Source organism: Lissotriton vulgaris, chromosome 6, assembly GCF_964263255.1.
Source record: "Lissotriton vulgaris chromosome 6, aLisVul1.2, whole genome shotgun sequence".
Classification (NCBI taxonomy): domain Eukaryota; kingdom Metazoa; phylum Chordata; class Amphibia; order Caudata; family Salamandridae; genus Lissotriton; species Lissotriton vulgaris.
Window position 1 is genome coordinate 1,684,962,632 of NC_141694.1, and position 288,358 is coordinate 1,685,250,989.

The 288,358-nt window shown below is 44.2% G+C and overlaps 1 protein-coding gene and 1 non-coding gene across 21 annotated transcripts; both read left to right on the plus strand.

The window, feature by feature from the left end:
• The first annotated feature begins 18,172 nt into the window (after positions 1–18,172).
• LOC147709315 (signal recognition particle RNA) lies at positions 18,173–18,460 on the plus strand. The gene has a single exon (XR_015297112.1).
• Positions 18,461–80,983: 62,523 nt separating this feature from the next.
• PROX1 (prospero homeobox 1) lies at positions 80,984–200,775 on the plus strand. Of its 20 annotated transcripts, none has more exons than XM_086927877.1 (8): positions 80,984–81,199; positions 95,842–97,626; positions 116,747–116,861; positions 122,929–123,048; positions 124,177–124,260; positions 134,219–134,263; positions 142,152–142,346; positions 194,432–200,775. In XM_086927877.1, exons 2-8 carry the CDS (start codon positions 95,909–95,911, stop codon positions 194,615–194,617), a joined length of 2,463 nt encoding a protein of 820 aa, XP_086784003.1. In that variant the 5' UTR covers positions 80,984–81,199; positions 95,842–95,908; the 3' UTR covers positions 194,618–200,775. The 20 variants fall into 20 exon arrangements, with proteins under 20 accessions (XP_086784003.1, XP_086784021.1, XP_086784004.1 ...); XM_086927878.1 differs by lacking the exon at positions 80,984–81,199 and adding an exon at positions 81,429–81,592; XM_086927880.1 differs by lacking the exon at positions 80,984–81,199 and adding an exon at positions 81,853–82,134.
• The last annotated feature ends 87,583 nt before the right edge of the window (positions 200,776–288,358 follow it).

Sequence of the window (288,358 nt, forward strand, 5' to 3'; positions counted from 1 at the left end):
CTCCTTCTCAGATGCTCCCTTTCATTGGGGCTGTTCTGGATACAGCCTATCCTCCTGAGCAGCGAGTCCAGGATATCCAGGTTATGATTGACCCTTGACCCTGATTTCAGGAAGGTCACTCCCACGCCGCACAGTCCAATCTGTGTGCCCATGTCCCTCTGCTCACTCTACCGCCGTAGGTTCTAGGCCCCTCTGCCTCAGTTGTGTTCTTGCTGTATTTTTTTTCTTTGATAATTGTTGTTTCCTGTTATTGCCACCTTTTGGCTGCTGTGCCCCTCTTGCCTTTCCTTCTGTGCCCCTTCGCCACTGCTGGTGCCCTTTCGTTTTCTATGCCCCTGTTTTTTCACCCGTTTTTCCTTCCGCTGCGTCCCGCCTCCCTGCTCCCCCATTCGTCATCCCGCTCCTGCCTCCCACCTCCCCTTATAATGGCAGGCCCTTGTCATCACCCTGGTGTGCCAAATGCAAGCCCGTCTGCGCCCGTCCGTGCCAGGACCGTGCCCAGCGCCAGATCCCCTGGCCCTGCGTACGCCACAACACCCGACGCTGCTACGATGCCAGCAGCCTAGCCGGCATCAATCAATGCCGGTCGATCCCACACCTGCGTCCGGGCAACCCCGAAGCGGACCCACAAACCCTGCTCCTGCTGGAACTGCCGCTACACCAGCCTCAACACCACCACCACGCCCACCGGGGTAGGTCACAACAGCCTCCGATGCCTTCTTCCCAACACCTGCTCTACCCGCAAACACGCCATCGAACTCTGGGACCTACTTGACTCCACCTCCCCAGACGTTACCTTCCTGACGGAGACCTGGATGAACCCCCTCCTCGGCACCTGACATCGCCATAGCCATCCCTGATGGCTACAAGATCACCCGCAGGGAACGCACCAACGGAAGAGGAGGAGAAATCGCCATTCTCCACAGAAACACCCTCAGAATCTCGACCAGCACCGAAGACACACTTATCATCGCCAAACACCTGCATTTCCAGATCCACACCGACCTCCCAGCCCCCGGCCGCAGTTCATCGACTCCATCGCCCACTTCGTCAACACGCACCCCCTTGCGTCCACGGACAACATCCTCCTCGGAGACCTAAACTTCCACCTTGAGAACACCAATGACAGCAACTCCACCACCCTGATCGACAACCTCGACAACCTCGGACCCAAACAGCTCGTCACAACTCCCACCCACTCTACCAGACACACGCTCAACCTCATCTTCTCAGCCAGCAACCATGTCACCTTCAGCCACACCACCAAACTCCACTGGACCGACCACTGCTGCATCCACTTCACCCTCGAGAAACCTACCATGCACCACCGCACACAACGGGCCCCCCACCGCTGCTGGAGCACAGTCACCGAAGACCAGCTTGTCATCACCCTTGCCCGAAACCCACCAATGGACCCTACCGACACCGACTCCGCCGCCCTCATCCTCAGGCAATGGATCAACCACTGCACCAACACTCTCGCCTGATCAAGAAACCCTCGAACAGACACTCCAACAGAAAAGCCCTCTGGTTCACCGCAGATCTCCAGGAATCCAAGAAGGCCTGCCGTAGGCTCGAGAAGAAGTGGCACCACGAACAAACACCAGACAGCAACACAGCCTACAAGAGCACCAACCGCAGACACCACCAACTCCTCCGAACCACCAAAAGGACCTCCTTCTAAGAGCGCATTGACAACAACGCACACAACAGCAATGAGTTCTTCAATATTGTGAAGGAACTCTCCAACCCTAGCTCCAACTCCTACGACATCCTGCCATCACAAGACCTCTGCGACTCCCTAGCCCCCTTCTTTCACTGCAAGATCGCACACATCCATGCAGTTTCAGCAACCAGGCGCCCCCGACAAACACAGACACCTCAGACTTACCGCCCCTCCCCCCCCCCAGCCTCATCGACATAGGCCCACTGCTGTCCTGGACCCATGTCAATGACAAAGAAACCATCAAAATCAGGAACACCATCCACTCCGGTTCACCATCCGAACCCTGCCCGCACCACATCTTCAACATAGGAAGCTCCACCATTGCACCCCATCTCCTCAAGATCATCAACAGCTCCTTTGAGACCGCCACCTTCCCGGAGAGCTGGAAGCACTACAAAATCAACGCCCAACTCAAGAAACCCAAAGCTGACCTCAAGAACTTCCGGCCCATCTCCCTCCTCCCGTACCCGGCAAAAGCCATCGAGAAGATCGTCAACAAGCAAATGACCTCATTCCTCGAAGAGAACAACATCCTGGGCCCATCCAAATCCGGATTCCTCAGCAACCACAGCACCGAAACAGCGCTCATCGCCGCACCTGACGACATCAGGGCCATGGTGGACAACGGAGAAACTGTGGCCCTCATCCTCCTGGATCTTTTGGCCACCTTTGACACTGTCTGCCACCACACCCTCTGCACATGCCTCCATAACGCAGGGATCCGCGACAGAGCACAGGACTGGACCACCTCCTTCCTCACAGGCGGAACCCAGAGTGTCTGCCTCCCCCCTTTCCGCTCTAAAGACACCAAGATCATCTGCGGCGTACCCCAAGGATCGTCCCTCAGCCCGGCACTCTTCAACATCTACATGTCACCGCTCCCAACATCGCCAGATCGCACAACCTCAACATCGACTCATACGCCGACGACACCCAGCTGATCCTCTCCCTCACCAAGTTCCACACAACTGCTAAATCCAACCTCCACAAGGGAATGAATGCCATCGCCGAATGGATGACAATCAGCTGCCAGACACTGAACTCGGACAAGACGGAGGTCCTCATCATCCACTATACTCTACTATACTTGCACCCTTAAACCCATAAATATAGCTAACTGTGAGAGTGCGATATTTAAGGTGAGGGTCTCTGACACTTTTACCCTTACGGGTTTTCTGATATACCGCCCACCAGGGCCAGCGAGCGCCTTCCAGGACTCACTAGTATCGAACATCTCAACGCTAGCTCTTCAATCAGCAAACTTTACTGTATTGGGGACCTCAATCTCCACCTTGAGCGTCGTGACTCACCCACTATACTAAAGTTTCTGGGAGACCTGGAGGCCTGTCAGCTGAATCCGCTAGTGAATGGACCATCACATCAGGCAGGCCATCTTCTGGACCCAGTGTTCATAAATATCCAGGAAGTCAAAATCACTACTCCTAGCCCTCTTAGCTGAACCGATCACTTCCCGATCCTTATTTCGATTAAATTCCCAGTTAGTTGTAGGGAAAAGCTTCCCCCCTTGCTGTGGAGACGCCCCTGGAACAAACTGGACAATGTCCAGTTTGAAACCAGACTGAAAACATCCCGTCCAGTCTGGCCTAGCAACATTGAGGAGGCCGACACAGCCTACAGGAAATGGATAAATGAGTTACTTGACCATTTCATCCCTATGAAACGGTCAAGGCCCAAACGTGTGCAGTCCCATCCGTGGTACTCTGAGGCTCTTGCAGAAAAAAAAGCAATGCAAGTTATTGGAGCGTATTTGGAGGCGGTCATATGATCATTTGGCCAAATCTAACTTTAGAGCTGCCACTAAAGAATATCATGAACTATACTATACTATACTATACTATACTGACCTGATCAACTCCAGCACCAACCGCTCCAAAACAATCTTTGCCTTAGTGAAGGATCTGACCAAGGCCCGGAGGGAACTGGCAATTTGATAGTATCAGACGCACAGTGTGAAGAGTTATCATGTGTTTTCCTGAATAAAGTAAAAGGGATTTATAACTCTCTACACCCGGAAGGACTCACTACGTCCCCTAGCCCCACCATAGGTCCAGTCGCCCTCCCATGTTCACTTTTAATCCTGCCACTTATTGAGCAGACTGTGATGGAATCTCTGGCCTTAAAGGTAAAGTTCGGCTCCCCGGAGGATCCTGTAAAACCTGACCTGTTCAGAACTTTTAAGGATTCCATCTTGAGGGAGGGGCTGACGCTGATCAACAACTCACTTCAGTTAGCAGCCATCCCCAAATCTTGGAAACATGATAAGGTAGTCCCCCTCTTAAAAAAACCAACATTAGACCCCGCTAGGCTAGATAGCTTTAGACCTATCTCCCTACTACCATACCTTGCTAAGGTGGCGGAAGCTCATGTGAATTCTATTCTGACCACCTACCTGGAATCTAACGGAATTCTGGACGAGTCCCAGAATGGATTCCGTGCCAAACACAGCACGGAGTCTGCCTTACTGGCCGTTACGGCACATCTAAGGGAGGTGCAGGACCAGGGCGAGACTTCGTTTCTGGTTCTGCTGGACTCGAGCGCGGCCTTTGAGACGTTCTCCCACAGGATCTTGCTTGAGCGACTGTGGGCGATCGGAGTCAGAGAGAGTGCCTTCTATTGATTTGCGTCTTTTTTATCTGACCGTTCCTTCCAGGTGGATGCCCCGCCGTACTCGTCCAGCAGGCACGTTTTGAAGTGTGGGGTTCCGCAGGGCTCTGCGCTCAGCCCCACATTGTTCAATGTGTATGTTCGACCCCTGGCTTTGTTGGCTCGAGAACGTGGGATTAGGTTAATATCGTACGTGGACGATACGCAGCTTATTTTCACCTTCTCCAAAAACATTGAGATGGATCAAACCAAATTCCAAGAAGACATCCTGGCCATATCAAACTGGCTGTAACAGAACTGCCTTCAGCTAAACTCCTCCAAAACAGAGGTCCTCTTAATAGGTACTGAAACTCAGAGATGGAACAAACACTGGTGGCCCCCCACACTAGTACCCTCACCTATTCCTAAGGAGGTAGTTAAAAATCTGGGCGTGATGCTGGATAGCTCACTCTCCTTAGAGTCACATGCCAAAAAAGTGGCAGGCACCTGTTATGGTCGCCTACGCTCCCTTAAACCCATTCTTGGCTTCTTTGAGCCTCCCACTCGCCAGGTTATAGTCCAGGCTTTAGTCTTATCCCATCTAGACTATTGTAATGCCCTTATGCTTGGCTCTAACCTGACGGTGATAAATAGACTACAGAGAGCTCAGAATGCTGCGGCCCGTATTCTGTTTGCACTACCAAAAACCTGCCATCCCTCCCCAATTCTTCGACGCTTGCATTGGTTGCCAGTTAAACAACGCATCCAATTCAAAACCTTGTGCATAATCCATAGAATTCTGTATGGCTCCAGTCCACAAATTCTGCAGGGACTTTGTGCAGAGGAGCAGAGCTGGTGGCCGCTCCTTTAGGTACCTGGCCCCGAAGCTATGGAATTCGGGCCACCACTAATCATATGCTCTTCCGGAAACAGATCAAATCCTGGCTGTTTTCTTCCATTCCATTTAACTCTCTCTCACTGGCCGCGTTGTTGCATCCCCTGATAGGTCCATAAGCGCTGGGACGCCCCGTAGCTGGGGTAGCCATGCGCTATACAAATAAAATTAACATAACATAACATAACAGGTGGCATATGCGGGCTCTGCAGTAGGATTGAAGTTTCAGTGGGTGCAGCATCGGCAAAATCCCACTGACGGGGTCCAGATCTCGGAAGAAACTGCAAGAGATCTGTAGTGGTACTTGACATACCACAATTGGGTCAACGGCAGACCCCTCTCCCTTCTGCTACCAGATCTCACAGTCGCGACAGATGCGTCACTTCTGGGAAAAGGCGGCCATCTGGGAGAGGTGGAAATCAGGGGACACTAATCTCTGGCAGAGTCGGGGCTCCACTTCAATTTGTCGGAGCTTCAAGTGATTCGGTTGGCATTGAAGGCATTTCTTCCCTGTGTCAAGGAGAAGTTAGTGCAGGTGTTCATGGACAACACCACCGCCATGTGGTATTGCAACAAGCAAGGTGGGGTGGGGTCGTAGATCCTTTGCTGAGAGGTCCTGCATCTCTGAACATGGCTGGAACAGCAGGGCATAACCCTGGTTGTTCAACACCTTGCAGGTTCTCTGAACGTCGATGCCTAGTGGGTCACGAATGGCATCCCCAGTCAGAGAAGCACAAGCTCTCTTTCAGCAGTGGAGAGAATCTTCGTTAGATCTGTTTGCCTCCGACACGCAGTGTAGTGTAGTTCCTATATTCCCAATAGGCTCTGCGCATTGGAATAATATATCCTATAGATATGACGTAGGATTTAGGTCAGTAGGTCTCTATCGAATATACTAAACTTAATAGTGAGTGCTAGCTAGCTCAGAGGTCACTAGAAACGTCCTCGAATTCACAAGAAGGGATTCGTTTCTGAAAACCGCATTAAACATGACAACTTTGTTTCCCTAGGACTGGACAAATATCTTCGGAGTTTTGGAAACAATAGATAAGTATTTCACTCAGTCAATCTTGCATTCTTCGTTTCTACAGAGGGTGCACAGAAATAGGGAGGCAGGCGTTTCAATAAAAGGTTTATTGAACAGTCTTCTTTCTCATGCAAGAGAGGTGAACTGCTACAATCGTTAGGCAGAATGCAAAGTATAATGCGTACAGCGAAACAGTAATATGAAATAATACTGTAAGAGCATTGTATGGATTATAAGCCATATAAAAATACATACATAAATAACACAAACTAAAATACTCAACTGGTGCTTCTAAAGTACGCCTACCCCAATGTACCTAACCTAGTTTTAGTACGAGGGAAGAAGTATGGTCTTTAGCATAGGTTTAGGTTTTTGCCAAGAATTTGCCAAAGGTTTTTCTAGGTTCTAATCAGCTCCATACCTTAGAATGAAGGAGGTCTGGTTTCTCTGTCTCGGGACTCGATTTCCCAACACCCCGCAAGGGGAGTCAGAAACACTGGAGCTGGATTTCTCGACAGAGGGCAGCTTCCTGATCAGTGCGTCAGCTGGAGAGTCGGCTTCCTTCAGCACTTGCTGTAGCGAGCTGCGTCCGGCAAGTAGGTCGTCACCCACCTCCTGGATCTTTCGGCCACGTTCGACACTGTCTGCCACTAGACCAGAAACTGAACTCAGACAAGACGGAGGTCCTCATCATCGTATCCAACCCCTCCGCCTGGGACGACTCATGATAGCCAGCCGAACTGGGAGCTGCACGGATTCCCACTAACCATGCACACAACTTGGGAGACATCCTGGACTCCGCATTGTCAATGACCCAGCAAAAGAACGCCATCTCCTCCTCCTACTTCAACACCCTCTGCATGCTCCGCAAGATCTACAGATGGATACCCACCGGTACCAGAAGGACAGTCACCCAGGCCCTCGTCAGCAGCAGGCTGGACTACGGCAACGCTCTCTACACAGGAACATCAACCCAACTCCAGAAACAACTACAATGCATACAGAACACCTCAGCACGCCTCATCCTTGACATCCCCCGCCACAACCACATCACAGCCCACTTGAAAGACATACACTGGCTCCCTGTCAACAAGAGGATCACCTTCAAGCTCCTCACCCACGCTCAAAAAGCTCTCCACAACACTGGACCAGCGTACCTCAATGAACTACTCACCTTCTACACCTCGAACTGCCAGCTCCGCTCCGCTGACCTTGCCCTCGCCACCGCCCCCTGCATCCGTCGAGCGACTGCCAGCGGCAGATCATTCTCTCACCTCATCGCAAAAACCTGGAACACCCTCCCCATCCGCCTATGGCAGAACCCGGACCTGCTGGCCTTGCTGGAATGTGATGAGACTGACTCTGAGGCTGTGGGCCTCATGGCCTCCTGCATCCTGTTGGTAAAGCATGCCAGGTGGCATATGCGGGCTCTGCAGAAGGACCTGAAGTTTCAGTGGGTGCAGCATTGGCAAAATCCCACCGACGTGGTCCATATCGCGAAAGGAACTGCAAGAGATCTGTAGTGGTAGTTGACGTACCATGATTGGATCAACGGCAAACCGCTCTCCCTTCCGCAACCAGATCTCACAGCCGCGACTGATGCGTCACTTCTGGGAAAAGGTGGCCATCTGGGAGAGTTGGAGATCAGGGGACACTAATCTCCGGCAGAGTCGGGGCTCCACTTCAATTTGTCGGAGCTTCAAGTGATTCGGTTGGCATTGAAGGCATTTCTTCCCTGTTTCAAGGAGAAGTTAGTGCAGGTGTTCATGGACAACACCACCGCCATGTGGTACTGTAACAAGCAAGGTGGGGTGGGGTCGTAGACCCTTTGCTGAGAGGTCCTGCGTCTCTGGACATGGCTGGAACAGCAGGGCATAACCCTGGTTGTTCAACACCTTGCAGGTTCTCTGAACGTCAATGCCTAGTGGGTCGCGAATGGCATCCCCAGTCAGAGAAGCACAAGCTCTCTTTCAGCAATGGAGAGAATCTTGGTGAGATCTGTTTGCCTCCGTCACGCTGTGTAGTGTAGGTCCTTTATTCCCAATAGGCTCTGCGCATTGGAATAATATATCCTATAGATATGACGTAGGACTTAGCTCAGTAGGTCTCTATCGAATATACTAAACTTAATAATGAGTGCCAGCTAGCTCAGAGGTCACTAGAAACTTTCTCGAATTCACAAGAAGGGATTCGTTTCTGAAAACCGCATTAAACATGACAACTTTGTAACCACGCACGCAACCTGTGGGTCATCCTCAAATCCTCCCTCACCATGACCAAGCAGGATAACGCCAACTTAGCTTCCTGCTTCAGCACCCTCTGAATGCCCCGCAGGATCTTCAAATGGATCACCTCAAACACGTGAGAAACAGTCATCTGGGCCCTCTCCACAAGCTCCCTGGATTACGGGTACGCCCCCTATGCAGCTACAACAACCAAACTCATGAGACGGCTGCAACACATTCAGAACTCCTCGTCACGTAGGATCGTCGAATTCCCCAAAACGCCCACATCACACCACACCGGAGAGGCCTGCACTAGCTCCCTGTCCACAACAGGATCACCTCCAAACTCATCATCCACGCACACACAGCTCCTAACCACCTCGGACCAGCAAACCATAACAACCGACTCAGCTTCTACACACCCACCCGCAGCCTCCGCTCTACAAACCTCACACTTGCCACAGTCCCTCACTTCCGGAAAACCACCGTCAGTGACAGATCCTTCTCCTACCTTGCCTCAAAGACCTGGAAGACCCTCCCTACAAGGCTACAACAGACCCAGGACCTGCTGGCCTTCAGATGACTTCTCAAGACCTGGATTTTCAATCTGTAGCAGCCCCCCCGCGCATTGAGACCCTCACGGGTAGGTAGGGCGCTCAACAAATGAATAGATTGATTGTTTGATAGATGGCTTAGCCAAATTGTGTGTGTAGGATTGGAGAGCTGTAGATGATAGTTACAATGAGGGTGGTCAGGCTGTTGGTGTGATACCGGATGTACAGATGTTTGACAATGCGGAGTGTGTCCTTGGTGTTGTATGTGACTCTGAGGGTGTACCTCGTTAAGCTGGAACAATCATAATCCTGGTTTCTGATAGATACATCTGCCAGTGGATTCCTCACCCTGTGATTCCTCACCTTGTGAATATCCCCTTGCGTCAGCAACATTAGGAAATTATTTTTGTAGCTTTGCACCGACATGGACTTGGACGTCATAGAGAAACGGCATCGCACGCAACTCCGCTGACGTCACCGACGCCCATAATAGGCCCACGCCGGCGTGATGACATCAGTTCCCTTTTTTCTGCGTCGTCGACGCTAACGGTTTCGGGAATCTCAGTAGCCAACTGGTGACTTTGTTACCTTATTATTCACTTTCTGCTTCTTTGTTTCTCGTTTCTTCACGATGTCGACAAAGAAGACCGGCTTCAAGCCATGCAGGGAGTGCGGGAAAATGATGTCCATTACTGACCCGCACGAGGATTGCATTTGGTGTTTGAGCTCTGATCACGATGTGGATGGATGTTCATCTTGTCGTAAGATGAATCCGATGGCCCTGAGAGAAAGAGAGACCAAACTCCTGGTAGCGAAGCTGAAGGCTGGCAAGGGAAAATCTTCGAGGTCTCGCTCTCGAAGGGCGAGGCTGAGGTCGAGATCAAAGTCAAGATCAAGGTCTCGAGAGGAGTCGTCTTCGAGGTCCGCTTCAGACCATGCTTCGAAGTCGAGAAGGAGACATAAGAAGAAGAAACATGAGTCCCGACGTCATTCCGGTAAGGAGTCGGGCTCGAGGTCGAGGTCACCGAAGAAGGTACGTTCCAAGGTGGTTACGCTTGATGTCTCGAATCATGAAGGTGAGGCCTCGCCTTCGGAGTCGCGGGTTCAGTAGCCGGCTCCGGCTTCGAATCCGTCTCCGGTGCCGTCCCCGGCCTGAGATGAGGAAGAAGTTCATGTGGATCTGGAATCTGCGCCTGTCAAAGAGCCGACTCCGAACACTCCACAAGATCAGCCTGAGGGGTTTCAACCACCTTTCCCAGCCCCAGGCCAGGACCTATCAGCGTTTTTAAACGCTATGTATGGTGTCTTTACTAGGGCGTGGTACCCCTCTGGCGCACCTTTGGGTCCCATGGGTCCTCTGGCCTTCAATTTAGGAGTCCCTCACTCCTATCCTCCTGCTCCATTCATGCCATTTATGCCGGCTCCGACGCCGCCATGGCAATACCTGGCTCGGCCGAAGCCGACGACGCCGGTTCCGGCGTCGCCCGCTCCAGATCGACCTCGAGAGCATCCCACTGGGCCATCGGATTTGATACCAGCGTCGATCCCGACTCTGTCGGAGCCGTTGGTGGATCCAACTGCGAAGCGTGTGAAGGAGAGGTCCAGAAGGGAAGCACAACGCCTTTTGGAAAAGCAAAGGTATATAGAGTCACATCCTGATATGGAGGAAGGTGAACTGGAGGAGGACTGTTTTGAGTACCTGGCTGACGCTGGTAGCCTGGATTTCTCACCAGAGTGGGAGTTGCCATCTGGCTCTGATGCACCTTCAAAGGACGTCCAGCCTTATCATGTAGTGATGAGTAAGGCGGCGGAACTTCTGCAATTGACTTTACCAATGGTGGAGTTTAAGTCCAATCTTCTTACAGAAGTTTTGCATTCGCCAAGCTCTGTAGTGGAACCATTGCTTCCGTTTAATGATGCCTTAACGTAACCTATTATGGAGGTGTGGAAAAAACCACTGTCAGCTCCTGCAGTGTCCAAGAGTGTGACGGAAGATACAGGGTTGCACCTGAAGACCCTGCTTTTTCTGACGTCTCATCCATCACCTGAGAGTCTAGTCATTCAAGCAGCCTGCTCCAAGAAGAATGTGAGTGCCTTTCCTCAGGTTCCCGTAATAAAGAGGCAAAGAAACAAGATCAGGTGGCTAAAAAGACCTTCTCCTCTGCAAGTATGGAGTTGAAGTCAACAAATGCCACTTGCCTTATTGGGAGGTATGTGCATGCCCTTATGGATACTATGCGTACTTTAGCTCCTAAGATTCCTGATGTCAACAGGAGGGATTTTGAGGAGGTGTTATCAGATGCACAGGCTGCGGCACGCCAAGTGATACAGAGTGGTCTGGACACTGCAGACTTGGTGGCATGTATCATGGGCACTGCGGTTGCCACTAGGAGATCGGCTTGGCTGAAATCTTCAGACTTCTCGGCAGATGTTCAGGCGGCTTTGCTGGATCTGCCATTTGATGGATCTGGTCTCTTTGGCAAGAAGGCTGATACGGCCTTGGAGATATTTAAAGACAGTAGAGCAACTGCTAAATCTTTAGGTCTCCAGATCAGAGGTTCTTCGGCCAGGAGGTTCTGAGGTTTTGGACGCTCTTCCTTTCGGAATTACTGACAAGGTCAGCAGCAGCAACAACAACAGCAGCAGCAGAATCCCTTGTACAGATCTTACAGGGGAAAGCAAGGAGCTCGTCCTCGTGGACGCCAGGCCTCTTCCTCCTCCACCTCCTCCAACCCCCTAGCCACAGAAAAGCAGCCATAGATCCGCCATTCAGGATCATGCGGTCCAGTGGGGGGTCGGCTTACCCACTTTCTACGGGATTGGGAATCGGTTACATCAGATCTTTGGGTTCTCAATCTCATAGAAAATGGGTATGCCCTTCCCTTTTGGGAATTCCCTCCCAATTACCCTCCTTGCCAAGGTTTTTGCACGGAGGAACATCTGTTGCTTCTACAGGAGGAAGTGCAGACTCTATTAAGAAAGGGTGCGATAGAGGTGCTCCTAGAGCAGGAAAGGGGTCAGGGATGCTACTCCTGGTATTTCCTGATTCCCAAGAAGGATGGCAGACTCCGTCCAATCCTGGATCTCAGGATCTTGAATCTCTTTCTGAAACAAGAGAAATTCAGGATGCTCACTCTTGCTTAGGTTCTTCAAGCGCTGCTGGAAGAAGACTGGATGGTGTCGCTCGACTTACAGGATGCGTATTTTCACATCCCAATCCTGAAGTCGCACAGGAAGTATCTCCGTTTTACGGTGGGGTCGCAACACTATCAGTTTGCGGTCCTTCCTTTTGGAATTACTACTGCGCCTCGAGTCTTTACCAAGGTGATGTCGGTGGTGACAGCACATCTCAGAAGGTCAGGGATTCCAGTATTCCCCTATTTGGACGACTGGCTGATCAAAGCGGAGTCGTCAGATAGAGTGCTCCAGCATCTGCAAGAGACAACCCAGTTGTTGTACAGGTTGGGTTTTTCGATAAATGTACCCAAGTCACACATGGTGCCCTCCCAGCGCATCCTGTTCATAGGTGCTGTACTGGACACAACTGTATGTCGTGCATTCCCTCCTCCTCAAAGGATTCGCGACTTCAGGAAATGATTCCTTTATTTTACAATGGAGCAGTCGTTCCAGTCCTGAAGGACCTTCGCCTGCTCGGTCTGATGGCTTCATGCATTCTGTTGGTCAACCATGCACGCTGGCACATGAGGGCACTCCAGTGGTGCCTCCACAGGCAGTGGTATCAGCACAATGGAAATCTCAGGGAGTCAGTGAGAATCTCCAGAGAAGCTGCAGCGGATCTGACTTGGTGGGGCGTGGAAGGCAACCTGTATCAGGGGAAGCCTTTTCAACTACCTCCTCCGGCGGCCACAGTAATAACGGATGCATAGCGGCATTTATTGATGCAATGGCAAGCTTCGACCTGAAACAGAAAGTCAATTTAGAAACTCATAACGCTGGACATACACTAGACGGTATCTTTACATCTTGCCAGAACCTAAATAAAATACACACCCTCCTAATCCCATGGACAGACCACAAACTAGTAAGATTTACACTGGAAGTTAAAAAGGACATTGGAAGACCAGTGGAAATTATTAAGAAAGTAACCTATCGTGACTGGTCTAAAATTGACAACCAGGCATTCATAGAAAAACTTCAATCATCCCATCCAACATTTGATGACAATAGCAATATAGCCTGTAAACAATTTAATGAGTGGATAGACAAGGCAGTCAATTCGACCGTCCCTCAGAAAAAGGCAACCTTGAAAAGAAAAACTCCATCACAACCATGGTTCTCTGAAGCTCTAAAAACACAAAAACAAACGTGTAGAAGAGCAGAGAAAAAATGGAGAACTAACTACGACGCCCACCTTAAACAAGAATATAAAGACACCTTAAACAATTACAAAAAATTAATAATAGAAGAAAAAAGCAAATACTTCACTAAAAAGATTAACGAGTCAAAAAACTCCAGCAAAATTCTTTTTGACACCGTCAAAAAACTTTCAAAGTTCGAGAACAACAACCCAGAAGCACTGTCATCAAATTTCTGCAACATACTAGGGGACTTCTTTGTTAACAAAGTCTCATCAGTATATGACTCTTTTAAAAATCAGAATACCGAAACAATGGAAAAGGACATATCATACTCAATAAACCCTGTAGCACAAGACCAAACATTAGCTTTCAGATTCATACCTCCTACAGCTGAGCAGATCCAGAAAGAAATCCACACCACCAACTCAGGTAGTCCAACGGACCCCTGTCCACCCAGAATCATGCAGGCCTGTTCCATAGAACTAAGCCTAGTTCTGGAAAAATTATTCACCAAAATAATTAATACCAACATCTTCCCAGATGACTGGAAAATGATATCCATCAGACCACTGTTAAAGAAACCCAATCTAGACGGCGAAAATCCCAATAACTACAGACCCATAGCCAGGATCCCTTTTGCCGCAAAAATTCTGGAGAAGCTGTTAAACAAACAGCTCTCTCAACATCTGATGGACGGAGATTGGCTGGACCATTCACAGTTCGGTTTCCGGGTAGAACATGGGACGGAGACAGCACTGATCACAGCAGTGGAGGAACTCAGGAAAATAATGGACAACGGATCGAAGGCCGCGCTGATACTACTCGACCTATCAGCGGCCTTCGATATGGTCAGCCATGAAATCCTGATTACTCGGTTAAAAACAGCAAACCTACATGATTCAGCCTGCGCCCTTACAGCCTCCTACCTAGAGAGCAGAACATTCTCAGTTGAATCAGGAGAAGCGAAATCAAAGCTGTTCAGCCTACCATGCGGAGTCCCGCAGGGTTCATCAATGAGCCCCACACTTTTTAATCTATATGTAGCTCCTCTTGCACAAATAATAAGGAACAACGGCTTCACCCCTATATCTTACGCCGACGACACCCAAATTGTAGTGTCAATAAGTAAGGAGGTACAGGACACAGCAGAAAAATTCCAATGCTGCATGACAAAAATCAGCCAATGGATGAAAATGAACTGCTTAAAACTGAACGGCGACAAAAGTGAAGTCATGATACTAGGAGGAGACACAAACATATGGTCCCCTCTATGGTGGCCTACAGATATGGGAAGATGCCCAGAGTCGTCAGAAAAGGTGAAAAACCTAGGGATCATGTTAGACACTAACCTTTCTTTTGACGCTCAAGCAAGCAAACTAGCTTCGTCACTATGGTACATCTTAAAAATGAATAAAAAGGGGGCGTGGCCAAGATGGCGGCGGAGTAGGACGCCTTTCCGAGCCGCTCCGGCGCTGATCCGACAAAGCTTCTAATAGCACAATCCTGAGGGAGCGAACCCGCTTCAAAAGTGGTGGGGAGGTCTACCTCACGAAGCGGTCTGCTTTGGCGCGGTCGCTGGAGCGGTGAAGCCCCGAGATCGCCCTTGAGATCGATCAAACTCCGTGGCCTGTGCGACCCCGGCATTTCCTGATCTCCACGTCCGGCGTGGGAGGAGGGCGGAGCCCCTGAGGTCCCGCCTGGAGACACCGAAGCTAGCGGAAGGTGGAGGGACGCTTTGTGTCATCTGGCCGGAAGGTCTAGCGGCAGCTGTGGCTTGGAGCCCCCTGGCCCGCAAGGTGTGCAGAATCGCGGGGCTTGGCGAGAAGAGCCCCACAGTGGTCGCCGAGGGGGTGGTACGAGACTTCTGCACGCTGAAGGTGATGGCCCTGAGCGGTAGCGATTTCCCTGCCCATGCCTGGAGGTGGTGAGCGACACCGGATCAGCAGATCCCGGCGAGGCCCGAGCCACGTGGGGGCCGGGAGAAGCTTGGGGGTCAACGACAGCACTTGCGCGTGGCCGCCATTGGACTCTTGCTCGCCTGTGCACCTGTGAGGACCGCGGCTCGTACTGCCGTACACGTGGAGCTCGACACAGCTGCGGACTATAGAGTGAAGCCTGGTGCTCGATTTGTGGTCGCCCGCTCTAGCCTGGGCCGAGCGACGCAGTCCGCCATCGTGTTTGGCCACGTGGCGCTCGGTCGGGACGCTATGGGCCGCCATGTCTAATGCGCAACGCAAACGGGGCCAGGGAAAGGATACTGCCCTGAAATCCTCCCAGCAGCCGGCGTCCCCTGGAGTTAGTGGATCATCGAAGCAGTCGGATGACGAAGCGCCGGAGACAAAAGCCTTCATGACTGAACTCTTTGCCTCCATTAAGGAGGACATCTCCGAACTCCGGGCGCAATTAGCCTCCGATTTGCGGGAGGTGAGGAGAGATGTTGACGGCTTGGGCGAGAGGGTGGCGACCCTGGAGGACCGTGATCTAAGTGTGGCCACCGACGTGCACCTGCTGCAGCAGGATATCATTCGCCTCACCGAACAAAACCTGGACTTGCAGTTGCACACGGAGGACTTGGAAAACCGCTCCCGTAGAAATAACATTCGTATACGGGCGGTGCCATGGGACGGTGAGGCAGGGGACCTGCGGGGATATGTCCAGGAATTACTCCTCCAAATATTGGATGAAGAGGATACAAAAGAGATTCAGATGGACAGAGTGCATAGGGTAGGGCTGCCCCGGCGCGGAGGGGCCCCCCCCCCCCGATATCCTTGTGTGCGTCCATGATTTCCAGCTTAAGGAGCGGATCCTCCGCAAGGCCAGAACTCTCACGTCGCTGCAATTCCGGGACCACCGCCCCCAACTGTACCAGGATCTGGCGGCCTCTACCCTGCAGAAACGGCGGGAGTTCCGCCCGGTGACTACATTCCTGAGAGAACGGGGCATCGCCTGTTCCTGGGGTCATCCGTTTAGGATCATCTTCCGGTGGCAGAATCGTCTTGCGCAAATCCGCACGCTTCAAGCAGCGAAGGAACTTCTGGGCCTGGAAGATGTGCCGCCCTGACAGGCCGCGACTGCTTCTCCATCTCGGAGGCGCCACCGTTCATCTTCCTGGCAGAGGGTGGGTGCTTCACCTGCCCGACAGCGACCGGACCTCTCTACCAGCTTGCAAGAGCGGGGCAACACTGTGGCGTCGGTGGCATCGGCCACATTGGCCGACACGCAGCAAAGCTCCGGAGCGGCATGACCTCATTATCTTGATGGATCGGCGCCGGAGGGGTTCGGGCCTTCTGGTTGGGGGGTATGAAAGTACTCTTGGAGGAGACACCCTCGACTATGGCCATGGGGGATAGTGTACTAGTCCCTCCGGCTGCTTCCTGGACGGAAGGCCTCCTACGGACTTCGGCCTTCTGGACATGATGAGTACTGTTTTTGCATTTAGATTTTTGTTTCTGCTCTTGCTTTTGGGTGTGTTTCGGTTGGGGCGGGGATGGGAGTTCGGGAGTTCGGGATGTTGGGGGGGACCCGTGACGGTTGGACTGGGGGGACGTTCGATGTGTGGCTGCGGGTGTGCGTGTACATTAGTGTTGTGGATGTCGTTGCATTGGTAGATTGGCGACTGCTGGTCATTGCTTGTGTGGGGGCTGGTCTGGTTGTGGGGAGGGGGACACTTGGCGTGCTGAGAGCAGTTTCTGGGATTTATCTTTGTTATGCCGATTAGTATAGGGACGTGGAATATTAAGGGCATGAATTCACCACAGAAGCGGCAGAAGGTTTTGAAGTATGTAGTGGACCACCACCTTGATGTTGTTGGGCTGCAAGAAACACACTTGGCGCGGAAAGATGAGATGAGGCTCCGCCATAGGGCCTATCCCATTATTTATAGGTCTTCCGCTGCTACGAAACACAGGGGGGTGGCACTCCTCTTCAGAGCTGCATTGCACTTTCAACCTGTGGAGGTCCGTCACGACAAGGAGGGCCGTTGGCTAATGGTTAAAGGTCTTATACAAGGACGATTGTGCACTTTCGTGGTGGTGTATTTGCCCAATGCTGGCCAGAATAAGTATTTGCAGGACCTGTTGGTGAAGGTGGGAGACTTTGCAGAAGGGCACTTGTTCCTGTTGGGGGATTTCAATTTGGTGTGGGACAGGGATCTGGACAGCTCAGGGGGACACAGGGCGGGTACAGGGGTGTTTTCTGGTTCCACACAGCAAGGGGTGGGGGAGCTGGGACTAGTTGATGGCTGGCGTTTTTTTCACCCTACCACGAAGGACTATACATTCTTTTCACACGTGCATCACTCCTATTCCCGCTTGGATTACATCTTCCTTAGTCAGTCCCTTCGTGGGAACGTGCTGGATGCCGCCATTCTTCCGATCTCGGTGTCGGACCACAGTCTCTTGGTGCTTAATCTTCGTTGGTCGCCGCCTGACGCTGCGTGTCGGAAGTGGTATTTTCCAGCGTCGGTGGTCAGGGACGATGTATCTAACCAAGCATTGCGCCTTGCTATTCGTGACTTCTTCGACCTCAATCCTCCGTCGGACACTTCGCTGGCGACCACGTGGGACGCCTTTAAAGCTACGATCAGGGGCACGTGCCTGGGTCTCAACTCGCAGCTTAACACATTGCGGAGGAAGGAACGTGATGCCTTGGAGGCTGAGGTACTCGAGCTCGAGCGGGCTCACAAACTTAACCCCTCGAGAGTGACCCTCCGCCCGTTGACGGCGGTTCGGGGCAAGTTGAAGGCACACTATGCCAATAGGGCCGAGCTTACTCTCCTGCGACTGGGGCGTCAATCATACTCTTGCGGCAACAAGATTGGCAGGCCGGGCGCAGTGGCGCGCGCCTGTAATCCCAGCTACTTGGGAGGCTGAGGCTGCCGGATCGCTTGAGTCCAGGAGTTCTGGGCTGCTGTGTGCTATGCCGATCGGGTGTCCACACTAAGTTCGGCATCGATATGGTGATTCTGTGGAAGCACAGAATAACCAGGTCGCCTAAAGAGAGGTGAATCGGCCCAGGTCGGAAACAAGATTGGCAGACACTTAGCGCGACAATTGCGGGACAGGAGGGAGAGGGAATACGTAGGGGGGATCAGAGACTCCGCGGGAGTGCTACACCACCGCGACGGGGTGAAGGCGGACATTTTTGGATGCTTTTATGCCGACCTGTACACGGGCGACGCCCTGGACGCTGCGTCACAGCGGGAGTTTCTACGTTTGCCGCTACCACAGGTTTCTAGTGAGTGGAACAACTTGTTGGAGGCCCCGATCTCGAGGGAGGAGGTTCTCTCCGCCATCAAAAATTTGAAATTACATAAGGCCCCGGGTCCGGACGGGTACACAGCGGTCTTCTACAAGACGTATGCGACTGAGTTGTGTGACTTTCTGGTTACCCTTTTTAATGATATGGCGACGTCCGGAATGAACGCAGGGACTATGGCAGAGGCGGTGATTACGGTCTTGCCAAAACCGGGGAAGGACCCGGAGCAATGTGCTTCGTTCCGTCCCATAGCCTTGCTTAACATAGATGCGAAGCTTTATTCGGCGATTCTGGCCAGCCGTCTCCAGGACCTGCTTCCGGCGATCATACACCCGGACCAGTCCGGCTTTATTAAGGGCCGCCAGACTCACGACAATACCCGTAGAGTAGTTCACCTTATCGAAAAAGCAGACAGGTTCCGCATCCCGGCTGTATTGGTGGGTCTAGACGCGGAGAAGGCCTTCGATCGAGTGGATTGGGGCTTTCTGTTTCATACGTTGCGAGCATTCGGCTTCTCTGATAGATTCATTACTATGGTGCAGGCAAACTTCTGTAGCCCGCGTTCGAGGGTGGCGGTGAATGGCCACCTGTCGGCCTTTTTTCCACACTCGCGGGGCACCAGACAGGGGTGTCCCCTCTCCCCCTTGTTATTCGCGCTCAGCATTGAGCCCCTAGCAATGGCAGTGAGGGAACATGAAGGTGTGAAGGGCATACCGTTCACGGGAGAGCAACACAAGATTTCCCTCTTCGCGGACGATGTCCTGCTTTCGGTGGCTGATCCTGCTGGTTCTCTACCTTGTGTCCGGGATATTTTGCTTGAATTTGAGGGAGTGGCTGGCTTCAAGGTTAACTATGGCAAGTCTTACATTCTGAATCTGACCTTATCGCAGGCCGATGTTGCTCAGGTGAGGGCGTTGACGCCGTTGGCTTGGGGCTCGGGCTCGATTCTCTATCTGGGAGTTCACCTGACTCCTACAGTGGGTAGGTTATTCGCGGCCAACTTCCCGCCCCTGCTGGCAAAGACGCGGGCGGAATTGGAGAGATGGAAGCCTAAATTCCTGTCCTGGTTAGGTAGGGTGCACGCGATTAAAATGGTCCTCCTCCCCAAATACTTGTATCTCTTCCAGGCCCTGCCTATCCCGCTGGATAACTCTTTCTTTCGGCAACTCAAGACGATGATCTTGAAATTTGTCTGGCAGGGGGGTCGGGCGCGTCTGTCGTTCGCACTCCTGCGCCGGCTGCGATCTGAGGGCGGGGTTGGCCTTCCAGACCTGCACATATTATAAAGCTGCCCAACTGAGGGTCATGGTGGAATGGTCGCAGCAGCTCTCTGAGAAACACTGGCTGCATATGGACCGAAGCGTGGCGGGTCGGTCCATCTGGGATTTAGCCTGGAAGCCGAAGAGAGATCGCCCAGTGAATGCGTACCTCAGTACTCCCACGGGTACTACGCTGAAAGTGTGGGACACTTTGATCGGCGATGAGAGGTGGACGACCTTCCCATCTCCGTTCACTCCATTGCACTTCAACCCGGCCTTCCCGCCGGCGCTTGACGAGGGGCCCTTTGACGCGTGGAGAGAGGGTGGATGCAGGACGCTGCTCCATCTGTTTCATGGCTCTGATCCTCTGACCTTCGCTAATTGCATGCGGGATTACCAGGTGCCGCAAACTGATAAATACAGGCATATCCAATTACTACATTGGGCCACGTCACCGGGAGTGCGGGAGGCAGCCACGAGGCCTCCTTCCAAATTTGAGGCTTTTTTGCTGAAGACGTCCACCATGAAGGGAGCCATCTCCTTCCTATATCAACTGCTGCTTCAATCTGATTTGTCTCCTAGGCCGCGTTATATGGAGCAGTGGGAGGAGATGGTGGGGAGGGATATTACCGATGGTGAATGGTCGGCGCTGTGGAGGGATCTGACCCAATTCAATCACTCGATCCACCTGAGGGAGGCACATTTAAAAACTCTCATGCAGTGGTATATGGTTCCGGCCTGGCTTCATCGTATCTACCCGGCTACCTCAGATAGGTGCTGGAGGGGCTGTGGCCTTCTGGGGGACTTCCGCCACATTTGGTGGGACTGCCCAATCGTCAGACCATTCTGGGATGAGATTCTCTCTCATATCAAGGATATTTTGTGATACCTTATTGACAACTCTTTGGCCTTTGTACTTCTGGGCCTACGGGACCCCGGTCTTGAGCACCAGACACGCGCGGATAAGAAGATTCTATGGCTCTGCTTGGGTGCAGCCAAGCTTACGCTGGCGGCAGCTTGGAAACGGAAGGAGGCACCGGCGATCTCCCTTTGGCATGCAAGACTCTGGAGGCTTCTGAGCCTGGAAAGAATGGCGGACATCTTCCTCGGCAATTACAAAAACTTTAAGCACATATGGGGCCCCTTGGTGTCCTTTCTATCCACTGGTCTGCCTTCAGCGGTTTGCCCAGCATCATTGAGGACCTTACATCTCTTTCAACTTTAGTGTGCATGCTGAATGAATGGGGTGTGTGTGTGTCTCCGTCACGGGGGGTAGATCCCTGCATCATAGAGGTGTGTGCGCAGTGTGTGGTGGCCAACGGTGTCGAAGGCGGCAGAGCGGTCCAGGAGGATGAGGGCCGCTGTCTTGCCGCTGTCGAGTAGGGTTCTGATGTCATCAGTGGCGCCGATGAGGGCGGTCTCAGTATTGTAGTTGCTGCGTAAGCCTGACTGGGAGGGGTCCAGGATGCTGTTGTCTTGTAGGTAGCGGATGAGCTGGGTGTTGACGCTCCTTTCCATGACTTACGCAGGGAACGGAAGCAGGGAGATGGGCTGGAAGTTCTTGAGGTCGCTTGGGTTAGCTTTGGGTTTCTTCTGGAGGGCGTTGATCTCTGTGTGTTTTCAACTCTTCGGGAAGGTAGCGGTCTCGAAGGAGAGGTTGATGTTACGCAGGTGGTTTGCGATGATGCTGACGGCTTTGTTGACGATGTGGTGGGGGAGCGGGTCAGACGGGGAGCCTGAGTGGATGGTGCTCATGGTCCTGGTTATGTCTACGTTGCTCACATTGGTTCAAGTGGTCAGGGGGTCGTGGTTGGTGGGACTCGGGGTGTTCACTGTGGCGGGGTCCGTGGGGTGCGTCCGGGGGGTGAAGTTGTTGTGGATGTCGGTGATCTTGCGGTGGAGGCAGCGAGGGTGTTGCACAGGACTTGTGATGGCGGGATGTTGTATGTGCAGGAGCTTGGGGAGGAGAGCACTTTCATGATGTTGAATAGCTCTTTGCTGTTGTGTGCGTTGTTGTTGAGGCGGTCTTTGAATGAGGCTTTTTTGGTGGTCCTGATGAGGTGTTGATGGTTGCGGATGGCGTCTTTGTGGGCTGGGCGGTTGGCGGGTGTACAGTCGTTGAGCCAGATGTCCTCCAGTTTCTGTCAGGTGCGCTTGGAGGCTAGGAACTCCGGGGTGAATCAGCTGGCACTCTGGCTGGTGTCTCTGTCAGTGGGTTGTTTCATGGGTGCTACGCTGTTGGCGCAGTCCTCCATCCAGAGTCTGAGGGTGCCGGCACCCTCCTCGGGGTCGGTGGGGCTGGTCGGTGGGTTGAGTGCGAGGTGTGTTTCTAGTCATTCCTTGGTGACTTTTCCCCAGCATCGGCGGGGGATCTGTAGGGCGCGGTGGTGGGAGAAGGGTTTCTGGAAGGTGAAGTGGACGCAGTGGGGGTCGGTCCAGGTGAGCTCGGAAGTGTGGCTGAAGGCAACGTGGGGGCTGGCAGTGAAGATGGCGTTGAGCGTGTGAGCGGCGATGTGGGTCGGGGTAGTGACAATCTGTCTCAGTCCAAGGGTGGCGAGGTTGTCGATCGGGGTGGAGGAGTTGCTGTCGTTGTTGTTTTCTATGTGGTAGTTCAGGTCGCCGAGCAGGATGTAGTTGGTGGAGGTCAGGGCGTGCGTGCTGATGAAGTCGGCAATGGAGTTGCAGAATTGGGGAGGTGGGCCTGGTGGTCTGTAGATGAGGGTGCCTCTGAGGGTGGTCTTGGAGTCGGTGTGGATCTTGAAGTGCATGTGTTCGGCGAGGGTGTCGTCGGTGTTTGTGGAGACCTTGATGGTGTTCTTGTGGATTATGGCGATGCCTCCCCCGGCTCCATTGGTGCGGTCTCTGTGCGAGATCTTGTATCCGTCTTGGAGGGCCACTGCGATGTCTGGGGTGGAGCCATAGATCATCCAGGTCTCGGTCAAGAAGGCGACGTCTGGTGGAGTGTGGTGAGCAGGTCCCAGAGTTCGACGGTGTGCTTGCGTACGGAGCGGGTGTTGAGCAGGATGCATAGTAGTTGGTTGTGTTCCCTTGCTGTGGTGGTCTCGGCGTTGTTGTAGCAGGAGAAGTTGCAGTTCTGGCAGGTGAAAGGGCCGTGTGTGCGCTTGGGGGTGGCCTTGTAGCAGTTGGGGGTGCGTCCGTGGTTGAGTGCGATTAGGGTGCTGGCATCGTAGCGGTGGGGTGCGTTGCGTGTGGTGTGAGGACCAGGGGTTCTGACGCTGGGCGCAGTCCAGGCGTGGACGGGTGCAGACGGTAGCGCAGCGGATGCCATTTAAGGGTAGGTGGGGAGGGAGGACCAGCTAGGAGGCGGGAAGCAGGAAAGAGGGCAGCGAATGAGCAGGGGGGCGGGTCCGCAGGGGAGGCAGCGGCGGGAAAAGAAAACAGGAAAAGCGGAGCAAGAGTCAGGAAATGAGTGTCTTGCAGTGTGCTTGTTGCCCGTGCAGACGGGCCTGCCTATGTCATGGAGGTTGTGCAACAGTGGCACAGACAAGCTGCGGCATGCTTTAAGAATAGATGGATGGAGGAGTATCTTGTAGGCGTGTGTGGTGCAGGATCTTGCCACTTGGTGCTGCGTTGTGTCTGGGGATGCAGCAGCAGGAATGAGCGAACACATGACGGCAGAAGGGGTGAGACAACATGCTAAACAAGCACACAAAACCAAGGATTCTGGCAGGGCACAAAGTGACATGTGCATGTGAAGGCTGGAGTGTCTGGTTACCCATGGGTCACCGCGAGCAAAATGTGTGAACAGTCGCCAAAGATCATGGCCACAGGATTAGGCAGCCTAAGGCCAAGCAGGGCACAGGACACACAGTGTCAGCAGGTGTAGCCTGCACGTCGTGTGTATCAAGCTAAACAACACATACACAACCATGTACTTCAGGCACAATATGGTACATTTGCCATTACCAACAGCATGCATGTTGTCACTGTACATGTAAACACATATGAACAATCCTCGTAAACAATGCCATATTGTACGCATGCAGACTGGCAAGAGATGTGCGTTGACAGCAATGAGGCTCAATGTACTGTGGTAAACACACTTACTACACAATAGGATAAAGTGGTTTGTGAGGCCATGCTGCGTTAGCCAATGTACATGCCCAGTGGCATTGCTCTGAAGACAATAACAGTCATGCAATGATGTTACCTCAAATGCTGCTGGAAGATTCTCCACACGACTGCCAGGGACTGTCCGTACCTTTGATCATCAGAGTGGTGCGATGCTGATAGGGTTACATCTCCAAATAGCCCCTTGGTCTGAGTACAAATGACAGACACAAAAGGGAGATCAGGCGAGGGAAGGAGAGGATCGGAACTGCATGGAGGGAGATCTGAAACAAAGGATAACAAGCATAAGAATTCTATTATGTTGTCACAGATTCACAGAATACCTTGGGACCTACACTGTACCAGTCACACCTGTGAAGTGTAACCACTGCCACTGTACCCTATGTGTGATCACAGATTGAGCAATGAGACTAGATCAGATGCTTAAATACCAACACATGAATAGGTAGTACAGTTTATCAGCAAGTGTAACGCTCACAAGGCTGCCACTATGCAATTAGATCCATGCGGCCATCAAATCTTTCACAGTGTATGATTGAGGGTCCTAATCTCAGAAAATGTAATGTATAGCAGTGCTACTTACACAAAGCCAACAATCCTTATTTAGCCCTGTGAATCCGTAAGGGCCATGACGGGAAAGTAGACATCACCCGCAAGAGCCGTTAGCAGCTCCTCCAATGAGGAAGTGAATGGCCTAAACACAAGGAAGCCCCGCAGGAGCCACTCATTGGCTCTTGCAACTGTGCCTCACTATGCTAAACTTGACAAGCAGGTGGGACCAAACTCAACAGCGAGTAATGAGGGACAAAGCCACAAAAATAAGCCTGCCGTGACCATGAGATGCTGCACGGCAAAAGATAATCCTGTGAATAACCTCACTCGACTGGTGACACAGAGATTTTACATTTGCTACAGCCCAACGCTGTGATGACATCAGCGCAACATACCTGGCATCATGGGAATGGAAAGTTAACATCAACTCACAGAGAAAGCTAGCGAAGCAGGGTTCTCCACTGGCACTGAGGTAACGGCATGACAGTGACATGACATACTGGCACAACGGGCAATGCATCCATGCAAACAGACTCACAGGGCAGTTGAATGAACATGTGGGACATACACTGGCCCACACCTACACAGCATGGTTTTTGGTAAATCAAACTGTACTGGACCACAAGGTTGAGTGGATGATCCGGACATCCTGCTGCACACAGTGAGGCTGCAATTCCATGCAGAGGCCGTGGTTGTGATGTCCCACACAATGTCAAGCCGTGGTATTTGCAATGTGTCAGGGTCAAGGTTTACACACATTGATGCATTCACCAGAGTCAAAACTCAACTACAGATGACTGTCAAGAAGGGTGACTGTCCTGTCATGGGAGTATGGCAACATGAAATTAGATACATGGTAATATTACATGTATGTATGGTCCAACAACATGCGCATGAACATTTTCCACACATTTGAAAACATACCAACACAAAACAGCCTGTTTGTAATCCTTACCCAAACTGACATTTCAACATGTCTGTGCATGTATTGCTGATTCGGCTGACGTTGCTATCTTCATGAGGAATAGCAGGAGGACTAAGATAACACCAATGGGCAACAGGCAGGGCAACCTGGGAATGACAGTAACACAAGGGGTCACGTTCAGAATAATTCCATTAAGACATGGTCATTTATAGTACACTACGAATGTAGTACACTTGTGCATTCCATGTTCACACATTGCACGTATGTGTGTGGCATCACATCAGTACTTGTGTGACACTGCACAACAAAAAACAAAGTGACATTGCATACAGTCAGCTGGACACACAGTATGCTACACATGCTACTCTATGGTACAAGCTTGCACAATATTTTACTAGGACTCACCATCATGAGAAGAAGTTGCGTATGAGCTGACTCCGGATATCATCCTCCTCCTCCTCCTCATCGCTTGCATCCTGGCCAAGGCCCTCATCCTCAACGGGTGGATGTTCCAGCTCATCAGGATCGAGGATTAGTGGCACGGCCTTCTCAACTGCCATGTTGTGCAGCATGCAGCACACAACAAAGATGTTACACACCTTGAGCGAGGCGTATGGGAGGGATCCACCAGTCTTGTCGAGGCACCTGAACCGGCTCTTCAGGAGTCCAAACGTTCTCTCTATGACTCGCTTGGTCTGCCCGTGTGCATTGTTGTACCGCTGGTCTGCAGCTGTTCTGGGGTTGCGGAGCGGAGTCATGAGACACGGCTTGTAGGGATATCCTGCGTCTCCTACAAATTGACATAATGACAATGAGTGTGTAATGTGATGCCTTCAGAGAAATACATAATATTTAGACAAACATCAGGAACAAAGTTCACCCACCATCAAGACATGCCTGATGGTTGCGCAGCAGCAGCATCATCTGTGGTACCCTGCTACGCCTCATGATGAATGCATTGTAGCACGATCTTGGAAAACGTGCACAAACATGTGAAATCAGCATGTTAGCAAGACACACCACCAGGGCATTTATGGAGTGGTAATGTTTCCTGTTGTGGTAGGCCTGCTCCTGAGCTTGTGGTGGCACCAAAGAAACATGTGTTCCATCAATGGACCCAATTACATGTGGCATTCTACCCAGGGCATAGAAATCACCCTTGACACCTGTCAACTCTTCTGGAGTAGGGAATTTGATGAATTCATCAATGTGACTCAACAAAGCAGCTAACACATCACGTAGTACACGGCTGAACATGGTCTGGGACATCCCCCCCACATCGGCTATGGTAAATTGGAACCTACCTGTGGCAAAGAAATGTAGGGCTGCCATCACCTTTACCTTGGGTGTCAGCGCAGTTGAATACCTGTGTCGTGGTAGGAGATGTGGTTCCAGCCTGTCCGTCAAGTCCTGAATCAACTATTGTGAAGTAAACTCTACACATGATTAGTTGTATATAAATGAAATGTTTCTTATGAATACAGCTGCTCTATTTACATCAAAAACATCCATCACTTTAATATAAAATGTGTCTCTCTCTCTTTTTTAATTTATAGAAAAAATTAGACCTAGACCTAGGGTTTCAATGTAAATGATGTACACATTTATATAACAATACAATATTACAAATTGTGACATGGGCCTTTTTTATATGTCTTTCAGTGTTATTTATTTTTTTGTCCTGTTGCAAATGACGGACTCCTGAAGAAGGCAATAGCCGAAACGCGCGTAGAGCTTCCATCCACCGCTTTGCTAACTCCACTAGCCCATCTTTACAACTAAGTCATTTGGGTTTTTCTTCTTCTTTTTTCTTTTTTTGACTTGTGTTTGTACTCTCTGTATTATAAAATGTGTGTTACCGACTAATTTATTGAACACATGTATTTTTAAACTGGAAATCACCAAAAAAAATGAAGAAAATAAGATAAATAAATTATAAACACTATTCTGTTTACACAAATCATGTTTGGTCTCTATCAATAATGTTTACATGTCACAATATTTAAGAGAATTTACTGTATGCACCCCCTAGGTTTTGGCTTGTAAATGACTGTTTTTCACTACTGTTCTGTTTTCCAAAAATAGGAGATGTGGTTCCAGCCTGTCCGTCAAGTCCTGAATCAACTGTTGGGTGAATCGGTATTGGCGGATGCAATCACGTTCCCTCATGGCATCCAAGTCTGGCAACGGCCTTGGCAGAGGGGGTGCCCTGCACGACATGTTTGTGGAAAAGGGTGTACAACTGTCAGCCAACATTTATTACAATGTACATAGCACAAGCAAGAATGCTTCAACACATCAAATCACCATTGAGTCTGGCATGGGCTGTACATCAAGGACACATATGCCAGCTGGCTGGCACTCCTCTATTAGAACTTATGCACCTGTTGTATGTGAAATGGACGTGACATGCACACTAATGATCTGCTGGGCTGGTCTGAGTGAGCAGGACAATGTATCACATCTGTGGCACACGTCACGTGACCTGATTGAGAAGGATGTCAACACATCCAGCCAGCTGACTGCAAGGCACACACCCACGTGACATTTGCCATCAATTGCAAAAATCTCAGTCCCAAATTTCAGTCCCCCCACCGTACTGAAATTGGTAGCAGAACCAGTTATATCTACCCTGACAAAGATCATTAATAGAATTCTCTTAGAGGGCTACTTTCCTAAAGCCTGGAAAACGGCATCAATGTTGACTCTGCTCAAGAAACCAAAACTTAACCCCACGGATGTCAATAATTTTAGGCCAATTTCTAGACTACCACTTCCCGCTAAAATTATTGAAAAATGTATTAATACCCAACTTAGTCAATTTCTGGAGGAGGGTCATAAATTGGACCCTACGCAGTACGGCTTTAGAGGGAATCACAGTACTGAATCGGCTCTCATTAAACCTACGGAGGAAATAAGAGCCACTCTCGATCAGGGAGGTAATGGAGCCCTGATCATGTTGGACCTCTCGGCGGCGTTTGACACTGTCCATCATAATCTATTGATGGACCGGCTCCAGCAGATTGGTGTTACAAGCGTGGCTTGGAAGCTGATCAAATCTTTCCTAACAGAGAGAGAGCAGACAGTTTCGCTCAGCAACTTTACTGCTAAGCCATTCTCTCTTCCCTGTGGAGTTCCGCAGGGGTCATCGATGAGCCCCACTCTTTTTAAGGTATATGTTTCTCACTTTTCTCCCCTTATTGGCTCTTTTGGACTCAAGCTGACCTCTTATGCTGACGATACTCAGATAGTGGTCTCCATGCTTCAAAAGGATACTCGGGAGCCAGGAAGGCGCGTTCATGACTGCATGACAGCTGTAGGGGGCTGGATGGCCCAAAATTGCCTAAAACTTAACTCGGCCAAAACAGAGGTGATCCTCTTCGGAAATAATCCTCAATTTTGGACACCAGCCTGGTGGCCAGATCCTCTTGGCCCTCTCCCAACACCAGTTAGGAAAGTGAGGAACTTAGGGTTCATTATTGACAACAAACTAACCCACAAAGACCAAGCCAACTCAGTTGTCTCTACAACCTCTTACATCTTAAAGTCATGCAAAAAAATACTGGACTTTCTCCCTGTAGCAAGTCAAACAAGCATTGGAAATGCAATAGGTCTCGCAGTAGTAAAGTTTGAGCTATAGGTATTATTTATTTTTTTGTTTTTTATTTATGTGTTGTTTTTTCTAAATAGCTAAATTAATAGCTTTCTTCTTTACAAAGCCAATAGTTATAATTTTTGTAAATGTGACACCTCTAGCATTTGTAAAGCAACATGTTTTGTATTAACGGGACTTATATGTGACTTATATGTATTGATATAAAAAAAATCAATGGCTTTAAAAAACAATTAATAATTAATACGTAAATAAAATGGATTTTTTTTTATATTGCCAATAGCTTAAAGTTTATTAAATATATTTAGTGAAGATGCTGTGGTTGCGCTGAGTGAGGGTGAGAGTGAGTGAGGGTGAGGGTGAGTGAGGGGTTGAGGGTGAGTGAGGGTGAGGGGTTGAGGGTGAGTGAGTGAGGGTGAGGGGTTGAGGGTGAGTGAGGGTGGGTGAGGGTGAGTGAGGGTGAGTGAGGGTGATTGAGGGTGAGTGAGGGTGAGGGGTTGAGGGTGAGTGAGGGTGAGGGTGGGTGAGTGAGGGTGAGGGTGAGTGAGGTTGAGGGTGAGTGAGGGTGAGGGGTTGAGGGTGAGTGAGGGTGAGGGATTGAGGGTGAGGGGTTGAGGGTGAGTGAGGGTGAGGGGTTGAGGGTGAGTGAGGGTGAGGGTGAGTGAGGATGAGGTGTTGAGGGTGAGTGAGGGTGAGGGGTTGAGGGTGAGTGAGGGTGAGGGGTTGAGGGTGAGTGAGGGTGAGGGGTTGAGGGTGAGTGAGGGTGAGTGAGGGTGAGTGAGGGTGAGGGTGAGTGAGGGTGAGTGAGGGTGAGGGTGAGTGAGGGTGAGGGGTTGAGGGTGAGTGAGGGTGAGTGAGGGTGAGGGGTTGAGGGTGAGTGAGGGTGAGGGGTTGAGGGTGTCTAAGGTCTCATCTGCATAACAACGATCTGATCAATACAGTGTTTAAAGATGGCTCCTATTGGTTTAATCAAGGGCAGCTGTACAGCTCTATCGGGTCAGAGTTTCCAGGGAGTTGTTGTGTGCGTTTGTGACTGAATTCAGTGTACGCTGGGCCCTTACTGTTTGTCTCCTTACAAGTGACTGAATAGCCAGGTATTGCACATTCACAATGTCCGTGGTTTATGTTCAGAGCTGTGTCTTAATGGCTGCTGTTGTAAGAGGTCATTTGTGGTGCTCTGTTCAGGCCCACGCCATTATTTATTTCTGCCCTTTCGTAATACCCTGAATATACATACCCCTGGCATTGTCTGTCATATTATTGCTTCCGAACATTATTCAGTTTATCACTGGAATACCCGAGTAAAGGAATGCAGCACTCTTCCTATGTTCTTTCTTTGTGGACACCGATGTAAAATTAACCTCTTTAGAAATCAGGATTTGCATCCCCAAAATATATTTGAGAATCACATCTCGGCACATTTATCCTAAAAGCAGAACGTTTTAAAAGGCCATGGTTGTTGACCTAAATATGAACCCCCAAAAATGCTAATGTTCTGCTAAGCATCGCAGAGGTCATGCATGCCGCAGAGTTAAATGGCAGACTAACGTTGAACTAATGAAATGAGTACCACTGGTGTCGGTGAGAACACGTGATATGCCACAGCTGCTCAGTGTGCGGTCAGTACGCTACTTAAATGGTCATTGGTATATTAATGGACCCAAAAAAATCAGTGTGCGGGTAATATAATTAAGGGTGTGCACGTGCGTGTTTGAGGTGGTTTCGTGCAATTGTTGCAGAATGGATTCTGAACCAAATCACCTCGTAGTCTCAAACTTTGACATTTACATAGCGCCCAGCTGTCAGAAGCGCTGCCTAAAGCTGCAACTGCAGCGCTTTAGGAAGGCATTCAGATTACATTTTGTACCAACAGGATGTCAGCATTTTACTTTGCGAGAGCACGCTAGAGAACAGAAACAGCAACAACATTGGCGGTTCAAAGGCTAGACTCCTTAATCCGAAATATGTTCCACTGGCTATGGGTTCCAGCAACAGAAAGGCAGCGCCATTTCTCGCGCCAGTAGTGGCACGCAGCCGCTGGGGTGACCGCAGCTCACACAAAGTAGGGGCTGGCATTCCTGGGATGCCAAAGATCTGAGGTGGGGGAGGGAGAGGTGAAAGGCTTCACAGATTTGTTCAACAAGGAAGTAATAAACAATGCGCGACGTCGGGAACTGCGGGCGAGCTCTTTTTGTGTGCATATAAAGTGTCAAATAAAGCGACTGCCAAGGTAGCTGTAGCCAAGGCGTGGAACGGCCGCCATTGTCCCGGGCTGATTGGAATGGAAAGTGAAATGTTTCAGGAAAGCATGTCGTGCCTGCATAGAAGAAGCTCATTAAAGACAAGACGGAGGGAAGAGAGGGGAGGGGGGAGGAGAAATGCGACACGGCGGGAAGGGGAGGGGGCGGAGCGGGTAAAAGAAACAAACAAGACGGAGGGAAGAGAGGGGAGGGGGAGGAGAAATGCGACACGGCGGGAAGGGGAGGGGGCGGAGCGGGTAAAACAAGACGGACGTGCACGCGCTTTTAAGCTCAATGCGCATGCGCATTGAGCTTAAAAGTCACGGGCACTGCAAGGAATCGCCACGATTCCTTGCAGTGGATAAAGAGTGGATAAGCCCCCATAGTCTCGCTTGCTCGATGCGCATGCGCATCGACAGGCGAGACCTAAAAACGGTTGTTACTGCTTTAGCAATGTCCAGGCTGGACTACTGCAATGGCCTTTACGTCAACGCACAGGAAGGTCTCCTAAGGAAACTGCAACTCCTACAAAATGCAGCCGCCAGACTGCTACCTGGCGTTCCAAAACACAAATCCATCTCAGCAGAAATAAAAAAAACTGCACTGGCTGCCAGTTAAGAAACAAGTCTTGTTTAAGGCGCTGTGTATAACTCATAAACACTACATTCCATGGGTCCACAATACCTGACCCAAAATATAAAATGGTATGTCCCGTCCAGGTCTTTGCGCTCCTCAGAGGCTAAACTGATCCGCATTCCATTGGCAAAGAAAGCCAATTGGGGTGGCAGAAGCTTCTTTCAGGGCGCGGCCAAGGCCTGGAATGACCTTCCACTCTCCCTAGAAGCACAACAGAGCTGATCGTCTTCAGAAAATCCCTAAAAACCTGGCTGCTCATTGCTTAAGCACTAGGCATTTCCACCTCCACCCTAGGGGAACATCACTGTTAGCGCCAGGACGTCCTTGGGCAACAGTGCGCTCTACAAATATCATTAACATTAACATCTGTAATATTGTGAATGAGGTGTGCATTTAACTAAACTACACCATAGCCATTATCTGAATGCAGACCTGTATGTTTGGGGACAAAAGTTCTATGATGCCATCACACACATGAGCAGTTTAAATGGCCCTGTGGCATGGTGTGCGTACATGGGGAAACCCTTGCAATCAGGGCACAGACCCATCATAGATGCACCTACAGCAGATTAGGAATACGGGATACAAACAGCATGCCTAATCTTTCACATGGAACACACATTACATTGTCACACAGGGTCAACTGGGCGTCAATTTTACAAGTGAGACAGTGCCCCTGTCCCTGGCATCATGTGACAGATGCTGTACTGAATAGTGTGCCATCCCAGTGTTGATGTGCATCACAACATGTTTATGAGGTTACTTATGTGACAAGTGTAAAGGACATGTGACCCACATAGTGCCTCATCACAAATGACATGTCTCAACAGCTCATTACACCTCAACTGTGGCACATGATCACATGCCCTGTGCTATATCACGGTCTGCCACACCTAGGGCCTGCTGATGTGAGGATGCCATGCCAATATATACATCGACATCCTCATTCTGACCTTACACCTACATACCTGCCATGTGTTTTCCTGGTATCACTATTGCAATGGTCACATGCGTGAGCTCGTAAAACGCACCGTACACATGCATTCACTAGAGCATGTCAAACGCCCAGTACCCCAATAGTACGTGCGTGTGTACGGGTCGTTTCACAATTGCATTCGAGCCATACGTGAGCGGAGTGTACCCCAATAGTACGTCCGTGTGTACGGGTCGTTTCACAATTGCATTTGAGCCATACGCGAGTGGAGCGTACCCCAATAGTACGTGCTTGTGTACGGGTCGTTTCACAATTGCATTCGACCCATACGCGAGCGGAGCGTACCCAAATAGTACATGCGTGTGTACGGGTCGTTTCACAATTGCATTCGAGCCATACGCGAGCGGAGCGTACCCCAATAGTACATGCATGTGTACGGGTTGTTGCACAATTGCATCGAGCCATACGCGAGCGGAGCGTACCCAGCCATTGCGTGTGTGTGTGCGCAGGGCCGGCCTTAGGCATGTGCAAGCTGTGCACCTGCACAGGGCCACCAAACCCCAGGGACCACCACACCAATATATATCCTTAATATATTTATCCTCTGAGGATGGATACATATTTGTGTGGTGGCCCCTGGCAGGGATTTGGTGGCCTCCGGCTCAGTTCCACTTCTAAACACCCTGACCCCAGCCCCCCCCCCCTCTTTACTGGCCTCCGCGCTCTGCCCCACCCGGACCCCCTCTTCCGGAGCCCCCTGCCTACCCTCCCTGCCCAGGGCCACCATGACCCTAGAGCCGCCCCTGGTGTGCGGGACTTTTCACTATTGAATAAGTTGCCTTCGCGACGGAAAAACGCACCGTACTTGTGTGGGGATCCCAGGAAATACATAGGGAACATCTAGGGGACGAGTAGAATGCCCAGAATGCAGGCTAGTTGTCAAGGAAACAGAGATTTGAGTGTGTTCTACAGGTGTTCTGAAAAATTCAGTTGGGCAAAACTATACAATGTCGCAAAATTTGTTGTGGTGCTCAAGCTCAATTTTTAAACCATGCAAATGTGTGTCATAGCCTTATGTGTAATGGGATTGGATGAAACACAGGATGCAAAGTTATCTGGCCTATCACACTGTACTCCTTGGACTGATAACCCCTAAGCAGCACTGATTTAAGGCTGCATGTAGCTGTGAGAGGGCCCTTGCCTGCACAACATTGGAGTGGACCACACTGCTGCTGTCTCTGCATTCCCTGGACCCTGATTCTGCTGAGCATGGAGAGGGCACCTGCATTAAGTGAGGAGGAGAACAAGGCCCTGCTGGATGCCCTCCTGGCAAACTACAGCAAACTGTATGGGAGAGCAGGAGAGCAGGGGAGCAGGTGAGTGATGACTGCACTACCTTGGACTGTGCACCTTTGTGTGTGTAACACTACAGCCATTGTGTATTTATCGAACAGAGATGCAATGTTGTTTGGAGTGAGTACAGGGTGTGTACATTGTGGTATCTCCCATGCAGTGAATGATGTGGTTAAATAGTATTTACTGCTTACCTGCATTGTGCTAACTGTGACATTTAATGCAATGTGAATCACACTTTCTGCTGTGCCACACCTTGCATGTTTTTTGGCAAGATTTACTGAGGTATAACAGTGTTCCCCCAGAGTGACAGATGAATGTACTCACTGTTGATGATTGTTTTTCATGACCTGTGTGGATGTTGGACAAATGCATGCTTTAAAGTCATGGACATTGAAGAGTGTGATTGTTCTTTGTCACCTGGCTAATTGTGTATGTGATGTTTTGAAACACTGATGCATGGCGTATGCCACAGCTGTACCCTTCTGATGTGACAAGTATGCAGTGCCGTGTGCATGACTTGGACAGTTAGCATGACGCCTATGTCACATCTTTGTAAAGTGTGACATGTGCAAAATGATGTTGTATACACTGTTGACAATGACAAGCAAATGATTTGTGCCAGGGTGTGCATGTGTGGTCTGCTGGAGGTTCTTAGGTGTAGTGGGATATGTGACAGCATGTCACGTGCTGTCCACCACCCTGAAGTAGTGTATCTTGTTCAGTGTGTGCCATGCTCAGTGAGTGGTTTCAACCCCTTATGGCATCTGTTGCCTTTCAAAGGCATGTAGTGCATTGGTATTTGCTCATGGGCCACATTCACATGGACAATGATGCAAGTCCGGTCAGCATCCTATGCCCTGTTGTCATCGTCAATGTGGTGCAAGTGTGTGTCTTTGGGACATGGACCAGGTGTACTGATGTTGTTTCACTTTATCTTCCAGACAGGTATCTGCCTATGGGAAGGGGGAGATCTGGCTGGACATAGCCAGGGCTGTCAGGAGTGAGGGGGGTCCTTGCCCGAGGATCCGTAACATCAGGAAGAGGTGGCAGGACATCCGGTGCTGGACGCGCCGTATCCCCCAGGTCCAGCTGAAGCTTGAAGCTCCACGCCGGCATGGCGGCACCCGTCACCTCACCCCCCACATGCTCAGGGTCCTGGAAGTGGTTTTCCCAGACCTCCATAGGCAGTTGCAAGAGGGACAGCAACATGTTTGTTGTCATGTGTGTCACATGCTACCTACAGTGCTCAGAATCCTGGTAACACTCCCACAGTTGGGGTGGTGTGGTCAGACAAGCAATTTATGCATTGTCATTTCGATGACCCATATTCAGCTGATGCTCTTTTACATCCCTTCCCCTCCTCCACATGTGTCACTAAGCATGGGCGGAAAATCCGTTACGCTCGCGGATTTTGCGGATTTTCGGGAAATCCGCAATCCGCGAGATTTGCGGATTTCCCGCAAAATCCGCAAATTCGCACGCAGCGGATTTTTTTGGCGGCGCGCGGCGTTGGTGATACAATTTTTGCGGCGCGCGGCGTTTATCATCGTTTGCCGAGTTGTTTTTTTCGATAGTTTGCGAGTGCTGCGCCATTTTGGATCTTGCTGTGTGATCCCGCGGGAATTGGCGAGCGCGATTACGTCATCGCGGCTTGCCAGCGATAGTTTGTCAACGCGAGTACGGCGAGATCACGTCTCGCGGTACTTCGCAATTGCGAGCTTTGAGATGCGGCGAGCGAAAATATAAATTTGCAATTCTGCACAAGAAATCCACCAGCAAGCAGCATAAACCTTCTAGAAATGATGATTTTTATCTGAATAACTCCTTAGTTTGACATTTGCCTGCACTTTTTTAGCGAGGAGTCCATTTTGGGGAGGGGGGCAGGGGGGTGGGAGGAAGGAAGTGCCCCACAGTCTTCAACTTCCTGTTCCTGTTCAGCAGGCTCCTCCCAGTGCTTTGTCCATCTCCTGGTCACTTTTCATTTGGGTCTGGAGCTGGAAGGATTACTTTTTGTGGATGCTGCTGGATATTTGGATTTGAGGCCTTTTTGACTTTCTTTGGATCACTGTTGGATTAGAAATTTTACAAGTAAGTTTGTTTGGGGCAATACAGTTGCTGCAATTAAAATTTTGGAATTTTCGATTTTTGGGCTGTTTTGGGGCCTTTTGCCCAGGGGTACTCTGGTGGGTGGACTGAGTCTTTCTGTGGGGTGTCTTGAATTTAAACATCATGGAGGGGCTGGATGGCTTGGGATTGTGCTTATTTTTCAGTGATTTTCGTTTTTTTGGGCTGTACTTGTGGCCTTTTCACCAGGGGTAGTGAGTGTTGCATGGGCCTAGTCTTTCTGTGGGCTGTCTTGAACTTTAACATCATGGAGGGCATGGATGGAATGGGATTGTGCTGATTTTGCAGTGTTTTTCGATTTTTGGGGGTGTTCATGGGGAGGGAAATGCCATGTGGCTGGTGGCCATTTTGAGTGCAGCTACAGGCACTGGCCATGTGCTGGCAGGCAAGTGGCCATTTTGAATGCAGGCTTTGTTGTTAGGCCTCCAACCATTTTGCCTACTTTTCAACCTTTATTTATGCCCAGGGGTAGTGAGTCTTGCATGGGCCTAGTCTTTCTGTGGGTTGTCTTGAATTTAAACATCATGGAGGCCATGGATGGAATGGGATTGTGCTGATTTTGCAGTGTTTTTCGATTTTTGGGGGTGTTCATGGGGAGGGACATGCCATGTGGCTGGTGGCCATTTTGAGTGCAGCTACAGGCACTGGCCATGTGCTAGCAGGCAAGTGGCCATTTTGAATGCAGGCTTTGTTGTTAGGCCTCCAACCAGTTTGCCTACTTTTCAACCTTTATTTATGCCCAGGGGTAGTGAGTCTTGCATGGGCCTAGTCTTTCTGTGGGTTGTCTTGAATTTAAACATCATGGAGGCCATGGATGGAATGGGATTGTGCTGATTTTGCAGTGTTTTTCGATTTTTGGGGGTGTTCATGGGGAGGGACATGCCATGTGGCTGGTGGCCATTTTGAGTGCAGCTACAGGCACTGGCCATGTGCTGGCAGGCAAGTGGCCATTTTGAATGCAGGCTTTGTTGTTAGGCCTCCAACCATTTTGCCTACTTTTCAACCTTTATTTATGCCCAGGGGTAGTGAGTCTTGCATGGGCCTAGTCTTTCTGTGGGTTGTCTTGAATTTAAACATCATGGAGGCCATGGATGGAATGGGATTGTGCTGATTTTTCTGTGTTTTTCGATTTTTGACCTGTTGTTGGGGCCTTGACCAGGGGTAGTGAGTGGTGCATGGGCCTAGTCTTTCTGTGGGGTGTCTTGAATTTAAACATCATGGAGGGCATGGATGGAATGGGATTGTGCTGATTTTGCAGTGTTTTTCGATTTTTGGGGGTGTTCATGGGGACAGGCCATGTGGGTGGGGGCCATTTTGAGTGCTGGTACAGGCAGGCCCTGGCCATGTGCTAGGAGGCAAGTGGCCATTTTGAATGCAGGCTTTGTTGTTAGGCCTCCAACCATTTTGCCTACTTTTCAACCTTTATTTATGCCCAGGGGTAGTGAGTCTTGCATGGGCCTAGTCTTTCTGTGGGTTGTCTTGAATTTAAACATCATGGAGGGCATGGATGGAATGGGATTGTGCAGATTTTTCAGTGTTTTTCGATTTTTGGGGGTGTTCATGGGGAGGGACATGCCATGTGGCTGGTGGCCATTTTGAGTGCAGCTACAGGCACTGGCCATGTGCTGGCACTGGCAGGCAAGTGGCCATTTTGAATGCAGGCTTTGTTGTTAGGCCTCCAACCATTTTGCCTACTTTTCAACCTTTATTTATGCCCAGGGGTAGTGAGTCTTGCATGGGCCTAGTCTTTCTGTGGGTTGTCTTGAATTTAAACATCATGGAGGCCATGGATGGAATGGGATTGTACAGATTTTTCAGTGATTTTCGTTTTTTGGGCCTGTACTTGTGGCCTTTTCACCAGGGGTATTTGAGTCTAGCATGGGCCTAGTCTTTCTGTGGGCTGTCTTCAACTTAAACATCATGGAGGGCATGGATTGAATGGGATTGTGCTGATTTTTCTGTGTTTTTCGATTTTTGACCTGTTGTTGGGGCCTTGACCAGGGGTAGTGAGTGGTGCATGGGCCTAGTCTTTCTGTGGGGTGTCTTGAATTTAAACATCATGGAGGGCATGGATGGAATGGGATTGTGCTGATTTTGCAGTGTTTTTCGATTTTTGGGGGTGTTCATGGGGACAGGCCATGTGGGTGGGGGCCATTTTGAGTGCTGGTACAGGCAGGCCCTGGCCATGTGCTAGGAGGCAAGTGGCCATTTTGAATGCAGGCTTTGTTGTTAGGCCTCCAACCATTTTGCCTACTTTTCAACCTTTATTTATGCCCAGGGGTACTAGTGAGTCTTGCATGGGCCTAGTCTTTCTGTGGGTTGTCTTGAATTTAAACATTATGGAGGGCATGGATGGATTGGGATTGTGCTGATTTTGCAGTGTTTTTCGATTTTTTTTGTGCTCTATAACTGAACTGATGTTCCTCTGTCTTCCATTTTTTTTAGGTGCACAAGACTCAAGAGAACCACCAGTGCCAGGAAGAAGTCCTGCAGCGGTGTGTGTGTGCAGCATAACGTCACGCGACGTCACGTCTGGCCTCAGACAACTCTACAATTCGTGCAACTGCGGCCTGCTGTCTGACCTGCTCTGAAGAAGATGGCCCCGCCCCCAAAGAAAGTTCTCCGTAGCTCCTCTAGCAAGAAAGTTGCTAGTAAGGAGCAGAAGAAGCAAGTTACCAAGGAGGCTGGTGTGCCACCCGCCACGTTTTTTGGGAGCAAAAAAAAAAGTACGCCTGCAGCAGCAGGTTCTGCTGGGGACCAAGCTGGGAGCAGCACCCCTGCTCCATTGGGTTCAGTGCCTCCACCACCACGCCAACTTAAGTCAAAGCCCTTGAGTGCTTCAGAGGCAGTCAGTGTACTTCTCCAATCACCATCGACCAGTGATGTTGGCTCATTGCAAGAAAGTAGCAGCAATGTCCCTGAATCAACACAGGTTGTTGTAACTCATCTGACAAGTGTTGAACAACAACAGCCGCAACAACAACACCATGTGCAAGTACACGCCCAAGTACATGTGGAAGGAGAGGCAGCAAAAGGAGATGCGCAAGCAAAGGTGCATGGAGGTTCACAAGTGCCCACAATAGTTGTTCCTCCCGAAGTAGGGGCACATCAGGAAATCGACAATGAAGCCGAGGTATCATTGGAAGCCACTCCTCCTGATGATCATTCATTGTCTTCCACATCCCTAGCAAGGAAAAGATCAAGGGGGGTGTCTACATCTTCTTCAAGCCCACCTCGTTCTGATGCAAGTGATCTGTCTTGGGAACCACAACTGCGGTCTGACAGTGAGGCACACCATGATCTGACACCGGTACCTAAGCGTAAAAGGAAGGTCGTCCAAAAACTCAAACCTATGGAGTGTGATGAGGCTCAACAAGAAGTGACAGATACTGCTGGTGATGAAGCCTCTCACGATGACGACGAGCCAGTCATCACAAAGGTCACTGCAGCCCCACCGGGCATGCAGCAAAGAGACATTTTGACCCTATCCCGAGAAGCTGCTGAGCGTGATGATGATGTCGGCGAGGAGGCAATGGAAATGGAATCATTAGATTTGGAGTTAAGTAGTACACCAAAACCTACCGCTTCCATATTTCTTCGCAAGAAGGTACCCACCTCGTCCTCGACCTCAATTCGTGGTGGTGAAAGTGCAAAACGTACTGAAGTTCGGCAATCCACATCCTCCACTTCATCTGGCATTAGCAGCAGGACCACCACCACCAGTATCGCCGCCTCGTCCGGCCCCCGAAGACATTTCAAGTCTCCAGTTTGGGACTTCTTTAGTGTTTGCCCAAAAAAGGAAAACGTAGCCATTTGTAGCCTTTGTAAGCTTCGAGTTAGTCGTGGTAAGCTTGGTTCTAACTATGGTACCGGAGGCCAGAGAGGTCATCTTGAGAGAAGGCACGCTGTCCAATGGTTTCCGCACCTAGAGGCGGTCAAGAAAGCCGGAATTGCACGTAATGAAAACGTTGATTTTTCATCTGCTGATGACGAGGAGGTAGAAGAAGACGATTCAAACACTTCACTTACACCCAGTTCCCATGTCAGCAGCACACCCCATGGGAGCCACACTAAGAGTGTGGGAGAGAGTGAGACATCAATGCGGAAAAGTTCATCAGCGAGCGTAACTGGGTCGAAGAGATCATCATCATCCCGTAAATCATTGGTCCAGGGCAACATTAAAAAGATGTTGTTTACAGAAGCGCAATATGAACGCAACCACCCAATGACCCGTCTGTATAACACTAAGCTGGCTAAAATGCTAGCTCTGGACCTTCTCCCTTTTTCTTTTGTAGAAGGGGTTGGTTTTCTAGAATTAGTGACAGCGCTCTGCCCTAAATGGAAGGTTCCTAGCCGGTTCTATTTTGCCCGAGTTGCGGTTCCAGCACTACATGAAGATGTTCTGAAGGTGATTGGGGCAGCTTTGCAGAAGAGTGCTGTTCACACTATACATCTGACAACAGACATGTGGACCAGTGGCGCAGGCGCTGATTACATGTGCATCACTGCACACTGGGTCTCTTTTTCAGGGGCTAAAGCAAAGCTAAACTCAGGTGTTGACACTAACATTGTTTTTAAAGGTGCTCGGAAACATGCAACACTAGCCATGTTTGGTTTGGAGAAACGTCACACAGCAGAAAACATTTTGGATGTCTTTAACACAAAGGTCCTTAACTGTCTGTCCCCACTAAAACGCAAGGTTGGTTATGTTTCCACGGACAATGGCGCCAATATAGTTAAGGCCATGAGGGACGGTTACTATTTCAGAGTGCCGTGTTTGGCGCACTGTATAAACCTGGTTGTCCAAAAATTCTTGGGTAATAAAGGCAGTGCAGCGTACAGTGTATTGGACACCTGCCGAAAAATGTGCAAGCATTTCAGCCATTCTTTTAAGGCCCGGAAGCAGCTGAGGAGCCTGCTATATCAACATCAAATGCCAGTGAAAGCACTCATCCAGGAGGTGGTAACACGTTGGAACTCAACCTTCTACATGCTTGAGCGTCTGTATGAGCAGTATACGGAACTCGATCAATATTTCCTTAAAGAGGGTGCAGAGGAGCTGAGGATGGGTGGGCCGCAATGGAACATAGTTGAAAGCCTGACACGCATGCTTCGTCCTTTTGAGTTCTTCACGCGTGCAGTCAGCAAGGAGGACTCTAATTTGGGAAAAGCTATCCCATTGTTGTACATGCTGGAGGACCAACTGAAGGAGGTGTGTTCTGTGTTTGGAAAAGATAAAAACCAAGACTCTTTGCTTCTGGCCGAGCAATTATTAGAGCTCCTACAAGGTGATGAACGTCTTAAAAAGATCCACTCAGAACAGCATTACATTTGTGCTACTATTCTGGATCCACGCTACAAAAAGGCGCTGGCAGGCCAAGCATTCTTTCCTTTTGATGATGAACATGTTCTAAAGTACAAACGTTGGCTAGCCTTGTCAGCCAAGAAGTTTGAAACAGAACGGCTGGAAATTGAAGGAAATGGCAGTTTATCAGCAGGCCACCCCCAGTCAAAACAATCCACTTCTGCACCTGTGGCTGTGGCACAAGTGACCTCTCAGCCGTTAAAGACACCGGCAACCGGATCATCTGCACGAAAGACAACAGAAACATTGGAGGCTGAAGAGGATTGGCTAGCTCTGCGTGGGTTTGGTTCTCAAAAGGTCAGAGGCACAGCAAGAGCTAAGCAAAGTGGAGGAACCTTGGATGAGGACCTTGAGTCGATGGTGAAGGACTATCTGAATGACTCAACAGAGGTCTATGTTAATTCTGACCCATTGGCGTATTGGCATGGGAAAAAAGAATTGTGGCCACAGCTCACCAACCTGGCTTTAAACTACTTGTCTTGCCCACTCGCAAGCGTGTCTTCTGAACGGGTTTTCAGTGCGGCTGGTGGGATTGTAACTCCCAAACGGAGCCGCCTCTCACCCAAAAATGTGGAGAGGTTAACAATGATCAAGATGAATCAGCACCTCATACCACCAGATTTCAGAGTACGAGAGAGCGTGCCGGATGAAGAGGAGGTGGCCAGCAACATAGATGAGGGAATTTCTACTCTGTCAGGTGACACTGAGCTCTCCCTGCCTGAATTCGCAGAGTATGATGGCGAAGCCTTATTCTTATTCCTGGACCGTGATACCGACTTCGAGCCCTGAAAATGAGACAACGAATCAATAACTTTCTTTTTCATCCTTATTCACTTTTATTCCTGTGTGTCTGTCTTTCTTTGTTGTGCACAGTTAATATAATTCAAACTTTAATCAGATAATCACAAAAACAAGCCCATCAGCAGAACTGTCTTCACTTGTTTGCTAATTTATTTGAAGGTGCCGCAGTCTGCATTCCTCAGGTTCACAAGTTCAGAAGAACATGCTCCTCTATCCTCCTCCTCCAGACTCCTATTTCCATCAAAGCAGAGGGCTGGTTTACGCCCAATGAAGAAAGACTCAGCACTTGTGGGGGTGTTGTTCTACCTCTTTGCAGGTGAGTTGACGGGTCTGGGGCCATTGCTGGGAAGCACTAAAAGTGGTTTGGACCAAATCCGAGGCGGAAATTTTTTTGTGTTTTTGATGACTTGCTTGCCTTTGAGGTGCTCTTAGGGGGGGTTCCGTCTGTTTGTGGGTGAGTTTCGTGGTCTGGGAGCATTGCTGGGACACTCTAATCTTGATTGCATTTGCTTTTCAGGAAATCCGTCGTGCCAACCCCGACTTATGGCCTAGCTACGCAGCGCGTTTGGACAGAAGGCCCAGAAATATTGCAAGTATGAGATTTTGCTTTTGGCCTATTTGGGGGTGTTATGCTTCTTGGCGGGTGGGTTGCCGGGTCTTGGGGCATTCCTGGGAAGGTCTAATACCGGGTAGAAGTGGTTGGGACAAAATCCAGGCCGATTTTTTTTTGTGGCTATTTCTGACATTTTGCTCTATGTAGCGTTTTCGGGGGTCCTGTTTGGGGGGCTTCCTGGTGTTTGTGGGTGAGTTTCGTGGTCTGGGAGCACTGCTGGGACACTCTAATCTTGATTGCATTTGCTTTTCAGGAAATCCGTCGTGGCAACCCCGACTTATGGCCTAGCTATGCAGTGCGTTTGGACCGAAGGCCCAGAAATATTGCAAGTATGAGATTTTGCTTTTGGCCTGTTTGGGGGTGTTATGCTTCTTGGCGGGTGGGTTGACGGGTCTTGGGGCATTCCTGGGAAGGTCTAATACCGGGTAGAAGTGGTTGGGACAAAATCCAGGCCGATATTTTTTTTTTGCTATTTCTGACATTTTGCTCTATGTAGCGTTTTCGGGGGCCTGTTTGGGGGGCTTCCTGGTGTTTGTGGGTGAGTTTCGTGGTCTGGGAGCACTGCTGGGACACTCTAATCTTGATTGCATTTGCTTTTCAGGAAATCCGTCGTGCCAACCCCGACTTATGGCCTAGCTACGCAGTGCGTTTGGACCGAAGGCCCAGAAATATTGCAAGTATGAGATTTTGCTTTTGGCCTGTTTGGGGGTGTTATGCTTCTTGGCGGGTGGGTTGACGGGTCTTGGGGCATTCCTGGGAAGGTCTAATACCGGGTAGAAGTGGTTGGGACAAAATCCAGGCCGATTTTTTTTTTGGCTATTTCTGACATTTTGCTCTATGTAGCGTTTTCGGGGGCCTGTTTGGGGGGCTTCCTGGTGTTTGTGGGTGAGTTTCGTGGTCTGGGAGCACTGCTGGCTATATATACTTTACTTTGCAAGAGGTTTGAAGCAAGTCCATGGTGGCAGAGGGGACTTAGGGCCTAGCTGCAGAGCGCGCGCGGAGTGATTTGGGAAATTTGTGAAAAATTGACTAAGTCCCCATTTTTGTACTTTTGCTCTTTGGCTGTTTGGGGGTCTTCTACTCGTTTTCTCCTGGGTTGACGGCTCTGGGGCCATTGCTGGGAAGCTCTAATACCGGATAAAAGTGTTTTGGACCAAATCCCAGGCGGAATTTTTTGTGTGTTTTTGATGACTTGCTTGCCTTTGAGGTGCTCTTAGGGGGGGTTCCGTCTGTTTGTGGGTGAGTTTCGTGGTCTGGGAGCATTGCTGGGACACTCTAATCTTGATTGCATTTGCTTTTCAGGAAATCCGTCGTGCCAACCCCGACTTATGGCCTAGCTACGCAGCGCGTTTGGACCGAAGGCCCAGAAATATTGCAAGTATGAGATTTTGCTTTTGGCCTGTTTGGGGGTGTTATGCTTCTTGGCGGGTGGGTTGACGGGTCTTGGGGCATTCCTGGGAAGGTCTAATACCGGGTAGAAGTGGTTGGGACAAAATCCAGGGCGATTTTTTTTGTGGCTATTTCTGACATTTTGCTCTATGTAGCGTTTTCGGGGGCCTGTTTGGGGGGCTTCCTGGTGTTTGTGGGTGAGTTTCGTGGTCTGGGAGCACTGCTGGGACACTCTAATCTTGATTGCATTTGCTTTTCAGGAAATCCGTCGTGCCAACCCCGACTTATGGCCTAGCTACGCAGCGCGTTTGGACCGAAGGCCCAGAAATATTGCAAGTATGAGATTTTGCTTTTGGCCTGTTTGGGGGTGTTATGCTTCTTGGCGGGTGGGTTGACGGGTCTTGGGGCATTCCTGGGAAGGTCTAATACCGGGTAGAAGTGGTTGGGACAAAATCCAGGCCGATTTTTTTTTGGGCTATTTCTGACATTTTGCTCTATGTAGCGTTTTCGGGGGCCTGTTTGGGGGGCTTCCTGGTGTTTGTGGGTGAGTTTCGTGGTCTGGGAGCACTGCTGGCTATATATACTTTACTTTGCAAGAGGTTTGAAGCAAATCCATGGTGGCAGAGGGGACTTAGGGCCTAGCTGCAGAGCGCGCGCGGAGTGATTTGGGAAATTTGTGAAAAATTGACTAAGTCCCCATTTTTGTACTTTTGCTCTTTGGCTGTTTGGGGGTCTTCTACTCGTTTTCTCCTGGGTTGACGGCTCTGGGGCCAATGCTGGGAAGCTCTAATACCGGATAAAAGTGTTTTGGACCAAATCCCAGGCGGAATTTTTTTTGTGTTTTTGATGACTTGCTTGCCTTTGAGGTGCTCTTAGGGGGGGTTCCGTCTGTTTGTGGGTGAGTTTCGTGGTCTGGGAGCATTGCTGGGACACTCTAATCTTGATTGCATTTGCTTTTCAGGAAATCCGTCGTGCCAACCCCGACTTATGGCCTAGCTACGCAGCGCGTTTGGACAGAAGGCCCAGAAATATTGCAAGTATGAGATTTTGCTTTTGGCCTGTTTGGGGGTGTTATGCTTCTTGGCGGGTGGGTTGACGGGTCTTGGGGCATTCCTGGGAAGGTCTAATACCGGGTAGAAGTGGTTGGGACAAAATCTAGGCCGATTTTTTTTTTGGCTATTTCTGACATTTTGCTCTATGTAGCGTTTTCGGGGGCCTGTTTGGGGGGCTTCCTGGTGTTTGTGGGTGAGTTTCGTGGTCTGGGAGCACTGCTGGGACACTCTAATCTTGATTGCATTTGCTTTTCAGGAAATCCGTCGTGCCAACCCCGACTTATGGCCTAGCTACGCAGCGCGTTTGGACCGAAGGCCCAGAAATATTGCAAGTATGAGATTTTGCTTTTGGCCTGTTTGGGGGTGTTATGCTTCTTGGCGGGTGGGTTGACGGGTCTTGGGGCATTCCTGGGAAGGTCTAATACCGGGTAGAAGTGGTTGGGACAAAATCCAGGCCGATTTTTTTTTGTGGCTATTTCTGACATTTTGCTCTATGTAGCGTTTTCGGGGGTCCTGTTTGGGGGGCTTCCTGGTGTTTGTGGGTGAGTTTCGTGGTCTGGGAGCACTGCTGGGACACTCTAATCTTGATTGCATTTGCTTTTCAGGAAATCCGTCGTGGCAACCCCGACTTATGGCCTAGCTATGCAGTGCGTTTGGACCGAAGGCCCAGAAATATTGCAAGTATGAGATTTTGCTTTTGGCCTGTTTGGGGGTGTTATGCTTCTTGGCGGGTGGGTTGACGGGTCTTGGGGCATTCCTGGGAAGGTCTAATACCGGGTAGAAGTGGTTGGGACAAAATCCAGGCCGATTTTTTTTTGGGCTATTTCTGACATTTTGCTCTATGTAGCGTTTTCGGGGGCCTGTTTGGGGGGCTTCCTGGTGTTTGTGGGTGAGTTTCGTGGTCTGGGAGCACTGCTGGGACACTCTAATCTTGATTGCATTTGCTTTTCAGGAAATCCGTCGTGCCAACCCCGACTTATGGCCTAGCTACGCAGCGCGTTTGGACCGAAGGCCCAGAAATATTGCAAGTATGAGATTTTGCTTTTGGCCTGTTTGGGGGTGTTATGCTTCTTGGCGGGTGGGTTGACGGGTCTTGGGGCATTCCTGGGAAGGTCTAATACCGGGTAGAAGTGGTTGGGACAAAATCCAGGCCGATTTTTTTTTGTGGCTATTTCTGACATTTTGCTCTATGTAGCGTTTTCGGGGGTCCTGTTTGGGGGGCTTCCTGGTGTTTGTGGGTGAGTTTCGTGGTCTGGGAGCACTGCTGGGACACTCTAATCTTGATTGCATTTGCTTTTCAGGAAATCCGTCGTGGCAACCCCGACTTATGGCCTAGCTATGCAGTGCGTTTGGACCGAAGGCCCAGAAATATTGCAAGTATGAGATTTTGCTTTTGGCCTGTTTGGGGGTGTTATGCTTCTTGGCGGGTGGGTTGACGGGTCTTGGGGCATTCCTGGGAAGGTCTAATACCGGGTAGAAGTGGTTGGGACAAAATCCAGGCCGATATTTTTTTTTTGCTATTTCTGACATTTTGCTCTATGTAGCGTTTTCGGGGGCCTGTTTGGGGGGCTTCCTGGTGTTTGTGGGTGAGTTTCGTGGTCTGGGAGCACTGCTGGGACACTCTAATCTTGATTGCATTTGCTTTTCAGGAAATCCGTCGTGCCAACCCCGACTTATGGCCTAGCTACGCAGTGCGTTTGGACCGAAGGCCCAGAAATATTGCAAGTATGAGATTTTGCTTTTGGCCTGTTTGGGGGTGTTATGCTTCTTGGCGGGTGGGTTGACGGGTCTTGGGGCATTCCTGGGAAGGTCTAATACCGGGTAGAAGTGGTTGGGACAAAATCCAGGCCGATTTTTTTTTTGGCTATTTCTGACATTTTGCTCTATGTAGCGTTTTCGGGGGCCTGTTTGGGGGGCTTCCTGGTGTTTGTGGGTGAGTTTCGTGGTCTGGGAGCACTGCTGGCTATATATACTTTACTTTGCAAGAGGTTTGAAGCAAATCCATGGTGGCAGAGGGGACTTAGGGCCTAGCTGCAGAGCGCGCGCGGAGTGATTTGGGAAATTTGTGAAAAATTGACTGTCCCCATTTTTGTACTTTTGCTCTTTGGCTGTTTGGGGGTCTTCTACTCGTTTTCTCCTAGGTTGACGGCTCTGGGGCCATTGCTGGGAAGCTCTAATACCGGATAAAAGTGTTTTGGACCAAATCCCAGGCGGAATTTTTTTTGTGTTTTTGATGACTTGCTTGCCTTTGAGGTGCTCTTAGGGGGGGTTCCGTCTGTTTGTGGGTGAGTTTCGTGGTCTGGGAGCATTGCTGGGACACTCTAATCTTGATTGCATTTGCTTTTCAGGAAATCCGTCGTGCCAACCCCGACTTATGGCCTAGCTACGCAGCGCGTTTGGACCGAAGGCCCAGAAATATTGCAAGTATGAGATTTTGCTTTTGGCCTGTTTGGGGGTGTTATGCTTCTTGGCGGGTGGGTTGACGGGTCTTGGGGCATTCCTGGGAAGGTCTAATACCGGGTAGAAGTGGTTGGGACAAAATCCAGGCCGATTTTTTTTTTGGCTATTTCTGACATTTTGCTCTATGTAGCGTTTTCGGGGGCCTGTTTGGGGGGCTTCCTGGTGTTTGTGGGTGAGGTTCGTGGTCTGGGAGCACTGCTGGGACACTCTAATCTTGATTGCATTTGCTTTTCAGGAAATCCGTCGTGCCAACCCCGACTTATGGCCTAGCTACGCAGCGCGTTTGGACCGAAGGCCCAGAAATATTGCAAGTATGAGATTTTGCTTTTGGCCTGTTTGGGGGTGTTATGCTTCTTGGCGGGTGGGTTGACGGGTCTTGGGGCATTCCTGGGAAGGTCTAATACCGGGTAGAAGTGGTTGGGACAAAATCCAGGCCGATTTTTTTTTGGGCTATTTCTGACATTTTGCTCTATGTAGCGTTTTCGGGGGCCTGTTTGGGGGGCTTCCTGGTGTTTGTGGGTGAGTTTCGTGGTCTGGGAGCACTGCTGGCTATATATACTTTACTTTGCAAGAGGTTTGAAGCAAATCCATGGTGGCAGAGGGGACTTAGGGCCTAGCTGCAGAGCGCGCGCGGAGTGATTTGGGAAATTTGTGAAAAATTGACTAAGTCCCCATTTTTGTACTTTTGCTCTTTGGCTGTTTGGGGGTCTTCTACTCGTTTTCTCCTGGGTTGACGGCTCTGGGGCCAATGCTGGGAAGCTCTAATACCGGATAAAAGTGTTTTGGACCAAATCCCAGGCGGAATTTTTTTTGTGTTTTTGATGACTTGCTTGCCTTTGAGGTGCTCTTAGGGGGGGTTCCGTCTGTTTGTGGGTGAGTTTCGTGGTCTGGGAGCATTGCTGGGACACTCTAATCTTGATTGCATTTGCTTTTCAGGAAATCCGTCGTGCCAACCCCGACTTATGGCCTAGCTACGCAGCGCGTTTGGACAGAAGGCCCAGAAATATTGCAAGTATGAGATTTTGCTTTTGGCCTGTTTGGGGGTGTTATGCTTCTTGGCGGGTGGGTTGACGGGTCTTGGGGCATTCCTGGGAAGGTCTAATACCGGGTAGAAGTGGTTGGGACAAAATCTAGGCCGATTTTTTTTTTGGCTATTTCTGACATTTTGCTCTATGTAGCGTTTTCGGGGGCCTGTTTGGGGGGCTTCCTGGTGTTTGTGGGTGAGTTTCGTGGTCTGGGAGCACTGCTGGGACACTCTAATCTTGATTGCATTTGCTTTTCAGGAAATCCGTCGTGCCAACCCCGACTTATGGCCTAGCTACGCAGCGCGTTTGGACCGAAGGCCCAGAAATATTGCAAGTATGAGATTTTGCTTTTGGCCTGTTTGGGGGTGTTATGCTTCTTGGCGGGTGGGTTGACGGGTCTTGGGGCATTCCTGGGAAGGTCTAATACCGGGTAGAAGTGGTTGGGACAAAATCCAGGCCGATTTTTTTTTGTGGCTATTTCTGACATTTTGCTCTATGTAGCGTTTTCGGGGGTCCTGTTTGGGGGGCTTCCTGGTGTTTGTGGGTGAGTTTCGTGGTCTGGGAGCACTGCTGGGACACTCTAATCTTGATTGCATTTGCTTTTCAGGAAATCCGTCGTGGCAACCCCGACTTATGGCCTAGCTATGCAGTGCGTTTGGACCGAAGGCCCAGAAATATTGCAAGTATGAGATTTTGCTTTTGGCCTGTTTGGGGGTGTTATGCTTCTTGGCGGGTGGGTTGACGGGTCTTGGGGCATTCCTGGGAAGGTCTAATACCGGGTAGAAGTGGTTGGGACAAAATCCAGGCCGATTTTTTTTTGGGCTATTTCTGACATTTTGCTCTATGTAGCGTTTTCGGGGGCCTGTTTGGGGGGCTTCCTGGTGTTTGTGGGTGAGTTTCGTGGTCTGGGAGCACTGCTGGGACACTCTAATCTTGATTGCATTTGCTTTTCAGGAAATCCGTCGTGCCAACCCCGACTTATGGCCTAGCTACGCAGCGCGTTTGGACCGAAGGCCCAGAAATATTGCAAGTATGAGATTTTGCTTTTGGCCTGTTTGGGGGTGTTATGCTTCTTGGCGGGTGGGTTGACGGGTCTTGGGGCATTCCTGGGAAGGTCTAATACCGGGTAGAAGTGGTTGGGACAAAATTCAGGCCGATTTATTTTTGTGGCTATTTCTGACATTTTGCTCTATGTAGCGTTTTCGGGGGTCCTGTTTGGGGGGCTTCCTGGTGTTTGTGGGTGAGTTTCGTGGTCTGGGAGCACTGCTGGGACACTCTAATCTTGATTGCATTTGCTTTTCAGGAAATCCGTCGTGGCAACCCCGACTTATGGCCTAGCTATGCAGTGCGTTTGGACCGAAGGCCCAGAAATATTGCAAGTATGAGATTTTGCTTTTGGCCTGTTTGGGGGTGTTATGCTTCTTGGCGGGTGGGTTGACGGGTCTTGGGGCATTCCTGGGAAGGTCTAATACCGGGTAGAAGTGGTTGGGACAAAATCCAGGCCGATTTTTTTTTGTGGCTATTTCTGACATTTTGCTCTATGTAGCGTTTTCGGGGGTCCTGTTTGGGGGGCTTCCTGGTGTTTGTGGGTGAGTTTCGTGGTCTGGGAGCACTGCTGGGACACTCTAATCTTGATTGCATCTGCTTTTCAGGAAATCCGTCGTGGCAACCCCGACTTATGGCCTAGCTATGCAGTGCGTTTGGACCGAAGGCCCAGAAATATTGCAAGTATGAGATTTTGCTTTTGGCCTGTTTGGGGGTGTTATGCTTCTTGGCGGGTGGGTTGACGGGTCTTGGGGCATTCCTGGGAAGGTCTAATACCGGGTAGAAGTGGTTGGGACAAAATCCAGGCCGATTTTTTTTTGGGCTATTTCTGACATTTTGCTCTATGTAGCGTTTTCGGGGGCCTGTTTGGGGGGCTTCCTGGTGTTTGTGGGTGAGTTTCGTGGTCTGGGAGCACTGCTGGCTATATATACTTTACTTTGCAAGAGGTTTGAAGCAAATCCATGGTGGCAGAGGGGACTTAGGGCCTAGCTGCAGAGCGCGCGCGGAGTGATTTGGGAAATTTGTGAAAAATTGACTGTCCCCATTTTTGTACTTTTGCTCTTTGGCTGTTTGGGGGTCTTCTACTCATTTTCTCCTAGGTTGACGGCTCTGGGCCATTGCTGGGAAGCTCTAATACCGGATAAAAGTGTTTTGGACCAAATCCCAGGCGGAATTTTTTTTGTGTTTTTGATGACTTGCTTGCCTTTGAGGTGCTCTTAGGGGGGGTTCCGTCTGTTTGTGGGTGAGTTTCGTGGTCTGGGAGCATTGCTGGGACACTCTAATCTTGATTGCATTTGCTTTTCAGGAAATCCGTCGTGCCAACCCCGACTTATGGCCTAGCTACGCAGCGCGTTTGGACCGAAGGCCCAGAAATATTGCAAGTATGAGATTTTGCTTTTGGCCTGTTTGGGGGTGTTATGCTTCTTGGCGGGTGGGTTGACGGGTCTTGGGGCATTCCTGGGAAGGTCTAATACCGGGTAGAAGTGGTTGGGACAAAATCCAGGCCGATTTTTTTTTTGGCTATTTCTGACATTTTGCTCTATGTAGCGTTTTCGGGGGCCTGTTTGGGGGGCTTCCTGGTGTTTGTGGGTGAGTTTCGTGGTCTGGGAGCACTGCTGGGACACTCTAATCTTGATTGCATTTGCTTTTCAGGAAATCCGTCGTGCCAACCCCGACTTATGGCCTAGCTACGCAGCGCGTTTGGACCGAAGGCCCAGAAATATTGCAAGTATGAGATTTTGCTTTTGGCCTGTTTGGGGGTGTTATGCTTCTTGGCGGGTTGGTTGACGGGTCTTGGGGCATTCCTGGGAAGGTCTAATACCGGGTAGAAGTGGTTGGGACAAAATCCAGGCCGATTTTTTTTTGGGCTATTTCTGACATTTTGCTCTATGTAGCGTTTTCGGGGGCCTGTTTGGGGGGCTTCCTGGTGTTTGTGGGTGAGTTTCGTGGTCTGGGAGCACTGCTGGCTATATATACTTTACTTTGCAAGAGGTTTGAAGCAAATCCATGGTGGCAGAGGGGACTTAGGGCCTAGCTGCAGAGCGCGCGCGGAGTGATTTGGGAAATTTGTGAAAAATTGACTAAGTCCCCATTTTTGTACTTTTGCTCTTTGGCTGTTTGGGGGTCTTCTACTCGTTTTCTCCTGGGTTGACGGCTCTGGGGCCAATGCTGGGAAGCTCTAATACCGGATAAACGTGTTTTGGACCAAATCCCAGGCGGAATTTTTTTTGTGTTTTTGATGACTTGCTTGCCTTTGAGGTGCTCTTAGGGGGGGTTCCGTCTGTTTGTGGGTGAGTTTCGTGGTCTGGGAGCATTGCTGGGACACTCTAATCTTGATTGCATTTGCTTTTCAGGAAATCCGTCGTGCCAACCCCGACTTATGGCCTAGCTACGCAGCGCGTTTGGACAGAAGGCCCAGAAATATTGCAAGTATGAGATTTTGCTTTTGGCCTGTTTGGGGGTGTTATGCTTCTTGGCGGGTGGGTTGACGGGTCTTGGGGCATTCCTGGGAAGGTCTAATACCGGGTAGAAGTGGTTGGGACAAAATCTAGGCCGATTTTTTTTTTGGCTATTTCTGACATTTTGCTCTATGTAGCGTTTTCGGGGGCCTGTTTGGGGGGCTTCCTGGTGTTTGTGGGTGAGTTTCGTGGTCTGGGAGCACTGCTGGGACACTCTAATCTTGATTGCATTTGCTTTTCAGGAAATCCGTCGTGCCAACCCCGACTTATGGCCTAGCTACGCAGCGCGTTTGGACCGAAGGCCCAGAAATATTGCAAGTATGAGATTTTGCTTTTGGCCTGTTTGGGGGTGTTATGCTTCTTGGCGGGTGGGTTGACGGGTCTTGGGGCATTCCTGGGAAGGTCTAATACCGGGTAGAAGTGGTTGGGACAAAATCCAGGCCGATTTTTTTTTGTGGCTATTTCTGACATTTTGCTCTATGTAGCGTTTTCGGGGGTCCTGTTTGGGGGGCTTCCTGGTGTTTGTGGGTGAGTTTCGTGGTCTGGGAGCACTGCTGGGACACTCTAATCTTGATTGCATTTGCTTTTCAGGAAATCCGTCGTGGCAACCCCGACTTATGGCCTAGCTATGCAGTGCGTTTGGACCGAAGGCCCAGAAATATTGCAAGTATGAGATTTTGCTTTTGGCCTGTTTGGGGGTGTTATGCTTCTTGGCGGGTGGGTTGACGGGTCTTGGGGCATTCCTGGGAAGGTCTAATACCGGGTAGAAGTGGTTGGGACAAAATCCAGGCCGATTTTTTTTTGTGGCTATTTCTGACATTTTGCTCTATGTAGCTTTTTCGGGGGTCCTGTTTGGGGGGCTTCCTGGTGTTTGTGGGTGAGTTTCGTGGTCTGGGAGCACTGCTGGGACACTCTAATCTTGATTGCATTTGCTTTTCAGGAAATCCGTCGTGGCAACCCCGACTTATGGCCTAGCTATGCAGTGCGTTTGGACCGAAGGCCCAGAAATATTGCAAGTATGAGATTTTGCTTTTGGCCTGTTTGGGGGTGTTATGCTTCTTGGCGGGTGGGTTGACGGGTCTTGGGGCATTCCTGGGAAGGTCTAATACCGGGTAGAAGTGGTTGGGACAAAATCCAGGCCGATATTTTTTTTTTGCTATTTCTGACATTTTGCTCTATGTAGCGTTTTCGGGGGCCTGTTTGGGGGGCTTCCTGGTGTTTGTGGGTGAGTTTCGTGGTCTGGGAGCACTGCTGGGACACTCTAATCTTGATTGCATTTGCTTTTCAGGAAATCCGTCGTGCCAACCCCGACTTATGGCCTAGCTACGCAGTGCGTTTGGACCGAAGGCCCAGAAATATTGCAAGTATGAGATTTTGCTTTTGGCCTGTTTGGGGGTGTTATGCTTCTTGGCGGGTGGGTTGACGGGTCTTGGGGCATTCCTGGGAAGGTCTAATACCGGGTAGAAGTGGTTGGGACAAAATCCAGGCCGATTTTTTTTTTTGGCTATTTCTGACATTTTGCTCTATGTAGCGTTTTCGGGGGCCTGTTTGGGGGGCTTCCTGGTGTTTGTGGGTGAGTTTCGTGGTCTGGGAGCACTGCTGGCTATATATACTTTACTTTGCAAGAGGTTTGAAGCAAATCCATGGTGGCAGAGGGGACTTAGGGCCTAGCTGCAGAGCGCGCGCGGAGTGATTTGGGAAATTTGTGAAAAATTGACTAAGTCCCCATTTTTGTACTTTTGCTCTTTGGCTGTTTGGGGGTCTTCTACTCGTTTTCTCCTAGGTTGACGGCTCTGGGGCCATTGCTGGGAAGCTCTAATACCGGATAAAAGTGTTTTGGACCAAATCCCAGGCGGAATTTTTTTTGTGTTTTTGATGACTTGCTTGCCTTTGAGGTGCTCTTAGGGGGGGTTCCGTCTGTTTGTGGGTGAGTTTCGTGGTCTGGGAGCATTGCTGGGACACTCTAATCTTGATTGCATTTGCTTTTCAGGAAATCCGTCGTGCCAACCCCGACTTATGGCCTAGCTACGCAGCGCGTTTGGACCGAAGGCCCAGAAATATTGCAAGTATGAGATTTTGCTTTTGGCCTGTTTGGGGGTGTTATGCTTCTTGGCGGGTGGGTTGACGGGTCTTGGGGCATTCCTGGGAAGGTCTAATACCGGGTAGAAGTGGTTGGGACAAAATCCAGGCCGATTTTTTTTTTGGCTATTTCTGACATTTTGCTCTATGTAGCGTTTTCGGGGGCCTGTTTGGGGGGCTTCCTGGTGTTTGTGGGTGAGTTTCGTGGTCTGGGAGCACTGCTGGGACACTCTAATCTTGATTGCATTTGCTTTTCAGGAAATCCGTCGTGCCAACCCCGACTTATGGCCTAGCTACGCAGCGCGTTTGGACCGAAGGCCCAGAAATATTGCAAGTATGAGATTTTGCTTTTGGCCTGTTTGGGGGTGTTATGCTTCTTGGCGGGTGGGTTGACGGGTCTTGGGGCATTCCTGGGAAGGTCTAATACCGGGTAGAAGTGGTTGGGACAAAATCCAGGCCGATTTTTTTTTGGGCTATTTCTGACATTTTGCTCTATGTAGCGTTTTCGGGGGCCTGTTTGGGGGGCTTCCTGGTGTTTGTGGGTGAGTTTCGTGGTCTGGGAGCACTGCTGGCTATATATACTTTACTTTGCAAGAGGTTTGAAGCAAATCCATGGTGGCAGAGGGGACTTAGGGCCTAGCTGCAGAGCGCGCGCGGAGTGATTTGGGAAATTTGTGAAAAATTGACTAAGTCCCCATTTTTGTACTTTTGCTCTTTGGCTGTTTGGGGGTCTTCTACTCGTTTTCTCCTGGGTTGACGGCTCTGGGGCCAATGCTGGGAAGCTCTAATACCGGATAAAAGTGTTTTGGACCAAATCCCAGGCGGAATTTTTTTTGTGTTTTTGATGACTTGCTTGCCTTTGAGGTGCTCTTAGGGGGGGTTCCGTCTGTTTGTGGGTGAGTTTCGTGGTCTGGGAGCATTGCTGGGACACTCTAATCTTGATTGCATTTGCTTTTCAGGAAATCCGTCGTGCCAACCCCGACTTATGGCCTAGCTACGCAGCGCGTTTGGACCGAAGGCCCAGAAATATTGCAAGTATGAGATTTTGCTTTTGGCCTGTTTGGGGGTGTTATGCTTCTTGGCGGGTGGGTTGACGGGTCTTGGGGCATTCCTGGGAAGGTCTAATACCGGGTAGAAGTGGTTGGGACAAAATCCAGGCCGATTTTTTTTTTGGCTATTTCTGACATTTTGCTCTATGTAGCGTTTTCGGGGGCCTGTTTGGGGGGCTTCCTGGTGTTTGTGGGTGAGTTTCGTGGTCTGGGAGCACTGCTGGGACACTCTAATCTTGATTGCATTTGCTTTTCAGGAAATCCGTCGTGCCAACCCCGACTTATGGCCTAGCTACGCAGCGCGTTTGGACCGAAGGCCCAGAAATATTGCAAGTATGAGATTTTGCTTTTGGCCTGTTTGGGGGTGTTATGCTTCTTGGCGGGTGGGTTGACGGGTCTTGGGGCATTCCTGGGAAGGTCTAATACCGGGTAGAAGTGGTTGGGACAAAATCCAGGCCGATTTTTTTTTGGGCTATTTCTGACATTTTGCTCTATGTAGCGTTTTCGGGGGCCTGTTTGGGGGGCTTCCTGGTGTTTGTGGGTGAGTTTCGTGGTCTGGGAGCACTGCTGGCTATATATACTTTACTTTGCAAGAGGTTTGAAGCAAAACCATGGTGGCAGAGGGGACTTAGGGCCTAGCTGCAGAGCGCGCGCGGAGTGATTTGGGAAATTTGTGAAAAATTGACTAAGTCCCCATTTTTGTACTTTTGCTCTTTGGCTGTTTGGGGGTCTTCTACTCGTTTTCTCCTGGGTTGACGGCTCTGGGGCCAATGCTGGGAAGCTCTAATACCGGATAAAAGTGTTTTGGACCAAATCCCAGGCGGAATTTTTTGTGTGTTTTTGATGACTTGCTTGCCTTTGAGGTGCTCTTAGGGGGGGTTCCGTCTGTTTGTGGGTGAGTTTCGTGGTCTGGGAGCATTGCTGGGACACTCTAATCTTGATTGCATTTCCTTTTCAGGAAATCCGTCGTGCCAACCCCGACTTATGGCCTAGCTACGCAGCGCGTTTGGACAGAAGGCCCAGAAATATTGCAAGTATGAGATTTTGCTTTTGGCCTGTTTGGGGGTGTTATGCTTCTTGGCGGGTGGGTTGACGGGTCTTGGGGCATTCCTGGGAAGGTCTAATACCGGGTAGAAGTGGTTGGGACAAAATCTAGGCCGATTTTTTTTTGGCTATTTCTGACATTTTGCTCTATGTAGCGTTTTCGGGGGCCTGTTTGGGGGGCTTCCTGGTGTTTGTGGGTGAGTTTCGTGGTCTGGGAGCACTGCTGGGACACTCTAATCTTGATTGCATTTGCTTTTCAGGAAATCCGTCGTGCCAACCCCGACTTATGGCCTAGCTACGCAGCGCGTTTGGACCGAAGGCCCAGAAATATTGCAAGTATGAGATTTTGCTTTTGGCCTGTTTGGGGGTGTTATGCTTCTTGGCGGGTGGGTTGACGGGTCTTGGGGCATTCCTGGGAAGCTCTAATACCGGGTAGAAGTGGTTGGGACAAAATCCAGGCCGATTTTTTTTTTGGCTATTTCTGACATTTTGCTCTATGTTGCGTTTTCGGGGGCCTGTTTGGGGGGCTTCCTGGTGTTTGTGGGAGTTTCGTGGTCTGGGAGCACTGCTGGCTATATATACTTTACTTTGCAAGAGGTTTGAAGCAAATCCATGGTGGCAGAGGGGACTTAGGGCCTAGCTGCAGAGCGCGCGCGGAGTGATTTGGGAAATTTGTGAAAAATTGACTAAGTCCCCATTTTTGTACTTTTGCTCTTTGGCTGTTTGGGGGTCTTCTACTCGTTTTCTCCTGGGTTGACGGCTCTGGGGCCATTGCTGGGAAGCTCTAATACCGGATAAAAGTGTTTTGGACCAAATCCCAGGCGGAATTTTTTTTGTGTTTTTGATGACTTGCTTGCCTTTGAGGTGCTCTTAGGGGGGGTTCCGTCTGTTTGTGGGTGAGTTTCGTGGTCTGGGAGCATTGCTGGGACACTCTAATCTTGATTGCATTTGCTTTTCAGGAAATCCGTCGTGCCAACCCCGACTTATGGCCTAGCTACGCAGCGCGTTTGGACCGAAGGCCCAGAAATATTGCAAGTATGAGATTTTGCTTTTGGCCTGTTTGGGGGTGTTATGCTTCTTGGCGGGTGGGTTGACGGGTCTTGGGGCATTCCTGGGAAGGTCTAATACCGGCTAGAAGTGGTTGGGACAAAATCCAGGCCGATTTTTTTTTGGGCTATTTCTGACATTTTGCTCTATGTAGCGTTTTCGGGGGCCTGTTTGGGGGGCTTCCTGGTGTTTGTGGGTGAGTTTCGTGGTCTGGGAGCACTGCTGGGACACTCTAATCTTGATTGCATTTGCTTTTCAGGAAATCCGTCGTGCCAACCCCGACTTATGGCCTAGCTACGCAGCGCGTTTGGACCGAAGGCCCAGAAATATTGCAAGTATGAGATTTTGCTTTTGGCCTGTTTGGGGGTGTTATGCTTCTTGGCGGGTGGGTTGACGGGTCTTGGGGCATTCCTGGGAAGGTCTAATACCGGGTAGAAGTGGTTGGGACAAAATCCAGGCCGATTTTTTTTTTGGCTATTTCTGACATTTTGCTCTATGTAGCGTTTTCGGGGGCCTGTTTGGGGGGCTTCCTGGTGTTTGTGGGTGAGTTTCTCGGTCTGGGAGCACTGCTGGCTATATATACTTTACTTTGCAAGAGGTTTGAAGCAAATCCATGGTGGCAGAGGGGACTTAGGGCCTAGCTGCAGAGCGCGCGCGGAGTGATTTGGGAAATTTGTGAAAAATTGACTAAGTCCCCATTTTTGTACTTTTGCTCTTTGGCTGTTTGGGGGTCTTCTACTCGTTTTCTCCTGGGTTGACGGCTCTGGGGCCATTGCTGGGAAGCTCTAATACCGGATAAAAGTGTTTTGGACCAAATCCCAGGCGGATTTTTTTTTGTGTTTTTGATGACTTGCTTGCTTTTGAGGTGCTCTTAGGGGGGGTTCCGTCTGTTTGTGGGTGAGTTTCGTGGTCTGGGAGCATTGCTGGGACACTCTAATCTTGATTGCATTTGCTTTTCAGGAAATCCGTCGTGCCAACCCCGACTTATGGCCTAGCTACGCAGCGCGTTTGGACCGAAGGCCCAGAAATATTGCAAGTATGAGATTTTGCTTTTGGCCTGTTTGGGGGTGTTATGCTTCTTGGCGGGTGGGTTGACGGGTCTTGGGGCATTCCTGGGAAGGTCTAATACCGGCTAGAAGTGGTTGGGACAAAATCCAGGCCGATTTTTTTTTGGGCTATTTCTGACATTTTGCTCTATATAGCGTTTTCGGGGGCCTGTTTGGGGGGCTTCCTGGTGTTTGTGGGTGAGTTTCGTGGTCTGGGAGCACTGCTGGGACACTCTAATCTTGATTGCATTTGCTTTTCAGGAAATCCGTCGTGCCAACCCCGACTTATGGCCTAGCTACGCAGCGCGTTTGGACCGAAGGCCCAGAAATATTGCAAGTATGAGATTTTGCTTTTGGCCTGTTTGGGGGTGTTACGCTTCTTGGCAGGTGGGTTGCCGGGTCTTGGGGCATTCCTGGGAAGGTCTAATACCGGGTAGAAGTGGTTGGGACAAAATCCGCGCGGAAAAGCCTTTAGTTTTGGCACTTTTTGTAACTTAGGGTTCGTTAGGGTTAGCCCTAGCAGCAGGATTGCATGTGTTTCGGGGTGTTCTAGATTTTTCCAACTGAGTTCTGGGGTCTTAGAGCACTCGTGAGAATGTGTAATTTTGGTTGCAAGTCATTTGAAGAAAATCCATGGTGGGAAAGGGGGGATTTGGCATAGTTAAAGAAAGCCTTTGCCACTATTCTTAACTTAGGGTTCGTTAGGGTTAGCAGTATTTCTATTGCATGTGTATGAGTGGGGGGGATTTCGAGTCTTGGAGCGATGCTGGCTATGGCTACTTTTGCTTGGTTGCTTGCAAGTGGTTTGAATGCAATCCACGGTGGGTAATGGGTAATTAGGAAGGGGGTACTTCGGCCTACTTTTACTTTCAAAGTAAGTTTTGTCACCAGTTTTCTGCTAGGCCTCGTTTTTTGAGATTTGATTGGGGGTCTTCTACATTTTTGCGACTGGCTTTAGTAAGGGTCTGGGTGGGAGCACTGCTAGGAAGATCTAATTTTGTTCTAAAACACAGTTTACAGTACACCTAGCTTGAGGGGCAAGATCCGCTACATTAATTTGCCCATACTTATTTATCCTTTAAAAGGTGACTCAGAGTACGCACTTTCAAAAATATTGTACTGTCTACTAGGAAAATCAAATTGTGACTTTTTGCACTCCACAGCCTACATACCTTATATTTATTTATCAGTGGTGTTGTAATATTATATCACTTCCTGTTTTTCGTTGAATAATTACAGGCCGGGTTTCAGTCTCTGCAATGGGGAAAAAAGGATGGAGTCAGGCTTCACAGTAGCGAGCCACAATTCAGCATCAGGCAGGCAGTGGACAGGGTGTCTTCTGGTGACCAACATCGATGGACGAAGCGTCGGCTGCAATGGAGGAGTGCCGCTAATAGGAGGATTTTTTTTCTGCAGGCAACTTACTTACCACTTCCAACAGGACCACTACAACCACATAGATACAGTATCCCTTGCCTTTTTCTCTGACTGTGACTGCATTTCTTGGCTCTCTCTCGGCTTCTACATTGATCCCTTAACACATCACTTAGTCCACTCCACTATCACATCTGCACCACACATAGTCATTTGTAAGTGCTCCTACGTAATTCGCAAGTCGCAGCACGCCCCAGGCCGTAGAGGACTGGGATGGCCCCAATGATGAAGCATGTCACCAAGGGGCAACCCTGGTGAGTGAGGGGACACCTAGAAAAAAAGCAATTTCTCCTTTTCTATCTACTATACCTTCCAGACCAACCCCACTGAGTGTTGTTGTGAATGGATTTATAGTGACCAGCAAGGCTCTCGGGTATCTGGCTACAGAGACCTTATGTTGAATATCGTTATCAATAATTTACACATAGGCCCTTTACTGTTGCATTCTTTCTTCCACAGTTGTCGAATGTACTACTTACTTTTCACTGACATGCATGCAGTAGTGCATGCACTTTCAAAGATTGATGGATAGGTTTGTACCCAAAGAATTGTTTATGTTCAATTGTTTGTCTATGCTGTGCTTTTTTTTACAGGGTGTCTTCTGGTGACCAACATCGATGGACGAAGCGTCGGCTGCAATGGAGGAGTGCCGCTAATAGGAGGATTTTTTTTCTGCAGGCAACTTACTTACCACTTCCAACAGGACCACTACAACCACATAGATACAGTATCCCTTGCCTTTTTCTCTGACTGTGACTGCATTTCTTGGCTCTCTCTAGGCTTCTAAATTGATCCCTTAACACATCACTTAGTCCACTCCACTATCACATCTGCACCACACATAGTCATTTGTAAGTGCTCCTACGTAATTCGCAAGTCGCAGCACGCCCCAGGCCGTAGAGGACTGGGATGGCCCCAATGATGAAGCATGTCACCAAGGGGCAACCCTGGTGAGTGAGGGGACACCTAGAAAAAAAGAAATTTCTCCTTTTCTATCTACTATACCTTCTGTCAGGTTACGCAGCCCCTAAGCGCCTACCGTACTATGAAACTACATTTCCCATGAGTAGGCGGGAGACTTGCAGGAAGTTTATCTGGGGAACAGACGCGCTTCCTGTTGCGCGTTATTCTGGTTTCTGTTCTGCACCGGCATGAGAGCGGACGCTCTGCATGCTTTTCTATCGTGTCTCCTGTGGACTATCACCTTCCCCCCCCCCCTGAGGCTCAGTGGGGAGCGCTTCCGTGTTCTGTCCTTGGCGGTAGACGGACTTCACGCGTCTTCAGGTAAAGCCGCTCTAAACTCTTCGGCCGCCCGTGCGGTCAGCTGATTACTGCCTGAACGGATTGTTAAGGGAGGTTCTGTGACTGTTTTCTAACAGAATTCTACCTTTGATGAATTCCTGTTTGTTTGAATTGTGTGTGGCGGAGCACAGTGGCGGTCTATACCACGTGTTAGCGTTCACATCGGGGATCGTTTTTGTACTATTAAAACGGAGCGCGGTAGTAAGGACAACTACGCGTCTCCGTTGTATAACTGTGTATTTCAAAGGACCTCCATAACTGGGCATGTAGTGAGGTAACTACAGGCTACCCCAGTTCTCTTTGTGTAGTGCACCGTGGGGTGTGTTGTTGGCAGAATTCAGTGGTGGTCGCAACTACGTTTTTCTGTTTGACCTTCACCAAAGATTCTCTACTGGGTCATTACTTAGAGAGCGCAGTGTTGTAGTTCTTGCTTCCTACACACTACCGTTTCCCTCTTCCTTTTTGTTGGACCATACATCTTTGCTTTGACTATTTGGAACCCCCTTTGTACATTGAGTCCTCTACCATGTTTGTGGTATGTTGTGAGTAGTGGGTTTGATGTCTTAGTATAACGCGAGTGTGTTTGGTGCGACAGGAGTGTGTTCGTTAACTATATGTTTATGTGTTTCTTAGGCCTTCCTCACAGATTGTGGCAGAAGGGCTATAGTATTTCCTATCCAAGGTCATGTTTTCTTGGTGCTCAGGTACTTGTCTACTTCCTTGGTTATTTAGTGAGACTATATGAGAGTACCCTTGTATGTTAGGACAGCACTTCACTGATGCCTGTCTTGTCTTCTGTTACAGGTATCCTTTCCCTGCTGACCCTACCTTTACCCATCCCACATTTTTTATTTTAGTTTGTTATTTTTCTCCCCCGCCTAATGGCTCGAACACCCTGTGTTTACACTTCTGGGTGTTGGTGACATTTGGAGGTGGAACCATATTTGCATCGACTGGATCACGGGGAGTAAACCTGACACCTTCCAGACCAACCCCATTGAGTGTTGTTGTGAATGGATTTATAGTGACCAGCAAGGCTCTCGGGTATCTGGCTACAGAGACCTTATGTTGAATATCGTTATCAATAATTCCACACAGGCCCTGTACTGTCGCATTCTTTCTTTCCACAGTTGTCGAATGTACTACTTACTTTTCACTGACATGCATGCAGTAGTGCATGCACTTTCAAAGATTGATGGATAGGTTTGTACCCAAAGATTTGTTTATGTTCACAATAGTTTGTCTATGCTGTGCTATTTTTTCTTGTCTCCCAAAACCTTTCCCAAAAACCCCCGTACCCATCCATTTTTCAAACCCTAACCCTCTTCCCCCGGGCTGTGTGGTTTTGATTGATGTGTGACTAAATTATTATTACAGCAATAAATCCACACACTTGCTGGGGAGGATAAGGTGATAGCAACAGGCTGGTGAAGAAATCCGAGGATATATTCTTACTCTGCTTCACAAAGAACCATTGCTAATGTGAAAGAACTTCAACCAAATTAGTAGTTATACTTTACCATTTGTTAGGCTACAATGTGGCACTGCTCTACTGTACTTCTGTCACCTGCTATATTCTCAGTTGTACCGTTGAATTGCTCAGGAGGACAAACCAGATTTCATTTTCTTTTTTTTCATAGGCATGCAACTGCCACTGTGTCACACCACTAGTACCACCGCTATGAGGAAATTTTATCCGACCAAGATTGCCAACCTTATTCGGTGTTTCCCGTGGAGCCAGCCCTGGGTCTAGCCCTACTTTCAAACACAAATTACAGGTAAGATAAGCGTTTGGTGGTTTGGGGGTATAATGGAGTATTAGTACGAGAGACGAGAGACTGAAGGTAGTACTACTAAAGTCCTAGGACTCTTGGATTCACTTCACTTAGTCTGTGAGAGGCACTTAGTGTTGAAAACATTTGGGCATTTACACTTAAAGGAAGAAAATGGAACTAAACTTTCAGGAAAACAGTCAACGTTAAACCCCCACCCACCAGGCAAGCAGTAAAAAACAGGTATGCTCAGATAAAGTTTGAAAAAGTATATTTATATCCCTAACAAAATAATCTCCCGCAAGACCCTCCCTAACCCCAACGATTGTCCTTCAAAAGTCCCCAAAAACCCAACTCCCAATTCCCACCCCCCAAAAGTCTCTAAAAAAGGGGCAAGGGACACTATGGGTGGATGCTGTTAACTTTTTGGGCCAGGGCATCATGCTCCTCGCGGAGCAAGGCGAGCTCCTGCTGAAGGCGGGACACCATCAGGGTAGTGCGGCGCAGGCGTGCCTTCACTGCCTTGCAGGTGCAATGCCTGTGAGAGGCAGCTGTTGGCCTTGCTGCTCGGCGGTGGCGTTTGCCTTTGGCAGCCCGGCTCAGTCTGGGTGGACCACTGTGCTGGGTGGCAGCCCGTGGAGCCACGGAGGCCGATGCAGACGACGTTGTTGTTGTTGTCGACTGCACACTTTCCTCGTCCTCCAGGGCCACCAGCCGCCGATATTCCGCAACAGTGGCCTCGATCCTCTGTTGCCGGGCCGCTCTAGCCAGCTCCTTCCTCCTTGTTCGTTTGGAAGGAGAACCTATATGAAGAAAGAAAGACATAGTCTGTAACCAATGCTCTTTAAGATTAACTCAATCATTCAGCAGAAATTTGTGTTGCAGTACAACTAGCAACTTGCAAGCGCATTACATAACTATTGAGGCCAGTATCTATCTAACCTCACACTTCTTCATCCTTGCTCTAACATTAGTGGGAGTTTAAGGAACAAATTCTACGAGCACTGTGGACTTCCATTGGAGTCGACTATGAAAGTACACCAGTCTTATTCTTCTTCTTATCTCTTGTTTTGGAAAATTGGTACGTTATTTTCTGCAAGCCGGCATAATGCCAGCGCAGTAAACTTGCACCCGAGAAAAAGAGACGCACGCCATGAGGAGTGACCTAGACTTGCGTTGCCGTTGCGTTACTGTACCCGTCCAGTACATGCAGGTGGTGAAGCTCTTACTTTTCTAGTACGGGTGGCACTGAGAATACTCTGTTACAACTCAAGGGCTACTGCTTAATTAATTTAACTTTCGCCCTACAGTGGAAATGAGTACTAGAAATGGAAAATTGAAGAAAATAAATAATCTGATTATCTATCACTTCACATGGGATGTTTTTGCTTATATATGGGATGACTTTAGGTGCTTTGCTTTTTATTGAGTGACCAGTGATACATCCACACATGAATGACTGAGTACTACTAAACTTATTAAGAGAGGTAGGGAGTGGCCACCATAATAACCGGATCTATGCAGTGCTTGCAATACAAACTACTGCTACTATTTATGGTAGTATTTGGACAAAATTAAAAGTTCTTTTCCTTGCCTTTCCTACACTGGAACGGACGTGCGGGTGCAGTGTTACATGCTCTTCAAAGTTACACTTAGTTCATCCACTGACCGTCTACTCTCTCTAGATCATGGGTACTCACAAACTTTCTCTCAGGGGCTACATTTACAGTGTAGTTTGGGGCCGAGGGCCGCACTGGTGGGGGCGGAGTCAGAGGGGGCGGGGCTAAAGCAAAACGATAACTTGTGACCATGAGGTTGCACACAGGTCCCTGCAGCAGATGCCCTCATCCACTGAGCCACCAGACCCAGCATTTACATACATCTCTCTCCCTCCTGCTCTCCCTCCTGCCCTCCCTCCATCTCTCTCTCCCTCCTGCCCTCCCTCTCCCTCCCCCTCTGTCATCTCACTGTGTGCGTGTCTATCTGTGTCAGCCTTCAGCCCGGGTTGAGACCGCTTCCTCAACGCGCACACACAGACAACAACACCAAAGTACTTAACAGGTCTTTAAAAGACCATGAACATATTATTGAGGCTTTGTTTGTTGTAGCGCCCCTGCTTCTCCACCCTGACAATCACTGCTTGCCCGGCCCCACAGAGCAGAGGCTTTGTTCTATTTCACCTCTTTGTGGCCTTGCAGCTCCACTCTGCTCTGTGGGGGCCGGGGGAGCAGTGATTGTCAGAGTGGAGATGCAGGGGCGCTAACAGGTGAAATACAAAAAAGCCTCTGCTCTGTGGGGGCCGGGGGAGCAGTGATTGTCTGCAAGGTCTGCGCACCGCCAAGGAAGGCTTGCCGGGTCACCACCGGCCCGCGGGCCATACTAGGAGTACCCCTGCTCTAGATACACATATGCTATCTAAGAGTCAGATAGTAGCATGATCCAGGTATATGGACACATACAGTTTCTGTGTCACCCACCCAGGCTGTTGTCCTTCCACCCATCATTGCTTCATCATTCACCCAGCCATGCATCTCATATTCTTGCCTTCCCAGCTAGTCTTCAATCTCAATAAGTAAGGAATATATAAGAGCTTACCTCTGGCCGCCACCACCACCGTCTCAACTCTCACAGCCGCCGCCTCCTCCCCTGAAGAATCGCCCTCCGCCTCCGTGTCGAGCACCACCACCTCCACACTGGCCCCGCCACCAGATGTTCCACCTACAAAGTACATTTAAGAATGTTAGAATAAAGCACTCACTAGTCTTTGGTCTAGGAATGAAGACATGTGAAAACAATGTAATTTGTGACTGTCTACGTTAAAGTTAAAAAAAATGTCCCTTTTTCCAGGGAAGGTTGTCTTGCTGCACTTTTTGGCACAACTGATGAAGGCTGTTTTTTTAACACGCACCATTTTTCTCCACACAGACAGAAGATGGACTTCTAACAACAAGATCAAGTTGAAACCAGGTGAGAGCTCGGCTCGACCACAAGAAATGTCTTCAATTAATCGTCAGCACTAACCACTTTTCCATTATCAGTTAAACGTTTAGTTTTATTATGACTTCATTTTAATAAATGTGTTTACTTTTAATAAAGCTTTTAAACTTAAATACAATCTGTGTTTTTTGGTCCAGACTAGAGTGACTGAGCGAAAGGTTTTGCAATTTTTGCAAGCATGAGTCCAGATAGAACACTTCAAAAGACATTATGGACAATCCCAGAGGACTGCACTAAGTTGATAGAGCTATTGCTGACTAGAATCATGGGAGTTTCGCCAACCGTGCAATCTTAGTTAGCTACACAGACAGACTAATAAGAATAATCTAGTAATACCACAGGGAGTCATAGTAGAGGCAGGATAAGAATTTAGATACAGTCTACAAGAAGAGCAAAGACAATTTTGAAAAAAGTCAAATGAGGAACGCTAGGAAAAATAGGTACTAGTCTAAAATGAAAACTTACTGGGGCCAGCAGAGGAGCCCTCGCCTGCCCGATCCTGGCCCTGTTGAACAGCATCCGCCGCCTGCTGCTCCTGTGTCCTCCTCTCGCCCCTGGGGGGAGCTGACGTACAACATGAAAGAAAGAACAGAAAACATGGATGATTGTTGCTTGTCAATGTCAACCAAATCAAACATTTCAAAAGAACAATAACAAAATATTTCCGCGAAATTATATTGATTATGGTTACTTTTCATTTATTTGCGGACCTGTGACTTCGAAAGTCACGTAACTCACTAAACAAAGTACTGAAACGTTCACCTAGGACTGGCAGGCAGCAGTCCGCAGGCAAGACGCAAAGTGACAGACAAACTCCATTGTGATTTCAGTCAGATCAGTGACAACACTAACAGTTGCCTGCTACATTACCAGTCATTTAAATAGTCAAACTATCAATCCACCGCCACTATTTTTCTTATTGTCAGGGGTACAAAGGAAGGGGCAGATTTAAGCCCTTGCGGCTCTTTTGCGCCGTTCTTGCGTGACTTTTGTGACGCAGCAGCTAAACAAAAAAGGGCGCCATGGTGCGGCGTATAATATTATAACAACGTGACGCATTTGGGAGATGCATCCCGTTATAAAGCCCTGCGCCATCAGGGGGCGTTCCGGCGCAAGGGAGGGCATTCCTGCGCTGGAACACATCCTAATAGTGGCTGAGGGAAATCTACAAAATATCAATCAGTCACCTTTAGGACAATGATGCGTCACACAAACCCTGCACCTGCTTGAAGCAGACGTACGGCTTGACCCAGCATTGGGGAGATAGGGTACCCCAGAGCATTGATGGAGCTGCGCCATCGTTGCGACGCAACTCCAGCAGTAAAGCTTCGGTGACGTTTTGGGCCCATGGTGCGCCGCATTGCAAATACGGCGCACCATGTTTGGTGGTGGTAGCGGGCCGCACAATTAATGGCGCATCCCTGCTACTTTGCAGGGATGCGACGGTAATTGCAATTCTGCCCCTTAGGGGCATACTTACTTACGCGTTCTGGCGCATCTCCAGAGATGCGCCAGATCAAATGCGTCACGCAAAACTACCCTTGCGACACGGCAGATGTGCCTCATTTACAAAGCGGCGCGCCCTGGCGCAAGGGTAGGCACTTGCGTGACGCATCTCGTCACGTAAGAGCGGCGCATCGCTGGAGTCACGTCGCCAACGCAATGCAACTCCAGTAATGCTCAGGGCCACCCAATACTTAACATGCTGTGTCAGTCCTTTCACCTGCTTCGAGCAGACATAAGGAATTGAATTGACGTAGCAGCGTCGCAGAAGTGCCTGCGTTAAATCTTGTACATTTCACGCAGGCAATTTTGCGAGGCGCACAGCCGCTGGACCGCCCACCCTGCGTACTAGGAACGCACCCATTGTGGTGCAGGCCCATGGCTTTATAACGTGACGCATCTCCCTAGATGCGTCATGCTGTAAATGACTCGCAGGGATGCGGCACGTTTACGCCGCTGTTGCGTCACGCAAGGCAACGTAAACGTGGCGCAAGGGGCTTGTAAATGTAATCTGCCCCCTAGTGTCTAGCATTACGCAGTTCTGTAAAGTACACTCATACATAATAGTTACTCAGGCCAATGAGACCACGAAATAGAAAACAAATAAGCATAGTAGCAACGCCACTGAGAAGGAGAGCAGTGCACCTGAAATGCACAGAAGATTTTGAAATATAATTTAACTACAATGTAATCGTCATCAGCGGCATTATTGGCTTGCTCCATGTAAAAAACAAATATTTGCAATACAACAACACAGAGCAGGAGAAAACATCATAGTAGTGAGTGATTAAATGGCTACTACTACTCACCAAGCCCGGGGATCTCCAAGCCGAGCTGGTCCAGCAGGTCGCGCTCGCGGTCCAGGAGGTCCGTCCAGCGATGGGTGACCTGGCTGTAGGTGCGCTGGACCCCGTAGAGGTGGGATATGGCCCAGCACACCTTCTCCCACCGCTTCCGGCGCTCCCGCATGTTGTAGCCGCCGGCCGCGATCCTGCCGCCTCCCGCGATGGTCCTGGGCAGGCGGCGCTGGACGAAGTAGACCAGCGCGCCCACTTCCTCCGGGCTGAATATCTCCCGTCGCGTCACCTGCTCCCCCCTCAATCTCCCGCATGCTGTCCTGCCACTGGGTCCAGCACTACTCCCCGCCGCCGCTGCGGCCCTCAAGTGCCTGGGCAGCTTCACGGCGCCTGGCTTGACCATGGTCTGGGCAGGTAAGGTAGGAAGAAGTAGAAAATTAAGAAAGAATAGGATAGGGAAGAAGAAAAGAAAAGAGTTTAAAAAAGTAGTTTAAAAGTAAAGAAAAATAGCAGAAAAGACAAAAATATACAGCTAGGAAAAGAGAGGGATAGATAAGAAGCAAAATCGTTAAAAAAAAACTGAAAACAAGCAAAGGATGGCAAAGATACCAAGAGGATTAAACACCATGCCCAGACACAGGAAATGAATGAAAAACAAGATGGCCGGCGCCCGTTCACGAGCGCGAAAGTAAGTTCGCGCGAGATTTTCCTTGCGATCTCGTGCGAACCTCTAGATTTCCCGCGCGATCTCGTGCGAACCTCTACTCGCAATGCGCTTACTCCGCGAGATTATACATAGCGGGCGGAAACGGAAATACGTCACGCAAACAAAATGGCCGCGCCCGTACTCGACCTTGGGGTAAATTCGCGTGTTGCGCTGCAAGCGGCTCGCGAATACTGCAAAAAAACTCGCGAAACAACAAGCCGCAAAAAAATAAAATGCTCATTCGCACGAATTGGGGGCTTCCGCGGTCGGTTTCGCACGACGCCGCGCCCCGCGAATAGCGCGAAAAAAACCGAAAAACGATTTCAGCAAAAGCAAAAGCAATGAGCAGGTGCAAAAGGTCAACCTCATGATTTGTAACGATTCTTTGTAGTGCTTCCTGAGGGGGCCCTCCAGAATTCGGTTGCCTGCTTGCAACTATTGTGTGAGCCTGCTCTGACCTTAACTGTATGCCACAAAGGTCCTGATTTACAGCTAAAGGAGCAGACAAGCAGGTGCCAGGCTGGAACTTTAAATTCTTTCAGTGACACATTAATTAGCCCCTAATTCATTATTGTCAGTTGGGGCAGGGCAGGTGTTGTTAATAAACTAACCCCAAATTAATTCATGTCAGTTCAAGCAGGGCAGGTGGGCTTGCTTTTCCCCCCCATCTTCTACAGTGATGATGAACCAGAGGGTGGCATTGATGTAACAGAGGGTGGCATGGGTCAAAGAGAGGGTGCCAGTGGTAAAACAGAGGGTGCTGGGAGGCTGTGATGATGAACCAGACGTAGAAACAACATAGTCGCGACCGTTGCGAGCCGACAAGTAAGTTCGCAATTGCGAACTAGTACCAAATCCTCGCGAACTGGCAGAAACAATTGCGAACACACAAAAAAAAAAAATTCGCGGATATTCGCGGATTTTGCGGATTGCGAGTTCGCAAATCCGCAAAATTCGCGAACGCGAGATCCGCAAAATTCGCCCATGTCTATGTGTCACCTGCTTTGGGAATTTCATTTTTGCGCATTTACTCCTAGGGTGGAATGTATTAGTATGCATATTGCTTAGCCCTAGCTATCCTGTAACTTTGATACATGTGCCAATTGTCACAGGGAATCAGCGGGCAATGGTTTTGACCTCCGCTTTTGGTATATCTAACGAACTACATTTTCCGAGTTCAGTATAGGGAACTCCCTATAATATAACCATCGGACAATGGTCTCGAACCCTGCCCATGAAGCGCGTACTGAACTACATTTCTTGATAAACACAGCGACTTCTGTAGTTCGCAGTCGCGTGGCTTTCCTGATAACCAGAGACTGCAACTCCCGATAGACCATGCGTTTGAGTAGTGCATTATCATATAGCTAGGTAACACGAACAGCGCACTAACAGACTGTATCCTCCGTGTCCAGCCCAGAAAACACATCATGCATTCATGAATACATTATAACCTTATTGAGGAAATGTATATATGTATATAGTATTGTTTTTGACTATTGTGTTTTGTTTACATACGGAAGTATTTTCTTTCTGTTTATGGGTCATGACATGAATGTAGGACTTTAATATGTGGGAATCCAAAATGGTGGCTACTTGAAAAAGGCTTACGCCGAAACGCGTCGTCCTTGATTTACGAGTGCAAAATAAAGGATTTGTGCAAAGACCTCCTGGTGTGCCGTCTCTGTGTCCTCCTAACTAGTGGGATCCAGTACTTGTGGATAATTAAGAGTAGCGGCTGCTACTACCGACGGTATCAGCGTTGCCTTGGTTGAGGATCGTTCGAGCAGCACCTTTGAAGCAAACGAATTGAAACGATTCCGACCGCCTCCCGGTAGATACCTTGGAAGAAGACGGGTAAGCCGGTTTGTGTGTGGGGGTAGGTGAGGAGGGAGGGAGTTTCGTAAGAGATTGCCGACCCAGCACCCCCTCTTTTACGCATTATCGTGCCTCTGCCCTAGCGCAAAAATCATACGCGCTGCTAACATCAATGTATGGAGGTAAACGCGGCAGCCACGTGTAACTACAGTGGCGCGAGGAGATCTGCAGTTATAAGATGAGTGAATGGGAGACAGCGAGGCAAGCCGAAGCCCTGTCCCTGTTTAGCGAGGAGCAAGATATCGCGCATGCAAGCGCGACGACTAATACAGTACCAAGTAGCGGAGAGTCCACATTAAAGCAGAAATTAGCGCATCTTGAAAGACTAAGCAAGCGCGAAATTAATAAATGGTGGGAAGTTGCTTCTCTCACCAACTATGGGGAGGTTGGTAGAGTCCCTAGAGGATTGAGGATAAGCCTTGTACCGACCTACGACAATCCTAATAAAGACTTACTCACGGAGTGGGCACAATATATGGCCAAGACATGTAAGGGCATGCTGGAAATGCTCGTAAAGTACGCACAAATTGATTTGGAAACGACACGCAAAGAACTGTCGGGTCTCAGAACGGAATTGGAGAAGTTTAAAACTGAGAAAGTGTTTGAAGAATTCATCAAGACACTCCCAAAAAAATTACAGGACTACGAGGAAATTATTAAGCAGAAGAAACAACGAAAGTTCCTCAGGGACAAACGAGATTATGCGGAAGGACGCATATTAACGTACGCCAAGAAGTACGACAAAGCACAAAAAAGTATCAGAGCAAACTGGACAAGCAAGAAAGCAACAACAGTCTCCACTGGATCTAGCTCGGATATAAGTACCGACGCAGAAGACCGTACCTCAGGCATCCCTTTAGGGTCACGTCCTCTGACCTTCCACCACGAGTTCGAAATCTTGAAACAGAAGAACAAACAAGGTCAACAGAACAGGGTGCAGACCAGGGGACAGACATCCAGAGGAAAGAACGTAAGAAAAGGAAGAGGAAGGGGACGCGGAACAGCGGGCGAAGAAGAAGACTAAAAAGGAGACATAAAAACAACAAAATGTGTAAATTCACAGTCAATGCCAGTGATGAAAACAAAACTGTGGTGAATCTCTCTGACAGACTATTAAATCCCACGGAGATATCAGTGCTTCAACTAGGATTATCCTTCTGCCCCAGTACTACCCTGGACTATGTGGATACAAGAGTGGATTTCTTCCTATATGTTAGGAAATTGAAATTGATGAAACTCTATGCAACTCGATCCAGCACTAAACAAAAAGTGTCAGACACAATGGGACCCTCTAATGTAAATCTGCAGGTACAGGATCTGGAACTTTTACGAGATATGTACCATTTGGAGATAGCAGATGAGGATGAAAGAAGTGACCATGTCATCCTACAAGCTTGTGGCGTAACAAGTAGACAAGTACAGCATAGTGGCCTGAAATTGAAGACCAAATTTAATGAAATGTCCCATTCGACAATATAGAGGCCTATAACCAAGCAGTCACAAATGAATTGAAAAAATCTAGGAAGAACTTTCAAAACTCCAAATGGGATAACCTAACTAGAAGACCAAAGGACTTCCCTGAAAATGTTAAAGGAAGATGCAACAATTGTGATCAAGCCCTCCGATAAGGGGGGCAACGTTGTAGTCATGAATTATAGGGACTACAAGTTGGAGGCTATGAGACAGTTAAATGACTCTTCCTGCTATGAATTGATCAATTGGGAACAGTATAGAAAAACTATAAAGGAGTATCATGTACTGCTTGGTGGATGGCACCACACGGGACTATTGGATACGGATGAGTACAAATTTCTGAAAAAAGAAAACCCACGTATCCCCTGTATATACTTCCTCCCTAAGATCCATAAGGACCCCACTACACCACCAGGGCGTCCGATCGTATCCTCAAATGGGGGGTTATTGGAAAACACCTCAATATTCTTGGATTTATATCTGAACGAATATGTGCGAAACCTGAATTCCTACTGTAAGGACAGCACAGATTTTTTGAAAAGGTTACATGATCTGAAATGGGAAAAGGGATACTATATGATCAGTATGGACGTATGCTCACTATATACGTGTATCAATCAAGTGAAAGGTGTGGAGGCATGCATGCATTACCTGAAGAGTCGACATGTGGATTGTTGTGGGCACAATACAATGCTTCGGACTATGATGGTATATTGTCTACAAGAGAGCATTTTTTTTATTTGAAAAAGCGGTATACCGTCAACGATCTGGGACCGCGATGGGGACTTGTTTTGCCCCCAGCCTAGCGAACCTTTTCCTAGGCTGGTGGGAGGAACAGGTCGTCTGGGCAGAAGAGTCGGAGATATATACTGACCACATCTTGATGTGGGTCGGATATATCGACGACCTCTTTATAATCTGGAATGGCCCAGAAGCATTAGCAAGGCAGTACATCAGCCATTTAGGCATTAATGACCTCAATCTCAAGTTCACGTATGCTATTAGTAATACATACTGTGAATTTTTGGATGTAGCAGTAGAGATTAGAGAGGGTGGCCTAACCACACGCCTATTCCGTAAGACTACTGCCGGCAATGCAGAGCTGCATGCGGCGAGCCATCACCCGATTCCCCTGAAGAGAAGTATTCCCTATGGGGAGTTACTGAGGGCTCGCCGCAATTGCAGCACCGACATTGACTTTCAGACGGAACAGAAAGCGATGATAGAACGCTTCAGCCAAAGAGGATATGATGGAGAAAAATTAAGAGTTGCCCAGAATAAGGTTCAAGGTTTAAAACATGAGGAAGTCCTATTTAGAACATCTATTAGTGACAATAAGAGGAAGGAAACTATGAGCAAAAGTCAACCTGATGCGCCCCGCATGATCACTAACTTCATTAGGGGAGCATGGGCCCTAGAAAGGATGATGAGGGCCAATTGGAAGTTATTGACATCTGATCCAATTGTTGGAGGACGAGTTGGTAACAGACCACAAGTCACCTATCGCAGGGCACGATCCCTCAGAGATAGATTGGTACACAGTTACCCCAATGAACCATCTAAAACTAAGTGGCCACCAATCCCCAATGGCTTTACAGTCTGCGGTAACTGCAAATGTGACCGCAATGGCAAATCACGTAAAAACTATAAGATAGGAACAGGCCAGATGAAAACCATCAATCACCAGATAAACTGCAATACAGAATTTGCTGTCTACGTGCTGGAATGCCCGTGCTGCCTCCAGGACATAGGCAGCGCAAAGCATCCACTCAAAGTTAGGATCCTACAACACCTCCGTGCCATTACAAACAAGGACCATAATTACCCGATGGCCCGCCATTATGAAGAGAGTCATAACAGCAATAATGGAAGCCTGAGGTTTTATTGCATAGATAAGATACCCAAAAACATCAGGGGTGGAGACCGCGAAGCGCAACTGAGAGTCAGAGAGTCCAAGAATATTATAGATATGGAGAGTAAGACCCCGAATGGACTGAATTATGGTGAAGAATTGTTATCGCACATAGGCTTCTAGAACGTTATTGGTACAGGGCGAAGGCTAACCCGCAGTATGATGAATGTTGTATATGTATAAGTAATCACAATCACAAATTTTATTGGTGTGACTCCCCACTTCTGGTACTATCATTAGGGACAAGAAGAGGTAGAACTACCACAATTGTGGAGCACCGGACGGATGCTATCTGCCCCATTACCTTAGTGGACAAGAGGGGGAGCCACACAGTACTCACGTAGGAGGAATGTATGTTGGGTACTAATCATGTTGTGTAATGTATTGTTATTATGGAATGTCTTACATGTTTCACATACTCACTAGTATAAATATCTCACTTCACACTTATCCCCTATGAACAAGCACTCAAATTTCAGACATGGCCACCTTTCCCTATTAATAAGCCTAGCAACTATATGGACATACAATGAGGGGAGCTCCTCTCTACTGTAAATCTATTTACCTCTGGGTCTGGGGAGGTAAAGAAATATTATCAACTTAAGGGAAATCATGGGTTCAGGAGAGGGAGCGCCCTAGCTATCCTGTAACTTTGATACATATGCCAATTGTCACAGGGAATCAGCGGACAATGGTTTTGACCTCCGCTTTTGGTATATCTAACGAACTACATTTTCCGAGTTCAGTATAGGGAGCGCCCTATAATTTAACCATCGGACAATGGTCTCGAACCCTGCCCATGAAGCGCGTACTGAACTACATTTCCCGATAAACACAGCGACTTCTGTAGTTTGCAGTCGCGCGGCTTTCCTGATAACCAGAGACTGCAACTCCCGATAGACCATGCGGTTGAGTAGTCCATTATAATATAGCTAGGTAACATGAACAGCGCACTAACAGACTGTATCCTCCGTGTCCAGCCCAGAAAACACATCATGCATTCATGAATACATTATAACCTTATTGAGGAAATGTATATATGTATATAGCATTGTTTTTGACTATTGTGTTTTGTTTACATACGGAAGTATTTTCTTTCTGTTTATGGGTCATGACATGAATGTAGGACTTTAATATGTGGGAATGCAAAATGGTGGCTACTTGAAAAAGGCTTACGCCGAAACGCGTCGTCCATGATTTACGAGTGCACAATAAAGGATTTGTGCAAAGACCTCCTGGTGTGCCGTCTCTGTGTCCTCCTAACTAGTCAGATCCAGTACTTGTGGATAATATATACATATACATATATATATATATATATTCTCTACTGTTGCTGGTAAATGAGTCAGGCTGTCTCTGGCAGTCCTGTTGTAGCCACCAGCAGGCTTATTTATTCGCTCCACAATTATTCCAAATATCGAAGAAAACAGGACACCCAGGGCTTCTTGTTTGAAGAATTTATTTGGCAGATGAACAAATCTCCACGACACGTTTCGCCATTACGGCTTGGTCATGCTCGTCTCGTGGTGCTGTCAGCCATTTTTAAAACCCAACACCCTCGTGCACATGTTTACATCACGGAAACGCGGGAGACATCTTGTAATAGGTTAACATTCAAGACAGTCTATTGATTATAGCAACATATTCGCTCTATTCATCCTCAAAGACAGCTTGATAGCATTGTAACAAAATACTCATAATATTCGAGCATTATTACAGCGTAACTAATAGCAACATATTCGCTCTATTCATCCTCAAAGACAGCTTGATAGCATTGTAACAAAATACTCATAATATTCGAGCATTATTACAGCGTAACTAATAGTTACATCATTCGTTTGCTAAATCATCCAAACACACGTATGATCAATGCGGACATAGATACGTTGTTAATCGTTATTGTTGATGTGTGTTATAAATTGATATACAATACAAAACAATAATCATAAGTAAAGCATCGCATTTCTTAGAAGCTTTGGTCCGATAGGTTCCTTTGACCAAACTCATGTATGATTGGTCAATGAGTCGCTGTTGCTTAGAAACCCAAATACTAACAACATCCCATTAAAGAGCGTCCGTAGAGTAAATATACATTCCCAATGTATTGCAACATTTAACAATTACAGGGAATAGCGTATAATAACGCTCAAAGTAAATCGCTCTCATTTGTACGTTTTAGATAATCAAATAGTGGGTTTACTAGATCCAAAGCGACTCCAAGTCATCATATAGCCCCTATGGGCACAATCTTTACATGAACCAACATCCAGCCCCAGTGGGCACTTCAGTAATTGATCAAGGAGCAGTACATTTGCTTTACATAAAATGACCTGAATAAAAAGTTCCAACATGATGGATCTTGCCCCAGTGGGCAACTACACCAACCAAAATTGTCTGTAACGATTGTGCACATGGTTCCACATAGTCATCCACATTCTTCCGCTACCCCGTGATATGTGAAATCTAAAAATAAAATTATTAATATTTAAAATCAGGAAGACCGCAGATGAATTATACAATTGATACTACCATCAGAGAATCATTCATATAAATGTATAGACAATTCTTCCGTAATATTCAATCCTTTAGGTGTCGAACATTCAAAATCCACAATATACTTGGATTCTAATTTTCTGAGGGACAGTTCTCGATTGTCTCCTCTCACTCCCAGATCAACTTTGTCGATCACTACCAACTGGACCAGCTTTTCATTTTGCATGTGCATGGCAGAGAAATGCCTTGCTACAGGATATTGTCTGTTGTTGTTATGTATGGCACGTAAGTGTTCCAACACCCTTTTCTTTGCTTCATGTTTTGTGCTACCCACGTACCATTTGTTGCAAGGACATATCAGTATATACACACTGTAAGGTGTGTTGCACGTCAAACGTTTACGAATCGTAAACTCTCTGTTAGTATTCGGGACTGTAAGTGTTTTACAATCCTGGCTGTACTTACAGACTTTACATTTACGACAGCATCTAAAGCCCATACCTCCCTGGTTTTTCAAAGCTATTCCTGAGGTGACATAGTTATGACTAAGCTCATCTCTTAATGATTTCCCTTTACGAAATGTAATTTGGGGATTGTCATTCAGGTATTTTTTAAGATGATTGTCCGTCTGTAAGACGTGCCAGTGTTTTCTCCTATATATATATATATATATTGTAAACTTCGCCAGCAATCCAATAGCTTGGAGCAGACAAAAACAGACCCAGTACTCTATATTGAGTGTAATATCCTATTTATTACCATTGTTGTTGAGTGTGAGGAGCAGCCACGTTTCACAAGGGCTTGAGTGAGTCATGATGCCCTAACTCAACAATTGTTATTAAAAGCATATATCACTCCCCTCCTCCAGCAATGGTGTTAAATAACATGTTACTTTCTACAGGTCTGCAAGCGTGGTTTATGCACAGCTTTGGCTTGTGTAGTATTTATATACAAAGGTATGTAACAAGAACCAGAATACAAGGGGTTAATGGGAATGTTGCTATTAGAAGAGTTATTGTCGTCCTTTGTAAAGTCACTGTAACAGTCAATCTGAGAGAAAAAGGCAGGGTTCTCTCATGTCAGTAACATGGGCGTCCGCAGGGGGGGGCAAGACGGGGCGCTTGCCCCCCCCCCCCCCCCCCTGGATCCAGGCCCGGTTCTAGAGGATGAGCCCAAATACTTGGGTCGACTTTCCTGCTGGGGCAACACCTGAAAGGCTGCTACAGCCCGAGTGGGACTCTCAGCAGGTCACCGAATCAGCCGTTCCCATCGTCATGGGCAGAATGACAATGGGCCGGCAGAGGAGGCACAGCATGGTGCATCTCCCCCATCCCAGGCCTCAGGAGATGTTGAGTCCTTGGGGAGTTGCTGATGCCTTCGAGGCAGGGGACGTGAGCTTTAGTCCCTCGCAGCAGGCCACAACGATCGGATAAAAAGCTACGGGGCACGGGTGGGGGCGTTTGGGGAGCAGGGTTAGTGCTGTGAAGTGACAGACTGGATTGAAATTGAAAGTTTCTTTCTTATGAAATTCCATCCGTTTGTGCAATGGGGAGGTGCTGTATACCGCTAAGAGTGAAAACCTCCGGAAAAAAACACTAAGGACTGAAATAACTACATTTAAAGAACAATATGACTAAAAATGGGAAAAAATGAAAATTCGATTTTGACAATGTTGTAGTGGAAAATGTAATTAACCCTCCATGTTGAGGCCAAGGGAGACGTAGAGCAGAGGAGAGATAAAGAGAGAGACAGAGCCAAAAGGAAAAATAAGAGACGGAGTGGGGAGTAGAGACAAACTGAGAGGGGGAGAGGAAAGAGGGAGGAATGATTGAGGAGAGAAGACAGAGAAAGAGGCGAGGGGGGGGGCATTATTATAGATAAGCACAATGAGGGGGGAGAGAGAGGGCGACAGACAGAGGGAAGGGGCGACAGACAGGGAGACAGATAGAGGGAGATACAGGGTGGGAGACAGACAGAGGTAGGGAGACCAAGAGAGAGAGAGACCGAGAGAGGGAGACCAAGAGAGAGAGAGACCGAGAGAGGGAGACGGAGAGAGAGGGAGACCGAGAGACGAGGGAGACCGAGAGGAAGGGAGACTGAGAGGAAGGGAGACTGAGAGGGAGGGAGACCGAGGGAGGGAGACCGAGGGAGGGAGACAGAGGGAGGGAGACAGAGGAAGGGAGACAGAGGAAGGGAGACAGAGGGAGGGAGACAGAGGGAGGGAGGTAGAGGGAGTGAGACAGAGGGACGGAGGCAGAGGGACGGAGACTGAGGGAGGGAGACTGAGGGACGGAGACTGAGGGACTGAGACTGAGGGACGAAGACTGAGGGAGGGAGACTGAGGGAGGGAGACAGAGACAGACAGAGAGGGAGAGAGAGGGAGGGAGGGAGACAGAGGTAGGGAGACAGACAGACAGAGGGAGGGAGACAGAGACAAAGGGAGGGAGACAGACAGAGGGAGGGAGACAGACAGACGGAGGGAGACAGACAGACAAAGGGAGGGAGGGAGAGGGAGGAAGGGAGAGAGAGGGAGGGAGAAAGAGGGAGGGAATGAGAGTGAGGGAGAGAGAGGGAGGGAGACAGAGAGAGGGAGACAGCGAGAGGGAGGAGACAGAGAGAGGGAAGGAGAGGGAGAGAGATGAGAGAGGGAGATAGAGGGAGAGAGAGGGAGTGAAAGAGAGGGAGAGAGAGAGGGAGGGTGAGGGAGGGAGAGAGAGATAGACAGAGTGAGTGAGACAGAGGGAGACAGGGAGAGGGAGGGGGAGAGAGAGATAGAGATAGGGAGGGAGACAGAGAGAGAGGGAGACAGAGAGAGTAAGAGGGAGAGAGAGAGAGAGGGAGGGAGACAGAGAGAGATGGAGAGACAGAGAATCAGACAGAGAGAGCGAGAGAGAGAGAGAGAGAAAGAAAGATGTGTGTATGCCGGGTCTGGTGGCTCAGTGGACGATGGCGTCCGCTGCAGGGACTTGTGGTCAACCTCATGGTCATAGTTTTTTTTGTTGCTCTAGAACACCCCCCTCCCCCACTGACCCCGCCCACACCGGTGCGGCCCTCGGCCACAAACCACACTGTAAATTTGGCCCCCGAGAGAAAGTTTGTGAGTACCCATGCTCTGGAACCGCATCAACCTGATTTAGAATGGTTTTTTTTCGGTCATTTCTAGTTTTTCCCTCTGTTTTATTGTAGTTGTCAGGTCTTCTGCTGATTTTTCTCTCCCCCCTATGGGTTTCTTTGTTTATTTAAGCTCTTTGTCTTACTAGATTTTTTTTTAATGTATTCAATACTTGTGCTCAATTATGTTGGAGGATGGTGATCAAGTTAAAGTGCTGCCCCCCCCCCCTCCCCCCCTGGAAACATTTCTGCGGATGCCCGTGGTCATTAACACATTATTACTGTAAAAATATGGAATGTGGCCTTTGCACTGGCGTAATAAATATGTAAATGTGTGTTTACCACACTTTATAATTTCTAGGGTCTAGCCTGTGAAAGCAAACAGTTGTAATTTCTCCCTGCCAATGCTTTTTTGTTTGTCAGAATGTTGCTTTTGTGGTAGTGCGTCGCGGGTTTGCCGGGACGTTTCAGATTGTTCACCTGCAGTCCTGGCAGCTTTCGACACATTTGGCTCATGTCCTGGCTTTTAGAAAGTGTGGACTGAAAACAACGGGAGACACTTTTTTATGTGTTCGAATGCAGGACTAATTAGCAGCTGTTGTTAGAAAGTAGTTTAATTCACAGGGATGATACTGGGTTTAAAAATGACAGTTTATTTATTTCCTTAGTGTCTGTTCTGTGTTTCTATGTTGGTGAGTGATGTCATTCTGCGCTGCTCGGGTGATGTCAAATGGTAGTCCTTCCTCCATTTTTACGTAATGTCTCGGTTTGGGGTTTTCAAAGTCTGGTCACCCTATGCTGTGGTCTGTTGCGGCTCCTACCTCTGAGTCTGTCGCTGTCAGCGTCAGGCAGGAGTTACCTCCCTGGCTGCACACGGCACTGTCTATCTGGAACATGGACAGACAGGCTGCTTGGTCGCTGAGCAGCATCTGTCGGAAAGCAGGAAAAGTTGTCAATGTCAGGTGTTTTAAATGATGACACGACAAGACGGCGATTGCCCTTCTGTATCAGGTCAGTGCATATTCTTCGCATCATATGTTACTCGGTGTGTTTTACTCTAACGATGAGCTCGTAATACTTGTGTCCTCAGTGCGGTTTGTCTTGTGTTCCAACCTGTTCATCAGATATGTCACGTGCACCATTACCCCAAGCTTCTCATCTCGGGCATTTTACGTTGTTTGGCCGCGGAAGAACAACGGAGAGGGAGGGGCTGCTTTTACACCTACAGACATTCTACTTGACACCCATACTGGCAATGAAAGTTACTTTCCCTGGATTGTGGGCAGAAAGATGACAACATTTTCCTTCTCGTCATCACTTTGATTGGCCGCGCGACTGAAGACCTCTCAAGGGCTCATCACTGCCACCTGCTGTACTGTACACGCCGCCTTTTATATTACTCGAGTAAGTACAACAATTTCAACTTGTTGAGCTCGTGCAGGCTGGAGGTGTTCGCGCGCATCTAGCATGGCATCCGAGAGTCGCGCGCTAACAATCCTGGGTGCAGGTCTCTGCCCCGGCGCGCGCCCCGTCCCTCCTGCTCTCCTCCCTGTCATTCTCGCGCCTCGGCCACATATTGATATCTTCATTCTGGTCAGCCGGCCTCCCGGGGATCCGGTGCGCGTTCTTTCTTCTCAGCGTCCCCGCGAGCCCCCGCTCTCTTTCCTGTGACCCTTCGTCCGGGTTCCCCGGTGCGTACGTGCCCTCACCCATCGAGTTACATTGTTCAGCGCTGTCAACTCGTATTTAGAAGTCAGAAGCGCCCGCAGCTTCGATCCGGCCTTTCAACTAAGCAACGCCCTCTGCTCGTCGGGATTACTAGCAGGTCAGCGAGGTTTACCTCGCTTCTGTACCATCCTGCCACCACCTCTATGTTAATTAAAATAAAAAGTCAATGCTCATGTGAGGAAATCGGAGAGGGTGTCTGGGCTGTCCGCTTTAGGAACGTGAGTTTTAAATGATGTGACATTATTTTTTCCAATCAGAAGTATGAAGGGTTATATAGGTGGTACCTTTGTGGGCATTAGTGAAGTCCGTTCAGTATTGATCGACGCCTTTCCTTGATCCACCGAACTTGGGAGCAAAGCACTTTATTCCATCAGATTCACGTCTATGGAAAGGGCCCCTCGGCTGTGTGTGTGTAAGGGAGGGGGAAGGGGTGTGGAGGGGGCAGGATGTGGGTTTTTATATTCTAGGCTCGTGAAAATAAATCTTGCCCAGTAAAGTGTTAGTGTAAACAATTATATTCATGACTGCATTTACACGTGCACTAATCCAGTGAATGCAAAGGTCACATTCCATGCTATTACCATAGTACATTACACCCAATGGGAGTCATCACAGCTTACCTATCCATTGTTATTTATCTACATAGCTGTCTGTGCATTTATTTACAAATTCATGTTACTATTATTGATTAGAAAACAGACTCACAAAGGGCAATTGAGAGCTGGCTCTTTTTTAATGCAGGTGTGGATAACACACACATAAAAACAGCATTGCACAAACCATACACACTGCTCCCCAAGGGTGGCATCCTATATATTACCACTCCTTGACGTCGGGGTGGGCATCACTACACTCGAAGCTACACCTATCAGTGAATCTGCATATTTACTACTGACACTCAACTATGGCAATAAATAGCTCGCTACACTCAGTGCTTCTGTAAATATGTTCACCAGTAGCAATAAATAGGATATAACCCCACACACGTGTACACACTCACAAGCACGCACGCATTTCTGCTTGCTTTTATTGCACAAGTTGCAGAAGTGTAAACCCATGTTTTTCAAAAGTCTATGGAGTATGGAAAGAAATTCACATATCGTGGGAAATATGGGTCTCTCGGTCATAATGATGCTACTATGCACAGCATATCTATTGTCCGTTGTTTAATCAGATGCAGCGCTTATGAGCGCACAATATTTATACTAATTAGTAACAACACCTAAAAGCACAATGCAATTACATAGCAATGCGTACTCCAACCATTAGGTAATACTGGCTTCATAGCCATTTCTTTCATAGTGTTTAGGGGCTATTGCAATATGAAATGTCATCTCGACGATTGTTTACAACATTTGTTATTGCATCATGGGTGAAATCCTCAGCGTTGTATTTGGTGTTTGAGTTACAGTTTGCGTGGCTGTTCTTTGAAATATGGACTTTTGAATTTCAGAGGTGTTTTTAGTTCTAATTCACAACCGGACTTTACTTTGACTGTGTTTCTTTGAAGTGAATTTCTATTTTAACACTGTTAACATAACCAAAGCTACCACTAATTTCACGTTAACTTTTGTCTTTTTTCAGTGAAAGTATATAAACATAGATAGAGATGTACACACACACACACATATATATATATATATATATATATATATATATATATATATATATATATATATATATATATATATATATATATATACCCACACCTGCTATCACACTCGGATTCACTGGATGTAATATGATATTTATTGCCGTTGTTTAGAGGGGGAATCAGGATTCTTAAGAGGCATATGATTTAGGCTATGCTGATTTTCATATGTAAAAGTTATAAATAAATCAGTGTGCCCAGGATACAAGGAGTTAAATCCACGAAGTAAGTTAAAATCTCATTTAGTCTCATTGGCCAGGGTAGAACGAGCCGCTTTCCTCGGTAATACAAGAGAAGCATGCAGCCTGTAAGGCAGTAAACAGTGGTGTGTCAGTGTAGGTCAGCTGCACTGTGGGAATCGCACGGATTGTCAACTTTGCAATTTGCAACAAATGTGAAAATGTAGATTTATTAGCACCCTTGGTCCAAATAGTAAATTTGTTTCACCTCGTGTTACCCCTTCCGAATACTGCTATGTTGCCACAGCTTGGGAAAGCTTAAACCTGCTTCACAAACCATTTGTTCACATCAGCTTGCTTTTACGAAAAGATGTCGAAATTTTAATCTTTGAAATGAACAATCTTAAAACCCATTGGGAAGAGTAACCATGTCCGATATATGATACCACCGTCTTAAATGTAAACTTTTTTACAATGATACCCTGTAACTTTTATTTCCTGGGCAGTTAGATGTGAATTCTTAAAAGATGTAGGAGTTCATCCATTTCCGGTTGATTAAAGTTAATAAAAAGGTATACTCCAGCCTTTTGATATCTCGGCAGCATATTTCTTCTGTATCACCATACATTATTTTGTACCTGTGCTTATACATGACCTTTTAATTCTTTAGGGCAAGAAATTGTACATTTAAATACTGTAGGCCCACACTTATCCTTGTTGATAAAGGTATATCTCTTCATGTTCTTTGCATTTGTAAGCATGTCAGGTTAGCGCTCACTGTAATGTGGAATTCAGTGCATTGTGAAAAAGGACTCTCCCAGGCTTCAAACATAATGTTCTTATTTGGTAATTCAGTTTTTTAGTAATCCGCTCAGAATATTATTATTTTGCATGACCTCTAGTTCTTACTTCATCTCACCATCTCCTGCTGCCAGTAGAATGAGCACATTTTTTTTCATTTCTGTCCTTTGTTAATTACTCTACTGTCCAAATCATTGCATATGTTTCTTTGGTGGCGGTCTACAGTATCTACCCCGGCGCGTTTCAGTTTTTCTCTGTTGCTGTACCACTAATTCTTCTCATGCTTTGTTCTAGTCTAGCATTGTCTTTCATGTGATTTCACTCCTGGGTTTAAGGAGGATATTTCTTTTGAATATCTGACTTCTGTAGTTTCAATTGTTGTTTAATATTTGTAAAGCTGTGTCACAGTTAAGTGAACAGCTGTGAAGAACCTCCAGGATAGTACTTCCGGGGCATTTGCTAACAATACTGATATCACCTCTTTATACAAAACACAATTATTAAGTGGGGGTTTTGTAGGCCTCAACAGTAATGTTGTTATTAGCAAACTAGAGGATACACACCATATCGTCCTCAGGAGAAAGAAAAACGTAGTGGGCCTTGCTGGGATCCAAGCCCATAACCTGTAGGTCACGCAGAGTTCACTGTAGCGGTTGCTCAACCAGGTAAACTAGACGCCTCGCGCATTAAGACCCACCCCTGTTATAAGGTGACTTACAGATGTTTTTCATTTTCTTTGCTCCTGTGACCTTTTAAGAGCTGTACTCTTGGTTTATTCGGTCATTTCAGGCAGCTTCTTTGCAAACTGCACGTTGAAATAAATGCGTTTGATGACTACGATATATTTACCCTCTATGTAGTTACCTTAATTGTATTCCATTGTTGGGCGATATTTCACCACGCCTAAGCTAAATTCTAATGCCCTTCTGGCGCTTTGATGGATCATGACCACAGAGGCTCCACCAAGGAAGATCGGCAAGAAATTCGTCTGGGTGCTTGTCTCTAGAAAATGTTTGCTCTAGTAACCCAACATTGAGGGAATCTGACTGTGCGCAAAGAATCCAGGACTCTGTTTTCAGATCTGGTGTCTTTCACCAATACCGTAAATGGGGTCACTTTAAATGTTCTTTCTAGTGAAATCCTAAACCACATGAGTAAGCGTATGCTGTCCAAAAGCGGTGTTTTTTGTCAGCCCTAATGTAATTGAAACTAGCCCATAGCTTCAGTATTTGCATAGATGTAGCTGGCGTTTTCTGTTCTGCAGAATACTCCAGCTGAGCTCGTCTCTAGTTTCTTGGTACCAGGAGTGATAGCAAGTAATTCAGGGCCCCTAAAGGGTTAAATGTGGGGCCCCCAGGATTTCAGTCATTAATCTACCTCCTCGCAGATACAGCTGGTATGAGTGATAGCTTTCTGAAGATGTAGGGATCCCTTTTGCACCCCAGGCCACAACCCCACCTATAGTCCACAAGGACAGCCAGTGTAACATCAGATCAATTTTTCTAAGAATGAGTATCCTAACCAGACACTCAGGTACCAGAAACCATTACATGAAAAACTGGACTCTGGAACAGTGGTGCATAGTCCTCACTTCACATGCAATCAGGCCTTACCTCACACATGTTCCTTCTGTAAAGACTTTACCAGTGCCACTAAATGTGAGATAGTTCCACTGCTCACCAGGGAATTCATGGGCATAAAATGTAAGTTTTTAATGGCCATGATTTGCATTTAATTACCTATAGGATGCAGCATTTGGAAACCTCGCCAGTCTCTCAGATACTATTCAGACATTTTCATCTGTAATATAATTTGATGTCAGTTGCAATTAATAAATATGTAGGTAGAAATTCAACAGTCCCAAAATTGTTCCCCTAACCTCACTTCTGTTAAATAAGGGGCCTGCATTGATCAAGTTAAAGTAGTGTTTATTTTACGATGGTTAGTTGTTGCATGTGCTTTGTTAGCACTTAGATTAACACAATTTTCACAGCTGCCATTTTGCAAATAGGTCTGATGCACTCTTGTGAGATTTCAAATGGAACATGAATGGATTTTTCTGTGGCTGTAGCTCGAAACTCCAAAGGCGCAGGCTGGTTTGTCGGTTGTTTTGATGTCTGCAGACCTAGAAATACTGACTTCTAATTTGAACTTCCGCACTTAACTGTGTGATACTGGGCAAATGACTTGCTTTCCCTATGTTTCAGTTACCTTTCCAATAAACACTGTAAGTGCTTAATTTCAGTTTCAAGTGCTAGACTTTTACATAGATCAGAAAGATTACATCTTTATATGGTTTTAACATCCATATCAATATATTCTAAGCCATATAGTTACCAGCCCTTTTCTTTTGTGTGTGATCTGTGCATCACAGTAATATTGGGTTCTGCTATGAAAGCAGCAGTGTTTGTCCTTGCTTTTGAGAAAAAAATATACTTACAAAATATATCCGCTTTGTCGCCCTATTTTCGGCCAGATAGTTTCATTCGCCAGAGAACCTAGTTTCTGCAAGGGTATCACTTGTGTATACAGTTTCTAATACTACTTATTAGCGCCACATGCTCCACGTGGCAGCTTCAAGGCGCTGTGATATAACTAAAAAAATCGGCATACAGGCAGAGTCGCTACGACATTAGACACTGCACAGCCGAACCCCCACACTGCCAGTCTAATGCACCGCTGTCTGGGACACTGCAAGGCTTTCACGTTTCCACGGTGGGTTTGCGCTTGCTCGTACAAAGTGGTCTTCATGCGCTTTTTAATGGCTATTGGTTGTTGAAGAGGTGGGCTGATAGTTCTTCATTTTGCCGTCATAGGGAGAGTTTTAGCAAATTCAGGTATGGGTGTGCATACTTCTAGACCTCTGCGCTGGTTTCAACGAATGTATTATCTATTCTAATAAACACAATCAAGTTACATTTAATTTTACGCTTACGTGCAGAGCTCACTGGGTGAAATTGGCGGGGGTTCTAAAGGTCGATCCTTAGCACAAAAATGACCTCATAGTTTTGATGAGTTGATAATTCGGGTGAGATGCGATCATGTGGCTAAATGACTAAAATGACAGGTGTAGTCCAGGTATATGGGTTCTAAAGCCAGCATCCTCGCTTGATGAACAGTGTGATCCTCGGCGAATTTGTTTGCCGTCCTTTGCTTCACTTTCGCTGAATAAAACCGGTATAATTTTGCGGAGCCTGCGTGCGCCGAGAGGTCCGTCCTTTCTAAAAGGGCGCTGGCTCATCACGTGCTCTGGTTTTTGTGCCTTTACGCCCAGCTCCCTCTTCAAACCGTACACATGGTTACTATTCTGTAAGGTGGCTTCTTTCAAGGAAAATAAGGCACACCCAGAGACACTGGAGCTCTGCTCAATTCAGAGCCGATCTCTCGTGTGCTTTACTTTCCCGTCAGCAGCCCCTCACAGCGTTTAGAAGCCAGCGCTCTCGCGGTCGGCACTATACTAGTACACCTGACACACGCAGTCGTGTTTTGCAGGGCTGGCCAGGGAGCCGGGTTGAGAAGCACGTGTTCTACTATCTGCACCCCCTCAGTTTCTGCTGCTCTGATGTAATTTATTTCTTGCAAAGTAAAGCGTGGCTCGTAATACTATCCCGCCTGTGGGACTGTAATGAATTGATTCGGTAGACTTTTGTCGGTTAAAAAGGATAAAGTTTATTCCCGAAGAAACATCACGCGGTGTATGACAGGGACCAACTCACAGAAAGAGTGGTGCGTGTAAAAGACCACAGCAGTCTCTTCCAAGTCGCTATACAATCCGTGTACCTCTTCTGTAGTAATCTATACAACCCGTGTGCCTTTAGTGATCCGAGAACCAACGCATCCCTTAACCTCCACCCCCTTACTTCTGTGTTTACACGTCTTCTTAGATATGCATGTATTGTACTACAACACTTACTGAAGTTTAACGCCCGGATCTGTTACGCCCCCTCTCCGCTGTGACCACACACCGATGTCAAAGTGTTTTGTATATCTGAGACTCGTGCTCTGTCCCCGCACAGAAGGAGCCCTCCCCTCCCACTGCTGGGCGCGCCTCGGCGCAGGGGCACTTGTCACTTAAGCTGCGCTCCTTCGCCCTATCCCAGACTTGCCTTGCGTGCGTCCGGCGCTGTCCCCCCTTCGCACTCTGCCTTGTACGCAGCTCCGCAGCCCCTCCGCTGTCCGAGGCTGACAGCCTGCCCAGCCCAGCCTCCTCCTCCTCTGCTCTTTGATTTCCCCGTGTGTTTTTTTTTTCCTCCCAAGTTCACTATCTCCCGAGCATCCCGGAGGGTCCCCTCTCCGGATTGGCCTCCTCCCGCCCTACGTCAGCCGGCATGTGATGCGCAGTCTTCCTGCTTCCTTCAGCCGTGTCTTAAAGTAAATCTTGCTGTAGCGCAGAGCTTCAGCTGAGCTCTGCCTGCCGGAGAGCAGCACGGTGACAGCCAGGGAGCGAGAGGGGAGCGGCGCCGCGGAGCCCAGCCTCCCATGCGCACCGAGCGAGCGCGCACTGCCCGCCCGCACGCACCGCCGCCCTCCCCTTCCAGCGCATCCCACGGGCGCCGCTTCCGCGCCCTCCACCGCACACTGGACCACTTCTGCGCTTCGCTCAGAGTAAGTATTTTCACAGCACCTGTTTGTTCTCTTTTCAGTATTTTTGTTATACTTTGGAGGATGATGCGCTCAGCGAGATATAGGTTATTATGCTTTCGTGGAAGTGCAAATGTTTGGCTGAATGACATTAGAAACAGTAATCAGAAAGAAAACACCCCAGAAGCGTCTGCAGTTTGTGAAGTGCCTGAAAGCCGGGGGTTTTCGCTTGGTGTGTCCCGTTTGCATTGTTTTTTCTCCGCCTGTCGCCTTTGTTCGTGCCTCTTTGGAAACGGGAACCCGCTCCGTATCTCTCCGTCATGTGCCTTTCGCTGTGCGCCTGGCCTCCCGTCTCCCTTTTAAACTCCCAGTGTTTGCCCTCGGATCCTCTTTGTCCTGCTCATTGTTGGCCGCCTTCTCTTTTCGCTCCCGTCAATTTGCTTGCGATTTGCATGCCCACTTCCCCCTTTTTTTCTAACGAGTCTGGCAGGGAGGTTTCACGAGTTTCATTTCAATCACGGTGACAGCTGAAATATGGAAGGTAAAAAAAATCTATCTCCTCCTGGGTTGTGGACGCGAGCAGTGCCGGGCACGGGCCGAGGTTCAAGGTGGCTGGTGTGAAGCTGGGTGGGTTTTGCTCTTGCTGTGTTTTATGTATGGGGTTTAGCTCGAGTGGAGTGATTGCGAGAGGGTATGTTTGCACTCATACATGAAGGTGCGTGAAGGGGTTTCCTTGGAACAGTGGCCTGTCTTGTTGAGGGGAGGGATGCTTTTCACTTTTTTGGGCTCTTCCTAGACACTTCCTAAAAAAGCTTGGTATATTTGGAGTGGCTTGAAGCACACTTAGATGGCAGGTGGTCACCGCTCTTGGGAGCCTGGGGAGTGCAGTACACGACTGATCGGTGGCCATTGGCACAAGGCGCTGCGACAACCACAATGGTGGCACTTTGAGGCAACCACAATGTGGGATGTCAGTCCTTCAGCTCGCTGGGGAGGTATTGTCAGGACAAAGTGCGCACGGGCACTGCCAGGCAGGTGTGTTGTGTCAAGAAAGCCAGGTGCAAGCTCCCTTTCTTTGGCTGCTCGTGAGACGGTATTGACTGTTGTTGGGGATTTTATGAATTTATGGCGCACACAGTTTGATAAGGAGTGGCCGCCTAGGCGTCTAAAACTTTAAAAATCTGTCGTTCGCCAGTTCTTGGCATCAAATAGTCTTCCTCGCTCATGGGGCGATGAGTGCTGCTGTTTGCACTGTATAGAGTTTAATAAAGTAAATGTAAGTCTTCACTGTTCACGGCAGCGTGCACCGTGATTGCCTACAGTGGTGTGGTCTATTGCTGCCTTAACTTTGCGCTGTTCTTGTGTGTTCAGAGATGTTCAGATCTGGGCAGTGCACCTGTAGAGAGAGAAGCGTCCATGCTCAGTGGTCTTAGACACTAGTATTTCTCCAAGTGGTCCGAAGACAGCGGTTGTGGGCAGCGCAGCTTTCACTCTTTTATTAATACCTGAAGTAAAGAGGCTTCTGCTTCACAGTTTCATTAACGACAGAAGTCTGGGGCCTCAGTTTCGTTAATGAATGAAGTCTCAGGCACTAGTTTTGTCGCTGTTTTTCTGTTAAGCTTAACTTTGTCACAGCTCCAAAACGTTTTATTTTTTGTTAAGTTTTAAAACTTCACTTTAGATGTGTTTTGAAGTAATATGTTGTGCTCCACTGTCCCTGAAACTGTCTGGACATTTTGCTTGCGGACTATTTTGGAGTTTGACGCTAGTGTACGGAAGCGCATGCCTGCTGCGCGTAGGCTTCCCAATGTCGCCTCTTTGCTGTCAGTCTGTGTCTTGTCTAGGAGTGGTGATGTTTACCTGGCACCGGTTCTTCGGTGCATTACGTCTTCGTATTCAATATTGTTTGAGTGGTGCTCACTCCTAAATTTCCCAGCGGTAAACTTTTAAAACATATGTGGAAGCAAGCATGTACTCTACATAGAACCTAAGTCTCTCCTGTTTCCTCTCATCTAGAGAGAGAAAAGGTGTTTCCTTTCTCTTGTGTGTTAATGCACTGACCCTGATAATGTTTGAACGGTTAGCTCTGTGCCAGTCTTGTAATGTGTTAGGCATGATCTGAAAGGTAGCCCTGGTATAAGACTCTTTGGTACCGGTCACCAGTTGGTAAACAGGGCATGTAGGCTGGAGGCGGGGAGAGCATGCTACTTTTGTCATTCTGGTGGTTCGTGTTAGATAGAGTGCCCACCTAAGTGCTAAGTGTCTGTTCCATACACTGCATGACATTCTTTGTCCAGTTATGCCCTGAAACTTGTAAAAACAGCTGGTGTATCACAAAACTGTGCTATGGAAAAGTTAGATATGTTCCAGTTCAAACACCGATTGAAACTCTGTCTGACACTTGTGTTTTGATCAGACACAACATTAATGTTTTTCACACCAATAAGGATTGTTAGATTATTGTGCCCCAATACCTGAATCTTCTCTCATGCATGGCCATGTACCTGGTGCATCACACCATAAGAAAATAGGTTGTATGCTGCCACCTTGTTCTATGTGGCAAACGCTATCCATGCAGTAGAAGCAACATCTATCCATAAACTTAAAAAATATACTGAGCTAAATTCCAACTTTTTTGACTCAGATGATGAGGGTGGAAGAAAGAACAAATGCACTAAGACGTGCCACAAATGTTTTTGTTAATTAAAGTTTTTCTCTGCAAGAGCCCCTTATCTGGCAGGGTGTAGGCAGCTTCCTCTGTATTCCCACCCTTAGGCCATGCATCTGTGTTCTTTGGTTCATGGTTCAAGGTGTAGCGCTAACATGACCATCACAGATCTGCAATGGGGCTGCCAGCCTGCTAGGAAGGTCTGTCTAATAACACTGGTGAAAACTGTCTGACTCCGGGTGTTGCCCTACACCTCAAACCAGAAGGTCACTTAAAGTCATGGAATGAAGCACGCGGATGTCTAGAAGTGCGGGGACCTTCTGTAAATAAGTTACAAACGCGAGAATCTGAAATTGTGTCCTTCCTGGCCATTTCTTTAGCACAAGAGACTGACCTTGGTTGGCGTTTGAAACACAGTGCTTTTTTTGTCCAGTTACTCTTACTTGTTGAGCATTGCTGCCCTGAATTAATGTATTCCCGCACGCTTCATGAGCTGTGCAGCGTGTTATTTGTTGCAGACATTCTAGACTGAGTACCGCCAACAGCTAAAAAAGGCTAAAAAAGTGTCGCCAACAGCTATTGAGGTCATTGAACTGATTTTTTTTTAACCCAACCAACATTTTAAAAACTTTAATTTTATTATTCGGTGGCATAAACATTTCGCCCCCTCCCTTCATATTTGTATTGTGTGGTGGTGAAAAACGGCTGACCCCCAACTAACCACATACATTTCTGTAGCAGTCAAGTGTATCAAACAGTCCCTTCCTTTGTGGCACAATCTGGTGTTTTTTGAGTTTTGCCAAGAATGTTCCAAATCTAATCAAAATAAGTCTCTTTTCAGTGCCAGCTCCTTAACACCAGCTGAGCCTTTTGCAAAACGTTGTGACGCCCGGGGCTCAACTGTCCTTTATGCATTTTGTTTAAGGCATTGAATGTTAAATAGTATTTTTAATTGACATCAAGTTGAAATTTGCTTCATCAAAATACATGTTCCCCAAGGCACACTTGTTGGGTGCCAGACTCCTTCATTTTTTAATAAGGTTGTTTCCGACTTGTCATGCCTTCCGCAGTTCACTTTTCTTACATGTGCAGGGAATTTGAATGTCATTTCTATGTCTTGTTATTTTGAGAAATCACCAATTTCTCATCTTGCAAGGAAGAAAAACACTTAAAAACACAAACAGTCATTTACTTGCAATATATTATTTCAACACCCTAAAAAATGCGAACACTTAATTGGTCTCTTTTCAGGGTCTTCACCAACAGATAATGCTCACATCTGTAATTTATAAAAAAAAAAAAGCAAGAATAAAAATTACGGTTTTCATTTTTTAGTCTTAAATATAAAAACCGTCTAAAACAGTTCGGATTCCAAATCAGAATTCCCAATATGTCAGTAGTGTCTTCGACCACTTTAAAGGTCATCTGTCATGTAATTGTAGATGAGTGGTGCTCACACCTGGGAATTACTTGGGTGTTCAGACATGGCCATTCCATATGGCTCTTCGTATATGGAGATTACATGCTGGTGCTTTAATATAGGAACGGCATGGTGCTCGGCTACAGCAATAACACGAGCATTTTCAAGAGAACTGTCCTTTTAATGTGCAGTGAAATTATAATGTTTGGGGAGGACATCCCCAGGTCAGTTAAATATTATTGTGCATACTTTTTTGCAGTAGTGTATCAGCTTTGTTCAAACTATGAATGTCATATTTTGTAACAGAAATTGTATAACAAATCTTACAGAAACTCTCTGTTTTATAGTCCAAAAATAACTTTCATAGACTTTCATTAAAGCTGTATAGTGCACTGTCCATGTTAACACCATGGAAACAAATATAACTGGGATCTTTAAACCATTTCTATCCTCGTGTTTATCTACCTACTTGTCTATCTATCTGTCTGTCTGTCTATCTATCTATCTATCTATCTATCTATCTATCTATCTATCTATCTATCTATCTATCTATCTATCTATCTATCTATCTATCTATCTATCTGTCTGTCTATCTATATTGTTGTCTGTCTGTCTCTCTTATATATCTTATCTACCTTCTAGTGAAGACACACACACACACACACACACATATATATATATAGAGAGAAAAATATCATACATGTAGACACACAACACATAATAAAATAGTGATACATACATAGCATATGGGTGTAGAGCACAATACATACATTTAGATAGTACAAGCAGTGATTTTATGTTTTAGAATGAGCTCTTCCCTTCATCAGTCGGTGTGTTCCTAGTCTTCAATAGGGCAAACGCAATGAACTTTCTCTGCTGAAGTTTCATTTTTGACTATAAGGCTTTTGGATCCCACCCACAGTATAGCAATACAATCTTGCAAAAACCCTGGAGTTTTCATGGATAAAAAAACGACCCCACCCAAAATAGAGGTAAAATCTTGCTTGATCAAAAGTGCCTTGGTGCATGTTTTATTGATCAGTATCGCTCCACATTGGCTTTTAGTTGAACATCTTAAAATGTGGGCAATCCTGCTGAATGTCAGGAGCTGCAATGCTTTCTTCGCCGAGATCTGAGAATATCTCAAGTCAACAAACAGTAACTGAGCATGAAAATAAGAGTAAACTTGTATTGTGGTCCCATCCTTTCCTCAATAGACATATAGCAAGCACACGCTTGATTATACAAAATTTGTCATGCTGAAAATGTGTCATTTTGCATGACTAGTTAACCTAATAAAATGTAGTCACAGATGCAGTCCTTGGGCGCATGTAGATATTTTTACAGGTGAACCGAAAGAGACGGGAGCCATTCCAAAGAATCTGCATGCCGCCTTTGGCAATTCACTGTGTTATTGTGAAGATGTGCTCCGCTGAGTAAACGTGATGTTGAGTATCGGATAAACACGGCATAAAAAATATCTAGAGTCTACTTTGCAATGCATTTAATCCTAAGAAAAATCCTACAGCAGGTGTTGTATGGCACATGCTTTGCTAGTTTAGTACTACTAGTGAATAAGCCGCAAATTATAACAATTATATGAAAAGTCTATTTTCATTTAATGCTCCTGGAAATCATGGAGATCTCATGGAAAGGGATGGGGTCATCCATACCTACTGTACAATTCTTGAGCTTTTATAGCAATCGCTACTATCCTTGGTTATCAAATGGAATTGGCCTGTCCATCATTTGAAGCAAAGGAGAGCACATAGAATATAGCTTCTGTAAATGCTACAGTTTTGGTTATTAGGATGGTGTTCTTGTAGGCAAACAGCGAGCTCACAGCATGTTTTGGGGTCTTCACCTTGAATAAAACAACATTGACCTTGTCGGAGTGGCCCATTAGGGCTGGGAGAGTACGGAGACATAACTAATGGAAGAGTACCGGTACTCACCCATTCGGCATGTCTGTCCATTTAAAGCACTGCCTCATTGTTCAGGTACCTTCAGTAAGGAAGCTGCCTTGTGTTTATTTTACACTAAACAACAACAGCAGCATTTTCTGCACCCCATAGTGAAAAGAATCCCAGACAATTAAGTGAAAGTTGTCCCTGTAACCTTTAAAGTCCTTTCCACTATTCACGCAGGGGCATTAGAACCCAATTACTTTCATTTCGAATGAAAATTGAAAACTAATCCAAATCTGATCTAGCTTCTTGTTTTAACTGAACATCTTAAACAGAGTACTACTTTCATCTTCTTTGGAAATATGCATCTCAGTGCTCTAAATTTAATCAATCGCATGTCTGTGTCTGTGTTCCTATAATCTACTGTTTCCTCTGAAGATAAACAGTATCATTTTAAGCATTTGTGCAAGGAAATCATATTACTGGTGCTTAAGCAGTTTTTCTATTTTTTTTTTCAATTTTAATCCTTCATAAACCAGTGGAGCAGAAATATTCAAAAATGTTTCATTTCAAGTAGAGTGCATAATAAATTGTAATAATTGTAATGTGCCATAAATCCTAGGGCTTTTGCATTTTGCATTTGATTCAGGATTGAGGTCAGGAAATTTGGAGAAATTTAAAGAAAATGATTCATCAGTCCTTTTGTTCTGTTGGCCAGGGTCCCAGGATTCTCGAGCTGTGCCCAGCTGACAGGCTTCTGAAGATGGCACAGTAACAGTCCAGTGATGCCTGACCATGACAGCACAGCCCTCTTAAGCAGGCAGACCAAGAGAAGACGAGTAGACATCGGCGTGAAAAGAACTGTAGGGACCGCATCTGCAATTTTCGCAAATTCAAGAGCGACGTTTTTTAATGCCATGAATTCCCAAGGTTCTGAGCAGGATGTTGAGTATTCTGTGGTGCAGCATGCAGATGGGGAGAAGTCAAACGTGCTCCGCAAGCTGCTGAAGAGGGCAAACTCATATGAAGATGCCATGATGCCTTTTCCAGGGGCAACCATAATTTCCCAGCTGTTGAAAAATAACATGAACAAAAATGGTGGCAATGAGCCCAGTTTCCAGGCCAGTGGTCTCTCCAGTACGGGCTCTGAAATCCACCAGGAGGACATGTGCAGCAACTCTTCGAGAGATAGTCCCCAAGAGTGTCTTTCTCCTTTTGGCAGACCCCCAATGAGCCAGTTTGATATGGAACGGTTGTGTGATGAGCACCTGAGAGCAAAGCGTGCCCGTGTTGAGAACATCATCCGAGGGATGAGCCATTCTCCGAATGTGTCAATGAGGGGCAATGAAAATGAGAGAGAGGGAGCCCCGCAGTCCATAAGTCCCCGAGAAAGTTACAGAGAAAATAAACGCAAGCAAAAGCTGCCCCAACAGCAGCAGCAGAGTTTCCAGCAGCTGGTTTCGGCTAGAAAAGAACAGAAGCGCGAGGAGCGCAGACAGCTGAAACAGCAGCTGGAGGACATGCAGAAACAGCTGCGCCAGCTGCAGGAGAAGTTCTACCAAATCTATGATAGCACCGATTCTGAAAACGATGGTAACCTGTCCGAAGACAGCATGCATTCCGAAATCATGGATGGCAGAGCAGGAGACTCAGTTGGGAGGTCCGACCACGAAATGTTTGACTTAGACCCTGGACAGTTCATTGACCGGGCACGGGCCCTGATTAGGGAACAGGAAATAGCAGCTGAGAATAAGCCTAAAAGAGAAGGTCATAGAGACAAAGACCATGGGCACAACTCTTGCCACCCAGAAGGCAAGCACTTAGCCGAAACACTGAAACAAGAGCTAAACACTGCCATGTCACAAGTCGTGGACACAGTGGTTAAGGTTTTTTCATCCAAACCCTCCCGCCAGCTTCCTCAGGTCTTCCCACCTCTCCAGATCCCCCAAGCCAGATTTGCAGTGAACGGGGAAAACCACAACTTCCACACCGCCAACCAGCGCCTGCAGTGTTTCGGTGACGTAATCATTCCAAATCCTCTAGACACCTTCAGCAACATGCAGCTGCCCAGCTCTGCTGACCAAACTGAAGCACTGCCCTTAGTAGTCCGTAAAAACTCATCCGAACATTCTGCCTCTGGCCCGCCTCCTGGTAGCCACCATCCTTCTCTCCATCAGTCACCACTTTCAGCAGCTGCAAGCTTTGCCTCATCCTCTTTCCGCCACCCTTTCCCACTTCCCCTCATGGCATACCCATTTCAGAACCCTATGGGAGTCCCTTCTGGCTCTTTTTCAGCCAAAGATAGAGCCTCCCCTGAATCACTGGACCTAACCCGAGAGACTGCCAGTTTACGGACCAAGATGTCTTCTCATCACTTGAATCACCACCCCTGCTCACCAGCACACCCGGGCAGCACAAACGAAGGTCTTTCCTTGTCTCTCATAAAGTCTGAGTGCGGTGACATGCAAGATATGGCAGAAATTTCACCGTATTCTGGCAATGCAATATCCTTTTTAAGTATGATCAAAAAGATTTGCGAGAAAGTAAACTAATCTGTTGATTTATGTGTTTTAACAATTTCAGGTCCTTCACAAAGAGTGGTTGAGATGTACCTTGACAATTAAAATCCACCTCGCTCTGGTTGCTCTCCGATGTGCCCTCTTGCAGCAGGCATATCATACACTGTGGATTCATGCTTTAGGTACACAAGGTTGGGTATTGTGTCCATGTCCTACAGCTACCTGGAAAAGTGATACATGACCGACGTGTAGCATTCCTACTGTAGGACATGGCATATAGAAAAAACACCACTGCAGTTTTGAAATATGGGCCAATGTTCTAAGCATTTTATTTCCATATCGAATCAGGTTGTTCTGCATGCAATCCAGGGCTTTTTCCATGTGAGCAATTACGGCTAGTGATTATCACTGGTAGATGAGAACCCACAGGGTATTTAATCTGCTCAATTCCTGGCCTACTGTGCCCTGTTCACAGTACCTATTACTAAGTGCCTTGGCTCCAGTTAGTTCTTCATTTCTTTTTACTGTTGTGTCTGTGGGCATGGCCATCAGTTTCTGTCCCCTAAGACTTATGGAAAATATTGATTTGTATTGACCCTTCGCCTTTTTAATGATGGGTGTCATAGCGAATCAAACTAAAGCTACTCATTTTATCAAAAAAGAATAGATACAAGTCAGAATCTATTCTGCTGCTACTTTTCAGACATGTAGCCTACAGGTTACTTTCGATTTTTAGCAAACTAAGCCAGATCACTAACTTCACAAGATGTCCCCTCCCCCCAAATGCACACCCTCGATGCTAATCTAGTGCACGTGACACCCTTTCTCTAGAGAGTTTCATTAAGTTACTGATAAGTTTTATCATGGGCCTACTTCTGCAGTCACCTTCTGCTGGAGTTCACTCATCTGCTTTGCTGCACGCACTGCCCCTTGGGTCCATTTCAAGAATTTAAGTTTGTAGTGGGCTCAAAGACATGCTTTGTGAAGCCCATCCCAATTTCACACGTATTGGCATTTGTTGAACATATTCACCATAAGTACTAGAGAAATGCAGTTCGAACACAAATCAGAGCCTGTTACTCCTGTGGGGCATCCCGCTGGCTTGTCTTCTCCAAGATACCAAACAGAGTGTCTTTGTTCCATCTTAAATTGGGAGTGTGTTGAAAGGGAGCTACTCAGTCAGGGATAGAAAGGAGACCGAATACATTTTTACCCTCAATGAGACTAAGAACAAGTGCTTCACTCTTCTAAAGGAAAATGATATGTTGGTGCCTCATTCTCAGGACCAACAGTGTTCCCTCACTTATCCTTCCAAAGCTTTGAAAGCACTACAGTTGACACTGGATCGGAGTAAATTAGAGTCAATATTGACACCCAGGGCCCAATTCAGAAGGCTTTGTAGAGGCAGTAGTTTTGTCTTAGTTGGGAATTACACCTAATTTTCCTGACTCGAGTCACAAAGCACTGTGGCTTGTTGCAATTCACGCCATACTTAGATGCGACTTACTCATGTATTTTCGGGAGTAAGACATGCTTACACCAAGACAAAGATTTTGTGGATCACAAAACATGTTTTTTTTGTTTATAAGCAGTCTTCCCCTAATTACTAGGCCTGGATTAACAGTCGGACATAACTACACACATCTAATACTTGGTCAGTCAGGCCTTTATATTCAGGAGTGATCCAAATTTAAGACTAGAATAGGACAGACACATAGAAAAAGCTTAGTTTGTGAAGCTCAAAATTGTGTAAGTCTTTAACAAATCACACAAAGTTGAACAGAGACTACTTATTAAACCTTCTGGATTATGTTTTTGAAAGTTAACTACACAGCTTAATTTTACAGACCCAGATTCATAGAATAAAATCTGCAGGTTTGTGTGTGCATAGATGGCACTTGCTATTGTGGCCTAACTGTAAGTATAGGAGTAGAGGTCATAGAAGTGAATAGGGAGCTTGTGTTACTGTTGTAGCCAACACCCTCCAATTTTTATCTGTGTGTATTCACAATTATTGACAAATGCTTTTTCCACTCTTGATGCACTTAAAACTTTGCACCCACTTCTAGTAGGAGTAAGTGATGCAGTGGGTGGGCAAAACCACCCCAAACCACCCATTTTGTTGTAGGTATGTGGAGATGTTGGGAAAGAGATTTCTACACCTGAGAACATGTTTTCCCAGTGGGGGAACAATAACTGAGGAGCTGCCCATTCGTCCTAAGCCTACGATGATGTACTGTTCACTCTACGGAGAGTCTCCATTCGTAGTATGAGTGACTGACAGACGTATGCCAGGGAATCCAAGACTATTGAAGTTTACCCTCTTGTATGCCTGTCACTTTTGTGAATCACCAGGAATGAATCAAACTTTCTAGATGAAGTGTGTAAGCCTAGCTAACTAGGCTTATCCTCGCTGTATGTTAACCTTCAATGCATTTCGATAAGTGACGCTGACTTAGGTTGAGCTAGTGGAAGATTCAATATATGGTTTCCAGTGCTGCACTTTCATTTGGTCTCCGGTGGACCCCCATGTGTGAACATGCAGTCAGTTAACCAAGGTGTCCCATGTCGAGGTGAATTGTTCTTGTGGTGTTCTTTTCCATTTGGGGTTTGCAGGTTGTAGTTTTGCTTTACTTTTTGCACATGCACAGCTCAAAGTCTCAGATTGCAAGGAAAAAACAGAACTAGACAAGGTGCTTTTACTGTATGCTGCATAAGCAATATGCACACTTCCTTTTGTTGCACTGCACAAAAGGTTGTAGAATTGCTGCGCCTAGCATTGTTCCTGGTCCTGTTCTAGAAAGAACTACATCTTATTCAAAAGGCATTTTATCCACAAAGTAGATCAGCCACCGCGTGCCCGCGTGAGGACTGCTCGTGTGCCTGTTTAGGTTTTACTTCATATTCTTGTTTTACTCAGGCTGCAGTATCTGTCACATGTGACCAATAGAAATCAATCTTGTGTCAAGTTCTCTGGTCATCCCCACTTTGCAACATACAGCGTGTTCAATGCTGAAAGGTCCAAATTCGATGTTATTGCAGCTTGCCCTACCTATTCTCTTTGAAATTGAATCTCTTGTGTCCAGAGTTAAAATATCAGAGAGTTGCTCTTCATGCACAATATCTGCTGGCTAGGTGGCCCTGTGGCCAGTTTTTTGCAGCCCCACAACAATATGATTATTTTTATGGTCCACGTGTATGGTGTCATTTGTTCAAAATGATAAGGGTACAGGAAGTGGCATCACATCCCCTTCTGACCCCGTTGACATCGCAACATGCGGCATTAAATACACTTTGTCTCTGTTAGTAGGCTATTACACAGACTTTTAGGAAACTTTCTTTATTACAATTTATTGACTGCATCTTAAACACACTAATAGCATACACAAACTTAAATTAGCAAATCACTAAATGGCAAATAATATTTAAAGTATTAAGTACCCAAATTGTTTAAACTACGGTTGTCAAGTGCACTAGAAAGACAGTGTTAGCAAAAATGTCATGGTGTGTGCTTTTTCAACCACGCTGTCGATACATTGTTACATATCAATTTATATGTCACTATTGCCAGCTTAGTATATCAATTTTACCTCAGCCAAGGGACTCTGACATACGTGCTGTAATAGAAATAAAACATCGTTCATAATTCGTGTCTGTCAGACACATCTTCTCTGAGTAAGCAATGTGGCAACAGACCACCTTGACTCCAGTCAACATGAATATCTTTTCCGTAAATGGTGGCCAGACTCCAAACATACCATGTAACCAAACAAATGGCATAAAAATGCTGGTAACATAACATAAACAGAGTGCTTGAGTGATCGCCAGGCCCTGAGTTTTGCTCAATAAAGCTCATAAAATAGACACATAAAATGATGTCGAAACAATGGTGCTGATTGCCAAAAGCATTTAACAGTATGGAAAGTAGTACTAACGGAGTACTCTTTTACGTGCTCTTACATACCTTAGTTAAAGCGCAAAGAGGACACAGCCCTTTCTATTCATACTAATTTATACAAATATTCCCATTTTATTCTCATGTTTGATGTTTTGGAGTCATTTTGAAAGGTGTGTAAGAGATCGTAAACTGGTACTTTGGGAGTACCCCTGTGTGTACCCTAGCATGCCTTTGTGACCCTGCCCAGACATGTATTTAATGCTGCTTTAAAGTGAGATGCAAGACATGAGAAGCAGCAGTCAAATGTGCGGCAGTGGAGTGAATTCAGGAGTTGCAGGGAAAGACAAAGACATGGATGTGCCAGCAGTGCGCAGCTAACCTGAAATCTGCCTCAGTGGAAGGTCAGGAGAGGGGAGCCATTATCAGCCAGCGTATCTTGCCTTTAGTTTACAAGTGAGCAAACAAAATGATACAGGTACTGATTTATTCAAGCTGCATCGAGTTCTCCCTTCCACCCAGAGGTCTGTTTTCAGGCCTCGTGCAGCTGCTTGCTATGCATGATTAACCTCCGCTCAGCCATACACAGAAATCTTTTGTCATTACAGCCACAAAGCAAATTATTTTGGAGAGCGGAGGGACACAATTAAAGATGGAACTCAGCTGTTGTAAACTTATAAGACTGCTATACTGCTATTTTTACCACCTTCTCCATTTTTTCACATTTTTGTATTGTCTTTTTTTTTAGAACACATTGCAGTTTTTTGTTTCTTCATGATGAAAGGGACTTTGTGGATTTCATTAAAATGCGATTTGAGGAGATCTTCTGCCCTACTTTTTGATTTGAAACCGACCTTTTGAGCGTAAGCGCTTCATTTGTAGGCCCGCTGCCGAGATGATCAATATTAGCTCAAAATCATTGCTTGACAAACATTTATTCAATGAACTCATGGTAAATGTTCTTTTAAACATTTATGCAAAGACATTCTGTTTCTTTTTTACTACAACTAAATGAAACGCTGCCTGTTTACGCTGGAGAGCTCAACTGGGGGAATCACTATAGGGCAACGCTACAGATAGTTATGTACATTTGTGACTGGACGATTTTGCCATTTAGGATAATACTACACCTTCCTAACTTAATTGCATTAATTGTTTTACATTTTTTTTGTTTCTAGCGGCAATCTAACACCGAACTAATTGCCCTCTACATTTGTTATACATATACCTCACATACGAGAAACAATAATTACATTTAGAAAAGACGATAAAACAGAAGTGTTGCAAAGCAGTGACAGGGTTTTAGAGATAAGAGCTGGTTTGGGGTCTGTATACTGGAACTTGAGAATTTTCGGAGGGCTTCGTTTGAATCAGAGTCCCAGACTTTCTCTTTAAGTATTAGCAGTTTGTAAACACTGAGTACAAACTAGGTTTCTTCTGTCTCTTCCTCCTTTTTTCTGATGCTGTGTTATGAAAGCTTGGGATTCTACCAATCATAGTTAGCATGTCTTTAATTTCTGGATTTCTGACGTTGCGCGTCATTTAATGGCAGTGGCCTATTTTAAGAACTTCCTACTGGTGGGCCTAATGTTCAGTGAAGAGTAAAAATGGTAACTGCATGCACAGTACTACCTCGGAGTAGATGAGTAGACAATATGGACACTGCTCACATGGGTGGGAGCCCTTACTATCAAGAACACCAAGGGGGTATGATAAATGCTATCAGTAGCAAAGCTGTGACTTGCCCTTATCAGGGGCGGGCGAAAATGCTGTTTTACTCCCTAAACATTCAGAACTATACTGAAAATGATGTACATTTCATTAAATGTACTTTGCCTGTGCCTTGTGTGAATATAGAGCACGAGGAGAAGTCTTGTATACAGAAGTGGTGAGATACCAGCTGGGGACTGGTTTATGGACAAACTGTCCACTGCAGTTTTACTGGTTCTCACAAACGTGTCGGGCAAGTGAAAATTAACACGAAATTGAACATTCATGAATTAGAAAGATTTTTTGCAAATTTTATGTAGTACAAAACACCCACATTTCACAAAATTTTGCCCTGGTATTAAAATTTCTTGTTTCATTCCTGTGTTCTAATTTTCTTTACTCATAACCACCAACCTTTCATATTTTCCAGGGTAATCTGTCTCTTTTTCATTGTATCCTAATACTTCCATGTGTAATGTGAACATATACACACACATACTATGTTAAAAATAAAACACGCCAGGAAGCCATCCAGTCTAACACGTGTTTAACGCAAAAATAGAAAACAGCAGAGTGAATAATAAAAAGCCATCTCAACTGACCAGAGTTTTTGGAATTGCGTAGTACAACATAGTACAATATATATATATATATATATATATATATATATATATATATATATATATATATATATATATATATATATATATATATATATATATATAGTTTGGTAGACTTGTATTAAGATAAAAAAACACACATAGCACATATATATATATATATATATATGTTTGTGTGCATGTGTTTTCTCGCAATACAAGTCTAGCAAACCTAATGTGACAGAAACTTGTTACTTTCAGCAAAAACTTATCTAGTGAGCAGGTGGTAGAACCTTCTCCTGGGGGAAGCTTAAGACATCCTTGAGGAGAAGATATCATTCATAAATACAATATCAAGTTCTTTAGTCTCCTAAAATTCCGCTTCTAACTGCCAACCCTAAAAACGAGGTTGCACTTTGCAGAAATATGCAAATAGAGCACTCTTAATAAAATGACTTCTAGGCCTTCGACAGTCTTGAAACGTAGCAAGCCTAATTGAGGCTAAAAAACACTTCAGATCAATAAGAAAGCACATCCATATTTAATTATGGAATATATTGGGATACACAGTGATATGCAGATGTATATATATATATTTTTAAAATAATAATGTAGAAATACATAATTATGAATAAATATGTTTTCACAACATATTTTCTTTTTATGAATTCATTAGTTCTTTATCATACATGCAAAGCACTATATTCAGTTTTCATTTTTGGTAAAAAAAAGTTGTTCTACTCACCTCCGCTCTGCACATTTGTGCCCCATTTTATACTCATTTTAGAAAACCAAGAAAATGACATGCTGTTCCCAAATCATATGTTTCCCACTGCTTATGCCACACTGATTTCTCTGATGTCACATGAATTGTTGTGATAGAACACTAAGGTAAGAGAACCCCCTGAAAATATGTAGGATTGGTGATAAGGGATAAAGACTAATTATGGCAGAGGTATGAAAAGCAGATACTCTATAAAGTATTCTTTAGACAATATCAAAACACATTTTAATTTCAAAGGAATTTCAATTTGATTTCTTTTTGAGGCATAATTGATTAAATCACCCTGCGTTGTGTGAGGAACTGAAGTCATTTTCCAGGACTGCATTTGGATGATGTGGGATCAAAATGCTGTTTGACATTCTGCAAAAAAAGGAGTCTTTTACTGCTGTGTGAATAGACATGGTGAAAAGACTTGTGATAATGAAAGTGCGTTAAGGTTGAATGTGGATAATTGGACACTGATAGTTTGCTTCTAAAAGAAGTAATTACAGAGCTGATGCAGACAGAAGAATAATGCCCTTTCCTTTCCCACTGTTTTTATAATAATAAGGTTTATAATCCAACTAAAATGCAATATGAAGATAGATATTGAGCATACTCAGGCGTTAACTCTTGGTCCATTGGATTCTTCACTTTGATTTTTGTAAATGGTATTCCAACAAAAATATTCTGTGTTTGTGTGTGCGTGCAGATGTGAAAGTCTTACATATAAATTTAAAAGAAGCCTTTTAAAAAAAAGAATTGGCTAAATTGTGACTGTACCCGTACCTTCAGCAATGACAACTGATCTGAAAAGTGGTCTGTACGGTCATGCAACTTTCCTTGATTAACCCGCACAATGTACAGTGATCATGCCGGGCATGTTTGCACCCCACACATAAAAGGTGGCAAAATTAGTTTTAAGGGTAAAATTACATTAAATGTAATTGTGAAATGCAAGTTTTTTTTCACTGCCCTTGGTTTTACTGATGACACTACATATCCATTGCAGCTATTTAATGCACTGTATATCTTTTCAAAGATGCATGCACACTGTTATTTTTAAGTGTTTTGATGGGCATACAGTGTCACCAATTGTCATGAAATAGTTCTGTATGCTTTAAAGTAAAGTCATTAGACACCCCACTGCAGCACACCCTTGTGCGATGAGGTACAAAACCACCTAGTGTGTGGTGTTGTGATAAAGCGTGACCTAAACAATACATCTGCAAGATTAGTTTGGTTTTTCAATTGAAGTCACCGTCTTTGAATTTACAAAATCCAAGTGTGGAAGTGAGAAGAGCAACAGGTTTCAACCTACCATTTCCTCTTTCAAAGCAGGTGCTTAACTATTAGGCTGCACTTCCTCTTTGGACTTTTGCAGATTTGTGGTTTGAAATCCCAACTTGGCAATCACACACTTTCAGAGAATTACTGTTCTCTATTTTTGTCTCTCCATTATGTACAAAATAGAGTCCAATATGATTAGTGTTTTCTTATTCAAACCAAACATCATTTTTATTCGGAAATCAACATAGACAGCTATTGAATATATGGTATCTTTATATTTCCTTCTGTATTTATAAATTGAATTAAGCACTGTTTGTCAACAAGTCTACTTCAGAATCTTGAACAGTCCTGTTGAGAATAATAGAAAGTCCTGCCCATAATGTAAAAGACCAAACCCTGACACTATTACTGAATAAAGCAATGAATTTTATTTTGTGCTATCGTTTAATTGCTTTCCGCCTTTCTTTCTCTCGTTATCTCCTTTTTCTAATGTGAAGTTAAATCTCACAAATTCTTCAATATAACACATTGTCGGGCAGAGTTAAAGCTGTGAATGTCTCACTGTGTCATAAAAGATTGGACATTTGAAAAGACAGTGTGCCTGAAATGATCGCTTTGTTCAGTGCTTCTTTTTATGGATACATTGAGAGCAATGTATTGAATAGTTAACCATAAATGATTGCTTGTATGTAGCGTGCTTCAGTTTAGAAGTAGGATTTTATGTTCCAAATTTATGGATCAATTTGTTTATGACTTGCATACCTCAAACCTTTTCAAGTCAGAGCAATACTGATTGCAAAGACAAGTTTAATGAGACATAGAAAGACGTACACCAAATTTGATAATATTCAGACAATTCAGATAATATTTTATAATAGTCAGGCATTTGACTAATAATGTCTAGCAGATATAGTCTACATGTAAGAATGGAGGTAGACAATGTTACCTGAACATCTGAGTATCCCACAGACTTACCTTTGAGGAAAATTGGTCTGTGCTTCTTCATTGGAGAAAATGGCTGTAATGCTTAGACAGGTCTGTATAGCCACATGCATAGTCCATTTCAACTGAACGTGGCCTTTTTGCTGTCTGCAGTTAATTGTTTTTCTCAGCTCTCGTCATCCTTCTTCAACTAGGAACTGAATTGAGTTGCCCACACACCTAGCATTGGAAATGGAGGGATTTGAGACTATTGAGGCATGTGAAGAGGTGCAGCTGACTCCTCTACAATGTGTTTAAAATTGAAATGCAATACTTGTCAATACCATAGAGAATCTTGTCAGGTTTCTGTTTCTATGATGGAATCCCTTTTGTAGGTCACTCCTGTTCATTCTCTTTTCCCCTGGTTTAACTCCCAAACTGATCTCTTTCCCAACATGAAACAAGCAGGATAACTCATTTGCATTGCAAATAACAGCCAATGTTACCCAAGGGTTGTGGCTGCTGTGTCTTTTACTGCAACTAGTGTTTCGTGCGGTTGGAAGCAGGCAGTGTTATTTCCTGGAAACATCTAAATCAGCAATAAACTTTTTTCATACCCCCTTAACACTCCCAAAAAATGTCTAAACTGCATGCAATGTGTCCCACACCCTCTATCCCTTGCACTTGCACTGTCAGCCAAAAACCTCAACATGCTTTTCAACCTCACTGAGCAACTGGAATCTTTTATAATAGCTCACCATCAAGTCTTACTTTCCCTCCAACACAGCCAATGTGGTGATGACGTCATCAGGCTTTAGCAATTTTTTTTTCTTATAGTGACGTACCATAGGTTTCCCTTTCCACTCCTTCGCCCCTCTACACAAAGTTCTTAACTTTGTCCAATAGATCTTTGCAATTTCTCTAGGAGCCTGCTAAAAATAACCCTTGAAATACAACTTGAAATCTGTGATCATCTTTATAAAAACTTCATGGTTCCACCGAAACTTCCTTGTGTTGCCATAAGATTCCTGACTGCAACTTTACTGGGACCTTTCCAGTAGCACTTGCACCCAGCTGACCTGTATGTGATCTCCCCACTTGAGATTTTCAAGGGTGATCTTGAAGTCCATCTACTAAAAGAACGTAGTAATGGGGAACAATGTCTAGAACCCTATAGTTATGCTTTCATTCTCTTCCCTACCAGCAAATCCATTGCTGGCATTATGTACTATATATAAATATATCATCTGTGTGTTCTACCTTCATTTACCAAACACCATTGTTTGTAACTTCTTTACATAGGAATAAATTCAAGATGGCTCCATGTACTATTGCAGTTGTTGCCAAATAGAGTTCTTTTGTAGTAATACTACCATTACTCTCTAAATAACAAAAAATATTTGCCCCTGTAAAAGGTGCAGGACTTCCTTTTCCAGTGAAAAAGTGGATTGATTGCACCCATATGTATTGGTGGTGTCAGACTCAAGTGGTTCTTCGTGAGGAAAACACTTTCCTCTCAGAGAAAAAAGTTACATGGACTACTGCGTATTCGCACACTTTTTACACAAGCAGACTTTTCCAGTTGGGGGATATTACTTATGCCTTCTCTATCATCAGTCTTTGCAATCTGTTTCAAATGTGAAAGGACATTTGCAGTAGTAATTTTGAATATTTCTGTCTGCAACTTTTGAAAATTGTCCCTCCGTATTTAATCATAATAACTTAAATAGTGCCTCTTACAGCATGACTGCTGCTTCTATGGAATGTAAATAACAAGTGTTACTGGCACCCATTTTAATGGCACCGTATTCGCCAAGTAGCTCAGCGACATGCGTTTAAATTGCTTAGGACTAGTTTAGTTTACCGATAGTGGGTTCCCCAAGACAGGAAACACTGATCCTGTTAATTGAACATGGTATCGTGATCAACTTTCACCTAGACAAACTATTGCCTCTTATTCAAGAGAGATTTGTGAGTCACACTGCACTCTGTTTCCAGCTACTCTGTACTCATCCTCTAGAAGCTAGCCATGTAAATATGTCTAAAAAAAAATAATATGCTTGGCTGAGACAGTTTTTCTTCCCTTCTTCAGGGCATCCTTACCTAACCTGTGACACGTGCCCTCGTGAGCAGGTTTTGCAGGCTGTGCTTGTGCCATAGGGAAACTAGATTTCCTGCACCTTGCCAAATCCAGTGTGTTTTATTTAAGTAGCCTTTCAAATTATGTTCCATTCTCTAGTAGGCATTGGCTGATTACTGTTGCCTGTGAGATGCACCTGTTCCAGGAGGTCTTTTATTGTGCACGCTCTATATCTTTGCAAATGATTCCCCTTTAACCAGATATCAAGTTTTATTCAAATCTCAAAAGACACAGACAACCAGTTGTTGTTCTCCCTTATGTTCCTTGTCAGGCACCCTCTTTGCATCTCAAGAAAACAACGCATTTAAATCATGAACATTTGCATGCTGCACAGGAAAGCACAACCGAAGCATTATGTCCAGTCAAGGCGTGTGCAGGTGGAAGTGTGTGGCTCCCTCCTGCATGATTTGACTCACACTTTGTCTGAAACTGAAAGTCGGATACAGAAGTATTCATCAATTATGTTGTCAAGGAAGCGTATGGGCACTCCAATACCTATTGGGTGGAATGAGATACAGGTGAATATGGAAAATGTGGAGTTCAAGCCAAGAAAAGCACGAATAATTAGTTATTGTCAAACTTTCACCCAATACTCCTGTTTCTTTGATGTTAATTTGCACCTTCCTTTTCGGAAACATTCTGTTTCCGCATTCAGTATCACTACAGCTTAATAAACATAAAAACAAGATGTGTCACATTTATCTCCCTATTTCAGAATCTTTGTTGGAATTGGGGATGAGATGTACTTTTTGACCAAGATTTAACCTCAACGTCTGTTGGTGTGGTACCAATTCCGCACCCTTCCAATGAATCAAGGATGTCCACGAGCCCATAACAGACCTACTTTTCATCAATACTAAGTATGCTTGCATTCTTGGCCTGTGGCCGTCTCCCAAACCCTGCCACTCTCATTTCCCAGATCATATCTATGGTTGGTAATACTATGACCACTGATGTCTCTCCTGATGTACACCCTTCCCTCCGTCATGAATGGAAAGAAACCAGTAGGAGTACCACTACTTGCCTTGCCTAGTCCATCACCTTGGCCTATCAGATCATCAGCTCTCCTCACTGCTGCCAGACTGCTTGTTGAAAAAAACTAGGCACTCCATCTTTGTGCCTTGACTTGCCCTGCTGACTCCCTGTCAACATCCAGTGCATTTCCTAAATCTCTGTCTCAACCACAAATGCATCCTTTGGAAAGCCCCAAAGTAGATCACACTTTGACTCATTCAATCTCTACATTCATCCAACCAGATCGCAGACCACCACAAACACTGTGCTGATTCGTGGAGGTAGACCTTTTGCTTTGTTGACCCCGTACATGGACCCCACTCACTTTCATCATTCCCATTCAGTCTGTCTATTGCCCTTTCAAATGTTGACTCAAATTTTGTGTTCTGTAAATTCTCACTGCCCTAGCGTACTTTGTGGCAGTTTAACACATGAAACTGTTATACGTAAGTTTCTACATTTATTGATTTGTGGCAGGTCAAGTATGCCTCCATATACAAAGCTAGAGATATCACTGTGTTCATGCTTGAAATTGTTTGTATGTTGAAAGAGTAATTTCAGGACCGGATCATTTGGTAAAAAACAAGATGAGCCTAAAAAATGTATGCCTAACCCGGCTGATGGTTTAATGAGTTAAACTCTGGATGCTGACTTTCTGTTTGGCTTGTGGGTCACTAGTTTGATTCCTGTCATCTCCACATTAGTCTTGCATTTGTTCCAAATTGATAAACTGAGTACGCCTAACCCCCCTCTATGAGCTGCCTGGAGCGATGTCCCTGAGGAATACTGCTCCAGGCAACTACGATGGTCTGGTGTTTCCGAGCCTGAATCCCCAGGTTCAGAAATCTGATTTTACCACGTATGGATGCTCAACCAGTAAACCAGTGGGTTGAGAGGAGTAAGGGCCCAGCCCTTTCTCCTGCCCACCATCTTCAGCACCTCGGGGGAAGAAGATAATGTTTCCTCCTGAAAGCCCACATCCTCCCCAAACTCCAGACGCCGTTTCCACCACCTGCCTACACCCGCTGGCCCCCAAATCCCGTCCCTCGAAGATATTTACCATCTGCCCAGAAAAAGGTGTTACATTTCAGTATTAAACTCCCCAGAATTGTAGAAAACCTGTGATAAGGGACCCGGTAATCCCAGGTCCATCATGTTAATCCTCTTCCTGGGACTTTCACTCATGATCACTCTCTGAGGGAGTTACTGGCCAGGATCGTTAAATCATAAAAAGATGTATATAGTGGAACAAAATACAGCAGCTCAATTGTTGTAGGGGGATGAAGCAGGGAGGCAGAGCAGAGGGCTGTAAAAGTAGATCTTGAAAAGGGTAGGGTTTTCAGAAAAATGACAAAGAAGAGTTGAAAACACTCGGATGTTTTGAATCCTGCATGACCCATGCTTTTTCCGTTAGAAACATGGGGTATATGAACTGTGTAAGAACACAGTATTTAACATGAGATTGTCAGGTACTGGTCCACACAGGCTGACCAAGTCTTTCATGCTTTTAAAGATGATAAAATAAATACCTTAAGGTGGTAGAATGGTAACACTTCCGCATTTAGTTAGTTTAAACTCGCATGGCCTAGATCAAGGCCTCTAGTCTGGTTGAAGAGCACGCTTGCACATAGAACCTTCCCAAAGCCTAAGAACTACGATAGGAAAACACCAAAGTCAGATCCAGAAATGCAAGTTTTCTGAGCCCCGTGGCCACGCTTGGTTGGTAAGTGCTTGCTTTCACAGCATCACACCTCAGTGCTGTATACGCACTGCAATATGAATCCTATGGCCACAAAATGACCTGCAGTTACAGACCTTCACCAGGTGGTGGTCAGACCCTATTAATTCATTGGACCAAAAACCCCTGTTCCTTCCTCAAGCTTAACTCAGGCACCATCACCATCTGGGGTTGTCTGAAGTAAGCTTCCTGCAATACGTTTCCATCCACTGCTCCACCTTGGTCAGGCCTATTAGAAACAGATAATGTTGGCAGGAGTCAATTCCCTCTGCGATGTGTGGTATGCAGGTGGTCACTGTTGTTACAAATGTCAGGCCATGTTTGAAGGTTGCTGCATCTTTTTACATCTCCTTGACACTACCTGCGCAGCGAGCCATAGCAAGAGTTAAGAAATGATACACGGCCTACATAGAGGTCAGTTAGAAGAACAACTCAGCAGGCGCAATAAATGCTACTTGCTGCTCTGAACTTTTTCACAATTAGAACCGCGACAGTATGACTACAGCTCAGTCAGGCTGCTTTAACCCTTCTTTTTAGTAAATGTTCTACAAACCACAGACAGGTACAATGCCCTCTATCCACCATAATAGATGCACTGGCCAGTACCCTGGTGTGAGTGCCCACACAACGACCCCAAAAACGTTAAGAGCTGGTCTAACTCCAACATGCTTGGACCATTGCCTTCAGTAATACCTTGCTGGTTATGTATTTGAAGATGTGTATCATGCAATCATGTGGCTAAAGGATTCTGCAGACCTTGGGTACAGTGGGGATTGGAAAGGGAATGAGCATTGGTGGGTAAAGTCATGGAGGGCGAAGGCCTTCAGTTGCCTTTGGAAATAGCAGGGATTCCTTTTCGAAAGAATCTATGTGGTTTTGGAGTAACTTGATACACGGCATATAATGGGCCACTGTAGCTCAACACTTCTGTGCTCCACGGTTTGGGGTGTTTTTCACATTCTCTGAGCACTCAAAACAGTAAAGTGCTAATATTCCCTGCCAAGGATGGACTCTTTTTCAAAGACACTCAGAGGAGGGGTGAGTTCACAGTGGCGATGGACCGAGGATGAGGCAGGCCTGGCGGCGACCACAAGCAGGGGAGAAGGATGGACACTGAGTGCTTAGCAGTACTTAAAAATACACTCCATACGACACACTCATGCTTGCCTACGGCTTTACTCATCAGAAATACAGGAAGCGGTGACGCAGCACGGAGCCTGCGTCCATGACAGCTGAAGACATCCATCGTATGGCTGTCGCCTTCTTCCCCAAATATGACAGATCCCCTCGCCTTCCCTCGGCAGCCGCCCCATCCCCTCTCTCCGTCGCCAGCCCCGCACGGTGCATGGTCGGAAGCCTGCGAAAGGCGCCAAGTACATTTGCAAGAGTTTCACGGGGGCGGGCAGATGGGGTTGGCTGATACGCAGTGACAATTATATTAGCAGTGGATGGATGCGACCAGCATAGATGTCTTTCCTGCGCACAAATAGAAAAACACACGCCCACGGGTGGACGGCATGGGGCCAGATCCAGGCCAGGTTTTCAGGATAACTGATATGTGTATTTATCACCCCCGCCCCCCTTAGATTAATTGTGAGTGCATTTATTCTGTGCGGATTTCCTGAAAATGTATCTTGGATCCGGCCTTTCTGGACCTACGTTGACTACGTTTGATCAGACGGACAGCTTGCACATAAATGTTTTATGCAATTTACTCACCTGTAAATATGCGTCCGGCCTGGCATGGCTTTATGCAAATCTGGCTGCGAAGATGCGCACACAAGAAGGGACACACTGCCTCCCCGGCCGGGCCCCTTGCACCGCCTGGTGCGCACACACCCTCGTTCCTCAGGTCGCCTCTGTGTTGCTGCTGTTATTCAGGTTGGGCTAAATTGCACTTCGCAAACACACAAGACAAGAGTGTCAGGTTGTTTGAACACTGCTTTAGGTTCAGCTGCAGTGCCCCGCTCCTCTGATCTTTTATGTTCCTGAGCAGATGTCTTTCATTAATTTATGGATTTTTCATCCTTTCTTTTTTTTTTACACCTGGCAGCTGGCTCAAGTTTCAGCAGTTATTGTCTATTTTGCATTACACATAGACCTGAATGTCATCTGTCTTCACAAAGCTGAGTCTGGGAGAACTGAGACAAGGCCCGCGAACTGCGCGGACGGCGCTTGTTTGCGCACCCCTCGCCGCCCTTACCTTCTTAATATTTATTTGCACTTGGTTTCTTTCTGGCCTTGAATGGGGCTTAGCTCGCGCTCGGTGCAGCTGTGTGTTTACCGACTCGCGGCCTCCGTGACTCATGCGCGCGCGCAAGTATCCTGGAAACAGCTAGTGCTTTCTTGGAAGAACAGCTCCCTCTCCAGCACAAGCACTTACAGGGGAAATTAACCAATTGATCCGACCTTTTCTATTTTGACACACACATGCAAAGGGTTAACGTCGCTTTGGACCTGCCAGGCTGCGTTGGGGGCTTGTGAATGTTTGGAGTTTGAAGTCACATCGCTGGCTGCGGCACCAGTTTGACAGGCTCGCATAAATGTCACAAAAGTCTCCTTTTTGTAACGCGCTAAATTTGCAAGTGCATAATGGCTGCTGCAATGGGACAAGAAATAGGCTTTCAGAAGATGTCAGTTTCAAAGAGTCTTTGGTGCATCTGTTCTGAAATGGCGGTGTGTTTTTGTTTGGTTTTTAACGCGGAATACATCAAAATATCAGAAAGATTGAAATGCAAAGCGAATCCGCACATTAAAAACACTCTGATATGTTTAAGCCCATCAAAAGTTGAACCTGTCTTTGGGAAACCTTGAATCAAAATTCAACATATGCTGATCATTAGATTAACACGCTTTTATGTGTTTTTGCAGCGAATTAGAACTGCGCCGTTCCCCGCGTCCCTCTTTACTTGTGGCTGTGCGTCTGCGTGCCGCGTGCGCGCCAGACGGAGCCGCGTCAACGGCGCTCGAGGATGCGCGCGCCTCTGTGTGGAAGTTTTGACGAGCCTAAACGTCTTATCGCTAAGCAAAAGGTGACAGCTTGCCGCTGTTATTTCACTTATGCGCTTTGACAGATGGCGCTGGAGAGTGTAATGCTCTTTTAGACTTCTCTATCAGTCTAATGGAAGTAACTGGAGGGCCTTTCAATTCGTCTCTTGGCACACGAAGTTTGCCAGCTATAAATTATTTCCTTTGAATGTATCCAGCATCTGAAAGAAAATGGAAGTTCAGGCGGGTTGGTTCCAACCTACTCACCAAAGGGATCCTTTTTTCCAGGCATTGTTTGAAAAAAACCCAGCCTGAAGAGGTAATTTTCTGTACAAGCTGCTGGATGGCCAAGCGTTAATTTGGGCCTAGTGTGGTGCGGGTGAAGTTCTAGGCCTAGGTGGCTGGGCAGTGTCCCCTGTTGGAAAGTGTCCCTCGAATCCTAGGCCTGAAGTAAAATTGCCATCGTGACCCCTAACCTCCAGATTTACGATGTCCCTAAATTTTCAGCAGAACCTAAAAATCTGAAGGCCCGGCCTTCCCACCATTCAGCGCGCCCTGTTGAGTATATGAAGTGATAAGTGTGCACCCACTGTTCTGAAGAATAGAACAGTCTGGAGGAATAAATACATTAGCAATGAGCCTGCAGCTGACCATCAGTGAACTTTTCTGACCCTCCCTCCTAAGGTGTAAAAGTGTGGCTTGGGGTCCGCCATCGCTTTGAAAAGAGCCAGTCTGTGGAGAAGCTTCTAGGAAGGAACCTTTTGATGACCTTGTGGGAGACCACATTGATTTTCTCCACATGCATCTTCATTTCTGATAAATTATAAAGCCATTCTCTCGCCGAGGGAATGGCGGGGACAGCCTGCGGCACAGATGTGTCCGAAGCCCGCCGCCACGCGGAACACAAAAGAGTGCCAAGAAGCCGGAGGGGAATTACAAAGCCTGGGTTGTTTTGACTAGCCCCACAGGCTCGTGGGAATTGTTTCGGTTGCTTCTGTTTACAGATTTAAGAGGTAATGATGTTTCCAGATAAATAGTCCCCCTGATTAGAGTAAGTGGCCATTTATTGATCTGCTAAACCACATTATCTGTTGCCCCCCAAATGCTTTTTCATTGTCAGCAACATGAGATTTGTAGCTCAACATATGCCAGAATATATACTTGTTTTAAAGAGTGCTGTGAAAAAATATATACAGAGGCAAAGCAGTATTGGAGAAAAGTAACACACAATATATGGACAACTGTCATTTGAAGGTAATGTGTATTTTGCTTATAAATGTGTCATCAAAGATACTGTTATTGCTCAGCAAAAAATCTTGGAAGCAATCAACAAAGCAAATAGATAAAATGTTATTTCACTGTCTTTTTATGAGAGGGTCTGACTTCCATAGCTGTTTAGAAAAGTGGATAGGTTGAGTTTGACCACAGATTAAAAACAAAGTCCAATGTCCCCAACCTCATGTGTCCCCAGCTTCACCCTTGTCTTCTCACATTACCCCCAGCATGTCTGTAGCTAGCACCAAGAATAGAGTGAGAGGATACGGCATGGTTTGGAAATAGAGATTTTGTGCCTTGTGATACCAAGAATGTATGGAGGGATCCAAAATCGAAATTAATTACTTTCTTGGCAGTTTTTATCCTGAAGATCATCAGCTGTAATAATGAAACAGCAAATGGCTGCCTGGCATTCTGATTCACCCTCTAAGTGGTAGGCTGTGCTTTTGGAACTGCGTAGATTAGTTATAAGAAGTACTGTTGGCATCGTGTTTTTATAGCTCTCAGGCGGTTTGTGTCATGGATGTGGGGTGGCAGATGGCAAGAAGGCTCCTTTTTGGTGGCGCAGTGGGTTTGGGCAGATAGTGTGAAAGGTCAGAGGCCATGCCTCTCTAAGGCAGGCCAATGGTATCTGAGATGGGCCGCTAGTGAGTGTTGGGTGCTGGGCACCCCGATTTTTTACCTGTCCTCAATAAATGTTATATATTATGCCCCATACAGATTGTAATGATATGCATATTTTCAAGTGCAGCTTTTTCCTTAACAAGCGCAATTCTACATGCAAGAGGGCCTCTCGCCCAATCACCTGAAGAAGGCCAAGCTGATGTTCTTCTACACGCGGTATCCAAGCTCCAACATGCTGAAAACATACTTCTCTGACGTGAAGGTAAGGAAACCGCTGCGTTTCCGCCCAATGCACTGTTTTATGTAACCAGACCCGCCAAAACTGGCTAGTGTGTGCACTTGGATGCGTGTGAAACCTCCAAACACCTGAATGTTTTTCTTTATTTTGTGCACCTAATTTGAGATGTATGCTGGGAAAGGGTCATCAGATAGACCAACTGACCACCACTGTATGTGAATCCTGGGGGGATATTTAAGGAAAGGGGGAGTCAACCTTTTCAGGCCTCGTGGAGCAGTGATTTTGCAACCTAAGCAATGCTTTGAAGAATACCTTTTGGGAAGTATTCCATTTACGAGCACCATATCTCCACCCCGTCAGCCCCCCTCCCTTTCTCCTCCATTGATAAAGGGAAGTCTGGGAAATCAAAAAAGCAAGAGTTTCCCATGGGCAGGATATGGCGCCGGCCTTGTGCACAAGTGTGCGTCGAGTGTTTGTTTTATCTTTCTGCAGCATGTGTGTCATTAGCAGTCGAGTTTCTGAGTGAGCTAGCGCGGCGAGGCCTCCAGCCGCTGCCTGTGCAGGAACAAGAAGTTTGTTGTCGTTGCAGATTCGCGCCTAACAAGAACATTCTGCCAGCGCCGTGCAGCATAAAGGGCTTAAATGCCCCCCATTGTTGCCTCGCTGTGGCTTTCCCATACGGGTGCTTACATCCGCAAACCGTAGATCCCCTTACTTCTGCTCCAGAGAAACCCCACATTGACATTCTGCCCGCACTAACTGCGTAAACACAAAAGTGTTGATTGTCCCTTATTTACAACTTCATTTGTTGTTGATGCCGAGTGCACGGAGCATAAGGAGGATGGATAAAGTGACAGAATCAGGGCACATTATTCAAATGAGCATATGAAAGCCGTCGACGTACAGCTGCATCCTCACTCATTCCACAGAATATTAGGACCTCCTGTTTTTTTAGAGGCCATTGTTCCCTCAGATCCACTTGATTTTGTTTTTAATAATCTTTAACTTTTTAAAACATAGATTTGGGGCCTAATTACGCTAATGGCGCACATGGTGTTATTATCCAAGCAACTTGACAAACACTGCATTAGCTCAAATTAGTTTGCTAGATTTTCTTTTTCTTATTTTTTTTATAAACATGGCTTTGCGGAAATGCATGCGCCGCTTGCATGTCATTGGGCATGACAAGATGGGTGACTGTGAAAACCGGCCATGAATGACACCCCCTAAGTTATGGAGCTGGAAAGGAGCACAAAAACCCCTTCACTTAAATGACTTGCAGTAGACAACTGTTGGCTCCATGTTCCCAGAGATCAGCATCTGATTCTGGAGTACTATGAGAAAGGATGCTGCGGGCTGCAGAAGGCAGACGCCAGCTTGGTACCCAACTGAGCCTGTGCTGAGACCAAGAGCTTCCCACCACAGCCATTGGTAGCAAGGTCATGCGCAAGGCTGAATTTCATTGTACATACCCGGGTGAAGTTGCTTTGTTTTTCCCAAGAGGTTGGCTCTTTGAGTGGGGGATCTGACTACGGTCCGACCCCATTGGAGCTTAGCCTTTGTGTTAACAATGAATGATACACAACATTGATTTTTTTTTCTCACAGCCTACCTTCTCACTCTTTTTCATTATCCCTGATCTTTGACCAGTTCTTTGTGCATTCAACTTTACAAGTAAGGCTCTATGAGGAAGGAAAGAGTTCATGCGCAACAGGGGTCTTACTGACCTGACTTCTCTGTATTCTTTGTCAACTCGTCACCTTTACCATCCTTTTCTAAGATGTTATTTTTTCACTTTTTTTTTCAAATTCCAGGTGTTCGTACCTTGTGGAGACCTACCTTTCCTTTACTTCAGCAATGGTGCCACCTGCCTCTAAGTGACAATGCACCCTGCGTCCAGGCTTGTACCTTCATGTGTTAAAACAATGCAGTCTGGGCACTGTAGTTTAGTTTTGATTCCATTCAACAACTACACAAACATACCTCACTACAGTGATTATAGGTGAAATGTTCAGGTCTGGAGGCAGTGTCTGTGAGTGCCTTGAGTCAAGTGGTTACCCCAGGGAGAACACCAAGCTTTTTGAGGTTGCCTTGTGGTGGCCACCGCTCTTTTTATGGAAGTCCAGCGGTTTAACTCTGAACAGCACTTCTTGTGGGTGACTGTGATGTAGAATTCAAGGCAGAATAAAGAACAGCAAACTAAGGGATCCATTCCAGTTTACCTGGGGTCCAGCAGTTTTACAAAGGTCCTTAGACATTGTGCAGTTGATGCTCAGATGTAAGGGTAAACTCCAGGCGTGCCAGGTGGCAGCAACCACCAATAGATGTCAGAATTCCCTTTTGTTCTCAGAGGGGCTGTGCTGCTTCGCCAACAGTGTCCTACGTTATGCTCTTTGAAGCATTACAAAGAGTCTCAGCTTGGCCACACACAATCCCGAAGCCCTGCCTACCCCTGTGCTGACTTTATTTTGGTTTGGAAGCAGGATGAGTACAGCATTCTATGCTGGAAGGACACATCATGGCTGCTGCACTGTTCCACGTTTGATAATTCGTCTTGCAGATTTGTACCATCCCTTTAGCAGTTTCTCAGGCGATTGCCTGACATCTGAGTGACCGGGAACTGAGCTTTTGACGCAGACTTAAGACAGAACAGCCTGACCATCTTCTCTCTTTTTCCCATAAAGAAACAAAGTCATTACTACCCTGACAATCACTCATTGCACATGTCTGTTTTTCCGGCCCATTACGGACGGCCAAACTGTCATGCACACTTATGGTATACCAACCACTCCTCTTCACTGGGACACCAGCCCCGCCCGCCACGCCCTAACCTGCCTCATAGCCCGTATTAAAAATACCATGATAATAACATTGTGTTAAACTCTTTTTTTATTTGTCCTTTTTCACACTCTCAGAGATCAGCGAGACAATGCTCCTTCGCCTTAGTGGAGGAGCCGCCACTACCACAAACACTAATGCAGTACCTTCAGAGAATTCTTGCACCTTTTCAGCCTGTACCACTTTTGAGGCCTAAGAACTGAAATGTTTTTCTTTACCTAACGTGCAGCAGATGCAAAGGGACTTCAGAATCTGCCAAGAGACATTTGAAGACAGTAGATGCGACTCTGAGTTGGCCGTGGGAGGCAGCATACATCACTGACGAGGCAGGCATATCACATTAGCAGCAGTGAGAAGGGCACCACCATGCAAACCTTCTAGGATTTATTTCAGATGTCTACTGCTATCCCCAGCCACTTCTTTTGGAATTAAATATGCAGTCTTGAAGCGATGTGAGACGATATGGCCCAGTGGCTAGAATGGTCGGCCTCAGAGCTGGGGAACTGGGTTCGAGCCTCTGCAGGTACGCACAACAGCCTGTGATTCTGGCCAAATCACTTAACCTCCCTGTGCGTAACAAACCAAAAAAAACAATCTGTCAGTCTTTAACACAACTGGTGCTCGTGTACAGTGCTCAGATACCTTCAGGCCTACTTCGTGCTATTTAAAACTCCTCCCCCCCCCCAAAAAAAAAAGTAATGCCCCACCTGGAACAGATGGCCTATTCCCACTTGAAGCTGCACTGTGGCCAAAAATTCCGCAGGTGTTTTTTTCTCAACTTTGCTGGGTTCAGTCGAATAACAGTCTGCAGCTGTAAAACTGTAGACCAACTAGCAGAGCAGTGCTTTGCAATAGACACTCGCTGTATAAGATAGTACTATAGTAGTAATTGTAGGGATGCTGAAATTTGGCACCTTCCATGAATCTGTGCATGTGACAGATTTGGGAAATGTGTGCCATATTGTCTCCCCACCTAACAAATCCCTTAATAGAAGGAGAGACTTGCATCAAGAGCATTCCCCAAAGTAGCAAAAGTAAAACCAGCCAGGCAATTGCCACTCAAGCGAAGAAACAGCATGTTTTTCAAGATGAAGATGAGCTTAACTGGTACCCCCGTAAAGTAGGTAAAGAACATGTTGAAATATGCATTTCTGGTAAGTAACACAATTTTCTCGGGCATTTTGCTAAAAACTAAATTGTGGTCAAGTCCATAGTGAGGTGAATTTCAAGCCTTGTCATCAGTTGTTTAAATCAGATGTATGATCTGCCCTTCTGTGCAGTAATGCAGAAAGCCAACTCTAGAATTACTTCTGTTGGTTGTTATATTAACTTTCTAGTCATTGTTTAGTGACCTTACAGCACAGCTGTTTTCCCTTATATTGATCTGTGTCCCATTTCTTATTTGCAGATGTTCAGGCCCTCTTAGCATGTATTTTGTTTCTGCTTTGTATGAGTTACAGTGTATCGCTTAAATATATCTCTTAATGATTTACATGTTGACATGCAGTGGCTGTACTGTGGCATTCTTGCTTCGAACTATCAGAATTCCAGAAATGTTGGTTGTAACTGTCCTAACGCTATGCACAGGAGTAAATATCTGTATAAGTCCATCAGGGCTGTTCTGTAGCCTCGAAGGAAGGCTGTTTGCTAGCATTCAGTAAACCCAGATTGAAGGCTCCTGTCCTGCTTGGCTGACAGGTCATGGGCACACTGAGGATGTAGCATGCGCCCGCCACCCTGGAGGCGGAACGGCTTATCCTTCCAAAAGTGTAGTCCCTGAAAACAATGAGATAATTGCCTTAGACGAAAACCCTTTTCCGTTCTTTGCTTCTCCAAAAACACACCCCTCAGTTATGTTTGGAGAGAAGAATTTGAAGAAGTGTTAGATATAAAAATAGCAAGTCCCATGATGTTTCATGCATCACCTCTTGGCGCATCAAGTGAGATTCTGTGCCCCCCAAGTGTGTACAGACAGTATCATATAGATGGCATTAGGGGCTTTGCAGGATCTTTAGCATGAAATAATTCACAACATCTAAAAGGCCTACAGGCAACAGATTTAAAAAATAAAGTGGCCATGTTTATTTAACCAAAATAATGTACCTAATTTTTGTATTAGGGACTTCTAGACTGGTTGACTTGGCCACCTCAATGAAAAGGTGTAGTTAAGTTAAAAAAGTCCAATTTCCCCTGATGCCCTTTCTGTAACAATCTTTTGGCCAGACAAAGAGAATTTAAATTATCCTTTTTTTTAACATCCCAACGGAGAGGTCCAGTAGGAGGCCATAAGACCATACCTGGTTCCACCTCAGTGGGCTACAGGATAGGACCTCAGGGATTGAGCATGCATACGCTGGTATATCTGAGACTGCCAAGACACACAAGGGAAGAGATAAAATTATGTTAAATTACTAGCAGTGGCACCAGCAATTTAACATGGACCCTTACATTGTCCCACAAATATGATACATGGATTGTACTGAAAATAAAACCATCATTAGGTAAACTTCAGAAGTGTAAGCCTTTATGCCCCTAATCGGCCTTGCAGTAATATCCTGTTTACTACAAACAGCCACTGAAGCCTCCCTATTAAACAACCAATATCGGTGGGTGAGTGGGACAAGCACCGCTACTGGGCACAGCAAGAAAGGTTGAATGCGAGTTGAACAGCCGATCAAATTGGCTACTGTCCCAAGCCTCGTTGTGCCCCATTCCAGTGCCATGGTATTGCACGCCTCCCTCTTCCTGCAAGCGGGAAACATTCACTTACCAAAGGTGACTGGGGATGCTCTAATTGCAGCAGCGCCACAGATCCCACCCAGGGCTTGTGGGGTGGGAAGTACCACCACCAGTGATGCAGTTGTGGAGGAAATGACATTTGTCACTGAAGAAGCAGGAGTGGAGGAGGTAAGGTGGTGGTTTGAGGGGAAGTTGGAAATATAGTCTTTTCACATGGTTTCCTTATAGGGGGATACTCTTAAATTTGACTCTCTTGATCATCTTCCAGTAACAGAATGAGAGGAGTAGATTAATATTAGATTGCATTTATTGTTTCCACTTAGACGTACCTCCTCCAGAACAGTTTTGGAGCTCATGATACAGCCTAGAGTTGCTCTGCAAGTGCCATCACGTCGCAGGAGATGCACTGAAATCAGGGTTTACTGGGTTAGCCGTTGTAATGGTTTGTGTCAGACTGTGAACTGGTCCACCTAAAGAATACCACATAAGACCATTTTTTTAACACGGAAAACAGGTGCTATCCAGGAACCCCGAAATGAAATATCAGCACTCCCCAGCAGTGACGTCACTTTCAGAGCAACCGGACAGGAACAGAAGAGACTTTGAAAACCAATCATCGAGGTTTCCCTTCAAAGTAGATGGATTTTTGTGTTTATTCTGTGTGTTTTTGTACTAAAATAAACTTTGTTAAGTAATTTATTTAAGGAATTTCACTTTGTTGAATAATGCATATTTTAGTATATTAGCCCTAGAATATATATTTTTAAATAGTTGTTTATTTGTGTAGTTGGAGATGTAAGAAAAAAAAACTCAAATCGGATGTTATTTAAAATTGTATTTTGATAATTTGCATGAAAGTCATGTGGCATTTTGAGGCCATAAATAAGACATATTCGGTAATATTTCAAAATTTAAGTGTGACTGTATGGGGGTCTTTTACTAGCTGTTTATCATTTATTAGATTACCTATTGTTAGAATCAGCACTACCAATAATTGTGAGCATCAGTCCGAATCAGACTTAGATGTGTGTTGAAAATGTTAGAAACCAATTCACAATGCATGTTTGAAAGTTAGAAATCTACCCATCATAGCTTTCCTCTTGTGATTTGAGTAGACTTTAAATGTTTATGAAATGCACTGAGACCCCCTGGATTAATAATCCACATCAATGCTACAGCAATTCACCCTCTGTGCTGAGGAGTCTTTGATTTCCATTATTCATGACGAGCTCAGCTCGTCATGAGCACACAAGCAGTGTACTGCATGACGAGCTGAGCTCGTCATGAGCATGGAAGGGTTAAGTTGCCTTCACAAGGTGAAGTAGTTTTTTCTGCTGACTGGAATTCAGCCAGTTATCTTTTTATCAACCTGGGAAATGTGTCTCAAGGAGAAGAAACACTTGCCTCTAAACCCCTTTAGAGTTTGGGGAGACGCTGGGTTTTTCTCACTCTATCTACAATTTGTTCCAACTTTGTTGATACTAAAGTCAAGAGTACAAAGTGGGTGTGAAATCCCTGGGGATTGTTTTTTAATAACCAGCTATATATTTGTAAACAGACACCCTCCTAACAATCACCTGGGAAGAACCATATTCACACCTCTGACCTCACGCTTACTATTTTGGAAAATAAACTACACTGGATGATTAATTCATATAATTGTAGGCTGCCTTCCATTATTAGATGTGGCTTATAAACACAGGCACTACTCTCATGTTCCCTGCATTGTGAGACATAGCGTGGTTTTCTTTTCTTTTTTCAGGAGTTCACAGATGTGTTGTCACACCGGACTGTGAGAAAGAAGGTCTCTACAGAGACATTTTTGTCTACTTCACCACATGTTACAGTAAGGGACATTAAGTATATTCCACCACGCTTTATGGTATCTTGAAAGTATTGTAGTGTAGGTGAAACTACATAAGTTGATGAATTCATTGGAAGGCACAAAAGTTGCCCTTTTTTTGTCAGGAGCATTTGCCGATTGGCTCAACTTTACACATATAAAACACTTTGCTTGTGCTCAGCACAGTAGATGTGTGACAGCACCAAACAGTATAGTCAAGCGTCAACATTTGGCTTTCTCAATAGGGGGCTCATCGCATGGAATGCTGGAAGATGTCTCTGTTAGGCCAGGTCCAGGTCATATAAGGCCACATACTGAGCGTTTAACTTTTGTGCTATCTAAACTCTGAAACCAATCTGAAAACAAACACGCCTAAAGTTCATAAAGTTACCCAAAATAAATGTCTGTCGTTTGGACTGGTAGTTCTCATCTATCACCAAATATCTGGAGTCGTAACTGATTAAGCAGAAAGAGACACACAAGTGCAGCCTGATTTTGCCTACTGATCTCTTCATTCAGAGAGTTAGGTCGTATTTCAAAATCCTCCAATTTGTGGATGAAACTATAAATACAGAGTGGAATCCAACCTCTGAATTGAAATCCATAATACAACCCCTATCAGGGAGGAAATTCATCCACTGGATACTACTCTGTATTTAGAGTTTACTCCAGAACCTGGACGATGGTCTGTTTCCAATAAATTCAAACTCAGGTCCATATTGTTTAAACCAGACTGCTCACTTGCTGCATTTAAGTGTGTATACATTATCTATCGATCTATCGATCGATTCATCTATCTATCTATCTATCTATCTATATCTATCTATCTATCTATCTATCTATCTATCTATCTATCTATCTATCTATCTATCTATCTATCTATCTATCTATCTATCTAATCTATCTATCTTATCTATCTATCTATCTGTCTGTCTGTCTGTTTGTTGGTCAATCGTTTGCTCTATCCATCTATCTGTCTATCTATCTATCTATCTATTTATCTATCTATCTATCTATCTATCTATCTATCTATCTATGTATGTGTCCTTCCGTCCGTTCATCTGTCTGTCTGTCTCTCTGTCTCTCATCAGTCAATCGCTCTATCTATCTATCTATCTATCTATCTATCTATCTATCTATCTATCTATCTATCTATCTATCTATCTATCTATCTATCTATCTATCTATCTATCTATCTTAGTGGAGAAGTGTGGCTCAATGGTTAGAGTGGCAGACCCTGATGCAGAAATCTAGCCCGGGACTAGGGTTCAATTCCCCGCCTCGGCGGGTTTTGGGCTCTAAATTCCACGGAGCTGATAATTGTCACCTCGGTGCCTATTCCAATCATGGAGTCCCACTCTGCAACTCTGGGCAATAATCTCCACAACGGCCCGCACAATGCTAATGATGCCTGGCCTCCACCTTGGGGGTGCCCAGGAGTGGACGCCTCACAGGGAAAGCCAGGAAGGGTTCCACAGCGGTATCCGTACAGGCGCCTTGAGACCCTTGCGGGTGAGTAGTGCGCTATACAAGGATCAATTTACATCTATCTTATCTATCTGTCTGTCTGTTTGTTGGTCAATCGTTTGCTCTATATAACTATCTATGTGTCCGTTCATCCGTCTGTCTGTCTCTCATCAGTCGATCTATCTGTTTATCAGTTTATATGAGTGCAACATCCACCCTTAAAGGGGTTCTTGATGTTAAGTAAGCTGGTTGCACAGTTAAGATCTGCCTTATCTCTCCAGCCCATCAGGTTTTTGCCTCTCACACTACAGCAGAACCTACTAGTTCTCTTTGTTTTCATTCACTTGTCAACAATTAACAATATCCTGTGATTGCATTAGATGATCGTTTACCTCTTTTAGCTCTGCATCCCCACCTCTTCAAGGTTGTTCTAAGCATTCCTCACTTTTTGGTGTAAGTAGGTTCCTTCCTATATATCTATATTGTAGACCTGGTATTGGTCGTTTTCCCCCCAATAAATGTGAAATGACTCAGGAAAAGCTTTCGAGCAATTTAAAATCTGGAATCTGACACAGATGCTCGAGCAAAAAGCCACACAGATTTCCAGAAGCCCCACTGAAATTGTGGTAACTTGGGCAATCAGTGAATCAAGCACGTTTACACCTGTTTTAAAGAAGGGCGAGTACTGGTATTAAGGCTGTATGGCCTCATATGCTGCCCTTAGTGAACATCACATTGGTACATGCTGAATGCTTCTCTTGGCGCACAGGTCATGGCTTCAAGCAGAATGCTGGGCTTAGGACTCATTCATTGCCATATGCAGAAGAATACATTGGCATGGTGCCTTTAGTGTGCAGGTCGTGCAATATGTATAAATATACTCTGTCCTCATTATAAGTGGCCACTATAGAACTTTACCTCCAATGCTCTCCTGAAGTCAGCTGAAGCATTTGCCTAACTTCCAGCAAATACTGCTGGATTTGAGAGGAAGTTCGAATTATTAAGTTTTGTTATTAATATTTTAGCAGCAGAATCTAGAAATGTGTGTGTCTCTCACACGTTCTGGATAGATCGCCAGCAAATTATCTAATGGACATGTTCAGTTTTCACTTCTGGGCATGGACATTTACTCTCTTCTCTCACTGGGAACACCTGGTCCTGCCTTCAGGCGCAGACCTCAGTATGGAGCCAGCTAGTCTATGCCAGAGGCTCTTGCTGACTGCACCAGGACCAGAAGCAGTTCTGCACAGAGGGTAGCATTAAAACCCCTGGTTTTAAACGTAGAGCCTACATCATTAGGCCAGTTGATGGACATGTCGGTGAATCAGTGTTTGAAGTACTTAACCACAATCCCTCATTGTTCGACCTTTATCCCGTAAGGCCTAATTTGTAGGGCAGGATTTGTTAAGACCTTTTGTTTTTAATAAAAGTATATATGCTATGCATACTTGCTTATAGGGGATTTAAGACAACCCTCTTCATCCATTGGTTTACTGTAGTGTCATTCACATTTTGCTTCCGCCCAACACTGCACACACCATGGGGAACAGGATCCGCCCACGTAAGCCATTGGCGTACCCGGTAGTGCGTGATGGCACTCTGCTCTTGTACAATGTGCTTATCTGCACAATAAGAAGCCTTTTTCATTGCAAGGGATTACAGGTTCAATGTGTGCTTTTGCATAAAAAATAGAAATGCTTTGGCTTTTAGATAATGCTTGTTTTCATAAAACGTGTGCCATTGTACAAAAACAGTCAGACACAAAAGAAGCATTGGAGTAGCCAAAAGGTCAGAAGCCAAAGTCAGACCTATTGGTTTGCCAATGTTTTAGTGTATGTTCACTCTTGGATTTGAGTTCAAGCGAAGGCATCTTTTCAACATTTTCCACTGCCAGATTCCAAAAGGCACTTCAAGAAAGCTTCCAGAACAAGTTAAATTGACTTCATTTTTAGATCTATCCATTTTAGATATTTACCCAGTTACGTGTTTTACCTCTTTGCATAAGGGTGAGTATGTTACTCCAGATAGAGGAAGAGATATTGCATTGTACAAACAGGATCACCATTTCTGTAAGGGATAGTGGAAAGGAAAATGTAGCCACCAAAGGTTTCCCTCCTAGCCCAGTATACCTCCAAAGACCTCTTGCATAACGTGTTTGCATTGGTCAACCACAAGCAAGTTAGGTTAACTTCCTGTCTCGGCTGGTGTTGTGATCTCGGGGGCTTGCTCTGCCTGCATAGTGAGGTGATACACTGTTCATTCAGTCTTTTGTTGGACTTACCATGGGCAGTGGTTGGGACAAACACGGGCAGGAAACCCACCTCATAGAGGTTGGGGCGACGTTCTGTTCTTTTCCACGCGAAAAATATTGTCGGAAATACTTTGCCCTGTGAGTTTATTTCCCACTCAGGTGGGTGGAAACGTACTTTCTTTTGTTTCGTTTTCCACTTAATATTTTTCACCATCCAGGTAGTATTTACACTATAATGAGGCCCTATATATTGTAAGGTAAAATATTTTCAAAATGGTGTCATGGATATCCAACATGCAATAGCATTTGCAACGTATATGTACTTCTACATTAGGTATCATAGCCATTCATAAAAGTGAGGAAATAGCCATTCAAGGTCACGAATTTTAGGGTACCATAGAAATTCACAGGAGGCATTGCATGTGCAAATCTACAGCAAACGAAAAAAATCCTGATATTTTCTTGCATAAGCGAAAAACACACGGTACCAGAACAACTTGTTAAATCTTCATTAACTGTGTAGACGGGTTTGATTTTACTAAGAATATGCATTCGAATTTCTATGCATTCAAGACTGTATTCATAATAAATGATGGCACTTTTAGATGTGCAGAAAGTGTCTATGGGCTCAATATTTTGATGCTGTCTTTCACAATAAGCTCAATGTTATTCCCTTGAAACAGCCAATACCAGTCTTTAAACCTGATTGCAATGGTACGCTTTTTAACAGCTTGCTGATTTTACCCTTGAATGTCGAATACAAGAATAGAGTGGCACACAACTGTCATGGACACAATATTGAAAGATAAGTTCATCTAGGGTAAAATAGATCTTCTGTTGTTAACTCCGTCATATTGTATTGTATTGTAATTGCATTTGTACAGCGCTTACTACCCCTGACGAGGCGTCAAAACGCTTTTTCGGCGAGTAGCATGCTACTCCAGGACCCATAGCGGATTAGTGTTGAATTAGTATAGTGAAACATGTAAGTACATTTTAAGTGGTGGATATGTTAGTCAGTTCTATGTATCTTGAAGCTGTATGCATCATCAAGGTACATATATATGGAGTGAGGTACAGAAAATCTATACATACCTACCTTTGGCTGTTTTTGCCCTCGATATTCTGTCTATGATATTAGGGTCCCACGATATTCTTTGGTCATCATTATTCAGAATCCACACCCAGCCTGCCTGTCAGAGTGGCACATGTCCACAAGAATAGGAACAAGGGCACCACAGATGTTAAGCTCCTCAAATGTTATTCAGCTAATATGTGAGAACTTGTTTCAGTAGCAGAGTGCATCTCATTAAGTCACCTGTAGGTTTGGACTGAGTTGGCAGTACAGCTTCGGTAGCACTTACATGGTCCTGGGTGAGAATTAGAGACTGACTTCAGAGTCAGCAGCGGACCCTATAGAGTCATCAGCAGAGCCTACAGAGACAGCAGTAGAGCCTATAGAGTCCCCAGCAGAGCCCCAGATTCATCAGCAGAGACAGCAGTAGCGCCCCAGGGTTTCAGTAGAGCCCCAGGGTGAGCAGTAAGGCGCTCGAATATTAGCACTGGAGTTTCTAGAGACAGTACTAGAGTCTTCAGATTCAGCAGTTTTTCTCTCCCAGAGACAGCAGTAGAGGCAACGGAGTTTGTGGCACTGCCCCATAGTCAGTGGCAGAGCGCAGAGTGAGCATCAGAGATCCCAGAGTGTGAAATATAGCCTTCAGAGGCAGTAGTAGAGGCCCAGGAATGGAGCTTTCAGAGGCAGAGGTAGAGCTCTAAGAGTCAGCAGTGGGGTGTCCAAAGTCAGCAGTAAGCCTCAGTGACATAGCTTGAGCCTTTGCCACTCAGGGTAGTCCCTGAGTTTGCCACCGAGAGACGGCCGGTGCAAGTAAGATCATGGGTGGGTGGGAGTCGACAGACAACAGCTGGGGAAAAAAGATTTATAAAAAGAAAAACACTTACCTTGTGCTTGCCGAAATTGCTTACCTCACCTGCTACCCCCCAAAAAGTGCCACCCGGGGCAGACTGCCACCAGGTGGACCAGTGGCGTAGCTGGGGGTTGGGGGGCAGCTACGTCACTGGTACAGCTCTCTGACATCAGCAATGGGGACCCCCGAGTAACACGTCTTTTGACATTAGAGTGGCTTATTTTCTTTTGGTCAAGCATCGTTGCATGATTCCCCCTTCTACTAGTTTCTATTGTATGTTTTGTATCTGCTGACTGAATCTTGTTGGGATCTAAATGCAGCACGTTCGACATCCTTTTTAGCTGTGAAGAAGCATGACTTAACGGCCCTTCAGCGGGGCGGCATTAAATAATGCATCTCATTCCCTCCGCCCCTTGACTCAACTGCTGCCGCACCAGATTAAGGTGTCACATTGATTTGTTTTATATATCCTTTGACCATGCTCATTGAATATTGAGGGAGTTTCTTCAGCCCGCGCGAGTAGCGGTACCCCGTGGGAAGCATGAATCAAAATGGCAGAGGTCCTGACACTCTTGAAGCACGGCCTCTTTGTAGTAGTGATTCGTTTTTTTGCGGCATCACACTAACGCTACATATATCACCATCCTGTTAGGTTCTGCGGCAATTGATCCTTCTTGTATCCTCTTGCTACCAAGGCCAAAGTATGATGAACAAGATCGTTTTCGACATTGCTAGAAAGCATTAAAAAAATACACACTGCACGCGCAAGCCCAGTCATCTTATGAATATAATGGTGCTATGTTGTTTAGGCCAGTGTTACTCTTCAAGCACTTATCCTCTGTTGCAATACTTGTCTCTCTTGGTTGGGGAGTTTGTTGTTATGTTTGTTGTCTCCCCGGCTTTTTGGTTCCGTAACAATAGGCGTTAAACCCCCTTTATGCTGCGTTGGCGAATAATGGCCCGCGCGCTTACTTTTATTCCAGCCCCCATTAGGTCATTCATGGACATTCTGGAAAAAGCCCCGTCCTTTCTCTTTTTCCCTGGCCCCTCTCTCTCTCTCTCTCTCTCCACGGTACACTTGTCCATACAGGACAATGTCTTGCAACAATGCCGGTGCCTAATCTCCATGTCAAAGCAATGTTCATTCCCCAGTGGACAGCCCGCTATCATTTTGTAATGTTTTGTTTCTTATTCTAAAAGAATTAAAAAGGAACAGTAAGCCGTCACGGGAGTCTGTGGTCCTTATCTCAGTGTCTGGAAATTTGGACAGCGTTTTTTTTGCCACTGAGATAAAAACGGAAAGAACTCCAAGTTCAGCAAAACGTAATGGGTTTAAGTCCCATTGAAATCGGCCACCAGAAGATCAGATAAGAGCGGGGTCCTTTCGTAGTCTCTTTAATCAGGTTCCCCGCAAGGCTGAATAGAGACAGAACAGGCGCATGGAGAGAAAATATAATTCTTGGATAGGTTAAGTACACGTTTGAACTCTTGCAAGCAGAAGCGATTTGATGATGGCTTAATCATTTTCTGGTCAATTATCTGCGAGGACCCTTGCAACTGCTCGGCAATTATGAGGCAAGTTGGCCTTTTGGGAGACACACCAGCCTGCCTGCTTGCCTGTCCTCAGATCCCTGCCACGCATTCTCGTCTCTTCATTATCGGCCGAAGCACAGGAACTACTTTCGCGCGGTGGCTGCGGCCGCGGTGCGCGCCCGAGCTGTCGTCGTGAGGGAGGCCTGCATGTTCTCAGGGCTGCGCTTGATAAGTGTCCTTTGTTGCTTTTTGATTAATGTCCGTATCTGCATGGGGGCCACGGGAAGTCAATGACAAAAGGCAGAGGGTTGCGTATCAGTTTGCGGGCAGCGGCACGTTCTGTTGATGGGCTTTGACTTGGCGCATGGTGCCAGAGCCTCGTCTGTGCCCTGCGGTGCAGAGGGAGCCGCTAACCCACAAGGTATTACCTAAAAGGTGACCAGGAAGACACCATAGGATGTAAGAGAGCTCCTTTAGAACCCAGTGGTCTATGTTCCAGAACTAGCTCCTAGAAGCAGCTCCTACGCATGTGCACCACTATATTAGCAGTGATTTAGAAATGACACACCAGGTGTTTTTCTGCTCCTGTGTTCAAAAACGAAATCTATAAGTGCAGAAGAGCAACTTATTTTTACTAAGAACACACATTTTATGTTTGCTCATCTCAGAGAACCGTGTCTATCAGCAATTATACATATAGTCACAGAGTTTGTAATTAAAAGGTTCCGTGTGTGATATGATCCTAGGAAATGCTAGATCCTGCAGCTTATATTTCTTGCTCAACCATATCTGCATATAGGTAGGCAAGACGACTGAAGTACACTCTCAAAAAGTCAGAAACGGTAGCAAGTCAAAGCATGGCGTGGCCAATCCCCTCCCTAGTCACAGAGTGGGCTTCCATGGCACTTCTGTATGATGTCAGACTAAACCTGGGTCAGGCAGGGGGTTCTTACGCCAGTGCTTGTTCAATCAGTGTAAGCGTAGCCCTCGCAAAGGAGTCCTCCAACCTAACATCATCATAAAAAGGAATGCCTGGAGGAGAGAAAAGCCACTCGGTGTACTTTTGCTCCTCTAGATCAGACTGTTGTGAAAAACAACTAACAAACAAAAATTTCAATTGCCTGGAATTCCACAGTGGCTGGTGACCAAGTCCTGAGGTCGAGCTATCTGGATCCAATGGAAGAAAATCCGCTCCATTACTTATACATTTGGTTGCTACAGTGAATTTCTGTTAGCATAAGTTATTCACCAGCAAATACTACTCATTACTTTTCCACATGCATCTTACGGGTGACTGATCTAAATGTATTTCATAATCTCACATAGCTCTTGCACTTTCCATCTTGATGTTCATGTATTTCCAGAGTAATGTGTCCTTCTGTATTAAACCTGTTTTTAGCGGCACTATTTGAGATAAGGACCACAGACACCTGTGGCGGCTTGCAAAGAAAATCTCAACTTTGCTGGAATCCTCATTGATGAGGATTCATCTATAAAGCGTCAGATTGACGCAGTGACCTCATCCTGTTTCCAGCAACTTTGGAAAATAAGGAAGATAAGAAGGTACTTTACCTTTGAAGCAATTATAAAAATTGTAATCGCATCGGTATTGTCCTGTATTATTCTTTATATGGGACTCCATTCTGGCCTTGTGCATAGATGACAAATAATACAAAACCAGGCAGCCAGGCTGGTCTTTTGGTAGTCTAAATATTGCCAAGTCAAACCCTTGAGGAAACAACTACACTGGCTTCTGGTAACTCAGAGGTCCATTTTCAAAACATGGTGCCTAATCTCCCCATGGTAAAAGACCTGCTTTTCTTTCTAACAAAATTCAGCGCTATATCCCTAACCACTGGCTCAGATCAGAACATTTCAATCTGTTGGTTGTTCCTAGAAGCAAAAGAAAAAGGCTGGGTGGAGCCAGATGTTCTGTGTCGTCTTCCCACACATGGAACATCTTCCCCCTTGAAATACGATCTTTTGTGACCTATGAGGAATTCAGTAAAAAACAAAAAACATGGCTGTTTAGGAAAGCTTTTGAATAACTCTTTCAGCAGCAGCCTCCATTTACCCCAGAGCCAAGATACCTTTTTGGTGTACGTGCGGTTACCAAAAGCTCACTAACATAACAATGTTTCCACTACAAATTCGCACAATTTACAAAATATATTTGTGCATGTAATTGTACCCTAATCAACACATATAGCTTGTGTTCTTGTCCCTAGCATTAAAAATACCTGAGTTGAACACTCTATGAGATCCCACAGGATGCTTAAAGTTCACCAACTGAATACATTTATGATTTGTTGGAACATTTATATGTTCAGATGCATAAAATAACATCTTTTTGCCCCTGAATCCTGGGACATATAATTTGCCACAATGTCAGTGCTTCTACACACCACCGCTCGAATCTGCTTTCGCTACATTTTCAAATATATGTTTCCTTTGCTGCCTCTCTGCAGTTCACGCAACTCTAAAAATGACCCCAAAACATTTGATGTACATGTAGAGTTAAAATCCCTCAAGAGGATCTGATTTGTCACACCATTTTGCAGTATTAAATAGAATTGTAGCAGGACACCTGAAATATATGAAAGTATCAACAGAAATTAATGTACATACCCCCAAAATCATTTACTGTTGGCGAGAAAAAACTAGGATGTTGCCCTCCAACCAAAATAAATACTCTGGTTAGCATAACTCTATGATTTCCTTCTCAGAACAGGTTTTGTCCTTCCTAAACAATGTCAACACCTCTGTTTTGTCTCATTAACTGTAGGTCTGGCCAGTCTACCAAATCCATCAAGGACAGCCAGTAATGCAGGTACAAAAACCTTTGTATCACTAAAACAAGGCCGCACATCATTAGCAAACCAAGCTAGTTTACGTTTGCCACCACTCTTGTTATCTCCCAAATATAACCAGATTGTTGTATTCTTATGTATAACTTTTTGCAACTAAAAAGAAAAAAAAGATAGGAGAAGAAGAAACTGTTGTAGACCCGTTTCACCCTAAAATCGTTACACATTTTGGCACTTGCCAGCAGTAACATTCTATGTTGGAGTTGTATGAAGTATTTGATTTACATATTGGAATCCAGTCCTAAAGCCTGGATGTAGATGTTAAATAACAGGCAGGAAAGGACCACATGCAGAATCAGGCTGCTTTTGGTGGTGTGGCCCTATTACCATTTGCTAAAAAAGAGTGGTAGGCTAGGATTGCTGTCTTGCAGTCTTCCAGTACTGCACGGATACCCTTATCCCCTGCATTGCTATTTTGTTATATTTAGCATCCTCTATACACATTTCCCAGACTCCTGTGTCACTGAGGCTTTCCAGGGGATCACACTTGGCGTGGCTTTGAATCTTGTGGAGCTGGGTCTGTCCTTGGGTGGCAGCACTACAGCTCCCCCGGCACATGGATGAGCCTGAAAACGACCCTGGTATACCGAACAGGGACACGTATGTATGTACCAATGTAGTAAAAGAAGTCCAAGGTGCAGGCGGACATGCAATGCTTGTCTGCAAGGGATTATTTTGTGCGATCTTACTCTTTCTATCATTACTTCCTGAGATTTAACATGTAATTCTTTCACTCCGAGGAGCAGCATCCTCCGTATTGGTTTAGCTGTGGGGTCTAACGTAAGTTAACAATCGAAACTCGTGTTTTTTATTGAAGCTGGGCTATTTTATCACCTTGGCTGCTTGAGATATTCCTCTCCTGTGCTGGGCCCTAATAGAAATGGGTGTGGTCATGACGAGCTCAGCTCGTCATGAGCTTATAAGCACTGTGCCTCATGACGAGCTGAGCTCGTCATGAGCCCCAAATGGGTTATTTGACACTCAAACCTCATATTGTCCAGCCTGGAGGATCTTTTCGTAAATTTTCTGAGAGTGTATGACTTGACCTGGGTAATAGCTGTGCACTCATGGTCCCACCTAACAATAAACATCTTTGAATATATTTTCAATAAACAGCAGGCCCATGGATTCATACATCACTGGATATTCTTTCTTTTTTCTTTCCTAGACATAATACAATAATCGACAAAGCCATAGGTCTGGGTTTGTCATAGAGCATACGCAGACAGCACTCTAGATGCACACAGAAGAGCATGTATGTAGACCACTTGTCAACATTACAGGCACCCATGTGCAGACAACATTACAAAATAATTGTGCGGCTTTACAGATGCTTTGAAGGGTCTAAGGGCTTTACTTGGAGTTTGATGGAAGGGATACTCCGTTACAAATATGGTGGGTATCCTGTCTGCTGGATTGCAAGTGCAGTATATCCTCTGGCACTTGAAATATGGTGAGCGGTATACCTCACAGGTTTTCCCTTCTGCCAATCTCTAAATAAAGCTGGATGTTTAACATATTATGCACAATATTTCGTCCCTTAGATGGTCTGAAATGCAGCGCTAGCAAGATGGGTAAAAAGAAAAGGGTAAAGATTCCACATATGGTTTTTCTCTGAAAATTGGATAAATTAACAGCCCCACCTTCTTAATCTCATTGCCTTATCTAAATAGGGGCCAAAGGGTGGAAAAGGCACCTTTTCATTTCCTGAAAAATCAGCCACAAACAGAGCATGGATCTTATAAAATACACAGGGTAACAATTATAAATATTTGTTGTTCACTATTTTACCTACATAAATATTTCTCACCCAGACTATGAATTATGTAATGACCCTAAGAAGTTTTTTAAATCTCAACTTCAAAATGTATGGAGTTAAATACTCCAAAAGCAAAACTTTACATGGAGCCCTGCCAGTAATCCTGTGTTCAGCAGGTCTTCCTCCTATTGTGGTATTCAGTTGAAGATTGGATTATTTACAATACCGTCTTCAGCTGTATATTTTCAACCTGTTCTCTTATAATTCCCTGCGTAGTCCAGTAATTATTAATTTGTGCTGCACATACATTTTCTGTCTATTTTCGTGTATCTACGTGTATTTCTCACCTTTATGTACAATCCTGTATTCAGTCATAAACTCACCATTTACTGCCTCTTCGTAAAGCTATTATCATTATGTCCAAATTTCAACTTTGGTTTGATGGCGCATGGCTTGTGTTAAAATTTCATACCACAATACTTAGAAATGGACCATCAGCCGAAGACACTGTGTTTTAGGACGGTGTTAGATCTGTTAGACCTTTCAATATCTTTCTGTGATTTTAAAGGTCCATTTATATCTGTTGAATGAGCTCTCCGAGCAGATGTTACATCAGTTCTTAGGGTAGTGTATATTTCACTTAACGATGCAAGCTCCTTTTGACATTCAAAAAAGGTGAAATTATACTGGAAAAAGATTAGGCGCACATAGATTTTGCGTAAATAAATCTCCTACAATGAGCATTCCAAGACCGGACTATCTTGGAAGTGTTGCATAACGTGGATATACTCAAAACCATTCTTACCCTGAAAACAGTAAGGGAGTTACCCCTACACTTCTGTGTTTGTTCAAGCAGAAATTAAATGAAAGAAACGACTTTAGAAGTACTCCTGGGAAAATTCTGAAAGTCTCAACTTCTCGGAGCACTTCCGGAAACCGTTGTGAAAAAAAAATGTAATCTTCTCCAAACGTTGATAAAAAAACTTCTGAGAGTAGATTTATGATTCTGTTTCTGAACCCATTTTATTTTTGTAGAACTGTAAAACAGCAACAATCCATTGGGCAACAGCATTTAGATCGCATGCAATACATTGCATGCCATTACAACACAGTCATTACAACGACCGCGTTGTTACATCGCGAACCATTACATCGCAAGTCGTTACAATGACTTGCTGTAGGGGGCGGAAGGTGTTGGATTTACAATCCAACACCTTCCCTGCTATTGCACAAACTAGAGTAGGTATAGTAAATTATACTATTCCTAAATTCAGCGCACCCCCTACAGCAAGTCGTTGCAACGACTTGCGATGTAATGGTTCGCGATGTAACAAAGCGGTCATTGTAACAACCGCGTTCTAATGGCATGTGATGTATTGCATGCATAGTAAAAGAAGTAGTCCAATCCATTAGAGTGTCTATGTAAGGCACTCCATGCAGCCTGTATTATAGGTTTTCTCCTCAGGTTCAAGGCACAGATAAACGAACAGTGTTTGTAGATTATCCACATTTCCACTGAAAAACTCTGACTGGTTAAGTTATTAGTCATGGGGTCAGCTTCTCCCACACATTCACACAATGCGGCATGAAAATTTGTTATGTTGTCTGCTGAATTCACTAAAATTGTGCTTGTTTACAAAGCATCACGCAGCGATGGGGTCATGGATCAAGCAAATGTGTGATGTAGTATTGTATGATGCTGCAAAAGGCTATTGAGTGCTATCTTGCACAATTTTTGTATTTGTGGCATATCCCCCAATACAGAAATGTTGTCACACAGATGGCTGCCCATGATTGTTGCACATGTTACAAGTTATAAAAATGCCCCCTCCTCCCCCCCGTTTTTGTTTGGTGTTAAAATTACATGCAGCTAGGTCCTGTTACTTTGTGTGGTTTTGGTAGGTAGATGCCACTTTGTGTGACTCTTTAGTACTTCATTTGACTTTGAGAAGAACTTGCGGAATATTTCCTTGGAAAAATTCAAGATCTATATAACACGTTCCCTGGCTCTCCTTGTCCTAGCGATCTTTCATTCTTGAATAGGCCTCCATACCACATAAAGCACACATTGGAGGAATTTCCAATACTGGATCTGAATGTGTTATCTAGAATTTTTTGTTCAAACTAAGTCGGGTTCCCATCTCGACCCGGCTCCCTCTCACCTCCTGCACAAAGATAAAGATGTTGTGCTTCCCGTCATATTGGACGTAATAAATCTTTTGATTACCACTGGCCAAGTCCCACCCCCGTGGAAACATGCAAAGGTGAAAGCATTATTGAAAAAGCCAAGCTTAAATCCTGATGTTCAAGGTAACTATTGCCCGATTTCTTTGCTGCCTATGGTCTGTAAGGTCTCGGAAAAATATGTCAATTCGATTCTCTCCGACTTTTTGAAGACCCATAGTCTTCTGCATTATACTCAGGCTGGTTTTCGTCCTCAACATGGACCAGAAACCGCACTCCTTGCCGTAGTTGAGGAATCTAAAAAAATAATTGACCAAGGAGGAGCAGGAGCCATTATCCTCCTTGAACATAGCTCTGCATTTGATACTGGTAATCCTGATATTCTTCTTGACAGACTTAGGAATGTCGGTGTCATGTGGAGCCATTACCTGGCTACGGTCCTACTTACATGGAAGAACATTCCAGGTCTATGCAGCAGAATCGATCTCAAGATGTCTATCTCTCCGCTGTGGAGTACCCCAGGGCTCTTTTTTGAGCCCTACTCTATTTAACATGCATATGACACCGCTTGCTGATATTATCTTTCCTTATGGGATTAAAATTGTCACATATGTGGATGATACTCATTTGGTAGTATCCCTTAACCATCCTCAGAATTCTTCATCTGATATGGAATCTTGTTTGGAGAAGGTGGCAACTTGGATGCAACACTCATGTCTCAAGCTTAATGGAGAAAAAAATGAAATAATGCCCCTGGGCAACATGATGAACACTGATTTCAAACATGCATGGCCAATCTGTCTTGTACCTACTCCGACCCCTAAGACCAAAATTAAAAGCCTAGGTGTTTGGCTGGATAAATCGCTTAAATTTGACCAGCAAGCAGTGGAAGTGACAGGAGTCTGTTATGGTATTCTTAGAATGCTGCGGGAAATTCCATCCCTCCTTCCTGTGGGGGCGAGGAGAACTATGGTCCAGGCCCTGGTTCTTTCTCGCCAGGACTATGGTAACTCCTTCTACCTGGGAGCACCCAAATCCACAACAAGGAAACTTCAAGTGGTTCAGAATTGTGCCGCTCGGCTGCTGCTTGGCATTCCCAGAAATTAATCGGCTAAGCCAGGTCTGAAGACTCTACATTGGCTGCCTATCCCAGAGAGAGAATACAATTGAAATCCCGCTGTGTAGCCCACAAGACTCTCTGGGGGAAGGGCCCCTTATCACTTTCTACCGTCCTTGGAAACTCCTTCGATCTGCTAATTTGAGTTTAGCAGCCATCCCAAAAATGTGTAGATTGAGGAGTAGGGGCAGCTCCTTTTCTTATAATATAGCTTGACTCTGGAACACCCTTCCCCTACACCTGCGTTCAGTGACTCACCATTTCCCATTCCGAAAGCATCTTAAAACTTGGCTGTTTCAGAATCTCACTCTGTGAGGCACCAACCTTTCTTTCCTGTTGTGCTGCTAGCGCTGGGATGCATAAGGGTAGCTATGCGCTTAATAAATGTTAAATCAATTATAATAATAAAGGTGATGTGTTATGCCTAACCACAGTTCATGACACTACAATAAATTTACATAGTAAATACAGTTGCAGTCTTGAAAAAGGAAGCATCTCACTGTCTAAATGTGTGAAAAGGGTAGGGATACAATTATGCAGAAAGCTCTTAAGCCTATACTGATTTTGGTTGGGTTATCTGCAGCCTCATTAGAGCCCCCTACTGAAGGAAAACATGGGCTAGCCCTCGATGCAGCAGTAACATTACTGCATGGCTTTACACGTTTTACAGTGTCAGTATAAAGAAGACAAATAAGAGCTAACAAAGCTGATGCACACTCTTCTGTGCTGTTTGGAAATTCTTCTCATCAGCCCTAAATTGGTGGTACCGACTCACAGAAGATCTGTGACTAGATGCAGTATTCGTAGGTAGCTCAAAAGCTGCAGAATGCTAGAGATATGTGCTATTCGGCATGCTACAGATTCAACTTTTTTTTTCACACGGCTAAATTCGGGCTTTACAGTTTGAGCTGAGACATGCCCTAATTAAAGCAAGCCTACTCTACTTACACCACACTACCTACTCTACTTATACCACACTGCCAAAGAAACTCTTTTTTTTAATGTTTTTAATTTTTATTAGAGCAGGAATAAAGGCAGAAGAAACATGACATAGCAGGAGGAATTAAAAAAAATTGAAATTACGGATATCAAATGGTTAGCAGCCATAATACACTACCAAAGAAACTCAGCAACGCACTTCAAACACTACAGGGTTTGGTGGGAACAATGTTCCTTAATTTTTTATAAACACAACCGCAGTTAGCCTGCACTAAAATCTCTCCACCCCAGTGATACAAGCATCAAAAAGCTGACTGTTTTATCCATGAGGAGCCTCGCCACTGTGGGCAGGGCAATTTGGGGAACACGTCCGGGATATCTCCAGACTGACACCCGTAATCTGCCTTTTAGGACCCTTTGGTCTTTGACTGCAATCAAGACACATATATGCATGCACCTAAAATAGGGATGCAAGCATGGACTTCCATTTACCAAAATGTTTGGGGAAGTGGAAGTGACATCGCACGCCATTTGCCCTCAACTTTGACTCACAAACACATGCATACTACACATTGGCACACTCTCACGCACAAAAACACACTCTCACCCGCAAGGATGCATACAATATACATTTAACAGCATTTTCTACTTACCTTAGCTTCTAGATAAGGTCATGCTAATGTACTCCATTTTTATTACACTAATAGTGAATATTATTATTCACTATTTGTATTTTTTTTTTACCTAAACCAGGCAAGTGGAGCTCCAACTTGCGTCCATTAGGAAGAGCAGCCCCCGTGTTCCAGGCACTGAATTTGGCACCACTGAGGCAAGGGGTTGCAAAGGCAGTGCCAGGGCTCACAAGAGGCAAGCCAGGGGTAGCAGTTGCGACCCATGGGGACCCCTAAATGACATACATGGATGCCAGTCCCTGGAGTCAGGGCCACAAGTTACATAAGGAAGCAAACTCTGCTCTAAGGGCACAACGAGACTGTAACCCTTCAAATGTGCCTTTGATGGACATCCTCCTAGTATAGCGGATGCCAAGGAGTTCAATCCGACTTCTCACCGCGCTCTTGCCTCCGCGCCCCTGCCTATGCACAGGCTTTTACCACCCACGACCTCTCATAACTGACCAGCCAAAGCCGGGTACTTTATAAAACTGCTAAATAAATACGGAACAGTTACAATCTCTCCGAGCAGTTGTTGCTGGGAATGATCTGAAAGGCTTCACTTTATCTACATAAAGGAACATGCTAGGTGTGACGCAACACACCACCCTTCCAATGAAAACGACTATTGGAACAACAGCACATAGTCTTTCTTTGAGGCTGTTGCCATGTAAGAGATGGAAATACCTCACCTTCATAAGAGAAAAACATTATATTTCAATTAAAGTTTAATGGATCAGCGCAGCTTAAGATAACGATATTTGTCCCTCATTAATAATTGATTTCAGGACTTCATACCAAAACCTTTCAACAGTTTAAACTTTATTTTACAAAATTGAACAAGTTGCCCTTATATTTGTGGAGTGCACTTTAAAAATGGTTAAAGACTAGTCATACTCCTGTGATACATCATTTCCCCTGTCTGCAAACGTACCTTTTTCTCTAAGTGATGTTATGCACTTTCTGTACAGTTCTGACATTTCTAGTGGCTGGTAGTTTTATTAAGGCACTATTTGGAATTGTTTGAGGGATTAGGGGTATCTCTGAATACTTTTTCTAAGTTTGTTGGATTTTGGGTGAAGTGGAGCCACATAGGAAGATCTGCATTTTGATTCAATGCATATATCATTATGAAGCGCTCATGAGACTTTTCTCCTTTTTTTCTTATCAATAACAACCAGTTCAACAGATGCATCACTTCCCAGCTCATCAAGTGGTTCAGCAACTTCCGTGAATTTTACTACATTCAAATGGAGAAGTACGCCCGTCAGGCCATCAACGACGGAGTCGTAAGCACCGATGAGCTGTCCATCACCCGCGACTGCGAGCTCTACAGGGCTCTGAACATGCACTACAACAAAGCGAATGATTTCGAGGTAAGATTTGTTTTCCTTCCACTAAACCAAAAGCAATCCAGCATATAGCGTGTGTGCACCAGAATCCTAATAATATGAGGCTTTCCTTATAATTTTTAGGGCCTAGTGTCAAAGACACCTGTGGCCTGGGATTCATTCTGGAGTATACACTATAATGCTCTCGTTCCACCTGACCCTACATGCCCCAACCCAGAAGCCTTTTCAATGAGTGCCTCACCGGTGTACTATTAGATCAGACAGTTGACACCTGTCTCCTCCTCCCCCTCTCCACCTCCCATTATCCTGCCCCAGTGCTTAAGTTGTAAATAAATAAGTGCCAGGGCTCTCGTCACAAAGTCACTCACACTTTCACCGCCAATTGCCACTGTCACCACTTCTAGTTACACTACCAACACAACTACTATCCATCACACTTCTACAAGTGTACAGTTCTGACTATTCCAGGCTCCGAAAGCTATAAGAATGCTTATTACAACAGGTATTGGTGATTTTTAATATATATTGAAATAATAAGAAACTATTGTGCTTGGCTCTAAATTAGACAGACTGCTCCACCATGTGTCATACTGTCAAAAGTGCCAGTGCTAAGAATTAAGTCCCGGTGCCGAGCTCTGGAAACTGGCTCAAATTAAGCTCTGCCCCAGCCCATCCGAGGCAACGCTCTTTCTGCTCTCCCTCTTCCCACTTGATATACTCTCATGGTCCATCCCATGTGTATCCCCGCTCTGTATTCAGCACTCCATTGCCTTAGAGCGTTACACATACCCTAAACGTACCTACATGCATAAGCGTGATAATGACCCAGTTGATGAGAATGTTTAGCTTGCGATAAAAGCCCCAGTGGCATATACTATGTTGTTCTTCAAGCGTAAATTCCAAGTATCCATATATCTCTGAATTTATAAAACAGACAGGGGAGCTGGAGACCACATAGAGTCTTTGTCTCAAGAGTAGGCAGGTACATGGGTGAACTGGGTGTACGTGACCATCTAGTAGGGGAAGAGGAAGTCTGGGTGAGGGACATTGTTGGGCAGAAAGCACAGTGGTATGATGGAAATAAACTGTGATGGAATAAAAGGAATGAGCACATTATTGTTAAGAGTGGAAGGTGTTGACTCAAGGAGGCGCTGTAGGCCACGTAACTAAATTATGGCAAATGTTGCATGTATATTTTTTGGAGCATTCTTTGTGTGACCATTTCTAAAACATGCAGCTATGTCCCCAGTTAAGCTGTTGTTAAGAGTTGCCGTGGGCAGTATCCCTGATGAGGATACTGCTCTGGGCAATAACATGTATTCATCGAGCTTTGAATTGCCAGTCAGCTAATCCCCGACTGGAGACGCCACACTTGGACCTCACAGAGGAGGTGCTGGACATGCGTGCAGCTGATGCACCCGGCACCTACCTACCCTTCACCCGCAGCATGGAGGGAGTAGAAAACCACTCCTCCAAACTCTATTCATGTTTCTTCTTCTGCTAGCTCTACACAAGCCAAAAGAAAACCCATCCATGCCTTTACCACTTGCGTTAAGCAGATAGAGAGTGAATGCGAGTGTGGGTGCATTATGTCCATGGACTGCAGAAAAGCCCAAGGAACTGGAGCTGACATTGTGTTATTCCCCATTCCAAGAGAATTTACTTGTTATCTCTGTAGTTTGGTGTGGGGATGCTGGCCAGTATTTGTGTTTTTGAACCCTGCTATCCATGCACCCAAATGTGGGGAATTCCTTATAAAGGCCTTAAACTACTCCTTTACAAGAATGATGTAATGTTGTTGTGCCCGGTTGAGGTGACTGACTGATCCTTCTGCTGTTGCTTGTTTCATTCACCATCAACATAGATATGTACATAAGAGCACAGTGGGATCCGGAGAACACCGCCGGGCCCCACTGGAGTTGGCATGAAGGCTCAGTGAGCTGCGTGCCCATTGGTGCTATCTGGTGTATTCAGCAGGTCACTATCTCAATATTTTATCCCTTCAAGGTCAATAAATTGAATACCATTCAAATGAGCGATGGTAACAGGTTTTTATAGAAATAAGAAAAAAAACAAAAACTGTGGTATGAAGCATTGATAAAAACAAGTTATTGTGCCTAGTCTACTCTTTTTTACAGCTATTTAACACCTCGAGAAGGGCATGAGAGATTGAGTGAGATTGTTTATTCATCTAGACAACCAGCTCATAGTCATGTGCTTCGCAATTGAGTGTCTATGAGCATGTACCGCTCTTTGTGAGTTGCAGTTTTCTTTACGTTGTTTATTTCCTACCTGTCGTTTTTACTTACTCTCGCTTTTCATGCATAATTTTTATATTTATCTCTCTGTGGCTGACTGAATTACAGAGAACTTCTCAGCAGACACCATCACTCTGAGCTTCCTTCCTGCTAAGAAATATGTGAAGGATTACCCCCTCCTTTTGGGTTAGCCTTCTGGCTTCTGCCTCATGCACCGTGTGTCTGGCACCCTTTAGATTAGAGAGACATGAGAAATGACCAAGGGAGAGGACTGGCACTATCAACTCATGGCTGGGCACGCCTTGCTTTGAAACTCTTTAATACCAATCTCATACCTCTCAAAAACATCCCTGTTATGTTTATCGAGTGGCATTGTCCGTATTCTTCACACTCTCGTGTGAAATTTCACACCTTGCTATGAAAACATTGCGTTTGATCATTAGATGTGAGCAAAATAGTTTGCAGGCGTGCACAAGAACACTACCTGGCCTCTGGCAGCCCTGCTGGCCAGGACATCTGGTCCCGGAATGCAGCAGGTGTTTTCTTCTTGCACCCTCTGATTACCCCTCCACGACTAGTTAGATTGGCCTGAATGCAAGAGAAATTCTGGTTGTTTGAAAAGCAGGCTGAATTTCTGTGCCATTTAGCCAATCTGAAATGACTTACCTCAGCCCCTCATTCAGCTAAGTTAGATTGTCGGAAACACTCCGTGTCCTTGCCGAGAAAGGATGACTGGATAGCTTTCTGCACTTGGGGAGCGGGGGTTGAGTTTCTTTGGGTGTTCTGTACAGGACAGCACAGCTCCACTCTCCCTCAAAGGTCATATCCTGTCTAGTAAGGAATGCGTGGTGCGATTACAACCCATTCCTTTCCACCTCTCTTTGTTGCAGCAATGGGCTGTTTAACCATCCTTCGGCTATTTCACATCCCTGCTTGTACTGCTGTTGCTGCTTAAATATCTTCACATTAGCAAAGCGGTAGTTTTCAGAAGGGAAAGGGGAAGCTATACGTTTTCCAGTTTTCAGCTTTCTCTACCAAGTTAATTTTTGCTTCTGGTTACAAAAATTGATTTTTTTAAAGAGTAAGTCACAGCCTCTTTGGACAACTTGCAGTTAAATGCATGTCACATTTTAATGGGGCATCTGGTTTTCGTAGGGCTGGTCATAGTGCTCAACGTCGCTTTAATGATTTATTGCTGTAGTGATGAATTTGCATGGACATTTAGTGAGGATGACGGGTGGTTGATGGTGCATTCCCTAGTAAAAGATGCAATTTGTAGGCTGGTTTTACCAGACCCGTGTTGAAGTAGGCTTACACGGAGACATCAGTCTTGTGAAATGGTTCCTTGACATCTGTCTCATAAAACAGCACCGCTAAAGCTATGAAGGGGACTGTGTCAAACTTAGCTGGCATTTGAGAGCTTGATTTTGTACAGTCGAGGTCCTTGTTGCAAAAACTTGAAGGTTAAAGGGTTCTTTTGGTGCTCTTCAATATTCTCATGCAAATCAAAAAGGAAATATTTGACTGAAATATATCGGAGCATTGGTCGGAATGGAGTGCATGTCTCGTAATCTGTCTGTTAGGTACAACACACACTGGTGGCAGTTGCCTGCTATCCAAATGTAGATAACATATAACAGAGCAACTTGGAAAAGAAAAAAATGAAACCAGAAGTCAAAATAGCTTACATTCATTGGAAAGCGAAAGATTAATGACACTGAAATTATTCTAAATGGCAAATGGCTACTTTATGTGACTACCAGAAATTTTTAATAGTGCGTAATTTTAGTGATTTTGTTACACGCCAAAGATCTGGCTTTCTAGGTACATCAGAGGCAGCCTGAGTCTGCAAAACGTATTCTGTGTTGAGTGGGTTCTTGTATGGAGGTTTTAGCTAAGGGCAATTGAAAGATCCATGGTGTGTGACGGTTTGATGTTAATCTCATGTGGGTGTTCTGTTGGTTGGAACTCAACTGGAGGGCCCTGTCGCTTGACAAACACATGGAGGAAGAGAAATGAACCACAGTTAAGAATCTGAAAGTTTTCCTAAAAGCTTCCCTGAAAGTGTGGTCTTCTGGCACTTCCGGAATGTGAGAATGACTAGGGCTCAAACCTCTTAGAGAGGCATAGTCAGGAGCCAGTTTCTGAAGATGCATGGGTTTGTTTCCCCAGACGTTCTTGCCAAGCATCTTGAATTTAGTTATTTGCTCTCCCAGGAACCGGTGGGCAATATTCAAAATGGTTGCTGCATGATCACATTTCTGAAGGTTAAGGAACTTATTTGCTATCTGTTGTGTTGTCTCTGGTATTTTGAAATTGCTTTCTTGTGAAGGCCTGCACAGATTATCATAATGGTCTGACCGGCAGAGGGGGGTAATTCCTAGGCATGCTTTTGGTAGTTTAATCTTTTCACCACCACCGTGATTTGTGGGTTGAATGAGAGCTGGGTGTCTAAGAGGATTAGCAGTTTCGTTAGTGTTTGAGGCAGTGGTGGTCTGAAGCAACTGTAGGTGGTGCTTTCATCCAATCTCCAACCAAATGGATCTCCATTTGCAACCACCAAACAAACTTGTGCTTCAGAGAGGTTGTTGCTTGCTTGACTATCCACCATATGACAGTCACAGATAGATCAAAGTGTCCTCGGCATACATTTGTAACTAAAGCCTGTGTGCTGTGCCCTGAGCCGTGGCATATAGCCAGTGAACAGCTGGGGACAAAGTGGGTGCTTGCTTGTAGGAATCTGCACCACAATGAGCAATTGAGGGTGAGGGTGGATTGTTTTAACTGCAATAGCAGGAACCTTAGTGATCCCTCGCAATAAAGCGAACGCTAACTTTATAAAAGAAAGCGAAAACAAAGACGATAACAAGGTTTCTTTTCTTTTTCTTGCAAATGCCTGACTTCAAAATGTCAGCTATGTCCTACAAAGGTGGGAGATCTGGGCGCAGTAATTTAGTTCCAAAGCCTTCCACCACCAAGATAACTGTATGCTCAAAGCCCAATTCCCTGCTGCTAGCGATGTACCATGTTCTTTCGTTGTGGTTCTGTTTGTGTAAAACAGTAGAAGGAACCGTATTTCTAAATGTTTTTCGAATTTATATTTGAAATGGAAAGATCAAATAAGTACAGCATAAAACAGTTTTCACATCACTTGGACATCCTTGAGTTTTATTTTCATTGTGTTGCAAGAAATCTCGCTTAATGGTACCTTTTAGTCCTTGCGAAAGGTTTGTCGGCTGCTGTATCCAATGACTTTCAGTTTATTACCCACTAAAATGCATAGCTGTGCAGATCACCGAGCACATCGAAGGGTTTTTAAATGTAGCTTTAACCTTACCTGATTTGTGCATCACCTCCAGCCTGGCCTGAAAGCAGAAATGTCATATAGTGTTGAAACCGGATCCAAAGAGATTTAGCAAGCAGAGCATTTGCCATATTTAGCCTCATAGCTCGTTCCTTGTGTGCATTAGGGAAGCCTAGCTGCTCTTGTACTCTGATATACTCTTAGCCCTGTGAAGTTCTTCCTCAGCTCTGCAATATTCCTTCTGTAACCCCATTACCTGGATGGGAAACAAGCACGCTGTCTTCAAATGCATTAGTTATTTACATGGAGTTTTATGGCTCCAGTCTGATATTAAACTTGTCACATTATAATTAGCCTTGTCACCTACTCGCTGAGTGATGCTTAGTTCTCCCTAGAGTAAGGCCGCCTTAAAGGAAAGTCATTTGCTAGGGAGCAAGTGGACTTACAAATACCACGGCTTTGTCATGTGGCATTGTCACGCCGTGCCAAGTAAAGAGATGTCCATTTTATCCGGAGATCGTGTCTGTGTCTTTTGTGGACCAGGCAGTGCTGATGCCACCAGTAGTACTTTCCCTCGAAAGGAGGCCGTACTCACCTAGGGAAGCGAGTACCTAGGTGCGAAACTCAATGATGAAGCTGCCTGCTACTACAACATTGTAGTGACCACTTATCACCAACAGTGGCAAATATTGGATGAGTGTTTCGTGTAGATAATGGTACATGAATACACCAGCAAATCTTTAAGTTCACTCTCTTTTGATTAAAACATGCTGAGATCTGGCATGGTACTGTGATTGGTGAGTGGTAGGCTCATACACAAGTGACATCTTTGTTATAAGAGAGCTTAGAAACAGCTAGGTTTTCAAATACTTATATTAGTGAGTGTAATCAGCAGGATCCAGTCTTTAATCAGCGCAGTAGGGCGCTATCCGCAATATATGAGTGGTTTGTGGCCCGTGTTTATCCCTAGTACAAACTACCACAAAAGTAGCTCCACAGGCTGTTCCGATTCATGCAACCACTACACCTCCAAACCATTACTGTCTGCTTTCCAAGCCGACCTTAGTAATTCCAAGAAGCCAAAATCATTGGACCACTGGAGCGCGAGAAATCCTTCACAGGTGTGCCGTGTTGATGTGGTTGGTGCTACGGAGGGTTCCATCACACAAGCAGTTTTTAACGGGTGCTCCAAAGAACACATTTTCTCCTCAAGTTAAGAACCCAAATATTAAAATAATACTTGACAGAAACAACTTATAGGTCCTGAATTAAGCAGGCACACAAAATCAGGGGCATGGTTTTGAATTGCACTCCTGCAAGGCATGCATGACTGAGTGGCGAAAGCCGTTAGTTTTGAGTTATGCACTGTCCAACATTTGTGCTGCCAGCCAATGTCTAGAGGCTGTTAGCTCTGTTTGGTAAGTTATTTAATAATTTCATTGATTAATTCAGTCATTTTACAAGCTAACACAAGTTAAAAAAATAATTCTAATGAGCAGACCTCACGACTGAAATACAAAGCACCTAGGGAGAGTACAGGGCACACTAAAAACATCTTAAATAAAATATGTATTCTTATAAATGGACATAACGCATATTTCCAAGGGTAAAAGACACAGACAAGGGATTATGGCCTAAGGTTAAAAGGAGGGAGGCAGAGGACAAGAAAGAGTGATTAAATCAAACACCCAGCAGAGAGTTTGAGAACACCAAAAGAATTGAATCATTTATGAGCCATACACCGAGCCAGCTTGACACAGGTTTAATGCTGGTGAAATCAAAACAAAACCAGAACCCAAATGGTTTCTGGGGTGTGCACCCAGACAGAAGGCTGTAAGATCGAAAACAGCTTATGGATTTCATCACAGTAAACGTCACTGTTTCTCTCTATCCCTGAATCACAATAATTGATTTCTAGCGCCCTAGTTTCTGATCTTTTCAACTTTCAAGCTCTTGAAGCACTGGGCGCCTATCGTCAGATGATATCCCCTATCCCCTTTCACGTAAACACACAGGTTGGTAACTCTATACTGCAAGAGACATTTATATCGAGCCTAGACTCCTCATTTTTACATCTTAAGTACAAGGCCGGATTGAGAACCCAAAGCAGCCCTGCAAATTTTGTAGGACCAGCTCCTGAGGGAGTGGTGGGCCTCAAAGTGTGAAGCACTGCTGCTTTTGTTATTAGGGGCTGAAATTGCAGCACCACTGCAAAACCATCCCCGTAACAAAACCGCCCCCCACTGCTGCACAACCGGCCCCACCCTTCCAGCCTCTCAGGGAAACGCCGATGCCCGCAATGGCCAGTCCGGCCCTGGTTCAGTATGTCTTTCTGAAGGTGCTTTTGCTCAATGGCATAGAAACCAGACATCCTATTACTATCATATTGTTGCCATGCCTGCATTTTGCGACATACAGAAGAAGATTTAGACTGAATTTTCTGATTTCCACTCCTGCAGTAAAACACATTTTCAAGAGCGTCACATTGCATACATAGTTATGAAATCATGCAACCACATGCAACCTAAGCTATATCCTGCCAATCTGCATGGTACTATTTTATTTCAGAGTATGCTGGGGCTCTAGGTCTTACTGGCGGATGTTAAAGGCTATACATGTGTTCCATCTGTAGTAAAGCATTGTTCCATATCATTGGCCAACATTTTCTGTAAAGCCGTCTGGCCTATGTCAATCTCAGAACTATTTCAGATTCACATTCAACAGTTGTCGGAACTATTAATCCCTTATGTGTCTCTTAACGTACTCACCTTTCCACCTTGCACAATTGTACACAGCGACTCTAACATCAACAAGTTTTTTCAGACTCTTTATTAGTTCCTATTTTCTTAGTAATTCTAATTGAATACACATATTTGAATGCTTCCATTGACTGGAATGAAAATATTGGTCGAAGTCCATGCATCTTCGGACATAGTAAGAGAACACCAGCACCTCTTGCACTCCTTTTACCCCTGGAGTCCATTTTGCTGCCCTTCCTGTTTCTTGTTTTTTTTTTTTTTGCAGCTAGGTTCATTACTCGGACCGTTAAGAAAGCCCATCTTGCGAGTGGTGCTAGAATTGCAGCACATAATGCTAATCCATTTTCATAAGCTTGTGCTTGGCAGGCACTCTTTTCTTATTAGGTTGTATCTCAGAATATCAAGGACCGAAATATCGGCCTACAAAAATACTGTGGCAAAAAATATGGACAATAGGTTGATAGCTACCGTACAACCTAGTAAATTCCTTATTGTGGATTAGTGAAGGGTTTAAGGAAATATTTACAGTTCAGTATGGGTGCTCCTGGGGTGACGTTTCCGTCCTCTTGTGACGTCTTGATAAATGAGCTGAATTGTGCCTCCAATAGATTTTGGTTGCTTCCCCTGAATGGGCACACCACTTAATGTTCCAAAAGGATTCTTAAGATCAATAATCACGTTAAGCTTAATGGATTTCTGCTTGTATTTTTATTGATTATTTTTCTTGAAAATTCATTTAATTTCAACTTGTCAATAGACTGTTGGATAGCATCACAAATCTTTCTTTATACATATAATACTCCAATGCATTTCGAGCATACGCACACAAACTAGAACAATGGAACCTGATTTCAAGAACTCTTTTGCACAGCCACCAATCTTTGCATACACGAGAAATAAAACTATAGAAGAAATACTAAAACAAAAACAATACAAAGAGATAAAAAAAATACAAAGGCACAATACCATGCATGAACTGCAACAATTGCAATGGTATCATACGTGGAACTGATATCAATTATCCAATGAAAAGGCACAAAATAAAACTCCTTGTTACAGCAACATGTGACACGGAGAACATAATATATTTACTAAAATGCCCTTGTGGCAAAGTATATGTGGGAAAAACAGAGAGAAAACTCAAAATAAGAATCAATGAACACAAGTCTAATATCAGAACAAACATTTTTAAATCAACGGTCGCGACCCATTTCATGGAAGAAAAACATAATATATCGCAACTCAGATTTATGATACTGGAAGTAATTGATAAAATGGAAGGGAGAGACAACAACAAACACCTACTAAGGAGAGAAAATTATTGGATTATGAGAATGCAGTTCTGCAGACCCAATGGTCTTAATGAATGAATTGAATATGCTTGTTACTTATAAGTAACAAGGAGACTGTTCTGCCCCAAGTAACTGCAGTAGTTGCTTTATAAGTGTGAAAACATTTAAGCGCCCAATAATACATACAGATTTCTCAACTCATTATGGTATAATGTTATGCTTCTTAACATTTAATTTAACCTGAATTGTAAACAAATATTCTTTGTGAATTCACCACATCGTGATCAATATTCACACTAAACAATGCCGCCACAAATCTTCACCAGTTAGTCCTTTTTCTTTTTCTTTACCACAACGTTTGTTTATGTACTGGTCACGCTACGTTTTTAAGCCATCATGGTCTAACTTTCATAAACACAGCCGAAAACGACGTCGTTTGGAACAGAACTACCGGAGAGTCTTTCACAATCTCGTCATAAGTAAGTGCACTGAAGCGCTCGATAGCTCAATAGACAAAATATAATTAAAGCGCCGCATGCACATGCGGAAGATAGTAGTCATACGTTGTTTTCCCATGTTTTTTGTGCAGCGGTTTGAAAAACTAAGGACAACACACATGTAAGACGCCACGAGCAAATTTATTTGATCACGTTTTTACACAGTTTTTCGGGCACGCACACGTTAGTAACAGTATATGAATCACGGTTGCGGCACAAACACTGATGCATGAATATAAATGTTGTCTGACAATCATTACAACATAATGCATGAACATAATATGTTAGCACAATACAGGAAATATGATATGAACGAACAAACAGGAGTAAATATTCAGTATGTTATGGTTCTATTGTAGATCTTTGATCCCTGGTGAAGTGCGTATGTTCAAAATGCAATGGATTATTATATGTATAAAGAAAGATTTGTGATGCTATCCGACAGTCTATTGACAAGTTGAAAGGAAATGAATTTCAAGAAAAACAATCAACAAAAATACAAGCAGAAAACCATTAATCTTAACGTGATTATTTAACTTAAGAGTCCTTTTGGAACATTAACTGGTGTGTCCATTACTTATTATTATTATTATTATTATTATTTTATTAAGCGCACAGCTACCCAAAGGTATGAGATTGCAACAGATTACTGGTTGAATAGCCATGTCTTCAGGTCCCTGCGGATCTTCAGATAGTTGGGCTCAGTCCGAAGACCGAGAGGAAGGGAGTTCCACAGGGATGGACCCAAGAAGGAAAAGGAGCGACCTCCCATTCTTGCTCTCTTGATTCTTGGAATTAGAAGCTTGAATTGGGTGGATGATCTAAGGGTACTTGTAAAGCGCACTGTTGCCAGCCGGCGTCCTGGCTCTGTATACCGCTGGGGAACCCGTCCTGGCTTTCCCTGTGGGGTGGTCCCTACTGGGAGTCCCCAAGGTGGAGCCAGGCATTCCCGGCGTTGATGGGGCCATTGTGGAGATTAGGCAAGCTAATGCCCAGAGTTGCCAAGTGGGCCCCCTGGTTAGAATAGGCACCGAGGTGAGAATTATCGAGTCCGCTGACCTTGGTCCACGTCCCTGCCGCGTCGGGAATTGAACCCTGGTCCCGGGCCTACTTCTGCTTCCGGGTCTGCTGCCTCTGACCAGTGAGCCACACCACTCCACTCAGAAGGGTTCTATCATAACCTTCCTGTGTTTTTATTCTTGTGATTTAGGAAGAAGAATAAATAGTGTCTTTGCCTGCGCCCACACAATTTGATCTTTATTTCATTTAGCGCTACACATGGGTGTGAGAGTATATTTTTGCGCTGAGTTATAACTAAGGGAGGATATACTCTGATCCCATTAAAAATTATTCCACTCTCCCCTCTATTTGGGGAATGAATGCTTGCGTGCAATACACAATTTGAACTTTATGCAATTTTCTACCGGAAGCACTTGTAATAATAGCATCACTGAAATACACTACAAAACAATACCACATATGTTTACTGAAGTTAGACTTGGGAATAAGGGAATACATCTTGTCTTACCACTGCCCATTCTCTTTCAGTAGAGGAAAGCTTTCTGTCATTACTATTCTGTTCTTTTATTGAATGTCCATTCCAAACACTCCTGATGTTTCTTCTGTTCTCTGCTGTTGAGCTATACCCCAAGTGACCGCTGTCTTTTATTTCTGTCTGCTCACAAATGTTCTTTCTGATGCTCATTTCTCGCTACATACTCTCATCTCACACCCAGATATATTTTCTTTCTTATAATAACAGGTACGTCTCTGTGAACACCCCTCAAATGTGAGACGCTGGCTCTGTATATGGGTACATTCAGGGCATGTGGGTGTGTGCGTTTGGCTGTAGTAGCAGTAAGGTAGCAAGAATACCACGGGACCACTTTTATCTGCTGACCCCAGAACTCTCTTCCTAACTCAACCTCAGAGTCCTTCTTTCCTTCTCATAACTCCTTCTCCAGCTTTGTATTCTCTGTGATTGCTTAGAAGCACTTTTACTGCTTTATAATTGATGAGCAAGAAAACAACATGATATAACCTCATGGTCCTTTCTCTTTGAACCCTTCTTTTATTTCCTCTGGTCTGGTTCTCTCTCGTATCACCTCCCTCCTCTTCCTCTTATTGTTTTGAGGTGGCCATAGGTTGTGTTACACTCTTATACATGCAAACAACATAGGAGAACAAGAGGTATATCACTGTCTTGGAGCTCTGAGGACCGCTAATTAACTTCCAGGTACAAAGAGCCCACACTGATAGACTCCCTCACTTAAAAGCACATTGATAATGACAGCTAAGTTATCTGTTCCTTTTATACATCAAACCAGCTATTTGGCCATATGCTATAAAGCGACAAGCTCTTTGTAGACTGCACATCAGAACTCCATGTGGAAATTAGGCCAGATAATACATCTGCTGAGTTTGAAGATTCATCATTTATAGCACCATTATACCCATTGGGCTTTGTATGCATCTTTGTGAGCTCTCTCTTGTACCCTGTAGGTGTTCACTAGTCCAATGGAGCCGGGACAATGTTTTGCCAATACGCATCCCACATGCAAGTCATTACATTTCGGAGTCCCGCGTGTCCTTTTTGTCAATGGGTTACATTTAGGCACAGCACGGCCAACCTGACCCTCCCCCCCTTTACTCAACATCTTTATTAGTTGCAGCGTAAGGCAATCTTTTGCAACATCCTTAAAGAAAGGAACATGTAATGCTGCTTCTCTCTGCTTATTGTTCTTTGTTGAGGTCGAACAAAGCGTTTTCTACAGTGGCCATAGCACATAATTACACAGCTTTCAATAGCGGTGTCTTGGCTCATATCAAAGTTCAGAGGAGCCTTTGGGAAAAAAAAGATGTTTTGTGGCAGCCCAGGGAGGGTCTCATCTTTCCTTCAGAAATAGTTCAAGGCTCTTCTGTCAAGCCTCCCCTACTTAGAGCTTTTCTCCTCCTGCTTCATAAAGTTTAAAGAGGATTCAGTGCCGCGCTGTGATCTCCTGCCTTTGAAAGATTGTTGCGCCACACAGAGAAGTCCTTTGACTTGAAGGGTTCACAGATTCGTGTCTTTGGGTATCGTGTGTCTGACCTTATCAGTTACTCCATTTAATGTCGGCAGAAAAAGTCTCAACTCTTTGTGTGGTTCTGTTTTGCCTCTGTGAAATGATTTGGTGAAAAGACAGCCTTTTTAACGCGCCACTGAGAAGCCATCATGGCTGTAAGTACCCTACCCTGTGGCTCTTCTTGAGAAAAAAATGTCCTTGTGTTTTGTGTATGGATGATTTCACAGTGAGGGGAGAATTATGCAAGGGCAGGCACTTATAAAAAAAAAATCTTTGACTTTTTTTTCTTGCTTCTAAATGATCTATTGGCTGTTTGGGGGTTGCTGCTCAGTTGCCCAACAGGCACGGCCATTTAACAAACACAGATAGCGGCTGGAGCACCGGGCCAGCGGTTGGCTTTCCCTTGCTACGACCTACCCTAAAGGCCTTCATAATTAATTGTCCTTCACAGACGAGGAAAAGTTCAAAGGCAGTGCGCGCGCGCGGCGACGTCTATTGTCTGACATTCAGCTCTCCTCCTTCCACAAAGGGTTATGAAGAGGCGCGGAAAAGCATGTCCCCTTCCAGCAGCTGCTGGTGGCTGTGGCTGTTTGTGGAGGGCGTCATTGTTTTCGGCCATTTATAGATGAAATGGCTGAAAAAGGTTCCGGCAGCCTTTGTTTGTTGGTCTTATTTTGATTACATGCTGCCCGATTAGATAATTCAGACTTGTTTGGGGACTTTATTTCATCTTCCTTCATCAAGTTGCCAATATTTGCGTTGCATGTGGTAGGCCTCTGTCAGTCATGGCGCATTGAGAAAAAAACGATGGAATGGAATTTTGCCCTGCGCAGTGGTTATGCTTAATTTAAGCATTCCACCCATCACACCATTTGTTCTTCTCAACATTTTGCCAGTGCCATATTATTAGCAGATCACCTAGCACTTGAAAACCTATGGCATTGCCTTCATTGTCGCTTGCTGTCTTCGAATTAATACCTGTAGTAATAAAAGTGGAGGAAAGAAGAAGCTCTGATCCATTCAGCTTCCTGAGGTTACAGCAATAATCAAAAGAGAACAGTTGTAGACCCAGTTACTAGTCTACCACACTATTGGGTCTACCGCACTATTGGGTCTATTGATCCAATAGTGCGGTAGACTAGTAACTGAGTCTACAACTGCACCAAATCTGTTTTTACTTTCTCACTTCACTACTTTTGGAATAAAATTTCGGAGCTACAGAGTGAAGTAGAACATTTTAACCCACTGCACTAGAGCACTTGCACTTTTTCACTGTTTCTAATCTCTGGACACTACTGAAAATCAGTTGGTTTCCCTCCTGGTGGAGGACAGCATACTACCAATCTACACACCCTGTGATGACGCTGGAACATTACACCTAGGCGGAGAATCAAGATACACCGCCAACGGCCTGTGTACGTTTTATGAGGGTTTTTTATATGATTTCAATAAAGACCCTGATTTGACAGGACAAGTGATCCATTCTCTTTTGATTATTGTTCGAATTAATACCTACAAGCCCCACAAATGGTTTAGGGGCGAGAAGTAAAATTTAAAAGGGCAAAATAGGTGGAATGGAGAAATTGTAAGTACTAACATGTTCTTGTGACATCAGCATCTCATGCAGACTTCTTCAGTGTATTTTCCACTGCATCTAGGGTTATTTCTATTATAGATGTAGCTGTAAGGTGTGATGGGTAAAGAGGAATCCATGAGTGTTCTTGTTGTCTCAATGGAGAAATAGTAGAAAGGGAGCAGATAGTCTCATGGGAAACAGTAAAAAGGGATGGTTTGTGACTATAACAAGAGTGCTCTTTCTCCCCACGGGCACTAGAGTGATGTTGAGTGGTTCTTGCATAGCATGCATCAGTTTTTGGGATGCGCTTGTGGTGCTATACATTGGTTCATCTATATCTTCCTGCATGGAGAGGGTTTCCAATAGGCCGGTGCCTTTTTTTTTTTGCATCATTGGGTGTTAAGTGTCGAGCCGGAGGGCATGAACCTATGATTGTCAAGGTAAATTTTGTTGTTGGCTTATCTACAGCACTGTCTACCACTAGTTTGACAGTGTGGCACTTTCTGAATCTAGGCGCCCTTTTGTATGCTTCTGAGAGGGCCATCCTTCAGTTGTGTATGTTGATTGTAATTAATGGGTCGTTTAATGTTAGCAGAGTTTGTTGAATGTTGAGCATGAAAGTGGTTTGTGTAGGTTGTTGTGAAAGTAAAGTGAGTTTGAGCTAGGTGTATCTGTGTACTGTCTTATTTGTATGTATGGTGTGGGCTGTGTGCAGAATGCTTACTACGTAAGCCTCATGCACCAAGTAGATAAACATGATCCCCAGTGGTGTGGTGTGGGTGTGGTATGATTATGTTGTTGTTTTTTACCCAAGTGGGTTTAAGGAGTATATTGGTGCGCTGCTGGACACTGCTGTTGAGTTGGCAGCACTTTGCCAACTATATGACTTTTATGGCGGTTCCTCCACACTAGGATGCAGCTGTTCTTTGGCATGTTACCTGCATGGAGCCTGGCCCTTGTTTTGGGAATGTGCAGTCTGCGTGGTGGTGCCCAACACGTTGACATCTGCATGTGGCTTGTCGTTGAACATCAAGCCGGGGCCAACCCTCAAGTTTCTTGTTATTCTCCACCATGACATGCAGCGCTCCACAAAACACCAGGAAACAAGTAAATAAAGGCCCGAGGAACACACACAGCGCTGTCGGTAGAGCTCTCCCTGCCTGCCTGAAAGTACACCGTGCCCTTCCCAGGGACGTTATCACGCCGCTAAGTGTGCCAAAAACAGAGCGAGCACTATCTGTGATAAGCAATTAAGCCCACATAAGACAGCACACAACTGCCGCCCAGCCGAAAGTTACCAAAGCTGCCCTTTCTGAGACTGTTTTCCTGTATTTAAGCGGAAAGGGCGCTCCAAGTCATAAATAGGCACAACCAATACAGTAATGCAAAAAGGTCTCATAAAAAATTAAAGCTGCTCTTATGAATCTTTAATTGGAAGCAATGAAAAGGGACACTGCTGAAGCCAAGTGCTTTGTTCCGAGCGCCTCTCCTGGGTTGCTCGCCATTGTTCTGTCACTTTCTCAAGCAGATATTCACATTCAAACTGACAAAAGTCACTTTGAGCAGACAGCTGTACGCACACAAACACCCACTGTACTGGGAGCTGCCTTTTGACAGGTGATTAGGGTCACTGAACGCTTTCCAGATAATTTTTGCCCACACATATTTGAAGTACTAATTGGTCAAAACATTGTTTTAATGTTAATGGGGTTTGCCTTTGGTCTCTGTTCCTTATAGGCTCCCCCACCACACTCTACAGCTATCTCAATGCCTGGATGCAGGGGATGTGGGGTGAGAGGTCTCCTGGGTGGGGGGTTTGAAATTCTGTTTTGTCGGCGGCCGTGGTGGAGTGGGCTCTTAGTGGTTAGTCTTACAGCGCCAACCAGCCCGCATCTGCTCCTCCGCAGTGCATGCTGGGAATGAGGAAGTTTGTGACAAGGAACTGGCATTAGCTAATTTTTCGTAGGGTGGATCTTTTGTTAGTATGTAGAAATGTGGATTTCTGGATCCATTTTTTTTGGCCTAATGTCCCATCGTTCTTTAGGTTGAAGAATTTGGGTGTGTTTTCCGACGTCCATTGTACCATCTTTTGATCCTGCTCCTCGTTACCGCTTACAGTGACCCCCTTCATTACCCGTTCATACCTGTTTTATTGTATTACCCTCCATGGTGCAATTGTCCTGCAATCTGCGATTAATCCTGTTTTTTTTGTCTCTTTTACCCCTACTTGATGGCATTTGAGTATTTATGTCCGTCCTTCCATTCTATTGTAAAGCGCTCTGATATCCCTTGGGATCTTGTTCGCGCTATATAAAACTTTATAAATAAATAAAATCCATTTTTGCTTCCAGTTTATAATCATGGTTCTGTGAGGAATTCTGCCTGTATGTGTCACATGAAAAAAAAACGGATGAGGTAATCTTGTTCCTGATCCGGGAAGGCCAACACTTACTGTAGTTTACCTATATTGCAGAAAGGTTACACTAGTAAAATGCAGTGTATCTCGATATTGCAAAATTTCCTTTCAAGCGTTTGCAAAAAAAATCATCAATGCTACCTCAGTAGCTGCAAAGGCCCACGGATTTACTCACACCTCTTCCCTCTTAAGAAGCTACCTATTCAGGCCAGAGTTTCTTTCGAATTTCTATATTTCTTTCAGTTTCTCTTACATTTGAGATATAAAAGATTTTGCTTCTAATTCCCTTTTGCAAGACGCTTAAAACGTGTTTGTTTTTTTTTTTTTAAAAAGATGCCAACATTCTCCTATTCACCTGGGTCTTTCTCGTCCCATCTCTCACGCACCACATACACTCAGCACTGCCTTTCCCGGAAGCCGCGTGGTCCATCTGAAATAGCTTAACGAATTACAACTGCAATTGGCGTAAGAAAGAGCTCGCGTTTTGCAGACATTGCAGCCAACAATGCAGGATTTATTTTGGTGGCTCAGCGCAATCAACTGTAGTGCCCCAGTACGCTTCCTGCCGACGTGGCTGGGGTGCGTGAGTTTTTGGGGCATCCGAAACTTCTATTCCCCCCACCATGTCACCTTGCATGCAGTCTGGTCTGTGACATTGATGGCGATTATGTCATTATTTTGCTCTAGGGGCTTTGGCACATCTGCAGAGCTGAAGCACATCTTCTTTGTTGCCCTGGCATACGTCCCACATCGCCAATGCCTCATTAGCCTCCCTGCCTGCCTCTTTGCCAGACGAGAATGCCCCAATCCAGGCTTCTCTTCTCGCGGTTCCTTTGTATATATGTGTTCATTTATTCATCTCCCTAATTCTTGGCTGTTTTCAGTTTTCCTGCTCTTCTGAACTGCAGATGTCCCGATTTCGCATGTGGGCAGGCAAAAAAAAGTCAACCAGTGAGAAAAGGGTTGACTTTTTAACCCCACATAGACCGACGTGACCCCTGGTGACCTTTACACTTTCTGTTACCCCTCCTCCCACAAAATGAATAAAGAGCTGTTTTCAATGGACCCAGACAATGCCAGGGATCATTTAAAAGTGCAATGTGTTTGAGGAGCAGCTGAGACTTGTCTTTCAGGCTCCATCCAATGGGAGCACATTGTCCCTGTCACGAGGGAGCACTCGTCTGGTGCATCATGAGCACACTCTTCCAGAGCTGCACCGTCCACGGCTGTGACTTCAGCTGACAAAATGCATTTGCATTTCTTCTTTGTAGAGCAGCAATGATCTTATCTTGGGAAAGAGCAAACCAACTCTGCCCATCAGGGTTGTAGGAGTAGCTCTTGTTCCCTCAGAGTGTTGTGTGGCCATCGCTGTGATAGCTAGAGTGCAGTTATTCTTACTGCCCCTTAGTACTTTCTATTGCAACCACAGATGGGCACATTTTAAAAGGCAAACTGCATTTGACTCAGACATGCTAAGCACTCGTTTTACACGATGCTTGAAGCATACGTTGGCTCAACATTCCAGCATGTGCTATTTTAGGAATGAAAATGAATTGCTTTCATTCGAACCAGAGTTTACAAATAACTTACTTATGACAAGGCTCTTTGCGTACAGTCAAAGGGCCTGACAAACTCCGTGACAAACTTGATGGCTATCCTGTCCGCTGTATTGCTCTCGTGTCCCAGGGTGTAATACACCTGTAATAAGGTGGATAGGATATCCGTCGTGTTTGTGATGGAGAAATCCGTGTGCCAAAACTTTAAATCATCAGTTTCTTAATGGTGTTCATTCATAGATCACTCTAGCCCACTGTCCACAAATTACGATCTTTGCCCTCTTGGGCAAAAATCCCACCCAGCAGTTTTTTTTTGTGACAACCTACAAGAAGGATAGAAAAGTAAAACATGCCCTATTTTTATCATTCATTTGTGTTGTTATGATTGCCCATTTGCGCTTTCAGACACAGAGTAGTGACTTATCCCCAAACAACCACCGTAGAGAGGGAGTGGGAGTCTCTTATGTGCATTACACACGCCTAGAGGCCTTAGGGTATTTGTATGCGCTATAGAAATTCTTCATTCATTCTTTCATTCAATCAGCATTAAAGTGGTAATTGGTGTGGGAAATCCAGTCTGTCTGGTAGTGTATTAGTTTGAAATGTTCTACGCTGAGCACTAAATATCTTATGTGCAACTATTTGTCCTTAACTTAGTTTGATTTGGGGGACATTAAGACCTTGGAGGAGGGCTAGCTGGGCCAGCAGAGGCCATATCTTTGCTTCCCCAACAGAGGACCACCCACCATACATGGCGAGCCCTGCCTGCCTGGCAGACACCTCTGTGACTACAGTGCATCCACAGGTGAAGCGGATGCTCTGTAGGCATAGCTAGGTGCAGTGTGGGCATCTGTTTTTTTTCACCATACCCAAGTTTGTTTTACAAAACGAAACATCAACGGGGGTGATGCACATGGAGTTTTCTGACTACACGTTGGTGACATTGTGTATTTACACAGCCCGGGTCTTCCCTCGGACTTTGAAAATCTGTGTCGGTGGGTCAAGGGATTCCGGTGGTGGGACCAGCTGCTTCTTCCCCACCTCTAAATAGGACAGGAGAACCGTGAGATGAGCATGGCATGTATCTCACCAATTCACAGCCCCATTTCTACCATGGCAAAATTCTAAATGAAACCCTTAGTCTTCATTTTCTCTTGAATTTCCAAGCGCTACGTTACCCCTACTCTTGGAAAAAAAGTTTTGTTTTATTCGGTTTGATCTGTTGCGCAATTTTACCTCCTTCTGAAGGAGGTCTTGTTTACCTGCTTCAGCAGAGGAGCCAGTCTCAAAGGATGAGGCAACAAAAGGGCTGAAATCAAATTTCCAAAGGTGTTGTCTCTTTCCCAGTCACTGTTAAACTAAAGGGTCTTTGTTGAGCCAAGCATGTGCCTGTACTGGTATTGTGGACCAAAAGCTTCATTTTATTGCTTGGATGGGGAAGGCGAGTTATGTGTTTTTACCAGGCAATATCTTGGTGTATTGACTTGTGTATTTTGGCCACTGGAGAGACTATACTATCAGTTTTTCGCCAGCTCACCTAATACAGTGCTCGTTTATATTTTGTCATCCCTGTTGATTCCTATGAAAAGCCCTGCTAGCCATGGGCCAGATGTACTAAGCATTTTAACAGGCTCAAATACTCAAAATCAGCATTTGCAACCATTAAGATGTTTTTTTTATGTACTCTATTCATTTTAGGAGTTGGAAAGTTCTGAACCTTAAAATGGGATTTCAGAAGGCTACAGATATATATGGTATATTGAAGGAATGCGCCGTCTCCAACTAGTCCAGAATGCCGCTGCTCGGCTTCTGTGTGGCTGTCGGAAATATGATCCAATTACCGAACGCATCAAACAACTCCATTGGCTCAACCTTGATAAACGAGTCAAATTCAAGGCACTATGCTTTATGCACAAGATAAAAATTGAAGTTGCCCCCACCTATCTGCAATCTCTGGTCAAACCCTATGTTCCCGCACGCTCCCTCCGTTCCTCCTCCCAACACCTTTTCTGTGTGCCTTAGTTTAGGCTCACCAGAGTGGGTGGCCGTTCCTTTTCTGTACTAGGACCCAGACTTTGGAATTCTCTTCCTTTGGACTTACGAGTGGAGCATTGCCATCTTCGTTTCCGCAAAGCCATTAAGACCTGGCTTTTTGCCCAATAACTCTCTTCGGTAAGCCGCAAAGTTTTTAAGATCTGGCTTTTGCGCAATAACTCCCTCTGGATTACTATGCTATACTGCCAATCAGCGCCGGGAAACCCTCACGAGTAGGTGTTCGCGCTCTACAAGATTAATAAATAAATAAATAAATAAATGTGTTTTAGGCATCCCTTCCAAATACCAAGCCATTATCATATGTTTCAACGTTTTGCAACTGAAATATGTTGCAAAACACTGACATTTTACCATCACTTCAAAGTAGATTGTAAAGAATTCGTAAAATGGAAGGGGTCCCACCTGGGCCCCTTCCCTTGTACGAATGTAAACAATGTTTGTTGAAGAGTAGGCAGTGTCACCTCTTAAATAAACTTTAAAAAAGGAAAACTTTAAAATGCAGTCTGGGTTCCTTTAAGAAAAACTGGCTGCTTTTTAAAAACAAATTTGCTTTATTTAAAAGCAATCTGTGACTTTGTTGTCTGTTGACCCCAGCAGGCCACCGTACCTGTGATGGCCTCCAATTGTAGTGAGTCGAAATTTGTGACCTATCTCATTAATATTCAGGAAGTAGGTTGGATTGAGACTCACTATCATTTGGAATTTTAATAACTGACCTATTAGTATATCATTTGGTTTGTGAAATTCTTTACAGGTCACAAAAATACTACCCACAAATTGCATCAAGTATTTTGTGACCAAAACCTAATATATTTTGCCCTATATTCTTAATCACTGGTTTCCCAAACTAGGCCTTAACTACATACGGTGCTTTCAAGACTGTTAAATGTATTCTTATTACATGTAAAGCGCTCCCATACCTTTGGGTCTAGCTTGCGCTATACAAACCCCCAAAAATAAATAAATAAAACACTGTGCTGTGGATTTGAAAGTAAGGCAGAACATATTTATTTCTGTTGCTATTGTTACGAAAAGGGTTGCTCAGAGGTCTGTAAGAGGATCAGCAAGCTTCAAGTACCACAGCAGACTAGATTGTTTCATATGAAGTGAATCATAGAAATAGCTTTTTCCTCCAAAAGTATAAATAACTGCTGTGCAGTTTGAAAAGGAAACTTTACCAAACAGGACATAAGAGAATCCATTTGATCAATCTCCCACTGCACCTGTAGATTTTGCAAACACCAAAGGACAACATAAGAAAGGGCCAAGTGAAAGTTCTAGGACCTAAATAAATACAATTTCACTGCACATCCACCTGCCGCCAGGGTACAAAGAGCTGCAGAAGATTGTTAGAACACCCACGTGAGCCAAGTATTTGGCGTCCATAATGATTCCTCGATGCATATTGGATGCTCCAGTTGCCTGTTGCCAAGGGAAAGAATGCACAAAATATTTAGACGGGTGAGAAATGAGAGAATGCAGGAGACATAATGAACTGTTAATAAAGGAAAGACAGCAAGAGGTTTGCTAATTAAAAACGTTCCCTTTGCTATTCTCACTTTGTACTGCATGTACCAGGACACTCCCCCTGAAGGAACTTGCTTAGAATATTCTTGATATAGAGCTTAAAAAAGCATATTTCATTTTGGGCCCTCTTTCACCATCACATGGTATTGGTAAGTAGCACTGCGTTTGGTTAAAAGTGCTACAAACTATTCCATTTTTAGTTAGCGCTATATAAATGGCTGTTATATTTTAAATAACGAGCTACAATAAAATGAAAAATGAAAATAAAAGAAATGTGTTTACAGTGTCAAACCTTATTGCAAATTCTGAAATTTACATTTCATATCTTGATGTAAACTATCAAGCATGAAACACACCCTTAATGACCCTGAAATGTAATTAATACTTAAGGGGCTGGGCCAGTAAAGTTGGAATTAATCAGCCACACACTCTAATAATTGTTACAACCTCTGTGAAGACTATGCTGATGACTGGAGTACAAAAAATCAAGTGGAGAGCAATAAAAACTAAGTGCAGTGCGCGTCTAACCCTATGCATTTCAACAGACATTTGATTGACCAATATGAGTTTATTCTCTACTGCAGGATGAAAATAGTTGAGACTTGCAATGTAGTGGACTCCACCTCTACACAATACTGCATCCATGAACAAATGAACCACCCATTTGTTCATGCAAGAGGAAGAAAGGGCATTTAATGCAAAGCAGTAGGAAGAATCATGACAGACTCATTTGGGGTGCAGGAAGACCATAAAAGCAGCAAAAATCTCAACGCCCTAAAAGTGGAGGGGGGACATACACCAGTCCTTTGCAGACTTGTTGGAGCTCCTCGCCAGGTCTATCTTTGCTAGTCAAAGTCAAGGTTCTCCAAATAACCTGGACGTAGAGGATCCAGACCTCAGACTGCATTACGTTCATGTTGCTCAACTCTGATGTATGTATACAGTAGAACCCGTCATGTGTAGGCAGGTAGATGCTTTTATACGGTGAGACAAGGGAGCACCTAGTGGTCGTGATAAGTAACTGCAGAATGCCAGAAAAAAATGCCAGAGTGAGTGAGCACTGAAAGAAGAATACCATTTGCATTGCCTGTTTTTCTGTAAATTTTTGCACCTTAGTGTTTGAAGGGTCCTGGGTGCTCCTGAGATCACTATTAGATTTGAGATGTGATGTGTCACTTTTTATCACAAGTGTTTTTTTAAAAAAACACAATGGTTATTGCTAGTGTTTTTAATTAGCATTGTATAGCGCACAGTCTGCCATTACTATGGCATTGCAGCGCCTTTCAGTAGTCTGGAGTGTGGCAGCATTCCTAAAAAGTGGTTCTCGAGTGCTGGAAAGCATTTCTCATGTTTTTCTTTATTGTATGCACATAAGGCCCGTGTCAATGCTTCGGCCATGGTGCCTTCACAAACCGCAGAGTGAATCTGTCTGAACCATTTTTGGGAAAATAATTACAAATCAAAAATTCTTTTCACAGGCAAAACTCTAGTTATGACACATCTATATCCCACTCTATTTGCAAATATTAACTGGTAAGCAGCTAAGAATATTTTGCTTTCTTCACTACAGCATCTGCCAAGTCACTGTACAGTCAATACGGAGCACAGACAGCCTTAAAGCATCTCTGAGCAATTGAGGGCTCTGTGGTGAGCGAGGTGCATTCTAAGTGCCAGAGACTGCAGCCATATACCGACTTCTAGTAAAGGCCAGTTATGTGGCACCCTCGGAGCTGAACTGTCTTGACAGGCCTTCAACTGAACAAGACACACAACATGAATTGTGATGAGAGACTATCGGGAAGGTTACGTACCCCATTAGTTGTACTAAAAATGTGCCTTGCCACTCTCTAAACTATATGTCTTTATTTGTTAGTGCTTTGAAGTAGAAGAAATGTAAAACACAGCGCTGTAGAAAAAACTTAAGTAAATAAACCCGAAAGGGGTCACATTGGACAGAAATCGCAGCAGTTGCAACTGACCCCACTGATGTAAATTCCAAAATGATGTTTAAAACAATATTATTGCTGTGCTCTGAGAAGACACTTGAGGTTTTGCCCCTCTTTTAACTAAATTGCCTACAGGAGGTGCACCCCTGTGTGCAGACCATTGTGCTAACTGGGGAAGGAAAAAACTCCCAGCTGCCATTCTGGCTGCTAATCCCTGGGAGACAGTTTCTATTCTTCTTGTAACAGATACTGTTGGTGCCTTATCTCGGCATAAGACAGTGTGGTGAGTGTCTGTGCAAAGCGCCCTGCAGCATTCCGATCGGGGTAGAATCGCCCCGTTCGGCTTCACTTCCCACTCTGGTGCTTCTTACAACTTAATGGAACTGATCCAAATTCACTCACCCTCAGTCCTTTGATCAAAGAGCCGTCCCTGTGGAAGTCTTGGGTTTGAGTCACAAAGGGGATTGTAAAGCTTCAGTGCTGCAAGTCTTGGTCCTCACAGGCACAGATTACAACTTTCTCTTAATCGTAAAACTCAGCAATAGTACTCCTGGCATTGGGCATCAGGCACAGCTTTCCATACATACTACAGGCTGAACCATGTAATGTTTGCTAAAGGCTGCTATTTCTCAAATGCACAAATACGTAGTGAACAATTACTCACTGTTGAATGGTCGCCCTGTGTACAATTGAATATTTTGTTTTCCTTGGGGAAAAATTTTCTTTGTGGGGAAACTCATTCCTGTACTCCCCAAGCACATTTTGGGTGATCCATTCCCACCCTAAAAGGGAAGTTACCCTTTGCTGGAGTAAAACCCCACCCATATCTAGGATGGTAGAGCGTCTGGGAATGTATCTATGCCCGCAAACTCACAACTTTGAGGTCTCTCCCAAATTTAAAAGGCGAACAATGCCTTGTATATTTGTAAACTTTCCAATGCCCCCCCCCCACCTACACGGCAACTACGCTCTCCACTCCTCAACATTCTGCATGCCCAATATCCTTGGGGGATAACTTATCTCCGAACTTCCCTGTCTCTCCCCCTCCCTCTTTGTCCTCTAGTCCCCCCTTCCCGCAGTCTACTATCCCAGTTCTCTTGGGAACGAGCAGACTCCCCCTTTACCCGACATCACCTAGACCCCCTCAACAACTAACATCTATCCTCCCTGACCCCTCCCCCCAATACCCTGATCCTTCACCCCTCTACTGCATGTTGATTAACTGCCGATCCGCATCTTGCCATGCGACGGATATTCCGGAAACCATTCTCATTGAAAACATCGACATTGCATTCCTAACTGAAACCTGGCTCAACCCCCACTCTACTCCTATCCTTGACTTGCTCATTCCTCCTGGATATTCCATCATTAGGAAAGACAGAATCGAGCAAATAGGAGGTGGCCTTGCCCTAATCTTTAAAGATGAACTTAATCTCCCGCTAGTCCATCTACAGGACCCTTCCACCTTTGAATACCTTTGCGCTGATCTTACTATTCCTGGCTCCCCCACAATTCGTTTACATACTATCTACCACCCCCCAGCAATTCTATCCCCTTTACCTAGGAGCTGTCTGACCTTATCATTCAATGTTCGCTCACTCACTCCAAGAATCTCTTTCTTGACGACTACAACATTCATTGGAATAAAAATGATGACCCTGCTGTCATCCTCTTTAAAGACACCATGGACATTACTGACCTGACTCAATTCTGCCAATCCCTGACTCACTCCAAAGGCGCCACCCTTGATGCTATTATGACTAGCAAGGATCTGGCCTCTCGCTCAACGATCCTTCCCGTAGATTGGTCTTATCACCACCTTATCCTCTTCACTTTGAACTGCTCCGTTACTCGCCCCACCCCTATCGGCACTTTACCCATCAGAACATACTCGTAATCTTCACCTTATTCCCCCTGGCGAGTTGGAATCCTCAATCAAAACCCGCTTACTTCTCACCTCCCCTCTAACAGCACCAATGACCTAACTGAACATTACAATAATTCTATCCTTCAAGCCCTTGACCAAATTGCCCCAATCAAACTTAAACAACAAAAAAATACCTCCCAAAACCTGGTTTAATTCCGACCTTAATAATGAAAGACGGGCCCCCAGGCAATCTGAACGTTCTTGGAAGAATCATCCTTCCTCCAATAACCTGATATTCCTTAAAAATGCCAGAGCCAAATACAAAAAGCACATCTTCAACAAAAAAGCCTCCTTCCTCCATTCGCAACTTGACCAGGCTAGAAACCGTCCCAGAGAACTCTTTAACATTGTTAAAAAACAAACTTCCTCTGGTCCCCCTAAAATACCCAAGACTGTTTAAAGATGCGTAGAAATCGCAAGCTACTTTTTGAATAAAGTCAACTCGATTGAACTGTCCTTCTCTTCCCCCCCCCCTCTCCCATTCCAACCTACCCTCAGCCAACACCACCTCCCAAACATTCCTACTACACCCTTTTCCCCTTCCCCTTCATGTCAGGACCCCTCCCTACTATACCCCACCATGGCTCTATTTCTAAGAACACCCATGCTAAAATCAATGCCTCCTGGAGTGAATTCTGTCCAGTATCTGAATCTACTGTCCTCAACATCATCTCCAAACTCAAACCATCCTCACACACCAAAGATCCTCTTCCTGCACAGTTGGTTCAGGAACTCAAACACATCATTGCCCCTATTTGGACCAATATCATCAATTCCTCCTTTGCCACTGGTTGTGTCCCAGCATCCCTTCAACTAGGTCAAATCTCCCCCATCCTCAAAAACCCCACCGCTGACCCTAATGACTTTAACAATCTACACCCTATCTCTAACCTTCCCTTCCTCTCCAAAGCCCTTGAAAAATGTGTCCTGTCCCAATTAGACAACCATATCATCTTCTTCAATCTCCTTGACGTTTTCCAAGCCGGTTTTAGAATAGGATGCAGCACTGAAACTGCTATGCTCAGTATTACTGATGATATTCATCGCTCTCTTGACAAAGGTGAATCCTCCCTCCTTATCCTCCTTGACCTCTCTGCTGCCTTTGATACTGTCCACCATCCCACCCTTCTCAATACTCTCAAAGACCGCTTTGAGTTTGAGGGCATTGTCCACCAATGGTTCACCTCATATCTTCAAAATAAATCCCAACAAATTAAACTCAGTCACTGCCTCTCCAAACCCCAACCTGTCTCACTGGGTGTCCCACAAGGTTCTATCCTTTCCCCAACCCTATTCAATCTATTCATGGAACCACTTGTAAAAAAAGGGTTCCAAAGACAACCAGTAACCAAAGACCCTTTTTATGTTGCCCGGCGGTATCGCCTCTATGACCCACCAATGTTAACCAATGAAGAAGCAGGCGCTGGAGACGGGAAGGCAGGAAACGAGGATTTTATTCTCTCCGGAGGAGAACACATCAATTCAGACAGCAAGTATCGTCACGAGGTGCTCTAACCACATCTCTGAGGCCTGGCCTCTTATACTAGGGTTTTATGACCTTTATTGCACATAACACATTCTCGCAACACTTTAGTATTTGAAAGAACATCCTCGGAATCTCCCCTTCAGGCCCGTTCCCACATACATTTACAGTTGGATTCCCCACCCCGGTCACAACAGGTGATGGTTGTCGCACAGCAGGGCATTCCGCCGATTCACGGAATGCATGGGGTTTATCGGATCTCATAGGGTGGGGGCTTTGATCGGCTCGAGGGTCTTTTGATGGGGAGGGGAAGCTTCCTACTGTACGGGGTAATAAACAGTATCCGCAAGGCCAGGTGGCGGCCTGGGAACAAGGAAGACAAACGGGGATACAGGAAAAGGGGGTTTGTATCAAAAGGATCTGAGGCCATGAAAGGAATGAGGGGAGGTGTCGCGCTGGGAACAGGATGGGATTCCGTGGTGAAGCTGCGCTGAAGAGGGGTTTATGACCCAGGGCATGAGAGAGCGGGGGTTGTCAGTGTGCGGGGGGATGCTTGCGAGGTTAAGAGAGAGAGAGAGAGACGCGCTGGCTATCAGCGAGGGGCAGGGAGGCCATGGTGCTCAAAATGGCTGCCGCTTACGCGCACGAATGGGCTCGAAAAGGGGGCAAGATGGCGCAGATAATGTTCACCAAGCTTGTACTAATTTTTCACAGTCCTCCCTTTAACATTTCCAAGACATCTTGCTGGCCTATTTCCTATCTATACCTATTGCAGCGGTCATAAGTAAGGGAGAGGGGACTTAGGCAAAGGAACTGTGCATATACATCATATTATAAACATCACATTGAAAAATCTCATCATCTAGTAAACGGGTTCATTGTTAAGTTGGTTGTAGGAAAAATCATCGTAATGCAATATCAGACTAGAATTACGTAGTGAGGGCGTTGGGTACAGATCATAGGTACTTATAGTCATTCGAAATAGGAGCTGGTAAGTTATCATATAAGTAAGTCCTTTTTTTCTTTTTTTTGTACCCGGCGGGAGCATAGTCAGTCCAATGATGATTGGGAGAGAAATGAGAAAAAATAAAAATCAGAGTTCTCAGTGTCTAGGCCGTCTTCTGTTGGCACTGTTGAGCACCTGGATTACCTATCAGCAGAAATGTTCATGTGGATTGAGTCTTTGGAGGTCTGCGGGCAGGGGTACATTTTGTTTTGTTTCGCCAGACCCCATAGGAGAAATGCGCTACGGTTTTGGAGCAGGTGCACTTTCTTTTGTAACGCAGAGCATAGATTTGCAATAAAAAATGCGATTGTTCCTGAATTGTGAGATCTGTTTGTTTCTTGAATCTGTGTGGTGAGCATTTCCAGTCGCTTCCATCATCTTCAAGGCGTTCAGCAGCGGGCAGAACCGCATACTTCGTTCATCTATTCTTTAGAGGCGACCCTTGGTGGAGTTCTAGGTCACCGTTCTAAGATTAACATAGTTCGTGGTCTACTTAGTCGGAGCTCCCTCCCTTCTGACGCAGGGAGTACTCTTTTCTGGGTAGCTCAGTAGGATCTGGAGGAACTTGGGAGTTCCGGTGGAAAGGTGCGGGTGTGAACGGTCCTTATGGTAGGTCGGAGGAGGGGGGGATGGAGCAAGGCCAGGTCGGGAACAGATCAGGGGGACGGAGAGTTTGCGACAGGCGGGTCCGTAACCATGTTCAGAGAGCGGGGACTTTTTGGCACACGTTGATCATAGAGCAGGGGCTTCAGGTCAGCCCTTTCCTTAGCTTTGTCTGAAACAGTGCCCCGTCCTGCGTCTCCTTACTGCTGTGGTCTCGCCTCGGCCTCCGTCGCTGATGTTCCACAATCCGCAGTCAGGCCGCGTGTTCCCACATCCGGTCTCTTTCTCCTCCGACAGTGATACCCTTAAATGAGTTTTGAAAAGACAGTCTTTAGAGATATTGCAGAAGAAGGTAATTACATAAATCTATTTCTCTCCCAACACCAAGCAACTGGGGTAAGCACTCGCTACATTGGAGATTCTTGCGGTTAACGTATAAACAATTGATGATGGGTTTGCTGGATTCCTTACAACTTCCTTTTGCTGGCTAATTCTTTGGCGCTTTGATGGTTATTACGTTCATTTGTAATAGGTACGAGGTCTGGTACTCATTTATTGCATACGTCTATTATAGTAGATGTCGGTTCTTCCGGTAGAGACCCATTTCCCTAGTACGAGTTTTGCAAGGCTAGGCTGGCCTTCAGGGCCTTGTATTTTACAAAAAGTGCAACGTGCTATTCACCACAGTCTGATGTGCATCCTTCTGAGGGGTGAACATAGGCTAAACAAGTCTGCATTACATAAAAACATCTTATTTACAACAAGGCTTACTGCAACAAGTTCTTTCGATTTTCGATCTAATTTTCAACTTTGCACACATCTTTCTAACTTTCTATATAAATCCTCGCAACCTGGTTACTACAAAAACTCGGGGGGTGGTTTGCGGTAATTATTGAACTTATCCTCGGGGAAGGAGGGATCTTATGGAAAACAATTAGGGACACAGTGAAATTAGAGCAGGGGGCGTTTTTCAGGCTCTCGTTCAGGGCAGCTGACACCAAACTGGGGGCATTTTGGGATGACGGAGGTGTCTCGATCATTTCTTACTGTTCGGGGTGTAGAGGCAATTTGGAATGGGGATGGTCGCATTACCACAGACATATTTTATCATAGAAGCCACTGACAAATGGTTCCCTGGCTGCGGGTCAAATTTAGGGAACCTCAGTCGTCTTACCTGTCCCTTTCCTATTGGCCAATTTAAATTTCATCCATGTTTAGCAGGAAAGGAGAGGTAGTAACGTGGTACCGATATAATTTATTTAGGACAAATTTGTGCAAATACTTGTGGTATTTGGGGCCAATCAGGAGGTGCACCAGGTTCGTCAATTAGGTGCCAGTCGCTAGGAAGAGGGAAAGTGTGGAGGGGTGAAAGAGTGAGAGAGAGAGAGAGAGAGAGAGAGAAGAGAGAGAGAGAGAGAGAGAGAGAGAGAGAGAGAGAGAGAGAGAGAGACAATAGGCCAAACAGTACACATGGGACATGGAGAATGACCGTGTATTGTTTGGGCTATTCAGTGCGTTACCCAACGTTAGACGTTTCAGGTCTATGTTAGGATGTAGAGAGCATGCAGTTTTGGGACAGAAGAGCATTAGATCTGGTATAAAAAGGTCGTGCATTGGGTAGGGCGTCCTTTTTGTGTCGTCTTGCAGCGGTAGTCCGTTTTCATGCATCGGGCGTGACGTGGCTCCAGATCCCTTACGGTACCCTAATCGGGACCCCAATGTAATCTGCAGAGGGGAAAAGGAGGGGGAAAAAAAGGGGGGGGGGGAGGTAGGAGAACAACATTCGAACATCAAATGTACGGGCACGAAAGTCCTTTACTTACTGCATACTCGTACTCATCTCTTCGGGATATAATCCTTAGGGTCTTTGTCTCTGCAGTCAAGGGGGGCGGGAAATGTGATAGGTGGTTCATGGGGGGGTTCGAGGATGGCATGAAGGATCGTGTGTAGGGGGACGCTAAAAAAAAAGGGAATCAGAGGTGCCTAGCGTGAGGTACCCGGTTTTGTAGATGTATCCGGCCATCGGGATCCTTAAATCATTCCCAAAGCTGTGAGGTCCTAAGGCATATCAGTTCTTCATTCAACCCGGTACCTCAGTACCTTCGACCACCATATCTTTATAACATTTCATCAATCACGCCGCTTTACTTTACCCATTCTCAGACGTCGAGGTCCTTCTTCATATGTCAGTCCCTGAGCTTAGTCGCATATTTTGGAGGCAACGTATCATACCTGGGATCCGATCATCAATCCGGGGCCGGACAATCATTTCTCGGATAACCTTAAAAAAGGAGCAGAACGGTTGCGCACAGAAAAACCCTCCCACCGATACCCGCATTTACAAAAGTATGCGATGCTTATTCATAGTTGTTAAGACCTTTATTTGTATAATCCTTCAGTATGTAAAATGTGAGAGCACAATCATAATTTGGCCTGACATGTCATCGATGGAAGCACATACAGTAGGGGGTTATTTTATAACACAAGAACATGTAAAAAGGCCTAATTTATTATTTGCAAGTAACTAAAAATATTTCATTGTGTGACGAGGGAATCAGGGGCAATCCAGTTCATAAATGGAAACACAGTCAAGCTCATAGGAATCGTATTTCCTAGATGTAAACCGTGGGTGTGCATCATAGGCGACGTTATGTACCAGTTACAATAAATATCAAAAATAAATCGTTCATTGAAATCAACATTTTTACGGAACCCCTCTCAAACGTTCGCCAAGTGAACCCTCCTCCCTTTCCCCTCGAGTGCACAATGGTTCGTATATATATCTTAGTACATCAAGTTTCATTAGTTAAGGAACACCACGAGGCGTCCGTTAGTTTCCATTGATACCGGCGCCATTTTGGGCGAGGCCGGTTTAGTCCGGAAGTAGCACCAGAGGAAAAAATATCTCCGACGATTGGCGGTTGGACCAGGGTCCCTTTCGGCAGTTCAAAAGAAAACTGTGCTAACAGAGGGGCTGGTGGTGTGGACCGTCAATCAAGAGAGGGAAGGGGGTAGAGTCTTTCTTACCGGGTCACGTTGATGCTCAGCCGGAACTTACTCGAGTTCGTTAGCCCATAATGTTCCTGGGTGGTTCAGACGGAAGCTGATGCAGACACGAGAGCACCGCCATCTTGTTGCTGTGCCGTGGTTATTTCATTAGTGATCAATGCAGCTGTTCCCCTCCGGAAGCCTGAAGGGGCTGAGGGCTCTTGGGACTTTGGTAGAATCTTCAAAGTCGAGGGGATGTTTGTCGATGGTGGGGGCTTGCGCCCAGGTGGGCAAGTGCCCGAGTTGCAATTTCGGACAAAGTTACTCCAGCGGCCTAGACCCGCCTTTCGAGGGCCCAGACGCCATTTTGAGACCCTGTGGCAGCCACCTTTGTCGTATCCATCGGGAGTGGAAGAAATTTCTTGTGATGGCGAAGGACAGAGCATCATGCTGCTGGAGCAGGACATTTTGGTTCGGGCGCCAGGGTGCAGCGGTGGAGCTTTCGTCTGGGGAGGTGAGAGAGGCTCGTCCGTGCCGCCTTCCTCTCCCGGCGCATCCTACGCCGCCCCTTGGAATCAGGGGCGCACATGATGACCACCCTACACCCCTGATTCCGACTCTTGGGGGACCACTGTGCATCCGGTGCTCCGCAATATGCCCGTCGGACATTGTGTGTCCTGTGCTATGGAAGTATACCAGACGGGCATTGCATGTCCTGTTCTGCGGAAATATACCAGGCCGTCGCCCGGCTGGAGGACATCGGCGCCGGACCAGGGCAGGGAAGCCTCCTATCTGTGGAGGTGGAAGAGGCTCGTCCGCGTCGCCTCTTCCTCCCTGCCCACCCTGCATCCGTTCGCTGGAGGAATTCGTGATGGCCGGACCAGGAGATACGAGGGAGGGGGTCATTTGCAGCCGCCCCCTTCCTACTCGCGGCCCGGGGGACGCCATCCCTGGAAGGGCAGTATGGGAAGACCATTTCATTGCCTGCTTGGTGGAGCCTCCAGGACCTTCTCGCCAGCAATCTCCTTTTTGGCCCATGGTTGCTGGCAGGCCCCGCCCCACACGTGCTATGTGTTTCGGATGGGCGGGACCATCGAACTGTTACATTTCGAGGACTTCCGGAGTGAGCATAACATGTTTTGTATTTTTCCTATTAGTCAAGTTTGCTTTTTAGAGAGTTCTACTAGTTATTCTATTTACTGTTGGTTGTGTGTTTTTCTTTACCGTAATTAAATCCTAAGTTATATAATAGACGCTTGGTTTCCTTGAGTCCTTTCTCTAATGGGGGTTGTTTACACTGATCTGCAATTGTGTTTGGTTTTCAGAGTGGGGGAGCAACAGAGAGCAATCAGTCCCAAAACTCTAACATGTCGTTAAAATTGGTCTGACGAAATCTGTGCCATCGAGCATAATCAAACGGTGTGGTTCTATCTGTCCTGTCCGCACTAGTCTGATTGGTTTTTATTTCGCGCCTTTTCCCTTTCTGTCGGTCTGTCCTTTCTGTCGACCCTCCGTTCTTACCTATGCTCTGCAAAGTCGGGCATTGGGCTTTCCAGTGCCCGAGACGTTTACAGAAAGCACATTGGTTCTGTTTTAAATCTATTCGTCCTGTGCGTAGTGTCGGGGGATTACCTTCGGGTCGTTGTGTTCCGGGGTTGATTTGTCGGTACACCCCTTTACACCGTTCTCCTTTCATATCTACTCCTCGGGACTGCGCCATCGCTGGCCCTTCACCTTTCCTAAATTCGTCGTCTTCCCTTCGTCGGGTGGCTTCTTTGCGCCACATACCGAGACTATCGAGCATAATAGGTGTTGTTTCATTCCTACGAAGGGCTATTTCTACCGTCTCTATTTTGTCAAGATCAAAGGATCCTCTCAGTGGCCACTGACTTTCTCGATCCTTTTTCGTATATTTATGCCACAGCTCACTATAGGCTATAGCGATCAGTCCATGCTTCATGAACATGTCCTTATTAGGGGTGCCTTCCAGCGGAGCCGGATGGTTCATCTCTAATAAGCGGTCCGGGTTAAACAGGCTACTAACCAGTGGGGAGAAGACAGGCATGACGGATCACAATGGGATAATAGTCAGCACTACCTACCTTATCACTGCGTGCAAAGACTAGACAGAATATTTCTATTCTACGTTGTTTGCACGTAGTGAATACCTCATGAACCAATTCTGAGCAATCAATGTTAGGTCAAAAATAAAAAATCAATATGGTCAATGGGGAGAATAAGTAAGCTCGCTAAGGTTCGCGTCACCTACCCTTTCACTATCTGTAAAGAGGGGACCTAATCTTCCCTGTTTTCAGACAGAGAATCTCCAGAAAACAATCTATAACAGTTAATCAATGGGGGGGGGGCAATTGTTCAGTAGGGGAGAAAAATAGGTCCGACGGGTGCGTACCTATCCTTCGCTGTTTATAAAGGGAGAGCCTGTTGTTTCTCCGTTTGTAGACAGTGAATCTCCAATAAATTAACAAAAAGTAATACTAGTATTTTCTCAACAATTATCAATCACTTTCAATTATCTATCACTTTCGCAATTCGTCGTGTTTACACGACCTTACCCGGACCGCATGGACAGTTTCTTGTCTTCCGAATCCAGCGCCCGATCGTCCTCTTCTCTCCGTACTTCTCGTGGCACTCCTGATGGTTCCCAGTCAGGACCGCAGATCACTCGAGAGAGGTCTGTTCGGAACCAGTGAAGTTCGGATGATCGGCTGTCAGACGAGGGTCTATCGGACAGGGTACCTTCCGATCGTTGCAGTCGTTCACTCTGTCGTCAGGACCTCTCCCACTGGATCCACGAGTCGCTGATGGGCCCCACGTTTGGGACGCCAATTGTAAAAAAAGGGTTCCAAAGACAACCAGTAACCAAAGACCCTTTTTATGTTGCCCGGCGGTATCGCCTCTATGACCCACCAATGTTAACCAATGAAGAAGCAGGCGCTGGAGACGGGAAGGCAGGAAACGAGGATTTTATTCTCTCCGGAGGAGAACACATCAATTCAGACAGCAAGTATCGTCACGAGGTGCTCTAACCACATCTCTGAGGCCTGGCCTCTTATACTAGGGTTTTATGACCTTTATTGCACATAACACATTCTCGCAACACTTTAGTATTTGAAAGAACATCCTCGGAATCTCCCCTTCAGGCCCGTTCCCACATACATTTACAGTTGGATTCCCCACCCCGGTCACAACAGGTGATGGTTGTCGCACAGCAGGGCATTCCGCCGATTCACGGAATGCATGGGGTTTATCGGATCTCATAGGGTGGGGGCTTTGATCGGCTCGAGGGTCTTTTGATGGGGAGGGGAAGCTTCCTACTGTACGGGGTAGTAAACAGTATCCGCAAGGCCAGGTGGCGGCCTGGGAACAAGGAAGACAAACGGGGATACAGGAAAAGGGGGTTTGTATCAAAAGGATCTGAGGCCATGAAAGGAATGAGGGGAGGTGTCGCGCTGGGAACAGGATGGGATTCCGTGGTGAAGCTGCGCTGAAGAGGGGTTTATGACCCAGGGCATGAGAGAGCGGGGGTTGTCAGTGTGCGGGGGGATGCTTGCGAGGTTAAGAGAGAGAGAGAGAGACGCGCTGGCTATCAGCGAGGGGCAGGGAGGCCATGGTGCTCAAAATGGCTGCCGCTTACGCGCACGAATGGGCTCGAAAAGGGGGCAAGATGGCGCAGATAATGTTCACCAAGCTTGTACTAATTTTTCACACACTCACCCTCATTCTCAAACAAGCTAATATCAGTTACCACCCCTACACAGACGGCACACAACTATATTACAAGATCAAGTCCCACCATGACATCATTCGCCTCAATGATACCTTGAATAAAGTCCAAGCTTGGTTCCATCTTAATCGTCTCAGACTGAATCCCCAAAAAACTGAAATCATCCTTTTCACTCCCAAAAACAGTTCTTTGCCTATCCAACTCTGGATCAATGATATCAAAGCACTCAGCTGCTCCCTCTCCACCTATAACTCTGTCAAATCCCTAGGCATTAGCATTGATCAGAATCTTACTCTCTTCCCTCACATTAAAAATGTGACCAAAGGTGCTCTCTTCACCCTTCTCCACCTTAAAAAAATCAAACCTTTCATTCCTGATGATGACTTCAAAATCGTTGTCCAATCTCTTGTACTTTCCAGAATTGGCTATGGTAATGCCACCCCTGTTGGCACCCCTAAACTCCACCTTGCCCCGATTAAATCTGTTCTCAACCTGGCTGCCAGGCTTATCTCTGACTGTAAGCGATTTGATCACATCTCTCCTGTCCTCAAAAACCTCAACTGGCTCCCAATTGAAGGTAGATCCACCTTCAAGGTAGCATGTATCACTCACAAAGCCCTCCACCAAAACACCCCCTCCTACCTCTCTGACAAACTACAAAAAGCGGGTTGCTCCAGGTCCTTGAGAAGCACTAACGCCCTTGTCCTCATCCCCCGAGACTCAAATGTAAAAAGACCCAATCACGTGCATTCTCTGGTAATGTCCCTACGATTTGGAACTCTCTCCCCAAAGATCTTTGCTGCAACCCCTCCTACCCTCTCTTCAAAAAAAGACTCAATGTGCTTCTTCTCAACAAATATTGGGGTACCTAACGTCGCTGTAATGACACTGTCCTTATTTTGTATTCGCGTCAACACACCCCCTCTTTCTTCCTTTTCCTATTTTCGCTCCTTCTTCCCTTCTCTCTCCTATTTCTCAACCTTCCTCGTCTCCCTTATTTATCTCTTAGTTACTTTCTTTCCTCATTTTCCTCATCTAACTGAAATGCCTTATCCTATGTTAGTTCAATTCACTATGTAATTTTGTCTCGATGTGTTTACCTATCTGTAAAGCACTCTGATACTCTTGGGTCAAGTAGCGCTATATAAAACCTTTTTAAATAAATTAATAACAACTTTTTAAATGCCTTGTTACCGCACAATTTTGCTACATTTAGTATTAAGGGACATTTTGTATTTCTAATGCAGCTGCACATCAATGTAGGCAGACAGCCCAATGTGTACATGTGTGCACCTCACAGATTGGCCATTCAGCAATGACACCACGCTACCTGCAGCATGTGAGGTAACTCACTAGCAGGGCAAGGTAGCACATGAGTTGAGTCAGCATTGTATAGAAACACAATGCAGACCCAATACTCCATGTTTGTAGAGGTGCTCTACCTGCAGCCAGTTAGCGTGTTTACAATTTGATGATATACATTTTTCTCCTCTGTGTCTGAAGTGGTAATCCAGCTTTTGAATTGGGTTAATGCTCTTGAAATTGAAGGATGCCTTTGTCCATGCCCCTGCAGCACCTTATTACTAGCACTTGCCCAAGGAGAACCTCTGGGAATGTGTCAACTTTGTGCCACTCTGCACAGGTAAGGCACTGCTACCTGCACCCATTGGGAGGGGCCATGCATGGACCTAGAGCCCTCAAGAGTTCCCTCCTCAGGGCTATGAAGTTGCTTATTGCACTCCTCTGTGGAGGACAGAGGATTAGTGCCTTCGGGTCTAGCTAGCGATATAATAAATGTTTACTATACTTGCTATCTAAGTTGTGAACATTTACTCTTCGCCCTCCGCCTGGGACGACTCCTGGTGGTCCCCTGCCCTGGGCACCGCACCCAAACCGACAGACCACGCACGCAACCTGGGCTTCATCCTGGACTCCTCCCTCTCCATGACCAGGCAAGTCAACGCCGTCTCCTCGGCGTGCTTCAACATCCTACGCATGCTACGGAAGATCTTCTGGTGGATCCCCACAGAGACCAGGAAGACCGTCACCCAGGCCCTCGTCACCAGCCGACTGGACTACGGCAACGCCCTCTATGCCGGTACCACCGCCAAGCTCCAGAAGAGACTCCAGCGGATCCAGAACGCCTCAGCCAGACTCATCCTCGACATCCCACGAACCAACCACATCTCCGGACATCTGAGAGACCTGCATTGGCTCCCCGTCAACAAAAGAATCACCTTCCGTCTCCTCACCCACGCACACAAAGCCCTACACGACCAAGGCCCGAGCTACCTCAACAACCGAATCAACTTCTACGCTCCCAAACGCCACCTCCGATCAGCCAACCACGCCCTCGCCGCCGTCCCCCGCATCCGAAGAGCGACAACAGGAGGAAGGTCCTTCTCCTACCTGGCCGCCAAGACCTGGAACTCCCTCCCTCCCGACCTGCGCCTGACCCAAGACCACCTCTCCTTCAGGAAGAAGCTGAAGACCTGGCTGTTTGAGCAGTAACGGCACCCCCCCCCCCAGCGCCTTGAGACCCTACGGGTAAGTAGTACGCTCTATAAATGTCTTTGATTGATTGATTGATTAAAGCACTCTGACTCAGATGCTCTGCATAGACTAGTAAACATTGATGTGGGAATTTACTGGTGTAAAGCCCTATGCTACCTTGGGGTCTAGTTGGCGCTATATAAAACCGCAAAGAAGAAGCCAAGCTGTCAGTGTCTCTGCACCACAGCCTCCGAAGAGAGCCTTGAGAGCATCCACAAGGGTGGTTGCAGCATTTGACTACAGTTACCCCGCCTCAAGGGTAGGCGGTCCCGCTCAGAACAGGAAGTGCAGTTCCCACTACTACTACATGTTATCCTGCTGATAACAGAAGCCCATTAAAAAAAAAAGTTGGGCACATACTAGACATACTGAATGATGGTGCACACAAGTGCAACCAGGACCCTGACCCCTGTTTGCTAATCTGCACACTGGTTTAGTGATGCTCGCCAGCACTGATTTCAATATAGCAGAGAGTTACCAGGTCATTTCCTTCAAGAAAACAGTGCCTGTACGCAGGTGACATTACTAGGAACTTATACTGTCACTAGCATGCACAGTTTATATTTCAGGCACTTTTCCGTTATCAAACAGAATGTGAATATGCCAAATATACAAATAAATATAAAAAACAAGAATGCAAAAAAATGAATATCGCCATTAAGTATATAATTTCATTTGTCTTGGCCATGTGAACATGGGATGTTTCATTAAAATAATTATGCAATACCACTAGGCCACTTAATTTTCTTTTGACCAGCGCAAGTACCCCATTAGCAGCAGATGACTATCTGTTTCGGCTTATTCGACAACAAATTTAACAGCTTTTTTTTGAGTTTTTAGATTGAAGAATTATTCATTGTTCTTTATAAGCCTTGTGTTTATATCATTGCAGTGGGAGATATCAATATAACATTAAGTTTTAAAACAAACTTCTTTTTTTAATGCGCGTGCGTGTGGAGGGGACGTGCATGCTGGTTGTTTGCTTATAGAATGGACCGAGCAGTTGGAAGACAGCTCCACCGAGCAGCGCCCTTATCGCTTTAAAGTCTGTTTGGCCAGCTTTGTAGTAGAAGCCGGCAGAATGTTCGAAGGCCACATAGTTTTCAAACCCTGGTTGCGACACGCTGACCCGTTTTGAAACCGTCTTTATCAGGCCCAGAAAACTGAAACCTGGTTGACAAAGTGGGTCTCCGGCCAGATTATCGCGCAATAACGCCTCAGCTCACAGGGCTATTGATTTTCCAAAATTAATGTTTGAAGAAAGCTACTGAATGTTGCTCAGCGGAACGTTGTTCTCTTCGTGCTCGGTGTGGCGGGCCCTCGCGACGAAACCTGAAACGCTCCGTGGCCTCGCGCGCGCAGCAGCCTTGAGTGCAGCTGCTCCGGGCGCGCGGACACGTGTGCGGCATTAATAATGCAGCGCAGCCACGCGCCGTCATCCGAGCAGGGACCATGTAGGTGTCCGAGTTAATTGTTTGCGCCACACGGACAGTAAGCATCTCCTGGCACAGTTAGTGCGGGGCTGCTGATGTGTTCTATCTACCCTTTGTCGAGAGGTAATTGCAAATCTTATAACTAACTATTGTTCAAAGAATATATGCATCGGTTCATTTATTTAAAGGGTAAGCTAGATAGCTGTTGTCCTTCACTTGGCTTAGCCGTGTGTGTGTGTATGTGTGAATCACACTTTTATAAAATACCTTTTTTTAAATAGAAGAGCTTAAAACAGCTTAAGGGTAACACACGGGGGCATATTATCAAGGGGGTTTATCTCCGCTTTTTTGGCTTTAAAAGCCAAGAAAGCGGAGATCAAATTATCTCCCTATTACCTAGCTGTCGCTAACACCAGTTAGCGACAGTTAGTAGGAGATAGCGACCATCTTGGGCCCCACTTTGCATGTCAGTGATATTTATCACTAATGACATGCAAAGTGGGTGTGCCAAAATGTTAGCGACTGGAAACAGTCGCTAACATCGCTATCTCCTATTACCAACTTTTGGAGATATTCGCGCTAAGCGCGAATATCTCCAAAAGCTAACACCTGCCCTGAGCAGTTCTTAGCCATGTTATCCAATGGAAGGTGGATAACATGGCTAAGAGCATTAGCTCGGTAATGCATGAATATCGCTGACTTTTCAGCGATATTCATGCATTGCGGCCGATTTTTATCGCATTTGCGATAAACCTTGGTAATACCAAGGTTTATCTGCGATAAAAATCGCCGCAGCTCAGCGGTAAATTTTTGTCTCTAACCAAGCAATAGCGACAATTATCGCTATTTCTTGGTAATATGCCCCACAGTGCCTTACTGCCAGTGGGCCAGTAACCTGTGATGTTTGCGCAGATATCACTCATATAAGTTTTGCGATGCTTATCGCTCAAATTCGCATCCTTTGTTAAATTTTGGCAGGTCAAACTTGTAAGAATTTAAAGAACGAAAAATTCCCTTGAAATACCAGGATATGCGGATATGATTGTGGGGACACCAACATCAATTTATGATGCCTCATTTCTAGGGTTAAACTTGTAATGTCAGAGTGAGATTGTTTCGGGTGTGCTAATTATCGCACCAAACACCAGGCCACTCGTAGTAAGGACTGTAGAGTGAAGAAATTCATAGGTGAATTGTTGGATTTTCAGTTTGCATCTCCCACTTTAAAGGTGCTACTGATTACTCACGAGTTCACATTTATGTTTGTCTCATCCAGCTGCCTTGCAGCTGATTAAAGTCAGTCTGTGTTGCTAATGTTGTCCCTCGACACAGACAGTTGTCGGTAGTAAATGCTCAATAACCAGAGTCTTGTTTTTGCCTGTGTGATGAGGTGGAAATAATTAAAGCCGGTTCCTTAAGCCTTCTGGCCCTTGAGTACCTGAGACTAAAATGTTATCAAATGCATAGACATGTACACAGTCAATGGGATATTTCTGTTCCATGAAGTTTTGCCCATGGACCGGTCCATATCTACGTGCTGCCGGCGAAAGCCCACGTGTTATGTCACTTGTCGCTCGCTTAACTCACTTTCTACTTTGCTGAATGAATTCGGAATCATGCTTGCTCCCTAGTCTTCGTCTGTTTAGCACACTCACTACAAATTTTCAATACCCTAAATAAAACATTTTAAATTTCTTGCTGGTTGTCAAGTGCTTTCTAAATATTTGCGGTCATGGGTTTTGTGTCTGACCCGAGTATCCTGTTAAAGAGAGATTTCTCAAAATTACAAATGAGGCCACCAAAGATACCAGAGGCAACTTGCGTGTTCTGTGATGAACATTGCAACAGCACATGTACTACTGTCACACAATGTCCTTCTCAGACTCTGCTTCTGCTGTAGCATACTGTCCATGCCTTTCATATGTCTAGCCCCTGTGCATGTGGCAAGGTCATGTGCATGTTTGTTAAAATATCAATTGCTTTTTTACTGCTACCTTCTCAGAGAGAGATTTCCCCACTCACCTACAGTGCTGTACGGATTCAGGATATAGGCACCATGTTCTCTTGGACCAGCTTTGGGGGCAAGATGCTTCACTTGTGCAGAGGTGTGAAGTCAGCTTGCAAATAGGCCACTCCCCTCCCAGTATTGTGACATATTTCCATACTAATGGTGCTGATAGAGTCAAATGTAAGAGAATGATCATGTTAGAATTTCCAAAGTATCTCCTTCGTGAATCTGCAGCCCAGGCCTTAGGCTCCCAGAGAATTATTTCCATGTGCGCCACACAGCACAACTGCAGAGTACTTGTCTTTTCTTCACTGGGGGAAGAAACTTGCTCCTAGGCTTCTTCCCTCACCTTCAAACCTTGGGCTTGACTTAGGGAGGGCAGAAGTCATTATCATTAGTGGTGCAAAACCATTTATAGCTTGTCAGAGCAAATCTACCACATGCTCTGATAGCAAGCAGTTATTGACCCTAGCAGTGATGCCAGAATGAGGTTTCTTAGCACGTACCTTTAATGATTGGAACTAAAGCGCCAACTACTCTGCAGTCAGAGGTTCATTACCCATGTAATAGACATACATTACAATATGCTCTTTCCCTTACGCAAGAAACAGGGCTGCTAGTAGATATTTATGTAGACCGAAAACCAAGGGCAATTCAGTATCTTAAAGAAATGACCATCTTTGTTAAAAAAACAAACATGTTGCAATTTCATTCAACTACTGGGCCCTGCAAAAGGTTATGCATTTTGATGTGCTCATCCATCTTCCTCCCATAAAGTTTGCGCATGGCAGATTCAAACACTTCAGTTCCTCCTCAAGTGTCACTCATGCCTAAGTAGGATGACTCATCCCAAGGCCACTTTACCTGTGCATGGACCATGCACTCATTTTATACCACTGGACTGTTTTTGAATATAGTACAGAGCAAGAGGGATACGTTTTTGGGAAACACAGGGAAGTGTCTAGTCACCCCCAAAGTTGATCACTTAGGCTCCACAGCAGCTTTCTGAAATTTCTGCCATGAAGAAGTCTCTATGTTTAGGTACGAACCGCCTTGGCTGTGTCCTTGTCCCAGCTTTTAATGAAAGAAAAGAAATAAAAGATACATTTTCCGGAAAGAGCATACCCTTTGTGATGCCTATTTCCTTTGTTGTAACATTGATGTAACTCTGCTTCTTTACTTTCTTCCGGGTACCTTTCCCGCAGGAGAATGTTTCATTTTTTGACTCATATACAAGTGTACTTCTCTCTTTGTCTTGAATCTTATACATTTTGGAGACTCTTTGACGATTGGCCCTAAGAGTGAGCACCCATTGCTTGTGGGAACTATACAGAGTGTGGTAATACTATATCACCATTGTTCTGGTAGCTTTTGTCCTACGTATTTCTTGATGCATTTGCTGACATGACATCATTTTCATCACTGATTTAGGAGGTCCCAAGTGCTGTTTCCTGTTATAAAGTCACAGTCATCTCCCTTGCTTCTGCATTTACTTTACTTTGCTGTGATAGTAACATGTTGTTGGACTTAACATGTCAGCACAAAGGCTTTCCTAAACATGTTGGCCCTTTGACAGAACCTACATACAGTGCTACATTGGACTATGTATGCCTTTTAAGTTCACTTCCTGCTATGCAAACGTCATCTTCTGATTTAAGGCTCGTCTCCGAGGGTACAGTTAACCTCTACTCATGCAGTCCGTAGCCCATGGCGTTCATTTCTAGGACAGCTACTGAGGATAACGCTCACAAAGTAGGCGTAGCCCACCTATTGCCCACCACTTCCCCAAACAAAAAGCCAGGCCTGTTTGCTTTGCCAGTGCTTGTTATCTCAGGCGGCGTGTTCCGCGGTGAGTGGCCGAGGCGCAGTGAAGGCCGGGTAATGTTTGATTTCAGACCTATACATAGAAACAGGAGAGTCTTGGGGGGAGGAGGGGGCGCGGGACGCGGCGTACGTTCTTGTCACTTTATCTGCTAATCTCAGCGCGCAGCTACTAAAACATCTGAGTTTATCCTTTTAAGTCCACTCTGTCTGCAGTGCAAGTCCCCGGCTTGTGCCGCTGCTGTCAGGTCCGTGTCTCCTTGATCAATATTTACTTAACAAACAGCGGGGATAGGGCAGTTTGTTTAGAGGGCTCACGCGCACACAAGGGTGAATGAATGCTCGGTAAAGTACTTGAACTGCCTGTCTCCTTTCCAAGGAGATCTTTTTTTACCTGGGCTTTCTGTGCATTCGGGGGAAAAATCAGCAAAGCTTTGCAAAATTCAGCGTTATTGTCAATACATCTTGCAAAGTCTAGCAAACCGCATAGGAGCAAGATGACTTTTTCCCAGATGCTGTAATGCACATTGAAAGATGCATTGTGTCTTTTATTGTCGTCCTTATTCAAGGGATTCACGGAGGGTAAATATATCGCTGGCAGCTTTTTCTTATCATATCCTGCAATTGCAGAAGCAATATTTCACAGCCATAAACTGGCAGGTGCATTGTAAAATCGCCAGAGTTTTTCAAAGCGATGCACTTTTCTTTGGGATAAAATTGTAGAGAGGAATAATTTAATTTATCTAATAAGATGAACCGGGCGCCTAGTTAGCTTTAAGGCACCTGGGCGTTGTTTGAGTGTCTTATTCTTTTTTTAAATTATTTTGTGAATCAGAGTTGTAAAGAGCCTTCTGAAATATTCATGGCGAATTGTCTGAGAAGCAGTTTCTGTGTTATTTACTGCAATGTATAACAGTCACAGAGGATTAGTTCGACAATACCCGTAACAAAAGCACAACAGCTGATGCATGTGATGTTAGGAGGTGACAAAACAGTTAAAGTATGCTGCTGGCTACAGGCAAGCAGTCAGCAGATGCAGACAAAAGGGTTTGTGACAAGAATAACTCTCTCTCCAAGGCGAGCAGTCAAGAGTGTCCAAAATACCAATACCCTTTTCTCCTTGACATTGTCTTCTTCTTATAGTCGGCATTGTGTTGCCCTTTTATAGTAGCAAACACAAACAAAAGACCTCAGACGCTCTGTAAGGAAACAATTTGCTACGTTAGCACCACTCGAGGATATAGTCGCAAATCTTGGCCTTCGCGATGAAGAAAACCTGACAGTTCTCACAGAGCGCCCTTGGTGTGCAAAAAACAGATAACATGTCGGCCATTTTAGGCACTATGTCCAAGCAAAGGCCTGGTGCTTAAAAAGAGTGCCACTATCAGTATCTCTGGAGGCTGTAATGAGGATCCCGAAGAGTAGGTGACAAGTCGTTGATGAAACAATGTATATTTTTGAGAATGATAGAAATCTACATGCGCGGTGTCCAGAAAAGAGGAAAGTCTGCAGTTCCCTTAACCTTTGCGATTCCCCATATATTTGCCGTGACATTCGTTCATCTGCCAAGCGCACTTGGCAAGGCTGGGCCAGCGAGTGCGGTTCCAGTGACCGCTAACCTTGGTATGTCCTGACACCTATGATGAGGATCTGCAGGACACAGAAGGCAGGCAGGCTGCTATGTCAGGCTTTTATTATGTACTGCAGAGGCTGGGGACAGTCGGTTTAATAAAACAAATCATCCTTGAAGGTAAAGCAACTGGGAAGAGGAGGAGGAGGAGACGAGTCATTTCTGCCGCACAGACAACGCAGCCTGGCCAAAGACAATGCAGCATCCCGTTGACAGAGAGTGGACATATTTCACAAGGTGTTTCCCTATTTACATAGATAAGTGTTTTTTTATTTTGCTCTAATGCCTCTTTGGACAAAGCATGATAGGAAATTCCTAGGTAAAATGAAGCCCTCTTGACCACAGATAAAGATGACCCCTGCCTCCCGATTTAGCTGTTTCTGTCAGCTGCCTTCGACACACTCAACCATCCAACCCTCATTAGCACCCTGCAGTCTCAAATGGGATTCAATAGCAATATTCTTCCCTGGTTCTCCCGCTGGTTTTACAATCGACATGACTTTGTTCACCTGGGCACCTCCAGTTCCCAAAAGAACTTGCTTGGTGTTCTACTTACAGATGACAGCAACAAGATCTATTTATTTATTTTTGAGTTTATATAGCACTGGCTAGACCCAACGGTATCAGAGCGCTTTACATGTTTAGAGAATACGTTTTCACAAGTACATGACAAGGGTCAGGTGGGAATCACAGACAATCATGTAGAAAAATATAGGACAACAGAACATTAAAGTAAACACAATAAGAATACAGTAATATTTATCAATCAAGCTATTGGGTACTGGGGAAAGGGATAGGCTTTGCATCAGCGTAGTCAAACTGTCAGTGGACTTCCTCAGCAGGAATTGACCAAGACTTTGGGAGACGTAAGTCATCACATGTTCTAGTTGAAGTAGTTGTTGATTAATAGAGATTTGAGGTCCCGTTTGAAGCAAGAAAAGGAGGGGTCGCAGCTCAGGGCCTAAGGGAGAGAGTTCCAAATATTGAGGGCATTTCTAGAGAAGGAGAGTGCCTCTGATGATTTGTTTTAAGTCTAGTAGGTGTGACAAGAAGCAAGTTGAAACTTTTCAGAGCGCGGCCATTTCCTTCTAGCAATAGTTTTGATTCAAGATATTTGTTTTGTTTAGTATGTAAGGATTTATGGCTGATACATGCTGTCTTGTAGATGCACCTTCCTTCAATGGGGAGCCAGGTGAGTCTTTTGAAAGCTGGGGAGATGTGTTCAAACCGCTTGGTCCTGTGACGAGTCTGACAGCCGCATTGAGGAAAGTACTTAGGGGCTGAAGGTGGCTTTTGGGAGTTCCTGTCAGGGTGGCATTGCTGTAGTCAAGTTTTGAGAGGACTAGGGATTGTACTACTGTCTTAAGATCTTCAGGTTGAATAAACTGTTTGATTTTCTTGGGGTGTTTTAGTGTGTAGAGTGCACCTTTGGCTGTATTTTTGATGTGTTCTTTCATTGACAGGTTTGTGTCTCTGGTGATGCCCAGGGATTTAGCTGACACACCTCATTTTCAGGAATAAACAACACAGTTTACAGATTTCATTTATGCCGGTAGAGGCTCATCCATGCAGTCAGAACACCAACCATATGCTTGTATGACACTCCCAGCAATATAAGACTAGAACCAGTCATTCCGTCAACACCCAGAGCAAGTGCTTTTTGTATTACTGTGCATGACTTCCATAAGAAGCCTCTCTGATAAATCACTGCTAAGACGTGCCCTCATTCGATAACAAAACCCGTTACCCACTGTTGCTATGTCACAAAGGCCTCCCAGCCTAGGTTGACAGGGCTCTCTTAGAGCCTGTTTATGCAATGCTTATTGTCTGCTTTGACTGAACACAGGAAGCATAGCTGCAGGAGAGGGAAGGGAGGTACAGAATGTGGTTGATGTTGGTTAAGGACTGCAAGTAAGGTATTTTTTTTTTTTTTTACATTTGAGTCATGGAGGAGAGGCCATGTTATGTATGTCCACTCCCCCTCCTATTACTTCTCTGCCACTTAATAGCAGTTGAAAGCAGAGGCCAATGATTTTGGAAGCCATACACAACATAACAAATTATAGATTGTTAAAAGTAAATTACGCAGATGCTTTTCACCATTATTGACAACTCGAGATTCAGTCTTATTGTTTATTTGATGTGAGTCAGAATCCAGAGGGGAAACATTCCAGTAATTGACTGTTACCCATCTATAATGCAATATAGAATCAAATCAATCTTTATTTGGCCAAAGCCGTAAAAGAAACACACATAAAAAGTAATACAAGATGAAATTACATCCATATACAATCATCCTAGCAAACGCAGAAAATCATTTTAGACGATATATGCAGAATGCCAGCATCATCGACATAAACATTCAGAGCTATATGCAATATATGCATCTGATTGGGCACCACCATCATGAATCCCCAATTCTAAATTTCGTTAATAATTGCTATGACATAGCAACAGTGGGTGCTAAGTCATAAAGGAAATGCAGGCTACCCTGACAGAGCTGTTTGAGAGCCTGATAGAGCAGAACTGGCTCTCTGCTCTGATGGACAGCAGAGAGCACAGCTTCGGGCAGGGGAGGGGAGGGGAGGCACCGAGGAGCGGGAAGGTGTGCCTGGTGGGCTTTTAAAAAAAAAACATTTAGGGCAGGAAGGTCAGGATGTGTTATGTATGGCTCTCCAATCCTTTATTTGCCCCTACTAAGCAGTTGAAAGCAGGAGCAGATTATTTTGAGGGCCATATAGGACTCTAAGTTATAGATGGATAAAAAGTGAATAATTGGAAGTTTTTTCACTAATGGAAATATCTAATTCTTTATTTTGAAATGTAGATTTACCGTGGTCTACACTATAAAGTGCCACCTCTTGCTCTTAGGATGGCAGTTGAAAATTTCATCGACGTATTTCATGCAGCCACGCTGGCCCAAATGTCACAAGTCCTATTATTTATCGCTTACACTGTAAACGATCTCTTCACCCTTAGCCTGGTGGGAAAGAGAAGAACTGAAAAGCTTATTGTTGGTTGCAAAGAAAACAAAAACATATCTTTGCTCTAAATGAGTCTGGTGCCTATGTTGCAGGGTCTGACTACCAGTTTGGGTAAATAGTAGGTCATTTTAAATATAAAATCTACTCGTAAGGAGCGGCCTGCTTCTCAAAATAAACCCTCAAATGCACAACAAAGAAAGGGTGAAAAAATGCAATGTTTCCCTCTGAAATGTTCTTCAGTTCTTCCATTTCAGACATGGGAAGCAAATCCATTCCTGCATTTTGTTTCATTTTAACACTAGTGGTTCTGCTTTTATAACGCAAAAAATGTTATACTACGTGACCCGTGTCGCTATCGTAGCTCTCATTGGACTTCATGCTCCCCAATAAACATTACCCTGAGGTTTCTTACTTCCCATCTCTATGTACTGTCGTGGTGCACACTACCGTATGCTCCTCTGTATAAGTGGTGATGATCTAATGCAGCACAGAGCTCTGTGTACGTGTGATGGATGGCATGCACATGGTTGCTGAACATGGTTCTGTGTAAGTCCTAATGCTGCTTAGGGTTCTGAATAAGTGATGGTGCCTGATGTTGAACAGGGCTTTTTATAAGTGCTGATGCCTAATATAACACCGGGCTCTGTATAAGTGCTGATGCCAGATGGTGCACAGGGTTGTGAATAAGTATGGGTGTCTGATACTGGGCAGTGTTGTGTATAAGTGTGGATACTTGAAATTGCACAGAGTTTTGTATAAGTGTGGATTCCCGATGCTGCTTGAGGTTAAGTTCTGGTCCATACACTCAAATTCCTCGGTGTCTTTTGACCAGTGCGCATGTGTCCCAATATAACTACAACAAATGATGGACGGAATGCTGAATAATTCAAACATTCTCCCCAGTCAAGAGATCTGGGTTAAATCCATTATTCTTTTGCCCACTGTGCCACTCCAGTTTGGACCCAGTCATATGCAAATCAGTCTTGACCCTGTGCCTCATGGGAACAGCCCAGACCGAACTGCCAAGCCAGGTCCTCCCTGGACTGGAAACTAGCATCCTGGGACCTGTTTCGGGGTATGTCACCCTTCATCAGCCAGGCTAGCTTGAATCCACTGGCTAAGTGAGCAAGGGACCCACGCCTGGGCATACCCATCCCAGTTAGGACGAAAAGTGTAACTGCAACAAATGATGGACGGAATGCTGAATGATTCAAACATTCTCCCCCAGTCAAGAATGAATATATCCATTGGTTTGTCAGCATGGCAGACATGGCTTTCTGTCTACTGGTTTTTGTGTGCAACTGTTTGTCGGTCTCTGCACATGGGTCTCTCTGTGTCTTTTTCTGTGGATGATTGCTTATATAGCTTTTGCTTGGTATAACAGTAGTTGTATTTGAGTGTGTTCATGAATGTAAGCTTTAAGTGTCCTTGTTTGTTATGTGCCTCTGACGGTTTCCATTATAGGAAGTCAAAACCTGGCTTTATCAGTGCTTGTTTTTAGTAGTAGCCTCTCTTCTTAGATTCTGCGCCCTAAATCTAATCTGGTGTCTCTTTACCAAAGTGCATGGCTAGATCTTTGTGAAGTAGTGCCATCTAAAGTAGCATGAACTCTTATACCTAATTCATGTGTGCTGCGAAGCCTGTGACTGTAAAGCAAATTCTGTTGCAGATCCCAGTTGCAACTGGATAAATGCTACTTTGTGCGAGATGATGAAATACTGTTCTTCAAGAGCCCCATTTGAACACATAACTAGACACTGATGAGCATTGGATGCTATTATTCGGAGGTAGTACCAAATGTGTTGACGCGTTTCACCAGGCAGTGTATAGAAGACAGAAGCATACCGAGAGGTTTAGCAAAATTTGCACAATTGTGCTGAAAATATTAACGTGGAACAAAAGGGGGTGGTAATGGACGGAGCATCTGAACCAATCAAACACTCACACCCAGTCAAAAGGATCTGGTTTAATCCATCACCGTTCTTTAGCCCACACTTGGCAGTTCGGGCTGGACTGTTCCCATGAGGCACAGGGTCAGACTGATTTGCATATGGCCATGTCTGAACTGGGGTGGCAGAGTGGGCTAAAGAACGGTGATGGATTAAACTCAGATCTTTTGACTGGGTGTGAGTGTTTGATTGATTCAGATGCTCCGTCCATCACCACCCCCTTTGTACCGCTTTTGGCCGCCATAAGTGTGGCAGGGTATGCTCAGACGTGAGTCCCTTGCTCACTTTGCCACTGGATTCAAGCAAGCCGGGCTGAAGACGGCTGGAATGCCAGAAACCGGTCCTCGGAAGCTTGTTTCCGGTCCAGGGAAGACATGGCTTGGCAGTTCGGGCTGAACTGTTCCCATGAGGCACAGGGTCAGACTGATTTGCATTTGGCCATTTCTGAACTGGGGTGGCAGGGTGGGCTAAAGAACGGTGATGGATTAAACCCAGATCTTTTGACTGGGTGTGAGTGTTTGTTTGATTCAGATGCTCCGTCCATCACCACCCCCTTTTGTACCGAAAATATTAACGTGTCATGACTATTTTTTATATCTCGATGGTACTATGAACAACTTTGAAGCTAATCTTTTACTAGTTCATGCGCCACAGTGTCTGGGCACGAAGAGTAAGGATTGTTACTTTTTGGCTAGTTGCAAAATATGAGGGTAAATTCACTATTAAAGTTTAACTTAAATGTTGCCAGCAACTTAAGGGCCAGGGGGCTTTACACTTTTGAGTAAGTTTACTACTTTTTAGCTAGTCACAAAATCCTATTGTAAAATTACTCCAAACATGTAACTTGCAATCAGATTTTGGGAATAGCCAATAAGTAATAAACCTACTCAAATGTGTAAGTTACTCAAAAGTGTAAGCTACTTTTGTGAACCGGGCCTTCAGTGTGGGCACAGTGAGGCAGGTATCGCAGCCATGTTTTTCTCTACTGAATGAGCAGCCCCTGAGCCTCTCTCTTCAAGTTACTACGGCAGGCATGGGAAGGAAAGGTATCCGTAACACCTGTCTTCACATATACCTGGAGAATAGAATTCGACACCCTCTTTGCCTTGCCTACATTAAAAGCCTTAATAAAGTCATATGAGTGAACCTTTCCACATAGCACTCCACACACTGGGAGGGTGAGGAGGCTGTGACTTCAAAGAGTGACACTTCTGTGGGATGGTTGTTCACATACTATGAGACTGTCCAGATGATTATTGTTAAGAATGGAACATACATTTCCTGTTCTAAATTCAAAGAGGAGGTGCTGCAAAGCTGGTTTAGAATATAATCTGAGTTGCTCCTTCTATGCCTGCTTCTGCACCCAGTTACATAGGCAACGTTCTTCAGATACACCATGTTTCTTGTGAAATCCAGCCTGCTGCAAATCCTTGCTCCTGTGCTATTTGCATTGTCTGCTTCCACCACAATGTACCGAGCAGACCTAGAGATTGCTGAGGCAGACTGAGAGACCTTGCAAACACACCAGGCACATACTTTGACACTGTTGCGCTCTGGCCCTATAAATAACTGCTCTCCAGAAGAGAATAGAGGCAGCCATTTTTAGAACGCGCAGGTGTCATGTACGCTAAGCCCCTTCTTGCCAACAAGAATGAGCGTTGTTCTCCTTTGAAGAAGCGGAGGCCTGAAACTGAAAACTTCATTAATGCCATTGTCTCCTTGTGTCGGCAGGTCCCGGAGAGATTCCTGGAAGTGGCGCAGATCACGTTACGAGAGTTTTTCAATGCCATTATTGCCGGCAAAGATGTTGATCCCTCCTGGAAGAAGGCCATCTACAAGGTCATTTGTAAACTGGACAGTGAAGTCCCTGAGATTTTCAAATCCCCAAACTGCCTGCAAGAACTGCTCCACGAGTAGCGAGCCCACGGCGCCAACCGAGCGTAGCAGCACCCCAGCACGGATGCCCAAATTATGTGTCTCCTTAGTAATTTCATATATGTGTATATAATTGCTATATTTACATACATATGTCTATGTATATGAATATGTAATTCCTTATGGATTCTATTTATTTATTTTATTGTGTCAGGTTGAAGGGGCTAATTATGTCGCTTATGCTCTCTGCTTTTTACCCAAGACCCTTAATATGTGGACTCTGGATAGGGTAATTTTCAGGGACACGATTTTGATCCTGTTTCAGCAAGTCAGGGCATTAAGTGTAAAAAAAGGTGTGTTTATCAAACATTGCTCGTTGAAAAGTAGCCTTTTCATCATGTAAGAAAAGTCATAGCACAAAACTGAAGGTCGTAAATTGCACAGTGCACTGATACTGCCAAATGTCTGAACATAGCGCTTTCAACAGGCTGGATCTCTTCGGCAAATATCCCAGATCCTGTTTTGTGTACTGAACGTGCAACATGTACATTTTAAGCACTCACGAGGACACTAAATCATTGATTCCTGAACTTAACACTTTTCCTGGTTAGAATTGTTTTTCTCCATGATTGTTGGTGAAATAATAGCTTATAACTGATGCTTTACAGTCTGAGACTAAACCATGTTTCACGCAGATGTTTCACAAATATTCTAGATTAATTATAAAATGAAATAAATCAGCCTAGCACGTACAGGAGGGCATTTACTGTTAAAAAAGTCTTTCATGCAGGGTTCACCATTTTGTGGCCATCTTTCTATCCTGTTGTTAAAGCAAACTTAATGTACCCTGTGTGTCAGGAAAAACCCTCCCATTTAGTGTGCGCAGTGTATAGATAGGAGCTTGTAACATTATAGGAATAGGTTGGTGGGAGAATTTCCATCACATAGGGTCCAGTTAATGTGGAAGTATGCAGCACTGCTACATCCTGCAGCTTCCTGGGACCGAAGATGGATGTTGCACAGAAGCCTTTGTACATTTGGGGATGCAGCATAGAAGCACGTACGGTTACTGGGTGGATGGAGCACGTTTTAGTGTAGTTGTTGAGGACTATGATATCACAATGCAAGGAGCCCTGAGACAAGCCATGAGAACCTTAGCAGCAGGGAAGTGATGAGGAATGTTGTGATTTGTGAGGTGATGTATTGCTAGAGATTAGACATTGGCACACTAGCTGACCACTTCGTGCCTTGGTGTGTGCTTGGTGGTTTTCAAAAAGATGGTTCTATCAGTAAAATGCATTTAGTTCATCTGGGAGCATCATACAGCAAATATCAGCTTTATATAAATGAAGAGGTATGCAGGTGTGCAGGGTTAAATGGATAGCTATATATGGCAAAGTCAGAAATGAATTACCTTAAAAGTACTATGCCACTCCATGGTTGGCGATGTATGTTTCACCATGCAATCACAAGGAGCTTGTTATGAAGGCAGGCTGAGTGTGGATTATTGCCATCAGTAAAACATGGTAAGGAAGCTATGCCGCCATTCACTGAATGGGAGGGAATAGACAATGCCACACTTTCCTTGACTTTAGGAGCGATAGACCTGGTTGCTCATTGGAGGGTCAATGCAGTGCGTGGGCAGCAGTATGTTACTAGTATTTCGTCTTCAATAACTAACGAAACCTACAACAAAAAATCATGGTCTAAATTGAAGCTTGTTTGTCCCAGATGTAAGTATGAAGAACTACTACAAGAAGCAACAATAAAGAAACATTCCTCTGAAATGACAAAACTTCATAATGTCTTTTTTACTTGGCAAGCGAGGAACACCAAATGACACTTTTACCAAGTGGCAAATCCAGATATGTAATCAGAGTGCTAAGCATTTCTCCTCTCAAACAAAACTTATTCTAGTTAAAATATGTTTCCTTTCAAGTATGAATCTGTAGGATACAACTAAAAGCTGTTGATGACTAATCTTGCGCAATACAAGAAGGAACTGCCATTTTCGTGTGCTCGCTTCAGTAGATCTTCATTTGTCATATACGTAAATTGTAAACATTCCTCAGTGACATAATTCATTAATCCTGGGGCATGTAATTCCAACCATCCTTCTTTATCTTTTGCGTATTCAACTGTTTTCAGCACTATTCAACGTTTTGTATTGACTTGGCTGTTATTTTTCTATTAGTAAATAGATAATACTGATTTCAGTACTTCTGACTACAAATTTATAATGTCTTTTCTTCACAAAAGTAGCTATTGTGTCATGAGTGTGCAAGTAAAGTGAGGTAGATTCCTTATATTCAATTGGCTAAATAACAGATTAAATAACAGAGTCACTGTGAGACCTAAGGCACATACCCAGTGATTGCTCTCCTCCTTTCCACCATTGTTAAGTCTTGCTAGACCACAGAGAACACGTTGATTGAGTTTCCTATTCTGCCCTTATTACAAATTATTTGTTTCATGCCTTATCTAACTTTCCCTCTGCACTACATAAAAAAATCATATTCTGCTCCTCTTTGTTCAGAAGTACATTTATAATAGTTTAAGAAATAAACTGTGTTGAGGAAGGAGTCACTGCAAGAAGACACATTTTGGTTAGTGACATTATATTCATCCTGTATGACAGTGCTCCTTTCGTAAAGGAACGGTTTTAATTTTGGAGACTACATTTATCCACATGGCTACCTAGATTGCCAGGTAAATACCCACTTCACTTGCTTACTTACTTTTGCCTACTACCCATGTTGGGGTATTGGCCACAATTAGGACTCTCCAGCTATCTCTGTCTTGGCTTTTCGATAACCACTACAGTTACACTTAATTTACAAATACTGCTGATGGAAGAAAATGTGTCCAATAAATTGCCAGCATGAAGGTTTATAAGCCTGCTGATGTTAGATTAAATAGCACAATCCTATGATCCTATGTCATCACCCTTAAGCACTGGCAACAACTACGGAGTAGGAACAAAACAAACAAAAAATGTGTTGAAATGTCTCTAGTTTTGCATGTATTTAGCAGTTTTAAAATTGATATTCCCTAGTTAAAGAGAGATACCAGAGAGATAAATTAAAAAGGGTGTATCTATCTTTGTTTACCCACATTTTTGTGTACTTATATACAGATAAACACAGTGGAAAACGTAACAGTGAATTTACCCACAGTTCTAGTTACTGTTAATCAAATATATGTGCATCTTTTCAAATATTTTTATTAATATGGCTAGATTTAAACTGGCAATACGTCAGACACTGGAGAAAACCTCATATCCACCTTATACACAAAGTCAGAACTTATTTGTAGACTGAAAGATTATCAATCCATATGCCTTGATAAGTGATAAAGACCTACATTTCCTCATATGTTTTAGCACCTTCATGACTAAAACTGCACATACCGGTCTACAAGATATTACAGTTAGAACACCCAATAATTAAAAAAAATTGAAATATAGTAATTTTCAAAACTAAGATTTTCATCATATAGGAACTATTGCACCTACTCAATCTGGCAACACATTTGTAATAATTGAGTATTAAAATAAAATGCATTATAGCCATATTGCCTTTGTGCCTCCCAATATATTTCTGAATATAAGATTACATATGCTAAATTGTAAGAAAGATCTTTCTTTTTAGTAATGCTATTGCTACAATTTTCAATAAGCTGTTGCTACTTAGTGGGCAGATGAGTATCTTTTCACAGCAAAAAGAAAAGTTTACATGGGAATAAAGGTGAAATCCATGAGGAAATGCCACATTGCCATCCTCTATTAACTCAGATTTATGTTTGCACCTGATGTTGAAGTCTGTGCCTAGACCCTAAATGCACCAGCGGAAGGATCAACTTCCTTCAAATTACCAGTATTTCCCACAAGTACAAAAGTCTTTGTGCCTTCTGTGGCTTACCATTTCATGTTTTGAACATTATATTCATTTTCTACTGTTGCAATAAGCACTAGGTTTTGATTTCTGGCTGTTTAACATAATGTTGATAGCTATGCATATTTTGTGTCTTTCTTAAAACCAAGCATGAGAATACTGTACGTTTTTGAAGAAAAGAGTTTCTAGAACCATTTGATAAAGCAGATTATTTTTTCCTCAATTGTTTAAGCAACATTCAAGTTTTGAAATCTCTTGTAGAAGCCAATTTTTTGTAACAACTGTGGTGAATATATTGTGATCTCTTAGCCTAAAAGGAGTGTAGTATAGAAGCAATAGTTCATACAACGTGACATACATTTATTATGTACATATACATACATAATATTTGGATATGTAAATACAAGTCTGAAGTGCAAATGCTACACTTTCCTATCTAGATTCAAATCCTATTTTAGACATGTTTTGTGAGCAGAATGTTCTAATTGCAATTAAAAGCATAATTATTTCTGTATCTATGGTTGTGTAATGCGAATGTTTCACAGTCATGGTAAAGATGTGGAAGATGTTAGGGTGTTGTATCTAGTTGAAAAAGTGTCACCTATGTATTCCTGAGGTTTGCTTTGTGCCTATGAGTATTATTTAATTAAAGTGTATAAGTTTGCAGATTTTTTTGTGTTACTGTACCAGATAGAGGGTAAATATCTGCAATTGAGGGGAACTTTTATAAAGCAATGTAAATAATATGCGTTGATGTAAGTGAATAAGGAGGAAGATTTTAAAAAACAAAAAAAGTACAAAACGTTCAATTTATAAAAAAAATACTCTACTTAGTGTATATTGGTATTGAAAGTCAACTTTCACATTTTTTAAGAAATAACAGATTTTCATCAAAGGTAAAGTGATATAATTTCTGTAAAAGGTCAGACTTTATTATGTGTATATGCAGTACTATACAGTGAAATGTTTTATTATGGTTACAAGTAAATATTAAGTAGGGAAAATGGTGGAGCATTTTGAATTTAAAATAGGATTCTCACCAGCAACATTGCAAAATTTGTAATGTAGATCATGGTTTAAAAACTGCGAAAAGTAAAATTTGTACATGAATAGTCAATGCAAAAATAATTTGCCTTGTGTATGATATACAGTGAGATAGTAGTTAGTATTACAAATGAAACATGTTGCCCTTTTTGTTACAAGTATGTATTTGTAAACTCTGTTATGCATTGTTTTCAAAAGGCTCCCCTTAAAGAATTCAACTGTCTTCTGAGTAAGCAGTTACTGTATTGCACTTACATGTTTTGTTTAAGAAAATGCAATTTTTATTTTCTGTTGTAAATTATATGTTGAAATTCAAGCTGGAATGTTCATTTCTGATGCTAGGATAAAAACTGCTAGTTAACCTTTGCAACTTCTGAAAAAAGTATTTATATTAGATTACATAGAGGAGACACAATTTTCAAAGTAGCGTTTCTAATTTCACATCAAAGCCAGTCTCTGTTTATTAAAACTAAATGTACATGTTTGCACACGAAGCACTTCTAAATTTTGTTGATCTAACTTAAATCTTTACAGTAAAGTAACCTGAACTTATTTGTCCCAAAAAGTATTTGTAGTTTGAATACATAATTTCCAGTTTGAACACTGAAGAAGAGTCAAAGGTTAGGATTTACCTCAGTATTATCTTAGCTATCATTCATGTAAATAAATACAAACCATGAAAAAACTGCCTTTACATTGTTTAGCAATATGTTGTAAATAGCATATTATGCTCTTTTGTAAAAAAAAAACCTTTAATTTGAAAATAGTTTAATAAATGAATTGATAAAGTACATTTTGATTTCTATTGTAGCTAGAGGCAATTTCAACTGTGGATATTTTGTTGTTGTCAAGTTCTAAGGACTTTGCATAATTTATTGGTTTAATTTATCATAATTTATTTGAAAAGGTGTACGACACTGTATTACCGAAGATGTACTGTAATATTAATTGATCATATGACTAAACAACAAGATTCCTTGTCTCTTTAAGGGAAATGGTGCAGTAGATAATTGCTTTCAAATCCTTGATAAATTTTCAGCTCGGCAGCTACAAAATTAAAACATTTGTTTTTGGGGGGGAGGGAATTTTATTTTTGTGTGTTTTATGCTTTTGTATATTCTCCAGACTTTTACCTGTTTGCTTTGTACCACTTAAAGAATTCAGTAGTTCAATTGCCTTGTGTGCCTTCCATCTTCTCTAAACTGAATGTATGTGCAGTATATATGCAAGCTTGTGCAAAATAAAATATAAATTGCAAGCTCATTGCCATTGTTTGGAGTTATTTCTCCTTGTGCGGTAAAGAATATGTGATGCATTAATATAAGAAATTCACCTTCTTTCCTATTAGGACAGTAGAAATTTACATTCTTATGTTTTTATTGACATAGCTTTGGCCTACAGTCAAATAATACATCTGCATGAATGATGTTAACATTTCAATTGCTAATGCACGCAACTTTATAACAACATTGTACTTTTTTTAAATAGCATACTGCACAAGTTACTACATCACAAATAGAACTTAAAGAATTCCTGTATTGCTGTTTACATATATTGTTTTAGAGTCTTTAGAACCTAAGGAGCAAAAGGAACAAACAGCCAAATGTGCCTTTGCTTTCTCGAGAAGCTGTAAGATTTGTTTGTTTTAATTTAATCTGTTTTGGATGAAGCCTTCTGCCTAAGTACTAAAGCATTAAAATATATTTTTTATTAAAAACAACAAACAACAGGATAAACTCTATGTTGAAAAACGGGCAAAAAAGATGAATCATATTACGATTTGTCTAGAAAAAGAATGAGGGATAAAAAGTTGAGGGAACTATAGGAGCAAAGCAATTTTCTAAGTTACTGGGAAGAAAAAATCTATCCAGTTAGCTTGTTTATATCGGATCTTGCAATCTTCTAATCCACACAATTGCTGGTAAGCCACTCGTCTTTGTCATTTGAGCGCCTGAGCCCCTGAGTGGGAAAAGCATAGCAGTTGTTGTGGTGTTGCTGTGTCTCTCCTCATGTTGCAACTTTTGCGATCTTCCATGTATTTCACGTCATTCAGCAGAAAACGCTCAAGGCTTTCAGAGTGATTAAGGTAGCATCTGCATTAATGTGCTGCAGTCTATTTCACAGTACATGCAGGGAACCTAGCATTATAACGTACTGTGGTGAAATGTACTGATTGTAATAGATGAGCCATTATTCATAAGATTAGTTGTTGAAGCTTTGCACTTGAATGCAAGTATTTTTAACTTCATCTTTATTGACTTTTCTTGTTGTAACGAAAATACAAACTTGTGCCTTTGTAATTGAGCAACATATACTTCCTTTATTACAGTATATGTAGTGATCACGGGATACTGTTGTGACTCTCCCCTATCTTCCCATATCCCAGTAAGCACTGCATGCCAGCATCAGATACTTAAACTCTTGAGCCCATCCTCAATTAACCAACTCCCCTTTTGCCCTTATTATTCAGTCTACCTCATGATATCATTCCCATATATATCTTCAAATTTCCTAGGATATCATTGACAAACATACACTGTTATTTTTTATTTATCATACAGTTGCCCATTTTCCACAGTGATATCCCAAGTGAAAGAAGGGACTTCTAGAATAAAATACCTTGTTTAGGCAGTAGTGCAAATGCAATTAACTTATTTTTTGGACACAATAATTGCATCCATAATCATGAAGGAAGAGAAGAACATTGCAGGCAAAAGACATGCACGGTGCTGGAGTGCATCATAGCCTTTTCCAAGACAGATTCTGCTGGCTCCACGAAAGGGGGTGGGAGTGTTGCAGTGTGTGCCTCAGATCATGGCATCTTAAGCTACCTTGCATAAAATTGCAAGGAAGCAACACCTCTATGTAGACAGAAAATGTGATCTGAGAATGAAGTCCCCACCTCCTTGTCATGCACCCATATGCTAGTATACTACTAGAGCAGCACAGAAAATGACAGACATGATAATAAGCCATTTTTAATAGATCTATACACTTGAGACTTAAGTAAAATATGAACATGACATTTAAAGCGCACACTTTCTATTTATTTACTGGTATTGGAAAAAACAAGCATCAGTACGTCTTGGCTAGTACTATATGGTGAACAGTACACAAGTCATGGGTGTAAACAATTATCGATTGAAGTCTCATTCCCCTTATTGCTTTCTTTCTGCCCACTCTGCCCTCTCTGTTCCTGATCCTGTGCATACCCCTTCTCCCTCTCTAATTATGTTCCTGGTGTGCAGTCCACTTGCGTTTCTGGTATCGATACAGCAATTCCTTGGAGTTGAAATACCTTCATGACCCTCTTGACAACCCCATGTCCCTAAAACTGTGGGCAGCCCGTCATCTTTAAATGTGACATTACTGGTGTCTATTATCCTGCAGATGGTAATTGACATAATGATACTGTTGCTCTGTTGTTAGGGACACAGTGGAATGTTATAGTCACCAGTTTCTGTCCCTCGTTTTAGAACTCTATGTCACCTTCTTCTTTCTCCTGCTTACAGTACCCTCTGTAAGAAAAGCCAATGCTTAGACGTAAAACCGGTTTTGTGTCATACATTGATTTCTTACATTGACATATGTACACCTCTGTCATATTGGTGGCTTTGTATTTGATCCATCTGTATTCCTAAGATTAGCCAGGTCCTAGAATGCATTCCACAGTATCCTGTATAGCAAATTCACACTGTTTAGTGTGGGGGCAAAAGAGGTGTTGAATGGGGTTGTCTTGGCTATACATTACACATCACCCGGCTGTGACCCTCACTGTGATACTGGTTTTGGGAGGATTGCACAAATTGTACTGACGTGTTTGTAGGACATTGTGTACTGACTCCTGTCAGTTACTCAGGCACGAAGATAGTTCCGATAATCTCCTACATAGGGACTGGAGGTTCAGTAGGTGGCCCACCTCCAGTTCCATCAGCTTCTGTCTAGATTTCCTTTACGTGTGACCTGAGCTCATACCAGTGCTTTGTGATCTCCTCAGTACTGTGCCTCATAATACCTTATGCATTTTCTTCTTTTGAATACCTTGGCAATTTGGGTGGCCTCAGGAACTTATAGTGATTATTTCCCAAGTAACTCTTCATTGTTTGCTTCACGTTCCTCAAACGGCTTCAAAGCCTACATCTGTAAACTAGTTTTTCTTAATCCAGCCTTTTTATGGTTGGATTTGCAAACACTGTTCATCAGCACCTTCTCTTAGAGGTATGCTGTCCAGCAACATGCTCCTGAGACAGAATCTCCTGGCTGTGATGTCATCAGTTGCAATTTGCAACAACAGAGCCCAAAATTACATTGTTTCCAGTTCGCTTTTGGGAACTTGCTAGAAAATTAATGTAAGCACTAGGCATCGCAATTTGCTGATACAGTACTTTCATATATATGAGCTGGAGACGCAGAGAAAGTTAATATAGATATGTTAACTATTTCTGAATTATTTTTCATACAATCATACTCAAGGCCTTATATTTACAACCAATACTGTCCTCACAAATATTAAACCCAGTTGTAAGGCTGCAGTGTCACTGTCAGGAGCTAGATACCAACACACAGATGGTGCTTAGAAGAAAGTCTTCGACAGTTAGACTGAAGTAATAGGTATTTTATTCTTACAGATATTAACTGCAGATGCAAGCCCGCAACCACTATTTAGACGATTGCGCTTCCACAACGATCAGTAGCCCGGCTACTGATCGTTGTGGAAGCGCAATCGTCATTTTGTGGATAGTAACTTATCATGGTTGCGAAAATAAATACTCAATAAGTAGCGGTTGGTCGTTTATCCACAATTCGGACCTCTTTGTAACATGGGATGCATACCTTCGAGCCCGCTTTTTACTTGCTAAGGTGCTCCGCCTCATATAGACTGCAGTTTGCTTCCACTTATCTGCCGAACAAATAAGATATCTCTCTACCATATTTATGCCTTGATGAAGACTCTGTGTGGGACGAAACACGTGTTGGCGATTTACGTGCTGGGAGAATCTATTTTATGAAATTTGAATATCAATAAAGAAAATATTGAAGAAACTTAAAGTGGACTCTGTTTGAACTCATCTTGGATTATTTGGACCCACTTTATTTACTGGAATTCTTGTTCTGTTCTTCATTCTACTCTCTATGACAGTTAGAGTGTTCCAGTGCTGAGGGCTCTACACTATAGCCCAGACTGAAACATTTGTGATCATTAGGAGTGCTGTAATTAGAATCTCAACTTTCAACAGTTTAGGTAGGTGGGGATCTCTAAATATGGCAGATGGTCTCCCATCAATGGAGCGCATGCCAGCTCCTTGGCTGACCTGGTGGGCCACCTTCACACTTTTAAGGGACCACCTTAGTTTCCATTTGAGTCATGCATTTTAAATCAGTACATGGAGAAAGTAACATTGAAAGTGCAATTAAAATACGAAAAGGTGATGCCTGTAATGCTCTGTCACAGAAAATTGTTCGGGTTCATTCCATGTCATCATTTGTTTGTCACTGGGTCACTTGTGGCAAGGTGAAACTATGTGCAAATCCGACTAGGTTTCTTTCCAGCGGGAACAGTTCATCTGTAGCTGCTTGTATATATTCTCTGAATGGGAGCTTACACTTAGGAAATCCAAGATAATTGTCAGTCTCATTGAGCCATGTCAGAGAGGTGCAATTTGGATCCATTGGTGCAGGGACAAGACCCAGGCCTCATTATACTTTTCTCACTTAGAGCAACACATCTAGCCCACAAATGCTCTGGTGAAACTTTCATCCACTGGCAAATCCTCAGGCCAGGATCCAGTCTGTCATGTTGTCCTCCACTGAAAGACTCTACACAGAAAAAAACGATGAATTAGCCTGAGAATCACCAGAAGACAGAAGATACTGTGATTGCATAGTGTACAATATCCTGACAGCTTGTGCTCATCACCAATTTTTTTAGTTTATTTGTGATTTGTAATCTTCTTAAAATTATAAATTAACCCCTTCGCTGCTCATGACGAGCTCAGCTCGTCATGAGGCACACTGGAGCTGTGCTTATGACGAGCTGAGCTCGTCATGAAACAATAGTATTCAAAGCCTCCCAGCACAGGAGGGGAAAAGCCATAGCAGCCAAGGTGTTAAACAGCATTCTTCATTTGTTCCCATCCGACATGTGTCAGTCACCCTTTGTGATTGTTTGTGCCCAGGACCTTCTACACTACTCTGACAGAAAACATTTGTAAAACACATTATTGTGTAATCCCTTTGCTCATGAATTGGTCAGTGTGTGATCTGTTACAACCTGATCTAAATCTGTATACTAAACATTGGAACACAGAGTATATGGAGTTTGATTGCAGATTGGACAAGATAATCCTAAAAGAACTTTCAGTGACACAAGTAAAATTCTCAGGCTTTCCACTTCTATATTGTCCATCAATAAGACCCAGTTATGTTCTAAGGATATGCTTTTAGTTCAGATCTGTCCAATTGTGCTTTCCAGCACAGAAACATGAAATGGCAGATCTCGCCCCTCCTTGTGCTGTGCTCGGCAAATTTCCAAACACTAAAAGTGAAAGTCCTGTTACTCCCTCTAGGTCCCTCTAAAAATCAAATGCAATCTTAACTTCAAAGCCCCATTTGTTCTTGCCATAATGTGCCTTTTAGTACAAAATCTGGAGCTGGAGCCCTAATTAAGAAGAAAGAATTACTACAGGAGCTATTCACAGGCAGATGTGATTTTAAAGATATTAGGTTCATTTTCACTTCCTTCGTGTAGGCTTCTCTTGAAGTTCAGCAGCTTGCTCTCCCAATATCCCAATCTTGAATTTCTCTTATGCCCATTCCTGGAGGGTGATCTGACTTCCCACAAAACTCAATCCTTGGTAAATGATTTCACAATATTAGGAGGGCAACCTAATTTCCTTGTTCACATTGAACTTTCCAATTAGAAATGCATGTGTCTGTAATCACTCTTTTGTTTTCAATTACTTTCCATATCTTGTTTTTTCAATTAATTTCCAGATGTTGGTGTCTTTTCTCAAAAACATTTTATTAAATATCTAATTCAATCACACATAAAACAGGCCCAGCCACCTCGTTTCATCCCTTATGGGGACTTCATTAGGGCCTAAACAATATTTTAAAAAACATGTAATCAATACTTTTCACTTATTAAAATCAACAACTCTGGTTCGTATTTTTACATAAAATGTTCTATATGTTTAGATTTTTGTGTGTAATGTTTAATCTAACATAAAACTACTTCCATGTCAAGGAGTGTAACTATCAAAATTACTGTACCACCTCTTGTCAGGTATGCATACTAATATTTACACACAATTCCCCAAAATTAAATTGATCCATGTGTTTATTAAACCAAAAGACACCAACTTTCTAAAGAGTGATTGCAGCTGCCAAGTGCGTACTGCCGAACTAACACCTCTAGTACTCTGAAAATGCGCATACAAGAAGATCACTACTTTACCTACAATTTGATTTATACTCCTCAAAATACTTATTTTCTGTTTATTCCCTGTTTGCATGCCTGGGGCTCCTACTGTCAAGAAAACAGTGTCATGTGCCAATAAGCCTATAGCCTTTCCTCCTCTTCCTCTTGTTTATTAAGTTATGTTTCTACTTGGTTCTTTCTAACCACAGTGTTAGTGAACCATCCCCTGATTAACTTCCAACCCTACTATGGAATAAACCTATATTCCATGCAAAACTAGAATTCCCCTTCTCTCATTGCCTGAATCATTTCTCCTACATATCATTAAATTATACCAGCATCATCATATACAGTCCCTTTAGACCCCATATTCCGCCTTCTGGTCTTTGTCCCATCCCCAGGTGGTTAACTCACCTATCTCCCATGGTCTCTTACCTTTCGAGCAGCCTTTTAGCATGTGTGTCCTAGTCCTATCCGATCGATCTGTCCTACCTCTTAAATATCCCTCCAATTTCAGTAACCGGTTTCGGCTGCCAATCCATTCTTCTATGTGGCAGCCATCTTGAAAGTTCATCCTACTGTATTGATCCTCCATAATCACATTACCGTTTCCTGACGCTCCACCCTACTTTTCATTTCATAAACCCTTACTGTTAGCATGCAGTGCTCTGTACATACAAAACGACGTGCTTTACCATAACATGCATTTTTAAAGGAAGTAATGAAGTTCCTGTTCAACATTCAGCCCTTTCTCTACAGAGCAATCTCACTATCCAGTTGGTCTCAAATTACCTTAATAACACTTTCCCATCTCCTCCCCTCGGCCTCTGGCTCAGTCTTTGTATACAATGGAAGGTGAAACCAGTCACATTGGGGTGTTCAGCTTGCATGTGTTGCAAAATTGGGTTTTTGCTGTCCCTGTTCTTCATGGCTCTCTGGTGTTCTTGCATGTATAATTTCGGCATCCTGATGGTGCTCCCTACATAGATTTTCTGAGTTGCATACAATCACATAAATCGCATGGGTACTATTGCAGTTCATGAATTTATTCACATGGTACTTTCTTTGCGAATTGTAACTGATGTCATTCAATTTGTTAATACCCATTTTACACTTATTGCATACATAGTTCTCTTTCAGTTGGTCAGGTATCCAATTTCTACCTCCGTCTCTAATGGGAGAAGTGTAGATGCATGTAACCTGACTCTACACTGTAGCCCCCCTCCTATAAGTCACCATTGGTTTGTCAGTGATCCAATTAGCCAAACCTGGTACACTGTGGAGCAATCCTCAATGTCATCATAGTATCCTGTACACATCATTGTGTTTGCACAAAAGCCAGCCCAGATAAGTAATATATTATCAATGAACCTGCCCCAAAAGAATATATGGGGAGTCAATAATTTTGCTGTCCAGGCCCAGACATGTACCCTCTCAAACCATCCCATGAAGAGGTTTGCATAAGAAGGCGCAAATCTGGAACCCCTCTCGGTTCCCTGTAATTGTTGGAACCACTCTCCATTGAAGAAGAAATTATTCTCTAGAATGAACTCTGTCATATCCATTAACATCTCGGAATGGGCAGGCAAGCCAACACTTGAACTTAAAAAAAGCTCTTTATTGCACCCAGTCCAATTTTTTTCTGTATGCAAGTGTACAGTCCCACTACATCTAATGATATAGAGGACATATTCTCATCCCAGGTTACATCCTCCCTTTATTCAGGATGTCCATAGTGTTTCTGACGTATGGGGGAGATTGATCATCAGTGGTTTAAAATATCTGTTGACATATTCAGAGAGCCTCTCCATGGGGCCTCCTATCCTTTATATAATTGGCCTGCCGAGTGGGAAATCACCCCCGTTGTGAACATTTGGTTGGATATGTATGAAGGGGCTCGTCAGGTGCATTATTTTCAAATATCTATATTCAGAATTAATCAGTTGTGAAAATAAGACACAAAAGGCAGAAGGCCAGTCTGGAGTGTGTATTTTCATTTGTTAACACTGCAGTGGATCCTAAGCAAAATGTCTTTAATATTAAAAAATAAATAGTTTTTAACACTATATATAACTAATAGCTTGGCAGTTTAATGTATTTCAGACATGATTACCTATTAAATGTGAATCTGACATTGATAGGACTTTCCTATTAAGAGTTTTAAACCACATTTTATACTGAAAACTATTTCTGTAGCATTGCTACATAATTCCTGCACTTTTAAAGGAATATGTTGCTTTTCTGGCACCAGAGAGAAAACATTTCCTATGCTCTGACACCAGTTAGTTTCACTTTGTATGAATGCGCCAACCTTTTGCATACACAGATTTAATTTACGAAAGAGGTGGATATGACAATCCATTTGATTTGGTATTGCACATTTAAGTCTCGGGCATCTTTAGGGTCTCTGAATCCTCTACTGGGCTCTTCCCACCATTAATCCTACCTATCAGGGACTCCATTTCATATGTAGGGGATGAACCTGTGGTCTGGCCATTGATAGATCCTGTAAGGCAACAATCACAAGGGGCGACCAAGCTGTGTGGCAAACTTTGTCTCTGATCTCACCTCTCTGTCTACACATAAGAGTGAGATCTTCAAACAAAGTGAACCAGAAAAGGCAAAGAACCAGCTGTTGAATGATGATACGAGTAGAGTGCCCTTAACTCCTGTGATAGAGGAAGGCTTCTCTTTCAATTCATTGTCAGGCAAGGAGCCACACTTGGGTTTCTGCAGCATGCCCAGAAGCATGATTTAGGATTTGGCAGGCAGTCTGCCGTCCACCAGGGGAGTAGAGGTAATGCCCATCACTGTTCAAGTGGACTACAGCCCACTGTATTTAGAGATCCCTGCCTTCATGACAGATATTTATGCCGTCAGAGGAGCCGGCACATTTGCAGCTCCTCTAAAGGCATTCAACAATTCCTGAATATTCGCCATGTTTCAAGTGACAGTTCAGCAAACGTTTTTCTTTTACAAGCACACAAAGCAGTAATTTTGTTTTTGTATAACGAAAGAAAGGACCCTGACCCTCTGGAAGTTTCCTCCCAGGTGTAGGGGTCATGTTCCTTGTATCTTTGTGCCCACAATGCCTTTTCTGGTGGTCTCAAGAGGAAAAAAGTGCACCAGAAAGTCTGCTCTAAATTGGATGGGTAGTCAGATACAATTACACTGATGGACCAAAGTTTGTTGAGCCATTGGTGTAAGGTTTCTACTAGTTGAGCCAGTAAGTGTACCGCCAGCGGAAACATGATAGTGCACCCTCCTCTTAATAGACTAAGCGGACTATCAAATTGGTGTATAGGGTACTCTGCTAAATTTTGCAGACATCTAAGAGGGGTATTATAGTCTCAGGATGCCAGGTAATCTTCTTCCATCCTCACCTGTTGTATCTCAAGGGTTGCATTGCTGATATGTGATGATGTAACAAGAACAAGAACAAGAATTGTAACTGATGTCATTCAATTTGTTAATACCCGTTTTACACTTATTGCATACATAGTTCTCTTTCAGTTGGTCAGGTATCCAATTTCTACCTCCGTCTCTAATGGGAGGTGTGTAGATGCATGTGACCTGACTCTACACTGTAGCCCCCCTCCTATAAGTCACCATTGGTTTGTCAGTGATCCAATTAGCCAAACCTGGTACACTGTGGAGCAATCCTCAATGTCATCATAGTATCCTGTACACATCATTGTGTTTGCACAAAAGCCAGTCCAGATAAGTAATATATTATCAATGAACCTGCCCCAAAAGAATATATGGGGAGTCAATAATTTTGCTGTCCAGGCCCAGACATGTACCCTCTCAAACCATCCCATGAAGAGGTTTGCATAAGATGGCGCAAATCTGGAACCCCTCTCGGTTCCCTGTAATTGTTGGAACCACTCTCCATTGAAGAAGAAATTATTCTCTAGAATGAACTCTGTCATATCCATTAACATCTCGGAATGGGCAAGCAATCTAACACTTGAACTTAATAAAAGCTCTTTATTGCACCCAGTCCAATTTTTTTCTGTATGCAAGTGTACAGTCCCACTACATCTAATGATATAGAGGACATATTCTCATCCCAGGTTACATCCTCCCTTTATTCAGGAGGTCCATAGTGTTTCTGACGTATGGAGGGAGATTGATCATCAGTGGTTTAAAATATCTGTTGACATATTCAGAGAGCCTCTCCATGGGGCCTCCTATCCTTTATATAATTGGCCTGCCGAGTGGGAAATCACCCCTGTTGTGAACATTTGGTTGGATATGTATGAAGGGGCTCGTCAGGTGCATTAATTTCAAATATCTATATTCAGAATTCATCAGTTGTGAAAATAAGACACAAAAGGCAGAAGGCCAGTCTGGAGTGTGTATTTTCATTTGTTAACACTGCAGTGGATCCTAAGCAAAATGTCTTTAATATTAAAAAATAAATAGTTTTTAACACTATATATAACTAATAGCTTGGCAGTTTAATGTATTTCAGACATGATTACCTATTAAATGTGAATCTGACATTGATAGGACTTTCCTATTAAGAGTTTTAAACCACATTTTATACTGAAAACTATTTCTGTAGCATTGCTACATAATTCCTGCACTTTTAAAGGAATATGTTGCTTTTCTGGCACCAGAGAGAAAACATTTCCTATGCTCTGACACCAGTTAGTTTCACTTTGTATGAATGCGCCAACCTTTTGCATACACAGATTTAATTTACGAAAGTGGTGGATATGACAATCCATTTGATTTGGTATTGCACATTTAAGTCCTGGGCATCTTTAGGGACTCTGAATCCTCTACTGGGCTCTTCCCACCATTAATCCTACCTATCCTATCAGGGACTCCATTTCATATGTAGGGGATGAACCTGTGGTCTGGCCATTGATAGATCCTGTAAGGCAACAATCACAAGGGGCGATCAAGCTGTGTGGCAAACTTTGTCTCTGATCTCACCTCTCTGTCTACACATAAGAGTGAGATCTTCAAACAAAGTGAACCAGAAAAGGCTAAGAACCAGCTGTTGAATGATGATACGAGTAGAGTGCCATTAACTCCTGTGTCAGAGGAAGGCTTCTCTTTCAATTCATTGTCAGGCAAGGAGCCACACTTGGGTTTCTGCAGCATGCCCAGAAGCATGATTTAGGATTTGGCAGGCAGTCTGCCGTCCACCAGGGGAGTAGAGGTAATGACCATCACTGTTCAAGTGGACTACAGGCCACTGTATTTAGAGATCCCTGCCTTCATGACAGATATTTATGCCGTCAGAGGAGCCGGCACATTTGCAGCTCCTCTAAAGGCATTCAACGATTCCTGAATATTCGCCATGTTTCAAGCGACAGTTCAGCAAACGTTTTTCTTTTACAAGCACACAAAGCAGTAATTTTGTTTTTGTATAACGAAAGAAAGGACCCTGACCCTCTGGAAGTTTCCTCCCAGGTGTAGGAGTCATGTTCCTTGTATATTTGTGCCCACAATGCCTTTTCTGGTGGTCTCAAGAGGAAAAAAGTGCACCAGAAAGTCTGCTCTAAATTGGATGAGTAGGCAGATACAATTACACTGATGGACCAAAGTTTGTTGAGCCATTGGTGTAAGGTTTCTACTAGTTGAGCCAGTAAGTGCACCACCAGCGGAAACATGATAGTGCACCCTCCTCCTAATAGAATAAGCGGACTATCAAATTGGTGTATAGGGTACTCTGCTAAATTTTGCAGACATCTAAGAGGGGTATTATAGTCTCAGGATGCCAGGTAATCTTCTTCCATCCTCACCTGTTGTATCTCAAGGGTTGCATTGCTGATATGTGATGATGTAACAAGAACATGGAATAATAAGGGAATTGCATATTAGAAGTTCTATAATGGAAGGTAGTGTGGGGATTTTTGAATAATGACACAACAAGTCATTTGGGGCATGAAGAGGAGGTCAGACGAAGACTGCCCTAATAAATAAATAGTGAATCCAAGCCTTCTTTGTGTCGTAACTTCACTATAATATCGATGAGGATGGGATTTGGGCATTTCAGCCCAAATCCCAGGCAGCTCTGCTTTGCTAGGGTTAGCATGCAGCCAACACCTTTAAAGGGGCACATTCAAAATGCATAATGCAGGGTCTGGTTGGTCTACGACTTCTGTTGCTTGTAGAACAGACTGCACAGGAAGTACCTCCCAGTCAGAAATGTTGATTCCAGTATCAGCCACAGGGCCATGTTTTATAAAAGCAGGCAACACTTGGCCCACAGGCTGCATCACAGCAGATGTGAACTTCAAGTTCCTACTAACTCTTATTCTACTTCTGGTTCCCTTAATATTGGTCTTGGGGTTTGTATCCTCGTAGCATTTGTGAGCATAATCCTGGGTGCTTACACTTGCACGCTTCAGCTCTGTGTCAAATCATTGCCAAGGATTGCCACAGCAAGACTCATATGCTGTCCTCTGCTTAACTAACCCTTTCACACGACGTTCACCAATACCAATGGATGATCATGCTCAGTACTGTGGGCATCCACCTTTGTCCCTGTCTGACCCACCAGGTGCACTGCTTGGGATAACAATCTTTTCACCACCATGGACCAGCTGACAGTGTCCTTTAGGGCAATAACAAGTACCCTGATCACAGAGGCCTTGAAGGAGTCTCTCAGTTTTTCAGGCATCCTCAATCGACCTTTACAATCTGCATCCAACTTAAGGAGAATTGATGAGAATTCCCACCACCTTCTGTCGCAACTAAATTAATCTATAGTGTCACTGTTGCTTTTGCCTTGGAAATCTCAGCTTCTTGGTTCTGGTGGCATCCTCTCTGTGTTCTGGATACGGACACTAAAAATACACCCTTCTTGACCGAAAGGCATCATGGACCCTTTTACTCCCTTTATATCACACCTCTTTTTGACTGAAGTTTCATGGGGCTTCCCTCCTTAACTCAAAAGGTTTTGCAAACTTAATTTTATTCCTCTTACTCCCATGTTTACACACGTGTACACAAAGCAATGATATTTTATCCTTAGTGAAGTAATCAATTTGCCAATTGTGTCATGTACTGTCACCAGTAAAATAATGTATGTCATTTGTAATGCCATATGTCACATTGTGTATCAGGTCATGGGCAGTCTATTTGGGGTGAGGAATGGTTTTCATGGCAGGAGCGCAAGCTATGATGTACGAATTTGGTCATGCCTGGCCGTTTTCATTGAAGTTTAGATTTTGTTGATGAAATAATGCTTACCAAATTCTAAACAACCAATTCCACTGTGCGTAGACTTTGCATTTAGTTGTATTCAGTAATGGCTGACGGAAAGGCCCGGCCCTGGGCCCTGTGCCCCACCTTCCACTGACCCAACACCTGCTTTTGAACACTTGCACCAGGGATTGGCTGTAGGGTCTGTTGTTTGGCCAGGTCATGCTACCAACCACTCATGCATCCACCTTGCGTCTGTCCAACTCAAATGGCTTACTGCTGTTGGGTGTCAGCACTGGAGGATGGAAATATAGCTTGGCCAACAGCCTGACCATACGTCTATGCTTCTGTGCATATACCCCCCAATTTGTTCACCCTCAGGCCATGCACAGCATATTCATGGCCTAACCTTCACTAGACTCAACCCCCATTGTCTTTGGCTGTACATAGCAGGCTGTTGGTGAAGGCACTGCATCAGATCCTGTGCCACTGAACTAGCTGCTCACATGATTCGGCAGTGTGCAGTCAGTTCTGGGTGCAGGGCCTGCCTACCAGCCTCTGTGCCATTGAAAAAGCGTTGCATTTCCTTCAACCATGGACAATGCCCTCTGGGTGCTTGGTCATGCCTGAAGCCAGGCCCTGTCCTTTCACCATTTGCACTGAACCAATTACCCACAGCTTTGGCCGTGAAATGTGGCTCTTTGGCACAGTATGTTAACCCTCCACTCCATTTTGCATACAACACTGGTCTTGGCATTGTCTTGCCATCCATAGACCGACTGAGACATTTTTATTTTACTTTTAATATTTTGCTGTTTTTGCGACCCAAAAGAAAGACTATTTTTGAATAATCATGGGTTTTTCCAGATTCACAGCTCCACAAACCAGAATTCGTATCCACAAATGCCATGAGAAACAAATGGGCTTTGTTATTCTTGGGGGCAGCATCTTCCTCATCCTCCAATAGCCTTTTTCATGTTTTTTTCAGCATGCCTCATTAGTTTCCTGACATCTTTTAATTGCCTACAAAACAAATACTTTCAGTTCCTAACAGTGGAACAGGGGAACAGCCATGACAACGCGGGGATTATCCCGCACTGCCATTACAACGCAGGCATTACAACAAAAGTCGTTACAACGACTTTCGCTGCAGGGCGCTGTTGGATAGGGAATAGTTTAATTTTGTATCCAACACCTTCCCTACTGTCAACGTGGGCTGGAGTTGGAATAGAAAATGTAACTATTCCACTATCCAGCGCCCTTCATTGTAATCCCCGTGTTGTAATGGCACGCATGGTAATACCATGCGTTGTCATGACATACAACCGTGGAACAGATTGACCGGATCCAAGAATCTTCCTAAACTCAGCAGATCCTGAATTGGACAAATTAATAAATGCTCCCTCTTCCAGTTGGATTTATTTATTTTTCAAATGTATTATCCTCGGAGGATCATCAAAGAATCCATAAATTAACAGATAAGATACTCAAAGGTCATGGGAAAATTAACTCTATGAAACCCACACAACATCTCTTTGTAACACAAATATTTAACACATTGCTGAATGGATTTACTCAAAACCACTTAAGGGCCTTTTCAGTTTTATGCCAACATTGGTGAAACAGTTTTTACTGTACCTGCAAGCAAATTTTCCTATGAGCGATAACATTGAAAATGAAAATGTTGTTCCATCCCCTTCATTACCCCCCAAAAAGTACCTACATGAAACTTAGACCATCCAACCAACCTAGTACCAAATATCATGCAGATTGGCCAAACAGTGCCAATGTTATAATGAAATCTAACCGATTTTCGGGGGACACTGACACAACTATAACTACAGAGGTGCTACCACTAACTCTCTAATAGATAGATAGATACATAGATTCATACATAGATCCATAAACAGATAGATACAGACTACAAATGTTCCAATAGAATCTCAGACATAACCATAACTACAGACTCACTATTGCCGAATCTATAGACAACTGAAGCTGTGTATGGCCCACTGCAATAGTTTATTGCAATGATTATTAATAACAGTAATGCATTTCGCGTTACAAATCTAAAATCTAGTCCACTGGCATTCAAGCTTGCATGGCTGATACAGGGATTGGACCTTGCACTTTGACGCTCATGCACTCCCAAAAACGTCTGCAAGCTTATATCGTAAAAAACATGGTTCAAAATGTTGTAGAAGCATACGTTGCTCATAAAAGCATGCAGTTAATTTGATGACTGCATTACGGAGTTATGGTTAACCAATATTTTTTTCATAAGTTTATTGGCTCCATATACAAACAAGCCAATTCTGCTGATTCACAAAAGTAAAGTTAGACAAAAAGTCTTCCTTAACTTCTTTTCGGTATTCCCAAAGGTCAGTTACTACGAGTAAAGTTAAACTTTTGGTCTAAGTTAGACTTTTGGTGTAACTTTACCTTTGTAAATACCGAAAACTAGTAAAGTTAGACTTTTGATCTAAGTTAGACTTCTGGTCTAACTTTACCTTTGTGAATACCTGAGAAGCAATAAAGTTAAGGCCCAATTCAAAAAGGTAAAGTTAGACCAAAAGTCTAACTTTGACCAAAAGTCTAACTTTACTACTGTTCAGTATTCACAAAGGTAAAGTTAGACCGAAAGTCTAACTAAGGTCAAAAGTCTAACTTTACTTGTAGTAACTTACCATTGTGAATTCTGAAAAGTAGTAAAGTCAGACTTTTGGTCTAGCTTTCCCTTTGTGAATCGGGCCCTATCAGTTCAAAATAGCAACTCCCACCTTAAAGCATCAACAGCATAGGCAGAATGCCTTGTCTTGAGTTTGTAGCTATCGGCTAAAACTTGCATCATTTAAAAAATGTATGCATTGTGTGATGCAATCTTCATTAACTAAATGTAATATTTAGGTGGTTCCTGAGGTCAAAATGTCAATAATACTATACTGTGCAATTATGGTAATCCGAAGTCTCAACATGTGCAGGCAGGCGCATCATATTCTTCCATTTCTGGGCCCAATAACTTATATCATAGAAAACGATAACATATAAAAACTACTTTTATAAATTACATTTAATATTGAGGTGAGTTCTGGGGTGATATTGATAATATCAATGTGTAGTAATAGTAACCTGAAGTCTCCATGTAAACCAATAAGCTTGTAGGCCCGAAACCACTAGGCCACAAGCCAAAAACAGAACGTTTCACCTCAAATTTCATCACATAGGCTTGCAAATTGCATTTTCTGAGCTCACTACACAAAAAATTGCAGCAGAGTAGTTTTCAGATGGGATAATCCTCTACATCAATTAGTTCTTGTTGGAACAAGGGAAACAACCCTGATTTAGTGCATTGATAGTATTCTACCCTTTAAAGGAGCAACTGTAAACCTTCTCATCAGTGTTGTAGGACAATGGCTTCCTTTGGGATGCAAGATAAGGTGCCTTCACATCCAGAAAATTAGGAGAACTATCCAAGACTTCAGTTCAAGCAGCAACTGCATCAACTTCTTCTGGAGAAAAGAAAGAAGGTCAAAGGAGTAATGGGATCAGGCGTATTCTACGTAATGAAAAATAATTATATGCTCGAAACGTTGCTTCCAAACTTTGGGCTCGATTCACCAAGGTAAATTGAGACGAAAGTCTAACTTTGTGACTTTAGGTATTCACAAAGGGCATTTACCAGTTGTAAGTAGTAAGTAAAATTTTGGTATTAAGTGCATCTGAGATCAAACTCCCTTGACTAAGTGGAGGCAAAAGTGTAACTTACGACTTTTAATTGCCCTATGTGAATACCGAAAGTTGTAAAGTTAGACTTTCGTCTCAGTTTACCTTTGTGAATCGGGTCCAGGGTGAGCAAGAACTCTTCCGGGGAAAAGCTGGAATATATTCTTTTGGGATAGTCACCCTGTTCCGACTTGATACCGTCCATAGTGAAAGTGGTGCCAAGAAGAGTTAATAAGCATTTACAATGCAATAGGTCTCGCAGTTGCTAGTTTTTGAGCTATTGGCATTGTAAATGGCAATGCCTTTTATAAAAAATTAAAAGGCATTGTCATTTACAATACCAAAAGCAACACCTATTACATTGCAGGGTGCGGTGTCCGTGACCTGTATGGATGTGGCGCAAGGGACATGCCTTGCATTAGCAGTGTTCGATGTTGGTCGGGGAAGGCGATAGATGTGGAGGGGAGGGTGGGCAATAAGGAGGGAATGGGAGGAGGGAAACAGAAGGTTGACTGACGTGTGCCAATGGGAGGTAGCAGAACATACACTCATTGAATAATAAAACCAAACTGCTTGAAAAACAGGGAAAAAAATTGTCCTCCTACCGTCAGCCGTAGGATACACTCAACCTATCAAAAAAAAGGGAAAAACCTAAATGTTCTGGGGATGTGACAAACACAAGGCAGCCACTCCACTACATAGAACCAAATGCTGGAGCTGCCTGATAAAGGTGAACTTTGTTTTTTTTCATTCGGTGGATAGTTTTATTTTTTATTTAGAATGAAATAAAGCAGGAATTGGGCGTTTATGCAATTCTTTACCTGAGCCCCATAAAAGCTCCGACAAGCCTGAATGGAACCAAGTGTGGCAGGGAATGATCAGCACTTTCAAGAAGGGAATGAAATTATACATAGGGATTTAGGAGGCGGCTGTTACTATAGTCCGAGGTGCCTATGAAGAGGGATATGACCAGGGTCCTGGGAAGAAGGGAATGTGAGGTGATGGGCAGAAGTGAAACAGGGAGATGGAATCCAAATTAACAGCTTCCAAAACGAATCACATAGAACATATAACACACATATATATATATATATATATATATATATATATATATATATATATATATATATATATATATATATATATATATATATATATATATATATTCACTGAAAAAACCATAGGTTTCACACCAGTTATAGTTAGCTGGAAATTTTACTGACATAAAACCATTGAAATTCCCACGTTATAGTTAGTTGGACTCACTATAACTTGCGCACCTGCAATGCACTGCTGATGACGTCACATATTACATTACTCATGACATGGTCAGTGACATCACTCATCCAGTGAATGTGTGTCTTTCTGAAAAATAAATATGTTTTATATATGTATTTGTAAAGGTCGATGGAAGAATAAATGGTTAAAGAAGTGTGTAAATGGATGTTTTAAAAAAAAATTTGATTGGTTAACTGCCTTATTAAGTGTATCTTAGTGAATACATATATTAGCGAGTAACTTTTAAGTATTGAAATATATGTATCAGTGTTTCACTTTGTGTATAAGTGGCTGCATGGGTTGGTGACTAACTCACTGTTTGTATGTGTTTTGAAGACAGCATATGTGCAGGACTGTATGGGTGGATGAGTGTGTATATGTGTGTGTTAGTGAGTGAATGACTGTCTCACTATTGTCTTTATTAGTAACGACATATGTTTTAATCTAGTATATGTGAGTATTGATGTATAGAAGTGAGTATATGTGAGAGTGAGAGATTGTAAGAGTTCCTGTTTAAATAAGTATGTGCTTCTATAAGTGATTGTTTAAGAGAGTAAGTATGTGTAAGTTTCCTTAGAAGTAAGGTGGTAGTGTGTGTATAGTTGTATATGCAAATAAATGGATGTTCAATAGTTTATTTGCATGTGTGAGTATGTGTGTGAGTAACTTTTGGATGACTGTCGGTGTGTAATAGGATGTATAGGTGTATCACTACATATGATGAGTGAGTATATGTATGAGTGACTACATAGAACTGTTGGTGAATGAGTGGATGTGTATATAGATAGTGGAATTACTGAATTGGTTGTTGTAACTGGTATGGGTATCTCCATTTTTTTGAAAATGTTAGTTTCTATTTTTGAATATGTGTTTCAAGGGTTACATTACACTGAAAGGAGGTCTGTCACTCTGTCACAAGGATGGTGTCATCAGTGATGTCATGAGTGATGTCACTGACCATGTCATGAGTGATGTAATATGTGACGTCATCAGCAGTGCATTGCAGGAGCGCAAGTTACAGTGAGTCCAACTAACTATAACGTGGGAATTTCAATGGTTTTATGTCAGTAAAATTTCCAGCTAACTATAACTGGTGTGAAACCTATGGTTTTTTCAGTAAATGTAATAGGTTTTTTAAATGCTAATTCCTAACTATAACTGGTGTGAAACCTATGGTTTTTTCAGTGAATTTCAAAGTTTTTTTAAATGCTAATTCCTAACTATAACTGGTGTGAAACCTATGGTTTTTTCAGTGAATTTATGTAATACTATTTTCTTTATGTATATTGTTCATGTTTTTTTTTTTGCCCTGGAGCGCTCCCGCACCGGTAAGCGCAGTCTTGCTGCGCGCCCCAGTGCGCGTATCAGTGAGCGTCCCGTTAGTGCTAATGCCGCAAACAAATACATCATCGTGACGTATCGCGTAGCCGCGTCTGCGTGATACGCACGGCGTAAGCGCACCCGGAAGCACTCGAGCACATACGATCGCGCTACATAAGCTCCCCCGGGCGCGCAGCATAAGCACGTCGGGTCATGTGACCTGAAAATAACACTTTTCATTGGTTCAGAACAGTTTTGGTTTCCAAATGATGAAAGCCCGGGTCATGTGACCTGAAAATAACACTTTTCATTGGTTCAGGACAATTTTGTTTTCCAAATGATGAAAGCCCCCACCTTTTTTTCTTATTCTCACTTTGTCCTTTGACTGAGGAAGACCTGTTTGGAGACCTATTAGTACCTATTTGTACTGAAAAATGGCTACAGTAGCAGCAGGGGCATCTCAGCCACCACCACCACCACCACCACAAGGACCACCACAACACCACAGTGGTGGAGAAGAAGAGGAGGAGGAGGAGAGGCAGTACCTGCCTGAGGATACTACCACCTATAAGCCAAAGGAGCACATAGTCTGGGAGTTTTTTAAAATCCCTATGGGCCTCAAAAAAGTTAATGCGCCAAAGGTGACTTGTATGATCTGTGGCACTGTACTTTCCAGGGGGAACCCTGCCAAAAAGTATTCTTTTGGCAACAGCACCATGATTTGCCACATGCAACGCCGGCATCCGAACAACTATGCTGCAGCAGAGGTCAGAGAACTGACCAGAAACCCTCCCCAATCTTCTCCCAGCACCTCCCAAAGTGAACAACCCACTCCATCGGGTCCAGAGACAAGGGAGATGGTCCCAAACATCCAAACCCATTTTGGAGAATTCAAAATAGTTTGCATCTTTTGTGGTCGGACAATTAGCTATGGTGAGCAAAGCATTAAACTCATCAACCGTGCTGGTGACAACCACAAGTGCCCAAAAAAACCTTAATTTTTTCCTGATTTTTTTTGCTCCAGTTGAGCCGTTTACAATTCCCTGTTTTTTGTTTGTCCCCATAAAAATAACAAAAAATATATAAAATTGTTCATAAAAGCCAAAAAAAGTAAAAAAATGTTCCAAAAAACAATCAAAAAAATATAAAACAACAAAAAGAATAAAAAAACAGTTCTTTTTAGAACTACCTCCAATTTATAAAAAAATACTATTTTTTAAAAAAATCTGTCATTCTTTTTTCCCCATGTTACGCTCCCTGGTACGCTCCCCGGTGCGCGTACCGGGTGCTCCCCCCGCGCAAATCGAATGTGGGGGCTCTTTTATGGCCCCCACATCAAACCTAGGGGGTCAGGGGGGTCTACCCTGCCCCCTTTTGGTCATTTCCCCCTTTGTTTTTGCCACCTCTTGTGTCTCGATCCTACCGAGACACAAGATGGCGGCCGCTCCGGACTGTTTGGAATGTTGACAGACACCCGAGAGCCAATCAGCTTTCCGCTCGCAAACTCGCGTAGCGCGCTGGAGCGCGCCCCGGTGTGCGTACCGGGGCGCGCTTATAGATATATATATATTTTTTTGCCTAAATTACTCAAAATCTACTGGAGCACATATCTTGAGACATAGCAAAGGCACATCGGGCTACCAGTCCCTACAATTTTGCCAAGTTTGGTGGAAATCCATTCAGCCGTTCGGGCTAAAAGTGAGTCCAACCGCCCTATGGAAATTAACATGGGGAAACACATTTTGGGACCCCCCTTTTATCTCGGCCCCCGCTTCACGAATCCTCCCCAAACTTTCAGGGAAGGAGCGGAGCGCAGCGAGGCAAATTTCAGGAAAATTTCAGGCAGATTCCTCAACCGGCGCCAAAGTTATTCCTAATAGAATGTTGCGGATTCCCTATGGAAAACAATCCTAACTATAACTACCTACTGGCGACCGCCAGTAGGTAATATATATATATATATATATATATATATATATATATATATATATATATATATATATATATATATATATATATATATATATATATATATATATATATATATTACCTACTGGCGGTCGCCAGTAGGTAGTTATAGTTAGGATTTTTTTCAATGTTAAATCTCAAAATTCTATTTGGAATAACTTTGGCACCGGTTGACGAATCTGCCTGAAAATTTCCTGAAAATGGCCTCGTCGAGCTCCGGTCCTTCCTTGAAAGTTTGGGGGGGATTCGTCAAGCGGGGGCCGAGATAAAAGGGGGGTCCCAAAACGCGGTTTCCCCATGTTAATTTCCATAGGGCGGTCGATTTCACTTTTAGCCCGAACGGCTGAATGGATTTACACCAAACTTGGCAAAATTGTAGGGACTGGTAGCCCGATGTGCCTTTGCTATGTCTCAAGATATGTGCTCCAGTGGATTTTGAGTAATTTAGGTTCAAAAAAATATATATATCTATAGCAGCGCACCGGTGCGCGCACCGGAGAGCGCTCCAGGCGCGACACGCGAGGTGCGCATGAAAAGCTGATTGGCTCTCGGGTGTCTGTAAACATTCCAAACAGTCCAGAGCGGTCGCCATCTTGTGTCTCGGTAAAATCGAGACATAAGAGGCGGCTAAAACAAAGTGGGAACTGACCATAAGGCGTCAGGGATAGACCCCTTTGACCCCCTAGGTTTGATGTGGGGGCTATAAAAGGGCCCCGCGGGGCATTTAAAATATTTTTTTTTTTTCGTTTTGCGCGGGGGAAGCGCACGGTGCGCGCACCAGGTAGCGCACCGGGGAGCGTAAAATGAGGGAAAAAGATGACAGAGTTTTCAAAAAAATGAAGTTTTTATTTAGAAATTGGAGGTAGTTCTAAAAAGAACTTTTTTTTTTCTTCTTTTTGTTGTTTTATATTTTTTTGTGTTTTTTGAACTTTTTGAACTTTTTTTGGCTTTTCAAAACAGTTTTATATTTTTTTTGTATTTTTTAGGGGGAGAAACAAAAAAAGGGAATTGAAACTGGCTCAACTGGAGCAAAAAAACAAAAAACCCAAAAAATTATTTCTTTTTGGGGCACTTGTGATTATCACCTGCAAGGACGATGAGCTTAATACTTTGTTCCCCATAGGAGATAAGCTTGCCACAAGCAGTACAAGTAATTTTAAAATCAGCAAATCTCGGCTGAATGCAAGGCATCACCTCAGATGTTTCTGGTTGCGAGGAAGTGGGTTGGTTTCTTTGGGAGGGGGTCCTTGATGACTGGGGGAGGTTACTGGCCAGTTCCCGGAACTCTGCTCGAGAGTAGTTGTTTGGATGCTTTCTTGTCATGTGCCGAATCATGGTATAGTTACCAAAAGAATATTTCTTGTTTGGGTTGCCCCGTGAAAGTTCATCATTGCAGATGAGGCAAGTCACCTTGGGAGCATTCACCTTTTTTTTCCCCTCTGGAATTGAAAAAAACTGCCAAATAATGTGTGGTTTGGGTTTATAAGGTGTATTTTCTTCTGGCAGCCATCTTCTTCTCCCCTCCTCCTCTTCCTCTTCCTCCTCCTCCTGTTCTTGACCACCAATATAATTTGGAGCTGGTCCTCTTGGTGGTGGTGGTGGTGGTGGTGGGGCAGATGCACCAGCTGATGCTACTAATGAAGCCATTATTTAGAGCAAAAAAGTAGAGAGAGCAACAAACAGGTCTTCCTCAGTCAAAGGACAAAGTCAGAATAAGGAAAAAAGGTGGGGTCTTTCATCATTTAGAAAAAAAAACTGTCCTGAACCAATGAGAAGTGTTATTTTCAGGTCACAAGACCAGGGGCTTCATCATTATGAAACTAAAACTGTTATGAACCAATGAAAAGTGTTATTTTCTGCTCACATGACCCGACGCGCTTACGCTACGCGCCCGGGGGCGCGGCCCGGGTCGCGCAGCGTAAGCGCGCCGGAAGTTTACGTTGTGCGATCGTATTCGCTCGAGTACTTCCGGGTGCGCTTACGCCGTGCGTATCACGCGGTCGCGGCTACGCGATACGTCACGATCATGTTTTCGTTTGCGATATTGACGCTTACGAGACGCTCCCCGGAGCGCGCCCGGGGGCGCTTTTCAGAAATACGCTTTTCGGGGCGCACTCCGGGGCGCGCTCCGGGAGCGCTCCCCCCAAAAAAAAAAAAAAAAAATGGGATAATTGTAGAGACAGGTAGCCCTATTCTGAAGTGGTTTGTAAAAAAATTAACTTTATAAAAATATGTATTGTGCTACATTGGGCTTAATATATGTTAGAGCCAAAATGTAGCCCAAATGTAGACCAAAGTAGCCCAATGTAGCCCAAAGATGGCCACCAGAGATCAAAAATTGTAAATGTAGCCCAAAATTCAACTAGATGTAGCCCAACTGTAGCCCAATGACAGAATGTACCAGAGTGTTAAAAAGAACAACTAGAGTGCTAACAGTCTTATTTATAAAGTGAAACTTATAGTTAGGAATTAGCATTAAAAAAACCTTTGAAATTCACTGAAAAAAACCATAGGTTTCACACCAGTTATAGTTAGGAATTAGCATTTAAAAAACCTATTAAATTCACTGAAAAAACCATAGGTTTCACACCAGTTATAGTTAGCTGGAAATTTTACTGATATAAAACCATTGAAATTCCCACGTTATAGTTAGTCGGACTCACTATAACTTGCGCGTGCAATGCACTGCTGATGACATCACATATTACATCACTCATGACATGGTCAGTGACATCACTCATGACATCACTGATGACACCATCCTTGTGACACAGTCACAGACCTCCTCTCAGTGTAAAGTAACCCTTGAGACACATATTCAAAAATAGAAACTGAAATTTTTAAAAAATGGACATACCTATATCAGTTACAACAAGCAATTCTGTACTTCCACTATCTATGTACACATCCATTCATTCACCAACAGTTCTATATAGTCACTCATACATATACTCACTCATCATATGAAGAGATACACCTATACATCCTGTTACAAACCGACATTCATCCAAAAGTTACTCACACACATATTCACACGTGCAAATAAACTATTGAACAACCATTTATTTGAATATAGAGTTATACACACACTTCCACCTTACTTCTATTGAAAATTACACATATTTATTCTCTTAAACAATCACTTATAGAAACACATACTTATTTAAACAGGAAATCTTACAATCTCTTACTCTCACATATACTCACTTATATACATCAATATTCATATATACTAGATTAAAACATATGTAGTTACTGATAAAGACACTAGTGGGACAGTCATTCACTCACTAACAAACACATATAGACACTCATCCACCCATACAGTCCTGTACATATGCTGTCTTCAAAACACATACAAACAAAGAGTCAGTCACTCATGCATCTATGTGCTAAGTAATACCTCCACCAAACCATATAGACACTCATACTGATACTACTAAAAATATCAAATAACCCATATACATACGCATGTAGCTACTTATCAACACACGTAGCCACTTATACACAAAGTGAAACACTAATATATGAATTTAAATATTAAAACATAACTCACTAATATTTATTTTTCAGAAAGACACATATTCACTGGATGGTGTCATCAGTGATGTCATGAGTGATGTCACTGACCATGTCATGAGTGATGTAATATGTGATGTCATCAGCAGTGCATTGCACGCGCAAGTTATAGTGAGTCCGACTAACTATAACGTGGGAATTTCAATGGTTTTATATCAGTAAAATTTCCAGCTAACTATAACTGGTGTGAAACCTATGGTTTTTTCAGTGAATATATATATATATATATATATATATAAATATATATATCAATCCAAATCGATCCTTCCAAGCCTGAGAGCGCTCCGCAGTGTGTGCTCAACCCAGGAGCTGGATCATAGCCCCAAATTAATTTTTCGAACAAAGAGGGCGGCACAACTGGATACTTTATGAAGCTTTATTCACACACAAACACTCCACCAACGCGTTTCAGCCTCACGGCTTTTTTCACGGTCAGGAAGTCCCTTTTTGCTTTTTGTTTATATACTGCCCCATGTTAGCCATTAAGTGGCATTATGGGATATGTAGTTATCAAGCAATATGTTGCAAACAGTTAAATTAAAAATAAGGTAAAAACAAAGGACTGGTGTGCTAGGATTATATGAGTATAGTACTCAAAGCATCTTAAGTTGATTTCACTTAGGGCTTAATGCTTTGCAATTCGTAATGCTTAGTCAATGGGTGTAGTACCCTTTTACAGTCAATCAAAGTTCATGCTGGGTTCAGTGTCACTCCAGATGTATGTGGAGGTCTTCTCCAAAGTTCATGCCTTTAGGGTATTTCGTTCGGAATTGGATTATGAGACGGGATTCCATTTGTCTTAAGAGACGTACTGTGTCTCCTCCTCTTTCTAGTTTGGTCAGCATTCTTAGACCATAGAAACTCATGGCTCTCTAGTCCCCATTTTGACAAGATTTTAAGTGTTTCGCTGTCGCATATAACAGATTTGAGTTCTTAACAGCTCGGATGTGCTCCAAAATCCTTTTTTTTAGCATACATGTTGTTGATCCTATGTATTTCATACCACATTTGCATTCAATTGCATACACCACATTTTTGGAAGTGCATGTGATGTATTGTTTGATAGGCATGTATTTTCCATTGGGTTCCATTACATTCCTCATTTTTTTACCTATCTTACAGGCTTTGCATGTAGTGCAAGGTTTGAAGCCCACACTTTGTTCAGTCCACCATTTCGGTTGTTCTTGCATCTGAAAATGGCTTTTTACTAGCAAGTTTTGCAGAGAAGTGTTCTTTTTATATGTAATGGAAGGATGTTTCCCAGCCAATGGCCCGATGTCTGGGTCGCTGGTTATTAAGTGCCAGTATTTTTTCATTTTCTTTGCAATCAATCCACTTTCCTTGTTGAAAGTGGTTATGAATCTTGGAGGATCCTTGTCTTGCGGGGGGTTTTCTTTTTCAATCAGAGTTTCTGCTCTGCTGATTTTGTCGACTTTCTTTTTGCAGTCATTCAACACATAATCTTTGTATCCTCTGGATTGGAATCTGGTTTTACTTTCAAGAATTTTTCTCTCCGCATCTTCTACCTTCGAACAGTTCCTCTTAAGTCGGACGTATTCTCCGTATGGGATACTCCTAAGCAGTGATTTCGGGTGAAAACTAGTTCCATGGAGGACACTGTTGGTGGCGGTTTTCTTGCGGAACAGCGTGGTTTCTAGTTTACCTTCTGAGACATAGACTTTAGTGTCTAGGAAGTCTATCTCCTTGGTATTGGTTGAACAAGTAAACTGTAACCCAATTTCATTTTGATTCAGTTTGATGAAGAACTCTTGAAACTGTGCATTGGTCCCATTCCAAATAAGGAAAAGGTCATCAATATATCTGACCCATAGTATAATTCGGTCAAGTTCTTCTTGTTCATTGGTGTTCCATACTAGCATTTTTTCCCAATAGCCCATGGTGATATTGGCGTAATTGGGAGAGAAAGAAATTCCCATGGCCGTGCCGCATTCTTGTTTATACAATTCACTGTTAAATAAGAATACGTTATTTGTCAGGCATAGCTCTATCATTTTCAGGAGCATAGTTGTGTGTTGCAGTTCCGTGATATTACGTTGGTGTAGAAAATACTTGCAAGCCTTTAGACCTACTTCATTCCTGATAGAAGTATATAGTGACACGGCGTCAATTGTCACTAGAAGGTAATTAGGATTCCATGGTATATCCATCAGGATTCGCAGAAAGTCTCCGGTGTCCTTTAGGTATGACGGCATGCTTTGGGCAAATATATATATATATATATATATATATATATATATATATATATATATATATATATATATATATATATATATATATATATATATATATATATATATATATATATATATATATATATATATATATATATATATTTATTTATTTATATTTGTGTAACAAACATTTTCCTAAAGTTTTGGATTTCACAAAGCTTTGGTCATGAAACATTGTCCTCTACAGAGACGACTAAAGGAAACAGAAAGAAAACAAACATGTGGAGAAGGTGGGAGGTGAAGCAGAGGAGGCAGTCAATTAGAAGACGCAAGCCATGGAAAGCATGCAGTAAGCTGCCAGAAAGGGGTGGATAACAGAGACCGAGGCCAGGAGAGAGCCATGACATTTGCTAAGTGTGGCGAGGCACTGGGAGGGATGCACAGGTCTCTGCCAGTAAGGGAATGCTATCCACATGAACTGCCGCAGCAATCCACACCCGCAGTGCCAAGCTGATCTTCATCATGTTAACACAGCGTGAAGATACAGGACTGTGGATAGTACATTGTTTTTTCATTGTTTTGGTTTCCTTCTAATACTGGACTCAAATAAAGCAACAAAGTGGAGAACTTCATTTTGGAAAACATTGTTGCCACTTTGGTTTGGACACCCTCCCACTCACTGGATCACAATCGCCTGACCCTGAGACCGCTCTGATGGGTGAACGGTCTCCTTGAACGTCGCCCACCCCCTCGATAGTAGGGACAGACGTGTTTGGGCTGTCAGTCTGGCTTACGTCTGGACTTTAGCTTTCTATTGTTTCTTTTATTTTCCGCATTTGATACTCTGTCAACATAGGTCCACAGAACAGCAGAATGTTTCACCCAAAACAGATGTATCATTGCTGGAGCATCTCAACATGAGGCGCTGTGTATACAGTTGTGCTGTGTCCATCTGAGAACAGGGTTGCGGAACAAGTGACGCAGAGTATGCAGGAGTATGCAGGAGGACGGACCACGATCACGAATGAGCTTCGCCCGCTTGGCTCCACGCCGCGGTCTTCCATCCTGGCACCCTGCACCTTACCCCAGCGCCTTTGCGAGACAACCGCAGGCAAGCGGGCAGCGGCTTGTCGTGTCACTGGGCATTTTGTTTCTGCGGAGGGGCATCTGGGCATACTACCCAGCGAGTCCAGCAAGTGCAGCCGTGGAGAGTGTGCTGCAGACGGTCACAGAGGCGGCCCGCTTTGATCTGGGTGCAGACTGCGGCGTTCACATTTCAGACCTCACTCGCGTGGGCCCCCAACACTTTACTGCCATGGTGCAAATTCCTGCTGTCTCTGATGCTTTTGCTGATCCTGCTTCTCCAGCCTGATCCAACCTCTTCCATCCGCAAGCTTGAAGGTACCAAGGACTGGCAGGTAAACACCAGGGGAGGCTAGGCAGGTGGAGGCTTGCCTCGGTGAGGGACTCTGCCTTGCGCATACTCCTGCCGTTGGCACTGTGGCTCTGTGGCCTCCCCACCGGTGGCAAAGGGAAAACATAGGGTGACAAGTAGGCGGGCTCCCAGTTCCAGGGTGACCAGCTTAGTAACCTTAATCACCTCCAACACTTCCCCTCCAGCTGCCTTCCCCAGAGGCATCTTCTTAGGGGCACCACCTGTGTTTTCATCGTCCCGCACCACCAGTCGGTCTCCCAAGAGGTTCCACTTTGCCAGGAACCCTTGATATAAGTTAGATCAGAGCCCGTTGAAAGACAGACAAAGGTGAATAACTATAAACTGGTTTAAGTCATTCAGGTTGGGACAGTGAGAGCAATCAAAGTAATCAGATCTGCGGAATAAGAAAAATAAATAGGCCCAGCTCGATTGCATCAAATGATATCAAATAACACCTGGGAAATTCCGGAAAATAGAGTAAACTGGAGCAGAGCAGCTACTTACAAAGATTGTAAACACCTGGCATACAACTAAACAGGTCTACAAACTACCCTACAAGCTAGGGGATAGGAATTTACAAAAAAAACATAAACAAGTCCACGTGCTACCGGGGCGGAAAATAACAAAGAGGAGGCCAGGCACCAAAACAAATAAAACAAGCAAAACTGGAACCATGAGAACGTCGTCCATAGAGACTCAAGCCCGGCTTTAGTCCACCCCCATTGTGCACTCAAACTCCAATGCTATGACAATCTGCAAGTACTTTAGGCCAATGCCATCAGTATTAAGAACACTGGTGAAAGGGGTGGCCCGCGGTCATGTAAAAAATATGGGGAAACAACAAGCAAACGACGGCCCGTGCCAGGAATTACATCCACATCACCATCAGAAAATAGCCAATAGGAGTCTTTTCCTCCCCTCGGAGAATGGGGTAGATCACTTTCCGTCCCGGGGTTCCCCGCTGGATGAGATAGGGAAAGAAAAACCTGAAGTCTTGGAAATATCATCAGCACTGGACTCTTCAAAAGGTGGCATGCAAAACATGCTAGGGAAAGGTACGGTGACCCCGCAGGCAGGAGGCAGCAGCCCTAAACACAAACTGTCCCTATCACGAAGCTTGTCAGCAATGAAACTTTACACTCTCGATCAAAGTTCATCTTTTTTTGGACTGGGAGACAATAGTCCCTTGGGGGAACAGAATCCTTACCATTTATTAGCCGAAACAAAGCACACATTCAAACTGGGCGCTCCAACCAAAACTCTTTGTTATCTTCAATAAACTCAACACTCATGTCCGCTGTTAACACCCTCACATGGCAAACACAAAAACTCGAAATTCAAATGGATACCATGCAGGCAATTGCAATTGCAATGACTAACATAGAAGCCAAAATCGATAACTTAGAAAGAAATTTGGAAATGCTGAAGACACAGCAAACTGTAAGGTGCTCATGTCTTCCAATTATCGAGAAGCTTAGTTCTCTCCCAGAAGTTCTAACATCAATAGTTACAGAATTAAAACAAAGACAACTAATGACTACACATCATCTAGACCAACGCACAGCAGATAGAGCTCTATCTAATGCAAAAAGTAATGGAAGCAACAAGATAATTGGAGCAGAAATCTCCAGAACAACTGTGTTACAGTCGACAGCAACGAAGTGCTCTAGCCAAGTCTTACAGAACCCATGTCTAGTAGCTAAGTCCCCCATTCACGTTAAGAATGAAGTTAGTAAACATAGCACAGAACCAGATACTCCTCCAACATCCTCGTATCTGGCATCAGTGCCGAGTCAAAACAAAACACACTAGGATGAGACATCAACGGGAAAAATTGCAGTCAGGAACACAGGGCCTATGGATAACTTCGAAGAGACCGCAGAACCTTGCAAACTGCTATCTAGAAGAGCAAAAAATGCTTGAAAAAACAAACAAAAATCATCAAACACCAGCGCTGTGCAAAGCAACTTTAGTTGCCTCTGGAAGCAGCAGATGGCAATCAGGGTCGTAAAGCAAATTTAAAGGTGGACCAACAACTAAATCTTCTTGGGTCTCAGAAACTCTACCCAATCTTTCAAAAGGCAAGGCCCACTGTCAGGCCAGGGAATGACCAGTTAATCATATTATCAGTACCACAACCACCTACAAAATCAAGCTGCATGGACGGCCAGGCTGACGAAGGGAGGAAGCAGTTCCTACAGGGAGTTGTATTCCCTCCACAAACTGACACTAGTGGGAGCTATCATGCAGCACGGCACCTATACAGGCAAGATGCGTCGTCGCCCAATATGGATAGAGTAAGGTCACCTCCCCTTTAAACAAACAGCACTTAGATATGAGACAACAACGCAGCTCAAAAAGACAACAGAGCAGATACAAAAAATGACCACTGACCTGAAACTCATGGTCCCACCTCAAGGCAAATAGTTTATGCCAGAAGGGAATTGAATGATAATATTATAGTCCTTACACCTGAATATACATCCTGTAAAAGTTCTGATATATTAGATAGGGCTAACATCTTGCAAATCCTCCAATACATTCCAGAGTTATCACCAATCACAACAGAAGATCTAATTCTAGTCCAGTTTAAGGCCCTGAGCCATAACACAACAAGAGAATCTACAATAGTATTTGGAAAAAACAATACGATAGCCCAAACGATCGAGAAAGAAAAGGACCAATTTGCTAAATGGGGGATTAGTGTACACTAACCAGTATAGGCAAAATACCCACACATGTTAATGGGTAGACCCATCAACAGAAATACACAGACGCCTAGAAAGTCCATTTTAAGAGGGACAAATAGAGCTCCTTGTCCCAAATCATTCCCTAATTTAATTATTATTATTATTATCACTTATAGAGCGTACGGCTACCCCCACGGGGGTGTCCCGGCGCTAGCAGCAGCAGGAAAGGGAGGCTAAGAGAATCATGGAAGGTTAAATAGCCAAGTTTTCAAAGCCTTCCTAAACAGTCTCTCTGTCTTGGCTTTCCTGATATGTATTGGCATGGTGTTCCACAGTGCAGCTGTCTTAACAGTGAATGAACAACCGCCGAAGCGCGCTTTTTTATAACGGGGAACTGATAAGAGTTCCTGATTGTTGGATCTCAGGGATCTGGTCTGGGTGTATTTCTGTACTCTAGCTTTGAGGTATTTGGGACCTTTCTCTGTCAAAGCCCTGCGTGCTATGGTTAGAGCTTTGAACTCAATTCTTCTCTTTACTGGGAGCCAATGGAGGCTCCGCAGGTGAGGGGAGATGTGATGACGAAGTGGGATGTTCCTGATCAACCTTGCAGCTGAGTTTTGAATAATCTGTAGTTTCCTGATTAGATAACCAAGAAGGCCCAGATAAAGACTGTTGGCATAGTCTAATTGTGAAGTGAGCAGAGCATGTACCACTGTCTTCCTGCTGTCCATCGGAAGAAAATGAAGAAATCTACGGAGCGTTTTTAATTTCCAGAATCATTGAAAGGAGACATAATTAACCTGTGCTTTTCCGGAGAGAGCAGAATCAAATTTAAAGCCCAGGTTTTTTGCAACCTGCGCAGGTTCAGGTGGAGGGTTCAGCTCCCTCGGCCACCACATCTCTGCTCTTGGTGGTTGTGCCTGATTGAAGAATAGCACCTCAGTTTTATCCGTGTTTAACTTCAGGCAGTTACTTGTCATTCAAGATGCGATATTGAGCCGACACTGCCTGAAGTTCAAAAAAGCTGCCTCAACATGCTCTTTGAAGGAGAACACCAACTGGGTGTCGTCCGCGTAGGAGACAGCCTTAACATCCCATTCCTCCACCAGATAAGCCTTTGGGGCAATGTAGGCATTAAAGAGTGTGGGACTTAATGCCGACCCTTGGGGCACCCCACATGTAAGAGCTTTTGCTGATGAGATGTGGGTATGGAGGGAGATTAACTGGTGCCTATCTTCCAGGAATGATTTGAACCAAGCAAGGACAGTGCCGCCTATACCCATCTTTTCCAGCCTTTTGATCAATATCCGTTGGGAGACTGTATCGAAGGCCGCAGAGAGGTCTAATAGCACCAGCATGGCGCAATTTCCCTGATCAATTGTAGCACGCACAGTCTCTGCCACCTCCAGTAGAGCTGTCTCGGTACTGTAGCCAGCCCTAATGCCTGACTCTGAATCATGAAGAAGGACGTTAGATTCGTGGTTGGCGGTTAACTGTCTCTGGACCTCTTTCTCCAGGATTTTAGCTGATATACGTAGAAGAGAGATCAGCCTATAGTTTTTGAGAACAGCTGGATCAGCATCTTCTTTTTTTAATATAGGTCTCACATACGCTGTCTTCCAGGGTGCAGGGAAGGAACCTCATCTTAAAGAGGAGATCCAGATAGCATTGAGGGCAGGATTAAGAACCGTGGCTAGTGATTTAAAAAATCTGTCCGGACAAGGATCCATAGGTGAGCCTGAACTTATGCTATTTAGATCAGCGAGTGAGGTATCCAGGCTGAATGGGCTACATTCTGACCATTGACTCCCTGGTTGAGAGACACAGGGTGAATTGTCTATCTTCTCTACCTGCAAGATAGAACTATAAATTGCCTGTATTTTCTCCTGAAAATAGATGGCTAGATCTTCACACAGTTGGCAGGGTATGCTCAGATGTGAGTCCCTTGCTTACTTGGCCACTCGGTTCAAGATAGCCTGGCTGATGAGGATTATGAATCCGAAACCGGTCCCAGGATGCTTGTTTCCGGTCCAGGGTAGACATGGCTTGGCAGTTCGGGCTGGACTGTTCCCCTGAGGCACAGGGTCAGACTGATTTGCATATGGCCATATCTGAACTGGGGTGGCTGAGTGAGCTAAAGAATGGTGATGGATTAAACCCAGATCAGTTGACTGGGGGTGAGTGTTTGATTTGCTCAAACGCTCCGTCGATCATTCCCTTTTGTTTCGTTTAGATCTTCACACAGAGCAGGTGATGGAGTTACCGAGCTCTTCAAAGCCTGTCGTTTAACAAATCCTTGTACTAGGTTAAAAATCTATTTAGTCGGGTTTTTTGAGATTTTGATCTGCTCCGCAATATAATCCCTGATAGTGTGTTGTTTAAGTTTCTTAAATTTCTTCAGCTCGATTTTACATGTAATTTTTGCTGCAGTATCATAGTGTTTTCTCCATATGTGCTCAAGTTTTTTACAGGCGCTTTTACATGTCCTACGTTCTACGGAGAACCAGGGCGCAGATGGTTCCTTTCTAGCACATTTTATTGATTTTTTTGGAATAGTATTATCGAGTGCTAATGATACCCAGTGAAGAAAGGCAGAGTTATCCTGGCTAAGGTTGCCTGTTAGCTCTGGGGAGGTGTTTAATAGATCTCTTTCTAATGATTTTAGATCTAGTTTCTTCCAGTCTCTTCTAGTCTCGTAGGTGAGAGCCTTCTGTTTATCGCAGGAGGTGCGAGTCAAATTGAAAGGTATAGGACAGTGGTCTGACCAAGTAAGCTGTAGGGGTGTTTTGAGAGTCGATCATTCGTAAAGATAAGGTCTAATGTGTGTTCCGATTTATGTGCAGGTGAAGTTACTTTTTGCATAAGATTTAGCCCTTGGAGGGTGTCATTCAATTTAGAGGCAAGGGGGCACTTTTTATTGTCCATGTGGACATTGAAGTCTTCAAGTACTGTGAGATTGGAGCATTTCAAAGATAGGTCTGCAATGATGTCATATAGGTCAGAAAGATACACCGCCGATGAATCCGGAGGTCTATACATTAGTATTCCGGTGAACGATGAGTTGGGTGAAAATTTAACACAATACAGCGGGGCCTCAATCGACCCAACTCGTTCTTCTTTTTTATATGTAATATTCCAGTTCTCCCTCAATAGTCTATTATTTTCTCTATTCAGTGTGGCTATCTTATACCCCGATGGAATTGCCAGGGATATATCTGGGTTGCTTTTGTCCCTCAACCAAGTCTCAGTAAGGAACATTATATCCCAGTGTTCATTCAACAGGGTAAGCCAAATATCTTCATTGTGTTTGGGGACAGATCTACAATTGACTAGGCAGGCTTTATAGATGCATTCTGAGTCCCTTACCAATCCTATATTGCCTGTCAAGTGATAGTAAAAAATTAAATAAGAAAATAAATGAGTTAATAAGAGCTCAATTTAAAACTCCAGCGGTAGTGAGACAACGGGAGATATACAGGTTAAAACAGATACGGAAAAGGCAATTATAAGCAGTCCGAAGGGCAGCAGAAGATGAAAAATGGATAAAACTCCGGGAAGTGGCGCTCTCAGGGGATACTAGGAAATATTGGGCGTTAATTGCCAAATATTGTGATAGTATAGAAAAATCTCAACCCATGTTAATTCCGGAGGAAGAATGGTCTACCTACATCTCCTTATTGTATGCTGCAAATACAGGGTCTGTAGAAGATGTTGGACTGTGTAATATCCCTCAAACGGTAGCTGATGTTGTAGCTCCATCAATAAAGGAAATTGAGGGATTTATTAAGGGGGCTAGGTATTCAGGGGCAATGGGCCCAGACGATGTTCCCGTGGCCATCATAAAGAATGATAGTGCCGATTGGGCAAAATTACTGTTTCCATTGTTTGCTCATTGTTATAACCTCGGGACTATCCCCTACTCATGGAAGGGAACTGTAATAGTCCCACTCTATAAAAAGGGCCCAAAAAATTCTCCATCTAGCTTTAGGCAAATCTCTTTGCTAGACGCAACAGGTAAATTATTTGCAAAAAGTATTTTAATCCATCTGCAAGAGTGGGCCTTTGAAAATAACTTAATCCCTCTTGAGCAATCGGGGTTTAGAAAGAATAGTGGAACGCTGGATAATATATCTGTTTTACAAACTCTCATTGATAAATATCCGGTGAGTCGTAGGTCCACTTTGTATACTGCTTTTATCGATTTCTCCACAGCGTTCGATAGGGTGGACCGTGGGACGCTGTGGAGGAAATTGCTCGCTCTGGGTATACCGGGGAACCTGTTGCGTATAATAATAGCATTGCACTCAGCCACTTGGACTCAAGTCTTGTTAGGAGGGTCCCAGGGACTATCAAAGAAAATTCCCACTAATAATGGCTTAAAGCAAGGGTGCCTATTAGCCCCGTTGCTCTTTTCACTTTATATAAATGATTTGCCGAGCCGGTTAGGGGAATGTAAGGGGGACCCTCCTCAACTGGGTGACCTAAAGTTAAGCAGTCTACTATATGCAGACGATGCTTTAATAATGGATCTAACTCCAATTGGACTTCAGAGGCGATTGACGGAACTGATTATGTACACTAAAGAAAACTTTTTAAAAATAAACATTTCAAAGAGCAAAGTGATGATTTTTAGATATAGTGGTTGTAAGGTGAGACCAAATTTGAAATGGTTTTTAGGAGACGAGAGAATGGAAATTGTAAAATTTTATCAGTACTTAGGAAAAATCTTCACAAATAGGTGCTCTGCTAAAAGACATTTGGCCCACTGTAAAAGTAAAGCCATTTCGCAAGCAGCTGGTATTAATCGACTCTATCTGCAATGTGGAAAAAGACATTTCTCTCATACCTTTGCGGTATATAAAATAAAGATTCCGCCCACATTAAATTATGCGATAGAAACTATTGAGGAAAGGGAGTGGGGTATATTTGAGAAGGTCGAAGGTAAAATTTGGCGCCAAATATGTAACTTAAATTCTTCTGCGCCCATTGCAGCACTTAGACTTGAATTCGGTCTTCGATCAACATATGTGCTCTCGATGGCAGCTTGCTTGCGGTGGTGTAATGCTTTGGTGAATGGGCAGGAGAATTTACTAAGGGCTGCATTGCACAAGGAAATTTTTGAAAATTTGTTAATGAAAAGTGTAATTTTTAGGAACTTTTTAAAATCGTTAAATATTTTTGAACTTGATTTGGAAAATGTACTCCGTTTAGATAAGTCATCCTTAAAGATTGTTATTAAAAAATCTATATACATGATCTCGTGCAAAAGAGATCAGCAGTCATGTACTATGAATGGAAGACTTGATTGCATTTCAGAGAGTTGTATTGTTAAAAAACCTCAGCCATACGTTTTTTGGAATGTGTATCATGGAGCACGTCGAGTGCTCCTTTTACTGAGACTGAACATTCTCCCACTAAGGATTGTGACAGGTGCCTGGGAAGGTATTCCCAAAACTGAAAGATTTTGCAGTCTATGTAATGGTGGTGTACAAGATCTTAATCATGTTTTAATTATATGTCCGGCACTCCATTTTGTCCGTCGCAAATACTTAAGGCTTGGTTTTCTTCAGTATAATATCTCTACGGCAGTACAGGCTCGTAATTTCCTCATGTCCCCTCCATCTGAATTGATGTGCTATAAAATATTTTGTTTTTTTAAAGAATTTTTAAATGTCTATTGAAATTGGTATGGGTTGTGAGAAGTTCGGGATCTTTAAGGAATGTTCATGTTTATCTAATCAATTTTTAAGTTGACTTATTTCGAAGCACTATAGACACTTTAAAAGACCCGTAAGAGTAATATTTTAATCATGCCCACACTACTGTTACAGTATCTGTAATAATGATGTTATATTTTGTTAGATGTTTTTTTATGATGTATTTTTAACTCTTCTTCTTTTCCTTTTGATGCGCTTGCACTTATTCATGGTTCTCTCTTTTTAATGGTCTCTTACAAAGCAAATCAAATATTGACATTCTGGGACTCTTGAAATAGTTTTTTCTGGTGATAAGTGTACTTGTTCCGTTAAAATCAAGGTTAATGCTATATCATGCCCCTTATTGTGACACTATAGATTAGTAATAATTGCTATATAAGTAAGGAAAACTGTGGGTAAAAAAAAAAAAAAAAAGAAAAATGTTTTCGTTCTTTTTGTAATGGTGTTTTTGATATTAACTTCTTGGTATTAATAAGTGTAATTCTGAGAAAGATTTTTAACTAATATGATGTGTATAAGCTGATTTATATTCTGTATTTTATGTGGAATTCCTTGGAATTCCAAATCATAAATAAAAACTTTGAGTATATTGCCTTTGGTGTTGAACCTGAAGGGGCAATATTTACAGCCCTCCAGGGGGTCAAAATCGAATTCAAGGTGGGATGGATTCTCACAGTGTTTTGGCCTCAGGGCGTTTAGTTGTTCAGCAGACCAGGACAGGCTAGGCAAACTAACGAGATCCAGACACATAGCGTGGCTGGCACTGGTCACGTTCCGGTCGCGGACGGGCGCAGACAGGCTTGCCTTAGGCGCGCCAGATGAGCGCGTCCGCAGTGCGCTCGCCCTGTCATAGATTTATATAGGCTGGGTGTCACAAACAACTAGCAGACTCACCTGCCGTAAGCGGGAATCACCGGAAGTGAGTGTGCTTGGAAAGCCCCGTCTTCATCCTCCGTGCAATCGGCACTTGCCGTGACGGACCGGGGTGAGGGCAGTGAGGTGAGTGACAGCAGTCTTTAACACAAAGTGAAGTTCAGAACAGAGTTTCCTTATTAAAAATGGCCCATTTAAAAAACAGAGAGCAAAGACACTATTAACAGTGCTCAGTTTGAGTTCCTACCGCTAATTTAAGAATACATTGTTCACCTAATTCTGTTGCAACAGGGCGTAAAATCACTGAAAGAGAAAAAATCGAGCCTTACAGATAAGTCCAGGATGGAGCTGTAATGACTTGGGCAGTTTGACAATCAAACTACTCCTAGCATAATGAGAATCAACTGGCCTGTGGGCAGAACAAACAAGACCATAAAAGTAATTTCATGGAACGTGTATGGACTAAAACCCCGGTACAGAACAGAGGTGCCTTTGAATTCTTACAGACCGGGGACCTGCTGTGTCTCCAAGAAACTTGGTTGCTCGCTCCATTGTTCATACCAGGCTTCAAGGAATTTCAACACCCAGAAAAGAAGCTCAATATATTTGGAAGGCCATCAGGGGGCCTATCTATATACGTAAGCCTAGACAGTACTATAACGTCAGCAAAACCTTCCTTAAGCACGGACATGGTCCAAGCCTTATACCTGCAAGGCTTGAAACTGAACGGTTCAACAATAACGATCCTACTTTTGAATGTTTATTTTAACTGCAAAGATACACCGAGACATGGCAAGATGAGGGATCTGATTGACACACTCAAAGAGCTGTTCAACAACTACCCAAAATGTAGGATCACAATGGCTGGGGACAGTAACAGATGTTCCATCACCCAGGGACCGTGTTGGAAATTTACTAAATACATTTTTAAACACTTCCAGACTAAGGTCAGTACAAGTGATACAAGTCATCAACCACATTATGACTATGAATTCCTAGGAAAATAACAAATCAACAATTGCCATATTTTTATGTGCAATCGCTTGTATGAACAAGTGGTAGAATTCCTAAAACCACTAGCTGCAGTTATTTTTTTGCAAACGGTTAGTCTTCCGCAAATTCCCCCCCTCGATATATCCAGCCTGGCAGCCTGGAAAAACAATTGGCTAACTTAATAACGATTATATTGAGGGGAACAAACCCGAGAATTGGACACAATTGGTGCCGGAGCTATATCGGCTTCTGCTAGGCAAAAAACCAAACCATTGTCCTGACCCCAGAGAAAGGGTGTGTTGCCAATTTCAATCAAGGTGCAACAAAATTCAACTAAGCAAGTAGGGCCTGAGACAAGCCAATCGCAACTACAAACGCAAGAGAGATGACAGAGCACTCCAAAATCAGCTGACAGCAAGGAAATTACACAGAAGAAACATATGGAACTTTAAAAGGGAACAAGAAGACTCCCAGTGGCTGTAAATTTTCAGTCTGCTAACTCCAAGTGGACAGGCTGAATTTTGGCTATACATCAATAGGTTGTCTGGGCCAGCCACGATCGGTGTAATGGGGTCACAAGCCACACATGGATCAACACATTGTACTGCAAGACATCTTATAACACATTTCCACACCATCATCAACCCTTTACATACATTAGCACGCACAAAGTTAATCATATAACTATGGAAGCAACAACTGAATCTTTTGATGTGCACAATCGTGTGCTATTAATATTAAAGAACATCAGAAGGGATGGGGCCCGGGTCCTAATGGTCTACTATCTGGACACCTTTTTAAAGAAGACTGTGAATTTTGGGCAACAATATTCACTCTGTTATACCAGTTTTGCATGGCTAATTCAACAATTCCTGAAGCCTGGAGAGGCTCCTTATCACAACCAATCCACCAAAAAGATGACACTGGAGATCCAACCAATTACAGGTTCATAGCCCTTCTGGATATTGAGGCAAAGGGATACGCAAGCCTCCTCCTACGAGATCTACAAAACTGGGTCAACGAGAACGGCATCCTACAAATTTGCCAATCTGGCTTCAGGGCAGGAGCAGCAATATTGGATAACATTCTAGCCCTAGCGTATCTGGTAGAACAGTCTACTAAGAAAAAACAGCACCCTCTCTTCGCATGCTTCATAAACTACTTTGCAGCGTTCGACTGTGTCAACAGGAATTTGCTCTGGCAAAAATTGCATAACTGGGCCATCCTGACCATGCTGCTGAAAGCCATAATTTCCCTTTACACCGGATCCTGGGTACGGGTGAAATTAACCCGGAACACAGCAACAAAAAAAGTGTACACGGACCGAGGGCTGAAGCAAGGCTGCGTACTGACGCCCCTGCTCTTTAATTTATATACTGCACAGCTTGGTAAATCAATATCAAATGCCAACTTGTTAGCTCCTAAAATTGGGTCGACTAGACTGTTTCTAATGCAGTGTGGTGACAATATGGTCTTACTGGACCACACTAAGACGGGTATACAAAGAGCACTGGACTCACTAAGCATTTATAACAATAAAAATGATTTAACAGCAAATGCAAGCAAAATAGTAATCTTTGGAAAATATGCTAACAAATTCAAACATCAATGGAGACTGTGCCACTTGAAAATAAGAAAAAAATCTAAATACAACTATCTAGGGTCTGGATTATAAGCAATGGCAAGCCAACTGCACATCTTGCATCCATAGAATTAAAAGCCAAGGCGGCGACGTACACCCTTTCCAAACTCAACTCCAAACTGCACAGACCCACAACTGAGCCATTCCAAAAGGTCATAAGAGCCAAGTTACTTCCCTCAATTTCCTATGGCCAATAAGTATTTCCTACGGCACTAATTAAGACCATGAAGTTTGCCAACTGCCGAGCACTTAAACAGATTTTTCAGATACCCGCCCATGTCCGGAATTCCGTGGTACAGTTGGAATTCGAGTTAAATAAACAATTTTAAGAACATTGGGCATCGAATATTCAATACTATCGAGGGGCATGTGCAGCCCCACCAAATACAATAAAAGCCATTTGAAAGGTTATCCTCATGAAAGGAAAACATTATTGGCCCAGACTGCACTGTGGCCTGCATAAACATAGGGAAAAACTGGTATCTTTTGACAGAAAACAGCCCTCAAGTTGAGCGGAAATATGCCTGGGCACCAATGCCGCAACAGCTGCCGGCAGATGGCTCAAGTGCAGGCAGTGAGGTGAAAGCGATATTCCTAGCAATGAAGGGCAGCATAACGGGAATTGGTTATAAAATTGAATCACTAACCACCAGACTGATCAAATGAAGAATCATTTTTATAAAGATACCAAAAGTATTGGCACAGACACCTCAAATAAATCTTTATTATAGATGGAAAAGGCACGCACCCTCTTAAATACAAAGAAGGAAGACTTAGAAGCATAATCACGCTACAATGATGGTAGAAGAATTGGTCTGCAAGAAACTTGTGACATGGAGAGAATGGGGGTTTTCATGGAAGCACTGATGGTGGACCTTTAGGGAGAACCCAGTTTTCAGACATGTTAGCTATAGTACATTCTCACGGATCTGTGGCGCTGAGAGCCCCTCCAGGGGAACACCTTGCTCTATTATTGCCAGATTGCTAAACTATCACTATACAAATGTTCCTCAAGAAATTTGTTTCTGTAATTATTCAAATTTTTCATCAAGTCACCAAAACGGTAAACAAGAACATTTCTTACAACAGGGATATATTCAATTGAGCTCTAAAGAAATGGCACTTTTGAGTAATGGGTTGTCCTTTGTTCCCACTTGTAGAAATGACCCTTTTACAACGCAGATAGAATTGTATAAATTCTTTAAATGCCTGCGTATGAAGTATTTCAACTTTCCGGTGGCGATACAAAATGATACCACAGGTCTACGTTGTCCATCTACATTTTACCCTGCCACAAATTACATATCCAAGGAGTTACTCACCTTTGAGAATATCATTCTGATCGGGGTGGAACAATTGTTCAAAGAGCACAAATACAGAAGATTTAATTTTTCTAAGGATCAACAACAAACTCTGAGGGACCTTGCCAGTCTAGGTGATTTAACAATCAAGCCTGCTGACAAAGGGGGTAGTATCATTGTGCAAAATAAAATAGATTATGATGCTGAAGTATTAAGACAACTATACAATCTACTACACTATGTAAGACTACCAAAAGATCCCACAGACAATATCAAAAAAGACATTCTAGAGCTGATGACTGTAGGACGGAACAGACTATGGCTCAGCCAAAAAGAATCAGATTATTTCAACAAAAAAGGAGTTTACTATCCCAGCGTTCTATTAGCTGCCCACAATTCATAAAGTTGACTAACACCCACCTGGTTGACCGATAGTTGCAGGCTGCCAATCGATTCTACAACCACTAGCAGAATATACTGATTTTTTCATCAAGCCATTTGTTCCTTTCACATGATGATATACTAAGGACAGCATGGATGTAATCACACAACTGGAGGGATTGACTTTCGATGTCCAAACTGATGTTTTAGTTACTATGGACATCGAAAGTTTATACACTAGTATATAGGCCTCAATGATATTTAAAAACACATTAGAACTGAGGACTCTTCCACATTGAGTGCCCACAGATTTTATAGTGGATTGTGCTAGAATTGTATTGGAACACAACTACTTTATTTTTAATGATGAGTTTTTTGGTCAGGTAAAGGGCATAGCTATGGGGGCAATTTTTGCCCCTGACATAGCTATTTTTTTGTTGCTGCCTTTGAAGATGAGGTAATTTACAACAACAACCCATATGCACTACATATTTAAAAGTATTTGAGGTACATAGAAGTTGTATGTCTGATCTGGACTGGTACAGCAACCATTCTTTTGGAGTTCCATGCGTGGTTGAACTCACAAAGTGACAACCTGAAATTTACTATGGAATACAATAGTGAGAGAATCAATCTGAAGGTCTGGAACAATGAAGGACAGCTCGCAATGAGTTTGTATACTAAATCTACATCAAGGAATACGCTTCTAAAGTATACTAGTTGTCATCCATGGAATTTACGTGATAATCTCCCTTTTGGTAAGTTTCTAAGAATGAAGCGCAACTGTACCAAAAAGGAGGATTACTTCTAAGAAGCCAACATTTTACAAGAAAAGCTCATTAAGAGAGCCCTATACTATCGGAAGGTGAAGTGGTCCATGAAAAGGGTGTGGTACTATGACAGGGATGCACTGCTACAGGTCAAAGACAAACAGAACACAGATCACATGACGATCACATGTATAACGACCTATGGCACAGAGTCCAATGAAATTAGAAACATCATTTTAAAGAACTGGCATCTAATAAGTAAGGTTGACTCGCAATGGTAGAAGCCACAATTTGCTTTTAAATGTGGTATAAATTTAAGAGACCATCTAGTCAGGGCATACAATGCACCAAGAGTAACCACGTTACATGATATGTGGGGCTTAATGCCAGTTGTGGAGCATTACCCATGTGGACACTGTTCCGCCTGTGCCACCACTAATGTGATAACATGTTTTAAATGAAAAGGAATGGGTATTAAAACATCACTCTAATTGTTTGTCAAAGAATGTAATTTACTGTATACCATACCCATGCTCACTGTTTTATATCGGTAAAACCACACAGGAAGTGAAAAAACGTACAATGCAACATCAATCGCGGATTCCATGCAAAATAACAACAGCACCCTTGGTGGAGCATTATTTACTGAAATCCTGTGCGCCAACTGACATGCAATGGTTTGTATTGGAGATGGGGAAGTGCTCCAGATGATGTTGTAATGTTGATCGTCTTCTCACATTGAAGGAAAACAGATGGATTTGGTCTGCTAAAACTGTAGAGAAAGAACTGAATTAGTTTGTTGAATGGCACACTCTGGCAACTCTTTACCATTAGCCATTGTGGATAGAAAAGTCTTGGTTTCACTGAGTTGCTTTTGGTGGTGACACAGTATGTTTGATCGAGGTACTTGATATGAGTAAACCAGGGTATTGATGTGCATGGTTGAAACCGATACCCTGACGAATGTTTCTGGATAAGAGGACATTGTCATTAGGCTGTATTATATGCTTGGCCGATCGAACTTGCAATGCTACTTATGAAGGGTAGGTAGCATCGGGAAGCATTTATGCAGATGTGGTTGTCGCTTTATGCACCTCGTTTTGGAGTATCCATAGTATTTGAGGATGTTCAGAAATATGAGCACATTATATTATGAGTAGGTCAGTTTGGAATTCTCCTCCTATTGGTTCACTGCTTTTGATCAATGTAACTAACAAAGAGCCGCTGTTTGATTTAATGTTGAAGGCTTGTTGTGAGTGCTATGCATTCTAGACGTTACATTAGTAGGTCAGTTTAGAATTCTCCTCATATTGGTTCACTGCTTTTGATGAGTGTAAATAGCTGTTGTTTGATTTAATGTTGAAACCTCGTTGTGAGCGCCATTCATTCTAGATGTTTTGCTGTCCCTCCATAATACGTCCAAGATGGTAGTTACATCTTGACGTTCCGCACGTCTATGGGGTTATAGGTTAACGTTCAGCCGGCGGGCTTGTACGGACTGAGAACGTGAAGACGAGCCGTAACATGGGAGATTGACTCTCTACATGATGTAAGTAAACAATGCAAATTGGGTTATTGGTTAAATATAAAGGACTCTAGCCGTTGGCAGTACTAGCGACTGATGGTATACTTGCTTTCCCCGCAGTTAAGAAACATTGGTAGATTGAATAGCTACAGAGTGAATTTGGATTGTATAGGTAAGAGTGCTTGTATGTATTCGGAATTAGTTTCTTTTAACTTGTGATACACGTAACTGAGGATATTGACCCCACTCTTGATTTATGCAAGAGTTTTTCTGGCAAGGAGAAGAAGGAATGTGGCATAGAGTAAGGAATTTGGTTTTTATGGTGTGATTCACTAGGGTGTGGTTTATTGGCTCTTGGGTGTTATCCACTGGTTCATGGTTTTTTGTTTCCACACATATCGGTGGTGTATATTGACTAGTAGCTGGAGGTTTGTCTTTTCACTTTTGCATGCCTTATAGGCCAGTCACTGATGTTGGACTGCGGTGTGAGCAGACAATATACATTTTTAGATCCAAGGGGTTTTTCATTGTATGTTCAGTTTTTATTCTGCATAGAAATGCCTGGATACTGAGCAACGCTGGGTCCTGAGGATCGTCTTATGGATCCGTGGAACCAAAGATAGACCAAAACATCGACATATTGACATCCGTTTTGTATTTGTGTTTGTATACATTGGTCATTTTTTGACATTTGTGTTTTGTATATATATATATGTGTATGTTAAAACTTTCACAAAGATGTTTCATGAAAAACATGCATGACATTGTAAATCTACTTTGCTTACAAAAGGGTGTTACACTACTATAAAGCTGTGAAATAGTAGTAGTGACAGTGTTGCTAAGAACCCGAATTGAATTGATTGTTCTTCACAAATACTTCTTTTGAATATATCCCTGTTGTAAGAAAATATTTTGTTCACCCTTTTGGTGACTTGATGAAAAATTTGAATAATCGCTAAAACAAATTCCTGGAGAAACATTTGTATTGAGATAATTGATTACACCCGGTCCCTCGAGGTATATTGGGTTGCCTTCTTTTTGTTGAAAGATTGCTAAACTAGTCATTGAGACATGGCGCTGATGCTGGCCAAAGAAAAACGGAAAGTTGTAATTTAAAACCAATATTCCCCCAATGTTCCTAGATTTCAAGTCAGGAATTTAGGAAGTGAGATATGCTTTCCTGGAGGTCAAGAAACCATTATGGGCTGCAGATGGGAAGTACGCCGTGCTCTAGTCAGCCAAGTTAACTACAAAGGCAAATCCTACGTCTTCAGTGCACCTGCAGAATCAGCTACATTTCTCACTTTGGTAGGAGTAGTTGGAGATGAGACCCTTCATCCTTACCTAGAGCCTCTGTCACACACTTTGAACATGACATTCTCAGTTATGTTGAGTGAGATGTGATGCACCCCAGATGTTTTGAATGCTTGTGAACATTACAAAATACAACACTTAAGAGATATTGGAGGCATTTGTTCTCACAACGAAGTTATAGTTAGATGTAATTTCCTTTGTATTACATGCACCTTGTCAACAAACTTATATGACTAATCTGACTTCACTAGTTGAAAATTAGAGTCAAGGCATGAACTACACGTTCTAGGTTGTAGGTGTGGGACTATGCCCCTGTGTGTTTATTACCTGGGATGTTTGCTATTTTGATGCTTATTACTTATGAATGGGAAAATTCATTGACAGTAAGGGAGTTCAATGTGGGTGGGAGGGGAAGGTGTAACTGTGAGTATATTGGAGTTATCGGCAAACTATATGTCACAGTGATATTTCTTACACTTGAAGCTCATATACACCACCGAAACACACTGTGTATTAGCACCATCACCCGAGTGGGCATGATTTAATGCACTGTTGTAAACTAATATTTTGGAATGTTTAGGGTTAAATAACCCAAGGAAGACTCGCTTGGCAAAGGCTTACTTATATAATCAAGGGATCAAGGTGGCCTTATTAATGGAGATACATCTGGGCCCCTGTTGTGCACCATTTCTGGCTTCCAGATGGCCACAGCATAGTTATCTCACTTCCTCACAAACATTTTGTTAGGGGCCACAACGTTTGGTCTGTGATGTGACCAATGGCTGCCTTGATGACAGCAGGGTGGCAGTTGGGGTCTCTGGGGTGGAGGGCGCTTGGCGGTGAGTTGGTGTAGAGGAAGCAAAACAGATTCATCTAGTGGCTGAATCACACAATGCGAATCCAGAAAACCTGAGATTCCTGTTTTTGATTTAATAAACTATAATGTTTTCATGTATAATAGGAACACAGGTCACCCAAGAGTGCACATAACAACTGACTTTCTTGACTACTGGCATTTTTAGGGTGGGGGAGAACTAATGTTTTTAAATTCATATTTAAAAACTATCACATTGAAAAAACACTTCTCAACGCAATGATATAATCTGATGTACTAAGGTGAATGCATGTCAATAAAGTCCACTTTTTTAAAGTGCATGTACACTTTTACTGCAAACCATGAAGGTGTTTCTAAAGTTAAGCAGTGCAGGTCACCCTAGTTACATCCTTTCTTTAATTTCAATTAACCTCTAACTATACAATTCAATTTCAAAATAACTATACACTTATCTGTTTATTTAGCATCTCTTTAATGTTAGTGCTGAATCCAGTAACCTAATACCACCACTGGGTTTGGGCTTCCAACAGTAAGGCCAAGCCACTGACCTATATTAAACTAAACAAATGCCAATACTGTTCTTTTGTTTATAACCTGATTAGTGCAACCATATTGAAAAGACCAAATAACATGTGCTATAGACTTCTAGTTCTGTCATGAATACATCTTTTCTTTTTAATTAGTTTTTATGTCAAAAACATGAATTTATTCAAATTTGCAAAACATTTACATTTTTCACATCATGATTGCAACACAAATAACACATTAAAACATTTACATGTACATATTTCTAATTCCCCCATTCAATCTCTCATTCAACCCTTTTAAACATTCACACACACATCTACTGCATTCACAGATGTCACTATCTATTTACAATCCAATCTTTCTTGATTTGGAAAAATGCCATAGAAACCCAAATCATCCTTTAATATTTTTAAACACAATTCAAGCTTTGTTGAACTTTCCTATGGCTAGAAAAAACTGGTCTATACGTTTCGAACTCTTAGTAGCTGTAGAGTTCTCTTCAGGACCCAATAGCTTCTTTGAACAAGCTTTCTGATCAGACCGACGGTGGGAAATCAATCTAGTGATCCCACGTCCTACTCAAACTCATCGCCTTCGCCTCCAAATTTGTATTCATCCGGTACGAGCAAAATCAATCATATTCTTTTATTCAATTAAGTTGTGGCGGTTGGGCACTCAATGGGAACCTCGTCACTTAACTCCGGCAGCCTTTTTCAGCGCACTTCCTTGTCGCAATCACCTGTTTAGCTTAATATAGAATCCAGTAAACAGCTGCTCAGTTCTGCTGTTGACCATGGGGCTGCCAGATCAATCCCTAATGCATAAAACTTGGAGACTTCCCTCAGAGGCTTTGCATTATGCAGTATTTCAAAAGGAACTGCAATCAACAATTGTAGAAATCTTTACGACAATTCTTGACTCTGTGTCTCAGTTTCCCACAGTCTAGGAAATCTTTAAGGTTTCTTATTTTAAAAAATTTTGCAGTCTATAAGCATTTGCTCGATCATAGATCGTTACAAACACAGCTGCTCAGAGTTGAATATTATTTTTCCTTTCTGGAAAGATAGCATGCTGTCAAGAGGAAAGCATCAACTTTGGCAGTAATACATTGAACCAAACTCTTATACAGAGGAACTGTGGATCAAGATAATATTATATATGTACAGATTTGGTTGTACAGGGTGTGGGTGAAACCTAGCCTAGCCATATGGGAATAAAAGTTCGATAATGAAATACATCATGTGTAGCATTGATTTATGTGTATAAGTTCTGGAATGTCTTTGCAAATTGAGCTATATGGTTAGCACTTTCTTTCCAGTCCATAAAAGAATGCTGAAGCATCTTAGAGCTATCAAACACTCTCATCAGAATTTGCCTGTCTTAAGTCATTCTGCAGAAGTTCATGACAAGCACTGAACTGCTGAAATTCTTTGGCATTTGGCAGGGTTACTCAAAATATATGTGGAGGAGACAGGGAAAAGCCCTTAGAAGACTGGAATCATGATACTGAGTCTGCTCAAAGCATCCTAATGGACTCAGCAAGGATGAAGAATTATCAGATTATGTTTGCTGAACTTCCTCACAAATCATAATTGAAATCTGTCTTTTGATTTATTCATAAGTTTTAGATATGTGTTGCATGATCATAGATACCTATAGAATTGCAGTACACTAATACATTGGTAGAAGGGAAAGTCTTATATAACGTGGATTTAATATCTATTGTAGGATCATTTACACTACCTTCTAGACTAGGGCGCAATAGAGCTTCATTGGGACATTACGGAAATTGGCATAATATAAACCTTAACTGCACCCCTTCTCACTTGTGTCTAAGAATCTAGTGGTTTCATTGGATCCCCTAAACCTACTGTTAAGATCCAAACAGTGCCTTATAAGGTTGCCAATATCATAATGACCAACTCATAACCAATAAGGCAACAACAACAGGCCTTTTTTGACTTGATGCACTTATTATTTTGTATAAACAGTACTCACAGCTCACACCATACTGCATTTGGACAGATGCAATCTAGTATTCCATATTGAATAGTTATACTGTTATAACCAGAACAAATCTGGTTATAGTATGAGAGTCACAGAAAATATGTGGAAGATGCAAGAGAGATAATCGTGCAGACCAAGAACACAATTTTGTCTTGAATTACCATTGATAATATACCACAATATAACATAACAGCATGCCATGCTAAATATGAAGACCAAAGGCTATTACCCAAATGACTGTATGAAAGTATAGACCTTGATAAGTAACAGATATGACTTTAAGTATGACTTTCAGAGCTGATATTTATACACAGATACTTTATGGGTGGTCTTACTTCCATGTTTATGACAATATGAATACACTTTACAAAAAGGGGTTTACCCCTTTATGATCAATTGAAATGCTAGTTATTTGTGAACAGAAATGTGGAACTGATGATGAAATGATCTATTAAAAAAGTATCAAGGACAACTTTCTTTGTCTATTAAAATGTGGAATCGTTTTACGACAATGGTCAATTTTTAAGCCACTATGATCTATTAGGTTGTCTGTTTTCGGTAAATAGTAATGTGAAATTAATAATTTGTCCTAAAGTATAATTCCAATTATGTGAGAATATGTTGTTAATGCCCATGAACAACATCTAGATGTATTTTTGAGAGGTGATAGGACACACGCACCAGTTTGACAAAGACTTTCTCAGCTGAAACGTGCCACCATTTTGTGGAATAAAAGTGTTGACTCATGTCCTCTTGCAGTGGGAGATCACTTGTGTATAAACGAACACTTAAAACAAAACAAGTTCCCTCATTATAGTTCTCAGTGAGTTAACTATAGCTTGGTCCCCATCATGCACTGCTTATGACCGCACTTAATACATCACGCATGACATGTTAAATGACATTTTTGATGACACCACTCATGACATCATGCAATGAATGTGAAAGTTTGCTATTCACTTTTCGTACTGGAAGGTATCAGAGAGCTATGCCTATATCCAATTGTCTAACACCTCTGTAGTGCTAATGGGTGTAACCTTCTGCAGTGTACATTATATAAAGCATATCTGTGAAAGCACTCTAATTTAGTAGATGTGATGCTTTTATTTTACTGATATGGAAGAAACTTCTCTATACATTTTAATTCAATCAGCAACTTATTAAACCAACGGTTCTTAAACATTTGACTTCTGTGGACCTCCACAGAGTCATTACTGGAATCCAGGGACCACCACTGAATCATTACTGGAATCTAGGGAGCCCAGTCAGGAATTACTGGATGCTGGGGAACCCAGTCTAAGTAATCTCTATCATCTAAACCTCACAGCCAATATATAAATTCAGAAATAAGAATACATCAAACTCATAAATGAAGAAATATTTAATGAAATTCACAAACAAACTTACAAAAATCGAACTTCAAATGTTAATGACAAGCTGAAGCTTTTCTAAATTAGCTTTTTAATTCTAAAAGACAAAGCAATATGCTAGACTATAGCATACCACTTTGTCTTTTTTGCTCCAAATGTGTCTTCTCTCCTTGTTGGTTCTTCCAGTAAGGTCACTCCTGATCGGTACTATAGTCTGTTTGCTGTACTTGGGCTGCTCCCACAAATCCAGCTAGGTATTCCAACTTCATTTGTTACCTCCAATTTCAAATTCCTTCACATTTTCAATGTTTTAAAATGTTATATTTTATATTTTCTTATTTAACATATACTTTATTAATCTGCTAATGTTGTTTAATTTTTTAAACAGTGGTAGACCCCCTGAGTAGGTGTCGGGACCCCATTGGTCCATGGATCCCAGGTTAAGAACCACTGTATTACATCTTGAATACCTTTCAAAAGCATGTCCATGTTTGGTAATTATTTAACTTAATGAAATGAACCTGTTAAATACCAAATCTAACATAGGATTGTAAGTCAGCAGCTTCACATTTATGCTTTAGCCACTGAAAAGGCATGTAAAAAAATAGCTTAAACATATTCTTGAAATGAGCAGATTCGTGTACACCATTACCATGCTTACAATCATTCTGTAGCTTGAATAGTTTGTGAGTCAGCCATAGATTATACATTCTTCAACAATTCTCAGAATTTTCATTGAATTTCTGGAAATAAATATCTGACACTTATAAATCTCCACTTTATATAAAAATTGTCAAATGCACTACATGACTACTCTTTAACATCAGCATGTGCACAGAAATCCACAGGTGAATGATGTATTGTAAATGTAAGCTTTAGTTTTACTCACGTATTTGGCAACAGGACTTTGATTTAAGCCAAACCTATTTGTAAGATATCTTTGCATCTCACACTAGTTGCATCAGTCTTTCCTTATTTACAGAAGTACTCTTTGCACTCAAAATGTTGCTAGTAGTTACATTATTTCGTAGATGCATGCATGTATGCTGTATATGCTGCTGGCCCTATACTAATTACTTTCCTTTCTAAAATGATTGATCTTTTTATAGCATAATTTGATAAGCAGTGGCTTGGATGATGTCATCAGTGCTGTGATCATTAATGTCATCAATGTCATCACTGCTCTCATCAATGATGTTAGTTAACATGTCATGACTGATGTTAATATGTGAGGTCATAAGCTCTGCATGATGGGGAGCACGTTATACTTAGCTCCCTGACTATGATTTCAGAATATCAGTGTTATTTTGGTTTTTAGGTATTGGTTTTTAACTCAGTACAATACAAGGTTTCCCGGCTGGGGGCCGTTGGGAAGATTAAGCAAGCTGTTGCCCAGAGTCACATGGTGCTGGGCAGACCCCTGCCGCCAGTGCCGCGGATTGAACCGTGATCCCAGCATCCGGCGTCAGTCACCCTGGCCGCTGTGCCACACCTCTTCCACATCTATATCAGTGAATTGCTAGGGATTTTATTATATATTCAGCCAACAGCTCTACGGGGAACAGCGATCAGCCATTTGCATCACATGTTGTTCCCGATTAACTGGTTTGTTCTTCCTCGCATTGTGTTTTGTGTTATATTTGACGGATCACTGAAATAATATCGAGGGACAAAATATCGACTTGCCAAAATATCGTGGACAAAATATCGACAGTCAAAATATCGAGTTTGTATCTACAAACAGGTAAGTACAAAAATATCGAGTACAAAATATCGTTAACAATAATATAGATGTAAAAAATATCGACTTTATTAAAAACAGTGTTAAATTAAATTAATATTAAATTTTAATTACTAAAATATACTTAAAAATACTTAAATTAAATTATAATAATTAAATAATAAATGAAAATAATAAAAATAATTTTTTACAATCTTATTTGTTGACCCTGAACCCTAAAAATACCCCTTTACCCAAAAACCCAAAACTGACCCTGAACCCTAAAAATACCCCTTTACCCAAAAACTGAAAACTGACCCTGAACCCTAAAAATGCCCCTTTACCCAAAAACTGAAAACTGACCCTGAACCCTAAAAATACCCCTTTACCCAAGACCTGAAAACTGACCCTGAACCCTAAAAATACCCCTTTACCCATGAACTGAAAACTGACCCTGAACCCTAAAAATACCCCTTTACCCAAGAACTGAAAACTGACCCTGAACCCTAAAAATACCCCTTTACCCATGAACTGAAAACTGACCCTGAACCCTAAAAATACCCCTTTACCCATGAACTGAAAACTGACCCTGAACCCTAAAAATACCCCTTTACCCTAAAACTGAAAACTGACCCTGAACGCTAAAAATGCCCCTTTACCCAAAAACTGAAAACTGACCCTGAACCCCAAAAATACCCCTTTACCCTAAAACTGAAAACTGACCCTGAACCCTAAAAATGCTCCTTTACCCAAAATTTATCAATATTATTTAATTACCAATTAATTATTAATTAACAATAACAATAAAGTAAATATATTAGCACATTAGCTGTAATTATTTTAATAATTAATATTATTTTTTCCCAATTAATTACTTAAAAATAACACAAAATTATATATATTAAAAATTTACTCTAATTAATGTAATTAACTAATTACAATTAATTAATTACCAATTAATTACTAATACAAAATATGTTCAAAATTATATTAATTAATTAACTAATTAATATTAATTAATTATCAATTAATTATTAATTAAAAATATTAACAAACATATATTAATTAATTAATTATTATTAAATTACTTTCCACCCTATTCCCCTATAAACCCACAACCCGCTACAGAATTACATTACGCAAATATTATAAAAACAAAATTCATTTAATAAAATATTTTATAACATTAATACACACTTTTCACACATATTATTACATAAAAATACACTATAAAATATTATATATTATTAAAAATTCGATATTTTTGCTATCTATATTTTATACAGTCGATATTACTTCACTTACCTGAAAAACGATATTTTTGTAGTCGATATTATGTCCAGTCGATATTTTGTCCAGTCTATATTTAAAACTCGATATTATGTCCAGTCGATATTTTGGAGTCGATATTTTGTCTGTATACCATATTTGACACTTTGTTCATCTTTACCTGAAATGGCTAGTGTGTTTTATCTGTTTTCCATTATCTTTTACAGCTCGTTAGTTCCTTAGCTCTAAATCTTCTCATTAGGAAGGAGCCTTACCTGCCTGGATATTATGGCCACCATATTTTTGAGATTACCCCTTACACACTCATTTATCCTTTAACCTGTCCCATGTTGCCGAGGCTTGGAGCAGTCCTCTTTCTTTTTCCACCTCCCACGTTGTAGGGAGGAGCCCGGACCCGCTCAATCCTAATGGTTGTTGCATTTGGATTTTATCCATTATATACCCTTTGAATGCCTATCTTGTTCTTTCAGCTGATCCTGCTGAATGGCGGGAGCCTGCTTCCCCATACGCCGCAGGAGGGCTTTGGCTGTCGCATCTACCATCTATATACAGGTGAGTCTCGCTCCCTCCCCACCTTTTTCCCTAACTAGGACACTAACACTATGCCTGCCTATCCCCTCCCGTTAAATGACGTAGACCCAATAGTCTGTTTATCCCTACCGCAACGGGAGATGGGCAGACATGCAATTTTTACGGGGCCTGCCTAGAATCCCCATTGTTTAGGGTCACCCGCTATATATATATATATATATATATATATATATATATATATATATATATATATATATATATATATATATATATCGACAGTAACTCCAAACGACCACCTCCAGTCCAGCAAGACCAGCGAAGCAGGAGACAGACCACAGCATTCGGGTAAGTGTTTTTATTTCACCAGCTTTTTCCCAATTTCCAACCAAAACATGACGCGTTTCGGGCTTTGCAGCCCTTGTTCACATGCAAGGCATTGGTGTACAATACAGTGCTTTTAAAGTGTTTAAAGTGCTCCGCCTACAACCCGTGATCCCATAGGAGTCATGTGACCCCAATAACAAGGGAAAACAAACTATCTCATTGCAGGCTCCAAGTACATAAGCAAAAGTTAATCATTATTTTTTTTTTTTTATATATAAAAACCTTTTTGTACAAATGTCGGCATGAATGCGCTAATATAAATTTGTATTATAGACATATACTATATTATTGTCACATAAATTCCTAAAGCGGAACTACTAACTGGTTAAATCCAGGCACATCATATATACAGTAGATGTTAAGAGCAAATAACAGTTATCCAACGAAGATAGTAAAAGTTAATATCAAAATCAATCTTGAAATTGTAATATTGGAAGAATTAACATCTTTCCATAAATATAAGGCTTGACGGAGCTATTATAGCTAACAACCACAACAAAGCTAGGACAACCATGCCTAGTGTGCAAAGAGGCTAAAGATAAAGTGCAGACTGCAAATTCATAAAGACAATAAAATACAATACAAATTCATGAACTATCAAAGAATGCACTCAAAAACACAATTATTACCCGTCATAAAATCAGGGAATGTTCTTTGCATTAAAATGGCATTTCTAAAAACATAAATTTCTTACTAATGTTGTCTAAAAAAACATTGCAGACTATATATAAACATTAAATAGTGTTAAAATGTGATAAAATGTGATAAAAAATGTGTGAAGGGAAGAATTATAAACCAATGATCTTAAAAATGGTTAAGACACGGCACGAATGTAGACATATAAATAACACATAAATATGTAAAACAATTCATACTATTTTATATAATAAAGTGCTATTGATTTAGAATAGTAGTCAACCCACGATAGATAACAGGGAACCTGACTATCTATCAATATTCAAAATACAAGAGAGAGGATGTACACATATCTGCCGAGTATAATGTGTCATGCTGAGCAACAGGGAACCTGACTACTCTTTGCCATGAGGGCAGATAGAATGATATGAACCTACATGGACTTAATGAGATGAGACAGATACCCCAGGAAGGAACAGAGTGATACATATTGTGCAGGCCGAGTTCGTACTGATCTACAAAAAGTTATAAAAATCTTCAGTATTGTTGAGGCCATTAGGCCATTTACTGTCGAACTCCAATATATAACGTGTTTCAAGTTGTCGCAATAACAACTCTCTGTTACCTCCTCTCCGTAAGGGCAATACCGATCCTATCACATAGTATCTCAAACAGTTGAGATCTTTGTTGTGTTTAGCCGCAAAGTGGCGTGCTACAGGATAGGACGGATCAGTATGAAGTATAGCTCTTAAATGCTGTAAAATTCTGACGTGCACCTGGGATATCGTACTACCGATGTAATGTAGTCCACAGGTGCACGTCAGAACATAGACCGCGAAGTCCGTTTTACAGTCATAGTTGCCTTTAATTGGGATATCATTAAGACAAAAAGGTGTCCGGTAGTGTGTTTTGTTCTCCCCAAATTTACAGGCCCTGCAATGAGAGCACTTTCGGAATCCGGGTTTAGCTTTTAACCATATGTCTTTTTGTTTTAATTCCGGACTACTGACATCAAGAGAGCTGCCCATATTTCTAGCTCTACGATAAGTTACTACCGGTCTAACTGGTAGAGTAGGGCTTAAAATATTATCAGTGAAAATAATGGGCCATATATATATATATATATACTACCTACTGGCGGTCAGCAGTAGGTATATATAGTTAGGATTTTTTCTCTATGGGATTTTTGAAAATTCTATGTCTAATAACTTTGGCGTTTGTGGACGGAATTGGCTGAAATTTTCAGGAAAATGGCACATTTTGTTTCTGAGCAGCTCCTGAAAATTTGGGGGGGGTTCGTCAAGCGGGGGCCGAGAAAAAAGGGGGGTCCCAAAACGCGTTTTTCCCATGTTAATTTCCATAGGGCGGTTGGCCTCACTTTTAGCTCGAATGGCTGAATGGATTTGCATGAAACTTGGCAAAATTGTAGGAACTGTTAGCCCGATGTGCCTTTGCTAGGTCTCAATATATGTGCTCCAGTGGATTTTGATAAATTAACGTTCAAAAAAATATATATCTGTGACAGCGTCCCGGGTAGCGCTCCGGTTCGCGTACTTTTCGCGTAACGGAACTTTGCGAAGCGAATCTGATTGGCTCTTCGGTGTCTGTCAACATTATAAACAGTCCGGAGCGGCCGCCATCTTGTCTCTCGGTAGAATCGAGAGACAAGAGGAGGCCAAAACGATGGGGGAAATGACCATAAGGGGGCATAGTAGATCCTCCCTGACCCCCTAGGTTTGATGTGGAGGCTTTAAAAGGGCCCCGCGGGGCAAAAAAAAAAAAAAAAACCTTTGTTTTTTTTGCGTTATCAATAGTGTTGTCCGTATTCCCAGTCAGTACCCTTCCCCGCCCGCCATGTGCACAAAGACCGCATACATCCCCCATAACGTCAAGGCTAAGTAACTAGAACGTCATAAGGAGTTGCAAGTCGCTCCCATACTGGCGCCATTTTGGTCGAGGCCAGGCAGGTCCAGAGTATAGTTCAATGTCTCCAGTAAGTAGCGGCAGGACCAGAATCCTTTTCGGCAGTTCTGGCTTCGTCATTACGAGCACTAGAAAACAAGACATTCTGGGCAATACCACCCTTGACGCAGCCCTTTATTGTACAAGATGGTGTCTTTCAAAAGCCAGGGGTATAGGAGTATGTAACAAGCGAGCCATTTAATTGAAAAAACTAAACCTGACAAACGGTTGTAGGATCAGTGAAGGTTGATTTTTTAATTGAAAGTATAACAGGATCAGTTACAATAAAATCGTCTATACGCACACCATGGGCGAGTATCATGGGTAACATTACTTCGAAGCTTTATCAATACAATAATTAATAATGAAAAATCGACATCAATAGGGTTGTCCGTATCCCCAGTCAGTACCCTTCCCCGCCCGCCATGTGCACAAAGACCGCATACATCCCCCATAACGTCAAGGCTAAGTAACTAGAACGTCATAAGGAGTTGCAAGTCGCTCCCATACTGGCGCCATTTTGGTCGAGCCAGGCAAGTCCAGAGTATAGTTCAATGTCTCCAGTAAGTAGCGGCAGGACCAGAATCCTTTTCGGCAGTTCTGGCTTTGTCATTACGAGCACTAGAAAACAAGACATTCTGGGCAATACCACCCTTGACGCAGCCTTTTATGCTACAAGATGGTGTCTTCCATTCAGAAAATATTGTTGGCAGCATTTTTAAAGGAAAGATAAATGGCCGTTCTCCTAGTGAGTCTCACATTGTTACATTTATGAAGAATTTTGAAGAGTAGTATGTTGAAAATCTGAAGCCATCGTTCTACAAACTCTCAACCAGCCTTGGATGGAAAAATCCTGAAGAATGTACAAACTGAAAACCAGGTTTTATTTGCAAAGCATCAGCAGCAACACTTCAGTCAGCTTTGTGTGAAGCCGCCATCTTGATCCAATCAATACCGTCCCCTTACACACATTCAGGGACCAGGCTGCAGGACGTGTCTTCAGGTCAAACGGATTGTGGGACAAGGTCCAGAATGGAAGAGTCACCAAAAGGCAAAAAGTTCCGCCGGACCCCGGGAGCCGGCCGCCTATGTCGGGGGCGATCTCAGGCCACACCAGGGCAACAAGACTTGGGGAGGGGGCAGGAGCCAAGCGCCCCCTCCCAGTCCGCGCCACCACACCGCCTCTCGGGGGCCTCCGTCAAGCGGTTCAGGGAGGCACCGCATCACATTGCTTTCCAATGCAGTCAGGTCCTCAAACAGCCCCCACTTACACTCACCTATGAAAATCTTACTATTGATGCTTGACTGAGACCAAGGAGATCAGAGTGCATGTCTGTGTAAGGTGATGTACCTCTGGGGAGACAAGGTCCAGAATGGAAGAGTCGCTGTATTGCAAGAGTGGGTGAAATTTAGCCGGATGGCGGGTGAGACGCTGTAATAGCAAGAGCAGGCGCAACTCAGCTGGCCGAGAGAGACTTGGGGAGGGGGCAGGAGCCAAGCGCCCCCTCCCAGTCCGCGCCCCCACACCGCCCCTGGGGGGCCTCCGTCAAGCGGTTCAGCGAGGCACCGCAGGCAGCCGTACTTCAGATCAGTGGCTCTCACCGGCAAGGCTCCCCTCCTTTAGCAGCGATCGTTGGCGCTGTGGTTGCGGCCGGAGGCTCCGCCTAGTCAACGCCCCGGCCTCTCCATGTCGTAGGCCGCAAGAGTAATCGCAACTCAGCTGGCCGAGAGAGACTTGGGGAGGAGGCAGGAGCTAAGCGCCCCCTCCCAGTCCGCGCCACCACACCGCCCCTGGGGGGCCTCCGTCAAGCGGTTCAGGGAGGCACCGCAGGCAGCTGTTCTTCAGATCAGTGGCTCTCACCGGCAAAGCTCCCCTCCTTTAGCAGCGATCAACGCCCCGGCCTCTCCATGTCGTAGGCCGCAAGAGTGGGCGCAACTCTGCTGGCCGAGCGAGAAATACCGTCCCCCTGCACACATTTAGGGACCAGGCCGCATTGCGAGGGCACCGCAGGACGTGTCTTCAGGTCAAACGGATTGTGGGACAAGGTCCAGAATGGAAGAGTCGCTGTATCGCAAGAGTGGGTGAAATTTAGCCGGATGGCAGGTGAGATGCTGTAATAGCAAGAGCAGGCGCAACTCAGCTGGCCGAGAGAGACTTGGGGAGGGGGCAGGAGCTAAGCGCCCCATCCCAGTCCGAACCAATGAAAAGTGTTATTTTTAGGTCACATGACCTAGCCTTACATCATTAGGAACCCAAAAGTGAAATGAACCAATGAAAAGTTTTATTAACAAGTCACATGACCTGTTATGCTTACGTCCCGGATCGCTTCCGGGTAGCTGCTTTTCGCTCCTCGCGCACCGGAGCACTTCCGGGTGCGCTAACGCGGCGCGTCATATGACAGAAGGGACAGGCAACAAGAACCATCAGTCAAAGAGGGGAGGGAAAGTTCTTCTCTACCGGGTCATGTTGGGGCTCCACCGGAACTGATCGAATTGGTAGTCTACAGTGTTTCTGGATGTTTCAGACTGAAGCTGGCGTCAGCATGAGAGCACCACCATCTCGTGACTCCGTCGTGGCCATTCCGCAAGCAATCATGGCAGTCGCTCCCCACCGTAAGTCTGCGGGAGTCGGGGGCCCCGGTGACTCTTGTAGAATCTTCAAGGCTGAGGGGACTGTTTTGGGAATGGGGCCCATGCCCTAGCAGTCAAACGTCCGAGTTCCAGGGTTGCCCAGAGCCATCCTTGCAGGCCAGGCCCAAGTCTGTGGAGTCGAGCGCCATTTCCTGAGCTCCGTGGCAGCCGCCTCTCGCTGTACTGCAAGAGTGGGCGCAATTCATCCGGATGGCGGGTGAGACGCTGTAATAACAAGAGCAGGCGCAATTCAGCTGGCCGAGCGAGGCCCTGTGCCGCAGGAGCGGGCGCAACTCAGGTGGCCGAGTGAAGCGCTGGGGTGTAGCTGAGAAACCTCCACCTGGGGAGGTGGGGGAGGCTCGTTCGCGCCGCCTCTCCCTTTCAGTGCACCCCACGCCGTGTCCTGGCGCAGGTATATGTGATGGTTGGACCAGGGCACCGCAGGACGTGTCTTCAGGTCAAACGGATTGTGGGACAAGGTCCAGAATGGAAGAGTCACCAAAAGGCAACAAGTTCCGCCTGACTCCGGGAGCCGACCACCTATGTCAGGGGCGATCTCAGGCCACATCAGGGCAACAAGACTTGGGGAGGGGGCAGGAGTCAAGCGCCCCCTCCGAGTCCGCGCCACCACCCCGCCCCTCGGGGGCCTCCGTCAAGCGGCTCAGGGAAGCATCGCAGGCAGCGGTTCTTCAGATCAGTGGCTGTTAGCAGCGATCGTTGGCGCTGTGGTTGCGGCCGGAGGCCCCGCCTAGTCAACGCCCCGACCTCTCCATCTCGTAGGCCGCAGAGTAGTCGGGGAGAAATCCCGGGAATGGCGGCATGCATTTGGATCGATGTTGCAGCAGGCTGCCATGTAAATAGTTATTTAATAAAACGTTTTACCCTGTTACTTTGCTAGTGTGTTGTATATATTTATAATATTTGCATAGGGTTTGTCGTTGTTTTGGGCGGGGTGGGCGGCGGAGCCGAGCTGTCTTGCAGCCATCATGGCGTCGAGCTCAGTTCCTCTCACTAGTTTCATATTTCTCATGAGAGGTTGTTCCTAATGTTTCTATTTTAGCGAGGTCAAAAAGAGATCCCATTAGTGGCCTACTGATTTTGCTTGATTCCTTTTGTTGTTTCTAACGATTTTTCACTATCTGCAAAGACTAAACAGAGTATTGCGACTCTGTGCTTGTTTGTAAATAGAGAATGAACCAAAGAAAACCAATTCTAAAACAGTAAATGCTTGGATAACAATAAATCAAATGGAGAGGGAAGCAGGCACGACGGATTACAACCGGGGCAAAGGCCTGCGTTACCTACCCTTTACTATCTGCAAAGAGAGAATACTCCTAAAAGAAAAGAGGGGGGGACGGGGGGGCAGCATTCAAAGCACATCAGCGTGCATAGACACGAAAATGTTATTACCTACCACGTACTTGACATTTTAAAGATTTTGATATTTGCTATTAAAAAACCATTGAAATTCAGTGAAAAAACCATAGGTTATAGACCATATATAGTTAGGAATTAGCATTTACAAAACCTTGAAAATTCACTGAAAAAACCATGGGTTATAGACCATATATAGTTAGGAATTAGCATTTACAAAACCTTATTTTACTCACACAAAACCATTGAAATTCCATATATAGTTAGTTGCACTAACTATATATCGCGCACCCGCAATCCACTGCGGATGATGTCACATATTACATCATTCATGACATGGTCAGTGACATCACTGATGACATCACTGATGACAACTCAAATGACATCACTGATGACATTATCCAATGACTGTATGTTTCTGTAAAGTTAAAATATGTCTTACATATTGAAGAATGAGTGGATGTATAAGTGTCTGGATGAAGAATTTAGTAGGTGCATGACTGACTGTATGAGTGAGTGATTAAATGTGTCTCACTGAGTGCATGGGTTAGTGACTAAACTGTCTTAATTTGTGCATCATTATGTCTGTTGTTCTGTAAACTGCTGAATGTGTTAATCAGTAGCTATATGAGTAACTATATGGGATATTCATTGGTTGCCCAAGTATTTGTATGGGAGTCTAAGAATGTGTGTGAGTGGCTGGGAGGTGTATGACTCTGTGCATAGATGTGTGAGCAGTTGATTCACTAGATGTATGGGTTCAAAAGTGCATGTGGAAACAGCTGCATGGGCGGTTGACTGTGTGCATGAGTCTATTCGTGAGTGAATGGATATCTCAGTGCAACATGTCAAAGTAAGTACATATGTAAAACACAGTACATGTGAGAGTTGACATATATAACCGTGCATAAGAGCCAGTGAATGTGTGAGTGGCTGTATGGATCATTGTGAACTTGTATCAGGGATCGTATAAGAGATTAAATATGTGTTAGAATATGTTTGAATTAGTAAGGTGTGTATAACTGTATAGTTGAGGAAATGGAGGTGTGATTGATTCTTTGCATGACTGACTAGATGTATGAGTAACTCCATGGATGAGTGACAATCTGTGAGTGTCTTTTTACACTGATTGTATCTAAGGTTATATTAGAGTCTGAAGAGGTTCATTGTATTATCACATGAATGATATTATCAGTGATGTTGTCAGTGATGTCATTGGAGTTGTCATCAGTGATGTCATCAGTGATGTCACTGACCATGTCATGAATGATGTAATATGTGACATCATCAGCAGTGGATTGCGGGTGCGCGATATATAGTTAGTGCAACTAACTATATATGGAATTTCAATGGTTTTGTGTGAGTAAAATAAGGTTTTGTAAATGCTAATTCCTAACTATATATGGTCTATAACCCATGGTTTTTTCAGTGAATTTTCAAGGTTTTGTAAATGCTAATTCCTAACTATATATGGTCTATAACCTATGTTTTTTTCAGTGAATATATGTATATATATATATATATATATATATATATATATATATATATATATATATATATATATATATATATATATATATATATATATATATATATATATATATATTACCTACTGGCGTTCGCCAGTAGGTATATATAGTTAGGATTATTTGTCTATGGGATTTTTGAAAATTCTATGTCTAATAACTTTGGCGTTTGTGGACGGAATCGGCTGAAATTTTCAAGAAAATGGCACATTGTGTTCCTGAGCAGCCCCTGAAAATTTGGTGGGGTTTCGTCAAGGGGGGGCTGAGAAAAAAGGGGGGTCCCAAAACGCGTTTTTTACATTGAGTTTTCCATAGGGCGGTTGGACTCACTTTTAGCTCGAACGGCTGAATGGATTTGCACGAAACTTGGCAAAATTGTAGGGACTGTTAGCCCGATGTGCCTTTGCTAGGTCTCAATATATGTGCTTCAGTGGATTTTGAGAAATTAACGTTCAAAACAAGATATATATCTGTAACAGCGCTCTGGGCAGCGATCCGGTCCGCTTACTTTTCGCGAAACGGAACTTTGCGCGCAGAAAGCTGATTGGCTCTCCGGTGTCTGTCAACATTCTAAACAGTCCGGAGCGGCCGCCATCTTGTCTCTCGGTAGGATCGAGAGAGAAGAAGAGGTGAAAAACGAAAGGGGAATTTAATGAAAGGGGGCAAGGTATCCCCCTCTTGACCCCCTAGGAATGTTGTTGGGGTTATTAAAGGGTCCCGTGGGGAAAAGAAAAAAAAAATGATTTTTCACGGTAGAAGCGCTTCACGGGCCGCGAACTGGGCCGCAAACTGCTAGCGAAACGGGAATTCGCCATTTTGTGCTTCGTTAATTAAATTATTAGGTATAAGGGGGTGCGGGAGACGTATCCTAATCCCCTATGTTTCCTGAGGGTGGCTGAGGAGGCTGATATATGTTGATACATCTCTTCCAGCGGCTGTGCGTGAGCTTTTTTTTTTTTGCTGCGTGACAGTCCGGAGCGGCCGCCATCTTGTCTCTCGGTAGGATCGAGAGAGAAGAAGAGGTGAAAAACGAAAGGGGAATTTAATGAAAGGGGGCAAGGTATCCCCCTCTTGACCCCCTAGGAATGTTGTTGGGGTTATTAAAGGGTCCCGTGGGGAAAAGAAAAAAAAAATGATTTTTCACGGTAGAAGCGCTTCACGGGCCGCGAACTGGGCCGCAAACTGGTAGCGAAACGGGAATTCGCCATTTTGTGCTTCGTTTTAATTGTTTAGAGACAAAAATTATCGCCGCACATCGGCCACAATGCATGAGTATCGTTGAAAAGTCAGCGATATTCATGCATTATCCAGCAAATGCTCTTAGCCGTGTTATCCACCTTCCATTGGATAACATGGTTAAAAACTGCTCTGTGCGTGAGCTTTTTTTTTTTTTTTTTTTTTTTGCTGCGTGACGTCTGTTAACGTTCGATTCGATGGAAATCAGGAAGTGTTGACCACCATTTTGTCACTGCGAGTAAATATTTTGTTATAAATGAATCCTTATTGAAAAACATTGTCTGCGCCATCTTGCCTTTTTGTCCAATGCCACAATTTTGTCGTGCACGGCAGCCATTTTAGATGCCTTGACCAGGCCCACTCTCTGCACGCCGCCGATCCTCAGCATGGCTTCCCACCCTCGCAAGCATCTCCCCCACGCACTGGTCATCCCCGCTCTCTCTCTCATGCATGGGCCATATACTTCCCCCCATCTGCGCTGCTCTTCTCTGAGAATCACACCCTGTGCCCTCCCGACACCTCTCTTTCACCCTATTCACTACCGCACCCTCTGACACTCCTCTTCCTCTGTGTCCGATTGTCCAGGCCGGACCTAGGCTATCACCTACCCCTGCGGATGTAGTTTATGGCCCCAGCTGTAGAGAATTCAGACATGCCAACCCTCCCGATTCAGGCGTGTGACTACTGATTTCAGTGCTAGTCTCCCGCCTCCCGATTTCTGCAAGCAAAAACCCGGGGGCATATTACGAACAACTAGCGATAATTTTTGTCTCTAACTTGTTTAGAGACAAAAATTATCGCCGCACATCGGCGATTTTTATCGCAGATAAACCTTGCTATTATCGCAGAAAAGTCAGCGATATTCATGTATTATCGAGCAAATGCTCTTAGCCATGTTATCCACCTCCCATTGGATAACATGGCTAAGAACTGCTCAGGGCAGGTGTTAGATTTTGGAGATATTCGCGCTTAGCGCGAATATCTCCAAAAGTTGGTAATAGGAGATAGCGATGTTAGGGACTGTTTCCAGTCGCTAACATCTTGGCACGCCCGCTTTGCATGTCATTAGTGATAAGTATCACTGACATGCAAAGCGGGGCCCAAGATGGTCGCTATCTCCTTTTAGCTGTCACTAACTGGTGTTAGCGACAGCTTGGTAATAGGGAGATATTTTTATCTCCGCTTTCTTGGCTTTTAAAGCCAAAAAAGCGGAGATAAACCCCCTTGATAATATGCCCCACGATTCCTTGGGGGTTTCAGCTGACAGGGCTTGGTATTGTGTTACATGGTAATTTTTCCAGGAAACGTCAGAGGGTCGATGCAGGGGTTCTAGAAGAGGTGATAAACCATTTAAGCCTCATGAACAAGCGCATGGTCTTTTAAAGATTTGTGAAGTACTCGGGGCGGCGGTGTGTGTGTGTCCTCTTTCAGGAGCGGGCGGGGGGCACTGCCAGCAACTTGCCAGGTCAGGTAGTGTTCAACACGTGCATCACCCTTTCTCTGCCTGCTATTGCGCTCCATGCTTCGGAAAGGTAAGAAAAAGAACGTGCATTTGAGTTTGAAATGTCCGATCCTGCAGCAGCACACTTCCAAAGCCCACACATGACAATAACCCGATTCAAGGCCCCATTCACCCGTTTTTAAAAAAATAGATAACACTCCAACAAAGTAAGATTAAAAAACTTTATTAACTATTAACTATAACGAACGGAACAAAAACTAAAAACATTTAAACATTTTTCAACACAAAAAGCAACAATGGTTAGAAGCTGTCTTTTGTGCGAATAGTCCCAAGGCAGCACAACGTGCAGAGTTCTGGACGGCACCCAGGTGATGTCGCCTGGGTGCCGCACTGGTTTTGGGATCCTACAATGCAGCACAGAAAAACAGCGTGGGGCGTCCCGGGTGGTGCGGGGGGAGGCCTCGTCAGTAGCGGTCTGTTGTGCGAATAGTCCCAAGGCAGCAGAACGCGTTGAGATGTTGATGGGACTGTGTCCAGTGTCACATGGCTGACACAACATGTACGACAGGCACCCAGGTGATGTCCAGTAAACTGCCGCACTGGTTTTGGTATCCTACAATGCTGCTCCGAAAATTGGCGTGCGGCGGCCCGGGGGTGGGGGAGGCGGCGTGAACGGGCCTCCCCAGGTGGCGGCCATCTAGCTGAGTTGCGCTCGCTTTTGCGGCTACAGCGTCTCGCTCACCATGTTGTTGAGTTGCTTCCACTCTTGCAGTGCAGCGATAGGCGGCTGCCACATGGCTCTTAAAATGGCGGACGGCTCCTCGGTTTTGGGCCTGGTCCACTGAAATGGCCCTGGGACACTTTGGAACTCGGACGCTTGCCTGCTAGGGCTTGGGCTCCATTCTCGAAAAGCGTCCCCTCAGCCGTGAAGATTCTACAAAAGTCTTGGGGGCCCCCGACTCCCGCAGGCTTCCGGTGGGGAGCGGCTGCCATGATTGCTCGCGGAATGACCACGACGGAGCCACGAGATGGTGGTGCTCTCATGCTGACGCCAGCTTCAGTCTGAATGATCCAGAAACAAGGTGGGGCTTTCATCGTTTGGGAAAAAAAAATGTTCTAAACCAATGAAAAGTGTTATTTTTAGGTCATATGACCAAGCCTTCCATCTTTAGGAAACCAAAAGTAAAATGAACCAATGAAAAGTTTTATAAACAAGTCACATGACCTGTTATGCGGCATAGGGCTACAAAAAGCGTAGAAAATCCGTTGGCACGTGAGGCGGCGTCAGTAGCGGACCGATGTGCGAATAGGCCGAAGGCAGCACAACGCGCCGAGATCCGGATGGCACCGAGGTGGTGTCCAGCAAATTGCCGCACTGGTGTGGCCATCCTACAATGCTGCGCCGAAAGACGGCGTGTCCAGCTGAGTTGCGGTCACTGTTGCGGTACAGCGACTCGAACGCGCCGAGATCCGGATGGCACCGAGGTGGTGTCCAGCAAATTGCCGCACTGGTGTGGCCATCCTACAATGCTGCGCCGAAAGACGGCGTGTCCAGCTGAATTGCGGTCACTGTTGCGGTACAGTGACTCGAACGCGCCGAGATCCGGATGGCACCGAGGTGGTGTCCAGCAAATTGCCGCACTGGTGTGGCCATCCTACAATGCTGCGCCGAAAGACGGCGTGTCCAGCTGAGTTGCGGTCACTGTTGCGGTACAGTGAGTCGAACGCGCCGAGATCTGGATGGCCCCGATGTTGTGTCCAGCAAGTTGCCGCACTGGTGTGGCCATCCTACAATGATGCGCCGAAAGTCGGCGTGGGGTGCCCCGTTGGCTTATGAGGTGATGTCAGTAGTGGACCGATGTGTGAATAGGTCGGAACCAGCACAAGGCGCCAAGATCCGAATGGCAAGTCCTGGATGTTGAGTGCCTCAGTTGAGAGTTCTGAGCAGAGCTTGTAAGACTATCTGAAGTTTATTATAAGAATCAGAGTAAGTTGAAGACTGTCTGAAGCTTATTTGCACCTTTTGCAGCTTCACTATTGCCCAAGGTGGTGTTCAGCGGAACTTTTTTCCTTTTCCTTTCTGCTTCTTTTCCTACAATCCGTTTCATCTGAAGACACGACCAGGTCCCTGAATGTGTGTAGGGGGACGCTATTGAGTGATTGAAAATGGCGGCTTGTCCAGCTGAATTGCGGTCACTGTTGCGGTACAGTGAGTCGAACGCGCCGAGATCCAGGACCGATGTGTGAATAGGTCGGAACCAGCACAAGGCGCCAAGATTCGAATGGCAAGTCCTGGATGTTGAGTGCCTCAGTTGAGATTTCTGAGCAGTGCTTGTAAGATTGTCTGAAGCTTATTTGCATCTGCTGCAGCTTCACTATTGCCCTTGTGTGGCCAAAGGTCGCACATGACATAGGCGGCCGGCTCCCGAGGTCCGGCGGAACTTTTTGCCTTTTCCTTTCTGCTTCTTTTCCTACAATCCGTTTCATCTGAAGACACGACCAGGTCCCTGAATGTGTGCAGGGGGACGCTATTGATTGAATGAAAATGGCGGCTTGACACAAAGCTGACTCAAGCGTTACTGTTGATGCTATACAGACAAAAATTGGTTTTCAGTTTGTACATTCTTCAGGTTTTTTTTTTCCATCCAAGTCTGATTGAGAGTTTGTAGAAAAATGGCTTCAGATTTTCCACATACTACTCTTCAACATTCTTCCTAAATGTAACAATGTGAAACTCACTAGGAGAACGGCTGTTTCTGTTTCCTTTCAAAATGCTGCCAACAATATTTTCTGAATGGAAGACACCATCTTGTAGCATAAAGGGCCGAAAGGGGTTCTGGTCTGGCCGATGGTTGGTGGAGACATTTTGACTATATCTTGGACCTGCCCGGCCTCGCCCAAAATGGCGCCGGTATAAATGGGACTCGTAACTCCTTGCCCGCAAATGTATATCTAGAAAATGTTATTGTAAGTGGCCCTGTCCTATTTTAATTACAAAATGTATGTCCACCGATTCCGCAACTGTTAGACACCTTAGTTCTTGCAACCTAATGGCCCGCTCGTTACGTTCCTCTACAGTGTAAATGTCTCCTCATCATATACGATTTCAGTTTGCTCCGTGGCCGGCCCACGTGGTTATAGGCCCGTATTTGTATACTGACATTTTCACAATAAAGGTTTTTAAAACAAAACACGGTAGTAGTATTTACATTGGTAAAGTTTTTACTTTTAGTCACTGTTTTCGAATCAGTAAAAGGCAAGTGAAATAAAGCAGTCCAATTACATGACGGATAAAAGGTATAATATGTAGGAACGCAGTAAAGATAAATGGTCAAGGGCAGTTGTGTTTTTCATGTCTGCAACATAAAGTGATCGATAAGAATCTGATAATCAGGCGTATCGGCGACTAAGACAGCAGGCCGAATTTCTTTTACTCAACGGTTCCGTCATGGAAGGAAGAAACGCCCTTTTTCTCGAAAAAGGAATATATTTTACTTGCAAGACAGTTGTAAATTTTCCGGGAAAGTACATTAGCCTGGAATATTATAACATATGTTTGAAAAAAAAATATTGTTCGAAAACAATAAAAAGCGTAATTTTTAGGTCATATGACCAAGCTTTTCATCATTAAATTAACAAAAGTAAAATGAACCAATGAAAAGTTTTATTAACAAGTCACATGACCTGTTATGCTTACGTTACGTGCTGCGCGCCGCGCCTCGGATCACTTCCGGGTGCGCTAACGCGGCGTGTCATATAACGCATTACGCGACAACGTAGGTCAAGAATATAGTCAAAATGTCTCCACCAACCAGCGTTCAGAACACAACCCCTTTCAGCAGTCCAAAAAGTTCTGTTAAATGACAACAGAGGGGACAGGCAACAAGAACCATCAGTCAAAGAGGGGAGGGCAAGTTCTTCTCTTCCGGGTCATGTTGGGGCGCTACCGGAACTGATCGAATTGGTAGTCTACAGTGTTTCTGGATGTTTCAGACTAAAGCTGGCGTCAGCATGAGACCACTACCATCTCGTAGCTCCGTCGTGGCCATTCCACGAGCAATCATGGCAGCCGCTCCCCACCAGAAGCCTGCGGGAGTCGGAGGCCCCCAAGACTTTTGTAGAATCTTCACGGCTGAGGGGACGCTTTTCGAGAATGGGACCCAAGCCCTATCAGGGAAGCGTCCGAGTTCCAAGGTGTCCCAGGGCCATTTTAGTGGACCAGGCCCAAAACCGAAGAGCCGGCCGCCATTTTGAGAGTCCTGTGGCAGCCGCCTATCGCTGCACCGCAAGAGCGGGAGCAACTCAACTACATGATGAGCGAGACGCTGTAGTCGCAAGAGCGGGCGGTAAACAGCTGAATGGCGGAAGAGGCACAGTGTAGCAAAAGCGGGCGGAATGGCAACTAAAACGATAAAGGGGCGCCCCACTACAGCTTGTCTTCAGGTTAAACGGATTGTGGGACAAGGTCCAGAATTGAAGAGTCATCAAAAGGCAAAAAGTTCCGCCGGACCCCGGGAGCCGGCCGCCTATGTCAGGGGCGATCTCAGGCTACACCAGTGCTATAAGACTTGGGGAGGGTGTCGGAGCCAAGCGTCTTCTCCGAGTCCATGGCCATCACACCGCCCAAGTTTTCTAATGCAGTCAGGTCCACAAACGACACTCACTTACTTTGAGAATAGTGAAGCTGCAGTAGGTGGAAATAAGCTTCAGACAGTGTTACAAGCGCTGCTCAGAACTCTGAACTATGGCACCCAACATCCAGAACTTATGCTATTTGAGAATGGCAGTGACATCGAAGCATCTCAGGGACCAAAACCATTAACGTACTTTCACGTATGAAAATCTTACTTGGGGAGGGGGCAGGAGCGAAGCGCCCCCTCCCAGTCAGCGCCACCACACCGTATGTTGAAAATTTGAAGCCATCGTTCTACAAAGTCAACCAAACTTGGATTGAAAAATCTAGAAAAATGTACAAACTGAAAACCAGTTTTGGTCTGCATAGCATCAGTAGCAACGATTGAGTCAGCTTTGTGTCAAGCCGCCATTTTGATTCAACAAAGCACAGGCATTGAAAAAGGCTCAAATTCAGAACTCTAAACTATGGCACCCAACATCCAGGAGCTTGCCATCCGGATCTTGGAGCCTTGTGCTGCTTTCGATCTATTCACACATCGGTCCACTACTGATATCATCTTATAAACCAACGTTATGTAAATAGTTTTTTAATAAAATGTTTTACCCTGTTTCTTTGCTGGTGTGTTGTCTATATTTTTAATATTTGCATAGGGTTTGTCGTTATTTTGTGCGGGATGGGTGATGGAGCCGAGCTGTCTTGCAGCCCTCATGGTGTGGAGCTCAGTTCATCTCACTATTTTCGTATTTCTCATGAAGGGTTGTTCCTAATATTTCTATTTTAGCGAGGTCAAAAAGAGATCCAATTAGTGGCCTACTGATTTTGCTCGATTACTTTTATTTTTTTTACACGATTTTTCACTATCTGCAAAGACTAAACAGAGTATTGCGACTTTGTGCTTGTTTGTAAATAGAGAATGATCCAAAGAGAACCAATTCTAAAACAGTAAATGCTTGGACAACAATCAATCAAATGGAGAGACAAGCAGGCACGACGGATTAAAAAGGGGGGAAAGGCTTGCGTTAACTACCGTTCACTATCTGCAAAGAGAGAGTACTACTAAGACAAAAGAGGGGAGGGGGGGGTGCAGCGTTCAAAGCACATCAGCGTGCATAAATACGAAAATGTTTTCATCTATCACGTACTTGACATTTTAAAGCTTTTCATATTTGCAATTAAAAAACCAATGAAATTCACAGAAAAAAAAATAGGTTATAGTGGATATATAGTTAGGAATTTGCATTTACAAAACCTTGAAAATTCAATGAAAAAACCATTGGTTTTAGGCCATATATAGTTAGGGATTTGCATTTACAAAACCTTATTTTACTCGCATAAAACCATTGAAATTCCATATATAGTTATAAGCGCTAACTATATATCGCGCACCCGCAATCCACTGCTGATGATGTCACATATTACATCATTCATGACATGGTTAGTGACATCACTGATGACATCACTGATGACATCTCAAATGACATCACTGATGACATCACTGAAAACATCTCATTTGACATGACTGATAACATCACTGATTATATCATTCATGTGATAATACGATGAACCTCTTCAGACTCTAATATAACCTTAGATACAATCAGTGTAAACAGACACTCACAGACTGTCACTCATCCATGGAGTTACTCACACACCTAGTCAGTCATGCAAAGAATCAATCACACCTCCATTTCCTCAACTATAGTTATACAAAATTTACTTATTCAAACATATACTAACACATATTTACTCTATTATACAATCCCTGATACAAGTTCACAATGATCCATACAGCCACTCACACATTCACTGGCTCTTATGCACAGTTATTTATATATGTCAACTCTCACATGTACTGTGTTTTACATATGTACTTACTTTGACATGTAGCACTGAGATATCCATTCACTCACCAATGCACTCATGCACACAGTCAACCGCCCATACAGCTGTTTCCACATGCACTTTTGAAACCATACATCTAGTGAATCAACTGCTCACACATCTATGCACAGAGTCATACACCTCCCAGCCACCCACACACACACTCAGTATCCCATACAAATACTTGGGCAACCAATCAATAACCCATATAGTTACTCATATAGCTACTTATCAACACATGCAACAGTTTACAGAACAACAGACATAATGATGTACAAATTAAGACAGTTTAGTCACTAACCCATGCACTCAGTGAGACACATTTAATCACTCACTCATACAGTCAGTCATGCACCTACTAAATCCTTCATCCAGACACTTATATATCCACTCATTCTTCAATATGTAAGAGATATTTTAACTTTACAGAAACATACAGTCACTGGATGTTGTCATCAGTGATGTCATCAGTGATGTCATTTGAGATGTCATCAGTGATGTCATCAGTGATGTCACTAACCATGTCATGAATGATGTAATATGTGACATCATCAGCAGTGGATTGCGGGTGCGCGATATATAGTTAGCGCTTATAACTATATATGGAATTTCAATGGTTTTATGCGAATAAAATAAGGTTTTGTAAATGCAAATCCCTAACTATATATGGCCTAAAACCAATGGTTTTTTCATTGAATATATATATATATATATATATATCTCAATAGAGATTCTTCTCCATTTTGTTCCCTGCACCAGCCTAGCGCGCCACCTTCTTCCTGGCGCATTAGGCTAGATGCCCACCTTATGACTGAATTCCATTTGTGGTCTCCCAGACCTAATGATACCTGGGATCTTGGGATCTCTAGTCTAATTATTTTCGTACTCAACTTTTTAAAAATTTGCAGCTTTTGTTTCCGATCAGTTAGCTGCCCATCTGGGCAATCCTTTTCTCCTTTTCCCAAGATAGGCCATATTTGTTATAGTGTATGTGTTTGGTTATCCCCTTAGATGTACTCCGGATTGGTTTGAATATGCGCCATTGAGCGCCTTGTCCAAGGAGGCCCTGACATATATATCTTGGATCCTCTTGCATTAAAAAATTCCCACTTCCTGGAGCCTGAAGAGCCCATTCCTCAGCTGTATCCATAATAAAGTATTGGTAAGCTCTATTCTACTACATGGGACCTCTGAATGGGCTCATGTACTTCCTCAAACCCTCCCCACTCTCATTTTTGTTTAGATTGTCACACCATATCCCCCTCTCGTTCTTTCAGTTCCTGTGTGTTGAGCTGGTCTCAACTAATTTTTCTATAGCAGTTGATTTATCTAGATGTCCCCTATTAAGGTAAATTGTGTATATGTTTGTGTATAAATCCCCTGGGCTAATATTAGTCACCATATTCATACCTTTAAACTCCAAGTGAACTTGGGTGAGTTTCTCTCAGTCTGTTGTCTACCCTTGTCATATTTCTGTGTGCACACTTCTCCCATTCATTTACCTATTTCCGTTTTTGATCTTAGGACATTTTCCTTCTTATTCCACTGCTAAAGCTCAATTCCCCTTGTCAAAATATGCTGCATATGTTGAAACTGTATCCCTCTGACCTATGTAAACCTTATTCAAATGGTATGATATTCATTGTCTTACATCACTTCATTATTCCCTCAGGCACATCTTTCCTTGTGTCCCACATTTGACCTGGTCGCCCTGATGAAGGTGTGATCCACATTGGGTTAGACACCGAAACGCACGGTGGCGCTGGAGAACCTTGTGCCTCATCTTCCATAACTAGAGGACACACAAAAGTTACGATGTTAATTTTCTGCACATGAACTTGAAATGAGTTGGATCCTTGACCACATTAGTGTGTGAATGTGGGACCCTATTTACATGTATTGTTTGCACCAATGAAATTATGTTATATGTTGTTTTTGCAAACTTTGACAAAATATTGTAAATAATAAAAATACATATATTTTGTCCTAAAACTCTCTCTGATCTATTTGGGAGAATTGTCCTGTTAGCTAAGCGATGTTATAATGTATCAGTGACTTCACAAATACCCCAATATAATTCCCAGGCAGGTTGGGCCTCTCTTGACTATTGTTTTGACAGTAGCATGCTTTTCCCTTCAGCTGCGCTGTGCAAGATGGCGGTCCAAATTTCCAAGAAGAGGAAGTTTGTTGCTGATGGCATCTTCAAAGCAGAGTTGAATGAGTTTTTGACTCGTGAGCTGGCTGAAGATGGCTACTCTGGGGTGGAAGTCAGTCGCATGCCTATACCTTACAATGGGAGCATGCATTCCAAACGTAATGCATGCTCTCATTGAAAGAGCAAGGGTGCAGTTCATCCCTTCACCCTGTGGCAGGTACCTCAAGGTAATAAGTAGGAAAAGGGGGAGAAGGAGGATAAACAAAACTAGGTCGGCCTCCAGTTACGTATCAAGAAATCAAGAACCCACCATAAAGGGTCCAGAGACCTAGTTTGTAAATGTGGTTACCGCATGATTTATGTCAGTGTTTACCAAAGAAAGAAACATTTCTTTCTAGAGTCCCCTCACTCACCGGGGTTTCCCCACGGTGACATGCTTCATCATTGGGGCCATCCCAGTTCTCTACGAAAAGGGGAGTGCTGTGACTCGCGGACTACGCAGGAGCACTGTATTTGTGAAAGACTATGTGTGGTGTGAAGTGTTGTGGTGGTGGAGTGGGTGTGTGATTAAAAATACCGTGCTAGTGGGCCTCAACAATTTATTCTGCTCCTAGTTTGGTATATTAAAACGGGGTAACACTGTTATTTAACCTTGAATTGGGCTAAATCAGTGTTTTTTGGTCGACATGTTTCAAGCTCCCCAAGCTTTTCATCAGGACCATACAGGGTCCAGCCCTGTATATACCACTCCTATATTTAAATAAATAGGATGTATATCACAATGCGCTGTTAATTTAAAACATGCGTATCATACATACGATTTGTATCTTACTGTTGTATATGTATCGGTGCCTAATTGCACTTCATGGTCTCAGGCGAGGGCGGGATCACCTCGTGGAAGCTTTGTTCCTTATCGGCGAACCCGCTCGGTGCTACCTACTCGTTCCTCACCCGGCCGCTTATTTTATTTAAATATAGGAGTGGTATATACAGGGCTGGACCCTGTATGGTCCTGATGAAAAGCTTGGGTAGCTTGAAACATGTCGACCAAAAAACACTGATTTAGCCCAATTCAAGGTTAAATAACCGTGTTACCCCGTTTTAATATACCAAACTAGGAGCAGAATAAATTGTTGAGGCCCACTAGCACGGTATTTTTAATCACACACCCACTCCACCACCACAACACTTCACAACACACATAGTCTTTCACAAATACAGTGCTCCTGCGTAGTCCGCGAGTCGCAGCACGCCCCTTTTCAAAGAGAACTGGGATGGCCCCAATGATGAAGCATGTCACCGTGGGGAAACCCCGGTGAGTGAGGGGACTCTAGAAAGAAATTTTTCTTTCTTTGGTAAACACTGACATAAATCATGCGGTAACCACATTTACAAACGAGGTCTCCGGACCCTTTACTGTGGGTTCTTGATTTCTTGATAGGTACCTCAAGGTGCCTGCCACTGGGTGCAGGGTTCAACAGGGTGCACCGTAGGTGCCCCATAGACTGCTATTCGATGGCTTTGCACCCATGGGGCCCCTGCTGGGGGCCTCCAAAGTTGTCTCCCAATGCCTTTTTGTGTCAGAAAGACAAAACATACCCCCGATGGAATGAGCTTTGAACTTTTCCCTATTCACTCCAGCTTGTTCCATCACACATCTCACCCGCCTTGAGATTGTTGCCATACTTACTGCTCTAAATGGTCTGACAAAATAAATCAGAAGCTGATATTTACCATCCCTTCTATTCTCTGCTACTCTGCACTCATACTCCTTCAGACATTCCAAACTCATAATTTGTTGCACTCCTCATACTTGGGATAAAAAACCGAAGTCAACATAGTCTTAGTTCTTTTACGTATCTCAAAAAACAAATCATCCAGGCAAAAGTGCCTATTATTAATCTCTGAACATTTCACATTAGATCCCCTTCTAGAAGAAATCTAGCACAACAGAGTTGCTAGCTTAATAGAAATATTCTTATTACTTAAATACCTATTTGTAGGCCAAACAAGAAACAACTTTAGAACCAAGTTAACATCCCATATCATGTCGTATCTTGCCTTAGGGGGCCTCTTTAGTCTCATTTGGATATTTGGATATTTGGAGGGGTATTTATAGAGCGCAGCGTTCGCTCCGGAAGACCAAAAAAGTGCTACTCACAGATATACCTCCTACAAAAGCATGTCCTGCTGAAACAGCTGGCCTATAACAATTAATCCTTCTATAGCTCAACCCCTTATTAAACTGTTCCACCTGGAAATTTACCATCTCCACTACATGAGCCTCCACGGGATCCAAACTCCGTTCCACGCACTAAAATACCCAGAACCTCCATACTCCTCTAAACATTTTCCTTGTTCCTGGTGCCTAAGACTCTTTGAGTAGCTCTGCAGCCTCAAAGGTACTGGATCTCCTGATACCTTCCAAACAAGAAGAACCAATGTACTGCTCTGAATCAAAGGATGAACCTCTCCTAACTTGTTTACCAGCAAACCCTCTTCTGCTCTTATTAGAAACGGAACCTCGCATGCCAATTCCGGCGCCTCCGGAAACCAAGCCTTCAACACTCAAAATGGCCTTACCAAAACCAACTGACATCCTTCTCTCCTTACCTTCAGTAATACCCTCTGAATCATTGCAAACGGTGGGAAAGCATAACCTCTCATGTCCGACCAGGCTTGCTGAATAGCATCTATCACCACTGCCTCTGAGTCTGGCAACCAACTGCAATCCCTCTCCAATTGGCATGTCCAATTGGCATGTCAACCACATTGCAAACAGGTCCCCCTCCAACGGACCTAAAACCACTCGTATTCTCTTGAAATACTCTGACCCCCAACATCCAATCGCTGTAATCTTTCACATGCCGGGAATTCCAATCTGCTACCACATTCCGTACTCCTGGAAGATACTGTGCTCTTAACGCTATCCTATTCTGCAAACAAAACACAACTCCTTCGCCACATCTGATAGATTCTTTGAACTGCAACCCCCCAATCAATTCATGTATGCTACAGCAGAAATGTTGTCCATCTTCATAAGCACTGTCTGGCCTTGTAACTTCTCCCTGAAACTCTTCAATGCATATTACTCTGCTGTCAGTTCCAGACAATTTATATGTAAACACGTTTCTTGCCTTGACCAAGCACCACTTGTTTCCTGAAGTCCCAAGCAAGCCCCTCAAACAAAATGGCTGGCATCTTCTCAAGGTTTACATCCGGTAGGCAACCAAAAATTGCCTTTACGTTCCAAACCGTCAAATTGTGTAACCACCACTATAGTTCCTCTTTTGCATCCATATTTAGCTCTACCAGGTCCCCATACCATAAACCTGCTCATCAACGTTTCAGCCTTCACCCTTTGCCAAGCACGATAATGCAAGGATCCTGGAGACATTGCCTGAACCGAAGAAGAAAACAGACCTAGGGCCTTATTTATGAAGGCCTTGCGCCGCCGGTGCGTCACTTTTAACATGGGAAAAAGTGACGCACCGGTGGCGCAAGGCCTTCATAAATAAGGCCCCTAGAATCCTTGCTAAGTCTCTCAAGGTCAATGACATCTTTCGCAGAACTCTCAACACTTCCTTCTTTATCATTTTCACCTTCTTCTCTTTTTAAAAAAAATATTTTTATTGAGATGGATCTGAATATCAAAACTAATTTACAAATATCAGCTGGATAAAACATGATAAAATCAGACATTACTATTGATATATACATCTTGTACATCTTCCAGATCTTAACAGTGAGCCAATACATGACACCGGACCAGCTTCATGACAAAATGTTACATTCCAAATGATGTAGGAGAATCATTCCTAATCAGCTCTAGGACTGCTTAATGTCTTCATCTCATTTCTCTCCAATTACTGAGAGGAGCCCATATCTTTTTACCATATTCTTTCCTTCTTTTTCCTTTAAAGCTATATAGGCATTCCTCTATATTATGAGTCCCCAGCAGCCTAGTTAGCCACATCTGAAAAGTGGGAGCTATCGGATCTTTCCAGGCCGCCGCAATTAAGATTCTAAAAACAGCCACAGATAGAAAAATAAAAGCTTCAGCTTCTTGTTCAATTATAAGGTTTTCATCTCTGCCGATCAAAACTGTAGTAGGGGATAGAGAAATTTGATGCTCTAGCAGCCCAGATAAAAACTTTTCCATTTCTGTTAAAACTGGCGTGAGATTCTGACAAGAATAAAACATATGCAATAGATCCGCCGGGCCTTGATTGCACCTTGGACACCTATCATTGTCTCTTTTACCCCATTGGAACAGCTTAGCGGGGGTATAGTACAGGTTAAAGACCATCTTGTAATGCTGCGCTTTTAAATTAGTTGCTCTTAGTACTTTCTTGTTCAGTGCAAGAACATAATCTACATCTATATCTGGATCCCCAATTCTTTGAGCCCAGGCAGATTCTATTTGTCCAATGTCATCTCCCAAGCCCTGTAGAAGATAACTATACCCCATTTTGATCTTCTTGCCACCATTCATTACATACTTCATAATCGGATTTAACTCCTGAATTAATACCCTCGGTCTAAGTGACTTCACTGTTTGTTCTAATTGTTTATATAAAAACCAGTGACTAATAGGAATACCAAATTTTTGTTGCAACAAGTCAAACCCTAATAGTTCATCCTTACACATAACATCCCCCAGACATCTGATACCCAACATCTTCCATGTACTACTATTTCTATTCTGTCCGAGATGGGAGAAAGGACTTGAACTCCAAAGGTCTATTGTACCATTAATCTTCGGAATCTTAAGAAATTTCAATATTGCCTTCCATGCACCCCACGCACTTAACATCACTTTGCTTTTGCTCCTTTTAAAATACAGGACATTGATTTCTCGTGTTAAGAGGCCCAAAGCGCTTTCTCCAACTAGTAATTCATATATTGTGGGGATTCTGTAAAAGCCAGGTGGCATCTCTAGATCATCATATTCAGTTATTATTTTGAAGATCAAAAATGTATAGTTTTCCCCTTTAGTTGCCCACGGCGAGTAGGGTAATACTCTATTAGTTGAAGGTAAATTTCTAATGCCGTGATGGCCTCCGATGTGTCTGGCGCTTCAAGCTCGATCAAGCGGAGAAGTGGCGTGTAATGCATCCGGACCCGACGGCCGTCCAAACAGGAACACGGCCGTCTATACATTTTTGATCTTCAAGCGTGAAACTACTAATACAGACCGATTAATAATTGATTTCACATCGGATACTCGAACGGAGTATCTGCGGTCAAGGGCCCGGCTGGGTTGGAAATATCACCAGCTGAGCGACCTTCTGACTGGAACACAGCCATCTAGCCCTGAGGAATCGCGAGTGCGATGAAACACGTGTCGGCTGGCTGTTTGCAACATTAAAGACTCCAAGATTTACCTATTGAGAGTTCTTTTGTTTTGATAATTCTGTCATTTTGTCATTATCTTGGTTGAATTTTGTTACTTAACATTGTATACACCGTTTAGAGTGCAACGGCAACCGAGTCTGTTCATGTAGGGGTAGTTTCTTTCTACTCAATTGAGTGGATCAAGGTTTTTCCACTCGCCGTCTTGCACCTCAATAGTTAGCAATTCTATACTGATGTGCGTATATACGGGCAGTGCACCCGGAGCCTAACTGATCAAAAGCCTTCCAAACTTTTTAGTCTACATAGCTTTAATAGCTTTCCTACATTTCTCTCCAAAGCCCCTTCTGGCCAAGACATCCCACATAAAATCCCAGACCACACGGTCAAAAGCCTTTTCGGCATCTGAAAGGATCATGGCCATGTCTCCCCCCGTAGACATGGCCATGATCCTTTTAGATACCTTCTTCTCTGGTAATCTTAACACCTCTCCAACTGTATCTATTGTGAAGCCTAGAAAATCCAAGCTCTGTGTTGGTAGTAACATTGACTTTGTCTGATTTATCAAGAATCCCAAACTTTCTAATATATCTATTACAACTCTTAGCTGACTCTTCAATTCCACAGCATCCTGTGACATCAACAAAATGTCATCCACATACACAATCAATCGGAAACCCCTCTCTCTGAAGAATGCCACTACTACACACATAAATTTCATGAAGTACCAAGGTGCTGAAGACAGGCCAAAAGGTGAACACAGGAACTGATATAATTGGCCTTTCCACCTGAACTGAAGATACTTCTGACTGCTTTCTGACTGCCTTCTCCCCCCGTAGACATGGCCATGATCCTTTTAGATACCTTCTTCTCTGGTAATCTTAACACCTCTCCAACTGTATCTATTGTGAAGCCTAGAAAATCCAAGCTCTGTGTTGGTAGTAACATTGACTTTGTCTGATTTATCAAGAATCCCAAACTTTCTAATATATCTATTACAACTCTTAGCTGACTCTTCAATTCCACAGCATCCTGTGACATCAACAAAATGTCATCCACATACACAATCAATCGGAAACCCCTCTCTCTGAAGAATGCCACTACTACACACATAAATTTCATGAAGTACCAAGGTGCTGAAGACAGGCCAAAAGGTGAACACAGGAACTGATATAATTGGCCTTTCCACCTGAACTGAAGATACTTCTGACTGCTTTACCTCATAGGAACTGTGAAGTATGCATCCCTCAAATCTAACTTCACCAACTAATCCTTTGGCTGTAACAAGTCTCTCAGAAGATGTATCCCTACCATTTTGAAACATCTGTAACCCAATGACCGATTTAGATTTCTCACATTTATCACTGGCCTCCATCCTTTGTCCTTTTTTTCTATCAAAAATAAGGTGCTTACAAAACCTTTCAAATGTTCCTCTACCATACAAATTGCTCCTTTCTTTAACATCTCCTTCACTTATAAATCCGCTATCTCTGCTTGAGCCAGAGACAAAACCAATGCCTTTGGGTCCTTGATCTGAACTGGTTGTTGCACAAAATCTATCTCGAACCCATTTAGAATCCAAGGATCCCTTGTTATCCTTTGCCATTCTTGCCTGAAAAAGCTTAATTGTTCTCCTACTTTTTCTAGGGTAGATCTAGTAGGTACCTGCATACTCACCTCATGTGTTCGGACCCAACTGACTTCTTCCTCTTCCACCTCTCATCCTGGAGTATCTTCCTCTCTGAGGGAAGAATCCTGAGGAGCCCTGGAAACCCCTTCCTGTTCCTCTGTATGTATAGTTGTATTGGGACCTCTGAAAACCTCAGCCAGCATACAGTCCCATCTACCAGCCCTGCCAAAAAAACCTACAAACACCTTTCACATATTGGTCTGTGTCTTCTCCAGTGCAGTAAAATTTGAAACGTGTTTCCCAAGACTTTTTACAAATCCTACTCCAAAAAGTAAGCCTTGTTTATTATGTCTTCCAATTTAGGAATTATTTTCAATAAAACCGTCTTCCTTCTTTCTGTCAATAAACCAGAATTTGCATTGCCCAAGAAGACCATATCCCTCTGGCTCCAGCCGCGTAACAGCTGTACGTCAACCTGTTCGCCATTTATGTATGCCTCTTCTGCCATATCTATAATCTTAGCTAACGGACCCAACAGATCTAATAAACGATCCTGTCACTGCTTCAATGACCATTCTAGACTTTTCCGCAGGTCCTTCCCTAATTTAAATAAATCTGGGTTTAAATTTGGTGTGTAGGAGACCTTATTATCAATGTGTGGTCTTGAGCACTCCGCCCTCAACACACCTCTAACCTCTTTCTCCAAAGGCTTTTGTATCCATTGCCTGGTAAACCTAGCTACATGGTCCAACGGCAACCAATCCGCACTTTTAGGGTGCCGTAACTCATAAGGGCTAAACATCTCCTCACCCAGAGTATCCTTAGAGGTAGAGGCCTGATCAATCTTTAAATCATCATTAAGATCATCCTCATGATCCATATCAAATACGTACTCGTCGTACGTTTTCTCACCTCTTTTTCCACTTCTTTCCTCCATTTCTATATTAAACTCCACATCGGAGCAATCTTGCATGCTGCCAAGGACACCCTTCTTTTGCATGCGGCCAAGGACACCAATCTTTTTAATGGAGTTAAATCCATCCTTCCCCTTTTTATCCAAGTGCTCAGTTTTCCTAGCCCTCTTAGTCGGTCTCATCTCTCTCCTTTCATATTCTTCCTCAGAAAAAGACCAGAAATCCTCCTCTGATCTAACCTTCTTTCTTTTATTATCCATTACTATCCCTACCACCTCTCTAATTGAGCTCTTCATCTCATTTTGGTTCAGCCTCCTTAAACTTTCCTCACTAACTCTTCCCTCAACTGCCTGCTGACCAACACTAGCCTCCTCAGATGCCATAATTAAACCTCACTAACTCACCAAGTAAGTTCTCAAATGCAAACCTTTAAAACAAATTCCTCTAATTTACACCTGCACCCCACTAGTTCTCCTACAACTGTTATTATGTTGAACTGTCAAACGAACAGCTGTTCATTTGCATTTCTTTTTCTTTTATTAGCACATCTCATGCACATGCTTGTGTGTAATTGGCTTTAGCCCAAAGTAAAATGGCGGCCACTCTCACGCGAGACAACGGCGGGCAATTACAATCACCATTGATGGTGTGACCTGAAGTATGTCACGCCATGAGACGAGGATCCTGCTCGCTCCTCTTCATGCCACCAATTGCTTCCTTCCACGAGATGCAGCACAACCCTTGATCCTCGAGGAGACCTGTGAGACAACCGTAATTGCAGTTGACTACAGCTGTGCAACCCTCAAGATGACGCGCAAGCCTACCGCTACGCAGACAGCTGCAGTTTGCATACAACCCCGTAGTCAGCTAGAAATCTGACACTTTAAGGCCGCTCACAGATTTTACCTAAAAACAAACTAAAAAAAAAAAAGATACTTAAAAGATACACCACTCTCCCAAAACGGCACCATGTGTTGAAATTAAACAAAAAACAAATATTACAAGCATACAACGCACTTCAAAACAGCACCTACCAGCCCATTAATTCTTCAAACCCACATTCCGCTTCTATAAATTAGAAGCTTAACCTTAACACGTAAACCATCTTACACACCAAAATAGTAACAATCCAAATATACCATTAAGCACTCAACCAAGCCTGAATAATAGAAGGTACTTATCTGATCAGGAGCAGCATTTAAAAGAAGATGAGTGTTCTATGCAGGAGGCATTTATTGACTTTGATATTCCAGTTCTGGGTTGTTGTGGTGAAGTACTTTAAAGGGGCTGCTGTTCAGGAGTGGCATTAACAGGTATGCATAATGGTAGCCTCCGGTATTGTAATGAAATCCAAACAACAGATTCCGATGAGGGCAGGAGGGTTCCGACCGATGGTCGGAGCCCTTCCTGCCCCCATCGGAATTGGGCCCATAGTCAATAAGACAGGTAGATGATGTTTCTGCACAGGGTGGTTACAGTCAAAAGGTGACTTCTGGATACCTGTGACAAAGACCTCTGGCACAGATCTAGGCATAAGTGAGTAGTTATCCAAAGTCCATAAAAAGAAAAGTACACAGTGAAAGTGTGCCCTTGATGCCTTTCCTGCTGGTGAGGTCTGGAAATTGACATTAACCTCATCTGTGGCCTGTAAGGGGGAATCTGGCATGAGTTGCACTGATGAATGCTTGCAGGATAAGTTCCTTCTCTCTCACAATTCCATATCCATCAGTAGTTGTTGGATACTGATGATCGCAGGAATCTGTGGGAAACACAATCCGATTAAATCCGATTTTAGTAAAATCCATGCTAATATAATAAAGAGAGAGCCGAAACCTTTGAGGCGGGTATTCTCAGTAACCACAGCACCAATCACAACACCCAATACAGCGTTGGAAAGGGCATTTGCAGCAGAAGGACATAGGCTATGCAGACGCCCACCATATACATTTAGAAGGTAAAAGAACCGTGCCAGAAAAGTACTCCCTTGTGGGCGTGTTTGCGTTGTGCTGTGGGCGTGTGCTGGGGTGTGACAAATGCTGGGGACGTGTGGTACGTTCCGCCCTTCATGCCATGTCTCATATCGTGTGCTGTGGGCGTGTGCTGGGGGCGTGGGCGTGTGTGGGGCGAGCGTTGTGCCCAATATTTCATTGTTTTTTCTTCCCAGGTTCTGTACATTCCAGCTCCGGGTGTCCACCCTGCTCCCTTTAAATACCCCTGCACCCCATATTCACAACCCACCCTTTCTCCTTAAAATACCCCAACACCCTTAAACACTAACCCATCTTAACCCTATAAATATACCCTGTACTCCAAAACCCAAACCTAGCCCTGAACCCTATAAATACCCCTGTACCCCAAAACCCAATCGTAGCCCTTAACCCTAAAAATACCCCTGTACCCCAAAACCCAAACCTACCCCTGAATCCTAAAATACCCCTCTACCCCAAAACCCAAACCTAGCCCTGAACTCTTAAAATACCCCTCTACCCCAAAACCCAAACCTACCCCTGAACCCTAAAAATACCCCTGTAACCCAAAACCCAAACCTAGCCCTGAACCATAAGATACCCCTGTATCCCAAAACCCAAACCTAGCCCTGAACCCTAAAAATACCCCTGTACCCCAAAACCCAAACCTTGCCCTGAACCCCTAAAATACCCATGTACCCCAAAACCCAAAACTACCCCTGAACCCTAAAAATACCCCTATACCCCAAAACCCAAACCTATCCCTGAACCCTAAAAATACCCCTGTACCCCAAAACCCATACCTATCCCTATACCCTAAAACTGCCCCTGTACCCCATAACCCAAAACTATATCTGAACCCTTAAAAGACCCAAACACCCCAAAACATATACCCCTACTTACCTTATCCAAACATAAAAAAACATGCTTTTACCATTCATGCATTTACAACGAATTTCCTTGTAAATTTATGCGTGGTAAAAGCATATAAAATGTAATGCCATGCGTTATAATGGCATTGAGGAGTCATGGTACTTTCATAATGAAAGTATGCGGAGTGATGGTATGCGGAAAGAAAGTTGCGGAATAATGGGTGTTTACCCTCCCCCGGTAAGTACATTGGTGGCACGGCGGCCCACATCTCCAGCAACATACTCATATTTTTTCACCACCGATTTGAAAAATGCACAGGTCTCTCTCATTGATGGCCAGCAACGACATACACTTTTAGACAGACCTCCTGCAACAAGTTCTAGAATTGCGAACTTTAGAGCTGGGGAGCTACGTTCGAATCTCGCCATCAGCTCAACATCCTGTGATTCCAGGCAAATCGCTTAGTCTCCCCGTGCCTACCACAAATGAATGTGTTCTTCTGTAATGTAAATTTTGCTCATGCCATGTTGTCGAGTGTGCGCTATATAATATTGCAAGGAAAAATAAAGTAGGGAAACTCCAGTTAACACACTACTGAACGCGCACTCTTAAGTGCATCAGCAGTGCACTGTGAATCGGAGCGTTTCACAGGCCTGTCACAGATAAGAAATGCTATCAAAATGAAATCCTACAAAACAATATACTACTGGCCGGTAGCAATTCATACCCGGACAACGTCGGGACGGGCAGCTAGTTGTTTATAATTCTCCTTTGCTGCTCGATTGATTCACTGATTATTGCTGCTATCTCCTTGTTCCCTGCCCGCATACCTGCACTTTAAAATTTGAGAGTCTTTGATTCATTTTGCACTCTTTCTATTCTATGGCTATCGGGGTGAGGGTTTTTTCTCTCTTCCTGGTTGTCCCGTGGTGCCGCTGAGAGATGCCATTTTGTCAGCTGGCACTCTAGCTCTCTGGCACTTGGGCGTATTTTAATGCGCGTTGAATGGTCGTGCTACGCCTGAGGGGCTCTCTCCTAGATCTCCGTTATTAAAAGTGTTTTTGTACAGCTTGCTTGCACATTTGGTTCTCGCCTTGCTTTTTAACCTGTATTTTAGCAAATCCGATTTTAGTAAAATTGTTTTTAATTCTCCTTTGCTGCTCGATTGATTCACTGATTATTGCTGCTATCCCTTTGTTCCCTGCCTGCATACCCACACTTTAAAATTTGAGAGTCTTTGACTAATTTTGCACTCTCTCTATTCTGTGGCTATCGGTGTGCGGGGGTTTCCTCTCTTCCTGGTTGTCCCGTGGTGCCGCTGAGAGACACCATTTTGTCAGTTGGCGCTCTAGCTCTCTGGCACTCGTGCGTATTTTAATGCACGCAGGAATGGACGCACAGTGGGGGTGCCGCTGGCGCACCAAAGGCACGCCTAAGGCAAGCACGTCTGCACCCATCTGTACCCCGGAAGCGTCCAGCGCCAGCCATGCTGCCCGAAAACCTCTGGGCGCTGAGCTGAGGAGAAGCTATTGTGGAACCACCCTTAGAGCGCTAGATGATGCTGCCTGCTGCCATCCGCATAACTGGGATGTGGCAATGTCTCCTCTAGCCCAGTTTGTGGTTTCCATCTAGGGCGTGGGTTTGCCCCTCTGACCACTGAGGGTTGCTTACCGGCTCTGCAGACCAAGGAGTCCCATATTAAGGCAGCTCTGATAACTGCCCGGTCTCTCAGGAAGCATCATGCTGATGTATTCGATCTCTTGGAGGATAGTTCATTAGATATGCTGTTCCTCACGGAGAGGTGCTTGATCCCTTTTATGACCCCATTGTATCCTTCGCCATCCCTGCAGGTTATAAGATCGCTAGAGCCAACCGCTAGGGGGGGAGAGGTGGCCCTGTGGCCATTATATATAAAAATTTATGGGAACTTCGCTTGGGGGACACCTCCGCATGGGCAGGCTGCGAGGTGCTTGATTTTAGAATCTGTTTCTCACCCCAATTCACCCTGGGAGTCTCTTTGATCTATAGGCCCCCTTGGTCCTGCAGGTCCATTTCTCTTGAACTGTGGGGACGCTATTGTCTCAGGGGCGGTAAGGTTCTCGCACTATTTGATTCTGGGGGATTTCAATATCCATCTGGACCAACCTGATACCAAGGAGGTGACTGACCTGCTGGGCATTTTACAAATGGCCCAACTTAGCCAACATGTCCGCCTTCCTACTCATCAGGCCGGCTACAGATTGGACCCGATTTGCTCCAAGTTCGCTATCTCCATTAAGGATCCTTGCCCGGTGGCTTGGTCTGAACATTTTATCTCTTATTTTTCTTGGACGGTATCTCGCGCAGCGATTCAGGTGCACTCCTACCAGAAGCCAGCTTTCGGGAAAATTGACCCTTCGGAATTCAAACAGGCTCTGGAGCATTTTAGGCCTGTTTTGTCAGGTGAATTGGAGGAGTGTATGGCGGGGTTCACCGGCTGGGTGGCGAGGACGGTTGACTCTGTAGCCTCAACTCGGCCCGTCAGACCCGCTAGAGACGCGCCCTCTAAACCTTGGTTTAATTTGACTCTTAAAGCTGCTAAGCATGACTACAAGGTTTTGGAGCGAGCTTGGCGTAGGAGTGGATACTGCCCAATAGCCAAGAGGAAGCTCAGAG

Coding starts and splice junctions, on each gene's coding strand:
- PROX1 (XM_086927877.1), top strand. CDS start 95,909: ATGCCTGACCATGACAGCACAGCCCTCTTAAGCAGGCAGACCAAGAGA. Junction 97,627..116,746: donor TCACCGTATTCTGGCAATGC/AATATCCTTTTT, acceptor TTAACAAGCGCA/ATTCTACATGCAAGAGGGCC. Junction 134,264..142,151: donor AAGGACAGCCAGTAATGCAG/GTACAAAAACCT, acceptor AATAACAACCAG/TTCAACAGATGCATCACTTC.